Genomic DNA, 262,872 nt, shown 5'->3' on the forward strand with positions numbered 1-262,872 from the left:
GTTTAAATCTATCTCCGAGGGAGGGGGGAGGGAGAGGGGTGGAGGGAGGATAAGGGGGGTTGAAGGGGATAGAGTGGGGAGGGGGGATGGGGAGGGTGGAGGGGGGGTGGAGGGGAGGGGGGAGGGGGGAGGGGAAGGAGGAGGGGAGGGGAGAGGAGAGGAGAGGGGGGACGTGAGGAGGTGAGGAAAGGGTGCTCCACCAATGCAGGAGAGGTTTGGGCCCAATGGATCTACTTGGTCTAACATTTAAAAGGCATTTGGACTGATGTGTCGATAGGAAAGATTTAAAATGATTGATTTTGAACACGGCTAAATAAGAGAATGGGCATATATTGGGGCAGCGTAGATGAGTTGCGTTTTGGTCCTGTTTCTGTGCTTAGGAGTGTATGACTTTGTAACAGCAGAACTGGACAGTCCTGATAAATGCAGAGAAAGTAACATCCTGAACTTGTAGATTTCAATATTGATTCCACATGGCTGCAATGTGCCCAGAATATGAGGACTTTGTGGAGCACTTGCTTTCAGTCCCCAGAGAGGACAGACTACATTACAACCTTCCAGACTCTGCAACAAATTCTGCAACTTCAGACAACTCACTTTCTCAGTTTCTCTCAGTATTAGCCACTTCTGTTGTACATCATACAATTTCCTTTGCAATGTGCAATCTTCAACAAACGTTTACCACTTGCAATATCTTCCTCTTCCCTCTCCTGTCAGCATTCTGAAGAGATTGTTCCCTTTGTGATGCCTGGTCCGTTGTTCTATCACCACCAACGATTGCATTTCCCATAGGACTTTCCGATGGAAGAGATGCAGCACCAACCTTTTCACTTCCCACTCAAACAACCCACCCAGGAGAAGCAATGATTCACTGGTATTTCCTCCAATTTTGTACATTGCATTTGGTGCTCGTGATATGGTATCAAAGTACGTTGGTGAAATCAATCGTAGATTGGATGACGACTTTGTGGAGCACTTGCTTTCAGTCCCCAGAGAGGACAGACTACATTACAACCTTCCAGACTCTGCAACAAATTCTGCAACTTCAGACAACTCACTTTCTCAGTTTCTCTCAGTATTAGCCACTTCTGTTGTACATCATACGTTTGTCAGTTTCAATCAGTCTTTCCAGGATTTGAACAGTGCTGATCTTGGGAAATGTTGCTTGATTTACTGAGCTTTTCACTGTACCTTGGTGCACGTGACAATAAACTAAATTGAAACTGACATTTTGCCAATCATACACTGCCTTTCTTTTTTTTTTTGCTTTATACTTTTCCAATCTGTTTACATATCTTATCTAATAGAGGCCAATCCTTTGTTTATTGGTTGAATCGTAACAAATAATATACAATTGATTTGTTTATTGCCACGGTGTCATTTAATTCCCAAGAAAATGAGTATGGGACTATTCTATTACAGTAGAGCAAAGAGCCATGGTCTATCCTTCTTCATTGCATCAAGGGTTCAAATCAATAATAATTAAACCATAACAAAATGAACAGATTTTTTTTTATACTACTCGGGTGAAGGTTATAGCTCTGAGATTATTGGTGTGGCAAATGTTTATATTGACTGATATTTTGTTTCAAGTAACTTCGTGTTACAAGATCTTTCATTACAGCAGTTATTGCAATGAAAATTAATATCCCCATTGGTTTTATATCTGTTATGTCAAATGTATTATCTGACTCGTATGACTTATATAACACATAAATGATTTTTAGCAGAATTTTCAGTTCGTAGTTGACAATGATTAGTGTTTATGAGGTTCACAGCTGACAAATTCAGATTGGCATTAAAGAATTTCCTTGCAAGTAATTGAGACTGGAAGACATTAAAATGGCATTGTCTCCATAAATTACAAAAGCAAATCATAAAGAATGTTAACATGTATGACATATTTATGATTTGCCATATCTTTTATTGCTAATAATTTACTAAGTTTGAGTCAGATATTTAACAGAACTATAACTTTACTTTTCTTCTGGCCTACTGTTCTTTATTTAATGGTGATTCAAAATATTTATTAACAATTCCATCTGTACTTTCCTTTCAAGTACAAGCTACCTACTGCATAGTTCCATGAATGTTGATTCAAAATACCGATTAACAATTCCAATAGTCCTTTGCTGTGAAGTACACGTTGTGTCTGCTATCTCACTCCCTAATAAACTATCCTTTTCCTTTGTTAGTACTTTGCAAAATCCCAAGATATATTCAAAATATTGGAACCTTGTGTTTTCTTTTTGTTTCCCTATACTCTTGATTTTTGTTTAGATGAGAATTACATTTTAAAAAGGGCTATGACTTATGCCTCTTTAATCTTAATATATTAATTTATTGTGGTACCCTCTTCTAACCAGTGGCAAAGTATTTCACCTAAATTTTTCTGTTTGGTATTAATACATATCTTATTTTTCTTCATTATTTATGTTCTACCATTTTTCCAATTAGTTATCTCTGATCTCTTTCATATAATTGATATTAAGGAACACTCTGCACTCAGGTGGTACAGCAGTAGAGTTGCTGCCCTACATCAAAAGGTTTGATCCTGACCTCGGGTGCTGTTTATACAGATTTTGTAAGTTCTCCCTGTGACCGCGTGGGTTTTCTCTGGGTGCTCCAGTTTCCCCGCACATCCCAAAGACTTACAGGTTTGTAAGTTAAATGGCATCTGTAAATTGTCCCTAGTATGTAGGACATACTGGTGCATGGGTGAGCGCTGGTCGGTGCGGATTCGGCGGGCCAAGGGACCTGCTTCCATACTGTATCTCTAAACTAAACACCATAACCAACTATCTGCCAATATTCATCACCTGAGACTTGAACATGGACAATGATCACTCTGATTAACTATTGCATTTTACACAAACAAGCAATTAATGTAGAAATAAGGAACTGCAGATGCTGGTTAACACAAAAGGACACAAAGTGCTGGGGTAACTCAGTGGATCAGACAGCATCTCTGAAGAACGTGGATAGGTGACATTTTGGATCAGGACCCTTCTTCAGACTGATTGTAAGGTGGGGGAGGGGGAAAAGAGTAAGAAGAGAGGAGAGGCAAGATAAAGCATAGCAGGTAATAGGTGGACACAGGTGAGGGGGGTTTTGATAGGCAGATGGTTGGAACAAACGCCAGAGTAATTGCAGTTAAAAATTGCTTTAAAATGGTTTAGAAATCACCAGGAGAAAGAATTCTATGAAACAAATTTGTACTTGAAAATTACGGTTTGCTGGTAAATGCTTGTATTTGTACATTAATGTTCCTTAAAAATAAAAATAAAAAATACTTTAAAAAAGTATAATTCTACAGCTTTAAGTTCTTTCATTTTTCACAAAGATTATTATTACAGTATGGACTATGTATTAAAGGAGGTCTATCTTTCAATGGCTTAGCTGTTATCACCCCAGTAGGATCATATTGTGCTCCATAGGTTATTGAGGACTTACTGATAGACATCAGACAATGGCAATCATTCTCTCTAATTGAACATTTAGACTGAAACTGCAGTAGTGATTGAAGATATTCACTGTTTGTTAGGTGTTATCTGACCTGTTTGTGAGGTGAGGGGAATTGATGAATACCCTCAACGTTTGATGACAAATACCAAGGTGTTGATTTCATGAAACAGTTGCAATATGTACAGTTCGATATTTGATCTTACGATCTCTTAAACCCCGGTCAACTATTGTTAATTCAATACTCTTGTTTAGAATCCATTCATATGGGAACAAATTTATTGAAATTTTTTTGAAAGGAGAGAAAGCGCAAAGAAAGTAATTCTTGGCCCAGATGGTTCTTTTTAGTTCTAATGATAAAACTAATAAAAAGGTTAAAACAAATGAAGCGACAAGTGACACTAAATACACTTTAAAGGGCATATGGGTGCTGGAGTTTTTACAACCAATGTAACGTTAAGTTAACTCTGAAAGTTTTAGCACTGAATCTAATTTTGCTTATTTGGTAATGTACTAATTGTTCTTGAATTTCGGTCTCATTTTCACTTTTACTTCCAGGTGAGATGGAGATCCATCTTGGTTATGTATCTAGGATGTGGGAAAGACGTTTCCAGTAATGGGGGAGTCTAGGAACAGAGGGCACGGCCCCAGAAAAAAAGGATGTGCCTTCAAAATGGAGATGAGGAGGAATTCCTTTATATAAGGGGGCTCGTGAATCTGTGAAATTCATTGCCGCAGAGTACGTCATTGGGTATTTTTAAGACAGAGATTGATAGTTTCTTGTAGGGCATCAAACATTACGGAGAGAAGGCAGGAGAAAGGGGAAAATAGATTGGCCATGATTGAATGATGGAGTTGACTCGATGTGCGGAATGCCCTAATTCTGCTCCTATGCCTTATGGTCTTGTGTCTTTGGGGCAGACCAAATAAGCTATTTGTTCAACATTTTCTCCAGTTTCCTATGATACTACTTTTGTCTTTACAGTCAGTGTATATCAAAGTAAAACAATCCAACTAAAGTTTTTTAAATGAAAAATGATATTATATTTAACTTCATGTCTTTTTCAACCTCTCAGTGAAAGTAAAATTTCTTTTGGCTTGTGATTTCTGACAGTGTAAATCACAAACCAAGATGAAAACAAGATGAGTCTGGACTAAATTACATGATAGTTGGTTCCAAAATGCTTGTGACAGATAATTACTACTTTGAAAAAATGGGAATAGTCATGCTTTGTAAAAAATATACAATAAGATTGAAGTAGTTTTTGATTATTTCACTAATGACATTTAATAGTAAATACCTAGTTCATACATTATAATTTCACTATATTTATGATCGGTATTTTTATGGTTGTCTAATGAATATGGTGGCACTGCGGTTGAGTTGCTGCTTTACAGTGGTAGAGACCTGGGTTCGATCCTGACTAAGGGTGTGGAGTTAATACGTTTTCCCTGTGATCACGTGGGTTTTCCCCGGGTGCACCGGTTTCCTCCCACACTCCAAAAGCGCTCAGGTTTGTCGGTTAATTGGCTTCAGTAAAAATTGAAAATTGTCCCTAGTGTGTAGGTTAGTGCAAGTGTACGGGGATCACAAGTTGGCGCAGACTTTGTGGGCCGAAGGGCCTGTGTCTGCGCTGTACCTTTAAACTAAACTAAACGAATAAAATAATATGGCCATGAGGAAATTGAAGCTGCCTTTGATAAATGAATGGCTGTTTTCCAAATGCAAACTCAGTATTTCTTCTATGTAATATTCTCTCTACGAATTCTGAGGCCAACGTCATCAATTTATCTTAAACTGTGCTCCCAGGATGATAATGAGCTCCTGCTGGTAGACAGCTGTCTGTGTCATCGGTTTAACCCAGGTTTCATCACACATCAGACTTCAAAGCCTTCATGGTATGTGCTTAGTTCAGGTCTGCTAGGCAATGACCTAAAAAAAAAAAATCTAAAATGTTATTTTAACTCTCAGTTTGAAATAATAATGATATGAACCCAGGGAGTGGACTCTAGGTAACCCCATCAAGTACATTTTTAAGGCAGAGATAGATAGATTCTTGATTAGTACGGGTGTCATGGGTTATGGGGAGAAGGCAGGAGAATGGGGTTAGGAGGGAGAGGTATCATATCATATCATATATATACAGCGCGGAAACAGGCCTTTTCGGCCCACCAAGTCCACGCCGCCCAGCGATCCCCGCACATTAACACTATCCTACACCCACTAGGGACAATTTTTTACATTTACCCAGTCAATTAACCTACATACCTGTACGTCTTTGGAGTGTGGGAGGAAACCGAAGATCTCGGAGAAAACCCACGCAGGTCACGGGGAGAACGTACAAACTCCTTACAGTGCAGCACCCGTAGTCAGGATCGAACCTGAGTCTCCGGCGCTGCATTCGCTGTAAAGCAGCAACTCTACCGCTGCGCTACCGTGCCGCCCGTGTAGACCAGCCTATGTCTTCCAGTTATTAATTTTCCTACCCTGGGTAAAAGATTGTGACCATGCATCTTATCTATACCCATCATGATTTTAAAAACCTCAATAAGCTCACCATTTAAGTTCCTACGTTCCAGGGAAAAAAGTTCCTGCCCATTCAGTCTCTCCATATAACTCAAGACTACCTGTCCCAGTAACATCCTTATGACATTTTTGTCTGCATCCATTCCTGCTTAATTATATTTTTCCTGTATCTATGTGATAAGAACTGTATACAATACTCCAAGTGTGGTCTCACCAATGAATTGTACTGTTGGACTGTTAATGTGTAGGAAGGAACTACAACTGCTGGTTTACACCGAAGATTGACACAAAATGCTGAAGTAACTCAGCGGGACAGACAGCATCTTTGGATAGAAGTAATGGGTCGAGACCCTTTTTCAGAAGAAGTATCTCGATCCAAAACGTCCCCCATTCCTTCTATCCAGAGATGCTGCCTGTCCCGCTGAGTTACTCCAGCACTTCGTGTCTAAACAGAATTAAGTTTAGTTTAGAGAAACAGCCAGAAACAGGCCCTTCATCCCACCAAGTCCTCGCCAACCACGATCACTCGTACACTAGTTTTATCCGACACACTAGGGACATTTTACAGAAGCCAATTAACCTACAAACCTGCACGTCTTTGGAATGCGGAAGGAAAGGTGAGCACCTGGAGGAAACCCAAGCGGTCACAGGGAGAATGTACACACTCCATACAGTCAGCATCTGTGATCAGGATTGAACCCGGGTCTCTGGCACTAAGGTAGCAACTCTACCGCTGTGTCATTGTGCTGCCCAGAATCTCAAGAAGGGTTCCGACCCGAAACATCACTATGTTGAAAGACTGGAACGACTAGGCTTGTATACACTGGAATTTAGAAGGATGAGATGGGACCTTATTGAAACATATAAGGTTATTAAGGGGTTGGACACGTTAGAGGCAGGAAACAATTTCCCAATGTTGAAGGAATCCAGAACCAGGGGCCACAGTTTAAGAATAAGGGGTAGGCCATTTAGAACAGAGATGAGGAAAAACAGGGGGTATGGGGAGAAGGCAGGAACGGGGTACTGATTGAGAATGATCAGCCATGATCACATTGAATGGTGGTGCTGGCTTGAAGGACCGAATGGCCTACTCCTGCACCTATTGTCTATTGTCTATCACCTATCCATGTTCTCCAGAGATGCTGTCTAATCCGCTGAATTACTCCAGGACTTTGTTTTTCTTTTGATCCTTCAACTATAACCTAAATTCCCAATCTTAGTTTGTGTAATCTTTCCTTGGAGTCTAGATCTCATTTTGGTAAATCTAGATTGCACTATTAACAAGACTATTCTAGTTTTCCTATGATGTAACATCCACAACAACTTATTCTCACTCCATTATTCTAATTCTGTAAATGGAAGAGTAGCTTTTTATGTAGCTCATGAACACTAGATGTCACTGCAACTTGTATTTAAAATGAATCCTTCTAAACACATCTTGAAAACACAAGAACAAAGATTTTCATTTTAATTTGGGTACAATATAGTAAAATAACCAACTTTTTATGTAGCATGCTAACTTAATACTCCTCTGATTATTATTTTTGTGAGCTGCATTATCACTTATGGAGCATTTTTCAGTGAATTGAAAATACCTGAAAATTCATATCAGCATATTTATTTCACCTTAATGTTGATGTGATGACCATGATGATAATTACAATGGAACACAATGATTTATATTAATTGTACATGCACAATGAACCTAATGTGTACATTAGTTTAGTGAAATGGAATCAATGAAACGTTAAATGATGCTCTTTACATTTAAGTTCTTTCTTTTAAATATTTATTTATTTGCCTTGTAGAAGTTGTTAAGAATTAAGTTAGAGACGGTAGAGTTGCTGCCCTACAGCACCAGAGACTCAGGTTGGATCCTGACTGCGGGTGCTGTCTGTATGGAGTTTGTACGTCCCCCCCCCGTCCCCGTCCCCCCCTGTCCCCGTGGCCATGTGGGTTTTCTTCGAGTGCTCCGGTTTCCCTCCAATTCCCAAGATGTAAAGGTTTATAGGATAATTGGCTTTTATAAATTGTCCCTTGTATGTAGTATATATAGAATTAGTGTACGCATGATCAGTGGTCATCATGGACTCGGTTGGCCGAAGGGCCTGTTTCCACGCTGTATCTCCTTTAATTTATCAAACCAGATATCAGTTAAGTTGTAATTAAAATGATTATTTTTTACACAGAATGAAATTATGAAGATAAGTCTTGATTAAAACAGCTACAATAGTAAGATAGACGAGAAAACTCCAGAAGATTAAGCCTACAGGTATGGTTACTGATGGTTTCTGATAAATATATCTTTGTAGTTGTACTCAGTAGTAGCACTCCTATCACTGACACAGATGGTTGTGAGTTCATAACCCACTCCAAAGGGTGGCACAGTGGCACTGTGTTAGAGTTGCTGCCTTACAGCGCCAGAGACCCGGTTCGATCCTGATCACGGGTGCTTGGCTGTACGGAGTTTGTACGTGACCTGCGTGGGTTTACTTAGGGATCTCTGGTTTCCTCCCACACTCCAAAAATGCACAGGTTTGTAGGTTAATTAGCTTAGTGTAATTGTAAATTGTCCCTAGTGTGTTGGATGGCGTTAGTGTGTGGGGGATCTGTGGATGGCGTGGATTCGATGTGCCGAAGGGGCTGTTTTTCTGCTGCATCTCTAAACTAAACTACACTAAACTAAACTATCCAAAGGTTTAACATATACTCAAATTATCAAGGATGTGCTACCCTGTTTTAGGTAGGGTGTTTCAGTCAGTTAAGACTTGCCTTCCCTCTAACACATATCCAGAGATTCTGTTGTGATTTGACTCCAAACGGGGAAAAATTGTGGAAAAGGTCCTTGAAGTGGCTTCCAGAAATCTTTTTACATTCTGCTAGTCAGGACATTTAAAGCTCCAAAATATTGCCAGACGTCAAGTACTACAATGAACAACCAATTTAAATAGGCATTCACATCCTAAAAAGGGCATGATTTCAATATTTATAATAATCTGCACTCATTTTCAATGCACACGAGGGAACTTGTAGATCAGGAGCACCCTCTGCCCTTTTAATTGTTCACCATCCTGCCCATTTCACTGGATAAACAATTTGCAATTATCTTCTCAATCCAGGAGCAAAATTAATTAACTGGCTTCAAAATGTAAAAAAGTTATTAACATTTAAATGAAGTCTCTTAGTGAGTTGGAACTGATTGTATCTATGTTTAGTTTAGTTTAGAGGTATAGAGTGGAAGCAGGCCCTTCGGCCTGCCGTGTCCACACTGATCAGCGATCCCTGCACATTAACACAACCCTGCACACACTAGGGCCAATTTACACTTATACCAAGCCAATTAAGCTACAAACATGTACGTCTTTGGAGTGTGGGAGAAAACCGAAGATCTTGGAGAAAACCCACGGGGTCACGGGGAGAACGTACAAACTTCATACAGACAGCACCCGTAGTCTGGATTGAACCCAGGTCTCCAGCGCTGTAAACACTGTAAGGCAGCAACTCTACTGCTGCGCCACCATGCGTATATATGGTATATCTGATTTGTTTGGATAGTGTGTAAAACAAAACAATTCACAGTACCTCGGTACACGTGAAAATAATAAACCTAAACCCTCCTTTATCTATTATTTATTGGCATCAGCAACATTTATACTTGCCTAGAAATTAATTTAGACAATAGACAATAGGTGTAGGAGTAGGCCCTTCGAGCCAGCACCACCATGTCCAATCTACGTCCTTATGACAGTGCTGAATGCTGAAGGCCACTTTGTTTATTGGCCAAATGTGTAGGAAGGAACTGCAGATGCTGGTTTAAACCAAAGATAGGCACAAAATGCTGGAGTAACTCAGTGGGTCAGACAGCATCTCTGAAGAATCCTTTTCTCCAGAGATGCTGCCTGACCTGCAGAATTACTCCAGCTTTTTGTGTCTATCTTCGGCGTAAACCAGCATCTGCAGTTCCTTCCTACTCCTCTTGGACTATATGTAGACAAAAGGAACTGCAGATGGTGGAATCCTGAGCAACGGCCAAAGTGCTGGAGAAACTCAACAGATCTTTTTTGATCCAGCCTTTCCCCTCCAATCCGTCTGAAGAAAGGTTCCAGCTTGAGATGTCACCAGTCTGTTCCCTCCACAGGTGCTGCCTGACCCTCTGAGTTCCTCCAGCACTTTGTGTTTTGTTGGGCTATATGTACTGTAGTTTGGTTTGCCACCTTTCCTCTTTAAATTATGAAGGTTTCAGGATATGGATGTCACTGGCAGGACCTGCATTTATTGCCCAACCATAGTTGCCCTTGAAAAGATGCTGGTGACCCAATCTTTGAACGGTCGCTGACCTTTTCTGGTGACACTATTCCCACACTGATGGGTGGGCAAACAATTCAACATTTCAGATTCAAATCAAGAGAGGAAAGAGATATGTAGAAGCAAAGAGATTTCACTTAGAGTCATAGTTATACAGCATGGAAACAAGCTGTCTGGCCCAACTTGCCCTTGCCAACCAACATGCCCCAGCTACACTAGTCCCATCTGCCTATGTTTGGCCCATATCCCTTTAAACCTATTTCTTTGAACCAATCCTATCCATGTCCACATGTTTCTTAAATGTTTTGATAGTATCTACCTCAACTACCTCCTCGGGCAGCTCATTCCATATACACACCAATCTTTGTGTAAAAAAATAAGTTACTTCCTATTCAGTCTTTCCCCCCTCACCTTAAACTATGTCCTTACTATGGGTAAAAGTGCATTTACCATTTCTATTCCTCTCACAATCTTACACACCTCTATAAGATCACCCTTCATATTCCTGTGCTCCAAGGACTAAAGTCCTAGCCGGCTCAACCTCCCCCTATAGCTCAGGCCCTCGATTCCTGGCAACATGCTTGTAAATCTTCTCTGCACCATTTCCATCTTCGCAACTTCTTGAGGGAACTTTGGTCTTAGGCTCCAAGCAGCTGAGTCCGCGAAGCAAACATTCTTAAAGCTTTGATGGATTTAAATTTAATTTGTAATGGAACATAATGTCATGTCAGTCAGTGAGAATTGTGGCCACAACACTTAAAAATGCTTCTGTTTTGATGCTGAGCAGGAAACAGAATAAGATGAAGCAACTTGAGTATGATAAAATAGTTCTTGTCATTATGCCATTCAGATGCTGGTATTCTGTCCCCAGTTACTAGTGTCACTGGGGAGAGAATGTCCAATAGTGTTCTGCTGTAATAATATGTTGGACTGCCACAGATGAATAAATGCATTCTAGGTACTGTATTTAGCATAGCTCAAGCTGTGAGGTACTGTCTTTGAACGAGGAAATTGGTTGAGCCAAAAAGACGAGATAATATAATAATAATAATAATAATAATATTCATTTATTGTCATTGCAACGAGTACAACGAAATTAAAAAATAGCCAATCCTGACGGTGCGTACAAACATATATGCAATAAATGCAAAAACAAATAAATACATAAATACAATTATATTAAGTACAAGATTTTTTAACGGTGTTGCCTAGTGCAAAGGTAGTGTTCAGTTCTCGTATGGCCCTGGGGTAAAAACTGTTCTTAAGTCTGTTTGTTCGGGATTTGATCGACCTGAAACGTCGACCAGAGGGCAGATGAACAAACAGACGGTGGCCGGGGTGGGATGGATCTTTTATTATTTTGCCTGCTCTACTGAGGCAGCGTAGGCTGAACAGGTGCTCCAGGGAGGGCAGTGAGCAGCCGATGATCTTCTGGGCCGTCGTGATGACCCTCTGAAGGGCCTTCCTGTCCTTTTCTGAGCAGCTGGCATACCATGTGGTTATACAGTATGCCAGCACACTCTCGATGGAGCAGCGATAGAAGGACAACATGAGCTTCTCCTGCAGGTTGGTTTTCCTGAGGATCCTCAGGAAGTGGAGTCTCTGCTGTGCCTTCTTTACTGTGGTGATGGTGTTGGTAGACCAGGTAAGATCCTCTGCGATGTGCGTACCCAGGAACCTGAAAGCGGGTACCCTTTCCACACAGACCCCATTGATGTAGAGTGGGTCGTAATCTACACTGGTTTTTCTAAAGTCAATTATAAGTTCCTTTGTTTTGGAGGAGTTCAGGACCAGATTGTTCACTGAACACCATGCTGCCAGCCTTTGGATTTCATCCCTATAGGCTGTCTCATCTCCTCCTGATGACACAGTCGTGTCATCCGCGAACTTGATGATGGTGTTGGTGGGATGGGTGGGGGCGCAGTCGTGAGTGTAGAGGGAGTAAAGGATGGGGCTCAACACACAGCCCTGTGGTGAGCCGGTGCTCAGTGTAATGGTGGAGGAGAGGTGAGGGCCTATTTTGACGGTCTGGGGGCGGTTGGTCAGGAAGTCCTTGATCCATTGGCAGATGGTTTGGGAAAATCCAAGGTCGGAAAGTTTGGTGACCAGTCTGCTCGGGATGACCGTGTTAAAGGCAGAGCTGAAGTCGAGGAAGAGCATTCTCACATAGCTCCCCTGGTGTTCAAGGTGGGTCAGTGCAGTGTGAAGAGCAGTGTCGATGGCATCCCCTGTAGACCTATTTGCTCTGTAGGCAAACTGGTGTGGGTCGAAGGTGGGTGGGAGGCTGGCTTTGATGTGCTGCAGGACCAGTCTCTCGAAGCACTTTGTGATGACCGGTGTGAGTGCTACCGGACGGTAGTCGTTAAGACCGCTGATGACAGACTTTTTCGGCAGTGGGATGATTGTGGCGAACTTCAGGCAGGGAGGGATGGTGGATTTTAAAAGGGACAGGTTGAAGATTTTTGTGAAGACCTCAGATAATTGGTCTGCACATTCCCTCAGCACTCTGCCCGTCACACCATCGGGGCCTGCAGCTTTCCTGGGATTCACTGCTCTGAGCACGCGCTTAACATCATACTCCTGCACAGTGAAGGTGTTGCTGTCAGGTGCTGGAGAGGGTGTTATGTCTTCAATTAGGAGAAGCGGCACATGTGCCAAAAAGTACAGGTTGACCAGACCCAGACGCTTAATGTTCCTTGCACAGTTGATTGTACCCTTTGGGACTGAAGGATATTTCCAATTTCAAAACTGCCGTACTTTAGTTTCAATTAAGGATGGTATTCTGTAAAAAGAATATTGAATATCGACTTTAATGGTGAAAATGGCCAATTGATTTTATTTTTAGAAATACAGCGCATAAATAGGACCTCGGCCCACATCGCTGACCAGCGATCCCCGCACACTAACACTATCCTACGCACACGATGGACCATTTCTAAATTTACCGAAACCAATTACCCAACAAACCTGTACGTCTTTGGAGTGTGGGAAGAAACCGTAGTACACAGAGAAAACCCGTGCAGGTCTTGGGGAGAATGTACAAACTCCCATGTAAACTCCCAAGTAAAAAGCTAACTGACATGTAACTATATATATATTTCTACTTGCCAGCTAGAGATTATTTCTCCCTCAAGTTAATCTTCTTGTTTACTCGTGGGATGGGATACATCACCCAAGGGCATGGAAAAGACCAATCTTCAAGAATTTAAAAGCAACCCAAATAATATTATAACCTGCACAAAGTTATAGAAAAATATAACTGACCATGAGGGCAGTTTCAAAGTACAAATAAAGATGCAATTCCAGCTGTTATATTTGCTGATCCCATCACTCGGACAGTTTCTTCAATGAAAGTCTATTGTTATGCATTCATATAACACGGTTTCTGTTGTTTAATGTCATATTATATAAGAAATTGATCTAGAGTAGAAAAAACTGTAAGTTATGGAAGTTACAGGGCGGCACGGTGGCGCAGCAGTAGAGTTGCTGCCTTGCAGCGTTGGAGACCCAGGATCGATCCCTACTATGGGTGCTGTCTGTATGGAGTTTGTTCGTTCTTCCCGTGACAGCGTGGGCTTTCTCCGGGAGCTTCGGTTTCCTCCCACACTCCAAAAAAGTACAGGTTTGTAGGTTTATTGGCTTGGGTTTGTATACTTGATATAAGTGTAAATTGTCCCTAGTGTGTGTAGGCTTGTGTTAATGTGCGGGGGTCGCTGGTCGGTGCCGACTCGGTAGGCCGAAGGGCCTGTTTCCACGTTGTATCTCTAAACTAAACATGGCAAAATGTACACATGCACACATTGGATATGAAGGCATTCAAGGGTTTCCAAATCAATGCACACCAAGGTAGTGTACTATTAGAGATTCTGGCCTTAAATTTTATTCGTACTATGCAACATTTTTGAATGCAGTTCAACTGGATTTCAATATTTTTGTGGATGTAGGAATCGTAGTCAATTGTGACACTACAAACAGTGCTTTTGCCACATATCATGTGCAAGAAATTATGTTGTTAAATATGGAATGATCATTTAGAACAATGTGATTGAAATTGGACCATGTTCTTTAGCTTTGGAAACATTATTTGGCACTCCAATAGAACCAGCTTTTCACAGCATTCCACTCACGACGCTCGTGTTGTTTAAAGGGCGTAAGGTGAGAGGGGAAAGATTTAATAGGAACCCGTGAGGCTATTTTTTAACACAGAGGGAAGTGGGTGGATGGAACGAGCTCCCAGAGGAAGCGGTTGAGGCAGGTACTATTACAACATTTAAAAGACATTTGGATAGGTACACGGACAGGAAACGCTTTGAAGGGCATGGGCCAAACGTAGACAGGTGGGACTAGTGTAGATGGGGCATCTTGGTTGGCATGGGCATGCCGGACTGAAGGGCCTGTTTTTGTGCTGTATGACTCTATGGCAATGCAGCTGATTTTGGCTACCTCTGCAGTATTGGACTTGGAGGCTGCCTGCGGATTTAGGAGGCTACTTTAAGCTGCAACTGATATATTGCATTTTATTTTAATTTTTCATGCAACGTGAACAATGCTTCTGTGGTCAGCATTTATTGGCTTCTACATTACCCCTGGAACCTGGCTCTTTGATAGGCCTTTTCAGAAGGAAGTCGGGAGACTACATTGCTGGGTCAGGTCAAGTATAGGCCAGATTGGGTGAGGATGATAGACCATTAATGAATCAGATGCGCAGTCCATTGGTCAAAGAGTCATGCAGCACGGAAACAGGCCCTTTGGCCCAACTTGCCCACGCCGACCAACATGCCCCATCTACACTAGTCCCACCTGCCTGCGCTTGCCTCATATCCTTCTGAACCTATCCTATCCATGTACCTGAGCAAATGTTTCTTAAACTTGTTTAATATTGTTTAATTAATTGAATTTAAATTCCCTGGCTTCTGAGTACGATTTCAACTTGTGTCTCCAGATCTAAAATCCGGACCAATAACTCAACCACTATGCCACAGTCAGCCATGCAAAGGGTTAGTTCTTGGAAATCCTTTGAAGGTTCCATTGGCTCCTTGGCTCTTGTCTACTCTACAGGCTGCAGCCCGCCAGCAGTGCCATCCAAAGATACTAGAGGAACAAGATAGACCACTCGACCCTAAAAACCGTAGTACGTCAAGGCGCCATTTTAGTAGGTAGAAACTTGCAGAAACATTTAAAAAGAAAAATAACAAAATAACAAAAATCTGTGAATTGATAGATGAGATATATTCTGCATTTTAATGGTATAATCACACATACTGTTCACAGATTGTGTTCACACATCACAAAACACTGATTACACTGCGAGAGACATAAGGAAAGGCGGGTTTTGCCTACTAAAATGGCTCCTTTGCGTACTACACTTCAGTATAGGTGATTTCAACGGAGTGGTCCATCTTGTTCCTCTAGTATCTTTGGTGCCATCTGACCTTTCCTAGGTCGGCCCAAGGATCACGGCATGATTTGCTTGCTCTCGAGACATTACCCAATACTACCTTCTCCCCTTTGTGTCAAATAGTGGTCATGACCCAACCTCTTCATGCAGTACTCTTGAAAACCCAGGACCATAGATGCCAGCAAAAGTTTCCGTAAGCTCTCAATTAAATGCTATTCTTTATCCTTCACTGAACATGTTTAGATCAATGCATCATTGAATCTTGCAACCATACTAGTAAATAAGTATGTGTAAGAATGAACTGCAGATGCTGGTTTACACCAAAGATAGACACAAAATGCTGGAGTAACTCAGTGGGTCAGGCAGCATCTCTGGAGAAAAGGACTAGGTGGCATTTTGGGTCTAGACCCTTCTTCATACGGGTCTCGTTCCGAAAAAAGTATGTTTGCCTGTGGCCCTAAAATAAATTAACACTGTCAAGCTATTGTGTACTAACATAATTGACTGCTGTTCTCAGAAAGGTTAAAGAAATGGTCAGTTAGTTAATATTTCAGTTTATTGAATAGGAACTGAAAATAAATCCATACCATTTAGTTCATTGCTGGAATATGTTTAGCTGCATAATAAATCCTCGGTAGTCCATCAAAAGAACAGAAATCGAGTAATTTCAACTTGTACCATTTTTCCTGAGCCTGCATTTATCAAAACTTCAATTATTGGCAATATCAAATCATTCCTTTTGGACTGATAGTGAGGACAACTATTGAGATGGAAATTATATGAAATAAGCTACGTAAAGTTGAAAGCTAGTTGCATAGAAATAAGAAGAGTGATAGTTTGCTTCTTTCCATGTCAGTTGCAAAATTCAAGTACATACATATATTGGAAATTTTTGTCTAGTGAAAGAAGATGTTAGCAACTAATTTCAACAGACAATCAACGTGGAGGCAAGACCTGGTTAGAAGGAGTCAGTAATTCAGAGCTATGTGGAACAGAAAGGTTTGGATCTCTTGAGCCTCTTTGCTGTCTATTCATGGCATTAAATATGTTTTGATCAGTTTGAAAGATGCATGGTGATACATCTTTTCACTGTTAGAATTCAGATTTAGACTTAAAGATTGAAACTATTGGTTCCTTTGCATTCCATCCCCACAACAAACAAAAAACAATATTCTGTGAAATTTAACATGCTATTAAGTTTCTGTTTATGCAGACAGTAAACTTCTAAAAACTGCAATTATTGGATTAACATTTAATATTAGTCAACATTAGTATTTATTCATCTTGTGCACATAGCAATTATAAGAAGAATTTCTTCCTTACGTTTGCAATTTTTGAAAATTAACATGCTATTTTACTTATAAATATTTGGCCTCCAAATATTTGCACACTGAGTGGTAAATCTTGTTTCCCAAGAATTTTGAGCATACAAATTGGGTGGTTGAATGACTAAATCTCTCCCATTCAATGATGATTTCAAGACTGGAGTAGAGATAACTGGCACAACGAGGCGAATAAGTGATAGGTGGACAGATGTGGAGGTGCATGTGAACCTCTGTCTGAGCTGGAAGGACTGTTTATGTTCCTTAGAGTGAGGGAAGAGGTAGAAAGACAGGTGATGCACGTCCTGCAGTCGCAAGTGAAAGTGCCTGAGGAGAGGGTGGGATGGGTGGGAAGAGATGAGCGAATCGGGGCGAGAGAGTGGTCTCTGCAGGAAACAGAAAGGGCGTGGAGGGGAAGATATGATTGGTGGTGGATTGAGTTGAAACTGGCAGCAGTGTCATAAGGTCCTAAGGAATAGGAGTAGAATTAGGCCATTCAGCCCATCTAGTCTACTCCGCCAGTCAATCATGGCTGATCTATCTCTCCCTCCTAATCCCATTCTTCTGCCTTCTCCCCATCACCTCTGACATCTGTACTAATCAAGAATCTATCTATCTCTACCGTAAAAATATCCACTGATTTGGCCTCCACAGCTTTCTGTGGCAAAGACTTCCACAGATTCACCACCCTCTGACTAAACTGTCGGAAAATAATGTGTTGGACGTGGTGGGTAGAGGAATGAAATATATGTATCAGGTAAACTCTACCCCTGTTCTGTCTAAATCACTAAATCTCTCCCATTCAATGATGACCAAAGCCACGTGATTTACACTCCATTCACTGCCTCAGTCCCACATCCATTGCCACGTAATCTCCTAGAAGAGGAAGAGGAAACAAAGGCGCCAATAAAGGGATCGGGGTCTTACCTAGGAGGTCGACTGTAGGAGGTGCCCTTGGGCCACAAAGACTGAACAATGGCCCTGTGAGGTGAGGGGCGGCGATGTAGAGTCGCGGGTCGATGTATCCGGATCGAGGAGTCAGTGGAGTGGGCCGCTAGAGGCCTTGCAGCTGTAGGGAGTGCTAGAGCAGCACGGGCAGACACCAGCAACGTGGCTTGGCAAGGCCGACCCTGCAACGATGCCAGGACAATGGGCCTTTGTGGCCAAATTAACAACTCTACATTTATAACAACTTTCAGACTTGAATCTTGAAGGTGCCAAAATATGCCAACTCTCGTATACTATTGTCTCAGTGTACTATTCTTGAAAAAATTGTACTTAACTAAGATTGTGCTTACGTATAGTAATACTTTTACTGAACTGAATGCAAAAAAAAATTTCACTGTACCTCAGTACATGTGACAGTAAAGTGCCATTGAAGAAAGAAGAAGAATCAGCAGCCATATGAATACAATGGAACATTTTACCTTTACCTCCAATCCTCTCCCCCAGCCCAGCTCATCAGATGCAATCCAGGGAATCAAATGCACAAAGGGATCAGGTATCATCACAAAGACAAATAGTTTATTTTTGATGCTATCTCCTCCTCAAAGAAAACAAAACAACCTCAGTCTTGTCAAGGCATCAGAAAGTTTATATCAACCATACCAATTGGTAATGAACTCCAGAAGCTCATTGTTATCCATGAGTAGAAGAACTGATTAATTCCATCTCTTCCTACAAATGTATCCCCTGGTACTCACCCAAATGAGTAATCTATAAGAATACAATTTTTCTTTTGATTTCTGTGACTCCATAGGCATGGGGGTAAATCTACGCTGATTTAAGTAAATAGATCTGTTGTTTGAGCCTGTTAAGATAATTGAGCTTAAAGAGTCTCAGTTATGCATTAAACTGATATCTGTTCTGGACATTTTCCAAAGCCTCCACCATCCACAAAGAGGTTGGGATAGGAGATGGAGTCCAAAACTCAACATCGTATTCCAAAAGTGATTATATGCTGACTGATTTCAAAAGAGTAATCTTTGACTGTTTAGTTTTAGTTTAGTTTATTGTCACGTGCACCAAGGTGCGAAAAGCTTTTGTTGCACACTAGCTAGTCGGCGGAAAGACAATACATGATTACAATCGAGGCATCCAAGTGTACAGATATCTGATAAAGGGAATAGCGTGAATAATGTTTTCTACAAAATAAAGGCTAGTAAAGTCTGATTAAAGATAGTCCAAAGGTTTCCAATGAGGGAGATAGTGGCTCAGGACTGCTCTTTCACACTTCTGCAACTCTTGCCCGATGGGAGAGGGGAGAAGAGGGAGTGGCCGGGGTGCGACTGGTCCTTGATTATGCTAGGGGTAGTTTGAGCTCCTGCATTATTCCATTGGTCATCTTATTGGTGTCGACAATAATATATGCACTGGTCTTACTATTGCCTATTAAAATGAAACATTTGTTATTGTGTGGCTCACTCCGCAACTACACATAAACCTCTGTGTAGTGTGGGAAGGAACTGCAGATGCCGGTTTATACTGAAAATAGACACAACACAAAGTGCTGGAGTAACTCAGCGGGTCAGGCAGCATCTCTGGAGAAAAAGAATGGGCAACATTTCGGATCAGAATCCTTCTTCAGACTGTAAGTAGAGGTGGGGTGGGGAGGGTGGGATCTCTTACATACAAACCTCTGGGTTTGATTCCCCATGTTAGTCCTTGTATAGATTTTGTTCGCATTTGCAAACTTACTTCCCAAATTGCCTCCAGAAATCCCTCTCCCTATCAACATTTACTTTGGTATTTTATTCTTTGGATCACAGGCAGCCTGCTGCTTTAAATCCTCCTTCCTGCCTTCCAGCAACTCTTTCTCCTGGGACAGGGTCTAAGCCGCTTCATGGTAATGAGGCCAGGCTCACTCCTGTTACATTTTGAATTCACATTCTACAGTTTAAAAAAAAAGCTTTAGTAAAACAACACAGCTACTTTAGACAAGATCGCCTGACAACGTAACATATGGCAAATATATAAAGCTTTCCAGTCTTATTGATTTTGACTGTTTATTCTCCATTAAGCTCATGTTATATAATAGTCATACTCCACCCATAATTTTAACAAAGGTCTGTTTGCTATCTCCAACGTGAAGTTGCTTTTATGTCATTCTGAACTTTGTTGGAATACACTAATTGCTTGCTATTGTTTTCCTTTATTAAAGAGGGCATTACTGGTAAAGTTGGCCATCTCAAATGGCCTTTACACTGAGTAGTTCATATGGTCTTTCTGAGGACAGTTTAGACTCAACCTCATTGTTATGGCTCCAGAGTTACATACAGGATGGCAGATTTCCTTTCCTGGTGAACTGAATGGAGAGTCTTTATTGCAATGTGATAATTCTAGACAACCCGTTAAGGTACTGTAGTGTATTATGTTCTTAATTATTCCCGAAATCCAATTTCTATTGAAAATTAATTGAGTACGTATTTCATATCAATTACCATGGGATTCAGTGTGTTAGATTTGAAGGTTAATTGGCTTGGTAAATTTGTAAATTGTCCCTAGTGTGTGTAGGATAGTGTTAGTGTGCTAGTGTGTAGGATAGTGTTAGGATAGTGTTAGTGTTGTGTCTATTTTCAGTATAAACCGGCATCTGCAGTTCCTTCCCACGCTGGTCGAAGCGGCCTCGGTGTGCTGAAGGGCCTGTTTCCGCGCTGTATCTCTAAACTAAACTAAACTAAACTAGACTGAGATGTTGTTTGGGGCTGCTAAGTAAAGTCCTGAATTAGGAGGGAACTGAATCCAACGTCGATACTTGCAGTCTATTCTGAATGTGGATTCTTTGGGTGATGCAGCTTGGTGGTTGATACAGCGGCTCAGTTGTTAATGTTGTTGCCTCAGTGCACAGGTGAGCTGGGTTCAATTCTGACTTCGAGTGTGGAGTTTGCACGTTCTTCCTGTGATCAAGTGGGTTAACTATAATTAATAACCACATTCTCATCAACTGAGGTGGGGGAGGGGGGTGGGGGGGGAGAGTTTGGGGGAAATTAGGTTCAGGTTTAGTTTATTATTGTCATGTGTACCGAGGCACAGTGCAAAGCTTTTTTGTTGCGTGCTATCCAGTCAGTGAAAAGACCATACATGATTCCAATCAAGTCGTCCACAATGTACAAGATACAGGATTAAGGCAATATGGGAATCAGGGAGAAAAGGTTGGTGTGAGATTATGATTAGTGTAGATAATGGTTGGTGTGCAAACACAGTGGGCCGAAGGGCTGTTTCTGTACCCTGTGACACAATGACTCTACGATCCACCACTCTCTAAGGTGTAAAGGTTTTTTTTTCCCCCAGCTTTTCTCATTTGCAAATGCGCACATGTTTTCTCCTTCATTCTGTACAAAGCTGCCTCCATACACGCAAAATACTTTATGTGTATAAATAAATCAAACTTTCATATAATTTTTGTTATTACCATTGTCAACTTTCCCTTTTTAACACAAAAGAATATATTATTGGGGGCGGCACAGTGACGCAGCGGTAGAGTTGCTGCCTTACAGCACCAGAGACCTGGGTTTGATCCTGACTGCGGGTGCTGTCTGAACGGAGTTTGTACGTTCTCCTTGTGACCAGCGTGGGTTTTCTCTGAGTGCACCATTTTCTTCCCACATTCCAAAGATGTACAGGTTTGTGGGTTAACTGGCTTTGGTTGTAAATTGTCCCGAGTGTGTGTAGGATAGAGCTAATGTAAGGGGACCACTGGTCGGCGTGGACTCGGTGGGCCAAAGGACCTGTTTCCGTGCTGTATCTCTAAACTAAACTTAGTAAACTCTGGCTAAAACATTGTTCAAATTGACAAGTTAATGGGAGGCACCTGAACAATTTAATTATGTGATATTTGGACAAAAGGGTAAGGGAGATTTTGCAGTTACACTATCTGCTGCATCTTGGCATGCGTTTTAACACCGTGAAAGTCTTAAGGCATCAATTACGCAGCATAGCAGAAACATTCATATTCAAAGTTGCAGAAACTTTCCATCTGTTTAGCCTATTTTTGAAAATTATTCCCTGAGGAAGCACGAAGGTACTTACATGAAGTGTAAATCGTCCAAAAGCAATTTTGTGTAATTTCCTTTAAGTTGCTGTGAAATATGTTTAAATCAATTTGGGTGATTAAGTTCTAATTCCTTCCTTTATCTGCAGAGTACGGTTAACTCCAATTGAAAAATTATAAATCCAAAATCATCATAAACACATATAAACAGCATTCTTCGTAACTGTCAAGGAGATAGTCTGTTTTTTATTATTATGCTATTGATTCTCAGGCTTCTGATGCTGTTAAGCAGTTACTGCCATTCCAAAGATGATAAAGGTCCTCTTCAGAGTGAGTTTAAAAACCAGTCACTTCAGTGTGAAACAGAGTGCATCTGAATCGGAATGGACAAGGTTTAGTTTAGTTTAGGTTAGTTTATTGTCATGTGTACCGCGGTACAGTGAAAAGCTTTTGTGTGCAGCAGAAAGACAATACATAATTACAATCGATCCGTTTACAGTGTATAGATACATGATAAGGGAATAACGTTTAGTGCAAGGTAAAGCCATCAAAGTCCGATCAAGGATTTAAAAATGTGTCAAGTCAAATTTATTTGTCACATACACATACTCGATGTGCAGTGAAATGAAAGAGGTAGATAGTAGTTCAGCACTGCCCTTTGGTTGTGGTAGAATGATTCAGTTGCCTGATAACAGCTGGGAAGAAAGTGTCCCCGAATCTGGTGGTATAAGTTTTTCTGCCAACAAGACATTAATAAACCAAAGATAGAAACAAAATGCTGGAGTAACAGCGGGTCTGCATCTATGGAAAAAAGGAATAGGTGACGTTTTGGGTTGAAACCCTTTATCAGACTGACCCGCTGAGTTACTCCAGCATTTTGTGTCTACGGTGGAAACCAGCATCTGCAGTTCCTTCGTACACAAGACATTAATAAACCTTCCCTGCAAACGAGGCTATCAACCTCTCTGCGGTTGCAAACATACAGCTTTGCAACTTAATTACAGAACATAAACATAAAGCAGTACAGCACGGGAATGGGCCTTTCAGCCCACAATGTTTGTGCTGAACATAAAGCCAAGTTAAACTGATCTCATCTGCCTCTATATCATCCACATCCCTCCATTCCCTGCTCTTCCATGTGCCTATCTACAAGCCTCTTAAACGCCACTTTTGTATCTGCCTCCACCACCACCCTTGGCTTTCCAGAACCCCACCACTCTCTGTGTGAAACAACTTGTCCCGCACATCTCCATTAAACTGCTCCCCTCCCACCTTATAGCTGTGCCTTCTAGTGTTGGACATTTCCACCTCGGGAGAAAGCTTTTGACTCTCTACCTATGCCTCACATATTTTTTTTACTTCAGTCAAGTCTCCCCTATACCTCCGACATTCCAGAGAAAACAATTCTTGTTATCCAACCTCTCCTTGTAGCTGAAACCCTCTAATCCAGTCGGAATTGTGGTAAACCTCCTCTGCATCCTCTCCAAAGCATCCACATCTTTCTTACAATGTGGCGACCAAAACTGCACGCAATACTCCAAATGCAGCCTAACCGAAGTCCTTTTGAGCTGCAGATGTTTAAACTTGAAACAGATAATGGGCAAAAGTGCTTTGAAAAACGAATTGAAATGTGGGAAGGCCCAATAACTAAATAAAGAGGTGATAACTTGAAGCACATGGCAGACACACAAAAATAATACAACAGTAAGCCTGGAAGCGTATAGAAAGTGTAAGAGTGAAGTTACCAAGGAAAGTAATCGGAGGGTATGAACAAATTCTAAAATCAAAGGAAATCCAAAGATGTTTTTTATAAGTAGAAAAAGTAACCTGTGGGTTGATGTGGGAAGAGAAGTAAGTTTCTTAATGACACTTCCGCTGATATCCTCATAACTGAGGGAGATGACGGCACTGTTCCGATGAAGGAATTTTGACCTGAAGCATTAATTCTATTTCTGTTTAATAACTTCTTAAGTTGTAGGAGCAGAATTAGGCCCGTCAAGTCTACTCCCCCATTGAGTCTATCTTTACATCTCAACCCCATTCTCCTGCCTTCTCCCCATAACGCCTGACACTCTTACTAATCAAGAATCCGTTCATCTCCAACTTAAAAATATCTATTGATGGCCTGCACAGCTGCCTGTGGCAATGAATTCCACAGATTCACCGCCCTTGACTAAAGAAATCCATCCTCATCTCCTTTCTAAATCCTTTCTAAATTCTTTCTAAATGATGATACATTCCTCCTCACCTTCTTTTATTCTGAGGCTGTGGCCTGTGGTCCTAGACTCTCCCACTAGTGGAAACATCCTCTCCACATCCACTCTATCCAGGCATTTTCACTACCCAGTGCCATCAAACACTGATCATATATTAACCCAATCATTCCTGGGATCTAGATTTCCTAAGGGCTTCCTGACTTGCTGAGTGTATCCAGCGTTTTGTTTCGGATTTCTATCATCTGCAGGTTTATTTTTTCATTTGCAGTCAACACAGAGATATCAAGGGAAGGTTGTGTCCGTGATTAATTGGATCACGTTTTTTCAGGAGGTAACGGAGAGGATCGTAAAGCGATTTTGATGGAATCGACATGGACTTTAGCCAGGCTTTTTGACAAGGTCCCCAAGTCTGAAGAAGGGTCTCGACCCAAAACGTCACCCATCCTTTCTCTTCAGAGATGCTGCCTGTCCCGCTGAGTTGCTCCAGCTTTTTGTGTCCTACAAGGAAGGAAGACTCTTATGGTCCAAAAGGTTAAAGCCCATAGGATCCAAAGGAGAATTGCAAATTGCATCCAAAATTGATTCAGTGGCAGGAAGGAAAGGAGAATTGTTGACAGGTGCTCTTGTGACTGGAAGGCTGTTACCACTGAGATTCCACAAGGCTTAATAATCAGTTTCTTGCTATTGGTAATTTAAATGGTTTAGATCTAGAGTAAATGGGGCCACGTAAATAAGTTTGCAGATGTTACATACATTAGCCATGAAGTTGACATTGAGACGGGAAGCTTTAGATTGCAGGAAGTTATTGAGGATCTAGTGAATTAGACAGAAAAAGGGTAAATGGAATTGAATCCAGGGAGTTGGTGTGGAGATTTGAGTCAATAGACAATAGGTGCAGGAGGAGGCCATTCAGCCCTTCGAGCCAGCACCACCATTCAATGTGATCATGGCTGATCATTCTCAATCAGTACCCCGTTCCTGCCTTCTCCCCATACCCCCTGACTCCGCTATCCTTAAGCGATCTATCTAGCTCTCTCTTGAATGCATTCAGAGACATGGCATCCACTGCCTTCTGAGGCAGTGAAATCCACAGATTTACAACTCTCTGACTGAAAACGTTTTTCTTCATCTCCATTCTAAATGGCCTACCCCTTATTCTTAAACTGTGGCCCCTGGTTCTGGACACAACCAACATTGGGAACATGTTTCTTGCCTCTAACGTGTCCAACCCCTTAATAATCTTATATGTTTCGATAAGATCCCATCTCATTCTTCTAAATTGTTCTTCTGGTTCTACGATTAGCCATTTGAAGCTAGATTGGGGTGCTTGAGACTAGGTTCATTGGAAGAAAGAATCGGCACGTTTAAGAAACAATTAGACAGGTACGTGAATAGGACAGGTTTAGAGGGATATGGGCCAAACGCAGGCAGGTGGGACTAGTGTAGCCAGGACATGTTGGCCGGTGTGGGCAAGTAATGTTTCCTCGCTGTATAACTCCATGACTCTCTGACTCTGGCACTAATTTGTGAGACACGGGTGGTGGCCATATGACCAGTGAATCTGTCAGATGTTGGAGCCGGGGAGATTAGGTAGCAGGATGGTGAAGGAGAGAAAATATAAAGGGGAACCCACCGGGTGCTATGGTGGTGCAGCGGTAGAGTTGCTGCCTTACAGCGCCGGAGACCCGGGTTTGATCCTGACTACGGGTGGTGTTTGTATGGAGTTTGTATGTTTTCCCTGTGACTGCCTGGGTTTTCTCCGGGTGCTCCGGTTTCCTCTCACTCTCCCTGTGACCACCTGGGTTTTCTCCGGTTGCTCCGGTTTCCAATCACACTCCAAGACCTGCAGATTTGTAGGTTAATAGGTAAAATTGTAAGTTGTCCCTGTTGTGCAGGGCAGTGCTCGTGTATGGGGACCACAGGTGGTGTGAACTTGGTGGGCCGAAGGGCCTGTTTCTATTCTGTATGTCAAACTAAGTTAAACTAAACTAAGCTAAACTACTAAACTAAATGAAACAAAACTGAACTATTGTCATTGGCTTCCCAGCAGCACGCTGGGACCAACTCATAGGACAGAACCTGGTGGGACTGAGAATGTTTAATGCTGATGAGCTTCAGAATCAGATTGACAAATTCTCCGTCAATGCTGCAAAAGAGCATGACGCAGGGACAGAAATGATAGCGTGCATATCCAATGTGGGAGGCGCATCATTTCTATGAGTGTGATTCATGACCTGAAAGGCCCCAGTGAGATTTCCAGGCTGGTATGGTTTGCCTTGAAAATCATTGAAATTATGTTCCACTCAAAAAAAAAGGGTTCTATTCAAGCACTGCTGACAAAGGCAGAGCCATGTGACTTAATAGCTTCCTGACTCAGCCTTAACTTCTGCTTAGCAACAGCCATCCCAATAATGGCCTGCATTCTAAAGGTTCGAGGAGCAGAATTAGGCCATTCAGCCCATCAAGTCTACTCCACCATTCAATCATGGTTGATCTATCCCTTTCAACCCCATTCTCCCTATGACCCCGCATCAAGAAGATTATCCACGAGGGCCAGGAGATACAGCTCTACCATACTGGCTACATCATCCTGTCCTTCAAAGGGAGCCGAGTGTGTCAACGAGTAGACACTGTAGGAAGTGCAGATGCTGGTTTACCCCCAAAAAAGGCACAAAGTGCTGGAGTAACAGCGGGTTGCTCTGCTGCCTGACTTGCTGTTGAGTTACTCCAGCACTAAGTGTCTTTTTTAGTGTCAATCAGTTGTGTACAATACGTTTGCATGATTTTGCAGCTGTGGTTGAATAAATGGGAGATTTGATGCAATTTTGAGATGTGCCAATGAGTCTGGTCTATGAAGGTGGGATGAAGCATGTGACGTTTGGTTCCATTTGATAGGTATGTGAAATAGGGTGAATTGAGCTGTGTCTGAAGCCAGACATACAGTGTATAAAGCTTTGACTGAGCACTATTGTGATATCATTGATCCTGTCCGCATTTGGCGCATATCCCTCTAAACCTTTCCTGTCCATGTACCTATCCAAATGTCTTTTAAATCCTGTTATAGCACCTGCCTCAGCTACAACCTCTGGCAGCTCATTCCATACACCCACCACCCTCTGTGTGAAAAAGTTGCCCCTCGGGTTCCTATTAAATCCTTCCCCTCTCACCTTAAACCTATGTTCTGGTTCTTGATTCTCCCGCTCTGGGTGAAAGATTCTGTGCGTTCACCCTGTCTATTCCCCTCATGGGAAATACTTCAGCTTAACACTTAAGCTTAATTCTGCTTTGGCTTAATAATAACAAGAATCATCACGCAGCCTCGGGATTCCATTACATGAAGCCATTCTCACGGCTATTGTTTGGAATTCTTGGAAGCTTTTGAAATAAAATCATGGGATCTATCAATGACGTTCCCAGGACATAGTAATGACTTTAGGGAGACGTACTGAAAGTTTGTAACCGTGCTTTTGTACTGCACATGGTTCAGCATCTCTCATCTCAGTATTGGTTTCCATTATCAGACAATGAAATCTATCGTTGCTCCACAGAAGAAGTGAGATATTGAGAGAAGGTCCAGTGATTAACAACTAGACACAAACTGCAGCTCAGTGCTGTGCATGGAGTCATACAGTCTCAGCCCATATCTCGTATCCTGCTATTATCTTAGTACATCATCACCAGGCACCTCAAAAGGAATCTGGAAGCCAGGTGTATTCTCTTTGTTGGTTACAAACTCCTTATGCTTGGGTAGTTTGCCAGTGAGTTCAGTTTCAAAACCTCCTGCAATTTAAAATCATTGGAATTAGGATATCAATATTCATAGTTTTAAAATAATGAACAACATAATAAGTTCATGTCAAACCATTTTATGTGGAAAGGTTTTTCAGCCTTATTAGTGAGTAAAAATCTGAAATGTTTTGTGCTATATTAAAGTTGTGGAATCATAGGATAGACTACATAAAGCTTATGTGAATACAATCACATAAAATATCTTTTGTAAAATCGCATTTGTAGAAAACAAGGAACTGCAGATGCTGGGCTGCAACAAAAAGACACAAAATGCTGGAGTGACTCAGTGGGTCAGGCGGCATCTCGGGAGAACGTGGATGAGGTGACGTTTCGGGTCGGGACACTTCATCAGATTGATTGTAGTGGGGGGGGGAGAAAGTTTGGAGAGACAGGAGAAAGTGTGGCTGATAACACTGGCATATTGAGGTCAAGGAAGATGTTATATAAACTAAACTCCTTTGGAGATCCAGAGGAGCAGAAATGCATAAAGCCGAGTCTCCTTATCTGTCACCTTGTTAACGATAATATTTAAACTACAAAGTCACGTTGATGAAATGAGGAGAAATCGAGGCGGAACAATGGCAACGGTAGAGTTGCTGCTTTACAGCGTCAGAGACCCGGGTTCGATCCTGACTATGGGTGCTGCCTGTACGGAGTTTGTATGTTCTCCTCGTGACCTGCATGGGTTTTCTCCGGGTGCTCCAGTTTACTCCACACTTGAAAGACATACAGGTTGTAGGTTAATTAGCATGGTATAATTATAATTGGTAAATTGTCCCTAGTCGTGTTAGTATGTGGGGACTGCTGGTCGGTGTGGACAGGGTGGGCCGAAAGGCCTGTTTCCGCGCTGTATCTTTAAACTAAACTAAATTGATATATTTTGGTAATTAGTAGGGAACGTATTTACCATTTCTTTTCTGACACTTCAACTTTGTTTCCATGCCAGATTAGTCATGTAAAAGAGAGAAAATGGATATTCAAGAAGACAAAACGTAGAAGAATTAGCAATAGGTAGAATGGGGAAAATAAAATATATCTGTGTCGGAGGGAACTGCAGATGTTGGTTATCCTGAAGTTAGACACAAAATGCTGGAGTAACTCAGCGGGTCTGGCAACATCTCTGGAGGGAAGGAATAGGTGACGTTTCGGGTCAGACCCCTGGAGACCGTCTGATGAAGGATTCCGAGCCGGAATGTCACCTATTCCTTTTCTCCAGAGATGCTGCGCGTCCCGTTGAGTTACTCCAGCATTTTGTGTCTGTCTAAAATGTATCTGTCTGGCAATGGTGAATTGCAAGTGGTGCTAACGTTTGTCAAATGGGCACCAGGAAGGAGTAAGTCATGACTCATGCAGTCTTCCAGTCCTCAGGGCAACATGATACGTATTAACTTGAAGACTTGCTTCAGGCACAATTTTTCGATCAAAAACAACTCTATACTTTGAAGAAAGGAGAAAGAGCGAGATAGATAATATCTGACCTGCAGAAAATCATCAGGTGCATTCTGCTGGCAGCTCTTGTCAAAACTTGTCCCTAAAAACACAAACTAAATGGCTGTGTTTCTTTTAAGGGAAGTCTGATATTAATCATCCGACAGTGATATAGAAAATCCTTTAACTACAGTCTTAAGTATTAAAAGCTTCACAAAACTAACCCTGCGATGTAATGATAACATCAGTAGTCAGCAGATGGAGACTGTTACTTTAATCAGTCTCTCTGATCGCCCGTAGTAAACAAAAGCAATCTCTTACAGAAAAGTGCTTTGGGTGCACCCTTCTCCCCCTTCAAAACCACTGGCCCGTGGGTCGAAAAGGGAAGAGCTCAGAGCGAGGAGAGCAGAAAGTCAGTTTTGTCTCAGATTTGAAGAGCCCTTCCATCCACTCGTTTTGATCTCTGAAATCCCATAATTGAATAGACATTGTCTGCAGTGTTTTGTCTGGAATTCCTTTAGGCACAGCTCAGCGAAGGAAATGGACTCATTGTTCACGGAGTTAAGGGACCATCATGGATTTGAAAACTTTAGAACACCATAACCTCCAATATGTTTCCCAATCACTGAAACTTCTGATTTAATCATTCGGCCTTCACACCACCCATTTTGTTGTCAAACATGATGTTGCATCGTCTTAGCTTGATACGGATACGATTACGTAACTGGGATTCAATAAAAGACAGGCCCCATAGCGGAAGCGTCCACGTCGCTGGGCTGAAACTGGAAGGCGGCACGGTGGCGCAGCGGTAGAGTTGCTGCCTTGCAGCGAATGCAGCGCCGGAGACTCGGGTTCGATCCTGACTACGGGTGCTGTCTGTACGGAGTTTGTACGTTCTCCCTGTGACCTGCGTGGGTTTTCTCCGAGATCTTCGGTTTCCTCTCACACTCCAAAGACGTACAGGTTTGTAGGTTAATTGACTGGGTAAATGTAAAATAATTGTCCCTAGTGTGTGTAGGATAGTGTTAATGTGCGGGGATCGCTGGGCGGCGCGGACTCGTTGGGCCGAAGGGCCTGTTTCCGCGTTGTATCTCTAAATCTAAAATCTAAGTGTCCTGAGCTAATTCTGCTGCCACCATCGTCTACAAGTGAGGCTCCCACTGATTGTCGCCGGAAACTTGCGCCCTTTTCAGGACGATTGATGATAATGATGCAACATTTTAATGATGGACACGAAAGAAGAAGAATAAAAGAGACAAAAGAAGTGCCTTTTAGAATTGGGATATTGTGTAGGAAGGAACTGCAGATGCTGGTTTAAATCGAAGATCGACACAAAAAACTGGAGTAACTGAGCATGTCAGGCAGCATCTCTAGAGAAAAGGAATAAAGGTTTAGGAATAGGTGATATTTCGGGTCGAGCCCCTTCATCAGACTCTGAAGAAGGTTCTTGACCTGAAACGTTACCTGTTCCTTTTCTCCAGATATGCTGCCTGACCCGCTGAGTTACTCCAGCATTTTGTGTCTAAACTTCGCTTTTCAAAGTTAACAGGGTTCAGATGCAAGTCAGGGAAGGTGGTTCGACTTGTTTCATATTTAAGATTATTAAATTATATTTGTACGGACTTAAATAAAAATAATGGTTTCAAAGAGTCCCAGCCAGAAATATCACCGACCCTTGTTTTCCAGGGATGCTGCCTGACCCGCAGCGTTACTCCAGCATTTTGTATCTTTCCAATGCTCTCAAATGTTATTATAATCAATTTATTAGTATTATATTGTCAAATATTCACAAAATGCTGTATTGTGGCACATGAGGTCATTCTGCACCAATCACGCATATATATTCATGATTCAACGTTCATCATGTCTCATTGTCCTGGAATCAGCTCTGAAAAGGATGCAAATATGAAGAAATTGGTCAGATTGCCAACACTGATGGATTGCACTGAGATGCCTTTGTTGAATTCTCCATGAACAATGTACTTTTTTGGACGTATTCATTTTTTCGAACACAGCCATTGCACGCAAGGTCAGGATTTATGTCTCTTCCCTAATGGCCCTTGAGAAGGACAAAAGGAATATATCCGATAGTGTAAGAAACACTCAATAATCCGTCAACCAAGGCACTCCATCAACAGCCTTGTTTCTGCGGCAACCCTGGCCACACACCATCAGGCACATCCAGTTTATCCTACCTTTCTGTCCACCACCTTCTCCGCAACTTAGGATAACTATTGGGAATGGATAAGGTGAGTATTTTTCCCAGGGTAGGGGAACCAAAAACCAGAGGACTTGCATTTAAAATGAGAGGGGCAAGATTTAATGGGAACTTGAGGGGCAACCTTTTCACTCAGAGGGTGGTTGGTGTATGGAATGAGCTGCCAAACGAGGTAGTTGAGACAGGTATTATAACATTTGGACAGACACATGGAAAGTGAAGGTTTAGAGCGATATGGGCCAAAAGTGGCAAATAGGGCTAGCTTAGATGGGGCTTATTGGTCGTCATGGACATGTGGGGCTGTGGGACCTCTTTTCATGCTGTAGGACTCTATGACTCCAACTCATTTGCCCCCTCTGCTAGTTCCAATGAAGGGTTTTTGACTGAAGCATTATCTTTGATTCTTTCCACAGATGCTGCCTGGTCTGCTGAGTGTATTCAACATTTTCTCTTTTTATTTTAATCATCCAGCAACTGCAGTACATTTTCTATTTTCAATCAGCATGAATGCATCTGTCAGCTCCTAAGGGGTTATGCTCCTTTTCTTAACCATGGGGTTACATCTCCACTTGGTTATCCAAACCATCAAAAAATACAAGATGTTGGATGAAGACATCAAGTTTACAACTAAAGAACAATTTTAAAAAAGGCCAAAACATAACTCAATTTACTGGAAGCATAAAATCTCAAAACACGACAAAATATTATTGGCCTGTCATAAACCATATAAATGATACCTGACCCGCAGCGTTACTCCAGCATTTTGTATCTTTCCAATGCTCTCAAGTGTTATTATAATCAATTTATTAGTATCTACATTTGTGAGATACTCCTTGGCGTTCACAGATTCTCTTCCAAAAGAGACAAGAGTCATAGAATCTATACAGCATGAAAATAGGTCCTTCGGCCCATCGTGTCCATGCCGACCAGATTGGCCTACTGGCCTTGCCCCATTTGACTGCATTTGGTCCCTAGCCCGCCAAACCCTCCCTATCTATCTATCTATCTATCTGCCCAAATGTATTTTAAATGCCGGACTTCTATAGCTTCCTCTGGCAGCTCATTCCACATACAGACGACTTCTTTTGACATTCATTGTCCATTGTCCATTGCCCAGTGGAGGATGAAGCAGGTGTAACCAGGTTGGATATATGATACTGCTCTCACAATCTCACAATAGCACAAAATAATCCTTGACAGTCCAAATTCTATCATTTAAATTGTACAATCATTCAATTTTTAGCAATATTTCTTCCACTTTGCTGAAATTTATTTTTCTTACATTAAATTTTGAATAATTTTGAAATTGGTTTGCATAATAAAACAATTTTAAATTAGCAGGATGTTCTGCTTTAAGCAACATCTACAACCATTGTGGATGCACAATGGATCCGGTGGATGCACACAGTCTCTTGCCCAGAGTGAGGGAATCGAGAACCAGAGGGCATAGGTTTAAGGTGAGGGGGGAAAGATTTTATAGGAATCTGAGGGGTAACCTTTTCATGCAAAGGGTGGTGGGTGCGTGGAATGAGCTGCCGGAGGAGGTTGTTGAGGCAGGGTCTATCGCGACGTTTAAGAAGCAATTAGACGGGTACATGGATAGGAGAGGTTTAGAGGGATATGGGCCAAATGCAGGCAGGTGGGACTAGTGTAGATTGGATATGTTGGTCGGTGTGGGCAAATCGGGCTGAAGGGCCTGTTTCTACACGGTATGACTTTATTGCCAGTAAAGGTTCAGTGAGGGCAGTTTCGTTCCATGTCAGCTTTGATCAGTTCAGCTTGCATTAACTTAAGTCTTTTGTCATGATCAAATGGTAAAGGTAAGCGCAGATCCCATTGGTTATGTTTAAATATATTTTACCAGCAGCCTAAGGTTTCAAAATATGTATTTCATAATCTTACTTTTCATAATCATACATTTACGTGTGATGTTTGATGGACAGTGTGGGGTGGGAGGACCCGTTGCTCCTCCCGTGCAGCAGGTGGCGCTGCACAGGACAAAGGGAGATGTTTTGTACACAGTTACCTTGGCTGTACACAGTGTGTGAGTGTGCAGTCAGATTGTGGGGTGGCAGCCATTTTAGTTGTCTTGCTGCCAGCATTGAGTTACTGTAGTAAAGACTTCTGTTGTACCTTGAGGACTCGCAAAGTTTCATACAGGCATAGAACAAGAACAAGAACACGAAACTATGAACTAGATTTTTATCATGTGGAAAGAGTCATTTCTTTTTTAATTGAATACTGCTTCCTCAATGTTTTATGTTTAATTTGCAATGAACATTTGACGGTAGGAAACAATCGCTTGTTACCATCCTGTCTTCAGTGGAAGGGATCTTTGTCTTCATTAAGAAAGGCATGTGCATTAAAGACTTGAACTAGACTTTACCCAGCCAGTCTGCAGAACAGAACAGAGAAAATTCACTTCAGTTTAGTTTAGTTTAGTTTAGAGATGCAGACCCTTCGGGTCCACCGAGTCCGTGCCGACCAGCGATCCCCGCACATCAACGCACGAGGGACAATTTTACATTTATACCAAGCCAATTAACCTACAAACCTGTCCGTCTTTGGAGTGTGGGAGGAAACCGAAGATCTCGGAGTAAACCCACGCAGGTCACGGGGAGAACGAACAAACTCCGTACAGACAGCACCCACAGTCAGGATCGAATCAGGGTCTCTGCTGCCGCAAGGCAGCAACTCTACCGCTGCACTACTGTGCCGGCCTGTAGTTCTTCCCTGTCGTGATCCTAAAAGGAGCAGCAACTCTACTGCTGCACTACTGTGCCGGCCTGTAGTTCTTCCCTGTCGTGATCCTAAAAGGAGCGGCAGACTACATCTCAGACTAATGGAATGGCTGAATAAATTGAAAGTCTTTGGAGGCCGAGGAGTAATATTGAGTCATCTCGAGGGAAGGAAAGAAGAAAATAAATCATTTTGCGATTGATTTTTAACATAAGTGAAACCAATTTGTGCGGTTGCCAATGTAAAAAAAGAACAAAAGTATAATTTGCCTATGTAAATACGTCAGTTTAAGTATTGATTTGCTGTTTAATACTTAACCGAGAACTCAGGGATAGCTGCTGCTTTTAAAATCCATATCTCCTCTAATGCAATTTCTAAAAATATATATTTAGTTTCAGTTCTCAATTCAAATGGGCTCCCAGATACACAAACACAAAGACTGAAAGGAATTATTCCTCTTGCCTCTTCCACTGCTAATGACCACTTGTACAGTCACACTGGCAATTCAGATGGAGAACAGTGATTGTGGAGGGGGAGAGTTAAAGAGGGGGGTCAATAAAATGGTCTCTCGGGGCAGAGTAGTGGCCCTGAGCACCAGGTCAGGAGAGCTTAGACCTGCAAGTGGATTAGCAATGGTACAAACTGCCCTCTGCTCAGATGTTGCTCAGAGTCACAGTGATAGAGATGTCACCCTGCAACATCTCTATTTAGGTGAGATAGAACATCAGATGTGTGTGTGTGTGCGCGTGTGTCTTGGGGAAGAGGGGGTGTTGGGGTATTGGTGACGTCTTTGGCATCAATTAACCTTCCTAAGTTTAGTTATTAGTTTGGTTTAGTTTAGAGATACAGCGCGTAAGCAGGCCCTTCGGCCCACCGAGTCCGCGCTGACCAGCGATCCCCGCATATTAATACTATCCTCCACAATTTATATTTATACCAAGCCAATCAGCCTACAACCCTGTACGTCATTGGAGTGTGGGAGGAAACTGAAGATCTCGGGGGGGAAAAAACCCACGCAGGTCACGGGGAGAACGTACAAACTCCATACAGACAACACCCGTTGTCAGGGTGGAACCCGGGTCCCTAGCGCTGTAAAACAGCAACTCTACTGCTGCACCACCATGCCGCCGAAGTTGTTATTGCGAGGACTGATGTGGCAGTAGACTAATCACTTAGTAATAATAGTATAAGAAAATAACTGCAGATGCTGGTACAAATCAAAGGTATTTATTCACAAAATGCTGGAGTAACTCAGCAGGTCAGGCAGCATCTCAGGAGAGAAGGAATGGGTGACGTTTCGGGTCGAGACCCTTCTTTAGACTGAAAAAGGGTCTCGACCCGAAACATCGCCCATTCCTTCTCTCCTGAGATGCTGCCCGACCTGCTGAGTTACTCCAGCATTTTGTGAATAAATCACTTCGTAATGGTTCTTTGTTATCACGTATCAAGGCACAGTGAAATTCTTCTTTTGCATACATTATCACAATCCCAGATTAAGTATCGAGCGTGTAGGAATAGCCCACTGAGATCATATGCGAGTCTCTAGGCCGCAAAGGCCCATCGCAGCCGTCGCCTCCGTTCTCAATCCCCACCATCCCTCTCCTCGCCCAGCCACCATTCTGCCTCCCGCAGCCAACCACGAGGGCGCGGAAGGTAAGACCCCTCGATTCTTCTTTCCAGCCCTTTGTTCTTACGTCGGCCGTCGCCGACCTCCTCCGTCCTCCTCCCCGGTTCACTGGTCTTCATGGGCCCGGCTCAGCGACCCGGGATTCATCCACTCATTCATTGATCAGCACAATCACATATCGTCTCAGCATAGAACTCTATACTGCCATACGATCACAACCAGCAGATCAGATCAATCCTCTGTACATGTACCGCATGCAATTATGAATGGCAGTGGACAATTAAACTATTAATGGGATGAGCAGGTTTAATTAGCATCCCCTCCCTTGATCATGACAGAGCCTGAATGCCAAAGGCAACAGCTATAATTAGTCTGAAGAAAGGTCCCGACCCGAAGCAGCGCCCGTCTATGTCCGTGTAGGTCGACTATGGGAACGGATCTGCTGGCTCCAGCCGGGCCATAGTTCCAGAGCAGCCGGCAAATTCCACCCGCCGATCAGCTGCGGAAGTTCCGATGAGGTAGAGATCGGCCGCCTCACCCAGCCTAGGTGCCACATTTTGGGGGGTGGCAGGGGGAGGAGGATATCAAGTGCACTCTTGTAATTTTGTCCCTATTAAAGGAGGTGCCAGACCACCAGTTGCTGGAAAATCGGTGATGGACCTGTACCTAAAAATAAAGGGTTGAAATAAAAAAGCACCACTTGTTGATGTTACAGTAATCACAGTCGGGTTGACCAATTCTAACTATCTGCTATTGTTATTTGCTATTTATTGAAAAATATGAATAGTTTGTGAATGGTCAGGCAGCATCATTTTACAGCAGAGATAGATAGACTCTTGATTAGTACGGGTATCAGGGTTTATGGGGAGAAGGCAGGAGAATGGGGTGAGGAGGGAGAGATAGATCAGCCATGATTGAATAGCGGAGTAGACCTGATGGGCCGAATGGCCTAATTCTGCTCCTATCACTTATGACCATCTCTGGAGAATAAGAATAGGTGTCGTTTCGGGTTGAAACCCTTCTTCAGACCCGACCACGTTTTGTGCCTGTCCAGCATTTTGTGTCTTCCTTCTGTATAGTCCACCATCTGCAGTTCCTTCTTACACATTGAGACTGTGATCTTGTTTTCTTAGAAGATCTTGACAGAATCCTGTATCATAATTTCAGGACAAATGACCTTCTCTGGACAACTAAAATTGTGATGGGTATTGAGTACTGAACTAAACTGAAATGACACCCATACCAATCAAGAATCTAATCTATCTCTGCCTTAAAAATACCCATTGACTTGGCCTCCACAGCCTTCGGTGGCAATGAAGTCCACAGATTCACCACCCTCTGATTAAAGAAATTCCCCCTCATCTTCTTAAAGGAACGTCACTTTTATTCTGAGGCTGTGCCCTCTGGTCCAAGACTCCTACGAGTGGAAACATCCTCTCCATATCCACTCTGTCCAAGCGTAGTGTTGCACATCTCCACCCTGGGAAAAATTATGATATTACTGTCTAATAAAAGTACCGATCTCTGAGAAGGAAGGTAAAAAAAGATGGCAGAGACTCTGCCATGTTTTTTACCTTCCTTCTCAGTGATCGGTACTTTTTATTAGAAAGTAATATCATAATTCTTCCCAGGGTGGAAACGTTTGAGGTTTTACATCTTAAACTTACAATCGTCAATAACCACCTGAAGGGGCAACAATTTAATTCCACAGAAAGCAAATCCAATGTTAATGAATAATCGGTCAGACACTCAAAATATTACTTTCTCATTTAATCTTCCAGGTGTGACAGACTTGTCGAAAGACTGATAATGGGGAAGGAAAAATTCCGATTAGATAAATTGATTTTCTATCTGCACATTTATAAATGAGAATGTTACCAAAAATGGGAAAATCCCATGTAGTGTGTTCGGACAGTTCCCTTTCACTCTGAAGTGAGGGATCAGATTGACAGACAGATGGTATGAAGGCTTCACGTTTATTAGCAGGACCTGAGTGAAATGAATTTTGACAGTCAGAAATCTAAATCCAGTCTCCTGTAGGTAAGATCGTGCAACATAATATTTGGCCATCAATTCTGCAAGGACCTCGGAAGACAGGAGCGTGCGATGAAGTGAAATGTCTTACTGGGACCCTTAAGGTATTCTGACTGGAATAGGAAATGTCAAGATGTTGAAGGAAGTCTGGTATTTTTAACTTGTACCAATTACATACCTGACTTAGGACGGGTCAGTTCTGCCGTTAGTCTTTACGTAAGTATCACCGACTGAACAGTGAAACAAAATGCTTTTAAATAATCTCCTCAACGCACTGAGTTTTGGTTCTATTTTCTTTCCCCCTGTGCGTTTGCTACTTGAAGCGTGAGTGAGTGCGTGAGTAAGTCTCTGGCCTGAAGACTGGATGATCAACCTGCAGATGCCCTGAGGGCTTCCAGGACCTTTGTTGTGTGTGTTAACCCACGGAACTGTGAGCCCCAGAGGAATCGCCCGAAACCGATCTGGAAAGCAGCGAATGTGCCGAGAGACCAGGTCTTGCCCATCTAATTAGGATCAGCTGTTCTTTTGCATTTGACTGTAGATCTGAGAGAGTGTTTGTCCAACACTGTGGGCTACTGAGCTCCCTGTGAATGTGTGCTGGCTGTAAGTCATTTGTACAGGAATAACACCCCAGCCGCGTTGGAGATATATATTATTTATGTACCTGTGCTGCTTTTTGACATGTTAATAGATGATTTCCAGCTGTTTACTCAGTAACACAGCTTATACCGTTCTTAAATAACACCTGGCCCCCTTCGCATTTAGCATACATGGTTGATATAGGATCGTAACATCAGTATTTGTATTTCTAGATTGTTAGTCTACTGGGTTCACCACTCTTTGCAAGGGGAAATACCAAAGATGCCCAAACACTAATGTACAGTCACAGATTTACCTAACTATCAACCAATTGTTAATTGTGTGGAACAATAGCAAAGCAGTTCAAACAGAAGCAAGAAACTGCAAATGCTGGTTCATAAAAGAAGACACAGAGTGCTGGAGTAACTCAGCGGGCCAAGCAGCATCTCAGGAGAACATGGATAGGCAACATTTCAGATCAGAACCCTTCATGTCGGGACCCTTTTACCTGCTTAGATATGAAGTGTCCACTTTGGTTCTCTCAGTAGCTCTCTTGCCTCTTTGAGTCAAGTGATTCATGAGTTCACCTTGAACACACAAGCATAGGCTGTCGATCCCTTAACGTTGAGGGGCGGCATTGAGGGGCGGCATTGAGGGGCGGCATTGAGGGGTAGCATTGAGGGGTGGCATTGTGTAGTGGCATTGAGGGGCGGCATTGAGGGGTGGCATTGTGTGGTGGCATTGAGGGGCAGCATTGAGGGGCGGCAATGAGGGGCGGCATTGAGTGGTGGTATTGAGGCGTGACATTGAGGGGTGGCATTGAGTGGTAGTATTAAGGCGTGACATTGAGGGGCAGCATTGAGGGACGGCATATTAATGTACTACATAATAAATCCTTTAAAGCCTCTCATAAATGGGATTATACAGTACGTCCCTCACAGAATATATAAACACAGAGCATTACAATCCACACAACATGTCATGCAAATCTCGGCAAATAATGAAGAATGGTCTCCACCTAAAACGTCACCTATCCATGTTCTCCGGAGATGCTGCATGACCTGCTGAGCAACTCCATCACTTTGTGTCCTTTAGATCGACATAAAATGCTGGAGTAACTCAACGGGTCAGGCAGCATCTCTGGAGTAAAAGGATGGGTGATGTTTCAGGTTGGGACCCTTCTTCAGAGATGCTGCCGGATTGCTGAGTTATTCCAGCACTTTGTGCCTATCTTTGGTATAAACCAGCATCTGCAATGCTTTGTTTCTTTGCTCTGCACCCTTCTGTGTATGAACCAGCAACTGCAAGGTCTTTGTTTCTATAATGTAACCACGTTCTTTAGGTAGCCTAGAGATACATGCCCATTGTAAAAGTTGCTTATTTTTGTATTAAAATATGCAACTTTGGGAAAATTCTGAGCAGTGTGTAAAGGTACATTTTAAAAATATTTGAACGGTGGAAGTAAGTGATTTCTACGCTGGATTTTCCAGCACTTATGATAGAAACTCACAGGGGCACTTGTGGCAAAGAGCCGATGTATTTCGATGGGTTGCACTGACACTTCAGCTCAACAAAAGGAACAATGTACGTTGGAATTTAACGACTGTGTCATCTCTAGGAAGATCCTTGCCAAGTAAAGGGAAGACTGAGTTCACCAAGCCACAGGGCTTTGATCTTTAATTAGTTGGAGAAGCTCTTTTGCAGAGGAGAAGTGGACAGGGCTCGCCATACATTCATTGGGAAGGAGATTACACATGGACCGCCAGTCACCAACCCGGTTGGAGTAATATTCTTAGATGGTGTGGGTTAAATTCTCACGGTCAGGACGAAATAGTTGCCAAATTCAAGCTGAGACCAATTAAACATGGGAAATTGTGAGCCGTTCTGGTCACCTTGATGTCGGCTGGATGTCATTCAGCTGGAAAGAGCGCAGAAACAAAAAAATCACCAGCTACTCAAGGGCTTGTGATCACAAGTTCACAAGTTATAGGAATAGAATTAGGCAATTCGGCCCATCGAGACTACTCCGCCATTCAATCATGGCTGATCTCTGCCTCCTAATCCCATTTTCCTGCCTTCTCCCCATAACCCTTGACACCTATTCCAATCAAGAATTTGTCTATCTCTGCCTTGAAAATATCCACTGACTTGGCCTCCGCCGCCCTCTGTGGCAATAAATTCCACAGATTAACTACCCTCTCACAAAATAACTTCCTGCTCACCTACTTTCTAAAAGAGCGCCCTTTAATTCTGAGGGTATGACCTTTGGTCCTAAACTCTCCCACCAGTGAAACCATCCTTTCCACATCCACTCTATCTATGCCTTTCATTATTCTGTAGGTTTCAATGAGGTCCCCCTTCAAACTTCTAAACTCCAGCGAGTACAGGCCCAGTGCTGTCAAACGCTCATCGTACGTTAACCCACTCATTCCTGGGATCATTCTTGTAAACCTCCTCTGAACCCTCTCCAGAGCCAGCACATCCTTCCTCAGATATGGGGCCCAAATTTGCTCACAGTACTCCAAATGCGGCCTGACCAGCGCCTTATAGAGCCTCTGCATTACATCTCTAAGGAGAGGCTTGAGAGGCTGGGTATTCTTTTTTCCCTGGAGCGTAGGAGGCTGAGGGGTAACCTTATAGAGGTAGACAAAGTCACGAGAGACCCAGATAAGGTGAATCGTCACACTTTTTTCCCGTGATAGTGGAATGCAGAACTGGAAGGCAGAGAACAGGCCCTATTGGCCTACAATGTCTGTGCCAAACAGACGGCACCCGTAATCAGGATCGAACCTGGGTCTCTGGCGCTGTAAGGCAGCAACTCTACCACTTGCAAAGTTGTGACATTCTCTCCTTAAGCCACCTCCGCTCCGATTTTATTTCCCATCTACAAATTGTAAATTCCGAGCAGCGGGTTCAGAAACAGCAGTTTTGGCCAGAGCTCACAGCTGCGGTCTCATACAGCACCACCAGCCAGCAAGCAGGTCGGCGATATTAAAGCGAGCCTGGGATGCCACCCACAGAGGAGGTTGACTTGTAACGGTGAGGGGGAAACCGAGGGAAGGAGGAACACCGAGGGTTAAAAGACACCTTTGTATGTGTCGGGACGCCTACAACATGCAGTGGCCCAGTGTCAGGATAGAGTCACGCCCACCAGGCCGTGTCATCTTGCACTGGGGCCCTTATCCGTGCTGTCTGTCTGCAAAAGGGCAGCTTGTGGAAATCAATGCGGGGGTCTCAGTAATGACAAAATCAATGACCCAGCAGGGACCCTTTAAATCATGTATAGCCCTCCACTCTGCAGTGCATTGCTGCTTGTTTCACTGTGAGTGGAAAACAAAGGTCACATCATGAACTTTTGATCTAGATTTTGTTCGTTTGTCAGAAAAAACATACCGCACGTGGTTCTCAACAGAAGGGGGCCAGGCCAACGTCCTGATGGGCAAGACTGGGCAATTAGGACACACACTTAAGGATGGGAGCAAAGTACTTCACACAGAGGGTGGTGGGTACGTGGTATGTGCTGCCAGAGGGCGGCACGGTGGCGCAGCAGTAGAGCTGCTGCCTTACAGCGCCAGGGACCCGGGTTCAATCCTGACACCGGGTGCTGTCTGTGCAGAGATCTCCGGTTTCCTCTCACACTCCAAAGACGTCCAGGTTTGTAGGGTAATTGGTTTTGTAAAATTGTAAATTGTCCCTGGTGTGTGTAGGATAGTGTTAGTGTGTGGGGATTGCTGGTCAGAGCGGACTCGTTCGGCTGTAGGGCCTGTTTCCGGGCTCTATCACTAAACTAAACTAAACGAGGTAGTTGAGGCAGACACAAAAAAGCTGGAGTAACTCAGCTGGTCAGGCAGCCTCTCAGGAGAAAAGGAATAGGTGACATTTCAGTCAGAACCCTTCTTCAGTTGAAAGGTTTGAAGAATGTTCCTGACCTGAAACATCACCTATCCTATCACTTCGGATCTTATGATCTTTTCATACTGGAGTCACGCATAAAAATAGTTCTCTCCAAATTCAACCTCTGGGTTCACATTCGTACCTTGTAGCTAAAAATATTCTTCTGGCATGCAACTTGTACTTCAACATGTCGGCAAAAATAATGCCCTTCCTCTCTTCCAGCTTTCTTTCCCCTTTTCACCTACAATCAGTCTGAAGAAGAGTCCCGACCCGAAACGTCACCTGTCCATGTTCTCCAGAGATGCTGCCTGACCCGTTGAGTTCCTCCAGCACTTTGTGTCTTTCTTTCAATGCGGGTCACCAAGATTCAGCAAACCCTGTGGCTGACACCTTCAATGTTCTTATATCATTACACAATCTAAACCGCTTTCTGTTGGCAAAAATATTATTCTCCTGGCATATTAACCATGTTTAACTTGTATTTGAACATGTTGGCAAAAATATTCTGTTTTTCTGTAATGTCTGTGTGATATTATAAATTAATTACTTGTATAAGGTTGCTTTGCTGTGGTTTTATTCATATTTCAACTCTTAATTTCTCTTCTGATATATTAACCATGTTTAACTTGGTTGGAGTTCATACGCTGGTAATTTTCCAATTGCATTTAGAAACATGGATGCCAGCTCTTTGCTTCTGAATACTCTTTACTCAAACTCTAGAGCAGACCTGTGTTTTGTTGAAAACGCAAGCCCCAAAATAGATACTTGTTTTCTACCTGATTTTCTTTCTGTACATGATTGTTTTCTGTTTTTAACTTGATCTGCACTATTATCCCTCGGAAGATAAGGGGAACTTATGGGTAGGGCAATCAAAAACAAGAGGACATATGTTTAACGTGTGAGGGACATGATTTAATATTAAACATTTTCACACAGAGGGTGGTGGGTATATGGAACGAGCTGTCAGAGGAGGTCGTTGAGGCAGGTACTATAATGGTATTTAAAATAAACTTGTACAGGTACATGCATCGGAAAGGTTTAGAAAGGCATGGACCCAAACACAGAAAAATCAGTCTAGTGTGGATGGGGCATCTTGGTTGGCAAAGACAAGTTGGGCCGAAGGGCCTGTTTCCGAGCTGTATAACTCTATGACTCAAGTTTATCAATCTGCTTCCCATTTAAGTTTATTCTGTAGCATTCCTGACTTGGCCAGGCCATTAAAATAGCAATATTAATCCATACATGAAACATAATCGTAAAACGTATGTTGCTCAATGATGACCATTCACATCCCTATTGTTTCCCTGACCAACTTTCTGCTCAAGTTATGCAGCAGTCTCGAGAAATCAAATCAATTCTGTTTAGTTTAGTTTACTTTAGTTTTGTTTGGTTTGGTTTAGTTTAGTTTAGGTTTGTTTAGTTTAGGTTGGTTCAGTTTAGTTTAGTTTAATTTAGAGATACAGCATGGAAACAGGCCCTTCGACGCACTGAATCCAACACCAACCAGCGACCACCCGTACATTAGTTCTATCCCACACACTAGGGACAATTTACAGAAGCCAATTAACCTACAAACCTGCATGTCTTTGGAATGTGTTAAATATTTGTTTCAAGTTGGTTTTATTTGTTTGGATTGAATTATAATACAATACCAATATGGAGATTTGGAACTTGGCCATTTAAATCTGCAGTTTATGGAAACTGTGATTCGAGCGTAAGATTTATTGGCATAGATTTATCACTGTTTGACTGCAGTTATGAGGGATGTGGTGTACATCAGGCCATTAAGCTTGAAATTGTACTCCAGTGCCTCCGTAAAATATATTAAAGATACAGCATGGCATGCTTTTGTCTGATTAGACTCCCGAGAAACTTCTTGGTCTCTTATCTCATAAAGAAAACATGATACTACTGTAAATTTTTGTGCTTGATTTCTTTCAAAGCAGACATAAAAAGAAAAATGTCTTAATTCCAGATGACAGGTTCGGTGAGTTTCTTGCAGAAGTCTGAACACCAGAATGGATCAGAATGTAGAAAAAAGGAACTGCAGGTGCTGGTTTACATAAAAAGATACAAAGTGCTGGAGTAACTCACTGGGTCAGGCAGCAGCCCTGTTAACTTGAAGGGTCCCGACCCGAAACGTCACCTGTTGATGTTCTCTAGAGATGCTTCCTGATTGTTTCTTTGTAAATGGAATCAAAGAGGTGGCAAAATAGGCTAATTCCGCACTGTAAATTCTATGTAATTAGGTTTATTTTTTTATTTTTAGAGATACAGCGTGGAAACGGGCCCTTTGGCCCACCAAGTCTGTGCTGACCATAGATCTGAAGAAGGGTCTGGAACCGAAACATCACCCATTCCTTCTCTCCAGAGATGCTGCCTGTCCCACTGAGTTATGCCAGCATTTTGTGTCTACCTTCGAGTTAAACCAGCATCTGCAGTTCTTTCCTTCACCTGTACACTTGTTCTATGTTATCCCAGGGGCAATTTACAGAATCCAATCGCCCGCAAACCCGCAGGTCATTGGAATGTGGGAGGAAACCGGAGCACCTGGAGAAAACCACGCAGCCACAAGGAGAACGAGCAAACTCCATGTGGACAGCACTCGTAGTTAGGATCGAACCCAGGTCTCTAGAGCTGCAAGGCAGCAGCTCTACCAGCTGCACCACAGTGCCGCCCCCTAAAAATATCCGAATAATTTCAACATTCTATGTAAGTTTAAAGGTTCTTTTGTTGCATCTGGCGAAGGCATTTTTTATTTAGTTCAGTTTGGTTTAGTTTAGAGATACAGTGCGGAAACAGGCCATTCGGTCCACCATGTCCGCACCAACTAGCGATCACCGCACACTTACACTATCCTACACACTCTAGGGACAATTTACAATTTTACCGAAGCCAATTAACCTTCAAACCTGTTCGTCTTTGGGGTGTGGGAGGAAACTGGAAATCCCGGAGAAAACCCACGCAGTTCATGGGGAGAAGGAACAAACTCCATACAGACAGCACCCGCACTCGGGATGGAACCCGGGTCTCTGGCTCTGTAAGGCAGCAACTCTACCGCTGCACCACCGTGCCGCCCTCTGCCTATATTTCTGCCCGTAGAGTCATTAAAAATATTCCAATATCTTATGAACATTGCATATTCTCAAATGACATCCTTTTATTTTGCCTTCTGGTAATTTATTCCACTGAATATCCTGTCTCCCCCACACTAATCTGTGTTATCACCACCCAGTGAAGTGTTGGTACGAGTGTTCCCCCTGTAGCAAAATGACCCATTGTCATTCCTTCCTGACTTGGAAATGAAGGGCTTGACCTCTTGGGTGTTTCTTACATGGCTGCACAGCTAAGAATTGATAAAAACTCGTTCCTACTGTGATCACGGGTTATGAGTTTCAGGGAACAGAGAGGTCGAAATAATTTATTTTAGTTCACAATGAGCTGAACTACTTTTTAATGTTCAGGCCCTTTCCCACATACTATTTGAAAATAAATCACACCATAATAAAGTGAGTTTAATGCCTAATCAGTTGAAGTACATCCCATTTACCAAATAAGAAATGATTTAGTGTAAGATAGACACAAAATGCTGAAGTAACTCAGCGGCACAGACAGCATCTTTAGTTTAGTTTAGAGATACAGCGCGGAAACAGGCCCTTCAGTCCACCGGGCCTGCACCGACCGGCGATCCCTGCACTCTAACACTATCCTACACACACTAGGGACAATTTACATTCATACTAAGCCAATTAACCAAGAAACCTGTACGTCTTTTGAGTGTGGGAGGGAAACCGAAGATCCTGGATGAAACCCACGCAGGTCACGGGGAGAACGTACAGACTCCGTACAGACAAGCACTCGTAGTCATCCTATGAAATCCTAATCATTCTAATATTCTTTACCATTTAGTAGAACCCTTTTGATGTTAAAATTGTGCTGAGTTAAAGTACCTCGGTTACCCACAATGGAACAAAAATGTAGCCAGATCTAACAATTTCACATCTGGGCTGAATATGGAGCCTATAGTTAGCAGTATGTATTGTTAATCTGTGGACAATTGTGATGACAGCTAACTCTTTAATCTATTGTTGATCTCAGCTTCATTTCATAAAGCTCACTTCACTTCATAAAAATGCTTGCTTAATATCTGGTCAGCATAAATGAGAACTGGCTGTTTTCTGAGGACTGATGGCTCATAATCAAAATCAATGCAGATGAATTGATAATTGGACTTAACATTTGTACAATGTAGCTTGAAAGCAAGGAATCCCACAGCTTTAAAAAACAGATATTTTCAAAAAGACAAGTATTTGTGCTCTTTCGGGAATTAAAAGGTTAATTTTCTATTGCCGTCGCCAGTCAAAAACTGGCTTTTAAACCTCTGAGTTTACAAAGAAAACTCACATCCAGAATTCTTTCAACAATGTTGGCATCCTTGTGATCATTTGTTCTTTGCTCCACCTGGTAGCTCTTGCTTAAAGATCTTCCGCCCCCCCCCCCCTCCCCCATCCCCCTGCTCTCTTTTCTTTTGAAAAGTTACAGTATTAAAAACTCCGCTTTAGCGGCTCTTTTCGATCCCCGGAGAATAAGAGTGGCGCAGAAGAGAACCGATTACAGAGCGGACCATATCATCTAAGCTGACAGACCTTCAAGGCTCACGCTGGGAAACCTGTTGTTCGACCAGGACTCTCCTCTGTCGCAGGCCCCATTTAGTCTGGGATGAAGGTTATTCAGAGGCAGCACCCAGCCAGCGAGCATCTTTGATCAGGAGACCATTGAGGAAAAGCCAAACGAATGTCTGAAAGCATACAAGTGTGAAAGTGCAACTGGATGTTTACCCTCTGAAAATATAGTGAGGGCAGATTATTCCAGTTGCGTTTAACCTCATCTCTTTGCAAAATTTGTTGCAATTCCACACGTTCCTTTAAACTACAAGTTTAATTACTTTAGTGGGGGTCAAGGAAAGAGCGTTCACGTCTCGGCCCTGTTTCCGCCAATCTTTCCACCACCACGCACAAGAAGCACAAGACGCAATTGTATGCAGATGCCGAGAAGTATGTTCAGCTTTGGCTGAACAATTTCTAATCTTGCGATGTGGACTCGATAAGAAGAATGACTTTAGTTTAGTTCAGTTTAGAGATGCAGAGCGGTAACAGGCCCTTCGGCCCACCGGGTCCGCACCGACCAGTGATCCCCGCACATTAACACCATCCTACACCGGGGACAATTATTACATTTATACCAAGCCAATTAAGCTCCAAACCTGTGCGTCTTTGGAAACCGAAGTTCTCGGAGAAAACCCACGCGGTCACACGGAGAACGTACAAACTCTGTACAGACAAGGTCCCAGAGCCAGGGTCAAACCCAAGTCTCTGGAGCTGTAAGTGGTGTAAGGCAGCAACTCTACTGCACTGCCACCCTGCCGCCCACTAATAAAATTAACCTGCAACTTGCTAGTAATAAGTTCAAAAAACCTATTATGCAATTTTTTTTCTAATTCCCCTGCTGAACACTTCCTTCCACCTACAGTTCTTTCAAGATAGTTTGAGTTTAATTTTTGTGTCACGTGTATCGAGGTACAGTTTTGTTTTGAAAGACAATACATGATTGCAAGGGTATAACGTGAATAACGTTTAGTGCAAGATAAAGTCTAGTAAAGTGTGATCAAAGATAGTCCGAGGGTCTCCAATGTAGTAAATAGTAGCTCAGGACTGCTCTCTCGTCGTTAATAGGATGGTTCAGTTGCTTGATAACTGCAGGGGGAGAAACTGTCCCAGAATATGGTTGTGTGAGTTTTCACACTTCTGTATCTTTTACCTGATGGGAGAGAGGAGAGGAGGGAGTGGCTGGGGTGTGACTGGTCCTTGATTATGCTGGATAATCCTTGATAATGTTAGGGAGGATGTATAAGAAAATTCGTCAAAAATTGTTGCAGGATTTCAGATACTAGCAAACTGGGGAAAAACTCAGCCAAGGGTGCTGTAAAATGGATGATATTAAATTGGCTATTTATCAAGGTTCTTATTTATTTCCACGAAAGCCAAAGGAAGGGGATATCAGAAATATGAAAAAGATCTGCAGATGCTGGAAATCTGTGGGAAAAAAACAGGAAATGCTGGAAACACTCAGCAGGTCAGACAGCATCTATGGAAAGAGAAACAGGTAAAGTTTCAGGTCCTAAATCCTTAATCAGATCACAGAACATTGTTTGAACCTGAAATGTTAATGAAACCTGGATAGAATATTGGGTTTGGTATAACATGAATACATGCACTATTGAAAGCGTTTGGTCAGGTTGCCTCACAGCTTGGTTTGGGAACAGCAATTCCCAAGACTGCAAGAAATGACAGAGTTGGTAAATGTACGTCAGTCCTTCACACAGCTCATTCCCCGATATAATTGAGGTCAAGAGCAATGAAATGACCAACGGAAGGATGGTGGATGATAAAGGAATGTGATATTTGAACACAAACAAACAAAATGGCCTAAAGGAACTGTAAATGAAAGTAACAAAAACCCTGTATTAAGGAACTGCAGATGCTGGTTTAAACCAAAGGTAGACACAATATGCTGGAGTAGCTGGAGAGAAGGAATGGGTGGCGGTTCGGGTCGAGACCCTTCTTCAGACTGAGGCTGAAGAAGGGTCTCGACCTGAAACGTCACCCATTCCTTCTATCCAGAGATGCTACCTGTCCCGCTGAGTTACTCCAGCTTTTTGTGGCAAAAACCTTGATCAATATCATAAATTCAACGCAATATCTATTACTAGTTGTACCGACCCAGCGCATTTTATTTCATTTCAGCTGAGCTGAACAGCCAGGAGATGACAGCAGCTGGTGGTTGATATTCAAGCTCTGGTAATGAAAGGTAAATGCATTTCATCTTCCTCCCCCCCCCCCCCCCCTTCCCTCCGTCCCTTCATCTGGATACACTTACACAGACACACGCATGCACACACACACACACACACACACACACACACACACACACACACATACAAGCACACTCACACACACACGCATGCATGCACAAACATACACTCACACAAACACACACGCATGCACGCACACTCACATAGACATACACGCATGCACTCACACTCACACACACACACACACACACTCTCACACAGACACACTTGCATGCATGCACGCACACACACTCACACAGCCACACATGCACGCACACACACACTCAAACTCACACAGACACACGCATGCACGCACACACATGCTCACACAAACACACACATGCACGCACACACACACTCACACAGACACACACATGCATGCACACATACACACATGCACGCATACACAAACACACACACATGCATGCACACACTCACACTCACACTCACACAGCCACACATGCACGCACACACACGCTCACACTCACACAGACACACACATGCACGCACACACGCGCTCACACAAACACATGCATGCACGCACGCACACCCACTCACAGACATGCACGCACACACACGTACACGCCTGCATACACAAACACACACACACACGCATGCACGCACACACATACACACTCACACAGACACATGTATGCATGCACACACATACTCACACTCACCCAGACACACACGCATGCATGCATGCGCACACACACATACATACGCACACGCATACACACACACACACACACACGCGCATGCACACTCACACAGACACACATATTTTGATTGAGCTCTTTGAAACTTTCTGGTTTAATATCAAATAGTAGACACAAGGAACTGCAGATACTGATTTACACAAAAGGTTACAAAGTACTGGAGTAACTCAGCGGATCAGGCAGCAATATCAAATTCAACGGAATATATATTACTAGTTGTACCGACCCAGTGCATTTTATTTCATTTCAGCTGAGCTGAACAGCCAGGAGATGACAGCAGCTGGTGGTTAATATTCAAGCTCTGGTAATGAAAGGTAAATGCATTTCATCTTCCTCGCCCCCCCCCCCCCCCTCCCCTTTCCCTCCGTCTCTTCATCTGGATACACTTACACAGACAGGCGCATGCACACACACACACACACACACACACACACACACACTCACACACACACACACACTCACACTCACAGACACGCATGCATGCGCGCACACACACACACAGACACACACACACGCACATGCATGCACACACACACTCACATTCACACAGAGACACACTCACACACGCATGCATGCACGCACACACACTCACAGACACACACGCATGCATGCATGCACACACACAGACACACGCACGCATGCACGCTCACACTCACACAGACACACATCATATTTTGATTGAGCTCTTTGAAACTTTCTGATTTAATATCAAGCAGTAGACACAAGGAACTGCAGATACTGATTTACACAAAAGGACACAAAGTGCTGGAGTAACTCAGCGGGTCAGGCAGCATCTCTGAAGAACATGGATAGCTAACTTTTCAGGTTGGGTCCTCTCTTCAGACCCTTCTATCAAGTTCAGAAATGTGAAATGTCTAACTGTACAGTATTGTGTTCTGAGAAGAAAAAAAATAAATGATCTGAAATATTAACCAAGTGCCTCAAAAACAAAATAATGCTTGACTTACTAGATATTTCCAGCATTTTTCTGTTGATAATTTAAATGTCTTGCTTCTTCAGTGCTTTGTTTAATCTTTTGCTGTATACTAGGTATATATGTACCATTCCTATAATCACAGGAACACATAATCTGCGCACCTACAGCCAGTATTAAAGATTTGAGAGCTAATGGCTAACTTTGCATAAATCCACAATGCAACTTTGGAATTCAAGAGCAAATCAATTCAGCTTCTATCAATTCAGCTTCTATTATTCAGCTTATTCTGCTTCCATCACCCCATTCAAAATGAAACAATTATGTTTAGGCTGAAACAAATCAAATTTAGTCAGGGCTGGCTGACAAAATTAAAAAAGATAATTACAAAATAGATTTAATTAAATATTATTGATCTAGTCCAACCATGTTAACAGTTTTTTTTATTGAAGTTCTTCCTGTTCATTTGCCCAGTGACAGATTGAACAGTTGTAAACTAGAGACTAAAAAGAAAGCAACATATCGAAGGTGTCACAAAAGCAATTAATTGTGCTATTTAAGATTTATCAGAACCCAAATGTTTCAGCGGGTTTCGAGGATGGTTGTAAGATTTTTTTTTTAAATGTTGTTTCACACTATTATGTGGAATCAGTCTTTTGTTGATATTTAGCAACAAATATATTGTTCCATTTAAATCAAGACAAAGTAAATGTGTAGGAAGGAACTGCAGACGCTGGTTTAAGCCGAAGAAAGACACAAAGTGCTGGAATAACTCAGCGAGTCTGACGAAGGATCTCGACCCGAAACGTCGGCCATTCCGTCTCTCCCGAGATGCTGCCTGTGCCGCTGAGTTACTCCAGCATTTTTTGCCTATCGTCAACGTTAATGGGCACTTTGGTATCTTTGGAGTTCTGAAAGGGTTAATGCCACGCTGTGAATAAATTGATTTAGGATGTGATTTAATAGTTGTATTACAATGAGAGGCAATGTTAGACTACACCTTGGGGCTCGTTCTTTGAGTTCAACAACTAACCCATCGATATCCCATCACTTACTCCATAGTTTTGTATTGATTCTTTTCAATTCTCATTTTGAATTGCTCAAATGTGAGCCTAACCACAGTGCTACATAGAACCCACCGCAGCTACAATGTGTAAGTAGGGGACGTGGCGACAAGATTAAGGCTTTGGTCATTGATTAGCCATTTTCAATATGGGGAATTTGCTACGTTTTGTTGCTCTTCAGGAAGTGTGACAGCTCGGATGAGCTAAATGTATCATGAAATTGTTCAACTCATTAAGCCAGGACTAGCATTGATTGTGGGCAATATTAACAGCCTCACCTCTTCAAGGCTGTCAAAGCTGAGCTACATAATTCCAGACAATAAAATTAAAATTAGAATTGTTTTTGAATCATTAACTGGAACAAAGTGTCTGTATTCTAGCCAGATATCATAGTATAAAAACTAAACGCAACAATGGCAATTTTTAATGGAACAGTTTAGAGGTGACAGCTCGGATGAGCTAAATGTGAGGAATTTTAGTTTGGATTAGTTTAGAGATGCAGCGGAGAAACAGGCCCTTCGGCCCACCGAATCCATGCCGACCAGTGATCCCCGCCCATAGGGCGGCACGGTAGCGCAGCGGTAGAGTTGCTGCTTTACAGCGAATGCAGCGCCGGAGACTCAGGTTCGATCCTGACTACGGGTGCTGTACTGTAAGGAGTTTGTACGTTCTCCCCGTGACCTGCGTGGGTTTTCTCCGAGATCTTCGGTTTCCTCCCACACTCCAAAGACGTACAGGTATGTAGGTTAATTGACTGGGTAAATGTAAAAATTGTCCCTAGTGTGTAGGATAGTGTTAGTGTGTGGGGATCACTGGGCGGTGCGGACTTGGTGGGCCAAAAAAGCCTGTTTCCGCACTGTATCTGAAATATGAAAATAAAATATGAAAATTAACACTACCCTACACACACTAGGGGCAATTTTATATTTATATCAAAAAATTTAACCTACAAACCTGTACGTCTTTAGAGTGTGGGAGGAAACCGAAGATCTCGGAGAAAACCCACGCAGGTCACGGGGAGAACGTACAAACTCCTTACAGGCAGCACCCGTAGTCAGGATCAAACCTGGGTCTCTGGCGCTTTAAGGCAGCAATTCTACCGCTGTGCCCAGCTGAACGATCATTTTTCACGGTCGATAACAGAAAGAGTTAGGATATCAATTGGGAAATGTTCATTCAAAATGACAACAAACAATGACCATTTCACATGACCTAAAGGCACAAGTGACAGAAAACCACTGAACGCTGGCACACCTTACTTGTTGATCAGTTAAATAATATAATTTCAATTTGGTTCCATGGAAATTCAATATTTTGAGTAGATAAAAGATATTTGCCAGTGAGTTATCAGTGCTCTTGCATCTGCGCTATGTGTGAATGCATCTTGTTCAATATTCATACCTCAGTCCAAAACCTAAAAAAAAAGTGATATCATTCATTCCATTGTAGAAACAAGGATGCTGGTTTATACCAAAGATAGACACAAAGTGCTGGAGTAACGCAGTGGGTCAGGCAGCATCTCTGGAGAAAAAGAATGGGTGGCGTTTCGGGTCCCATTGCAGATAGTTGAAAGGGTGTAACAAGGAGATTATTCAACTGGGTGTGGGCATTTCAAATATCCTTGTAAAATGCTTCTCAAATGTTTTGGAATAGAGTCATAGAGTGATACAGTGTGGAAACAGGCCCTTCGGCCCAACTTTCCCACACATTGACCAACGTGTCCCACCTGCCTGCACTTGGTCCATATCCCTCCAAACCTGTCCTATCCATGTACCTGTCTAATTGTTTCTTAAATGTTGGGCTAGTCCCTGCCTCAACTACCTCCTCTGGCAGCTTCTTCCATACACCCACCACCCTTTGTGTGAAGGATGACCTGATATTGTAAAATGCACTACGTAATGTTTCTGTAATGCCAATGTAATGTTTTTGAACCAGCCTGAAGAAGGGTCTCGACCCAAAATGTCATCCATTCCTTTTCTCCGGAGATGCAGCCTGACCCACTGAGTTACTCCAGCTTCTTGTGTCTATCTAATGTCTCGTAAACTTGCTCAAAGAATCAAGTAAAAAAGATATCTTGCACCGAATGTAATTTGTACTTGTAATACCATTTACCTTCGTGCTGGTAACAACATTTTGTACATAATTTTCAGTCCAATTGACCTGAAATTGGCACAATTGGCATGAAAAATAGTGGGATTTTAAACGTAAATTCAATGTACTTTACACCGAGTGCAGAAAAAACCCCAAAGTGAACTCAACCCGAAATGTTCATTATTGTTATTTCTACTGGATTTAGTTTCCCATGTAAAGGCTGTTTACTTTGCTTCAGCAGGCATAGAACAACGCTGTGGTTATTTCAAAAAGTCATGTGAGTGTATATACCAAACTATAACCGTAAGAAAATGCACGCATGGGAACATAGTCTCTTCTAGTTAGCGTGTTTCTAGACACTCACCCTTCAAATGGATGGATGACTCCTCTGTGATATATTACTTACACATTACTGTAGTTCTAATGATTTTGGTGGTGGCTGAAGTCAATAATGTAGCATGAAATAAATCTTAACTGTCCAGTTACAGTGCATATGTATTGTGTATTTAGTGAAATGTAGAGCACAGCACCATCTCTTTCACACTGATAACGCACACTTCAATGGTAAGGCACAGATAGATACATTATACTTAGGAGTTATCCGTCTTTTCTAATAAAACTGTTGTCGTGATCTAGTTGAAAATTTGTAATTTTAACTGTGTTAAAAGTGTCTCTCCTTAGTGAGGGTGCAGGATCAATTACGTTTCTAAAGATTCAAGGAACTGCAGATGCTGGAATCTTGAGCAAAACACAAAGTGCTGGAATAACTTTTCTACTCTATTAAATGATAGAAAAAAAAAGAAAAGAAAAAACTCAGCGGGTCAGCCAGCATCTGTGGAAGGAATAGACTAGCGTGAATGGTTGATCGATGGTCGGCGTGGACTTGGTGGACCAAAGGGCCTATTTCCATGTTGTAGCTCTAAACTAAACTAAACCAACCTTTCTAAAACAGGTTATCCAGTTATTAATATTACTAATTATATTTTGTAGGAACGCCACTGTATGCAAATTCACTTTCAAGATTTGACATGATAAAATGAGCACGGTTTAAAAATATTAAATTAACTGTGAAGTGCTTGATGACTTCTTGAAGTTCTTTTCTGCGGTTAAAAATAAATGTAGATTTAGAGTTTAAACATTGTTTAGTTAAAGGAATTGTGGACGCAGCCCAGACCATCACACAAACCAACCTCCCTTCCATTGACTCCATCTACACCTCACGCTGCCTCGGCAAGGCCAGCAGCATAGTCAAGGACCAGTCGCACCCTGGCCACTCCCTCATCTCCCCTCTCCCATCAGGCAAGAGGTACAGAAGTGTGAAAACGCACACCTCCAGATTCAGGGACAGTTTCTTCCCAGCTGTTATCAGGCAATTGAATCATCCTACCACAACCAGAGAGCAGTGCTGAACTACTATCCACCTCTTTGGTGACCATTGGACTATCCTTGATCGGACTTTGCTGACTTTACCTTGCACTAAACGTCATTCCCTTATCATGTACCTATACACTGTAAATGGCTCGATTGTAATCACGCGTTGTCTTTCTGCTGACTGGTTACTTCGCAACAAAAGCTTTTCACTGTGACAATTGGTACACGTGACAATAAACTAAACTGAAACTGAACTTTGGAAAGGAGAATGAGCTGCCTTATAGCACCCAATGCATTAATATTCAACATGGAACACCTATGTGCTTCTGCTTTTAAAATTCAGCTCCAGATTTAATTAATCAAACTTCAGATGAATTATTTAACTTTTGCACACCTTTGCTACTAACATTGGTGAATGCTTCTGGTCCCACTAGAATAGGAATAATCACAGGTTTTCTGATTGCTATGAGCACAGTCACCTTAGTAAACAACTCTTGTTTTCTTCTTCTTGCGTATGGTGTGCACAGCCTAAAGTTGTAGGTCAAGGGTAGACATCCAGGCCAGGGCAGCATCAGTTGTTGGGTGGATGGCCTTGATGTCACCAGGGAAAAGCCTCACAGTGAGCAGTCATTCATTCATGATGTGTGGGATGGTCTGGTCTGGATATCCGCAGTCGCAAGCAGGGCTGTGTGTCATCTCCCACTTGTGCAGGTGATGGGCTGTTCTTGCATGGAGGGTGCGGATCCTGTTCAGGGTTCGCCATTGCTTGCAATGGAGGTCAAATCCCGGTGGTTTCACTGTGGGGTCTGTGATGACCTCTCTGTTTTTGGTGTTGGCATCTTTCCAGGTTCTGCGCCACTCAGCCTTGGGGTCAAAGTCTTCCAGGGATTTGGCTGAAGACCAGAAAGGTTTGCGGGACTTCAGGTGCATGTTGGGCAGATTGTTCACAACTCTTGTGTCCATGTGTCTATGGTGCCAGAGTCAATTATTAGTATCTGTATTGTGTTGCAAAATTTATAAAGAACATCTTTCCTTGGTTTTAAGATACGATGCAGAGGGAACTATATTTAAGCTAAATTATGTACAGTAAGAGAACATCAGGCATAGCAATGATGCTTGGCAGACGGATCATAAATCATAACGGATCGAACATATGATGATCTTCTCTAACATATACGGTTCCTAACTTATATTCTTCACACTCAGTTAGAGTACAACATGCATTCTTCATCAAGTGATTTCTGTGTGAGCCTTTTTTTCTCAGGGTGAAAATGTCAAAGACTCAAGGGCACAGCTTTCAGGTGAAAGAGTTTAAAGTTTAAAGTAAATTTGCAGGACACGTTTTTTACACAGAGGGTGGTGGGGGCCTGGAACTTGCTGCCAGGGGTGGTAGTGGAGGCAGAAAAGATAGTGGTTTTTAAGAGGCTTTTAGAAAGGCACACGGATGTGCAGAGAATGGAGGGATATAGAAACATAGAAAATAGGTGCAGGAGTAGACCATTCGGCCCTTTGAGCAAACACCGCCATTCAATATGATCACGGCTGATCATCCGAAATCATAGAAACATAGAAACATAAAAAATAGGTGCAGGAGGAGGCCATTCAGCCCTTTGAGCCAGCTGATCATGGCTGATCGTCCCCAATCAATACCCCGTGCCTGCCTTCTCCCCATATCCCTTGATTCCACTAGCCCCTAGAGCTCTATCTAACTCTCTCTTAAATCCATCCAGTGATTTGGCTTCCACTGCCCTCTGTGGCAGAGAATTCAACAAATTCACAACTCTCTGGGTGAAATTTTTTTTTTCTCAGCTCAGTTTTAAATGGCCTCCCCTTTATTCTAAGACTGTGCCCCCTGGTTCTGGACTCGCCCAACATTGGGAACATTTTTCCTGCATCTAGCTTGTCCAGTATTTTTATAATTTTATATGTTTCTATAAGATCCCCTCTCATCCTTCTAAACTCCAGTGAAATCAGTACCCCGTTCTTGCTTTCTCCCATATCTCTTGATTTCGTTAACCCTAAGAGTCATATCTAACTCTCTTGAAAACATCCAGTGAATAGACCTCCACTGCCTTCTGCGGCAGAGAATTCCACAGATTCACAACCCTCTGGGTGAAAAGGTTTTTCCTCAACTCAGTCCTGAATGGCCTACCCCTTTTTCTTAAACTGTGACCCCTGGATATGGACCACAAGCAGGCCAAAGAGGTTAGTTTAAAAATACATCATATTCGGCATGGACGTTGTGGGTCGAAGGGCCTGTCCGGCACTATCCTGTTCTATGTTCTATGTTTTAAATGCCTGACTATAATTTATAGTATACTTCATCATGGTGACCAATATTGTGCAGGTGGGGGTAAAATGATCGCAGTACCAATGTTATTGGTGTTAACAAACGCATCAGGAAGGCTAGCTCCATCCTGGGGGTGTAGTTGGATTCAAGGGAGGTAATCTTGGAGGGGAGATGCTCCTCAAATTGTGGAGCATCCTGGACAATACAGCTCACCCCCTCCATGACACACTGGTCAACCTGAGGAGCACCTTCAGCAACAGACTGGTTCCACCAAGATGCCGGACAGAACGCCACAGGAGATCCTTCTTCCCTGTGGCTATCAAACTGTACAATTCCTCCCCCTTCTGTAATGGGGTAGACTGACTCCCCCCCACCCCCCCCCCCCCTTTCCCATCTTTACACATCCCCAATCCTTTCCACTCATCACTTTAATTTCATGTTTCATGTATTTTGTGTTTTATGTCTGTTGGCAGATCAATTTCCCTCCTGGGATAAATAAAGTTCTATCGTATCGTATCGTATCGTATTTCTCTTGACTCGTGTCCTTTCCTGTTGCTACCCATCTTGGTGCCCTGTTTCCAATTTTTACCATTGCAGAGAAAATAGGAGAGATCGCCCATTAGCATTGAAGGCCAAATCAGATCTTGTGAGCATTGTTTTTTTAATCTTATCCACATTCAGACTAATGTGCTTGGATATCTGCTGTCTGGGCATAAAGGAAAGACCCGTTATATCTTTTGTTAACACTTAAGATATAAGGAATGATTTTATATAAGGAGGACATCTAGATTTGAACTCTGCAACATAGCAGATGCCTTTTTTGAAAACCACTGATTTAAAAGGAAAGGCATACAAATTGCAAGAAGGTCCAGCTGGGTATGGGTCAAATGTGGGCAGGTGGGACTAGCATAGATGGGGTTCTTGGTCGACATGAACAAGTTGGGCTGAAGGGCCTGGTTTACCTGCTGGATGACTCTATGACACCAAGATTCAGCGGGAAAGTATTAGATGGCGGGGAGTAAATGATTTGTGCGTTTTGTGTTTAGATAGCAGAGGGTGGAAGAAAGTGTGGGCAGGACTTACGGAGAGCTTAGGGATAATTGTCTACTTTAGTCTGAGATGAGTTCACGCTCAGCAATGCAACTGGCCAAAGGCGCCACTGGAAGGCACGAACTAATGTCAGATTCACGCATCGTTTGATTTCAACCAGCATACTATCAAACATTACCTGAGATTGGGTGGCATGGTGGCGCAGTGGTAGAGTTGCTGCCTTACAGCGCTGCAGACCCGGGTTCGATCCTGACTACAGGTGCTGTCTGTATGGAGTTTGTACGTTCTCCCCGTGACCACGTGGGTTTTCTCCAGGATCTCCGGTTTCCTCCCACACTTCAAATATGTAGGTTAATTGGCTTGGTATAAGTGTAAATTGCTCCTGGTGTGTGTAGGATAGCGTTAATGTGCGGGGATCGCTGGTGGGCACGGACTCGGTGGGTCAAAGCCCCTGTTTCCGCCCTGTATCTGTAAACTAAACTAAACTAAACCTCATGATTCTTCCAATACGTTCAGAGTGTGTTCACACAAGTACTGCACAATCGTGCATTTTGACACTCAGCCCTGCTGACCCTTTTGAATGGTTTAATTTTGACGGGTGGCTGCAGTTGCTTTGCACCAGAGATTACAGAGAATAATAACAACAACAAATATCAAGCAGTCACCAATGGAAATTGGACTTCCTGAATTGTGAGAAACCCACACAGCTGGCAAAGCTCCAATTCATGTGGACTGAATCAAAACCGAGCGCTTTCATTCCAAGTTATTAAATTAAGTCTGCATGTGCATATCTTTATGCTTGTATTCCTTCCAATTTTGCTTCAGGGTACAGAAAACTGAATCCTGATAAAGGGAAAGCTAATTTCTTAAAGAGTGTTGAATTTTCTGTTGACTCAATGAAATGTTGAGTTGGGAAATTATGAATTTTCACCGCAGGTGACTAATTTACACTTTAACAATTCACATGAGCAGCACGGTGGCGCAGCGGTTGAGTTGCTGCCTTACAGCGCTTTCACTGCCAGAGACCCGGGTTCCATCCTGACTGCGGGTGCTGTCTGTACGGAGTTTGTACGTTCTCCCCGTGACCTGCGTGGCCTTTCCCCGACATCTTCGGTTTCCTCCCGCACTCCAAAGACGTATGGGTTTGGAGGTTAATTGGCTTGGTGTAAATTGTCTCTAATGAGTGTAGGATAGTGTTAATGTGTGGGGATCGCCAGTCAGTGCAGACTCGGTGGGCCAAAGGGCCTGTTTCCCCGCTGTGTCTCTAAAACTAACCTACATGAGGAGTCATGAACCAATTGCCCTGACCAGGAGGCAGTAATATGTTGCCGTCTTCAAACTTACTTTATCAAATTATCTGATAATTCAATATTTAGTGCAAAGATTACTTCCTATTATCAGTAGACCATACAACAAATTTTTCAATTTTCTCCTGTTCTCTCCCGAAGCCAATGACTCAAGCCGAAGTAAGTTCCAGGACTCTGGAATGAATGGGATAATCAGTCATTCAGCTGCTGTTTTGTGAACAAGCTTTGACGTTGCATGTTGGTAGGCTATTTCATCGCGGGAGTCTCACAAGGAGCTAATCGTGTTTTCACCGGCCATCCACATCTGTTTCCTCTTCAGTGCAGCTTACTGAAATGAAATATTGGGATCCATATATCAACTAACTGCAGAGGTTTCAAAGCAATATGATCCATCTTGTTTCTATCCTGCATGACAGCTTTGTACCTGTAAAAGTTTATTTTTTTGATTGTTTTTGTTCACAGGATGTGAACATCATTTGCAACACTGTTCTTTATTCTTCATCCTTCATTGTCATTGAGCCCAGGAGTCAACAGCATTGGTGAGTCTGGAGTCACTGATAAACTACACCCAAATCAGGATGACAGGGCAAAAGACAACAATTTTGGGAAGTCAAACCAGGACAGGACATTCACAGTGATTGGAAGGACCCTGGGGAATGTTGTAGAGCAGAGGGATCTAGTAGTACAGGCACACATTCCCTGAAAGTGGCGCCACAGGTAGATAGGGTGGGAAAGAAGGATTGCAGTACATTGGCCTTCATGAGTTAGGGTGTTGAATGTGAACTGTAGAAAGAAGGAATTGCAGATGTTAGACAATAGACAATAGACAATAAGTGCAGGAGTAGGCCATTTGGCCCTTCGAGCCAGCACCGCCATTCAATGTGATTATTCACAATCAGTATCCCGTTCCTGTACACAAAATGACACAAAGTGTTGAGAGTAACTCAGCAGGTCAGGGAGCATCTCTGGAGAACATGGATAGGTGATGTTTTGGGTTTGGGACATATCGCGGGGTGTCACTCTGTAGGGTGAGTCCCTCAGGAGGGAGAGTCTGAAGAAAGGTCCTGGCCTGAAATATCACCAATCCATGTTCTCCAGAGGTATTGCCTGACCAACTGAGTTACTCCAGCACTTTGTATCTTTTCATTGAATATAGAGGTTGGGACGTGATGTTACAGTTGGACGATATGTTGGTGAGGCCACATTTGAGCTACCATGCTCAGTTTTGACCAGACTGCTATAGGAAAGATGTCATTAAGTTGCAAAGAGTGCAGAGGAGATTTAGGAGGATGTTGCCAGGACATGAAAAGCTGAGTTATCAGGAGAGGTCAGGCGGGCTAAGACTATCTTGCCAGGAGTGCAGGAACCTGAGGGGCAATCTTATAGAGATGTATAAAATCATAGAGTGACTGCTCAATCAATTAGCAGTGTCGGGGAATCAAAAACCAGAGAATGTAGGTTTAAGGTGAGAAATTTAATAGGGCAAGATTTAATATGAACCTTAGGGGCAACCTTTCCACTCAGAGGGTGGTGGGTATATGGAATTAGTTGAGGTAGGAACTACGTTCTATGTTCTAAGGACATTAGTAAACCAAGTGGATTTTTACTGGAACCTTGGTAATTTGATGATTACCATTACAAAGAAATTATATATATTTTTAATTGCACATTTTTAATGACTAAAGTTTAAATTCCCCTAGTGTTATGGTGGTATTGAATCTCACACAAAGCGCTGAGTAACTCAGTGGGTCAGGCAGCATCTCTGGAGAACATGGACGGGTGATGTTTTGGGTCAGGGCCTTTCTTCAGACTCAAATTCCTTGTTGGTATCCAATAATAAATAAATGGTTTGGGGGAAAAACTGTTCCAAATAAATTGGGCAGTAGGCAAGTCATGACAAAAGACAGAACAGGGTGTTTTTTAGAACGGTGAAAAGCTAGAAACAAGATTTAAGATCCCAGTGGTCTGTGCAATGCGATCAATTGAAATGTAATGCAGAGAACGCAAGGACTACAATTGCAGAAACTAATGTAACCCTGGCCTTTGTGTTTGCAGGACCGGTGGATTTGGGTGTTGGAAACGTTGGATGTTAGAGTTGTACAAAATGGTGGTCACTCACACATGAAGCACAGAGCACAATATTCTAGGAAGGATTTATGGGTCGTGGTGGAACCTTGTAAAGCACAATGTAAATCTACCAGGATAATATCGGGACCCAAGGTTTAAATTACAAAACGGCGCCAGTTGTTTTCCATTTGGTTGCAATGTTCAAGCCTGCGGATATACTTCTACATGGGATTATGGATTTATTCCATGAAAAGTTAAAAGGTCAAGGCATGATTTGATTCAATATATTCAAGATCTTAAGGGGAACTGGTAGGGGGGGTGGAACATTCTTCTGCTAGTCAGGGAGTTCAGGATTAAATTAGAATCAAGACTTTCTGGAGTGCAGTTAGGAAACACATACGCATTGATGTAGAAATAGTGTTGGCGTGATACGCCAAGAAATTCATTGTCATTGTACAATCTTTTCAGCATCATGGAATTAAAGAACGTTTTCAACTGAGGCGACATGTTGTCAAACTGGAAAGGGTGCAGAGAAGATTTACGAGGATGTTGCCAGGACTCGGCCTAAGTTATAGGAAGAGGTTGAACAGGTTAGGACTCTATTCCTTGGAGCGCAGGAGGATGAGCAGTGATCTTATAGAGGTGTACAAAATCATGAGAGGAACAGAATGAGTAGACACACAGAGTCTCTTGCACAGAGTAGAGGGACTAAGAACCATAGGTTTAAGTAGAGGGGGGGAAAGATTTAATCGGAACCTGAGGGGTAACCTTTTCACACAAAGGGTGGTGAGTGTATGGAATGAGCTGCCGGTGGAGGTAGTTGGGGCAGGTACTATCACAACATTTAAGAAACATTTAGACAGGTACATGGATAGGACAGGATTAGAGCGATATGGGCCAATCGCAGGCAGGTGGGACTACTGTAGATGAGACACGTTGATCGGTGTGGGCAAGTTGGACCAAGGGGGCTATAATAACAATAATTTCCAGTTTGTTTTGTGTCACTTGGAAAATTTACTGGACAAAGTAAATCATCCTTGCAACCCAAAAACTATTTCTGAGTCAGAGCAAGACACAAAGTGCTGGAGTAAGTTAGGGGGTTAGGCATAGGGTTGCCAACTTCCTCACTCCCAAATACGGGACCAAGGCTGACGTCACCGCCCCGCGCCCCATGTGACCTCACCCAGCCAGCAGCCACGTGTCCCGCTCCACCAATGGCGGCCGCCCGGGCCAGGAGGCGGGTTGCTACGCAGCCTCCGTTAGGCGGTGCCTGGGCCTACACTTTCCGGGACCACAGCGGCCCCCGGGCTACAGTGTCCAGGCATACAGTGTCCAGGCATACAGTGTCCGGGCCTACAGTGTCCGGGCCTACAGCGCTGTCCGGGCCTAATATGGGACAAGGGCGGTCCCGTACGGGACAAACCAATTTAGCCCAAAATACGGGATGTCCCGGCTAATACGGGACAGTTGGCAACCCTAGTTAGGCAGCATCGCTGGAGAACATGGAGAGATGACATGTTGGGTTGGTACCCTTCTTCAATCTGATTGTTTGAACCTCCTTCTACATGAGTCAGGGCATCTTTCCCTAATCAAATCTTCTTTTGAGGAACATATTGGCCCATGTTGTCCCAGGATTAGTCATCAGTGGTCAGCCTTGGGAAAACCAGACTATACTGTTTCAGTCAGGGACTTTCTTCACATGCTGGGATGTGAGTGAGCAGTGAGGAATGGTGTGGGCAAATAAATAGATAAATAAATAAAGACCCTGTGTGTCTTTATTTTTCCAGACTACCCAATATAGCCAAAATAATTCTGCCATATATTCATTCTAATTTATCTTAGAGATCACCATCAATACCATAACTATTAATTCCTGAACTAATTTTTAATATTGCTAAATCAAAATCTGCAATACAATCCATATACATCATCACAACATACTCTTTAAAAAAAAACACATTTCCAAACATGACTTTCAAGTTTTATTTTTTTTAATTGTTACTATCGTGACATTTTAATCAATGCAGGAGCTGTTTGGGAATTCATATTGGGAATGCCTGTTGTAATGGCAGTTTCTATACCTTCTCAATGTCCAACTTTGATAGCCATTACAGCTCGGGGATGTGGTAGAGACATAGCTTCCGCACACACCGCACTCTAGGATAGCAAAAACTAATCTTCCAAATGCTGTTTCTTGATTAATTGGTCTTTATTAAAGTAGCACAAATCAAAAGAATAATTCATAGCTTATCGTTCTTATCAATGGTTTCCTCTTCAAACAACACAGTCGTTACCGTGTGGTCGGTACCGTGTGATATAAAACTGTTTTCTCTCCATCCTCTGAGACTAAACCGACCACCAATCTCTGTGGCTACGCTAGTCTCCTCAGATGTAGACACGCCCCTCTACGTATCAAATCCCACCTTCCAAATTACACACAGAGAGAAACTAGAAATATTAAACATGGCCATAATATAATAACAGTAACTAATTTAAATGTAAATGGCTCCTACACTTGTAATACAGTAGCATTTTTCCATTTACATAAATCACATTTGCTTTTCCTCTGTGCTGTAAGTATGAGGGAAACTTGGTGTTCTAGTGGATCTTAGTTAATTTTAGTTCAGCGACACAGCATGGAAAACAGGCCCTTCGGCCCACCAGGTCTGCTCTGACCAGCCATCACCCATACACCAGTTCTATCCGACACACTAGGGACAATTTACAGAAGCCAATTAAACTGCAAACCTGCACGTCTTTGGGATGTGGGAGGAAACCGATGCACTCGGAGGGAACCCACGCGGTCGCGGGGAGAACGTGCAAACTCCGTACAGACAGCATCCCTGGGCAGGATCGATCCCGGGTCTCTGGCGCCGTATGGCAGCAACTCTACCGACGCGCCACCGTGCCACCAATGTCTTTGACTGAAGGAGATTGAAACAGAACTGAGCAAGTAAAAGATAATTCAGTGGGACACAAATGCAGTGGATATACCTTTGCAAGAATATTGAAATTGCATTAGAAATTCACGACACAAGTGGGATGCACATGGCATTTAACAGCATGGGAAATCTGATATCTTTCAATGTAACTTTGGGTGAAATATAAACAGTGAACAAAAGATTAGCTGCGTTTGGGAAGTAAATGGAAAGTGGACTAACCGATAGTCGAGCTGATCTTTCCGTAGTTGTTTGGTCTGAACATTTCATACAACTTCTATTTCTAAATCATCTTTAATGTAGAGAAAATGTCCCGAGGCATTTCATGGGGACATAATGGGATAAACAGTGGCCTTAAAAAAGGCGAAGCATTTTGAAACATTTAAAAGAAAAACAGTCAGTATTTAGAGGCAGGAAAGAAAAGGCTACTGTTTGTTGGCATCTAGAGTGAACGGGATATTGAGATAAGTGTTTCAGTACTGGTGAAACTTTCCACAGAAGCTCCAGGGCTCGCCTACTTGGAAAATGGTTTAATTTTTTGATAATAAACAAAGCAAAAAAATACTAGCATTTTGAGTAAGCGGACAATTTTGTGGAACTGATCTCCAGTGGATACGTTAGTCGCCAGAAAATAAAGAGGAAGGAACTATTTTTTAACTCAAAACGCCCTTAGAACAATAGACATCAGAGAGAATTATCATTTTAAGAAAGTCAGATTCAATAAGCTCTAATGTTATGCTATTTATTAGTTTAGTTTAACTTAGTTTAATTCAGTATAGTTTAGTGGAATCAGGCCTTTGGTCCACCCAGTCCGCGCCGATCAGCGATCACCCATACATTAGCAGCACATTGGTGCAATGGTAGAGTTGCTGCCTCACAGCGCCAGAGATCCAGGTTCAATCCTGACAGCGGGTGCTGTCTGTATGGAGTTTGTACGTTCTCCCCGTGACCTGCGTGGGTTTTCTCCGAGATTGGTTTCCTCCCACACTCCAAAGACGTACAGCTTTGTAGGTTAATTGGCTTGGTATAATTGTAAATTGTCGCTAGTATGTGTAGGATAGTGTTAGTGTGCAGTGATCGCCGGTCAGCACGGACTAGGTGGGCCGAAGGGCTTGTTTCCGTGCTGTATCTCGAAACTAGTTCTATCCCACACACTAGGGACAATTTACAGAAGCTGATTAACCTGCTAGTCTGAAGAAGGGTCTCGACCCGAAACATCACCCATTCCTTCTCTCCTGAGATGCAGCCTGACCTGCTGAGTTACTCCAGCATTTTGTGAAATAAATACCTTCGATTTGTACCAGCATCTGCAGTTATTTTCTTACACAACCTGCTAGCCTACAAGTCTTTGGAATGTGGGAGGAAACTGGAGCTCCTGGAGAAAACCCATATGGTCACAGGGAGAACGTACAAACTCTGTACAGACTGCACCCATGGTCAGGAAGGAACCCGGGTCTCTGGCGCTGTAAGGCAACAACTCTACCACTGCGCCATTGTGCTGTCCTTCAAGAAAGATGGCTTCTTGCGCTAAGAATGTAATGACTCAGGAAATTCCTACAATATTTACTCCTCTTGTTATAGAAATGAAAGCAATTCACCGTGTATTTTTCAAGGCCCTGATTCACTGATTTACTTTGGGGAAGGGCGTGGTATCAATAAGATGAGTAATGCTCAGTCATCCATCACTCCGTTGGCAATGAAACAGTTCTCAGCTGTTTATAATCAAGGTCTGTGTTGAACAGTTCCAACTCTTGCAAAGTCCTCAGCTTAGAAAATCATTGGCTCTGCACTAATGGGCAGAATACCTGGTGATATGCAGAACACAAAGTGCTGCAGTAACTCAGGCGACAGACACAAAGAACTGCAGATGCTGGTTTACAACAACAACAAAAACAGACACAATGTGCTGGAGTAACTCAGCAGGTCAGCCAGCATCTCTGGAGGAGCTATAAGGATATGCAGATGCTGGTTTACAAAAAAAAGACCCGTAGTTAGGATTGAACCCGGGATTCTGGCGCTGTAAGGCAGCAACTCTACCTCTGCCCCACCGTGAGCCCTGTCGCTACAAAAGGAAATATTATAAGCGGTTAATATTAGGCTAGAAACAAAGAACAGGAGAAGCTGGTTTATACCAAACATAGACACAAAGTGTAATGCAATTGTCCCTAGGATGGTGTTAATGTGCGGGGATCGCTGGTTGGAGCAGACTCGGTGGGTTGAAGGGCCTGTTTCCGCGCTGTATCTCTAAACTAAACTAAACTAAACTATAGAAGGTCAGACTGGGAATTAACTTGGAACTGAACAAAGGAGAACATGTACTCATGGGAGTGAGCAGTAAGGATTGTATCTCAGTCCTTAGTCATCACTTGGTATAATTTCTGACACTGAAACTGTACCATAAACACCAGACAGAATTTCCAGGGTGGGGCAAACCTCTCTGGATATGGGCATAGTTATATTTTTAATGATTTAGCACTGAAATAAAAAGAGCCATGATCAGATTTCCAGGGCAACTTTCTTTTGAGGGAAAGCCATGAAATGGGTGCCTGAGTTAGATTTTTCAGGACCATAAATCACTTTTCCTGTTATAGATGGTGTCGGAAATCTGTCCTCTCTTCACCATCTCTAAGAAAACTTATGGATATGCAGTGTCACGGCAGAAGGTTGCTACCTTACAGCGCCAGAGTCCCAGGTTCGATCCCGACCACGGGTGCTGTCTGTACGGAGTTTGTACGTTCTCCCTGTGATGGCTGGGTTTTCCCCGGGTGCTCCGGTTTCCTCCCACTCTCAACAGGCATACAGGTCTGGAGGTTAATTGGCTTTGGTAAAATTGTAAATTGACCCTAGTGTGTAGGATAGTGTTAGTGCACTGGGTGATTGCTAGTCGGCCTGGACTCGGTGGGCCAAAGGGCAATTTTCCACGCTGTTTCTCTAAGGTCCTCAATGAGTATTTCTCCTCTGTATTTACCGAGGAGAAAGTCAGGAGGACGGAGGAACTTGCGGCAGTCAATGGAAGTGTCTTGAGAGCAGTCAGTGTTACCGTCGAAGAAGTACTAAAGGTACTATCGTGTATGAAGGTAGACAGATCTCCAGGGCCTGATCTGATATATCCGAGGACATTGCAGGAAACTCGAGAGGAAATTGCGGGAGCCCTGGTTGAAATTTACGAATCATCGTTAAATACAGGAGAGGTGCCGGAAGACTGGAGGGTGGCAAATGTTGTGCCTCTTTTGAAGAAGGGCTGCAGGGAAAATGCTGGGAACTATAGGCCTGTTAGCTTAACGTCTGTCGTTGGAAAGTTACTGGAGAGTATTCTGAGGTTTAGGTTATACAGGTACTTGGATGGGCAAGGGCTGATTAGGGATAGTCAGCATGGGTTTGTACATGGGAGGTCGTGTCTCACAAATCTGATTGATTTTTTTGTAGACGTGACCAAAAAGGTTGATGGGGGCAGAGCGGTAGATGTTGTATACATGGACTTCAGTAAGACAAGGTTCCACACGGTAGGCTGCTCTGGAAGGTTAGATCGCATGGGATCCAAGGAGAGATAGCTGAATGGATAGCAATTTGGCTCCATGGAAGAAAGCAGAGGGTGATGATGGAAGGTTGCTTCTCGGACTGGAGGCCTTTGACTAGTGGTGTGCCTCAGGGTTCGTTGCTGGGCCCATTACTGTTTGTCATCTAAATCAATGAAATGGATGAGAACATACAGGGCAAGATTAGCAAGTTTGCCGATGATACAAGTAAGCCTTATCCTTTAGGGGTGGACTCGCAGTTGTCATGGCTGCCATTACAGGAATCAGGCTGGTGCTAATTCAGTCTTAGGTCTTCGGATTTAGATCCTAATCTTTGTACTTGCCTCCTCGAAGAATTACCTTTTATTGTGACATTTACTTGAATTAAGCAAGATTTTTTTTGAAATAGAAAGGATTCTTGATACTGGAAAAATTTAATCTCAGGTAGTCTAAGATTTTTTGCTGTTCATTTCTAAGTCTAAGATAATGTCTCTGGCACTGTAAGCGCTGAAAGGGAGCAACTCGGCCCCTGCTGCCCCAAAACACAATAATGTGGTTTTATTAAGAACTGCAGTGACTATTGTATGTCCACCTGTTATGGTGGGTGAAAGAGTTAACATTTTATCTTAAGCAGTAAAGCTCAACGTAGTATAGTTGGCTGTTTTTGTTTTTTTTGTACATTCATCTCCATTGACAATGTCTTCTGCCCTCTGTCTATAAAGTTGACAGGGTCACATGATGGGAAGGTTGGAGCTGGGCCTTGTGTCCGTCTGACTGACAAGTTCACATGATCACAGGGTGACCCCTTAGGCACCCTGAGCATTTTGACTGACAACATGGAATGGCCCGGTCCAAAACCAACGGCATCCCAAAGGACGAGACCTACACCAAAGTGACCTAAACACAGGCTGTTCCTTTTGTTTCCGCAGCGCAAGGAGATTAAACAACAAAAAAAACTGGGGGGGGAAAGGATCAATATTCACATTTCATTGGGTCATCCTGAAGATAATCCACATAGTAATTCCCAAACACATTAGATGGAGAACGATGACAATGGTGTGGCATGTTTGCCCTAACGTCACTGATTTGGCAGAGTTAGAATGCAACATATATGGCTCCTTGCTTCTGATTAGCCCAAGCACATTGTTTCCAGGCATTTTGAGGCTAATGCATTCCACACAATAGCAACAAAATGTGTTTGTTTCTTGTAACTGATCTTTCAAATTGAAATCCTGACTTTAATGCCCTCTCGTCCAAATCCCTCGGCTCTCGACAATACTGACCAACGTCCATTTGAGGTAGAATTATTCCTGTTGTTTTCTCCTTACTACAAAGTACCATGGCAGCATTAGTTTTAGTTTGGTTGAGTTTAGAGATACGGTGCGGAAACAGGCCCTTTGGCCCAACGAGTCTGCGCTGACCGGCGATCTCCTTATACTAGCACTATCCTAGAACTAAGGACAATTTATAATTAACCTACAATAGACAATAGACAATAGACAATAGGTGCAGGAGGAGGCCATTCGGCCCTTTGAGCCAGCAACGCCATTCAATGTGATCATGGCTGATCTTTCTCAATCAGTACCTCGTTCCTGCCTTCTCCCCATACCCCCTGACTCCGCTATCTTTAAGAGCTCTATCCAGCTCTCTCTTGAATGCATTCAGAGAATTGGCCTCCACTGCCTTCTGAGGCAGAGAATTCCACAGATTCACAACTCTCTGACTGAAAAAGTTTTTCCTCATCTCAGTTCTAAATGGCCTACCCCTTATTCTTAAACTGTGGCCCCTTGTTCTGGACTCCCCCAACATTGGGAACATGTTTCCTGCCTCTAACGTGTCCAACCTCTTAATAATCTTATACGTTTCGATAACCCTGTACATCTTTGGAGTGTGGGTGGAAACCAGGGCACCCAGAGAAGACCCACGCGGTCACAGGGAGAACGTACAAACTCCGTACAGACTGCACCTGTGGTTAGGATCGAACCCGGGACTCTGGCGCTGTAAGGCAGCAACTCTACTGCTGCGCCACCGTGCCACTCCTTATCAGCTTTCCTGATAATTAATTCAGTTCACTACTTTTGTGTTCATTCCCCCACTCCTGCACTTTTCCAAAAGATGAACTGAGCCTTTTATTTAGGTATAATCTGCAAAAAGGAGTGGAAGGAAGCAAATCTGCAGGGATGCCATTTCTACTTCAAACACAGAGATACATTGACTTAGCCGGTTTGGAATGGGAATACATTTTACTTTAGTTTAGTTTAGTTTATTGTCACCTGTACCAGTGTGTGAGAGGAAACGTTCAGGAGAAAGACCACAGAAGAGAATTTGTTAAGTGATAGGAGCAGAATTAGGCCATTCAGCCCCTCAAGTCTACTCTGCCATTCAATCGTGGCCGATCTCTCTCTCCCTCCTAACCCCATTCTCCTGCCTTCTCCCCATAACCCCTGACGCTCGTACTGATCAACAATCTATCTCTACCTACTGATTTGGACTCCACAGCCTTAAGTGGCAAAGAATTCCACAGATTCACTGCCATTTGACCAAAGAAATTCCTCATCATCTCCTTCCTAAAGGAACGTCCGTTAATTCTGAGGCTCTGACCACTGGTCCTAGACTCTCCCACTAGTGGAAACATCCTTTCCACATCCTCTCTATCCAGGCCCTTTCACTATTCGGTACATCTCAATGAGGCCCACCCTCATCCTTCTAAACTCCAGCGAGTAGAGGCCCAGTGCTGACAAATGCTCATGGTATGTTAACCCATATGATCCGTGACGGAAGGCAGTGCTGGGAGCTCCTAAACCCTGCCAACAGTGGGACTGTTGGATGAAGCCAAAGCTTTGGAACCTCACAGATACCTCAGAGAGGAATTCTAAGCCAAATTCCTTCCACACCAACGATAGAATGTTTTGGGTGCCTTCATCGCAAAAATGTCCTTGGCAGTATAATTGGCAGTGAATCTAAACCAAGTTGTCACATCTGCTAACTTTGTGATATTTTAAACATTTATTTTAGTTTATTGTCCCAAGATTCGCAATACAGTGAAAAGTTATTTTGTTACGTGCTAACCAGTCAGCGGATAAACTACATATGACTACAATGGAGCCATCCAGGGTATACAGATACAGGATAAAGGGAAGGTAAAGTTCAGTGCAAGATAAAGTCCAGTGAAGTCCGATTAAAGATGGTCCGAAGGTATCCAGTGAGGTAGATGGGAGGTCAGGACTGCTCTCTAGTTGGTGATAGAATGGTTCTGTTGCCAACAGCTGGTAAGAAACTGTCCCTGAATCTGGAGGTGTGCGTTTTCACACTTATTTACCTCTTGCCTGATGGGAGAGGGGAGAAGAGGGAGTGACTGGGGTGAGATTATAACGTTTTAAGTTATAAGGTAAAACCAGCAGGGTGCCACTGAAACTTCCTGCTCCATTGAAGTCAAGTTGGAACCAAATAGCAAGAGTCGAGCTTACTTAATTGTCACATGTGCAGAAACAGATCAATTAATTTCTTACTTGTAATTTTTCCATCTAAAGTAATTGGATGCAAAAGAAAAAAAAGTGAGTAGAGCAAAAGAGCGTAATAATGGAACTCATTCTGTAACATTCTCAGTGAGCTGGTTCAGGCACTTTGGGTGCGACGTATTGTTTCTGCGTTGGAAGGTCTGTAGTCCTTTGAGATTTTGTGTTTTTGTTGATCGCATGAAAGTGTCCCAAGCTGTGGCCAAATGTCAGACTTTAAAAGGTCAATTTAAGAGGAAGCATCCAATTTAGCTTTGGCGTGTCTTACTCCTCTTATTGCTGCTCGGTATTTTGTCTTTCATCATCTGTGGTGCATTTGTTTTGAAGTGGAGTTCGGGACTCCTTAGTCAGTCATGGGCATTTTCTTGGCACATGGAATGCAAAGTCTTAGATGAAGGTTAAGGCCAACGCCACATGCCTAGAAGTTCGGTCGTGTCAACACTGGGTGTTCAAAAATCAGTTTCTTCAAGGCAATGTTTTATAAGTCAAATAAAGCCACTTTAGCTCTTCAAGCATGGGAGCGCCACAATAGACAATAGACAATAGACAATAGGTGCAGGAGGAGGCCATTCGGCCCTTCGAGCCAGCACCGCCATTCCATGTGATCATGGCTGATCATTCTCAATCAGTACCCCGTTCCTGCCTTCTCCCCATACCCCCTGACTCCGCTATCCTTAAGAGCTCTATCCAGCTCTCTCTTGAATGCAATCAGAGAATTGGCCTCAACTGCCTTCTGAGGCAGAGAATTCCACAGATTCACAACTCTCTGACTGAAAAAGTTTTTCCTCATCTCAGTTCTAAATGGCCTACCCCTTATTCTTAAACTGTGGCCCCTTGTTCTGGACTCCCCCAACATTGGGAACATGTTTCCTGCCTCTAACGTGTCCAACCCCTTAATAATCTTATACGTTTCGATAAGATGTACAATGGTACAACTTGTAGAGCTGTTGCCTTATAGCCCGGGTTCGATCCTGATTACAGATGCTGTCTGCACAGTATTTGTATGTTCTCCCCGCGACCGCATGGGTTTTCTCCGGCGCTCCCGTTTCCTCCCACATTGCAAAGACCAGCTGGTTTGTAGGTTAATTGGTTTCTGTAAATTGTCCCTAGTGTGTAGGACAGAACTAGTGAAGGGGGTGATCGTTGGTCAGCTCGGACTCGGTGGACCGAAGGGCCTGTTTCCACTCTGAATCTCTAAAACAAAAACTAAAACTAGTCAGGAAAATAAAACCTTCACCTTAAAAATACCCGACGCCTTGGCAATGTCTTGCCGTCTGTGCCAATGTGCAGTGCAACCATGCCCTGCTTGAGACCCAATTACAGACTTGTTTCCAAAGTATTAATGATATATTTTTGACCCCACTTGTAAAGATTTGCATTTACGCTCCGCTAACCATGTTCCTGACTCGCACTTTGCTCAAAATGTTCACTTGGGTTAATTATTTTACAGTCAGATTTACCGGCATGATGTGCAAAAATTTATCTTGTGCAATAAAGCCATATCGTTTTTTACAGACCTCTTTGTAACAGATTTTGTTTATAGGGGACGGACCTACCGAACCGAATCGCACCTCCAGGCCGGGCTGACGACAACGCCCCCGGACTACACCGCATCCTCAGCCGCTCTGTCCACCACTGCCTGTGTTGCTGCATTGAGATCTTGTAGCTTTGTAGCTCATGGCAGGTAAGACTTTGTTTAATGTTTCAGCTGAAACATAGAAACATAGGTGCAGGAGTAGGCCATTCGGCCCTTCGAGCCTGCACCGCCATTCAATATGATCATGGCTGATCATCCAGCTCAGTAACCTGTACCTGCCTCCTCTCCATACCCCCTGATCCCTTTAGCCACAAGGGCCACATCTAACTCCCTCTTAAATATAGCCAATGAACTGGCCTCAACTACCTTCTGTGGCAGAGAATTCCACAGACTCACCACTCTCTGTGTGAAGAAATGTTTTCTCATCTCGGTCCTAAAAGATTTCCCCCTTATCCTTAAGCTGTGACCGCTGGTTCTGGACTTCCCCAACATCGGGAACAATCTTCCCGCATCTAGCCTCTCCAACCCCTTAAGAATTTTATATGTTTCTATAAGATCCCCCCTCAGTCTTCTAAATTCCAGCGAGTATAAGCCTAGTCTATCCAGTCTTTCTTCATATGAAAGTCCTGCCATCCCAGGGATCAATCTGGTGAACCTTCTCTGTACTCCCTCTAAGGCTAGAATGTCTTTCCTCAGATTAGGAGACCAAAACTGTACACAGTACTCCAGGTGCAGTCTCACCAAGGCCCTGTACAACTGCAGCAGAACCTGCAGCAGAACCTGAAGAAAGTCACCTCTGACAGTACAGTTCTTGCTCAGCCTACGTTATTGTTGGGTCTCTACACATGAAATGGCCATTTATTACACTTGGTTATAGCAGACAATCGGCAAGAGTGGACACCATCTCCCCTCCTATGGTCCATTATGATGAGAGATTACTGCAATTGGTGTGAGCTATTCCACAGTAGTCTCTTTTAATTTAGTTTGATTTAGTTTAGAGATACAGCGAGGAAACAGGCCCTTCGGCCCACCAAGTCTGCGCCGACCAGTGATCCCCGGACATGGCCCTTAATCTGAACAGCACAGCAGAGAACGACAAATAGCGACTGAAACACCATACACTAGGGACAATTTTGCATTTATACCAAGGCAATTAACCGACAAACGTACATCTTTGGAGAGTGGGAGGAAACCAAAGATCTCGGAGAAAGCCCACGTAGTCACAGGGTGAACGTACAAACTCCGTACAGACAACATCTCTGGAGAACTTGGATAGTTGACGTTTTGGATCGGGACCCATCTTCAGTCTGAAGAAGGGTCCTGACCCGAAACATCACCCATCCATGTTGTTCAGAGATGCTCCCTGACCCATTGAGTTACTCCAGCACTTTGTGTCTTTTGTTTTGTAAGCCGGCATCTGCAGTTCCTGGTATCCAAATAATAACACTACACTGCTCATAAAGTAACTATATTATTCTGTAATGCTACATTAGCACCCGTAGTCGGGATCAAACTCGGGTCTCTGGCACTCTAAGATGGAAACGTTGGAACATAGAAAATAGGTGCAGAGGGAGGCCATTCAGCACTTCGAGCCAGCAGCACCATTCAATGTGATCACGGCTGATCATCCAGAATCAGTACCCCGTTCCTGCTTTCTCCCCATATCCCTTAATTCCGTTAGCCCTAAGAGAATTATCTAACATATCCAAGGCAGCAACTCTACCGCTGTACCCTTGTTCATTCATTGTGACTTGACTGCAGGAAGGTGATATCATCAATTTGCCAGTTCCCAGAATTGGATGGTAGGGCAGATGTTTCGTGCTGGAAGCAGAGTCAATGATTACAGCTCGGATGAAGGAGATCACGGATAAAAGTTGCGGTCCTGCCCACTGATCAGACGGACATGGCCCTTAATCTGAACAGCACAGCAGAGAACAATAAATAGCGACTGAAGCATCTAGGGAGGAAGCTTGGAAATAAACAATGACATATCTTCACACTGTTTATTTACATTTTTGTAAATATTATAAATATTTAATCATTAGTTGCAATTATTTATCCAATGAAATTTGGCACCAGAGAATGGCATTAATATTTGTTTGTTAGCAGCCTATATAATAAAACTTCCGCCAGTTTCTCACGCTGCATGTGAACTTAATTCTGCAAGTTACTGTAAGCCCTTAACTTTCATAAGCGACGAGTTCCAGAAATGCTCCCTGAAAGCTGTGAATGCCATTTTAAGTTGGTGAGTGCAGTATGTGTGTAAAAAGCAATAGATAATAACATTAAAAGACACACAGTGCTGGAGTAACTCAGCGGGTCAGGCAGCATCTCTACAGAACATGGATCGGTGATGTTTTGGGTCAGGACCCTTCCTCAGTGGGTCAGGCAACATCTCTGGGGAACATGGATAGTTGACATTTTGGATTGGGACCCATCTTCAGTCTGAAGAAGGGTCCTGACCCGAAACGTCACCCGTCCATGTCCTCCAGAGATGCTGCCTGACCCGTTGAGTTACTCCAGCACTTTGTGTGCTTTTTGTTTTGTAAGCCAGCATCTGCCGTTCCTTGTATCCAAATCATAACATTGCACTGGTCATAAAGTTGCCTCATTTTGTACTGCGATGCTACATTAACAGTTATAAAGGCTTTGGGATGTGCTTGGTTGTAAATATGGAATGCAGAGTTATGCTGGGAATATGCTGTGACCTTCCATGAGTTTCACAAGGAATACTGAACCAAAAGTTCTCAAATGCAAACATGGGGAACTATAAAAGTTAAATATGAAAGAAAAAAGTCAGGAGTTTACTATACATCTGGAATGATAAATAAAACATTGGCTCGAGAGTTAATGGCACGTAAGATGAAAGTTGATGGAACATGGATAAATGCAGAACATCTGGAGAACAAGCAGACAAGACTTGCACAGAGTCTTTCACCCAGAGCAGGGGAACTAAGGACCAGAGGGCAGTTTTAAGGTGAGAGGGGCAAGATTTAATAGGAACCTGAGGGGCAGCTTTTCCACGCGGAGGGTGATGAGTATATGGAACGAGCGGCCAAAAGCGGCACGGTGGCGCAACAGTAAAGTTGCTGCCTTACAGCGCCAGAGACCCGGGATCGATGCTGACTACGGGCTCTGTCTGCACGGAGTTTGCACTTTTTCTCTGTGACTGCGTGGGTTTTCTCCGGGTGCTCCAGTTTCCTCCCACATTCCAAAGACGTGCGGATTTATAGGTCAATTGGCTTCTGTAAATTGTCCCTCACGTATAGGATAGAGCTAGTGTATGGGTGATCGCTGGTCGGCGTGGACCCGGTGGGCCAAAGGGTCTGTTTCCACACTGTATCTCTAAACTAAACTAAATTAAACTAGGACGCAGTTGAGGCAGGTACTATAACAACACTTAAAAGACAATTGAACAAAGACATGGATAGAAAAGGTTTAGAGGGATATGGGCCAAACGCGGGCAGGTGGGACTAGCGTAGATGTGAACATGGGCAAGTTATGCCTCAACTACCTCCTCTGGCAGCTCATTCCACATGCCCACCAGCCTCTGTGTGAAAAACACTGCCCCTCAGCGGAGTTCCTAGGCTTTTGACCAAGAAGGTAAGGCTTTCAAGAGCTGTTATTCAGTAATGGAGTCATACATCACAGAAACAGGCCCTTAGGCCCAACTTGCCCACGCCGGCCAAGATGCCCTGAATCTTATATGGCTTGATATTTTATACATTTATGTTATGGTCTCATTCAGAAATTCCAACAGGTAACACAAATGGTCTTAAAGCCTCTTGTCTTTCATGCTCTGATCTTCTAATGAAAAGGATGATGCAATTGGATCTGCCTCTCTGGTTGTTTCATTGTAGATTTTACTGCTCATAAAATGACGAAAATAAAATAAACTGTTTTCGCATCCATTGATTTTCTGGTTCTTTGTCCTTTCTGAATTACAGAAATTGAGTGATATTGTTCTCGTGACAACTGATTCTCTTACCTATGAGCGATGCTGGATACAGCCTGGACTCCAGTGAAACACAATCGTAAAACCGCACACACATCTGACTTGCTCCTGACTTCCAGAGGTCCTTAACAATCCCCATTGACTTTTCCATTAGTCCAATCATCGGTAGGTAATTTGGACTTCAAGTTGTGCGAATGAAATCCCATGATCTGACAAATTGACCGAGTGGCGCACTTGGAAACGGTAGCTCATTGTCACTGGAGAACTTGTAACGTATTCTGTGTCTGGCAAAAGTGGCCTTCCCCCTACTTATCACCATGTTGGCTGTTCACCGCTAAAATAACCATTACAAGTGCATCGATGTACGCCTGAATAATAAGGTCATAAGATCATAAGGGATAGGAGTAGAATCAGGCCATTTGGCCCATCAAGTCTACTCAGCCAGTCAATCATGGCTGATCTATCTCTCCATCCTAACCCCATTCTCCTGCCATCTCCTCATAACCTCTGACACCCGTACTAATCAAGAATCTATCTGTCTCTGCCTTCAAAATATCCACTGACTTGGCCTCCACAGCCTTCTGTGGCAAAGAATTCCACAGATTCACCACCCTCTGACTAAATAAATTCCTCCTCATCTCCTTCCAAAAGGAACGTCCTTTAATTCTGAGGCTATGACCTCTAGTCCTAGACTCTCCCGCTAGTGGAAACATCCTCTCCACATCCACTCTATCCAAGCCTTTCACTATTCTGTTTATTTCAATAAGGTCCCCCCTCATTCTTCTAAACTCCAGCGAGTACAGGCCCAGTGCCGATAAACCCTCATCATCAGTTAACCTACTCTTCTCTGCCCCTCACTGGGGTTTATGGTGCTTCATTGATTCCCGTGAAGTTACTCAATTACATATCGAGAAGTCTCTTTCGGAGAATGCAACAAATGGTTCAAAGGTTTTGCAAGTAGAGCAATCGGTAACTGTTTTGATCCCACGTTTGAGTTTTGTTGGGGTTCCTGAATTCCCCGCTGAAAATGATGAAGGGGTAAGAATAAGTAAAACCCAAAGACGTACGGGTCTGTAGGTTAACATGGACACAAAGTGCTGGAGTAATTCAGTGGGTCTTGAAACATCTCTGGAGAAAAATGGACAGGTGATGTTTTGGGTCGGGACCCTTCTTCAAACTCGACTTGGAACGAGCATCTACAGTTCCTTCTGTCTCCCTAGACGTTCATAGTTGAGGTTAGTGCTATGCAGTGTTCAAGAGCCTGATGGGGGTTGTTGTGAAACAAATAAAATACAGGTTAGGACGGCACGGTGGTGCGGCGGTAGAGTTGCTGCCTTACAGCGCCAGACACCTGGGTTCGATCCTGACTATGGGTGCTGTCTGTACGGAGTTTGTACGTTCTCCTGCCTCAGAAGGCAGTGGAGGCCAATTCTCTGAATGCATTCAAGAGAGAGCTGGATAGAGCTCTTAAGGATAGCGGAGTCAGGGGGTATGGGGAGAAGGCAGGAACGGGGTACTGATTGAGAATGATCAGCCATGATCACATTGAATGGCGGTGCTGGCCCGAAGGGCCGAATGGCCTCCTCCTGCACCTATTGTCTATTGTCTCCCCGTGACCTGCAAGGGGTTTTCTTCGGGATCTCCAGTTTCCTCCCACACTCCAAAGACGTACAGGTTTGTAGGTTAACTGGCTTGGTATAATTGTAAATTGTCCCTGGTGGGTGTAGGATAGAGTAAATGTGCGGGGATCGCTGGTCGGCGCGGACTCGGTGGGCCGAAGGGCCTGTTTCCGCGCAGTATCTCTGAACTAAACTAAACTTAACAATCAGAACTGGAGACCTCCTGGTACATTAGGCCCAAACCAGAAAAGGTAACGGATATTTCCACATGCAACGTGGATGTTTGCCTTGTATATTTATATTTATTTGACTTAACAGTATGAAGAATGAACATTTGAGAGCTGAGAAATTGTACAATAAACTTACTGGAATATAATTGTGAAAGAGTATAAAGTTCCTGCTGTAATTCCTGCACATTTTGCAAAAGCTCTGATAACATTCCCCCTGCCTTGGAGTCTGATTCAATTGTACCAAGGATTGAAGCTTCGTAGTGCAATACATGCACACTGTGAAGATCAAAGGCTGATGTGTGAAATAAAGACAAAAGTGGAAAGAACACACTCATATTTTACTTTACAAAACAAACCCCTTTTAAGTAGGAAGGAACTACAGGTGCTGGTTTAAACCAAAGATAGGCACAAAAAGCTGGAGTAACTCAGCTGGACAGGCAACATCTTTGGAGAGAAGGAATAGGTGACGTTTCGGTTCGAGACCCTTCTTCAGACTGAAAGTCATGGGAAAGGGAAACGAGAGATATAGAAGGTGATGCAGAGAGATCGAGAACAATGAATGAAAGATATGCAAAAAAGTAACGATGAGAAAGGAAACTGGAAGTGCTGATGCTAGTTAATGCACTACTGCGGAAACAAGGAAGTGCTGATGCTAGTTAATGCACTACTGCAGAAACAAGGAAGTGCACAAAGGGATACAAAGTGCTGGAGTAACTCAGCAGGTCAGGCAGCATCTCTGGAGAACACAGATAGGTGGCGTTTCGGGTCAAGATCTAAAACATTGCCTGTCCATGTTCAACTGAGGAAATTCAGAGGGTCTCTGAGGATCCTTCATTGCTTCTACTCTGGGGCTGTAGAGAGCATCCTGTCCGGCAACATTACAGTCTGGTTTGGGAACAGCTCTGCCCAGGACAGGATGGCCCTGCAGAGAGTAGTACGTTCGGCAGAACGCACCATGGGAACTACACTCGTCCCCCTGCAGGACCTATACATCAGGAGGTACAGATCCAGAGCAAGCAAGATCATGAGGGACCCCTGCCACCCCAGTAATGGACTGTTCCAGATGCTACGATCAGGCAAACGCCTCCGCTGTCACGCTGTGAAAACGGAGAGGATGAGACGGAGCTTCTTCCCACAGGCCATCAGGACTGTCAACTTTTATAACCCCAGAGACTAAATTTTTGTCGACACTAATAGTAACTTATTAACTTTATTTATATGCTGTAACTGTAATTCTTTTTGTGCACAACCCGCAGGCATTGCCACTTTCATTTCACTGCACATCGTGTATGTGTATGTGACAAATAAATTTGACTTGACTTGACTTGACTTGACTTGTGTCCTTTACAGCATCCATGTTGACTGACCTGCTGAGTTACTTTGTAAACCAGCATCTACAGTTCTTCCATCTCCATGGTTTAACAGTTCAGTGTAGAAACCAACTGGGCAGCAGCAACCATACAAAGTGAAGCAATCTTTGGATTTTACATGGGCGATGTGATTGAAGTACAAAAATGTAAAACGCAAAACGACTGCCCGCACATCTGTACATGTTTTGGTGCCTTGGCAACATTACCACAACTGTGCGTTCAATTTGGGATTCATTAGAGAAAAAAAATCTCAGTGAAGCAAATATCTGGCAAAGTAATGGATACCGCAGACTATGAAGATGTGATTTGCTCATCGGTCTTAGTTGTGTAGATAAGTAAACGTAAGATGAAAGTTGATGGAACACGGATAAATGCTGCGGAAAGTCACCTGTTCTTCGGGGCTATGAAGCTTGATTGACCCGGCGGACCGCGGCCTGCGGGGGGAGCCGCCGAGCCGGCCCCGTGCTCGTCCCCCGAGACCGGAGACCTGGTGATGACATCGGGGCGAGACCGTTGGGAGAGGCAACCGGGGTCTGGCCGACCGCACCCTCGTGCTCAAGGTCATAGGTAGAGTGGATGTGGAAAGGATGTTTCCACTGGTGGGAGAGTCTAGGACCAGAGGTCACAGCCTCAGAATTATAGGGCGTTCTTTTAAAAAGGTGAGGAGGAACCTCTTTAGTCAGAGGGTAGTTACATCTGCGGAACATTGCCACCGAGGGACATGTTGGGCCGAAGGGCCTGTTTCCACACTGTATGACTCTATGACAAGTTCACAAGTGTTAGGAGTAGAATGAGGCCATTCGCCCATGGAATCTACTCCGCCATTCAATCGTGACTGATCTGCCACCTAACCCCATTCTCCTGCCTTCTCCCCATAACCCTTTCTAATCAAGAATCTATCTATCTCTGCTTTAAAAATATCCACTGGCTTGGCCTCCACAGCCTTCTGTGGCAAAGAATTCCACACATTCACCACCCTCTGATTAAATAAATGTCTCATCTCCTTCCTAAAGGAACGTCCTTTAATTCTGAGGCTGTGCCCTCTAGTCCTAGACTCTCCCGCTAATGGAAACATCCTCTCCACATCCACTCTATCCAGGCCTTTCACTGTTCGGCACGTTTCAATGCGGCTGTGGGAGACGTCCCCGGGACACGAGGGTGGACGGGCGAGGAGAGGGATGTCACGTCCAAGGAACGTGATGGCAGGAAGGCCACAGCAGCCTGGGTCTCGCCTGAATCGGGCACCGCTCATAAGAACTAGAGCGCGGACTGAACTTAGAAAATGGCGGCAAAAGACGGGCGGCACGGTGGCTCAGCGGTAGAGTTGCTGCCTTGCAGCGCCGGAGACCCGGGATCGATCCCGACTACGGGTGCTGTCTGTACGGAGTTTGTATGTTCTCCCCGTGACTTGCGTGGGTTTTGTCCAAGATCTTTGGTTTCCTCCCACACTCCAATGATGTACAGGTATGTAAGTTAATTGGCTTGGTGTAGAGTATGTGTAAATTGTCCCTGGTGTGTGTAGGATAGTGTTAATGTGCGGAGATCGCTGATCGGTGCTGACTCGGTGGGTCGGAGGGCCTGTTTCCGAGATGTATCTCTAAATAAAAACCATTGCATGCGGGCTCAGAAGACTATTTCTGTCCACTCTGTGTGACGGACTGGGCTACATCTGCAACTCTCTACAACGTCTTGCGGTCTTGAGTAGAACTGTTCCCAAACCAAGCTGTGATGCAACCCGACAGTATGCTTACTGTGGTGCATACTTACTATGATGTGGTTCAATCCACCAGAGAGTTGCTAGGGTATGTTGCCAGATTCTTGGCTTGAATATGTAACCTGATTCAGCCATTTTAATCCAATTACTTATTCTCCAGCTTTTCACTTGTGCAAAATGGTCTTATCATTAACATGTGTGAAATATAGTCAGATATTCGCAACCCTGATCTAACTAGTTCATAAGTTGTAGCGCCAGAATTAGGCCATTCGGCCCATCAAGTCTACTCCGCCATTCAATCATGGCTGATCTATCTTTCCCTCTCAACCCCAATCTCCTGCCTTCTCCTCATAACCCCTGACACCCATACGATTCACTGCTGTCCATGCTAAATTGAAGACAAAGGTAGATAAAGAATCTATCTTAAGAATAAGGGTTAGGCCATTTAGAACGGAGATGAGGAAAAACATTTTCAGTCAGAGAGTTGTAAATCTGTGGAATTCTCTGCCTCAGAAGGCAGTGGAGGCCAATTCTCTGGATGCTTTCAAGAGAGAGCTAGATAGAGCTCTTAAAGATAGCAGAGTCAGGAGGTATGGGGAGAAGGCTGGAACAGGGTACTGATTGTGAATGATCAGTCATGATCACATTGAATGGCGATGCTGGCTCGATGGGCCGAATGGCCTACTCCTGCACCTATTGTTCATTGTGTATTAATTAGTTTGGAGGAAAGGAAAAGAAGATTGTGTTGATTTGGGTAAATAACCACAGACCCACTGGGCCACATGGCCTGTTTCTGCAATGTAATTTCCATGAAAGAGACATATTTTAACATAGAGCAGTACATGAACAGGCCGCTCAGCCCATAATGTCTGTTCTGCACATGATGCCTGCGAGGAGCAGTGCAGGGCACCTCGACGGTGGAGTGGGCCGCCCGCTGGAGGCCCTGCAGCAACCTGGAGCTCGGCTAGACCGGGCGCCGCTCCAAGATGCCGAGCACGCGGACCGGACACGGCCTGCAGCTGCAAGGAGCTGCGGTGGAGCACACCGACGGCTATGCTTGGCCAGGCCGACCCTGCAACGCCACCAGGACAACAGGCCTTCATGGTCTGGTTAAAAACTCTGCACTTATGACGTCTGAGACTTGAACTTAGCAGGTAGTGAGTGGATGAGAAAGTGGGATAACATAGAGGTAGTGTGAACTGGTGATCAATGATCGGCGTGGACTCGGAGGGCCGATTATTACAGTAAAGTCTACCTTCCTTTGCTCCACTGTTATAATCATATCAGTGATCATACAGGCGTTCTATAGCACGGCAAGACATTGGCTCAACTCACCATAGCGATCAAGATGCTGGTCCCATTTGGCCCATATCCCTCTAAGTTGTTCCAAACTCAAATACTACATCCTCAATATTCCAGCATTGCTGAACTGTTTACCCTTCTTTAAGGCTGCCCAGGCTAATTCAGAAAAGCACCACTTCTACTAAAATAATGTAACTCGTAGAATTACTTAGCACAGAGGGGGGGGGGGGGGTTGTTCTGATCACTGTGATCGCTGGCTTTGTGGATTAGGTATCCAATTAATCCCACCCCACACGGACTATAATTTTGATTTTCCTTTCAGCGTTTATCCAATTGATCTTACTACTGAATCTGCCTCTGCCGTGCAGTGAGGCGGTGTGTTGACGATCTAGGCATGCCGTGGAAAAACGTTTCCAGGTGAGCCATCTGCTCCTTTGACCAGCCACATCTGTGTCCAGTTGGGCTACACAGCTGAGAACTACCTCCTGCGCTCTGAATCTTCCCCTTCGCTCTGCCCATTGTACTTGAGTTTTGTGTCGTATTTGTATTTATGTAGAGTATCATCTGAATTGATTGGGTAGCAGGCGACACAAAGCTCTTCACTGTACCTTTGGACACGTGACATAAATAAACCTAAACCTAAACCAGTAGGAACGAAGAACTGCAGATACTGGTTGACTAGGGTACTTGCCAACTGTCCCGTATTAGCCGGGACATCCTGTAACTTTGGGCTAAATTAGTTTGTCCCGTTACGGGGACCGCCCTTGTCCTGTATTAGTAGGGTTGCCAACTTCCTCACTCCCAATTATGGGACAACGGGTGACGACGTCACCGCCCCGCGCCCCCCGTGACCTCACCCAGCCAGCGGCCACGTGCTCCCGCTCCACCAATGGCGGCCGCCCGGGCGGTGATGTCACCGTATTTGGGAGTGAGGAAGTTGGCAACCCTAACGCGAAACAAAGCTTTTCACTGTACCTTGGGACACGTGACAATAATAAACCTGGACCTAAACCAGTAGAAACAAAGAACTGCGGAAACCGGTTAACACACAAAGGGTCACAGAGTGATAGAATAACTCAGCACTGGAGAACATGGATACGTGACATTTTGGGTCAAGGCCCTTCTTCGGACTGAAACATCACCTGAGAAAAGTTTTTCCTCATTTAAAACGGAGATGAGGAAAAGCTTTTTCAGTCAGAGAGTTGTGAATCTGTGGAATTCACTGCCTCAGAAGGCAGTGGAGGCCAAGTCTCTGAATGCATTCAAGAGCGAGCTAGATAGAGCTCTTAAGGATAGCGGAGTCAGGGGGCATGGGGAGAAGGCAGGAACGGGGTACTGATTGAGAATGATCAGCCATGATCACATTGAATGGTGGTGCTGGCTCGAAGGGCCGAATGGCCTCCTCCTGCACCTATTGTCTATTGTTTATTGTCTGTCCATGTTCTCCAGAGATGTTGCCTGACCTGCTGCAGTTACTCCAGCACTTTGTGTCCTAAACCCAAACCGTCCTTCTTTCCTCACTGAATGCTGGAGTAACTCATCGGGACAGGCAGCAATTCTGGAAAGAAGGAATAGGTGACGTTTTGGTCGAGACCCTTCTTCAGACTGAAGAAAGGTCTCGACCCGAAACGTCGTCCATTCCTTCTCTCCAGTGATGCTGCCTGTCCCGCTGAGTTACTCCAGCATTTAGTGTCTATCTGCGGTGTAAAGTTCCGGCAGTCTGCAGTTCCTTTCCCACACACTGTTTCCCTTCAAATCTTTTTTGTAACTGCTTATGCTTTTGAACATCTTTTATTATTTATCACTCAGAAGGTCTTCTGTGTTCTGATGAGAATGCAGATGATTCAGTTTCTCTGCTAAACTCAAAACCTTCAAGCTACTTGAATAAGTTCCCGCTGTAAGACCTCATCATATTTTCTACAGGCACTGTGCCCAGAATTGAACACAATACCTCAGCTCGGACCTAAACAGTGTTTTCCACAGGCTTGTCTTTTCTTTTCCAAACGATTCCACCGTTATTAAAAAGTACAAAGACGCCATATATAATTTTGAGAGATTTCTCCCTTTCTCCTGCCAACTGACACAACCTGTCTTCATGCAACTTTCTCCTCATTGCGCTAACAAAAACATATCATTTCACATTCCTGTGCAATAATTTCAGCTGCCATGTGCCTGTCCATATTACTAGTTTGTCCCAAAAAAAGGACACAAAGTGCTGGAGTAACTCAGCGGATCAGGCAGCATCTCTGGAGAGAAGGAATGGGTGACGTTTTGAAGAAGGGTCTCGACCCAAAATGGTCTCCAGAGATGCTGCCTGACCCGCTGAGTTACTCCAGCATTTTGTGTCTACTTTCGATTTTAACCAGCATATGCAGTTTTCTTCCTACACAGGTGACGTTTCGGGTCAGGGCCCTTCTTCAGACTTCAAAGCCGGTGTGATGGTTTACATCTGGTGAATAAAATGTTAAAATTAGAGAAATTGAATAATGACACTTAATACTTCAATGAGAAAACCCACGCAGGTCACAGGGAGAACGTACAAACAGCACCCATGGTCAGGATCGAACCCGGGTCGCTGTGCCACCGTGCAGTCCCAAACTAAACTATCAACTCCCCAGGCCATATAATTAATTGTACATTGCTTCCAGCCATGCATAGCGAGCTCAGGTTCCTATCCCTGAGCCAATTTCTGAATCGTGCCGTTATTGTTCTTCATATCCCAGAGGCCCTTAATTTTATTAAACAGTTTGGACTGTCACTAAAATTGCTCTGTATTATTGCCTCGAAACGTTGCCCCGTCACCAACAACTGGCGAGCCTGTATCTGCTACATTTCCCCCTCTCTTTTTTAAAACAAGTTGCAGCTTGCAATACTTCAGATCGCTGGCACACTGCTTTACATACTAATCCAGCATCTGCTCTGACCTTTACACTAACAGGCAACCAAGGCAGTTCTCAAAGATGGTTCTATGTATGTTTTTTAGGGCGAGGATTTTCTAACCAGTATTAGTGTTTTCTTTCAAATACTATTGCAACGCTGCGTAAAGAAACAAGAAGGATTATCTTGGAAAAAATGCAATTTGATATTTTGAAAGATTTTAACATGACCATTCTAAATGGAATAAATTGAATTTTCCAAATGATTGTGGAATTTCCAAAAATTGTGTCAGAAGGAATAAATAATTGTGGAATTATAAAGTTTATAAAGTTTGCCGATTTTCTTTGCAAGGTCACCGTTTAATCAGTGGATAAAGGTGGGAGTGGTGGAGTGAGTAGAAGTTTAAGTATTTTGCTTGTTTAAATGTCACAAATTATCATTCATATCACAAAGTTTCGTTCAGGCAAATTGTGAATGACTTTCCTCCCATCTGAGACACAGGTTCTGCCTTCATTGTTAAAGAGTTTGGAAAATCGCCTTTCTCCTAGTTTTGGGGGTCTCAGGTGCTTTCTCCATAACACCAAAGCGTTCACGTATTGTCCGAGATGTGATGAAGTGGAGACTCTGGTCGAACAAAAAAGCCACAAGTGTTCCAGGTCCCACTCGGTGAATGCAAACACTTGACCCTTAAACTGCTGGGGGCAGCAATTAAGTTCAACAGGCCATTGTTCCGACACTTCAAAAAAATCCCAAATCCTCGCAGTCAACCCTCTTGAGGAGTATTCGCAAGATCCCGGCGAGCATCCTTAATGAGTCTACGACCTGAGATTCAATGCGGTGGTGCCTGCCTCGGATGCTCTTAATACCGCAGTCTATATGCCATTCATTGTGCGCTCGGAGAAAGGCCGGCTCTTAAAGAGAGCGGGTGCTTCACAAAAGGGGGAGACACACACACACAGGGCCTCTTTGAGAGCGCGGCTGGGTTTTTGCATATCTATATGGCTGCCCCCTGAATGCATTCACTCAACTGGCTAATAGGATCGCTATCAAGCGCCCCAGCCTTTCACAGCCACTTTGGGAAACTTTCAAACTGTCACTGAGAATAATTTGGTGGAGTGTCACCAGGACCCAGACCCCAAACACGAGGGTTGTACTGTAGCCCACCACACTGGTGGGACTGCCAGAGTAGCTGAACACGTTCCAGTAGACGTGACACCGCCTCCCACCCAGCACGCCGCCCCCCGGCCCACTTTCATCTCCATTTCTCTTTTACACATTTTGTCCCGGAATTATACAGTCCCCTGGAGAGTGCCGATAGGCGAAGGGGTGCTTTTTAATTGCTCTTGGTGACTTTTGTTGGCAATCGTTCCAATCGGCGTGAAAAACATGAACTGTTGGCTCTTACATGAACTGAACGCTTTCTTGCCAGCGGTTTGTCGGGCGACTGAACCGTCCTCTCCCCAGCCACAGAGTGCGGTCCTGACCTCCCATCTACCCTATATAAGATTATTAAGGGGTTGGACACTTTAGAGGCAGGAAACATGTTCCCAATGTTGGGGGAGTCCAGAACCAGGGGGCAAAGTTTAAGAAGAAGGGGTAGGCCATTTAGAACAGATGAGGAAAAACTTTTTCAGTCAGAGAGTTGTGAATCTGTGGAATTCACTGCCCCCGAAGGCAGTGGAGGCCAATTCTCTGAATGCATTCAAGAGAGAGCTAGATAGAGCTCTTAAGGATAGCGGAGTCAGGGGGTATGGGGAGAAGGCAGGAACGGGGTACTGATTGAGAATGATCAGCCATGATCACATTGAATGGCGGTGCTGGCTCGAATGGCCTCCTCCTGAACCTATTGTTTATTGTCCTCTCCCCAGCCAGAGAGTGTGGTCCTGACCTCCTATCTACCCCACTGGAGACCTTCCAACTTGCACTTTACTGCACTTTATTTATTTTTTTCGAAAGATACAGACAAGCTGTATCGACCCGAAACGTCACCCATTCCTTCTCTCCTGAGATGCTGCCTGACCTGCTGAGTTACTCCAGCATTTTGTGAAATAAATGCCAACTATATTTAATCGGTGTTTTTAGGTCCACCACTGATTTTCCGCCACCCTTGGTTCCTGAGCCTTGCCATATTACAATGGAGCCAATCACACAGTACAGATACATGATAAAGGGGAGTAACGTTTAGTGCAAGATAAAGGCCAGTAAAGTCTGATTAGAGATAGTCCAAGGGTCACCAATGAGGTAGATGGCAGCTCAGGCCCGCTCTCCAGTTGGTGATAGAATGGTTCAGTTGCCTGATAACAGCTGGGAAGAAACTGTCCCTAAATCTGGAGGTGTGCGTTTTCACACTTCTGTACCTCTTGCCTGGTGGGAGGGGGAGAAGAGGGAGTGACCGGGGTGAGACTGGTCCTTGATTATGCTGCTGGCCTTGCCGAGGCAGCATGAGGTGTAGATTAGTAATTATCCATTGTGAATGGCTGACAATATAATTTAATACAGTATATTTAAAACATCTGTGTTGCATCTGTATCTTTGATCTGTAATTTTACAAATCTTAAAAGTCCAACAACATTGAGGGGCTGGGTCCCAGATTGACGATAAAAATCCATTTTGAACAAAAGGGCTCAGCGGTAGAGTTGCTGCCTTCCAGCTCCAGGGACCCGGGTTCGATCCTGACCATGGGTGCCGTCTGTACGGAGTTTGTACGTTCTCCCCGTGACCACGTGGGTTTTCTCCGGGTGCTCCGGTTTCCTCCCACACTCCAAAGATGTTCCAGTTTGTAGGTTAATTGGCTTGGTATATAAAAAATTTAAAATGTCCCTTGTGTTGGATAGTGCTAGTGTGCGGGGATCGCTGGTCGGTGCGGACTCGGTGGGCCGAAGGGCCTGTTTCCGTGCTGTATCGCGGATAGTATGAGGGATAGCATAATCACCATACTGTTCCAGGGACAGCGATGTGTGAGGTAATGTTAATGCAAGAGCTCATTACAAAATGTTCTGCTGTATAAATCTCAACTAGCATATATTACATGCCTTTTTTTTAATATGGGTTCCAAAAGTATCAGTATAATTATAAATTACATGGTTAATAACATAACTATGACTATAAATTACCCCTCCCCTACCCTGGTCATCCTACCAGTACCGCTGTTCCACTGTTTGCACTTAACACCTACGACGCTAAGTCCACCTTGGCCTACGCGATCTCCCCGGTTGCCAAACACTTGAACTCCCCTTCCCATTCCCACACGGACCTTTCCTCAAAAGGGAGGAAAGGATTTAATAGGAATCTGAGGGGCAACTTTATCACACAAAGGGTGGTGCGTGTATGGAACAAGCTGCCAGAAGAGGTAGTTGAGGCTGGGACTATCCCAACGTTTAAGAAACAGTTAGACAGGTACATGGATAGGACTGGTTTGGAGGAATATGGACCAAATGCGGGTCGGTGGGACTAGTGCAGCTGGGACATGTTGGCTGGTGTGGGCAAGTTGGGCCGAAGGAATTGTTTCCACACGGTATCACTCTATGACTCCACTGTCGGAGTGAGGCCACATGAAAATTGGAGGAACAGCACCTCATAGTTCGCTTGGGCAGCTTACACCCCAGCAGTATGAATACTGATTGCTCTAATTTCCAGTAACCCCTGCATTCCCTCTTTCCGCCCCTCCCCCACCCTAGTCGTCCTGTTAGTTCCACAGTTCGCATCCCTGTGTCCCTTTGTTATAACCTCTTCCCCAGCCAACAATGGACCATTGTGGGCTCCACCCTTACTTGGTCATCAATTGCAGGATCTGATTCCTTCTGGCCATTTCCTGCCTCCAATTGGTCCCCCCCCCCCCCCCCCCCCCCATTTCAGTCTGTAGAAGGGTCCCGTCACCAAATGTCATCACCCTTCTCTCCAGAGATGCTGCCTGACCTGCTGAGTTACTCCAGCACTTTGTGTCTATCTTCCGTATAAACCAGCATCTGCAACTCCTTCCTACACAGCGTAATTATAAATGTCATTTCACTAATTAGGAGCTGTTTAGATTGTGTGATGATTTAAGAATATTGATGATGTCAGCCACAGGGTTTGCTGAATCTTGGAGACCAGTATTGGAAAAAAAGACACAAAGTGCTGGAGTAACGCAGCAGGTCAGGCAACGTCTCTGGAGAACGTGGATAAGGGGCGTTTTAGGTCGGGACCTTCTTCACATCGTTTTTTTTTGTAATCCAGCATCTGCCATTCCTTGTGTGTGGCCAAAATTGAACGTAGAAACAAGGAACTGCAGATGCTGGTTAGTACATAAAAGGACACAAAGTGCTGGAGTAACTCAGCAGGTCTGGCAGCATCTCTGGAGAATTTTGGATAGGTGACGTTTAGGGACAGGATCCTTCTCGACCCGAAACGTTTCTATCCATGTGCAGAAAGAACTGCAGATGCTACCTTGTTTAGATTGAAATATGCATTGAGGAGTAAGAATTTTTAGACAATCTGTTCCCCAACTCCAATCCTCCACTGCAACGAAGACCAACCTTCTAAATGCAGGAGAAAGCTAGAGAGCTAATGTAAGTTAAATGGGGGGACACCAAAAATGTAAATACTCAGAATTTAAGTCTACATCCGTTAAACAATGCTTCCAGTCCAGCAATAACTAAAATATAATTACCCAAGCTTCCTGAAGCAGAAGAAACTAATGCTTTGGGTATGATAGAGAGACCCCATTTATAAATGATCGTGTTTTTAGATAGCAGAATAAATAAAAAGTCATCTTTTGAGGAATTATGACTTTAGAAACCAATTGATAGAAAATATGTTTTGTTTATAGAAACAAGAATGATTTTTTTTCACTGAATATAGCATTTCAATGATGAAATATCACTTAAAATAATAGTTTCTTATACATAATGGAGACCAATGATTTCAGTTAATTATGTCCATTAGAAATAATTACCATATACAGTTTCAGTGTTAAGTGAACTGTACTAAAATAACGCAACTCCACAAAAACGTAAGTAGTAAGCATGTTGCAAAACATACATAACTTTAGTTGAAAGAAATTATATTAGTTACTCTTAACTATACATTATGAATACAACATTAAAACATATCAATGTAAATTAACAGTTTAAAGCATGAAATCCAGACAGAGAGGACAAACATTTTCAGCATCGACTTGTGATAGAAGTGAAACACGGATACATTTAGTTTAGAGGTGGAAACAGGCCCTTCGGCCCACCGAGTCCGCGCCGACCAGCGATCCCCGCACACTAACACTATCCTACATACACCAGGGACAAGCCAATGAACCTACAAAGTAATTCTAATTTGATGATGACTTTCAATGCCAAGTCATGACCTGTGAGGCCCTCACTTTGTGGTATGCTCAACTTTCTGACAAACCAGACATTTTAAATAGTAGACACAAAATGTTGGGGTAACTCGGCAGGTCAGGCAGCACTCTGGAGAAAAGGAGTAGGTGACATCTTGGGTCGGAACCCTTCTTCAGACTGAAGAAGGTTCTTCGGTTCTAAAGGAGGGTTCTGACCTGAAACGTCACCTATTCCTTTTCTCCACAGATGCTGCCTTACCCGATGGGGTTACTCCAACATTTTGTGTCTATCTTTGGTATAAACCAGCGACTGCAGTTCCTTCCTACACTTTGTACATATGATATCAGGAAGGCACCTTTTTTCATGTCTGATGATAAGGCAACTGTAAGTACAGAACTCGACTTGGTCTTATCCAAAATAATAGACTTGAAGTGGAAGTGTTGCCAGAGTCACTAATAGAGGGCAGCTCAGTCATCTATCATTTTGGTTCCATGGAATGATATCTTGGCAGCAGATAAGATTTATCGGGAAGAAAAGATTGCAGTAAAATCAAATCACTCTTCTTGGGAGTTTCCTGTTGCTTCTATAGAGGTGATCCGGTTTTCTCCTACATCCCAAAGACGTGCATGTTTGTAGGCTAAACGGCCTCTGTAAAATTGGATCTAGTGTGAAAGTGGGGTAGCATAGAACTACTTTGAACGGGGTGATCGACGGTTGGTGTGGACTTAGTGGGCCGAAGGGCCTGTTTCCATGCTGTGTCTCTAAACCTACTGATTTGGGTCAATTTAAATCAGGTGCGTGTTTTTGTTTTCCAAGTTAAGGTTCCAGAATTATAATTTTAGACAGCACTTTTGTCCATTCCAAACTACTGCAACTGAAGACGCCCTCAAAGACCACGTACTACTACCCAAAAGAAAGACACAAAATTCTGGAGGAACCAGGCGGGCCAGGCAGTATATCTCGGAGTTACTCCAGCATTTTGTGTCTTTTTGTTTGGTATGAACTAGCATCTGCAGTCCCTTGTTATTACATTTTTACTACTGCCTATAAAACTGCTTCCAAGGCATCCAAACACAGACAAGTAAATTAATTTGCTTACTGACAAAATTCTGTCGATTTTGTACGCCTTTTTCATTGTTTGCAGTATTGAATGTAATCGTTGACAGAATAACTCTTGGCAAAATCATATACATTAAATGATCAGCCATGATCACATTGAATGGCGGTGCTGGCTCGAAGGGCCGAATGGCCTCCTCCTGCACCTATTGTCTAGTGTCTATTGTCTATTAAAAAAACAGAACAGTCTCCTCAGCCAAAAAGGGGGATTCATCGCAGAGTGGAAACAAAGGCAGGGTATTTCCACTTGCCAAACAAAGAGTGAATCCAAATTGGATTATGGTTTAATTAAGTTAATTTTGTGATTCAGATTCAGAATGATTTCATCAGTGGTTAACCTCAAAATAAATGTCAAATGCCTTGGACAACACAGTAGTTGCGAAGGTAGACACAAAATGCTGGAGTAACTCAGCGGGACAGGCAGCATCTCGGGGGAGAAGGAATGGGTAACGTTTCATTTTTGTACACAGTTCAGTACAGGTATCACTATACATAAGCACATATATACATATTATATAAGCATTTCAGATACAGTACAAGTGTACAGCAGCAGTACACTGAGGCAGTATACAGAGTCTCGACCCGAAAAATCACCCATTCCTCTCCAGAGATGCTGCCTGTCCCGTTGAGTTACTCCAGCATTTTGTGTCTATCTTTGGTGTAAACTAGCATCTGCAGTTCCTAAGAGCAGATTCAGGATGCTTCAGGGAGAAGGGAAGCCTAGCAACATCATTTATTTAAAAACTCTCGCAACCTCTAAAGATTATCCTTAATATTCGGCATTTCTGGATTGGTAAGATCTTGCAGTTCATTTTCAATACCAAGTATGAAAGTAGCACTTAGAATTTCGTTCCCCTCTGAGAATTGTTCCTTGGTTTGTCATGTAACGTTTTTTTATTCATAAAGTTCGGCATAAAAAACTTTGACCTGAAAAAGGATTTCATGAACGCTGGCAAAAATTGAGGCAAGCCTTTACAAGTTCCCAGAGAAACCGAGTGCTGAGAAAAAGTTAAAATGAACGAACTCAGTCGCTTTACATGCAGTTAATTGCCAGTTGTTTGTGCTTAGTATAATGTGTTTCACTCCCATCCAAAGTCCTGGCCCGTCATCTGGTAGAACTTCTGATTAAACGGTCTGTAGAACTCCTTTAGCCGAAGGACAACATCCATGTCTATTTTGGGGTGAGTCCTTCCCTTTGACTTGCCGAGGCAACGGGGTTTACTGCTGCCTTCGGGTTTCTTCAGGCAGGGGAAGCCCTTGGTCTCGTTAAAATAGAAATGCTTGTCAGTAACCACCCTCTTAAGGCCCAGGAAATCCTGCACCCGGCCCATCTCGCCGGCCGGATCACTAACCAGCCTCTCCCCGCTCACAAAGAGGATCTTGGAGAGGGGGAAATACTGCAGCCAGTTCTCTAGGTGTTTGGCGTAAATGCCGATGCGGACCGCACTCCACGTCGTGTCTATCAGACCGGTGCTGGCGTTTTTAAAGGTCAGCGCCTGGAAGCTGGGGACGCCTGGGTTCTTGGACAGGGTTTGGGTGTAATCCGAGATTGCCCTGGTGGCCGGGTTCCTCACCACCACGATCAGTTTGGTGTCTCTCGACATGAGGGAGATACGCTTCGGGGCTTCTTTGGTGACAAAGTAACTGGGCGTTTTCTCCATGGTGATCTGTCCCTGCAGAGTGCGAGGCATGAGGCTCCTACAAAAACAAAGAAGCAACATCTCATTAAAATTAAGTCATTCGGGAAGACTACTCAAGACAGTCAAGCGTCTCCGATACGTTAAACCGCCTTGGCTGGGAGTCGCTGGAGTCAAGGCGCACCAAAGCTCACTTATTACAGTCTACAAAGAGACTCATGACATCATCCCCAGTAACATATCTCACTTCCTTCAATCCAATACCCAGACATTTACAAGACAGTCCTCAGTGACTGTATCCATGGACTATCCCAGAGTGGAACATCCTTCCCCACACCACCAGATGTGCACCAACCTTGTCACTTCAAGTCACAACTCTGCAACTTGGACATGAGCCATCTCACCAAACTTGCCCACATAAAAATCTAATTAACCCTTTTGCAACCAGTGCCCGCGCGAGCGAAACCTGCACGACACAGCCCAGCTGTTGGCGGTTGTGCAGCAGAAAGCAGAAAAGCAGAAACAGAAAAGAAAAAGGAAAGGCAGTGCGAAATGTCAGCCCGTATTTTCGTCAATACCCTTTGGTCGATTTATATATTCCTGATGCTGGAATGGCCGCAGTTATTGAGTAGTAAACGATTGTGTGAGCCCACCCAGGGCAGGTTTCAGTCAGAAAATCATGAAATGGACAAGTCCACTTGCAGTGCGGCCGCCCGTACCGAGCCCGTGCGGCCGCCCGTACCGAGCCCGTGTCTTCCATCCATCTTGTGCTTCACTGTTCCGTCATCTCCTTCCCACCCCACCCCCTCGACACCCCTCGTCAGCCTCACACCTCGCACATATCACTGCTTTGTGCATCCTGCTGAGGTTTAAGTTGATCAGTCACAGGCTCATCACACCAGTCACTCTTCTGCCAACATCAGATAGAGGGGGGGAATGTGAGCTGTGAAAATCTTGTGGCTGATGACATTTCATTTTGCCGCCTCAATTAATCCTGCCTCCTGTCAGCATGCTGGTCCATGAAATAATACTTTAATGGACACCTTCAAAATTCCAAAGGCTTTCTATGTTCTGTTTTGTGGACTAGTATTACAACATACCATGTGCCTCCCAGACTCGCTACCACAGCCATATCTGCTACGTCACCCATTCCTTCTCTCCCAAGATGCTGCCTGACCTGCTGAGTTACTCCAGCATTTTGTGAATAAATACCTTCGATTTGTACCAGCATCTGCAGTTATCTTCTTATACCATGTGCTTCATTGTTACCTTCCCCTAGCTAACATTGATCTGTCCTACACTTTCCTTGAGCCTCGTCCCCTTTGCTGTCTCATTTTCACACCTCACACTTCCTTATCTCCGTGTCTCCCTTGACTCTCAGTCTGAAGAAGGGTCTCGACCCGAAACGTCACCCGTTCCATCTCTCCAGAGATGCTGCCGAAGTTACTCCAGAATTTTGTGTCTGTCTTCAATGTTTAGAAACATTTTCAGCTGTGGCTTTGAATTGCGGTTACTTAAAACGAGGTCAATGAAAAGAAATCCTGAGAAATCATTTAAAATCGCAAGCACCCTTAAATGCTTTCTAGTTTATGTTCCCCCTTCTCCTGAGGAGGAATACACACATCTATGCATTTTTCAAAAGGTATAATTTATAGTCTGCATTTACTTTGGGCACTGAAGTCTTTAATTTCAGTTCATTTAGTTAAATACTAAAAATACTAAAAAGCAAGAGTTTTCTGATTCCTCATTCCCTTTCCATCTTCCTAATCCTATCAAATTATTTGAGGAGTTGGATGTGGCAAGTACTTTCGCAATGTTAAAGAAACTGAAGAAGGGTTCTCGACCTGTACGGAGTTTGCACTTTCACCTTGTGACCACATGGGTTTTCTCCAGGAGCTCTGGTTTCCTCCCACATCCCAAAGACGTGCAGGTTTGTAGGTTAACTGGTTTCTGTAAATTGACCCTAGTGTGTAGGTTAGAATTAGTGTACGGATGATCACTGAACACGATTTCGCTGAACACCTTCGCTCAGTCCGCCTGGACCTACCTGATCTCCCGGTTGCTCAACACTTTAATTCCCCTTCCCATTCCCACACTGACCTTTCTGTCCTCAGCTCCCTCCATTGTCAGAGTAAGGCTAATCGCAAATTGGAGGAACAGAATCTCATATTTCGCTTGGGCAGCCTAATAATATGGTAATGTGGCGAGTCTGGTAGTGGATGGGTGTTGCAGATGAAGTTTATTGCATGGTCCAAAAACTCCGTGACAATCGCAACACTCAAAACTGTAGACAACCAACAAAACGTCTTACCTAAACGGAGTTCAACGCTAGACTGACTATCTCTCCCGCGCTGGCACACCTGGTGACATCGCTAGCCAATCCGAGGGTTCGAACTCTCCCAGCCAATCCCTATGTCCCTACAGTAATTTATAATTGGTAATAATATTGATTTCTCTAACTTCAAGTAACGCCGGCACTCCCCCTCTTGACGACATCGATGGTGGGGGAGGCTGATAGCTTGATAGTCTGGGCTGCGTTCACAACTATCTAGCCTTGCTAAAGATGGACACAAAGTGGCGGGGTAACCCAGCAGGTCAGGCAACATCTCTGTAGAACATGGAGAGGTGACGTTTCAGGTCTGGACCCTTCTTCAGAGGTGCTGCCTGGCCACGCTGAGTTACACCAGCACTATGTGTCTGTCTTTGGTACAAACTAGCGTCTACAGCTCTTGGTTTCCACATCACGTCTATTCTTGCTTGCGTTCTTGGGCAGAGCAGTTTCCACATCAAGCTGTGACGCATCTGGATAGGGTTCTTTGTCTGGTTCATCTGTAGAAGTCGGCGAGAGTCACTGGAGGCTTGCCAATTTACCTTCGGCTTCTGAAGTGGAGGTGTTGGTATGCCATCTTGGCCATGGCCTCAAAGTGGTTCGAAAATCAAGAATTAGAACTCAATTTTACAGTTACTTAAAGGGAGAAAATCAGCTTTCAAATTAGAGTCATTTCCAAATTACTTTTATTGGCTTGCAGCATGATTTTGTACATTGCCAAAGTAATGTGAAAGTGTGGAACCAGCTGCTGAGAACACATGGTGTACAGGATGTCTATCAACTTGGGACAAAGTCACGAGAGGAGTAGATCGGGTAAACGCAGAGTCTTTTGCCCAGTGTAGCGGAATCGGGAACCAGAGGACCAGAGGATTAAGGTGAGGCGGGAAAGACTAAATACCAACTCGAGGGGTAACTTTTTTACACAATGTCAATGGGTGGATGGAACGAACTGCCGGAAGAGGTAGTTGATGCAGGTACCATCATCAACATTTAAGGGACATTTGGACAGGTACATGGCTAGGACAGGTTTAGAGGGATGTGGGCAGGTGGGACAAGTGTAGATGGGGTGATTTGGTCGGCATCGGCAAGTCGGGCCGAAGGGCCTGTTTCCTCGCCGTATGACTCCATGACCCAAACTGCTTTGCTATTTCTTCATCATCACTAAGGCTAAGACCTGCAAGTCTCTACCATACGTGTATGAAGGAGATGCTGGTATAAATTGAAGGCAGACACAAAATGCTGGAGTAATTCAGCCTCTCTGGAGAAGAAGGGTCTTGACCGGAAACATCGCCCGTTCCTTCTATCCAGAGATGTTGCCTGTCCCGCTGAGTTACTCCAGCCGTTTGTGTCTAGTCTCTACCACACGATACCAGGGGAGCCCCTCCAACCGCCAGACTACAGGGAGGTTGCAGGGAAACACTTGGCCACACACACGCCACACAAAGGACACTTGGTCCTGATCAATAATTGTTCGTCTTGTTAACAACTGTGTTCCACCTATGAATAAGAAGATCAGAGTGGCACAGTGGCACAGCTGGTAGAGCTAGTTGGCAGTGCCAGCCAGACACCCAGATACGATCCTGACCTCGGGTGCTGTCTGTGTGGAGTTTGCACGTTCTCCCTCTGACCGTGTGGGTTTCCTCCGGTCTCCTCACACATCCCCAAGACCTGCGGGTTTGTAGGTTAATTGGCAAATGAAACACTATCATCAACTAGAGAGCAGTCCTGAGCTACCATCTACCTCTCTAGAGATCCTCATAGAGATTATCTTTAATCAGACTTTACTGGACTTTATCTTACACTAAATGTTATTCCCTTTATCATGTATCTGTACACTGTGGACGGCTCGATTGGAATCATGTATAGTCTTCCCGTTGACTGTTTAGCAAGCAACAAAAGCTTTTCACTGTACCTCGGTACACGTGACACTAAACTAAACTGAAACTTCAACTCTGTAATATTACCCCTTGTGTGTGGGGAGTGGATGAGGATAATATAGAACTAATGTGAATGGCTGATCAGTGGTCGGCATGGACTCGGTGGGCCGAAGGGCCAGTTTCCTGGCTGTGTCTCTTAACTAAACTAGAACTAAACAAAGAAGCCGTCAATGGTTTGCTGCCAGCTGTCCAAATTTAGTGGCCGTTGCTGATAATATACAAATACTTTGCAAAATAGTTTGAACAACAACATGTGTAGCCAGGCAGAACAATGAAGAGGCCTGCACATAATATGGCCCAATGAATAATATCTTTCAAAGACTTCAACTTCCAAAGCAATCCGTGAATGCTTGAAATACCCGTTAACTTTGAAGTGCGAGCCAAATGTCTTATTGACGAAATGCTCATCAATGAAAAGTTATTAACAAAAACAGAGGAATTAGAAGAAAAGAAAATCCAACTGGCCTTTCTCTTCCACCAATGTTGGACTTTTGATTCACAAAAACACACAGCGAAAGTATTATGATACCTTATAAGTCACTTCATGCAAACGTCCCACCTCATCCAGGACCATATGATCTCCAGGGAAAGAGAAGAGAAGCAATTCCCAGACTCATTTGGGGCACATAATCCGGAACATTCCTACCATTCCAATGTTCAAAACTAGTCTGTTAGATCGCTCTTTTCGTGCAGTCTACTGTCTGCAATGTATTCTTTCATAAGAGGGGCTGGTCATGCATTCAAAACCAGACTGAGCTCTTGCCTGAAGGAGTTCAATGAAGGTACACTGAGTGTAAGGACAGTAGCCTCTTGGAAAGCTCCACTGTTTACGGGAGGGGCGGGGAGAAGTATTGACATCTAACTCAGATCTGGACCTTCCCAGCTCAATGTCCGATTCTCGGTTCACACAAACCCACTTTTTCCAAAACATAAGAGCGTGGAACAGCACAGCGCGAGAACAGGCCCTTTGGCCCACAATGCCTGTGCCGAACATGATACCTTGACCATTCGGGACAGGCTCGCGGGTCGGTCGAGGACATGCGCGAGATCAAAGAGGAACCTGGCGTGGGGGGGGGGGGGGGGGGGTTGGGGGGGGTGAGAGAGCAGAGAGGGACCTGCCGTCTGGGGGCCGCCGAGAGAACAAAGAGGGATCCGGCGTGGGAGGGGGGGGGGGGGTTGTCGAGAACAAAGAGGAACTATTGGGGACCACATAGCACAGTTTGTAACTGTGTCGATGCCCTAGACATGGCCACTCTTTGCATACTCTGTGTGTGGTGTTCTAAACGAAGAATTTCACTGTGGTATGTCACATGTGATAATAAAGCATCATTCATTCATTCATTCATTCACTTATCTACCTGCACAAGACTCATATTTAGTTTAGTTTAGAGACACAGCGTGGAAACAGGCCCTTTCGGCCCACCGGGTCCGCGCCGACCAGCGATCCCCGCACATTAACACTACCCTATACCCACTAGGGACATTTTTTACATTTATACCAAGCCAATTAACCTACAAACATGTACGTTCTTTGGAGTGTGGGAGGCCGCCATTGGTGGAGCGGGAGCACGTGGCCGCTGGCTGGGTGAGGTCGCGTGGGGCGCGGGGCGGTGACGTCACCCTTTGTCCCTTATTTGGGAGTGAGGAAGTTGGCAACCCTACTAGTACGGGGACAAGGGCGGTCAAACTAATTTAACCCAAAAATACGGGATGTCCCGGCTAATGCGGGACAGTTGGCAACCCTCCTCAGGGGCGACTTTTGATTTCACAAAAGAAGGGCTATTTGTTTTGTGCTTTGCCAAAGAAGAAATGCAGTGGACGCTAATCACTTCACTGATTCTTCCTCAGGCAAAACTGAGTCCTCGAAATGTTTTCTGCACACTAATGATTTTATGCCCAGTAGTCGGTAAGAAATGGAGTTTGGTTCCATGCTGAGCCTCCTCCCTCCAGCGATACCCTCTCTTCGCCTCACTTTAATCCTCATTCCCTGCCATTGGCAACCACCTTAATCTCCCTGCTGACCGGTGGAGCCTCACTATAAAGCAAGGAGGCTGAAAAGAATCTCTTGACGGGCCTGATATTTATATGCATAAAGAATTTTGTGCAGGCAGATGAGATTAGTTTATCTTGTCATCGTGTTCAGCACAGACACTGTGAGCCAGAGGGCCTGTTCCCGTGCTGTACTTTTGGCTTGGTCTAGAGATACGGCGTGGAAACTGGCCCTTCGGCCCAACGAGTCCACGCCGACCATCAACCACCCGTCCACTCGCTCCGTGTTATCCCGTTCACACCCTACACACGAGAGGCACTTTACAGAGCCAATTATGCAGTGCAACAACGTCAACAGTGCAAACCCGCACGTCTTTGGGATGTGGGAGGAAACCGGAGCACCCGGAGAAATCCCATATGGTCACGGGGAGAACGTGCAAACTCCACGTAGACAGCACCCGAGATCAGGATCGAACTGGGGTCTCTGGCGCTGTTAAGACAGCGGCTCTACCGGCTGCGCCACTGTGCAGCCCCATGAACCGTAGTTGGTCCACCCTTACTTACATCCATGGTAGAGCTGCTGCTATTGATGCAGCTGGTAGAGCTGCTGCTACTGATGCAGATAGTAGAGCTGCTGCTACTGATGCAGATAGTAGAGCTGCTGCCTCACAGCGTCAGAGACCAGGGTTTGATCCTCACCTTGGTGTGGCATCAAAGGAAGGAGATGTCTGGGGCCCAGAAAGACCCTGGGACTCGCCTCGAATGGACACCGCTCTTAGTAACCCGAGCGCGGACTTTGACAACGGGGAGCCAAAATATGGCTCCTCTTGCACGCGGGCTCAGTAGACTATTTCTGTGCACTTGTTAATCGGGGATCGAGGGTGTGGTCATAATGTACTGGACTGTTCATAAGATAAAGGATCTCACTGTGTTAGCACTTTTTCTTGATTAGTACGGGCGTCAGAGGTTATGGGAGGAGAATGGGGCTAGGAGGCAGGAGAATGGGGCTAGGAGGGAGAGATAGATCAGCCACGATTGAATGGCGGAGTAGATTTGATGGGCCTAATGGCCTAATTCTACTCCTATCACTAAAGATTTTATGATCCTTGGATCTTCACACACCTGCCAATAAAAGCACCACTGAACCATTGAACTACCTTCCTCTGGCAGCTTGTTCCATAAACTGGTGTAAGACCTGCCCCTCCCGTTCCTGTTCAATTATTCCCCTCTCACCTTAAACCTTAGACAATTCTCATCCGAATTGTCGATATAGTCAACTGACAAACAACAGTGCACAAAATCAACCACAAGCTGGATGGAAGGCCTTTTCTTTTCACGTAGAAGTAGGGTTGCCAACTGTCCCGTATTAGTCGGGACATCCCGTATAATGGGCTAAATTGGTTTGCCCCGTATTAGGCCCGGACGCAGTACGCACGGGGGCCGCTGTAGGACCGGACACTGTAGGCCCTGACAGTGTGGGCCCGGAGGCCCTAACGGAGGTTGCATAGCAACCCGCCACCCGGGCGGCCGCCATTGGTGGAGTGGGAGTACGTGGCCGCTGGCTGTGTGAGGTCAAGTGGGGCGCGGGGCGGTGACGTCACCTTTGTCCTTTATTTGGGAGTGAGAAAGTTGGCGACTCTACGTAGAAGTGTCCGTTCTCCTTTGGCAGTCGTTAATTTGGACCATTTCAGCCAAGTTCCTCGAGGTTTGCATGAAACAATGTCCCATTCCACACCGAAGCACAATAAATTGGCACTCAGGTGCAAGGCAGCTGGGATGAGCACTGGTGTGGAGGATACAAATGTCCTGTTGATGTCAATAGGATGTGTTTCCTGAGATTGGGGTTGAGACAGTCGTTGACATAGATAATTGGAGCTAAACTCTGCCATTAATTCACGACTTGCTTGTAACCCTCGTCTCAAGAAACAGAAAATGTCATTTCCCAACACCCAATCCTCGTTAAATATAAAATGAAAGTAAAAAGAAACAGAATGCACTAAGTGGTAATAATTATTTATAAGTTCATAGGTTCATACGTGATAGGAACAGAATTAGGCCATTCTTCCCAAGTCTACTCCACCATTCAATCATGGCTGATCTATCTCTCCCTCCTAGCCCCAATCTCCTGCCTTCTCCCCATAACCTCTGACACCCGTACTAATCAAGAATCTATCTATCTCCGCCTTAAAAATATCCACTGACTTGGCCTCCACAGCCTTCTGTGGCAAAGAATTCCACAGATTCACCACCCTCTGACTAAAGAAATTCCTCCTCATCTCCTTCCTAAAGGGAACGTCCTTTTAAGCACGAGTTTAAAGCACAAATGTTTCAGCAAGAAGCTTTCGTAGTTTAGACGGTGGAAACGTGGACCGACTGTGGTCAGGCTGGTGGAAGGGCCGGGAGCTTCCTTTGTAGATGACAGTGTTCGGGACTGCGTGTGATTTCTCTGCACGTTCACATTCACCGATGCCAACAGCGATGTCTGGCCGAGCTTATGTTTCCAGCGACTGGGTCAGTGTCTAATGAATGAACCTGCTGGGGATCACAGCTCGTCTCTGTCACCATTGGTGGCAGCTCCCGTTCTGCTTCACTGCCCCTGCGATCTAATCCGTTAAAGGTTGCAGCACACAATCAGAGACCGACACCAGTGGCTCACAACAGCCTTCGCTGCCCAGGCATTATTCCTCAGTCTCAGTGGCACTTTCAGCCCGTGATATTCTCAGAGAGGGATGGGACTTAAATAGACTGACAGTGTCTTCATATGTTTCAGAACGCATTGTTCAGTCTTTGTGAAAGATATAAGAGAGAGAGAGAGAGAGAGAGAGAGAGAGAGAGAGAGAGGGAGGGAGAGAGAGGAAGAGAGAGGGAGAGAGAGGGAGAGAGGGAGAGGGAGAGTGAAGGGGTGAGAGAGGGAGAGAAAGGGAAAGAGAGGGAGAGAGGGAGAGAGAGAGAGAGGGAGAGAAAGAGAGGGAAAGAGAGGGAGAGAGAGAGGGAGAGAGGGAGAGAGGGAGAGGGAGAGTGAGAGTGAAGGGGTGAGAGAGGGAGAGAGACAGAGACCGAGAGAGTACTTTCATTTATTAAACAAGGAACCACTGTACGCAGAAAGGGAAAGGACACTGGTTGCTGAGTGGCACCTGGCCAAACGTGGATCAATTATATGATGTAGTGAGAGGAGCAAAGAGAGAGAATCTCCAGCCTGTGTTGATAAACTGCACGCGCTTCGATTGTGTGATCTTCACACTTTCTGAGCATAAGAACCAGAATACCGTTTTGTAATCCACCTGACACGAGATATTGGGAATTAGAGAGGGTCTTTCAATCCATTACGGATTCTGCCCAGTCTCCCGAGGGACTGACGGAACAAAAACTTCAATCTAAGAACTACCAGTCCTACAAAATCCTGCCAGCTCCACCCCACTCTCCCAGCAGCCTCGCAGCGACATTAAACTGTTCAAACACTTCTCTTCCTTTTCATTTCTGCTATGTCTGTATTCAGCTGTACCTGACATTATGTCTGCTAGTCTCCAGATGTTTCCAGTGGGCACTGGATACCCCTTTAGGAGTTCCTTTTAGACAATAGACAATAGGTGCAGGAGTAGGCCATTCGGCCCTTCGAGCCAGCACCGCCATTCATTGTGATCATGGCTGATCATCCACAATCAGTAACCCGTGCTTGCCTTCACCCCATATCCCTTGATTCCGCTAGCCCCTAGAGTTCTTTCTAACTCTCTTTTAAATTCATCTAGTGAATTGGCCTCGACTGCCTTCTTTGGCAGGCAGAGAATTCCACAAATTCACAACTCTCTGGGTGAAAAAGTATTTTGTCATCTCAGTTTTAAATGGCCTCCCCTTTATTCTTAGACTGTGGCCATTGGTTCTGGACTCCCCCAACATTGGGAAAAAATTTCCTGCATCGAGCTTGTCCAGTCCTTTTACAATTTTATACGTTTCTATAACATCCCTCTCATTGGCCCTCTGAACACAAACTCCTGACATAATTGATTCCTACAAGCCTGTATAAGAAAATAACCGCAGATGCTGGTACAAATCGAAGGTATTTATTCACAAAATGCTGGAGTAACTCAGCAGGTCAGGCAGCATCTCAGGAGAGAAGGAATGGGTGACGTTTCGGGTCGAGACCCTTCTTCAGACTGACTCTACAAGCAAGCCTGTTATTACTACAAAAACTGGAAACGTGCTACTTGGAATAAATGCTACTGCTATCAGACAGCTTGGGGTGGTTAAGTAGGAATCAATAATCGCAACCTGTGTGTCTCACTGTGGCCTAGAGGTGTGTGAAACATGGACTGACAAGAAGGTTCAGTAGAAATCAATTATGTCAGGAGTCTGTATTCTGAGAGCTAACAATGTTGGAAGGCTGAGGCATGTAACAAGAATTGGCTGGAGGAGATAGCCAAGGTGGGGAAGAAGCTGGAGCTGTGGAAGCAGCGCTCCCTCTCCATCACGGGGAAAAATCTGGTCATCAGGTGTGAGGTGCTCTCGGGGCTGCTGTACTTGGCGCAAGTGTGGCCCGTCCCTCCCTCCTACGCCACGGGGATCACCCGGGCCGTCTTCCGCTTCATCTGGGGGTCGGCGATGGACCGGGTGCGACGAGCCACAATGCACAAGTCGGCAGACAACGGGGGTAAAGACGTGCCCAACGTCGCCCTCATCCTGATGGCCACCTTCGTGTGTGGCTGCATCAAGCGGAGCTTAGAGCCAAGGCACGTGGGCACCAAATGCCACTACCTGCTGAGGTTCTACCTGTCCCCGGTGTTGCGAAGGATGGGCCTGGCGCAGATGCCACGCAATGTGCCAGTCAGCTGGACATTGCCGAACCATCTGTCGCTCGTGGAAAGGTTCTTCCGGACCAACACCTTTGACCACAAGTCCATGGGGCAGTGGTCAGCATGGAACGTCCTGCAGGCACTGCAGGGGAATGACTCCATGGATCCTGTGGCATGGTTCCCAGAGCAGACTGCCCAGCTTGTCTGGCAAAATGCCTCATCGCCAGAACTCACCAACAAGCACCAAGACCTGGCTTGGCTGGCGGTGAGGGAAGCCCTCCCAGTCAGATCCTTCCTGCACCGCCGGAACCTCACTACCAGCGCACGTTGCCCTCGGGACGGCTGCTATGGAGAGGAGACGGTGGCCCACCTCTTCACAGAGTGTGGATTTGCCAAGAGAGTCTGGAGAGGTTGGCAGGGGTCCCTGTCACGATTTATTCCGAGCAGCTCTGTCACAGAGGACTCTGTGAACTACGGACTGTTCCCAGGGACGCATTCAGAGACTGACATCGAGTGCTGCTGGAAGGTCATCAACTCGGTGAATGTTGCCGACTGGCCCGCTGCAGACTGCAGGAGTACGTGCTGAGGGATGCACTGAAGCTTGGTGCAGCCAACGCCAAGGGTCCTTCCGCTGCTGGACATGGGGTGCAGGGTGTGGTGGAGAGAGACGCCCCTCCACATAAGGGAAGGGATTCTGTGTAAATCTGGCAATGAATATCTGTACTGAATGTAAAATCTCCGGGAATGTCGGATGGAGTTTTTGAAAAGAAAATGTTTTGTAAATATTCATTACTGGAATAAAGTATTTTTTGATATTAAAAAAAAAAAAAGTTGAAAATATAAGGGCCTTTGCTCCTTTGTAAAAATAATCATTTCCAATGATTTTTTTATTCTGCCTCATCCTTCTGCGCTTCAAGGAATAAAGTCCTAGCCTGCCCAATCTTTCCCTATACCTCAGTCTCTATAGTCAGGCTTTCATTTTTACTTTAGAGATACAGGGCGGAAACACACCCTTCGGCCCAACTGAGTCCGCGCCGACCAGCGATCACGTATCCAGATACTTCTTGGTATTAATTGGCTTCATTATTGATTTAATATTGTCATGTGTACTGAGATGCAGTGAAATATTTTGGTCAATGTTTCGTGAAAAGTTTTGTGAAAATGTTTTAATCACGACTAATTGTAGAGACCATTTTACAGTGTTTTTTTAAAAGATGAGACTGCCATGTCTTATGCTTAAGACAATAGACAATAGACAATAGGTGCAGGAGGAGGCCATTCGGCCCTTTGAGCCAGCACCGCCATTCAATGTGATCATGGCTGATCATTCTCAATCAGTGCCCCGTTCCTGCCTTCTCCCCATACCCCCTGACTCCGCTATCCTTAAGAGCTCTATCTAGCTCTCTCTTGAATGCATTCAGAGAATTGGCCTCCATTGCCTTCTGAGGTAGAGAATTCCACAGATTCACAACTCTCTCATAGTAAACCTATGCTGCACGCCCTCAATAGCAAGACGCTCTGTTGTACTGTACAGCTGTGGCACATTGAAGCGCAGATACATTTTTAATGGGAGATGAGTTTAATGGTTTTGACTGATTATATTTTTTATGAGTTTTAATGGAAATGCTGGATCATTTATTTTACATTGATTAACCAACCGCCTATTTAAAATGGAAACTAGCAATGCTTCACAGATGTTTTTCTATTTTACTAAAGATAAGGAGGAAGAGGTTTGCACTTTTTGTGCCTTCCATCACAGGGAGGAACAATTATACCCCAGGGACAATTGACAATTTTTTTTAACCAATGCCAATTAACCTCCAAACTTGCATGTCATGAAACCGGAGCAACCAGAGAAAACCCACGCAGGTCACGGAGAGAACGTACAAACTCCATGGACCTGTTTAAATGTTGCTTAAACATTTCAATGTTATCTGCCTCAGCTCTCTCAACAAACCCAGAGATGCTGCCTGACCCGCTGATTTTGTGATATCAACAAACCAAAAGCTTTTTCACTGTACTTCGGTACACGTGACAATAAACAAAACTAAAACTGTGTCTTTAAACTAAACTAAACTAAACTAAACTAGTCACATACTTTTTGGATGCTTCCTTGAAAAATTCAAGAAATCATTATTATACCTCATACATTGTGATCCAAGATTTCATGATTCATCTCTTCTGATTAAATTAAATGAATCCTCCGTGCTCTGAAATCCCTTGTTTTGTTTTGGTGGACGTGTTTGTGTTTCCTTCAACGTTGAATACCCTCGACTACTAGAGGCGTCTGGCAAATCTGCAAACTGGGGAGGTTTAGCGATTATGATAAGGATAGACGCAGGAAGGCGTTGAGCTTGTTAGGATGGATGAGCCAAGTGGGATCAGCTGCCATCAGTTCCTTGGCTTTCCAAAGGTCTGCAAGTCAGTCTCTGCAATGAGTAGCAGCCCGAGTCCCTGTGGTCCCATTTTACACTCTTCCACTTGCTCCAAAAACATAATTGTGGCCAGAAGGCCAAATCCAAAATGTAAAATCTCACCTCTAACTTCCTCATATCTCCAGGGGTGGAATTGTTTGCACACTCCCAGGTGGGTTGAAGACCAGGTTGTGTACATGGTAGTGTCCAATTAGTTCCCATTCCATTATCATTGTACACTTTATATGAGTGAAGGGAAAGACTGGTGTTTATTGTATTTTCTATGTTACGACATTTTCTTTGTGTCTTTACAGTGCAGTCTTTCCTTGTACATCAAAGTAAATACTTGTCACCTTGCATTATAACATCTCTCCCGAAGATTGAAGAGTTCAGGACTGCACTGGCAATGATATATTGTCTATTTCTGCTTCATTTTCTTTGATTTATTCACAAAATGCTGGAGTAACTCAGCAGGTCGGGCAGCATCTCGGGAGAGAAGGAATGGGTGACGTTTCGGGTCGAGACCCTTCTTCAGACTGATCTTCTTTTTCTTTGGTACTGGATGCAGAAATCACTAGAAGTTGCACGCACTAAATGTGGAATGGAGCAATCTATTCACCCGCCAAACTATGCTTCCATCGACACCCATTTGAAGCCGGGTTCTCCGGCGCTGTGAGGCAGCGGCTCTACCCGCTGCACCACTGCGCTGCGAGTTGTGGGGTGGTGTTACCGAGGCAGATTCCTTTCAATGCCAACAACTAGGGTAACGCCAACACGTCGGCAAAAACCTGCAGCTTTTAAAGTGGCGCATCGGTAGAATTGCTGACTTACAGCGCCAGAGACCCAGGGTTCCATCCCGATCACGGTTGCTGTCTGCACGGAGTTTGTACGTTCTCCCCGTGACCTGCGTGAGTTTTCCCGCAGGTGCTCCGGTTTCCTCCCACACTCCAAAGACGTACAGGGTTGTTAGGCTATTTGACTTGGTATAATTGTAAATTGTCCCTAGTGCGTGTAGGATAGTGTCAGTATGCCGGGATCGCTGGTCGGCGCAGACTCGGTGGGACGAAGGGATTGTTTCCGCGCTGTATCTCTAAACTAACCTAAAAGGAGGTAGTTGAGGCAGACACAAAATTAAACTAAACTAAAGCCAACTGTGAGGGGGCGATTTTAATGGATAAAGCAGCAAGACTCACCTCAGCAAACACCGGGGCTGCTCAACCAGCTAATGAGGGAAGCTGCATGAAGTTTGATAATCCAGCTGGGACGTGTTCAGTTATTGATGAAATGTCATGAGTGTGAAGGCAGCCTTCATGATGGGGACCCCCGTGAGTGCCTGGAATCTCGGAAACAGATCGATGCAAGTGCACTGTTGAATGGAGAGGACAGCACTGGTGCTTACAAGGGAAGTGCGGACAGTGGCAGTGCCACACTGACAACATCTATCTGGCCTCGGGACTTCAAGGGCGGCACGGTGGTACAGCGGCAGAGTTGCTGCCATACAGCACCAGAGACCTGGGTTCGATCCTGACTACGGGTGCTGTTAGTTTGTAGGTTAATTGGCTTTGGTTAAAAAAATGTGAATTGTCCCAACTGTGTAGGATAGTGCTAGTGTGCAGGGATCGCTGGTCGGCACGGACCAGGTGGGCCGAAGGGCCTGTTTCTGCACTGCATCTCTAAAACTAAAACTTAAAACAAAGACTCAGTAGAGGTATGCTCAAATAAGAAGGTAGAGTTGTTGCCAAGAGGGCCCGGATTCGATCCTGACTACGAGTGCTGTCTGTACAGAGTTTGTACCTTCTTCCCGTGACCTGCTCTGATTTCCTCCCGCATTCCAAAGACATACAGGTTGTAGGTTATCAAGTCAGTGAAAAAGGCGATATGTGATTACAATCAAGCTGCCCACAGATACAGGGTAAAGGGAATAACGTTCAGTGCAAGACGAAGTCCAGAAAAGTCCGATTAAAGATCACGTATCTGTACACTGTGGACAGCTCGATTGTAATCATGTATTGTCTTTCCACTGACTGGTTTTTACTGTACCTCGGTACTCGAGACAATAAACTGAACTGAACTAAACTGATCTATATTTTTTTCCTGCAACATTTTTTCATTTTGGTCAGTATCAAATAATGGCAAGTAATGGATGGAATAGGGGGTTTTGCACAGTCCAGCATTGCAGGATCATCACATGGGTGCTTATGCTAGAGTACAATTCAAACTGTGAGTATTGATTAGACTGCCTTATCTTGTCACGTTCAATTCTCAATCATGTCATCATCTCTGTTAGGGGAAAAAAATGTTCATTTGTCAACAGCAAAATAAAAAATATTTTTTTAGCTATCTTAGACACTAGACAATAGACAATAGGTGCAGGAGGAGGCCATTCGGCCCTTCGAGCCAGCACCGCCATTCAATGTGATCATTGCTGATCATTCTCAATCTTAACCTTTAAAGGCACGGTTACACAGTGGTAGAGTTGCTGCCTTATAGCGCTTACAGCGCCAGAGACCCGGGTTCAATCCCGACCACGGGTGCTGTCTGTACGGAGTATGTACACCTGCGTGGGCTTTCTCCAAGACCTTCGGTTTCCTCCCACCTACCAAAGACGTACAGGCGTGTAGGTGAATTGGCTTGGTGTGTGTGTAAATTGTCCCCAGTGTGTGCAGGATAGTGTTAATGCGCAGGTCAGCACGGACTCGGTGGGCCGAAGGGCCTGTTTCCTCGCTGTATCTCTAAACTAAAACTTGTCATGTGGAGAAGGCAGGAGAATAGGGTTAAGAGGAAAAGATAGATCAGCCCTGATTGAATGGCGGAGTAGACTCGATAGGCCGAATGATGTCATTCTGATCCTATAGTTTGTATCTAATTAGCAGCACAATACGCAGTCTGCATATCAGTCACAACCAGTCTGAGAAAAAATATCTCTCTCCTCTCATACGATCCTATATCTTTGGCTGATTCATAAGTTCATAAGTGATAGGAGCAGAATTAGGCCATTCGGCCCATCAAGACTACTCCACCATTTAATCATTGCTTGATCTATCTTTCCCTCCTAACCTCATTCTCCTGCCTTCTCCCCATAAACCCTGACACCTGTACTAATCAAGAATCTATCCATCTCAGCCTCAAAAATATCCATTGACGGCCTTCACAGCCTGTGGCAATGAATTCCACAGATTCACCACCCTCTGCCTAAAGAAATTCCTCCTCATCTTCCTAAAGGAATGTTCTTTAATTCTGAGGCTATGGCCTCTGGTCCTAGACTCTCCCACTAGTGGAAACATCCTCTCTACATCCACTCTATCCAAGCCTTTCACTATTCTGTAAGTTTCAATGAGATGCCCCCTCATCCTTCTAATCGCCAGCGAGCAGATGCCCAGTGCCGACAAAAGCTTACCATAGGTTAACCCACTCATTCCTGGGATCATTCTTGTAAACATCCTCTGGACCCTGTCTGGACCCAGCACATCCTTCCTCAGATATGGGGCCCAAAATTGCTCACAATAGTTCTTGGTCCTGCCAGTATTTGGCACCTGTCCCTCTAAATCTTTCCTATTCACGAGGACACTGCAATACTGTAAACATTACTGGTCCAGCAGCATCAAAGAGAAACAGAGTTACCTAAGCCATAAGAGCTAAGCGTGGACACAAACTATGAATGTCAAAAAGGAATAAATCTATGAGGCCCTTTATACTAATCTGAGCTAAAATGGTGGCCAAATGGTGGCCAAATGGTGGCTAAAATGGTGGCCAAAAATAGTGGCCAAGAGATTAGGACACAACTCCAAGATTCCTTAAAACAAATTTCAAAAGAGCATTAATACAATCGTCATACTTAATAAATCAATTCCAAATGTATTCTTCTGTGTAATGAAAATATAACATGCAATCTCATTCCCAAGATTTTGTTTCAAGGCACGTCGAATACACAGATGAGCATTTACGCCAGATTTTGTCCAAAGGCTGACATCAAAACACAAAATTGCATCCAAAGTTAACATAGTTCAAGAGCTTGAGCTCACTGAAGAAACAGCCCAGGGACTCTGCAACTCATCCAAAGTCAACAAGTCAGCCTGAGATGACTGTCTGGGAGCATATATGAAATCATTCATTGTTTTTCACTTCAGGGGTGTGTGGCCCTCAATGCTACAAACATGCCTTTTGTGAAATGTCTCCTTATAGATCAGGGAAGCCTGAACAGCTTCAGTAAGCTGCAGAGTGGGCGGTGAGCCCACTTGAGATTTGAAGTGGATTTGAGTTTTGACGTGGGGTGGCAGGGTGGCGCAGCAGTAGAGTTGCAGCATTACAGCACTTACAGCGCCAGAGACCCGGGTTCGATCCCGACTACGGGTGCTGTCTGTACGGAGTTTGTACGTTCTTCCCGTCACCTGCATGGGTTTTCTCCGAGATCTTCGGTTTCCTCCCACACTCCAAAGACGTACAGGTTTGTAGGTTAACTGGCTTGGTATGAATGTAAATTGTCCCTAGTGTGTGTGTAGGATAGTGTTAGTGTGCGGGGATCGCTGGTCGGCGTGGACTTGGTGGGCCGAAGGGCCTGTTTCCGCGCCATATCTCTAAAGTAAAATAAACTAAATAGTGCAAGGATGGAAAGTTTAATTTTAGTGTTTTAGGCCTGAAGCCAAAAGCAAATTAATTCCTCAGTAGGTTAAAATGGGCAGACAAAATGTAGAAACAAGGAAGTGCAGATGCTGATTTGTAACAAAGATAGATACAAAATGCAGGAGCTACTCAGCGGGTGAGACAGCATGTCTGGAGAAAATAAGAATGGATGATGTTTCGGGTCAGGACCCTTCTTCAGACTGCAGACTGAAGCCCAACATATAGATGAGAGGTCCCGAACCAAAATGTATAAACAGCACCTGAGGTCAGGATCGAACCTGGGACTCTGGTCTTGGAAAGTTTTGTCCACAGTCAATGTTGGATAGGGCCAATGTTATTCTTGACCCTCTGAGCTGCTCCAGCAGTTTGTCTTTTGCTCGAGATTCCAGCATCTGCAGTCTCTTGTGTCTCCATCCGATTTAGTACGTATTTAGTTTCAGCGCGGTAATTTTGACACAGCTAAAGTGCTTAATGGGTCACTTCAAAATGAACTGTTATGGGCCCAGTCACATCTAAACCAGATGTGGGACGAGAAGAAGATTCCTTCCTCTGAAGATCTTTATTAAAGAAATGTGTGTTTACAACAATCCGATTGTTTTATATTCACCATTTCTGAGACCAGCATTGTTCAATCTTCTGCGTCGCTTAATTAACTGAATGTGACTTTCCCAGGTGGGTCGTAGGATTTGAACGTGTCTGCTTCATAACTCTGAATGTTTGGATATTGTCCATATGTTGAGCAACGCGAGATGGGCGAGGTCTTAAATGAACACTTCTCCACTGTAGTAACCATGGAGAATCTTGTGAAAGCTAGTGCATTCAGGGAAGGGACTAGTTTAGTTTAGAAATACAGCAAGGAAACAGGTCGCACGTTCACAATTTATAGGAGTAGAATTAGGCCATTCGGCCCATCGAGTCCATTCCACCATTCAATCATTGCCGATCTCTGCCTCCTCATCCCATTTTCCTGCCTTCTCCCCATAACACTTGACACCCGTTCTAATCAAGAATTTGCCTATCTCTGCCTTAAAAATATCCACTGACTTGGCCTCCACAGCCCTCTGTGGCAATGAGTTCCACACATTAACTACACTCTGACTAAAGAGGTTCCTCCTCACCTCCTTTCTATAAGAGCGCCCTTTAATTCCGAGGCTGTGACCTCTGGTCCTAGACTCTCCCACCAGTGGAAACATCCTCTCCAGGTCCATTCTATCTATGCCTTTCATTATTCTGTGAGTTTCAATGAAGATCCCCCTCAACCTTCTAAACTCCAGCGAGTAGAGGCCGGGTGCTGTCAAACGCTCATCATGTGCCAACCCAATCATTCCTGGAACCAGGCCCATCCAGTCCACATCGACCATCGATCACCCATTCGCACTGGTTCGATGTTATCCCATTTTCTCATCCACTCTCTACACACGAGGGGGGAATTTACAGAGGCCAATTAACCGACAAACCCGTACGTCTTTGGGATGTGAGAGGAAATCGGAGTGTCTGCACGCGGTCACAGAGTGAACGTGCAAACTCCCCACAGACAGCATAAGAGGTCAGGATGGAACCCTGGTCTCGAGCACTGTGAGGCAGCAGTTCTACCAGCCGCACCATTGTCCTGGAAGATACAGATATTACAACGCAGGAGATGTTGGCAGCTGGACGAACTCAACGGGTCAGGCGGCATCCGTGGAGGGAATGGACAGGCAACGTCTCGGGTTAGGACCCTTCTTCAGACCGATCCGGAGGGGTTCCAACCTGAAACGGATGGAGCCTGAACCGCTGAGTTCCTCCAGCACTTGGTGCTTTGCTCAAGATTCCAGCGTCTGCAGTTCCTTGTATCTCCCATTGCCACGGTGGCGCAGCGGTAGAGTTGCTGCCTTACAGGGCCAGAGACCCGGATTCCATCCTGACCACGGGTGCTGTCTGTGCGGAGTTTGTACGTTCTACCTGTGAATGTACGTTCTACGTTCTCGCTGGAATTTAGAAGACTGAGGGGGGATCTTATTGAAACATATAAAATTCTTAAGGGGTTGGAGAGGCTAGATGCGGGAAGATTGTTCCCGATGTTGGGGAAGTCCAGAACCAGTGGTCACAGCTTAAGGATAAGGGGGAAGTCTTTTAGGACCGAGATGAGAAAACATTTCTTCACACAGAGAGTGGTGAGTCTGTGGAATTCTCTGCCACAGAAGGTAGTTGAGGCCAGTTCATTGGCTATATTTAAGAGGGAGTTAGATGTAGCCCTTGTGGCTAAAGGGATCAGTGGGTATGGAGAGAAGGCAGGTACAGGTTACTGAGCTGGATGATCAGCCATGATCATATTGAATGGCGGTGCAGGCTCGAAGGGCCGAATGGCCTACTCCTGCACCTATTTTCTATGTTTCTATGTTTCTATGACCCGCATGGGTTTTCTCCGGGGTGCTCGGGTTTCCTCCCACGCCCCAAAGACGTTCAGGTTTGTAGGCTCATTGGCTTGGTAGCATTTTTAATTGTCCCTAGTGTGTGTGTCAGACAGTGTCAGTGTGCGGGGATCGCTGGTCGACGAGGACTCGGTGGGCCAAAGGGTCTGTTTCCGCGCTGTATCTGTAAACTAAACTAAACTAAACACTAAATCCTGGCAGGCGATACAATATTTTAAAAACCAGAGGCATCAGCTTCATCAACGGTGGTCTCCCAGAGCTCTCGTTCCAGTACTTTCAATGAACAATCTTCGATAGCAACGTACGCTATCACTGCTGCTGACGTAGGCATTTTCAGCGCTGTTCCTCTTTATCAGCAACTAAGTTGGCAGGACTCCAGAAAGCAGCATGCCAGGAGAATTCCAGTTCTTTCCTCCCAAATAAAAAGTAAAACACTTTCTGACCATTGACACCGACTCTCGTCTTCACACAAAGAAGCTAACACCTTGACGAAAGAGGACTTCGAAATGTATGAAAAGAAAGAAAACAACTGTCACCTTGAGCTGCACAATTCGGTATTGTGAAATGTCTCGGACACCAGCATCTGCCTTAAATTGCCTTCTGATATCATTTCCTGATGCTTAGCGTAAATTAATGTCAGAAGTGTTTCAGAGACATGCAGAAACAAAGAATTGCAGATGCTGGTTTATACCCAAAGATAGACACAAAGTGCTGGAGCAACTCAGCGGGTCGGGCAGCATCTCAAGAGGAAAAGGAATAGGTGATGTTTCAATAGACAATAGTGTGGCGAGTCCAGAAGCGGGTGAGTGTTGAAGACGGAGTTTATTTGCATAGGCAAAAACCCCGTAACAAACGCAATACTCACAACTATAGACAACCAACGAATACGTCCTTACTGGACGGAGTTCAACACTAGACTACTCTCTCTCCCGCGTTGGCCCACCGCGTGACATCGTTAACCAATCTGACGGTTCAAAACCACAGCCAATCCCTATGTCCCTACAATAGACAATAGACAATAGGTGCAGGAGTAGGCCATTCGGCCCTTCGAGCCAGCACCGCCATTCAATGTGATCATGGCTGATCATTCTCAATCAGTACCCCGTTCCTGCCTTCTCCCCATACCCCCTGACTCCGCTATCCTTAAGAGCTCTATCTAGCTCGGGTCGGGACCCTTCTTCAGAATAAGCCTTTGTCAGTTTGAAGAAGGGTTCCGAGCCGAAACATCACCCATCCTTTACCTCCTGAGATGCTGCCCGACCTGCTGAGTTACTCCAGCACTTTGTGTCGGAAAATAACTGCAGATGCTGGTACAAATCGAAGGTATCACAAAATGCTGGGGTAACTCAGCAGGTCAGGCAGCATCAAGGAGAGATGGGAATGGCTGACTGAAGTCAGTCAGTTTGAAGAAGGGTCTCGACCCGAAACGTCACCCGTTCCTTCTCTCCTAGATGCTGCCTGACCCGCTGAGTTACTCCAGCATTTTGAGATACCGGCACTTTGTGTCGATCTTTGTGTTTCTGAGGCAGATCGGTTTACTACCTTCCCTACAGAACTGGAGTTGGTCAAATCGGAAATGGCTGACTTTAGTTTGGTTTGGTTTAGAGATGCAGCATGGAAACAGGCCCTTCGGCCCACTGAGTCCACGCAGACCTTGATCACCCGGTCACACTATTTATCCCACTTCACACTCGGGGCAATTTTACAGAGGGCCCATTAACCTACACACCCGCACGTCTTTGGGATGTGGGAGGAAACCGGAGCACCCGTAGCAAACCCACATGGTCACAGGGAGAACGTGCAAACTCCGTACAGACAGCACCCAAGGTCCTGTTTCCGCGCTGTATCACTAAACTAAACTAAACTAAACTGTAAATAAAATATTATTCATTGAATGGGCGAATCAAACGAGCACTTCTCCTCAGGATAGGATGCTGTCCCATTCAGATTTCAGGCATACGCTTCTTCCCACCGTAGTTTCTGTTACCATTCAATCTGACTACGGGTGCTGTCTGTACGGAGTCATCCCTATGACCGCGTGGGTTTCCTCCGGGTGCTCCGGTTTACTCCCACACTCCAAAGACGTATAGGTTTGTGGGTTAACTGGCTTTGGTTTAAAAACATTGTAAATTGTCCCTCGTGTGTGGAGTACAGCTAGAGTACGGACTGATCGCAGGTCGGCGTGGACTCGGTGGGCTGTACGGCCCGTTTCCGTGCTGCATCTCTAGTCTGAAGTCTGAACTCTAAATGATTAAAACCATTTCACAGGGAAGATATTGGATAAAAGAGCCTTGGGTGTTTAATGAATATAGAGCCGGCCAATATCGGCATGATGCCTCTCATGAACCATCCCTGCTGTCCCCAGGCCTGACTTAGCAACCTTCACAAGACCCTCTGCCAGCTCTTACTACGACACTTCACACCACACTAACCATGAAGATTACTTCTCCCAGGGACAGCCACACATGGTACTTTTTTTTTAAAAAGGGGATAGGTGACGTTTCGGTCGGGACTTTTTTGGGCTTCGGAAATCCCATTGAAGCTTTTATTAATAACTGGGGGAAATGAATTTTCCAGGTCTTTCATTCCAACTGCCTGCCATGTAAAGGTTTTCTTTTCACCACTATCTTTATTCAATAGTGGGTTCCATCACACAAATATCACTCTGCATTAGGGGCGGCACGATGGCTCAGCGGTGGAGTTGCTGCCTTACAGCGCCAGAGACACAGGTTCGATCCTGACCACTGGTGCTACCTGTATGGAGTTTGTACGTTCTCCCTGTGACTGCGTGGATTTTCTCCGGGTGCTCCGGTTTCCCCCCACAGTCCAAAGTTGTACAGCTCTGTAGGTCAATTGGCTTCGGTAAGAATTGTAAATCGTCCCTGGTGTGTGTAGGATAGTGTTAGCGTCCGGGGTGATCGCTGGTCGGCGCGGACTCGGTGGGCCGAAGGGCCTGTTCTCGTGCTGTATCTCTAAACTAAACGAAACTAAACCAAACCAAAGAAAATTAAACTAAACTGGAGTCTGAAGAAGGGTCCCGACCCGAAACGTCACCTATCCATGTCCCCCAGAGATGCTGCCTGACCCGCTGTGTTCCTCCAGCACTTTTTGTCTTCTCCTGCCTAAACTAGGAGAGAGACCGGTAATTTTGTCAATGGGATCATGCAACCACTTTGTGACATGACAGGCCTCCCTGTGCAAGTAACTCACACACAACCCGTCTCTTTGCTGTGCTGTGTTAGTGCACAATAAAAGGTCATTTTGTCAAAGTGTACATTCCTTCTCCAGGCACACTATACACACGCAAATGCCGGATTAATGGCCTCATTTGTTACTTTGCAAATGCTAATCCATTAATTGCCTATCCAAAAACGTTATTTTAACATCTAATTATTTATGAACCTCCCACATTCAGCCTGTGTAAATGTCCAACTCCCCTGAACTAGTTTAACCCCCCCACCCCGGCAATAGTAAATGAAAAATATCCCGCCGCTGACTCCATCTACACCACGCTGCCACGTAATCAAAGACCGTAGGAAAGAACTGCAGATGCTGGTTTAAATCGAAGGTAGACACAAAATGCCGGAGTAACTCAGCGGGTCAGGCAGCATCTCTGGAGAGAAGGAATGGGGTGACGTTTCGGGTCGAGACCCTTCTTCGGACAATCAAATAATCAAAGACTTGTCCCTGCCACACCCCTTGTCCCTGTCATTCCTCGCTCTCCCCGCTCCTGTCTGACAGAGGATACAGAAGCTCAAAAGCGAACACCACCAGACTGAGGAACAGCTTCTTCCCCTCTGTTATTGGCCTTCTGAATGTTCCTTCCATGAGCTAGAGTACTGTCTCACCTCTACCCCATTGCGGACATTGGACTTTGTCTCTGGAACTGGTGCGCTACAAAGCAGACAAAAATATTCTGCACTCTTTGCTTTCCCTATTTATCTATTTACCTGAAGGGTAACATTTTTGCACAAACGGTGGTGGTGTGTATGGAACGAGCTGCCGGAGGAGGTAGTTGAGGAATGTACTATTGCAACTTTCAAGAAACAGTTATACAGGTGCATGGATGGGACAGGTTTGGAGGGATATGGGCCAAATACAGGCAGTGCTCCAGTTTCCTCCCACACTCCAAAGATGTGCTGGTTTGTAGGTTAATTGTCTTCAGTAAATTGTCCCTAGTGCGTCGGATAGAACTGTATAACTGTTTCTTGAAAGTTGCAATAGTACATTCCTCAACTACCTCCTCCGGCAGCTCGTTCCATACACCCACCACCATTTGTGCAAAAATGTTACCCTTCAGGTAAATAGATAAATAGGGAAAGCAAAGAGTGCAGAATATTTTTGTCTGCTTTGTAGCGCACTGGTGATCGTTGTTCGGCAAGGACTCGGTGGGCCGAGGGGCCTGTTTCCACTCTGTATCTCTGAACTGAACAAAATATTTCAGCTGTGGGAGTTTGAGACTCGTCTCTGGAAAATGCCAAATGCAGATAGGAAGGATGAGTGGAGGGAAATGAGGGGACGATAGGAAGAGATCTTTAAAAAATGGCTTTGACATGAAGTAATCTGACATAGTTGAAATTCACGGCTCATCGTGACTATCCATCCCCATCATAAGTGACATCGAAGTAAGTAAAAATGGAGAAACCATCTTAGCGTAAATGATGTCAGTCTGATAATATTTTGTAGGAGTTACCAGACTGGAGTTGCAGAAAATTCCAAAAGATTGTATTTTTTTTTGTTCGTGCTTTGAACTCTTTTGCAGAAGGACCTCACTGGGTTGAATGAATCAAAGTTACAGTAGGCAATATTATTCCCTGCCCAATGAACTTGTTGTCCTTTTTCTTTTTTAAGACAGTGCATCCGAAATATAGTTATCTCTCGATCTTTATAACAGTACGAGTTCTGACTTGGTTATTTTTCAAAACTGCAGGAAACCACAGCTAGAAAGGGTGCAGAGAAGTGAAGGAAGCAAATTTGGTTTAAACTGAAGATGGACGCAAAACGCTGGCTTGAGTAACTCAGCGGGACAGGCAGCATCTCTGGAGAGAAGGAATAGGTGACGTTTCGGGTCGAGACCCTTCTTCAGACTGAGAGTCAGAGGAAAGGGAAATGAGAGATATAGGCAGTCATCTAGAGAGATATAGGCAAAAAAGTAACGACGGTAAAAGGGTGCAGAGTAGATTTACGGCGATGTTGCCAGGACTCGAGGGCCTGAGTTAGAGGGAGAGGTTGAGCAGGCTAGGAGTCTTCCTTGGAGCACAGGGGGATGAGGAGTGATCTTATAGAGGTGTATAAAACCATGAGGAATAGATCGGGTAGACGTACAAAGTCTCTTACCCAGAGTTGGGGAATCAAGAACCAGAGGTCATTGGTTTAAGGTGACGGGGGAAAGAATTAATAGGAACCTGAGGGGTAACTTTTCCACACAAAGGGTGGTGGGTGGATGGAACCAGCTGCCGGAGGAGGTAGTTGAGGCAGGGACTGTCGCAACGTTTAAGAAACATTTAGACGTGCACATGGATAGGACAGGTTTAGAGGGATATGGACCAAACGCAGGCAGGTGGGACTAGTGTAGATGGGACATGTTGGCAGGTGTGGACACGTTGGGCCGATGGGCCTGGTTCCACACTGTATGACCCAATGACTCTACAAGAAGCTTGTATGTTCTCACCGGTTTTCTCCGAGATCTTCGGTTTCCTCCCGCAAAGATATCGGCCCGCAAAGTCGGCCTCGGAACTCAGAATAATTCTGCTCCTATCACTTAAGAACTTATGAACTTAAATGTACTCAACAACTTAACATCTTCGACTTATTGGTGTAGGGAATCACAATGGTTCAGAGTCTTCAGAGCTCTTAAGGATAGCGGAGTCAGGGGGTATGGGAAGAAGGCAGGAACGGGGTACTGATTGAGAATGATCAGCCATGATCACATTGAATGGCGGTGCTGGCTCGAAGGGCCGAATGGCCTCCTCCTGCACTTATTGTCTATTGTCTATTGTCTAAATCATTTCTCCTCCAGTCCCCAGTTTCAAAAGTATTATTTGCCCAGAAATATCACTGCAGCTGAATAGTTAATTGTCTGATTTTATTTTTCCTCCGGTCATTTATTTAACCTTTTCTACACTGAAATCGCTTGGCAAGTTTTAAATGTGCACGGTTGCTGTTGCGTGAAAATCTCTGTGAAAGTACCGTTGCCTGCAGGAAGCAGGAATCTCGAGCCTTCGTCAAAGTCAAAGTCAAAGTCAAAGTCAACTTTATTGTCAATTTCCAGTTAGTTTACACAGACAGAAAATCGAAATACCGTTTCCCACAATCCCGAGGAATAAAGTGCATTAAATTAAGTTAAAATTAAAAAGGCACAGCAAACAACAATCAATATAAAATATAGTCACTTCAATGAAAAAAAGATGAAGATGAATATATTACAATAAAAAATAATGAACAGTAGTGCAAAGCTTGTCCATAGCAGCATTAAAAAAAAATGTCTGGTGCTGGATGTGCGTGTGTGTGGGGTGTTAAAGTCCAGGTCCAATGGGGGCAGGGGAGGGAGGAGGGAAGGAGGGGAGAGAGTTCAGCATCCTGACAGCCTGGTGGAAAAAACTGTTCTTTAGTCGGGTGGTGCTCGACCTCAGGCTGCGAAACCTTCTCCCTGAAGGCAGGAGGGTGAAGAGGCTGTTGGAGGGGTGGGATGGGGTCACCCACAATGCTCAATGCTTTGCGGGTGAGGCGGGTGGTGTAAAGGACCAGGAGTGTTGGGAGTGAAGCGCCAGTGATCCTCTCAGCAGTGTTCACTATGCGCTGCAGGGTCTTACGGCTGGAGGCTGTGCAGCTTCCGAACCACACAGTGATGCAGCTGCTGAGGAAGCTCTCAATGGCGCCTGCCGGGTCATTTATACCCTGCAATTTTTGCAATGCATATTGAAGAGCCACTATTCCCGTAAAAATTCACAATCTCCCGAAAAGGACTGGCACTAAAGCTCAGAACATTATTAGGTGACATTCCAAAACCACTATTTGTTGGTACGGTAAATCTCACAGATATCGGCCTAAACTTTCAGAATCTGCGTTCATGCTGGGACCTTGAACCTGTGGCTGCAATGTCTCTTCAATCGGCTCATTTTCCATCCATAGATATGTACTGTGTCCTAGAAATTGAATTTCTCAAATAGTTTTTTTTAAGGAGTCAAGAGTGTTTTATTGCCATGTGTCCTGAAACGGAACAATAAAATTCATGCTTTCAGCAGCACAACCGATATGTAAACATAGTACTCTGCAAACACTATAATAAATGACAAAAAAGTTCAGTGTGTGTGTGTGTGTACCACTATATATAATATAGTGTGTGCATATATGTATATATAATAGTGTGAATATATATACACATACACACATATATGTGCATCACTGCTCAGCATCTGATACTTGCATTGTGGAATGTTCCCTTAAGAGTTGACTCAAAGTAATCACACCTGTCGGTTATGCTGACAAAAATACTGGAACCCACAACTAATCAATAGAGATGAGTTTCTACTTCCATCACACCGGCATTCAGATTGCAGCAGTAAATCTGCACACTTAAGTTTTCAAAATAAATCCAGTGTGGAATCGATGTCAGATTCAGCAGATCACCGCTCAGGGAAACCTAACAGTATTGTGGAAAGAAGGAACTGCAGTTGCTGGTTTACACTCAGCCGAGAGCGAAAAACACAAAGTGCTGGAGTAACTCTGCGGGTCAGGCAACATCTCTGGAGAGAAGGAATGGGTGACGTTTCGGGTCGAGACCCTTCTTCAGACTGATGTCAGGGGAGTGGGCCGAACAGAGATAAAATATGGTAGGAGACAGTAAGACTGGTCGGAGAACTGGGAAGGGGGAGGGGATGGAGAGAGAGGGAAAGCAAGGGCTACTTGAAGTTGTGGTAGCGGGTCTGGGTTAAAACGTGGTCGTAGAGTCTGTGGTCGCGAGTCTATACTCGGTGGGTCAGGCAGCATCTCTGGAAAAGAAATGAGGAAGGGTCCCGACCTGAAACGTCACCCATCCGTTTTCTCCAGACTCGCTGAGTTACTCCAACACTTTTGTGTCTATCTTTAACCTAACCACATTGGTCTGTGCGCCTCAGATTCTTAATGGTTACACAACTTTCAACATGACTCTGATCCACAACACTGACAGCATCATTAAAAAGTGGTAAAGCAATTTGCAGCAATATAAATTCATCTGCCAATCATCATACTTCATAATCTAATCCAAACATTCTTATGATCAATAACATCTATGTAACAGTCAACACTTGTACTCAAGTTAAATTATTTCTGTCCAAATTGTTCCAAGTTTTAAAACATTCCTGCCAAACGCATAATCTTGACTTTTCTTTGAATTTACTATTAGCTGGGGATGAGTCCAGCACAATACAACTTGCCAGAGGGATTTGGGAATTAGCAATGAAATCGGAGAGCTGAAAACCTTTTAAGGCAGAGATTGATAGACTCTTGATTAGCACGGGTGTCAGGAGTTATGGAGAGAAGGCAGGAGAATGGGGTTGAGAGGGAAAGATAGGTCAGCCATAATTGAATGGCGGTGCCGACTCGATGGCCTAATTCTGCTCCTATCACTTATGAACTTTTGCCAATAAACACAGAAGCAAAAATGGCTGGGGTTCCAACGTGAAACGTCGCCTGTCCATGTTCTCCACAGATGCTGCCTGATCCACTGAGTTCCTCCAGGACTTTGTGTCTATTTCTAAATTAACAACTATCAGGGCTTCTTTCAATTTAAGATCATAAGGTCATAAGTGATAGGAACAGAATTAGGCCATTCGGCCCATCAAGTCTACTCCTCCATTCAATCATAGCTGATCTATCTCTCCCTCCTAACCCCATTCTCCTGCCTTCTCCCCATAACCTCTGACACCTGTACTAATCATATATTCATGTTGTCTGTAAGCTCACCCTGATTAAAGGCACTAAACATACTACAATGTGATAGCACATCGTATTCTGCCTCTGAAATTCCTTCCATTGACTGCATTATAAATGAACATTTTACGCTCAAATAGAAATTTTACTTTGCCCAACCCCCCCCCCCCCCGAAACTCACAAACCCGGTTGTTTGACTTTTCTCCAGTGAACAGGGATATAAATAGCACTGAGGAAAGTTTCCACAAATTATATGAGTATTGAAAGACATGCCTGCAAACTGTTAATTAATCTTATCGGTGGCGTTCAATATTAATCATGTTAATATAATGAATGAACTCAGAGCATGAGTAGTAAATCAGACGCTCCATCCACTGACACTCTCATGGCAATGGAGGTGCAGGACATGTAGATCTTCCAGACTGAAGTCCAAAAAAGACTAAAGGTGGGACGTACAACAGTACTGCTCAGGAACAGATCCTGTTTGGTTTAGTTTAGTTTATTTGCGTGGGTTTTCCCCCGAGATCTTCGGTTTGTGCCCACACCCCAAAGACGTACAGGTTTGAGGGTTAATTGGCTTGGTATAAATGTAAAAATATCCCTAGTGTGTGTAGGGTAGTGTTAGTGTACAGGGAATCGCTGGTCGGCGTGGTCTCGGTGGGCCAAAGGGGCCCATTTCCCCTCGGTATCTCTAAACTAAACTAAAACTCGTTCACCTATCCACGTATTACAACAATTCCCTGATTCTATTTTCATATATTCCCTTGAAAGGCAGCACATCACTGCATTAATAATCACTGTATCGCTGCATTGATCCTTTTATTGCATTGAATTAGAGGATGAACCTTTAAGAAGGAGACGAGGAGGAATGTCTTTAGTCAGAGGCTGGTGAACCTGTGGAATTCATTGCCACAGACGGCTGTAGAGGCCAAGTCAATGGATATTTTTAAGGCGGAGATTGAAGCATTCTTGATAAGTACGGGTGCCTGGGGATATGGGGAGAAGGCAGGAGAATGGGGTTAGGAGGGAGAGATAGATCAGGCATGATTGAATGGCAGAGTAGACTTGATGGGCCGAATGGCCTAATTCTGCTCCGACAACTTATGGACTTCTTATGTTATGCTATAGACCTATGGCATACTTGCAAGTTTATATAACCTCAGAGAGTTAACTTAAGTTCCCCACAGGAACAAAGATAAATAAATAAATTTCCTTTTTTCATGATTTTTATACAACATTAGTCAACTGCAGCCTGACTTAAAGTGACAATCATTCTCCCATACGTCTGGGAGGTGCTGAGGAGATGCTGGTTTAATGATCTACATTGTAATGTGGTACACAACTGATGGTTTAATTTGGCTGTCAGCTATTCCTCAAAGGCCGTCTGTCCCAGATAGATTGTTCTTATTCTTGTAAGCAATGCTCCCCTTTCCATTTAGCCAGCTGAGATCACTACGCTGTTGAGGTCAAAGAGATACTTAACTCGAGGAGAACAACCTACAAAAAATAAATCACTTTGCTTCCAAGGCTTTTTAAAGCAGAAAATATAAATCCATCGTTTGTTCCCGCCGATAACAGTAATGCACAGAACAATTTTTTAAGTGTTAGATTTGCGGTAGAGTTGCTGCCTTACAGCGCCAGAGACCCGGGTTTAATCCCGACTACGGGTGCTGTCTGAACGGAGTTTGTACGTTCTCCCCGTGAGACTTTCGTTTTCCTCCCATATCACAAAGACATGCGGGTTTGTAGTTGGTTACAGAGAGGCAGCGTGGAAACAAGGCCTTTGGCCCACCGTTTCCGCGCCAACCAGCGAACACACATATGCCAACCAGCACTGCCCTACACCCGAGGGACAATTTTACTGAAGCCCATCAACCTACAAACTCCCCACGTCTTTGGAATGTGGGAGGAAACCCAGAGCACCCGGAGAAAACCCACAGGGAGAATGTACAAATGCCGCACAGCCAGGATCGAACCCGGGTCTCTGGCGCTGCGAGGCAGTAACTCTACTGCGGCACCACCGTGCCGCACCAATTGGCCTCTGTAAGATTGCCCCGAGTGTGTAGGATGAGAGTGAGAGCTAACGTGGAACTAGTGTGAACGGGAGATCGTTGGCCAGCGAGGACGTGGTGGGCCGATGGGCCTGTTTCCAGGCTGTATCTCGAACAACCAAAAAAATGAAACGATTTCAAAGCTGTGATCTTTGAATGAATCGATGTGGATTTCAACGGTATGGAATCCTTTGCCGAGGCTGTAAGCTGAACGCAAGAGTGACTCAGTCGTAAAAGATGCCGTCTGGAGGGCATAATCTTAATGTGTTTCAGCCGAGCACACCCAGGGTGCACCTCACCTCCCAGGTGGAGTGGGGATCAGAAGGATGGATGGGCCCTGCATCGACATTAAGCAGACTCGAGCTTCATGATTCAACTGCGTGCTCAACTTCAAAGCCACTGACGTAAGTACCTGTATGCATCTTCAATTTACACTGTTGATGGTGTCTACATAGAGATGAAAGCCCTTGTACCCCGGAAGACCCAGAAGGTGGGGGGGGGGGGGGGGGGAGAAGCTCATAATAAATCCAGGAATTCCTAAGTGAGATTTTAAGTCAAGATTGCAAGATTAATATAAGCAAAACAAAAATCGATGCATGTGTGGAAACTATAAACCATCAGAGAATCACAGAGTGATACAGCGTGAAAACAGGCCCTTCAGGCCTTTAGCACTTTAACTCCCCTCCCATTCCCAGTCTGACCTTTCTGTCCTGGGCCTCCTCCGTTGTCAGAGTGAGGCCCTGCGCAAATTGGAGGAACAGCACCTCATAATTTGCTTGGGTAGCTTACACCCCAGCGGTACGAACATTGACTTCTCTAACTTCAAATAGCCCTTGCTTTCCCTCTCTCTCCATCCCCTCCCGTTCTCCGACCAGTCTTACTGTCTCCGACTAAATTTTATCTCTGTCCCGCCCACTCCCCTGACATCAGTCTGAAGAAGGGTCTCGACCCGAAACGTCACCCATTCCTTCTCTCCAGAGATGCTGCCTGTCCCGCTGAGTTACTCCAACATTTTGGGTCTACCTTCAGCCCAACTTGCCCATGCAGATCAACATGTCCCATGTACACTTGTCCCACCTGCCTGCGTTTGGCCCATATCCCTCTAAACCTGTCCTATCCATGTACCCATCTGAATGTTTCTTCAACGTTGCAATAGTTCATGCCTCAATTACCTCTTCCAGCAGCTCGTTCCATACACCCACCACCCTTTGTGTGAAAAAGTTGCCGCCCAGGTTTTTATTAAATCTTTCCCCCTCATCTTAAACCTATGTTTCTGGTTCTCAATTCCCCAACTCTGGGAAAAAGACTCTACGCATTCACCCGATCTATTCCATACACCTCTATAAACATAGAAACATCGAAAAATAGGTGCAGGAGTAGGCCATTCGTCCCTTCGAGCCAGCACCGCCAATCAATATGATCATGGATCATCTAAAATCAGTATCCCATTCCTGCTTTTTCCCCATATCCCTTGATTTTGTTAGCACTAAGAGCTAAATCTAACTTTCACTTGATCACTCCTCATACTCGTATGCTCCAAGGAATAGAGTCCTAGGCTGCTCAACCTCTCCCTATAGCCCAGGCACCTTGAGTCCTAGCCTACTCAACCTCTCCCTATAGCCCAGGCACCTTGAGTCCTAGCCTACTCAACCTCTCCCTATAGTCCAGCCCCCTCGAGTCCTAGCCTGCTCAACCTCTCCCTATAGCTCAGCCCCCTCGAGTCCTAGCCTGCTCAACCTCTCCCTATAGCTCAGCCCCCTCGAGTCCTAGCCTGCTCAACCTCTCCCTATAGCTCAGGCCCCTCGAGTCCTAGCCTGCTCAACCTCTCCCTATAGCTCAGGCCCCTCGAGTCCTGGCAACGTCCCTGTAGATCTTTTCTGCACCCTTTCCAGTTTTTGATCGTGGTCGATTAAAACTACCTGTCCGGTTTCCAGACATCTTACTCCAATAACTGTCTAAAACAATTAATTGTGGTTCTGGCAAGACGTCTTCGGCTGAAGTACGCAGCAATCGTTCGGGACAAATATTTATTTCAGCAGGGATATGCTTCAAATCCAAAACACAAGGGTAAGGGGATAAAGAATAGGACTGTCAGCACTTTGGTTCCAGTAAAATATATGGTTGGTTGTACAAGTGGAAGTAGCTTGGACCATAATGAAGGTGTGCTGAGAAACTATACTTCTTCAGAGCGGCACGGTGGCGCAGCGGTGGAGTTGTTGCCTTACAGCGCCAGAGACCCGGGTTCAATCCTGACCGCGGGTGCTGTCTGTACGGAGTTTGTACGTTCTCCCTGTGACCGCGTGGGATTTCTCTGGGCGCTCCAGTTTCCTCCCACACTCCAAAGACGTGCAGGTTTGCAGATTAATTGGCTTTGGTAAAATTGTAAGTCGTCCCTAGAGCGTAGGATAGTGCTAGTAAACAGGGATCGCTGGTCGGCACGGTCTCGGTGGGCTGAAGGGCCTGTTACCGCGCTGTATCTCTAAAGTTTAAAGTTCAAAAGAGACCTCTCATCAAACAGGCAACTGACTTGCTGAATGAAAACTGTGCGGTGATGATGTCGTATCGGCCTTTATGCTAAAATTCACAGCAATGCCTTTCAAGCCCCCGTCTTTAGTAGTTTGTCCCAAGGGAGTATGCACTAAAATAGCAGAAAAGCAAGATCTCAGAGTGTTAACTATTCTGGACCCCACGACTAAACAAATATAAAACAGTTGGAGCAGTATTTGCGCAGGAAGGAACTGCAGGTTTATACTGAAGATAGATACAAAATGGTGGAGTAACTCAGCGGGTCAGGCAGCATCTCTGGACAAGAAGAAAAGGTGACGTTTCGGGTCGGAACCCTTCTTCTGATTTTGGTATGATATTTGTTTTGTGTTACCAGGACAACATCCAATTTGTGGTGCCGTAGAATTGACACCAAGGTAATAAAATATGTGCAAAATAGGTCTCTTTCGTGGCATTTACACAACAGAAAAACGGGCCATGCTTCCCAGCTGGTCTGTGGTTATTTAACCACATCGACACAATCCTCCTTCCCTCCAAACTCATTTATCTACCTTTGTCTTCAATACATCTCCCTCTGTTTTAACCACTTCCTTCTTTAACAGGTTCCACATTTAAAACCAATTCTCTTCAGATCCTTATTGAATGTATTACTGGGTATGTCAGGTTTATAGCTGTTGATTTTAGACTCTCTCTCCCCCAACCTCCCCCACATCTGGAGACATCTGTGTCTTTCAAACCACTACATTATTTTTTTTAAATCCCTGCTTATTTTTAGCCTTCTCCTTCAGGGAAAATTGGTGTAGCTTGTTTGCTTGTCCATGAGAGTTTTGACACGCTATTTAGCTTATTTTAGAGATTGTTTTGAAGTTGAACAGAACAATTTTAGTTTAGTTTAGTTTAGTTTAGAGATACTGCATGGAAGAGAGGCACCTTTGGCCCACCGAGTCCATGCCGAGGAGCATTGGTCACCCGTTCACATTGGTTCTACGTCATGTTACTTTCTCATCCACTCCCTACACGCCAGGAGTAATTTACAGAGGGCCAATTAATCCACAAACCCGCGCGTCTTTCGGATGTGGGAGGAAACCGGAGCATAGAAACATAGAACATAGAAACATAGAAAATAGGTGCAGGAGTAGGCCATTCGGCCCTTCGAGCCTGCACCGCCATTCAATATGATCATGGCTGATCATCCAGCTCAGTAGCCTGTACCTGCCTTCTCTCCATACCCCCTGATCCCTTTAGCAAAAAGGGCCACATCTAACTCCCTCTTAAATATAGCCAATGAACTGGCCTCAACTACCTTCTGTGGCAGAGAATTCCACAGACTCACCACTCTCTGTGTGAAGAAATGTTTTCTCATCTCGGTCCTAAAAGACTTCCCCCTTATCCTTAAGCTGTGACCCCTGGTTCTGGACTCCCCCAACATCGGGAACAATCTTCCCGCATCTAGCCTCTCCAACCCCTTAAGAATTTTATATGTTTCTATAAGATCCCCCCTCAGTCTTCTAAAGTCCAGCGAGTACAAGCCCAGTCTATCCAGTCTTTCCTCATATGAAAGTCCCGCCATCCCAGGGATCAATCTGGTGAACCTTCTCTGTACTCCCTCTAAGGCAAGAACGTCTTTCCTCAGGTTAGGAGACCAAAACTGCACACAATACTCCAGGTGCCCGAAGGAAACCCACGCGACCGTAGGGAGAAGGTGCAAACTCCACATGGACAGCATCTGAGGTCAGGATGGAACCTGGGTCTTCGGCGCAGTGAGGAATCAGCTCGACTAGTTGATTGATGGAAGCTTACGTTGAATAAAACTCTTGTGAGCAACGGTGACAAAGTCTTTCAGTTGCACTTGGACAGTGGATCCTTCCTTGTCAGGTATCGAGTGAACAGTTTTGATTGTGGAGGAGGCAGGGCCAGCCTCTCTGGAAGTGACGGCATGGATGGATCTCTAATGAAGAAGCAAGTGCTAACTCCATAAGTATGACATGCTCATGTTATCTTTACTTTTGCCTTTAGAGACACAGCGCGGAAACAGGCCCTTCGGCCCACTGAGTCCGCACCGACCAGCGATCCCCTTTCACTAATACTATCCTGCACACTCGGGACAATTTACAATTTTACCAAAGCCAATTAACATACAAACCCGTACGTCTCTGAAGTGTGGGAATAAGCCGGAGCACCCGGAGAAAATCCATGTGGTCACGGGGAGAACATACAAACTCCGTACAGACAGCACCCGTAGTCAGGGTCAAACCCTGGTCTCTGGTGGTGTGAGTCAGCAACTCTACCGCTGCGCCACCGTGCCGCCCTTAATCAAGGGCCACGCCTGTGGCAAATGACCCCCTCCTGATAGCTAATTCCACAATTGACATCAAGCATGTGTTGGAATCCGACTGGTGTCAGTTAAAATTGCCCAATAGTTTCCAACTCTAAGAGGAGAGCAGACAAGATGTGTAGGAAAGAACTGCAGATGCTGGTTTAAATCGAAGGGAGACACAAAATGCTGGAGTCTGAACAAGGGTCTCGACCCAAAACGTCACCCATTCCTTCTCTCCAGAGATGCTGCTTGGCCCCGTGAGTTACTCCAGCATTTTGTGTCTGTCTTCTAAGAGGTGAGCCATTGAATGGTTCTCAGTGACAGCCTAATGTGTGCACAGAGTTCGTAATTAGTTTTTAGATCAAATTCCATCTCACAGCACACAAAATCTCGCACCGCCCGATGGAATTCTTATATCACTTTCTTTCAGGGGGTTGGGTGGTCTATGAGTGTCCACACACAGGAAAAACAACCCCAGACCCCACGAGCTCATGAAAGCATCCGAGACTTCCCTGTCTGCTCCACCCGGAGGATAACAAGGTTTCAATATATTCACAACACCGATTTCAAATCTTCAAAATGATCGCCTCCCTTTCCAAAAATAACATTCTACATACTTCTCCAAATGCTTCACACATGCTCTTCTTGGCTTCTATTCAACGCAAGCACATTTTGCCCTAAACAGCAGCACAGCGTCTGCGTTTGAGTAATTGAAATATTCATTTTCTACAAAGCAGTCACAGAGTAAGTTTTGCAAGTGACTGTTTTTTGCATCATCTTATTACATGGTCTTCTCTTACAGTTGGAGCTAACAGATCCTGTGTTGATGCCAAAAGCAAACTAGAGGAACTGCACCTCATATTTCGCTTGGGCAGCTTACAACCCACCAGTATGATTCAGCCCATTCTAACTTCAAGTAACCCTGGCATCCCCTCTCTTTCCGTCTCACCCCCACCCAAGTGGTTGTACTAGGTTCAAAGTGGTCTTGTTGAGTCTCATTGTCTGTATAACTCGTTATCACCACAGCTAACAATGGCCTATTTCCTTTATCATCGTTACTACTTTTGCATATCATTCATTTGTCTGTATCTCCCTATATCACCATCCATAGCTCTCGTTTCCCTTTCCCCTGACTCTCAGTCTGAAGAAGGGTCTCGACCCAAAACGTCACCCATTCCTTTTGTCCGGAGATGCTGCCTGACCCGCTGAGTTACAGCTTTTTGTGTCTGATTCCGTGTTGTACTTTAATGAAGAGCAGAGATGTTTTTTGTGATGTCCTAGGTACTATTTAGCCATCGGTCCACATCATTCAGACATGTAACAGATTTAAATCACACGTGTGTGTGTGTGCATGTGTGTGCCTGGGAGTTTGCTGTGTGTGAATTGGCTGCGCATGTTTCCGACATTTCAATGTCACACATCAAACACCACTCAATTGCTCAATTGGAAGGGGCTCGGACAATTAACCACTTCAGAACAATGGAACACGGAACAGTACAGCACAGCAACAGGCCCTTCAGCTCGCAACGTCCGTACCGAACACGATGCAATCTGTGTTAATAAAATATGTAAGGCCAGCAGCATAATCAAGGACAAGTCTCACCCTGGCCACTCCCTCTTCCCCCTTCTCCCATCAGGCAAGAGGTACAGAAGTTTGAAAACGCACACCTCCAAATTCAGGGACAGCTTCTTCCCAGCTGTTATCAGGCAACTGAACCATCCTATCACCAACTAGACCGTGGTCCTGATCTCCCATCTACCTCATAGGAGACCCTCAGACTATCTTTAATCGGACTTTATCTTGCACTAAACGTTATTCCATTCATCCTGTATCTGTACACTGTGGGCGGCTCGATTGTCAAGTCAAGTCAAGTCAATTTCATTTGTATAGCACATTTTAAAACAACCCACGTTGACCAAAGTGCTGCACATCTGATTAGAAAAAAAAAAAAAGAAACATACAGTGGCAGGCAGCCAAACACAACGGCGCGGCCATCTTGAACAAAATGTTTAACAAAAGCAGAATGGTGTCCCGCGGCCGCGCCGCACCGGGCGCTGTTCAGTCCCGCGGCCGAGCCGATTGTAATCATGTCTAGTCTTTCCGCTGGCTGGTTAGCACGCAATGAAAAAAAGCTATTCATTGTACCTCAGTTCACGTGAAAATAAACTAAATTAAATTAAACTAAACTAAATTAAACTAAACCATACAATAGAAATGCATTTCTTTCAAAGCTTCAGAAAGACAAATAGGTTACAATCTTGTAAAATTAAAAAAACACAATTTTTAATATAAAAAACTCTGGAGGTTATCAGCAAAACTGCTCAGTGCTGTACCTTAATCTTCACATTACAAAGAGTTAAAGCAAAAAGTTACGGAACTTTAAACTTTTTATTTTTCTATAGGTCGTATTAGTAGATGTTATTATAAGGCAACAGCTTCTGGGAATGGAATATTATTGAGTTCAAACCCTCTTTTCCTCCAAAACACACATTTATTTTATTCCATTGTACAAAAGTGTTTAGAAAGAAAACACAGACTAAGCAATCATATTCACAGGAAGTTAAACTCCCAAAGTTATACACACCTTGCTTCACAGGAAGCTCAATTCACAGATATTCATTTTAGTGGAACGAATCACAGTTGAATTTTAATTTTTGAGCAAACTTGCTGACCGTATCAATGAACTTCAACTTGACCTTCCTTCAAGCCAGAATGGTAAGGCACAGAATCAGGCTCTTCGGCCCACTCTGTCCACGCTGCCTGTTGTACCAACATACAACGATCCTGCACTGGGTCCACTGATTCTGCTTTGGAGATTTAAGTACTTGTGAAGATGCCTTGTAAACGTTATGAGAATCTCCACCTTCACCGTCTCTTCAGGCGTGACATCCCAGACTCCGACCTGTTTGAAACACCTCTTCCTCTCAGATGCCCTTGACATCTCCGACCTCTCACCTCAAACCTGTGCCCTCTTGCCTTTGACCTTACCACAAAGCAAAAAAAAATATTTTTACTATCTTCCATTGACTGCATCTACACCTCGCGCTGCCTTGGAAAGGCCGCCAGCATAATCAAGCCCCAGTCTCACCCCCTCTTCTCCCTTCTCCCATCGGGCAAAAGGTACAGACGTTTGAAAACACACACCTCCAGATTCAGGGAATGTTTCTTCCCAGCTGTTATCAGGCCACTGAACCATCCTCTCATCAGCTAAAGTGCAATCCTGACCTCCCATCTACCTCATTGGAGACATGTGAACAATCTTTAATCAGACTTCACCAGACATCAATGTTATATCTTGCACTAAATGTGGTGTCATTTATCCTTTATCTGTGCACTGTGGACTGACTGCATGATTGTATTCATATATAGACTTTCTGCTAACTAGTAGCACGCAAACAAAAGCTTTTCACTGTACCTTGGTAAACGTGACAATAATAGACTAAACCACGGCGCCTTACATGGTTCGATCCCAACTACGGGTGCTGTCTGTACGGAGTTTGTACGTTCTCCCCGTGACCGCGTGGGTTTTCTCCGAGATCTTCGCTTTCCTCCCACACTCCAAAGACGTGCAGGTGTGTCGGTAAACTGGCTTGTTACAATTGTAAATTGTCCTTAGTGTGTGCAGGGTAGTGTTAATGTACGGGGATCGCTGGTCGGTGTGGACTCGGTGGGCCGAAGGGCCTATTTCCACGATGTATCTCCGAACTAAACTAAACTAAAAAGAAGATTCTTTGTTTCTTTTCTCTTGCGGAATAAAACCGCACTTTCAGAAATCACAGAAATGAAACCTCATATTCCCTTGTAGTCGTTGTTGTCTCTCATTGATTGGTGATCAAGAGGCATCGTTCTGCTTTCCATTAGAAGAGGAATTTCAGCTGACAAAACCAGTGGCTTTGCAGGCTTCAATTCAAACTCCCGCTGTGCCGATCACAGGGAATATTTGGATGAAGTTGCTGTTTGCACAAGTAAGGGCATGCTTTTGCATTGTTAAACTAGACAATATCTTCCTCATTTAACCTCTATCTTTCTGCAAAGCAATCCACTGCCAGTCATGGACCCAAACAGATCAAGGACATAGACAGAGGCCAACAATGCAAAGTGGAAGTCATCTAAAAGAAATTTTAATGATCAAACAAACAGGATAATAAGCGTCTTATGGGGGAAAAAAACCTGCAGATGCTGGTTTAAATCGAAGGTAGCTACAAAATGCTGGAGTAACTCAGCGGGTCAGGTAGCATCTCTAGAGAGAAGGAATGGGTGACGTTAATGGTCGAGACCCTTAAACGTCACCCATATCTTCTCTCCCGCGATGCTGCCTGTCCCGCTGAGTTACTCCAGTATTTTGTGTCTACCTTTAAGCATCTTATGGATTTGCATTCAGCTCAAAGCTTTGCTATTAACAGTGGTATAAACAGTTTGAACAATCCAGAATCATTAAAAAGACTATGGAAACTAAAGACCAAATTTCCCTGTTCAACATTATGTGGTAAAGAATTCATCTTTATGTTTGATGTTAAGCCTGGCAGATTCTAAGTATTCCTATCGATAATAAAATGGGCAGAATGCAATGGTCATGAACAAGGAAAGCATTAGAGTGCTGTTGTTAAACTGGTGAAGCATGGATAAACACTGCTGGACGCTGAAGGGATTTTTATTCAGCTACTAGATTCATAGAGCTGGATAGAACAGAAACAGGCCCTTCGGCCCACTAAATCCATGTTAGCTTTTTTGCCTTTTATAGACTTAAGACTTTAGAGATACAGCACAGAAACAGGCCCAGCAAGTCCACGCTGGCCAGCGATTACCAGTACACTAGCACTATCCTACACACTCCAAAGACGTACAGCTTTGTAGATTAATTGGCTTCTGTAAAATTGTAAATTGTCTCTAGTGTATAGGATAATGTTAGTGTACAGGCTGATCGCTGGCCGGCATGGCCTGTTTGCGTGCTGTATCTCTAAAGTCTAAAGATAAAACACCAGAAATTTAGTTTAGAGATACAGCACGGAAACAGGCCCTTCGGCCCTCCGACCAGTGATTCCCGCACACTAATGCTATCCTATACACACCAGGGACAATTTACACTTATACCAAGCCAATTAACCTACAAACCCGTACGTCTTTGGAGTGTGGGAGGAAACCAAAGATCTCAGAGAAAACCCATGCGGTCACGGGGAGAACATACAAACTCCGTACAGACAGCACCCGTAGTCAGGATCGAACCCGGGTCTCTGACGCTACAAGCGCTGTATGGCAGCAACTCTACCGCTGCGCCACCGTGCCACCTGCAGTGGAGAACACTGTGATTTGAACCTGTTCATTCATCATTCAGTTCAGTTCAGTTTAGTTTATTGTCACATGTACAGTGAATAGCTTTTGTTGCATGCTAACCAACATAGGATGACTGGCCGTGTGTGAGCTGTATTAGCAAGAATTGAAAAATTATTCTGACATTATTTAGTAACAGGAAGCTACAAAAATACTTGGAGGATTCAGACTAGTTCATAATTTGCTGTGAATTTTTACCTCAAAATAATCTGTCATTTAATTTGGGTATTAAGTAGTTAAATTCAATTGTTATATTTTAAATAACAGTGTAAGGTTATCCGAGCCAAATACCTTTCCGTTACATTTATACAAACCGTAGCAAAGTTTCCCCATCACTGACTCCAGACCTGTTCTTTTTAAATCCTAAGATAGACACAAAACGTTGGAGTAACTCAGTGGGACAGGCGGCATCTCTGGAGAGAAGGAATGGTTGATGTTTCGGGTCAAGACCCTTCTTCAGACCCTTTATTCTCGACCCGAAACTCTTCCATTAGTGGCAGAGTCCAGAACGAGAGGTCATAGCCTCAGAATTAAAGGACATTCTTTTAGGAAGGAGTTGAGTACAGGAGCAAAGAGGTCCTTCTGCAGTTGTACAGGACCCTGGTGAGACCACACCTATTGAGGGAGTGCAGCATAGGTTCACGAGGTTAATTCTCGGGATGGCGGGACTGTCATATGATGAAAGAATGGAGTGACTGGGCTTGTATTCACTGGAATTTAGAAGGATGAAAGGGAATCTTATAGAAACATATAAAATTATTAAGGCATTGGACACACTAGATGCAGGAAACATGTTCCCGATGTTGGGGGAGTCCAGAACTAGGGGCCAGTTTAAGAATAAGGGTTAGGCCATTTAGAACTGAGATGAGGCAAAACTTTTTCACACAGAGAGTTGTGAATTTGTGGAATTCTCTGCCTCAGAAGGCAGTGGGAGGCCGATTCACTGAATGCATTCAAAAGAGAATTAGATAGAGCTCTTAGGGCTAGCAAAATCAAGGAGTATGGGGAGAAGGCAGGAACGGGGTACTGATTGTGGATGATCAGCCATGATCACATTGAATGGCGGTGCTGGCTCAAAGGGCCGAATGGCCTACTCCTGCACCTATTGTCCATGTATCTATGTATGTACATTTCTTTAGTCAGAGGGTGGTGAATTTGGGAAATGCTTTGCCGCAGAAGGCTGTGGAGGCCAAGTCAGTGGATATTTTTAAGGCAGAGATAGATATATTTTTGATTAGTACAGGTGTCAGAGGTTATGGGGAGAAAGCAGGAGAATGGGGTTAGGAAGGAGAGAGACAGATCAGCCATGATTGAATGGCGGAGTAGACTTGATTTGCCGAATGGCCTAATTTAATTCTAGTCCTATGACCTTATGAAACATCACTCATTCCTTTTACCCAGAGATGCTGCCTGTCCTGCTGAGTTACTCCAGCATTTTGTGTCCATCTTCGGTTTAAACCAGCATCTGCTGTTCCTTCCTACACTTTTTAAATCCTAATTAGGATTAGTTATGGGATCTTCAGCGTAGGCCCGGTAATTGGGATAAAGTCCATGGATAGAACTGAGGTGACAGGGCTGACTAGTGCCAATGCTTTACTCTCTGCCAACACCGCACACCAGCCAGAAATGTGAATGGGAAACTCTTCCAAGTAGAAAGGGCTGGCAGTTCTGATTGCTCTGTATTTGCTGTGGAGTCCACTGATGCTAATCTCACCACTGAAAACAACACGGTGAAAATAAATGGGGCATTATATCACTTTGGCTCCGCAAACACTACAGTACAAGTGCATGGCAAGTACTAAAGAGCTCCTCACTGCTCCATTTTCTCAAATGTCTAACTTAACTCCTTTGTGACTGCTTGCACAGAGCCGATTGACATATTAATTATTACCTGTAACATCGAAGCACCGATGATAGTTCAATGGCACTTTTATTGTCACATGTATAAACGCAGAGTGAAATTATTTTCTTACATATAGTTAGGGTTGCCAACTGTCCCGTATTAGTTGGGACATCCTGTATTTTGGGCTAAATTGGTTTGTCCCGTACGGGACCACCCTTGCCCCGTATTAGGCCCAGGGGACGCTGTAGGCCCAGACGCTGTAGGCCTCGACACTGTAGGCCCCGATGCTGTAGGCCCCGATAGTTTAGGTCCCGACAGTTTAGGTTTCCGACATTTTAGCTCCGGACACTCTAGGTCCGGAAGCCCGGGCGCCGCCTAACGGTGGTTGCCTAGCAACCCGCCTCCCGGCCCGGGCGGCCACCATTGGTGGAGCTGGAGCACGTGGCTGCGGGCTGGGTGAGGTCACATGGGGCGCAGGGCGGAGACGTCACCTTGTCCCGTATTTGGGAGTGAGATAGTTAGCACCCTTACATATAGTCCAGTATAGTAATGCCATACCTAAACACATCCTCGATTGGCAAAGTATGCGGAAATAGTCCACTGATCTCGCGTGGAAGAGTTGTGGCGCTATTGTCAGAGTGCAGTCCACACTCTAGTCTCGGTGTTATGGGCGGTGCCCAATCCAGGCGAGCCCCAGGCTGCTGCGAGGCCTCCAGCCGCTGCCTTCCCTTGGACGTGCGGATCGGCTAACGAACCCACATCCCTCTCCTCGCCCGTCCACCCTTGTTCCCCGTGGCCAACCTCAAGGGCGCGGTGGGCCTTGGGTGGCCAACTGTCCCGTATAAGCCGGGACATCCCCTATTTTGGGCTAAATTGGTTTGTTCCGTACGGGACCGCCCTCGTTCCGTATTTGACTGCTACTACTCGGCTCGAGGGGACTGTAGGGTCGGAGTGCCGCCCGGCCCCGCCTCTCCCGTCCCGATGTCATGCAGCAGCAGCGCCTCGCCCGCGGCAGCCCCGTCGGTCAGCCGACCAACGACCCATAGAGCCGTTGGGCCGAAGGGCCTGTTACCGGGCTGTGTGTCTCTAAACTAAACTAAACACCAGTCCCTCCCCATCCTCCCACCACCACCAGCACTTCCCGCAAACTCAATTATGTGTATTGTTTCCTGTCAGTCTCTGGCCAATTATAGTAACGCGCCACATTTTTACCACGTTGAAAATATCATCCTCTAAATTGCCATCTTTAATTATTAAACAGACCTCCCTTTGACGACTCTCTGGCAAGTCTGCCAATGGAAGGCCGGCGTTCGTCATTAACTTTTGTTTTCAATCCCAGAGACAAAATCTCATTAAATTAAAGATTAATTCTCATTGATCTTAAAGGAAAATAGCACCACGGCGTCGAGCCAGACCCTGGATAGTTGGTAAGCATTGAGTCGGTGCTGCATTAAGTACTGATAGCCCAGGGGCCTTGAGAGATAATAGCTGGACTTAGCCGTAAGAGGAGATCGTTAAGTGAGACTTCCATGCGGGCTGCCAGCATCTTGGCCAGCATCTTTAATATTTCCTCCCGGCCTTAATTAGCACATTAGCGGCTGGACGGAAAATATGTTTGAAAGATTTCTGCAGAGAATGGGTGATCGTCCTTTGAAGATCCAACGAGTGCCCTGATAAAAGTGGTGGCCGCTACGAAACTAATTACACTTGCTTTGAGATTCCGCTGCTAACATCGTCACAGAGCACACTGCCTTCTTTGATCACAAAACTCTGGGAACACTGTACCGTTCTCGGGATAGGAATTGTATGGAAAATAGAACGACTACAGAGAGAACATTTCTTCACATTCTTACAGGGATTTTTTTTTCGTGGAAGAGGCTAAATATCGCCACGTCGACCGATCGGTATGTTTGCAGAACAAACTATTTTGAAGCACAAATAGACAATAGGTGCAGGAGTAGGCCACTCGGCCCTTCGAGCCAGCACCGCCATTCAATGTGATCATGGCTGATCATTCTCAATCAGTACCCCGTTCCTGCCCTCTCCCCATACCCCCTGACTCCGCTATCCTTAAGAGCTCTATCTAACTCTCTCTCGAATGCATTCAGAGAATTGGCCTCCACTGCCTTCTGAGGCAGATAATTCCACAGATTCACAACTCTCTGACTGAAAAAGCTTTTCCTCATCTCCGTACTAAATGGCCTGCCCCTTATTCTTAAACTGTGGCCCCTTGTTCTGGACTCCCCCAACATTGGGAACATGTTTCCTGCCTCTAACGTGTCCAACCCCTTAATAATCTTATACGTTTCGATAAGATCCCCTCTCATCCTTCTAGATTACAGTGTATACAAGCCTAGTCGCTCCAGTCTTTCAACATATGACAGTCCCAAATCTTAGTGGCACGTTCTTCTTTCTACAGTCAACTACAACAGTCAAAAAGTGGCAACTGGTGCTTCAGAGTTCCGTGGTTGACGCTTTGTGGCAAATTTTGCCAGATCCGTAGAACTATCCAGGGTGGACAATGAGGAAGGAAAGCAGCCCCCACCGATATGAACATTTTTCACGTCATTAATTTTAAAAAATGACTTGGGATTTCTATGAACCAATAAAAGAATATCATCAATCCAAGATGAAACAGAAATCACTGCATTGTCAAAGAAGTCCATTTTCAAGGGTCCCGACCTGAAACGTCACCTAAACATTTTAGAGTCACAGAATCACACAGCGTGGTAACAGGCCCTTCGGCCCAACTCGCTCATATACGAGTCCCACCTGCCCAGGTTTGGTCCATACCCCACTAAAATAATTCCTATCCATGTACCTATCCAAATGTCTTTTAATGTTTTGATAACTTGCAGATGATGTTCAATACCTTTTACAGAATATTACCTGGAAGAAGTATTTCATAAACCAGTAAATCACCTGTGTAAAAAAAAACTTTTAGCACTTCACAACCTGGCTTAGGGAAAAACTGACACAGCTTCAGGTTAAATGGTCATGTACAAAACCTTTTCACTTAAACAATGTCGCTCCAAACTGCACTCTCAGTCTGCGCTCCTGGTTGCTATTAAATCTTTCTCCTCTCACCTTAAACCTATGTCCTCTGGTTCTTCATTCACCTGAAGAAGGTGAGTAAAATTCACCCTGTCTATTCCCCTCATGATTTTAGACAGAAGATAAGACACAAAAAGCTGGAGTAACTCAGCAGGACAGGCAGCATCTCTGGAGAGAAGGAATGGGTGACGTTTCGGGTCGAGACCCTTAGAGCCGAAATGTCACCCATTTTTTCTCTCCAGATATGCCACCTGCCCACTGAGTTACTCCAGCTTTTTGTGTCTGTCTTCGGTTTAAACCAGCATCTGCAGTTCCTTCCTATACATGATTTTATACACTTTTATCACCCCTCAGACTCCTGCACTCCAAGAAATAAAGTCCTAGCCTGCCCAAGCTCCCTGTAGGAGGAGCACGCGGAACTGCAGATGTTGGTTTAGCAAAAAAAAGGACACAAAGTGCTGGAGTAACTCAGCGGACCAGGCAGCATCTCTGCTGAAGATGAATAGGCGATGTTACGGGTCGGGACCTTTCTTCAGACTGGAAAACTAGTTGTCAGACAATAGACAATAGGTGCAGGAGGAGGCCATTCGGCCCATCGAGCAAGCACCGCCATTCACTGTGATCATGGCTGATCATTCTCAATCAGTACCCCGTTCCTGCCTTCTCCCCATACCCCCTGACTCCGCTATCCTTAAGAGCTCTATCTAGCTCTCTCTTGAATGCATTCAGAGAATTGGCCTCCACTGCCTTCTGAGGCAGAGAATTCCACAGTTGAGTGAGGGAGATGCAGCAAGAGAAGCAAAGTGTCTTCGGGGGAACATTGGTGGCAGCATTTGGAGACCTAGAGGGGCGGCAGAGATGGTGCTGGAGTGAAGCCAGGGAGGAGAGAGAGGAGAGCGGGGCGGATGAGTGAGAGCAGACGTGATCTGGGCTGCCCACTGTGTGGGCAGGAGGCAAAGGGAAGCCAAGAGGCAGCCGTGATGGAGCCCGTGGCCAAGGGCAGCAGCAGGGGACAGCAGAGGTGGAGCAGAAGGCTATCGGGAGGCAGGCTGAGAGCTGGGACGGTGGCGGAAGGCGGTGAGGGAGGCCAGACGGCCGCAGCGCTGGTGGTCACGGCGTCGCACAAAGGCCAGATGGAAGCAGGGAAAAGTTGCCGGGGGATTATAACCAGCTGAGGGCAGCAACAGTGTCTTGTGCAGGAAGGAACTGCAGATGCTGGTTTAAACCGGAGATAGACACAAAAAGCTGGAGTAACTCAGCGGGCCAGGCAGCATCTCTGGAGGGAAGGAATGGGTGACGTTTTGGGTAGAGACCCTTCTTCAGCCAACAGCGTCCTGATTAGTGCGGGTGTCAGAGGCTATGGGGAGAAGGCAGGAGAATGGGGTTAGGAGGGAGAGATAGATCAGCCACGATTGAATGGCGAAGACTAGATGGGCAGAATGGCCTAATTCTGCTCCTATCACTCATGATCTTATGATCTTAACAGTGACCCTTGTGTAGGAAGGAACTGCAGATACTGGTTTACACCGAAGATAAGTGCTACTTTCATACTTGGCATTGCAAATGAACGGCAAGATCTTACCAGTCCAGAAGAGCCAAATAACAAGGATAACCATTAGAGGTTGTGAGATTGAAAATAAGTGATGTTGTTAGGCTTTCCTTCTCTCTGCAGTATTCTGAATCTGTTCTCAGTAGCTCGTGTGTAGGTAGGAACTGCAGATCCTACACCAAAGATGGACACAAAATATTGGAGTGACTCAGCGGGTCAGGCAACATCTCTGGACAGAAGGATTGGGTGACGTTTCAGGTCAAGACCCTTCTTCAGATTGAGACCCTTGCTTTCCCTCTCTCTCCATCCCTCCCCCGACCAGCTTCACTGTCCTTCTGATTAATTTTATTGATTGTCACCTTTCTCTCAGCCAACAATGAACCATTCTACATTTCCTCGATCATCGTCTGCTTTGATCTGTGTTCTCACACCTTACCCCTCCCTATCTCTAGACTCCCTCTCCCCTGACTCTCAGTCTGAAGAGAGGTCTCGGCCCAGGGACAATTCGCAGAAGCCAATTGAGTTGCAACCCGCACGTCTTTGGAGTGTGGGAGGAAACAGGAGCACCCAGGCCAAAAACCCACGCGGTCACAGGGAGAACGGGCAAACTCCACACGGGCAGCAACCCGGGATCAGGATGGAACCCGGGTCTCTGGCGCTGTGAGGCAGCGGCTCTACCATCTGTGTCTTTGTGGCACCCATATCTGGCTTGTTCTGATGAATTGTGCAAGATAATCAGTCTGAGCCAGTGTGTTCAATGTCCTCCTCATTAACGGTAATCATGCCGAACAACGTGTGGAATAGATAAACTAATTCATAATTTATTTGTTGTTGTTTTCCCCTCAGTTGGTTGCCTCCATAATTTGGATAAAATATTGATTTATACGTGTGTTTCCCATCTCACGTCGACTAAGTCATTCGTTTTTGTGTTCGACACAAACCTTTGGCCAGGTCTCAGTGCTGTTTGAGATGTCGTCATGGCAACTAAAACAAGTTGGTAGCAACAAAAACATGGTCCAGTAAGCAAAATTGCACAGTGTTATAAAGGATGAAGCCTGTCCCAGCTTGGCATGGGCTCAGTTGGCCTATCTTACTGCGTAAAACATATTGAGTTTCTGTACTTCTACCAAGGGAGAATATGAGTTGGGTTAGAAATTCATTCACACAGCTCTGCACAAAATATAGAGCCCTGCACAGAGTGGATGTGGAGAGGATGTTTCCACTAGTGGGCGAGTCTAGGACCACAGGCCACAGCCTCAGAATTAAAGGAAGTGCCTTTAGAAAGGAGATGAGGAGGAATCTCTTTAGCCAGAGGGTGGTGAATCTGTAGAATTCATTGCCACAGAAGGCTGTGGAGGCCAAGTCATTGGATATTTTTAAGGCGGAGATTGACAGATTCTTGATTAGTACGGGTGTCAGGGGCTATGGGGAGAAGGCAGGAGAATGGGGTTGAGAAGGAATGATAGATCAGCCATGATTGAAAGGAGGAATAGACTTGATGGGCCGAATGGCCTAATTTTGTTCCTATAACTTAAGAAACTGCTATTGAGGATTGGCTTAACCTTGCATAGAACATTTATTTGCATGCTTATCTATCTATTTCTATTTCAAAGATTAGAGGGCATAACGTTAAGGTAAAAGGGGGCAAAGGAGATGCATGGGGCAAGTAGAGGGTGGTGGGTGTCTGGAACACACTGCTAGACGTGGTGGGGGCAGATACAATAGTGGTGTTTAAGAGGCTTTTAGGTAGACCCATGGATATGCAGGGAATGGAGTGATATGGATCATGTACCCAGAGGGATGAAATTAGATTGGCTTGCCATCATGTTCAGCTGAGACATTGTGGGCTGAAGGGCCTGTTCCTGTGCTGAACTGTTCTAAGTTCTATGAATAAGGTCTTTTGAACATAGAAGTGGGGACGGCAGCGGTGGAGTTGCTGCCTTATAGCGCCAGAGACCCGGGTTCGATCCTGACTACGGGCGCTGTATGTACGGACATTGTACGTTCTCTCTGTGACCTGTTCGGGTTTTCTCTGGGAAGCTCCAATTTCCTCCCGCACTCCGAAGACGTACAGGTGTCATTGGTATCATTGTAAATTGTCCCTAGTGTGCGTGGGGTAGTGTTAATGTGCGGGGATCGCTGGTTGGCACGAACTCAGTGGGCCGAAGGGCCTGTTTCCGCGCTGTATCTCCAAACAAAACTAAACTAAACCTTTTCTTAATCACGATACAATAAACCCTCGGCATAATGGCTAATGGGGGCGGAAGGGGGAGATGAAGTCCATTATTGACGATTGTCCGCTATAACCAAGTGTTGGTTTCATGTGGCCATTTCATGTGTAGAGCCCCAACAATAACATGGAGGCTGAGTAAGAATTGCACTGACAGAGGTTCCTTTCTTCAGCTGAAACATTAAACCAAAGTCTTACCTGCCCTGAGCTACAAATCTCCAAGATCTAAACACAGCGATACAGGCGCGGCAAGGAACCTGTGTGGGCAAAACGGGAGCTCCCGGAGAAAGTCTACGCAGGTCACGGGGAGAATGTACAAACTCCACACACATAGCCCCCTTAGTCAGGATCGAACCCGGTCTCTGGCGCTGTAAGGCAGCAACTCTACCACCGTGCCGCCCTTATCGTTGGGTCTCTGCACATGAAACGCCACTTAGTTAAAGTGGACAATCAGCAATAACAGACACCATTCCCCCTTCTACCCTGTGATCCATTGTATCAATGGGTTCATTGTATCAATGGGTTCATTGTATCTCGATTAAGGGAAAGTCTTTGCTTAATAGGCAGGTGTGAAGTCACTTCAAAATCCGATCTTTAAATGCAAATGATTTGAGAAAACGAGTTTAGCGAGTGATTGTCAATCTTGGTCGTATCACAACACACTTCATGTCTTAACCATTTGCAAGCAAAATATCAAATGAATACTTTCCTTCCAGCAAATTCTAGATGTCAGATTAAGTTTTGTTAAGCCGTTTGAATGACATTAGCTGAAATTAGTTAATTTAATAAAACATTGCCTGATTGGATTTCAGAACAGAGAGATCAGTGAGACTGATGTTTACTGGCCCACCTTATCACATGAGAAAATCTTGCATGTCTTCCAGCAGTTTTTTCTCCTGTACACGTAAATCAACCCCGATTATCCACTGGCCATTTGAAAGGAAACCATATAATTACAGCGCGATCCCCTCTGACAGGAAGCAGCTGATATGGAACTATTTACCACCCACTAATATTTTGATGCTATCATCGTGGAACTATAGATAGACACAAAAAAGCTGGAGTAACTCAGCGGGTCAGATAGCATCTCTGGAGAAAAGGGAATAGGTGACGTTTCGGGTCGAGACCCTTCTTCACCCATTCCTTCTCTGCAGAGATGCTGCCTGGCCCCGCTGAGTTACTCCAGCTTTTCGAGCCTCTCTTCGGGTTTAAACCAGCATTTGCAGTTCCTTCCTACACATCTTGGAACCATATACCTGCATAGCTTCACTGTGAAGCTGCTAACCTACTGAAAAGAGATGAGCGGGGCAAGGTTCTTTACAGAGAGGGTGGTGGTGCCTGGAACGCACTGCCAAATCACTCCAGACCAAATCAGTTCAGTTCACTGTCACGTGTACCGAGGTACAGTGAAATGTTTTAGCAGCTTGCGAAGCCAGTCGGCGGAAAGACGATGCATGATTACAATCGAGCCATTTACAGTGTACAGATCAGTAAAGTCAGTAAAGGTAGACAAAGAAAAATGAAGCTTGCAAATTTCTTTGGGAATAACACCGAGATCATTTTAGAAAATGTGTCACACACACACACACACACACACACACGCACACACACACACACGCACACACAGAGTGGCTTGTGCAGTGAATCAGCGTGGATCTGAGTCTGAGGAGCTACACAGTTCTTCCAGAGCTGACCCAGAAATTAGGTCCAGATGGCTCAGCATCCAGATTAAAATCAACTGTTTCCATTGATCATTTGCCAATAAACGTTCAGGCTCAATTGCGATAGAAGCAGACTGAGAGCGGAACGAGGAATGGTGACACAGTAATAGACACAAAACGCAGGAGTAACTCAGCGGGACGGGCAGCATCTCTGGAGAGAAGGAACGGGTGACGCTTCGGGATGTGGGAGGAAACCGGAGCACCCTGAGGAAACCCACAAGGTCACGGAGAGAACATGCAAACTCCACACAGGCAGCACCTGAGGTTAGGATCGAACTTGGGTCTCTGGCGCTGTGAGGCAACAGCTACACCACTGTGCCGCCCAAAATATATATTTTTTCCAATTGGCAATGATGATAATGACTTTTTAGAATGAGTATTTTGCCATTAACCTTTCCATTTGAGATGTTCGGCTAAAACTCTGGCTCTTTTGTGATGTCGACCAGTGGTTTGGTTAAAGGACTTCAAGGGGGGAATGACTAGGGTTGTGCTGTGTACCGATGATTCTTTTTAAAACAACTAGGGTTGCGGGATTAGATAGACGGGGGAGTGGGCCGCTGGAGGCCCCGCAGTAGATAGACGAGGGAGTGGGCCGCTGGAGGCCCTGCAGTAGATAGACGGGGGAGTGGGCCGCTGGAGGCCCCACAGTAGATAGACGGGGGAGTGGGCCGCTGGAGGCCCCGCAGTAGATAGACGGGGGAGTGGGCCGCTGGAGGCCCTGCAGTAGATAGACGGGGGAGTGGGCCGCTGGAGGCCCCGCAGTAGATAGACGGGGGAGTGGGCCGCTGGAGGCCCCACAGTAGATAGACGGGGGAGTGGGCCGCTGGAGGCCCCGCAGTAGATAGACGGGGGAGTGGGCCGCTGGAGGCCCCGCAGTAGATAGACGGGGGAGTGTGCCGCTGGAGGCCTTGCAGCAGCCTGAGGCTCGGCTAGACCGGGCGCCACTCCAAGAGGCCGAGGACTTGGCTGGGAGCGGCCTGCAGCGGCGGAGGACACCAAGGCTATGCTTGGCCAGGCCCAACCTGCAACGTTGCCAGGACAACGGGCCTTCATGGTCAGGTCAAGGACCCTGCACTTACAACAACTGGGACTTGAAAACGGCTGCAAATCTGATGACTGCATCATGTGTGGGAAGGAATTACAGACACTGGTTTACACTGAAGATAGACACCAAATGCTGGAGTAATTCAGCGGGACAGGCAGCGTCTCTGGAGAGAAGGGATGGGTGATGTTTGGGGTCGAGACCGTCTAGACCTGAAAAGTCACCCATTCCTTCCATCCAGAGATGCTGCCTGTCCCGCTGAGTTACTCTGGTATTTTGTGTCTGGACTCTGTATACTGCCTCAGTGTGCTACTGCTGGACACTTGTACTGTATCTGAGATGCTTATCTAACATGCATCTACGTGGTTATGTATAGTGGGACTTGTACTGAACTGTACACAAAAAGGAATTTCACTGTACAGTACAGTACAGTGTACACTCTACAGTACAGTACATGTGGCAAATACAGTACCATACCATACCATCGTGATATTGGTAGGAATTAATATATATTATTCCAAATGTTGAACTAGGACATATTTTCCTCTGTGTTTGATTCACCAGAAAGTTGTTCCAATCCACCACAATATAGAACGATTGCTGTGCGTGGCGGGGTGAGAGTAACTGTCCATAAAATGGGGAAGGACATATCCAGACGTAAATAAAAATAATGTCCATCCCTTAGGATCCAATCTTGAGTGGGTTTAATTGTGCCGGGAAATGTTAATGGCCTGCCAATTGTGGAAGGAAACTGTGAAGTAGTAATAAGGGAATCATTTTTAAATCGCTTCTCACCAAGCTGCAGTGAGAAAAAGCTTTTCCAGACAAAATGAAGACAGTAACAGAGGTATTTATTCACAAAATGCTGGAGTAACTCAGCAGGTCAGGCAGCATCTCAGGAGAGAAGGAATGGGCGACGTTTCGGGTTTCGAGACCCAAAACGTCGCCCATTCCTTCTCTCCTGAGATGCTGCCTGACCTGCTGAGTTACTCCAGCATTTTGTGAATAAATACCTTCGATTTGTACCAGCATCTGCAGTTATTTTCTTACATTAACAGAGGTAATAAATGCACAAAAGGTATTGTATCAAATTGATTCTGACAACATGTAATGATTCTATTCCCATTTCTGTGTCAGCAGATAGTCACAAAATGCTGGAATAACTCAGCGGGTCGGGCAGCATCTCTGGGGAAAAGGAATAGGTGATGTTTCGGGTCGGGACCCCTCTTGACCCGCTGTGTTACTCCAGCATTTTGTGTCTATCTTCGGTTTAAACCAGCATCTGCAGTTCCTTCCTACACTGTTGAAGCAGATGAAGACTAAATGAATCAAAGCCTTTAGACTTTAGAGACACAGCGTGGAAACAGGCCCTTCGGCCCACCGAGTCCGTGGCGACCAGCGATCACCCCATACACCAGTACTACCCTACACACACTAGGGACAATTTATAATTTTACCAAAGCCAATTAACCTACAAACCTGCTCGTCTTTGGAGCGTGGAAGAAAACCGGAGCACCCGGAGAAAACCCACACGGTCACGGGGAGAACGTACAAATACATAAAACGTCTGTAAAAAAACAATGCCCCAAGTCTAAGAGGTTCTCTCCCATTATCACAAGAATTTCGATTTAGTCCCCTGTAATTGTAACTAAAAAAGATAATAAATTGGCTTGGAGCAGCAGCCTGTGAGATCCAGTCAGAGCGTTTACACTCAGACATGGAAATTAAACAAATAATGTAAACATGAGGCTTCCACCGAGCTTGCCAGGAATTCCCCAACTCTCTCTGGCAGAAACTATGGATCTTAGCACAGTGATGCAACTTTGTGAGTCAACTCCTACCGATGACCAAGGACAACGTAGTCATGATGTAGATCCTTGACATCGTCTGCTGCACTACTGTAGGAGAATCAAATACTGTGAGTGTTCGTCATGCACTGAATATCAATTTCATGTCTATTCTCCAGCTGGACCAAGATTTTAGTTTAGTTTAGTTTAATTTAGCTTAGTTTAGCTTAGCTTAGCTTAGTTTAGTTTAGTTTAGTGATACAGCATGGGAACAGGCCCTTCGGCCCACCGAGTCCATGCCGACCATCCGTCACCCGTTCACACTGGTTCTATGTTATCCCATTTTCTCATCCACTCCATACACACTAGGGGGCAATTTACACAGAGGCCAATTAACCTACAAACCTGCACGTCATTGAAGTGGTGGAAGAAACCGGAGCACCCGAATAAAACCCACGTGGTCACGAGGGAGAACGTACAAACTCCACAGTACGGTGGCGCAGCGGTAGAGTTGCTGCCTTACAGCGAATGGAGCGCCGGAGACCCGGGTTCGATCCCGACTACGGGTGCTGTCTGCACAGAGTTTGTACGTTCTCCCCGTGACCTGCGTGTGTTTTCTCCGAGATCTTCGGTTTCCTCCCACACTCCAAAGACGTACAGTTATGCAGGTTAATTGGCTTGGTAAATGTAAAAATTGTCCCTAGTGGGTATAGGATAGTGTTAATGTGCGGGAATCGCTGGGCCGCGCGGACCCGGTGGGCCGAAGGGCCTGTTTCCGCGCTGTTTCTCTAAACTAAACTAAACCAAAACTAAGCACCGGAGGTCAGGATCGAACAATACAAACACTTGAAAATAAAATAAAGACAGAGGCTGGGATGGTGGAGTGCAGCTTAACAAAATTATTGTGACCCCTTCCCAGTCTGATGAAGAATTTTCGACTTGAGACATTAATTCTGTTTTTCTTTGCACAGATATGGCCAGGCCTTTTAGATTAGTTTTTACTTAGTTTAGAGATGCAGTGCAGAAACTGGCCCTTCGGCCCACTGAGTCCATGCCGACCAGCGATCAATCCTTATACCAGCACTATCTGACACACACTAGGGACAATATACAATTTTTACCGAAGCCAATTAATCTAAAAACCAGCACGTCTTTGGAATGTGGGAGGAAACCTGGATCACCTGGAGAAAACCCACGTGGTCACAGGGAGAACGTACAAACTCAACACAGACAGCACCCGTAACCAGGATCGAACCCGGGTCTCTGGCGCTGTAAGGCAGCAACCCTACCGCTGCACCACCGTGTCTGCCGAGTTTTTCCAGCAATTTTATATTTAATACAAAAACGCTTTCACGGGCATGCAACGTGTTTGTGTCGTACAAAAAAACAGATACAAATCTCAAATCTCACGTCAAATCATCGACGTGTGTCGGAACCCCGAATAAATGTACAATCAAACACTTTGCCCAGACTATCTGCCTCTTTGGCACTTCATCCTGGAGTCTGAGTTTGATCCAGCCCCATAACCTCACTGCAGCTTGGGTTAAGTGTTAGACTTGCAGTGAGAGTATTCCCAGGCATAAAGACTTGCCGCTGTTTTTTAACGCTGAGAAGCTTTAACACACACACACGCACACACAGACACACACACACACACACACACACACACACACGCACACGCACACACAGACACACACACACACACACACACACACACACACACACACACACACACACACACACACACACACACACACACACACACACACACACACAGACTTCAGTGGCCTCTGCTTCCACTTTGGAAGTCACTTGTGCAAAACATAGAGATAGAACCCCTCATGAACGCTGGCCGACACACAGCTTCTCTCTATCCATTTCTCCGATATGCTCTCTGTAGCATTAACCGCCTCTAAAGACTAACGTGTCCACACTCTCTTAATTCCAAACCCCAAGAGGGGAATTATGGAGATTTTCTTTTTCTTTATCCAGCATTTAACTCTTTTGCAAGACTCTTCAATTTCCTGTTAGAAAGCCTGCGAGCAAGTGCCCGATATTAACGGTCATTATCTTGGTTTCAAGTATACCGAGGAGAAACAAACAATTTGGATTCGAGTTATGTCGTTAAAGACCTCTTTCTTCTCTCCTTGCCTTTAGATCTGTGGAACACATGTATTTTTAAATAATGGAAGCACTGTGTCGCTCCTATTACTGAATTAAATCCACATTACATCAAGAGGTCGTGTTAACTGCCAGAAACCGTTATGTAAAGATAAAAAATAACAAACTGCTTAACGTACCAAATCTTCAAAATTAATTCTAATTAATCAAATTATGTTTTCTTTTGCAATGCACATTTTTAATATTTTGCTTTAAACAATGGGACTCTGAAGATTCATTAAGATTGATACAGAGAGTCGAGTTAACACACGTTGTTAAAATGCTACAGTTGTTTAATTATCTTGATAAATGACTAACTGGTGTTTATTTAAAATGAATGAAATTTGAGGCTCTAAAACTATAGTTTACCCGATTCCTTGAATTTATTATTCACAACTTTTCTTTGCTTGAATAGACGCTAAATTATTAAAATGCACCACAGCACAAAGCGTGATTTTATATTAAGTTTAGTTTGTTTAGTTCAGTTTAGAGACACAGTGTGGAAACAGGCTCTTCGGCCCACCAGGCCTAGACCAACCATCAATCATCCGTTCACACTAGTTCTATGTTATCCCACTTTTGCATCCACTCCCTGTACACTAAGGGCAACTTAGGGAGAGACCAGTTAACTTTGAAACCCGCACGTCTTTGGAGTGTGGGAGGAAACCGGAGCACCCGGAGTAAAACCCACACGGTCACAGGGAGAAAGTGCAAACTCGATGCAGACAGCACCCGAGGTCAGGATCGAACCTGGGTTCTCTGGTGCTGTGAGGCAGTGGCTCTACCAACTATGCCACCATGCCAGCATAGTCTTGCTATAACCTCTGGTCCAAATGATGGTTAGCAATGGCCCAGGTTAGTCTACCAGGTAGATGCATCGTTGACTTAGTACAGGGTCTAAATTTGAATCTCATCTAAAATGAAGTTGGAACTCAAGCCAAGTGGAGCATAGTTTTGGCTTGACGATCTCTGAAGCACAGGTTGAAGTTTACTTCTTGGGAGTTTCTCCATAGTTCCAGTACATCAATATTTAGATAGGTGCTGCAGCCACAGAAATGTTTGATAATCAGCAGACGCGAATCCAGTTTCATTCTTGTTGAAGAAACTGAGATATTTTCATCCCGCTTCTGAGCTGAGGCAGCATCAAAAGGACACAAAGTGCCGGAGTAACTCAGCGGGTCAGGCAGCATCTCTGGAGACCATGTGTAGGAAGGAACTGCAGATGCTGCTTTAAACCAAAGATGGAAACAAAAAGCCGGAGTAACTTAGCGGGACAGGCAGCGTCTCTGAGAGAAGGAATGGGTGACGTCTCGGGTCGAGACTGAAGAAGGGTGTCGACCCAAAACGTCACCTATTCCTTCTCTCCAGAGATGCTGCCTGACCCCCTGAGTTACTACAGATTTTTGTGTCTATCTCTGAAGTACATGGATGGGTGACGTTTTGGGTCGAGACCCTTCTTCAGACTACAGTCGATTGTCTCTCCAGCGATGGAGACAGAGAGATCAAGAAATGGGAGAGAGGTGTCAGAGACAGTCCAGGTGAATTTGAGGGCAGGGTGGAAGTTAGATTAGTTTAGATTAGTTTAGTTAGTCTATTTGGCACATGTACCGAGGTACAGTGAAAAGCTTTTTGTTGCATGCTATCCAGTCAGCGGAAAGACTATATATGATTAAAATCAAGCCATCCATACTGTACAGATACGGAATGAAGGGAATAACGTTTACTGGACTTGCAAAATAAAGTCCAGTAAAGTCCGATTAAAGATAGTCCGAGGGTCTCCAGTGAGGTAGATGGCAGCTCAGGACCGCTCTCTAGTTGGTGATAGGATGGTTCAGTTGCCTGATAACAGCTGGGAAGAAACTGTGCGTGAATCTGGAGGTGTGCGTTTTCACACTTCTGTGCCTCGGCTGATGGTAGAGAGGAGGTTAATGAAGCCCACGAGTTCTGCATGGGTGCAAGAGGCAGCCCTGATGCATTCGTCAATACAGTGGAGAAAGAGTTGGGGGATAGGGCCAGTGTATGCCTGGAACGTGGGCTGTTCGACATAACCAAGACAAAGGCAGGCATAGCCCCCGACAGCTTAGGCAGCAGCAAACATCTGAGTGGAAGGGCTCAGGCATTGATTTTCTTACATTCTGCAGGGAATTCTTTTTATCATCATTGATCACTTATTCCGTGGAAAACAATAAACAACCAGAAAAAGAAAATTGCCATTGACTTCACATCCATAATATAACATTAACAAGTCTGCTTTTTTTTTTAGTTTAGTTTAGTTTAGAGATACAGCGAAGAAACAGGCCCTTCGGCCCACTGAGTCTGTGCCAACCAGCATTCCCCACACATTAACACTACCCTACTCACACTATGGCCATTTATATATTTTTTTACTACCAAGCCAATTAATCGACAAACCTGTACGTCTTTGGAGTGTGGGTGGAAACCGAAGATCTCGGAGAAAACCCACGTGGTCACGGGGAGAATGTACACACACTGAACAGACAGCACCCGTAGTTAGGATCGAACCTGGGTCTCTGGCGCTGTAAGGCAGCAACTCTACCGCTGCGCCACCGTGCTTTTAGTTGTACAATTTGCGATCCCAGTGTAACCTTATGCAACATGCTAAAAATCGTTCTAACAGGAATACCAGAGCTAATTTAACATCCAAAAGCAGTTAATACATGATGACAAATATGACCTCTAACATCATGTACATTTTTTTTAGCAGTGTCTTTATTTCATGAATAACTCCGCGCTGCATGTTCCATTCTCCTGCACACTGTGTGCTTTCTTGGCAGTTAGAGAAGATGTGGTCAAAAGCAATTTAAAATAGTCAGGAAAGATTAAAACCATAGGCAAGAAAAGATAATGGACATGAAATTATCCTGCTGTGGAGTCCTGAGGTATTTTGGCCCAACTCGACCATGCTCAAAATGCTGGAGTAACTCAGCGGGTCAGGCAGCATCTGCGGAGAACATGGATAGGTGACATTCCACAGAGTGCTGGAGTAACTCAGCGCGTCAGGCATCATCTCTGGAGAACATGGACAGGTGACGTTTCACAGAGTGCTGGAGTAACTCAGCGGGTCAGGCATCATCTCTGGAGAACATGGATAGGTGACGTTTCACAGAGTGCTGGAGTAACTCAGTGGGTCAGGCAGCATCTGCGGAGAACATGGATAGGTGACGTTTCACAGAGTGCCGGAGTAACTCAGTGGGTCAGGCAGCATCCGCGGAGAACATGGATTGGTGACGTTTCACAGAGTGCCGGAGTAACTCAGTGGGTCAGGCAGCATCTCTGGAGAACATGGATAGGTGACGTTTCACAGAGTGCCGGAGTAACTCAGTGGGTCAGGCAGCATCTCTAGAGAACAGGGATAGGTGACGTTTCTGGTCGGGACCCGAGAACAAAAACAAAAAAAGAAAATTGCCATTGACCCCACATCCATAATATAACGTTAACAAGTCTGCTTTTTTTTAGTTTAGTTTAGAAACAGGCCCTTCGGCCCACCGAGTCCGTGCTGACCAGCAATCCCCGCACATTAGCACTACCCGACACACACTAGGGACAATTTCACAATTTTGTGAGTTACTGACTTACTCCAACACTTTGTGTCCATCTTTGGTACAAAGCAGCATCTGCAGTCCCTTTTTATTATATTTCCTCCATAACCAAGATGTCTCACCTACGCTAGTCTTGTTATGTTAGTGCCTGGGATTCCCTATGTTACAAGATGCCAATCGTGACCATAAAATTGGCAGAACTAATCAAGCAGAGAAAGGGCCACAGTGGCGCAGCTGGTAGAGCTGCAGCCTCACAGCACCAGAGACCCGGGTTCGATCCTGACCTCGGGTGCTGTCTGTGTGTGGCGTTTGCCCATTCTCCCATGTGACCACGTGGGTTTGCTCCAGGTGCTCTGGATTCCCCCACATCCCAAAGACGTGCAGGTTTTTTGGATTGATTCAAAATACTCTCCCAGTTGAGATACCACGAGATATCGCTTCATACAGGTCTCACCAGTCTCTGTAAAATAGTCCTCTCCAAAGGAGCACTTACATGGGTGAAACAGATCCAGATTTAGTACAAGATATCCAGGCTACGTGTAGGTTGTTGCTTTGTTAATTAGTAAACCGAGCAATAAAATCCTGACAGATGTTACTGTTTCAAGGGTTAGCTGTAAAACAATTATGTCACTACCACAGAGATAACGGTGAGTGAGATAAAGGGGATGGGGGGAGGAAAACAAATAAGGCATTGAGAAATGAGGCTGTTAAACCATGGTCATTGTTCAAGATAGTGTTTGTGGTCAAAGTAGGTCTTGGGTATTACCAGCGGTTGGTTCACGAAACACCTGGCTGGGACAGCATTCCTTTTGCCAGATACCTATATCATCTTGTGCTGTGCGGTCCAGTGCTCCATGTTCACATATCATCCGGCCTTGGGAAAGGAGTTTGAGTCTTTGAGCCCAAAAGTCAAAGTGTGTTTTATTGTCATCTGTCCCAGGTAGAACAATGACATTCTTACTGGCAGCAGCACAACAGAATATGTAAACATAGTACGCTATAAACAATATAATAAACAAGTAAAAAGGTTCAGTGTCTGTATTTATATATATATTTATATATAAACGCACACACATATATACATGCATACAATATACATCCATATAAATATATATAAGCACACACTGAGCAGATGTGTGTGTGTGTATATATATATATATATATACACATATATACACACACACACACTCTGTCCCTCTCTTCCCCTCCCCCTTCCCAGTTCTCCCTCTATCTTCCTGTCTCCACCTATATCCTTCCTTTGTCCTGCCCCTGACATCAGTCTGAAGAAGGGTCTCGACCCGAAACGTCACCCATTCCTTCTCTCCTGAGATGCTGCCTGACCTGCTGAGTTACTCCAGCATTTTGTGAATAAATACCTTCGATTTGTACCAGCATCTGCAGTTATTTTCCTACACTATATATTATATATATATATGTATGTGTGTGTGTGTGTGTGTGTGTGTGTGTGTGTATCCAGATATCTATATATATATACATACATATCTATATATATACATACACACATATACATACACACACACACACACACACACACATATATATATATATATATATATATATATATATATATATATATATATATTTATTTATGTATTGAACTCAACAAAGTGCTGAGAACGGCCTCCAACAAGTATCCAGAGTGCTCATAAGTTGTGAACAGGATAGGAGCAGAATAAATGACAGGAGCAGAATTAGGCCATTTGGCCCATCAAGTCTGCACCGCCATTCAATCATGGCTGATCTGTCTTTTCCTCTCAACCCCATTCTCCTGCCTTCTCCCCATAACCCCTGACACCCGTACGAATCAAAAATCTGTGAATCCCCACCTTAAAAATATCCATTGACTTGGCCTCCACAGCCGTCTGTGGCAATGAATTCCACAGATTCACCACCCTCTGTCTAAAGAAATTCCTCCTCATCTCCATTCTAAAGGAATGTCTTTTTATTCTGAGGCTGTGGCCTCTCGTCCGAGACTCCCCCACTAGTACAAAAATCCTCTCCATGTCCACTTTATGCAGGCCTGTGTTTTGGAGGGTTCCTGTGGATGGCTCGATTGTAATCATGTATTGTCTTTCCGCTGACTGGTTAGCACACAACAAAAGCTCTTCACTGTACCTCGGTACACATGACAATAAACTAAACTAAACATAATGAAGAAGAGTCTTGATCCGAAATGTCACCTGGCCATTCCTTCCAGAGGAGCTATTTGACCCGCTGAGTTACTCTAACAATATGTGGCCAACTAGATCTGACTGATTCACCTTCTGAAATCGTTGTTTCCTTTGGAAAGTAACTTCAAACTTAGCTTTCACTGCTGCTTTAGCAGTGCAATTAGTTTAATTTATTTTAGTTTAGAGATGCAGCATGAAAACAGGCCCTTCTGCGCACCAAATCTAGCATCTGTGATGAACGCAGGGCGGCACAGCGGTAGAGTTGCTGCCTTACAGAGACCAGGTTCGATCCTGACTACGGATGCTGTCTGTACGGAGTTTGTACGTTCTCCCCGTTACAGTGTGGGTTTTCTCCGAGTGCTCCGGTTTCCTCCCACGCTCCAAAGACGTGCGGGTTTGTAGGTTAATTGGCTTCATTAAAAGTCGTAAATTGTCCCTAGTGTGTAGGATAGTGCTAATGTACAGGGTGATCGCTGGTCGGCGCGGACTTGGTGGCCCAAAGGGCCTATTTCTGCACTGTATCTCTAAAGTCTAAAGTAACGTCTAAACATGAATAGATGACATTTCGGTTAGGGACTCTTTTTCAGACTGAAGAGCCCCGACTTGAAACGTCTCCGATCCATGTTCTCCAGAGATGCTGCCTGACCCGCTGAGTTACTCCAGCACTTTGTGTCCTTTCTGCACACCAGCACCTGCAGTTCCTCGTGTCTCCAATGAGCCAGGCATTGTGAAATTCAAGTACAACCACTGGCCCAAATAAGAAACGGAAGATTGAGACTTGCCCTTGGCTCCAGAATCATTTGTTAATGAAATGATATAAATATCAATACAAGATTCACTTGATAGATTTGACTCTTAAAAGCATATAGTATGTTGATCAAAGAGATTAATTCTATCTAAGCCATATGGAGAGTTTGAGACAAAATAAAAAGATGCTGAAAGAATGTCATATACAGGAATGTCAAAACCAGGGCCTGTTTCTAAAATGTACCTCCAGGCTGTGGGATGTGAATAAAAGGACTCTTTATCCTGCTTATAATCTCAGTTTATATAAAAAGAACGAAGCCCCATTCTAAATGGCAGATCAGCACATCCCACGTATGAAATGCTAGACAGAAAAAGTTGGAGTTACCTCCAGCGTGAATTGATCCATTTAACCTTTGTGCACAGTGCCTCATGCAATTAAGAAGTTTGAGTTTAGTTTGAGTTTAGTTTCTTTGTCACGTGCACCGAGCGAGGTACAGTGAAAAGCCTTTTGTTGCGTGCTATCCAGTCAGCGGAAAGACGATACGCGATTACAATCGAGACGCCCACAGTGTACAGATACATGACAAAGGGAATAACATGAAGAAGGTTTAGTGCAAGATAAAGTCCAGTAAAGTGCAATCAGAGACTGTCCGAGAGTCTCCAATGAAGTGAAAAATCCTCTAATTCAATGATTATTTCTGGCAATATTTGTTGCATTGCGTCATTTTACCAACCTAAAATGTAATTACTCATGAATTATAGTGAATTCAAAAACTTTTGCAGATAGAATGTTTTGTTTGCGTTTAAATGTCTCCATTTAATTGATTCGTTTTTATTATTATCGGTTATTGATTTATTGATTCAGTCAGTGGAAAGACAATACATGATTACAATGGAGCCATTTACAGCGTACAGACACATGGTAAGGGAGTAATATTTAGTGCAAGGTAAAGCCAGTAAAGGTCAATGAAAGATAGTCCGAGGGTCGATAGTAGTTCAGCACTGCTCTCTGGTTGTGGTAGGATGGGTCAGTTGCCTGATAACAGCTGGGAAGAAACTGTCCCTGAATCTGGAGGTGTGTGTTTTCACACTTCAAGGTTTACCTTCATAAGTTCATAAGTGATAGGAGCTGAATATGGCCATTCGGCCCATCACATCTACTCCGCCATTCAATCGTGGCTGATCTATCAACCCCATCCTCCTGCCTTCGCCCCATAAACCCCTGACACCCTTACTAGTCAATACCTGGCCCATATTTCAGGCCACAGTGCTCACCCCACCCAAGCCTTGCTGTGATCGGCAATGCTGAGGATTTTACGACCTGCCCAAATCAAACAGAGTAATCTTTCCGAGCTGTGAACTGTCCATAATCTAACAGCACCGAGCCAGCTCAGATAAACCTGCACTCTGCACACACAGGCTGATAGTTAACTTTTACGGTCAACTCTAAATTGCTAAGGGGATCTAATCGATTGCAGGAGGTGAAGAAAATATAAATGGAGATATCCTTTGATTTAAAGATCAATGACATTTAGTTTGACCAAACAAATTACTTAATCCTGGAATTCTCTTTCGGAGATCCTAGTCAATCCATCCCTCATAGACACAAAATACCGGAGTAACTCAGCGGGACAGGCAGCATCTCTGGAGAGAAGGAATGGGTGACGTTTCGGAGTTTGTACATTCTCCCCGTGACCTGCGCGGGTTTTCTCCGAGATTTTCGGTTTCCTCCCACACTCCAAAGACAATAGGTGCAGGAGTAGGCCATTCGGCCCTTCGAGCCAGCAACGCCATTCAATGTGATCATGGCTGATCATTCTCAATCAGTACCCCGTTCCTGCCTTCTCCCCATACCCCCTGACTCCGCTATCCTTAAGAGCTCTATCTAGTTCTCTCTTGAATGCATTCAGAGAATTGGCCTCCACTGCCTTCTGAGGCAGTGAATTCCACAGATTCACAACTCTCTGACTGAAAACTTTTTTCCTCATCACCGTTTTAAATGGCCTACCCCTTATTCTTAAACTGTGGCCCCTGGTTCTGGACTCCCCCAACAAAGAATAATTATGTACGTGTAGGAAGCGTTGGAGCACTATGACTGATAATAATTTCAAGACCCGAGAATCAGAAACACGTTGGAATCAGAGTCACAAAGACATTAGTGTAGGAAGGAACTGCAGATGCTGGTTTACACCGAAGATAGACTCAAAATGCTGGAGTAACTCAGCGGGAACAGGCAGCATCTCTGGAGAAAAGGAATGGGGGACGTTTCAGGTCAGACCGAAGTCCTTCATATCCTCCCCTACCCATTCCTTCCCTCCAGAGATGCTGCCTGTCCTGCCAAGTTACTCCAGCATTATGTGTCTATCTTCACAAACATTGGTAATTTTTATAAAGTCTCACCACACTGGTATATAACAAGGAAAATGGTCCCATACATTGGGCCATTGACAAGTTCGTTCAAAGGAAGTATAGTCTCAGTTTAGTTTATTGTCACGTGTACCGAGGTACAGTGAAAAGCTTTTGCTGCGTGCTAACCAGACAGCAGAAAGATAATACTCGATTACAACCGAGCCATTTACAGTGATAAGGGAATAACGTTTAGTGCAAAGTAAAGTCAGCAAAGTCCGATCAAGGATAGTCCAATGGTCACCAAAGAGGTGGATAGTAGTTCAGCACCGCTCTCTGGTTGCGGTAGGATGATTCAGTTGCCTGATAACAGCTGGGAAGAAACTGCCCCTCAATCTGGAGGTGTGCGTTTTCACACTTCTGTAGCTTTTGCCCGATGGGAGAGGGGAGAAGAGGGAGTGACCGGGGTGCGTCTCGTCCTTGATTAGTCTGCGGTAATTGATATTTGAGACGTTGTTCAGAATGACCAGGTGGGTCAATAGACAATAGACAATAGGTGCAGGAGTAGGCCATTCAGCCCTTCGAGCCAGCACCGCCATTCAATGCGATCATGGCTGATCACTCTCAATCAGTACCCCGTTCCTGCCTTCTCCCCATACCCCCTCACTCCGCTATCCTTAAGAGCTCTATCCAGCTCTCTCTTGAAAGCATCCAACGAACTGGCCTCCACTGCCTTCTGAGGCAGAGAATTCCACACCTTCACCACTCTCTGACTGAAAAAGTTCTTCCTCATCTCCGTTTTAAATGGCCTACCCCTTATTCTTAAACTGTGGCCCCTTGTTCTGGACTCCCCCAACATTGGGAACATGTTTCCTGCCTCTAATGTGTCCAATCCCCTAATTATCTTATATGTTCCAATAAGGTCGGAAGCCTTTTGACCGTGGCTGCAGTTTGCCAGAGACAGCTCCTGCTGATGTGTTACCACAGGTCAGTGGGGGGGTGTGAGGGTGGGTGGTGAGGACCATCATCCCACGGCCACCCCACTGACAGGCTGCACTCTCTCAGATACCCTGGCCTCTGCCAAACCTTGCCAATCACAGAGTCATACAGCACGGAAGCAGGCCCTTCAGCCCAACTTGCCAACCACAAGCCCCAGCTACACCAGTCCTGCCTGCCTGCATTTGGCCCATAATCCCTCTAAACGTATCCTATCCATGTACCTGACCAAATGTTTCTTAAACATTGTGATGGTACCTGCCTCAACCAGGGCCGGCATGGTGGCACAGCAGTAGAGTTGCTGCCTCACAGCTATAGAGACCCAGGTTCGATCCTGACCACGGGTGCAGTCTGTACGGAGTTTGTACGTTCTCCCCGTTACCTGAGTGGGTTTTCCCCGAGATCCACAGTTTCTTCCCGCTCTCAAAAGACGTACAAGTTTGTAGGTTAATTGGCTTCAGTAAAGATTGTAAATTGTCCCTAGTTTGTGTAGGATAGTGTTAGAGTCAGGGTGATAGCTGGGCGCTGCGGACTTGGTGGGCCAAAGGGTCTGTTTCTCTCTAAACTAAACCAAACTATCTCCTCTGGCAGCTCATTCCATGTACCTACCATCCTTTGTGTAAAAAAGGTTTCCCCTGAGGTTCTTATTAATCTTTCCCCCCACCTCACCTTAAAGCTACGTCCACTGGTTCTCCATTCCCCGACTCTGGGAACTTGGGAATTTGAATTCAACTCAGTAAAAATAACACGAATAAAAGCCGACCATAAACTGACTACAAGGCCTTCAGGTGCTGTAAAATTCCTGCCGATTCTCTAATGCTCTTAAAATGAGGAAACACAACATCTTTATAATTAGTATTTGATTGGTCTGGGTGTCAGGGGTTATGGGGAGAAGGCAGGAGAATTGGGTTAGGAGGGAGAGATAGATCAGCCATGATTGAATGGCACAGTAGGCCTGATGGGCCGAAACGCCTAATTCACTTATAATTCACTTAAGAACTTATGAACTGTATGTATCCAGTCTAGTCTATAATCAACTTCAGACTCACTCTAAACGAATAGGCAATGTGGCGCAGTGGTAGAATTGCTATCTTGGACTATACAATAGACAATAGACAATAGGTGCAGGAGTAGGCCATTCGGCCCCTCGAGCCAGCACCGCCATTCAATTTGATCATGGCTGATCATTCTCAATCAGTACCCCGTTCCTGCTTTCTCCCCATAAATAATATACAGCTCACCCCCTCCACGACACACTGGTCAACCTGAGTGTAGGAGCCTTCAGCAACAGACTGGTTCCACCAAGATGCAGCACAGAACGCCACAGGAGATCCTTCTTCCCTGTGGCCATCAAACTGTACAACTCCTCCCCTTTCTGACGTGGGGTAGACTGACTCCCCTCTTCCCCCCCTCCCCAATCTTTGCACATCCCCAATCCTTTCCTCTCGTCACTTTAATTTCATGTTTCATGTATCTTGTCTGCTTCTGCTGAAGCTGCCAAGCTCCGCAGAGAGTTCTTCACTCATAGGCTGGTGTGCAAGGCCCCATCGGACGCCAAACATCCTCTGCACCACCTCGCCCAGGATTCACAGCAACTGTGACCTCAACGCCTGTCGTCTCGTCACCCTTTCTCCCGTCATGCAGCGACCCTCTGTGGCTCCGGTTTCAACATACTAGGAGCATGGAGAACCAGCTGGGAACAGACATCACCACCTCCTCAATTCACCGTCGCACCGAACACCACAGCCCCACCCGGCTCGGACACGCCCCGCAAAGAGCGGGTCGCCCTGAACCAGCTCCACACAGGGGTCGGCCGGTTCAACGCAACGTGCATCGTTGGGGGTTGCGTCCATCAGCTGCCTGCGTGTGTGGAACAGACCAGCAAACAGCGCAGCACGGCATGTTCAACTGCACTGTCCTCCGTCCCCCTGGTGGAGGGGTAGACCTCACGGCCCTCGACAACAGCACATTGCACTGGCTACAGCGCCTGGAGGGCGCTACATAACTTCTGCTGCCTCAAACGCAAGAAGAAGATGTATCTTGTGTTTTTACGACTGTGGGCAGATCAATTTCCCTCCTGGGATAAATAAAGTTCTATCGTATCATATCGTTACAATGCCAGAGACCCGGGTTCGGTCCTGACCACGGGTGCTGTCTGTACGGAGTTTGTACGTTCTCCCCTTGACCTGCGTGGGTTTTCCCCGGGTGCCTCGGTTTCCTCCTACACTCGAAAGGCGTACAGGTTTGTAGATTAACTGACTTCGATAATTTGTAAATTGTCCCTCGCGTGTAGGATAGTGCTAGTGTACGGGGTGATCGCTGGTCGGCGCGGACGTGGTGTGCCGAAGGGCCTGTTTCTGCGCTGTATCGCTAAAGGCTACAGCCTGAAGTCTCAGGAATAGCCCAAAGCTGCTTTCAGTAACCTAGCAAACAGCTCACTAGTTTTCGCACAACTATGGATGGGCAATAAACTCTCACAAACAATGCCAATTCCATAGAATAAAAGAAATGATGAAAGGTTAATGATCCAAAACATTCCTTGCTCACAGTGAAGCTGAACTCTATTTCTTTTTATCCAATTCTATTCAAACAAATTAAAAAATGCACACATTGTTCAAGTCCAGGTATTCTGGGGTTAATCATGTGGAGTCTTTCCGCTAACTGGATAGCACGCAACAAATAGCTTTTCACGTGACACGAGACATTAAACTAAACTGAACTTAATTGTCCAGATACAGCGCTGGAAATTTGTAAACAACTCAATTCAGAGATACTCAGAGTTTTCATTTTAATTCAGTACTAGTTATAGTTTAGAGGTACAGTGCGGAAACAGGCCCTTCGGCCCACCGAGTCCACACCGACCAGCGATCCCCGCACACTAACACTATCCTGCACACTAGGGACATTTTACAGAAGCCAATTAACCCACAAACCTGCACGTCTGTGGAGTGTGGGAGGAAACCGGAGCACCCGGAGAAAACCCTCGTGGTCACAGGGAGTGTCGGAAGGGACTGCAGATGCTGGTTTATACCAAAGATAGGCACAAAAGGCTGGGGTAACTCAGTGGGTCAGGCAGCATCCCTGGAGAAAAAGAACGGGTGACACTTTGGGTCCGAAACCATCACCTATTCTTATTCCCCAGAGATGCTGCCTGACCCCTTGAGTTACTCTTAACTTTTTTGTGTCTATCTTTGGTCACGGGGAGAACATGCAAACTCCGTACAGACAGGCACCCGTGGTCAGGATGGAACCCGGGTCTCTGGCGCTGTGAGGCCGCAACTCTACCGCTGTGCCACCGTGCCACCCCATTACTGTAGGGGACCAAGCTGCAAGTTGAACAAAGAGCACTGAGACCAGATTTGGTGGAGTTTCTTAAATTAATCTCTCATCTCATTCCCGAAGCAGTTGTCATCTCTGGCTTTGATCGGGATGCTGCCAGCACAGTATCTTTGTCTTCATTGCTTGTTAGCCTGAATGATTTCATTTCCAAGCAATCCTTCGCTAATTCCATTGTGGAAACAGAAAACAATACAGCAGCCAGCTCAGTGGCTTTTCTTGCGCGTCTTGACGAGCAGTTTAAATTTCTCAATTTACCCAGTTAAAACATAGAAACAGTATAAACAGGATCACAGAATATAATGCCATTGCACCATACATGGTCTGTCAAAGCTGCCCTGGGATATTTCTCCCTTATCAGTCTTATGTTTACTCGCTCTATAATATTCCTCTTTCTGAACCTGCTAATTCCCTCATAAAATATTTATTGACTTTTGCTTCAGTAACAGTTTGATGTCGAGCAATTTCAGCTTCTCGAGAAACCTTTCCTATCTTCCCTTATCACGATGCGGGCTCCAAGAAGAAGAAAATAAAAGTTGCATTGTAAATGGAAACAAATTATTTTAAAAAGCAGTTTTGATTTCCACCCTCCCACCCCCCACCCCACCCCACCCCCACCCCCTCACCCTCTCCCAATTACTGCAAAATAGTTTTAATTCAAACATGGCTCATCAACAAACTCAAGATTATCATCCAGCATAAACATCAGTCTATTCATTTTCATTTGCTTGACTTGTCCCTGATAACAATTGCTACTTATATGTTAAAGGCCATGACATACAGAGGAGTTGTGCTGTATATATATACACACACAGAGTCCATTATGAAAACATTTTTCCTCTCAATAAATAATAACTAACTTTTTCCCTTCTAAGTTTCCACCACCCTTAGACTTGAGAACCATTCCAAACTGAAGTTCCAGTTAGATTGTGAAACTTTACACAACCCTCAGTCCAAGGAGTCACCCTTTTTTTATTTTGTCGACCTGAACTTTCTCTGAAAAACACCAGTAGATGCACAATGGAATCTCGAGTGCGGGCCCAGTGCTAACTTGTGAAAAATTCAACTTGGATCAAATTGCATTCAGTTGGAGAACAAGAACAACAGATCTCATACTTTATCCCAGATGCCCACAGAATGATTGAGGCCATAAAAGCCAAGGAAGTTCATTTTTTATTTTAGTTTAGAGATACAGCGTGGAAGCAGGCCCTTCGGCCCATCGAGTCCGCACCGACCCTGCAAATTAACACTTTCCTAGACACACAGGGGACAATTTTACATTTACACATTAACCTACAAACCTGCACATCTTTGGAGTGTGGGAGGAAACCGAAGATCTCGGAGGAAACCCATGCAGGTCACGGGGAGAACGTACAAACTCCCTACAGACAGCACCCGTAGTCAGGATGGAACCCGGGTCTCAGGTGCTGTCAGGCAGTAGCTCTACCGCTGCGCCACCATGCCGACCTTAATCCATGTTAGAAATTGAGCTTGTGATATTTATGGATCAAAGCTCACTTCTAATTCAGCCCAGACGCTGACCATGAGAACTCGGTGGGCCCTTCCATAACCCAGGGTGCTGTCCAATTCATTTCTACTCCATTGTGGACATTGGACCTTTGTTTAAGGAACTGATGCGCTACAGTGCTGAGAACTATATTCTGCACTCTGCATCTTTCCCTTTCCTCTATCCAATTCACCTCTACCCCATTGCGAAATTGGACTTTGTCTCTGGAGCTTGTGTGGTGCAATGTTGGGAACTGTATTCTGCACTCTGTGCCTTCACTCTGCCTGCTGTGGAGTCCGGGAGTTATACAGCACAGGAACATTGACACAACTTGCCCACGCCGACCAAGGGGTCCCATCCAAGATAGTCCCATTTGCCCGCGTTTGGCCCATATCTTCTCAACCTTTCCTACCCATCTACCTGTCATTTTCATACAACTCTGCCGTTGCGCCACTGTGCCGCCCTGTCTCTCTAAACCTTTCCCATCCATGTGCCTGTCCAAATAGGGCGGCGCGGTGGCACAGCGGTAGAGTTGCTGCCTTACAGCGCTTGCAGCACTGGAGACCCGGGTTCCATCCCGACTACGGGCGCCGTCTGTACGGAGTTTGTACGTTCTCCCCGTGACCTGCATAGGGTTTTTCCGAGATCTTTGGTTTCCTCCCACACTCCAAAGACGAACAGGTATGTAGGTTAATTGGCTCGGTGCATGTGTAAAATTGTCCTTAGTGTGTGTAGGGTAGTGTTAATGTGTGGGGATCGCTGGTCGGTGCGGACCTGTTGGGCCGAAGGACCTGTTTCCGCGCTGTATCTCTAAATTAAACTAAACGAAACGGCATTATGGTATCTGGCAGCTCGTTCCACATACCCACCAGGTATGCTAGTCCAAGGATATGTTAGCTGGCAGGTTGCTCTACCTAACACAGCCAATTGGCAACGGACACCTCTGCAGTGGCCACTCATGCACAACCTGACTTTGCAAACTATCCCATCCCCTGGATCTGGGAATGAAGGGTCTCGACCCGAAACGTCACTCATTCCTACTCTCCAGAGATGCTGCCTGTCCCGCTGGGTTACTCCAGCATTTTGTGTCTGTCTTTGGGAGAGGATTGCAAGCTTAAGGCAAGAACTAAAGTACTGGGTTTCATTTAGACTTTAGACCTCAGCGATAGAGTATGGAAACAGGTCCTTCAGCCAACCAAGTCCACACCATCCAGCGATCATCTTGTGCATTAGCACTATCCTTCTACCAGGGACAATATACAATTTTTACCGAAGCTAATTAACCTACAAACCTGCACGTTTATGGAGTGTGGGACGAAACCGGAGCACAAGGAGAAAGCCCATGCGGTCACGGGAGAACGTACAAACTCCATGCAGGCAACACCCATGGTCAGGATAGAACCCGGGACTCTGGCGCTGTAAGGCTGCAACTCTACCGCTGCGCCACTGTGAAGCCCCTTTTTGGTTTAGCTTAGCTTAGAGAGACAGCATAGAAACAGGGCCTTCAGCCCAAAATGTCCACACCGACCACCGATAACCCATTCACACTAATTCCACGCTATCCCACTTTCTAATCAACTCCCTTACATACTAGGAGCAATTTACTACAAAACCCTCACGTCTTTAGGATGTGAGAGGAAACTCCGGAGCACCCGGAGAAAACCCACGCGGTCACGGGGAGAACGTACGAACTCCGCACAGACAGCACCCGAGGTCAGGATCGAGCCCGGGTCTCTGGCGATGTGTAGCAGCAGCTCTACCCGCTGCGCACAGCGCCGGAAACCCGGGCTCAATCCTGACCTCGGGTGCTGTCTGTGCGGAGTTTGTACGTTCTCCCCGTGACCGCGTGGGTTTTCTCCGGGTGCTCCGTGTTCAGTGCACCCCACAGTTCCCTGGGCCCTCGCATTTTGTCAGCCGCTGGTACGAAGTCAGGAATTATTCTGAAGAAAAAGACTCTCGCGGTTGTGCAGCGTTGTTACTTCTGACGGCGGGGAATAATTGAAAACAGTTGTCAGCAACTTTCTGGCTGCAAATGGCTAACTCCGTGACCCCCCCCGTAAAGACGAAGGGAGAAGCAGCACCTGCGACAGGCAAGATAAACACTGGCTTTATGCCACAGACCGACATCAGAAACGTGCATGGAAATACCAACTATAATTACATTCTTATCCTAAAGTTGCGACTCTCAGCATGCGCACACCGCCTCTTGTCGTGTTCATTCAGGAGGACCTGACCTCCGCAACCTGCCACTAGTCCGCACAGCTTGAATTTTATAATAGTTCAATGGCCGATAAACATACTGCATGTTGGGCAAGAAATGTTACGCCGAGATTAGGATTTTCATCAACAGCTTATAAAAGTTTTTTTCCCTCAGAACAGCGAGAACGAAACAAGAGCCATTTACCCGCAGCCGAGTCTGCAGCTTTAGATTGCAATCTGCCCGTCAGACAGCGAACGATAAAACTTGTTTATAAGCAAAGAACTATGCAATTATTTACTCAAGGGGGAAAAAAAATGTAAGGCTCGTGGGGGAAGGAAACCCTTAAGTCCTTCATATTGACAGTGCTCATGGTCTGGCAATTAAACACACACCATATGCTGAAGATAGACACAAAATGCTGGAGTAACTCAACGGGACAGGCAGCATCTCTGGAGAAAAAGAACAAGTGCCGTTTCAGGTCGAGACCCATCTTCAGACCTGAAACGTCACCCAGTCCTTCTCTCCAGAGATGCTGCCTGTCCCGCTGAGTTACTCCAGCATTTTGTGTCTATCTTCGGTTTAAACCAGCATCTGCAGTTCCTTCTTACACAGAGCCATAGGCTGCCTGGCCCGCTGAGTTCCTCCAGCAAATTGGTTGTAGGTTGTAAAGGTGGCACGGTGGCGCAGCGGTAGAGTTGCTGCCTGACCGCACCAGGGACCCGGGTTCGATCCTGACTACGGGCGCTGTCTGTACGGAGTTTGTACGTTCTCCCCGTGACCTGCGTGGGTTTTCTCCGGGTGCTCCGGTTTCCCCCCCCATACACCAAAGACATGCAGGTTTGGAGGACATAGAACAGGGCATAGAACAGTACAGCACAAGAACAGGCCCTTCGGCCCACAATACCTGTGCCGACCATGATGCCAACACCTACTCTTATTGTCTATTGTCTATTGTCTTATCTACCTGCAGATAATCCATATCCCTCCGATCCCTGCATATCCATGTGCCGCTCCAAAAGCTTCTTAAACACCACTATCGTGTCTGCCTTCATTATGATCCACACACGGTCAAACTTGGTGAATTTTTGTAACTTTGTCGGCGCCAAAACATGGAGACACTTGTGTACTGCCAAGGTGAGGCCTGCTGTGGGATTTTACCAGGTTGTGTGCAAAACAAAGCATTTCACTGTACCTGTGACAATAAAGTATTGTTGAATCATTGAAGCACCACTCTCTGTGCAAAACAATTGCCCTGCACACTTTTAAACTTTGCCCCTCTCACCTTAAACCCATGCCCTCTAGCTTTTGATATTTTCACCCTAGGGAAAAAGGTTCCTACTGTCCATCTTGTCTATGCCTTTCATAATTTGATATACTTCTATCAGGTCTCCCCTCAACTTCTGGCCTTCCAGAGAAAGCAATCCAATTCTGCCCAACCTATCCTTAGAGCTAATACCTGCTAATCCAGCCAGTATTCTGGTAAACCTCTTCCGCACCCTCTCCAAAGCCTTCCTGTACTGGATGTTTACAATTCCCGGGATGGCGGGACTGACATACGATGAAAGAATGGATCGACTGTGCTTATATTCACTGGAATCTAGAAGGATGAGAAGGGGATCTTGTAGAAACATATAAAATTCTTAAGGGATTGGACAGGCGAGATGCAGGAAAAATGTTCCCTATGTTGGGGGGGGTCCAGAACCAGGGGTCATGGTTCAAGAATAAGTGGTACCGAGATGAGGAAAAACTTTTACACCCAGAGAGTTGTGAATCTGTGGAATTCTCTGCCACAGAAGGCATTGGGGGCCAATTCACTGGATGTTTTCAAGAGAGAGTTAGATATAGCTCTGAGGGCTAACGGAATCAAGGGATATGGGGAGAAGGTAGGAAAGGGGTACAGTTCTGGATGATCAGCCGTGATCATACTGAATGGCGGTGCTGGCTCGAAGGGCCGGATGGCCTACTCCTGCACATATTTTCTATGTTTCTATGTTTCTAATATTCCACACAAGGCCTAAATGAGTGTCTACCCGATCTGTGCTTCGTATAACTTTTGCTTCCATCAGGTCTCCCCCCCCCCCCCCCACCCCTCCCCCTTCAGCCTCCGATGCTCCAGAGAAAACAATCCAAGTTTGTCTTTCGGAAATCGGAGCTCCTTTGTGCCAAAGCAAAGATCAGCGGCAGGTTGCAGTTGCCTTTCGTTAATTGAGGGGGACACGACAAATGAAAGTGAAACAAATGGTTCCGTTACATCTCCCTGAAGTCGCCTTTACAATATTCATCAGGGTTTCAGACGGACAAAACCCCGAGTGATTATTCCAAACACAAACATGCAGAATGACTTCAGAGCTTCGACTAATAGGATTGCTCCAGGATGCGCACAACTGTCTAACGACCCGCGACCTCCAGTTTTGTCTGAAAGTCTCTTGTTTCACGATTAAGTGGGTCCTCAGAGACGTCCCCCATTGCCCCGACCAACCCCTTTATACTTAACGGTGAATCAGTCTAAAATACAAAGAATATTTTATTCCGACGTTACCTACAATCATTTCAGCGAATGCAAACACCAAAGTGCAACCATTGTTCCTTAAAAAGTGGCATTTTCCTACATTATTTTTCCTTGCGATAATCGGAGAAATGACTTTAAAGTGTTGGCTGAATTTGTATTTCTTCCATTTCCATTTAGACAAGAGAACAATAGGTGCAGGAGTAGGCCATTCGGCCCTTCAAGCCAGCACCACCATTCAATGTGATCATGGCTGATCATTCTCAATCAGTACCCCGTTCCTGCCTTCTCCCCATACCTCCTGACTCCGCTATCCTTAAGAGCTCTACACTTAAACTTCTACACTGCATTTTATTTTAAGTTCGTTAGAATGCGCTGTGCACTTGTGTATGTAAAGAGAAGGAGACTACTGCAAGATTTTTTTCATGACTACGGGGCAGCACTGTGGTGCGGGAATTCTTTGCTGCAGAAGGCTGTGGAGGCCAAGTCAATGGATGTTTTTAAGGCAGAGATAGATAGATTCTTGATTAGTACGTGTGCCAGGGGTTATGGGGAGAAGGCAGGAGAATGGGGTTAGGAGGGAGAGATGGATCAGCCATGATTGAATGGCGGAGTAGACTTGATGGGCAGAATGGTCTAATTCTACTCCTATCACTTACGAACTTTTGACCTTAAAGACCAAGCAACCTACGAATACCAGACTCTTAATCTACACAAGATATTTTCTAATCAGAGAAGTTCTACAAAACACTTCTGCTAATGTCTACGTCAATCACCTTTGATTCAAGAACTGTGGCAGGTCTGAACCTTACAATAAGTAAAGCATAAACAGATGATGATTTTGAAACAGTAATATTTGTCTATGAGGCACCTCAGAATCATCACTCTGGCAATAAGGTAACTGAGCTATCTTTTATTTCATCTCCTGCTACCCTGACAGGATTTGAACTCATGAAAGCAATATTACCATGAGTTGGTGCCTTACAGCGCCAGACACCCGGGTTCCATCCTGATTATGGATAGGAGTTTGTACGTTCTCCCTGAGACCGCGTGGGTTTTTCTCCAGTTGCTCTGGTTTCCTCCCACGCACCAAAGACGTGTAGGTTTGTAGGTTAATTGGCTTCGGTACAATTGTATATTGTCCCTAGTGTGCAGGATAGTGCTAGTGTACGCGGTGATCGCTGGTCGGTGCGGACTCAGGGGGCCGAAGCGAAGCAGATGTTTCCTCATTGTATCTCTAAGTCTAAAGTCTATTTACCATTTAAACTTCTACAAGTCCCTTAGAAGGCACAGTGCATTTGCGCAAGTAAACACAAGGAAACTGCTGTAGGATTTTTTTACTGAATTAAAAGGTCTCTTAATTATGTTGCTTTAATTGCAATCCAAAGTAGCCTCCCACTACCCCGTCTTTTGTTTTGTTCTAATCTAAACTCTATCCTATTACAATGCTCTGGTGCGATTTGACATATTTAATGGTGAATCTGTGGAATTCTTTGCCGCAGAAGGCTGTGGAGGCCAAGTCAATGGATGTTTTTAAGGCAGAGATAGATAGATTCTTGATTAGTATGGGTGCCAGGGGTTATGGGGAGAAGGCAAGAGAATGGGGTTAGGAGGGAGAGATGGATCAGCCATCGTTGAATGGCGGAGTAGACTTGATGGGCAGAATGGTCTAATTCTACTCCTATCACATGAACTTTTGACCTTTAAGACCAAGCAACCTACGAATACCAGACTCTTAATCTTCACGAGATATTTTCTAATCAGAGAAGTTCTACAAAACACTTCTGCTAATGTCTACGTCAATCACCTTTGATTCAAGAACTGTGGCAGGTCTGAACCTTACGATAAGTAAAGCATAAACAGATGATGATTTTCAAACAGTAATATTTGTCTATGAGGCACCTCAGATTCATCACTCTGGCGATAAAGTAACTGAGCTATCTTTTATTTCCTCCCCTGCTACCCTGACCGGATTTGAACTCATGAAAGCAATGTTACCATGAGAGAGCACACAGCAACTACTGAAGCTTGGAGAATATCGGCAATTCTAACACAAACAGGGTGTAACAATGCTGAGAATTATGTTCCGCCCTCTGCATTTTTCCCTTTGCTCCATCTTAGCTTAGTTTAGTTTAGAGACACAGCTTGGAAACAGGACCATCGGCCCACAGAGTCCACGCCAACCACCATTCACCTGTTCACACAAGTTCTATGTTATCCCACTTTCTCATCCACTCCTTACACACTAGGGGCGATTTACAGAACCCAATTGACCTACTAACCCGCACGTCTTTGGGATGTGGGAGGAAACCGGAGCACCCGGAGAAAACCCACGCAGTCCCGAGGAGAACATGCAAATTCTGCACCGGCAGCGCTCGAGGTCAGATCGAACCCGGGCCTCTGGCGCCGTGAGGCAGCAACTCTACCGCTGCGCCACCGTGCTGCCCGCGATAGTAAGGAGGTTAAATTAAAAAAATATTGGAACTATGTAAACATAAAGTGCTCTCTAGAAAAATGAAGAATGTAGAAACAAGGAACTGCAGATGCTGGTTTATACACAAAAGGACACAAAGTGCTGGAGTAACTCAGCAGGTCAGGAAGCATCTCTGGAGATCATGGATAGGCGGCGTTTCCGATCAAGTACCTTCTTCATATTCAAATGGGTCCACTTCAATGAGAGTGGACACTGGATTGTCCTCAGTCTGAAGATGGGTCTCGACCCAAAACATCACCCATTCCTTCTCTCCAGAGATGCTGCCTGTCCCGCTGAGTTACTCCAGCATTTTGTGTCCATCCACTGGATTAGCAAATATCTATTACATTCTGCGGCAGAAATCTCTCTGGAACTATTGGGCTACAATGCTGAGAACTACATTCTGCACTCTGTATCTGTCCCTTCACTCTACCTCGAAGGTAGACACAAAATGCTGGAGTAACTCAGCGGGACAGGCAGCATCTCTGGAGAGAAGGGATGGGTGTCTTCCTTCGACTTAAACCAGCATCTGCAGATCTTACCTTCACTCTACCTAATGTGTTGGAGTTTGGCTTCATTGTATTTACGTGCGGTACCGTTTGATTTGATGGCACAGCATGCAAAACATAGCTTTTCTCTGTACCTCGGTACACATGACCGCAATAAACGTAAACCTAAAGCAACAGCGCAGTGCACAGATTTATGGGTCATGGCCAATTGACCACAGCTTCATTCACTGGGACGGTCCTTGTGGGACATGGTGGACCCTCAGAGGGTGAGGAAGGAGATGTCCTTCTGCAGCCTGTCGGCGAGGTCAGTCAGGTGCTCGCCGACAGCAGCGAGCCTTATGGAGAGGATAATATTGCGTTCTCATCCTCAGTGTGACTCAGCTGAGAACGGACAAACATCAGCAAATTAACTTGGGTCCTCTCGCCACGCTTCACTGGCCCACTGTCAATTCATCAAGAACCGAGCTTTATTTATGAGACCTTTCCAACATACCGAAATATAATATTCTGCCGGTTAATTGGCCCTCTGTAAATTGCCTCCCCTACTGTGCAGGGAGTGGATGAGAAAGCGAGATAACATAGAACTTGTGCGGCACGGTGGCGCAGCGGTAGAGTTGCTGCCTTACAGCGCCAGAGACCCGGGTTCCATCCTGACTACGGGTGCTGTCTGTATGGGGTTTGTACGTTCTCCCCGTGACCTGCGTGTGCTTTCTCCAGGTGCTCCAGTTTCCTCCCACACTCCAAAGGCGTACATGTTTACAGGTTAATTGGCATTCTATGAATTGTCCCCAGCATGTGCGATAGAACTAGTGTACAGGTGATCGATGGTCGGGGCGTACTCAGTGGGCCAAAGGGCTTGTTTACACGCTGTATCGCTAAACTAAACTAAGAACTAGAGTGAATGATTGTTAGCACGGACTTGGTGGGCCGAAGGGCCTGTTTCATAGTTGTATCTCCAAACTAAACTAAACTGTACTTATGTGTTGGAAGGAACTGCAGATGCTGGTTTAAACCGAAGATAGACACAAAAAGCTGGAGTAACACAGCGGGACAGGCAGCATCCCGGGAGAGAAGGAATGGGTGACGTTTCGGGTCGAGCTGTACTTATGTTCAAATGGTTGGCCATATTTTAAAAAAATTATCCAAACGTCTTATCGAATCTCGGAAGAAACATATTGAAATTTTTAAATAAAATTTTCTGCTGTGCAAATCAAGAAAGGCCCGGTCTTTGACCTCGATGGATAGAACCAAAGGCTTTTCCTCCTACATTTATACCTGATAAGTGCTTCCATCTGCTTGGTTTTGGCTTGAGACTGCAAAGGCGCAGCTAAAAATTACAGAGCTTACTCCGAAACTGTGGCTTCCCTCCTGTTTCACCTTGGGTTGGAGAAGGGTTTCTTTGAGAAGGAGTTGCCTAAGCAATCAGTCTCTGAGTGGTTACGTGGCATCAGCTTAACCTTAACGATATTAAGGCTTTCTGCAAGTTTCTGTGGGAGGGAGAGGGCCAAAGCATCACTGAGCAACGCCCAAATGGAAGAAACGCAGACAGAAAGAACCCTGTTGGCAGCTTGCAAAAACCTTTTACAAATTTTATCGCAGGCAGGGCCTGCATTCCTGCTCTGATCGGCTGATATGTTCCTTCAATAAATGGCCTTCATTATTGCATCGAGATTCAGTGGAAATCGGAAAGCATAGCCCGAGGGCAAACCTCTATCAGTATCCAATGATAATAATGTACTGCGCACAGGCAGGGGAAATGGTGCTCTCCTTGTGTCTAAAAGAAACAGTGCTGATTACAATCTCCCCTTAGAACATCGGGGAAAATGTGAAAGGCTTTTTGCGCTACAGTAGGCCTCGTTATAATGGAGGGGGGAGGGGGGAGTTTTAGCTTAGATTAGTTTATTGTCACATATACCGAGGTACAGTGAAAAGCTTTTGTTGCGCACTAACCAGTCAGCGGAAAGAATGTTCACGATTACAATTGAGCCACCCACAGTATACAGATACAGGATAAAGGGAGTAACGTTCAGTGCAGGGTAAAGTCCAATTAAGGATAGTCCAGCGGTCTCCAACGAGGTGGATGGTAGGTCAGGACCGCTCTGCAGTTGGTGAGAGGATGGTTCGGTTGCCTGATAACCGCTGGGAAGAAACTGTCCCTGAATCTGGAGGTGTGCGTTCTCACACATCTATACCTCTTGCCTGAAGGGAGAGGGGAGAAGAGGGAGTGTCCAGGGTCAGACTCATCCTTGATTACGCCTGTGGTCTTGCCGAGGCAGCGTGAAGTGTGGATGGGGTCAATGGTTTGTGTGATGGTTTGGGCTGCGTCCACAATTCCCTGCAATTTCTTGCGGTCTTGGATGGAGCTGTGGCCAAACCATGCTGTGATGCATCCCGATAAAATACTTCCACCGGCGCATCTGTAGAAGTTGGTGAAGGTTGTTGGTAGGGTTGCCAACTGTCCCGTATTAGCCGGGATATCCCGTATTTTGGGCTAAATTGGTTTGTCCCGTATGGGACCGCCCTTGTCCCGTATTACTAGGGTTGCCAACTTTCTCACTCCCAAATAAGGGACAATGGGTGACATCACCGCCACGCGCTCCCACGTGACCTCGCCCAGCCAGCGGCCACGTGCTCCCGCTCCACCAATGGCGGCTGCCCGGGCCGGGAGGCGGGTTGCTACGCAACCTCCGTTAGGCGGCGCCCGGGCCTCCAGACCTAGGAAGTAGGAAAGAAACTGCAGATGCTGGTTAAAATCGACGGTAGACTCAAAATGCTGGGGTAACTCAGCGAGTCAGGCAGCATCTCGGGAGAGAAGGAATGGGTGACGTTTCAGGTCCAGACCCTTCTTCAGTCTGAGGAAACTTGACCCCGATCTGTACCAACAAGCAATCATAGAGTGTTTGCCAGCACTGAGATTTATGCCGGTTCAATAATCAGCGCCACAGATGGCAGATCATCCCCAACCTGTTCCTGTCGGCATGGCACAGGAAGAATTTATAATTGCTTTAGATATATTGAAAATTAAAATGCCTGTGCATTCTTTGACCAGCTTGGGCATAAGATAGAGAGATACAAAATGAGCACTTTTGGTTAAAACACTGTAAAAGTGGGTGGCACAGCGGTAGAGTTGCTGCTTCACAGCACCAGAGACCCAGGTTCGATCCTGACTCCGGGTGCTGTCTCCCTGTGACCACGTGGGTTTCCTTCGGGTGCTCCGGTTTCCTCCCGCATTCCAAAGACGTGCAGGTTTCTAGGTTAGTTAGCTTCTGTAAAGTGTCCCCAGTGTGTGTTGGATAGAACGAGTGAACTAGTGAGCGTGATCGTTGGTTGGCATGGACTCGGTGGGCCGAAGGGCCTGTTCCCGCTCTGTAACTCTAAAGCCTAAAGTGAAGTATAAGGTGCAGGATAGAACGAGTGTACGGGGTGATCGTGATCCTTGGTTGGCATGGACTCGGTGGGCCGAAGGACCTGTATCCAAGCTGCATGTCTAAACTAAGCACTGTTGAACAGTACAATTCTGTTTGAATACGTGTAATAAACAGCATCAACGATCCATTACAAACAATCTGAAAACATATTGAAGTTGATGGCAAATGTTAGGAAGCCAGAAGACCAGGGGGCAAGCCTTGCCATTTGAACGTTGAGTAATATTTGTAGCTGCAGGCTTGGTCGTAATTAGATGATGGAATACATTTCAGTATTTGTTTTGTCTACCGTGGAGAAATCTCTTTCTCCTGGTTCATTGTGTGACAGCCACAAAGATGGGTTTCAGATGTTCAGCAGAGAATATCTTTAACACTGGTTAACTCCCGCAACCTGATGGCCACATGTGGTGGATAATGGGGTTCAGTCACCGTCCCATAAATGCCAGATGTTTAAACCCCTGTATTCTGGGTTTAGTTTAGTTTAGTTTAGTTTAGAGATACAGCACTGAATTCCTACCACAACCAGAGAGTAGTGGTGAACTACTATCTACCACATTGGTGACTCTCAGACTATCCTTCAGTCTGAAGAAGGATCTCAACCCAAAACGTCACCCATTCCTTCTCTCCTGAGATGCTGCCTGACCTGCTGAGTTACTCCAGCATTTTGTGATACCTTCGATTTGTACCAGCATCTGCAGTTATTTTCCTACTCAGATTATCGGGGCGGCACGGTAGCGCAGCGGTAGAGTTGCTGCTTTACAGCGAATGCAGCGCCGGAGACTCAGGTTCGATCCTGACTACGGGTGCTGCACTGTAAGGAGTTTGTACGTTCTCCCCGTGACCTGCGTGGGTTTTCTCCGAGATCTTCGGTTTCCTCCCACACTCCAAAGACGTACAGGTATGTAGGTTAATTGGCTGGGTAAAGGTAAAAATTGTCCCTAGTGGGTGTAGGATAGTGTTAATGTGCGGGGATCGCTGGGCGGCACGGACTTGGTGGGCCGAAAAGGCCTGTTTCCGGCTGTATATATATGATATGATGATATGATGATATGATTATCCTTGATCTGCTGGACTCTGCTGGCTTTACATTGCACTATCATGTATCTGTACACTGTAAATGGCTTGATTGTAATCATGGATTGCCTTTCCGCTGACTGGATAGCACGTGGCAAAAGCTTTTCACTTTACCTCGGTGCACATGACAATAAACTAAACTAAACTAAACTAAACAGGCCCTTTGGCCTAGCGAGTCTGCGCCGACCAGCGATCCCCGTTCACGAGCACTGTCTCAAACACGAGGGACAAATTACAATTTTATCATAGCCAATTAACCCCTACAAACCTGCACGTCTTTGGAGTGTGGGAGGAAACCGGAGCACCCGGTGAAAACCCCACACGGTCACCGGGAGAACGTACAAACTCCGTACAGACAGCACCCGTGGTCGGGACCGAACCCTTGTCTCTGGCGCTGTAAGGCAGCAACTCTACCGCTGCGCCATTATACCGCCTGTCTGCACCATCTCCGGCTATTTTGCTAACCAAAGTGAAATAAGTTCTAGGAAAGTGAAATATGATCAAAGCTCATATGATCAAACTGCTGTGGAATTTGTTTAGGTCATAAACTTAATAATTGTGTTCACCAAAGATGAAACTCCTGCAGAAATCAGCGTTCCCTACCAGAAGCACTGAAGTCTCGAGGCTTTAAAGTTCACCTCTTGATTTTAGTTTCGTTGAGTTTAGAGATACATTGTGGAAACTGGCCCTTCAGCCCACCGGGTCCGCGCCATCCAACGACCACCCCTACACTAGTTGTAACGTACACACACTAGGGACAATTAACCTACAAACCTGCACGTCTTTGGAGTGTGGGAGGAAACCGGAGCACCCGGAGAAAACCCACGTGATCACAGGGAGAAGGTATAAACTCCGTACAGACAGCACCCATAGTCAGAATCGAACCCGGATCTCTGCGATGTAAGCAATGAAAGCGATATATATATATTGGCAAATATATAGGCAAATTGGATGAAAAAATGAAAGATATACATACATATGCATATCTTTCAATATATCATCCAATTTGTAGGTATGTGTGTGTGTGTGTGTGTGTGTGTGTGTGTGTGTGTGTGTGTGTGTGTGTGTGTGTGTGTGTGTGTGTGTGTGTGTGTGTGTCTGTGTGTGTGTGTGTGTGTCTGTGTGTGTGTGTGTGTGTGCGTGCGTGCGTGCGTGCGTGTGTGTCTGTGTGTGTGTGTCTGTGTGTCTGTGTGTGTGTGTGTGCGTGCGTGCGTGCGTGCGTGCGTGCGTGCGTGCGTGTGTCTGCGTATAAAGATATATATATATAATTTCCTTTAAAATGCATTAAAAATACCACAGAAAATGCTCAACACAATGAACCGTACTCCCTGGACATGGAAGAACAATTTATAATCTAAAATCTCAGATCTGCTGAGCACTTTGCTCTCTTAAAGCCAGATGCTGGATATTTTTGAAGTGTTATCATTGCATATCCTTCCTGTCCAGCTCTGCGGTGGGATATGCAAGGGACGGACGCATCTGCAGTACAGCTGTTCCATGGAATAACCTTCCGCACGGTTCTTGCTCACGTTTTTAATTTCTTGTTGAAAAATGCTTAGAATGCAACTGGAACACAAGGAGTGCGAGCTCCATTCAGAATGCCCGGCGTCCATCTGAAGGGGCCTATGTCTTGGGTGTGCAAGCAAAGAATTTCACCGTGGCTGTCACATGTGACCCTAAAGTATTCATTCATAAAGTATTCATTCAATGACTTGCTCCTATTCAGTTCAGCTCAGTTTCAATTCAGTTCATTGTCACGTGCATCGAGGTATGGTGAGAAGCTTTCGTTGCGTGCCTGAAGAAGGGTCTCGACCCGAAACGTCACCCATTCCTTCTCTCCAGAGACGCTGCCTGTCCCGCTGAGTTACTCCAGCATTTCGTCTCAATGCAGCAATACGGATTGTGGCCTGAAGTGTGGCCAAGGGAAGATGAGTGGGCCGGCGATGGTTTGGCAAGAGATCGGTAGCTCGGTCCGCTGTGACCAAAATCTGTTTTAGAGAGGTCCGCAAAAAAACAAGGGTTCACTGTACTGTAAATGTTTTCAACAGAGAGTTAGATTTAGCTCTTCGGGCTAAAGGAATCAAGGCATGTGGGGAAATAGCAGGAGCGGGGTAGATGATCAGCCATGATCATATTGAATGGCGGTGCTGGCTCGAAGGGCCAAATGGCCTACACCAGCACCTACTTTCTATGTTTCTAAACACACACATCCGAGAGGAACTAATAGTTAAAGCAGATTTCCTATACTGTACATTCCTCCCTCATTACCGTCAAAATAAAACGGATTCTAATTGACACAACTAAACACATACTGCTACCACATGAATCCCTTGTGAGCCTGGCTAGAACTGAGCTCCACCTACTCATTTTGAACTTCATTGCATGTCTTGGATTACAGTGCATTGCTTTCCACAGAAGGATAATATTTCAAGATTGCAACAAAAGCAGTTATAATTTTAATAGCCAGGCACGAACTGATCGCAGCCCCCCAGCCTGCACTTTATCTTGTAAATTTGTCGATTAATAGTTGTACTTGTTGGCATATTTAACGTTGTTGTGTCGAGCTTGTGCTTGAAATGCCCTACAACACCGATGACCCAATCACCCAAGACATTAAACTAATTTCAGTCTGAAGAAGGGTCTCGACCCAAAACGTCACTCATTCCTTCACTCCCGAGATGCTGCCTGACCTGCTGAGTTACTCCAGCATTTTTTTAATAAAAACCTTTGATTTGTACCAGCATCTGCAGTTATCTTCTTATACTATTTAAACTCATTTGCCAAATATATATTTTTGTACTTGTATGAAATGCTAACATAATGTACCCTTACACCGTTCCGTGAATTTGTCCGTTTTCCCCCACGATCAAAACCAGAAAGTCGTACCTCTCGCATACCGTAATGGAAACTGCAAAGGGCGGGGTACAATGTGATTTAAGTTGAAGACAAGGCACAAAATGCTGGAGTAACTCAGCGGGACAGGCAGCATCTCTGGAGAGAAGGAATGGGTGACGTTTCGGGTCAAGACCCTTCTTCAGAAACGTCGCCCATTCCTTCTCCCCAGGGATGCTGCCTGACCCGCTGGGTTACTCCAGCAGTTTGCGTCTACCTTCGATTTAACCCAGCATCTGCAGTTCTTTCCCACACACGTGATTTAAGTTAACTGATGTCACTTTCCACAAAATAAAGTTCCGGGATGCTGCCTTCCAAATGTAAATGAGGTTTTTTTTCCACTCCAGACATCCCATCCGTCTATAAAAAGACAGCCCCGTAAACTCTTCCTACAGTGCGTAAACACATTTTTTTCATTAGATGTCTTGATGTTGATCTCACGATTCTGAAGAGTTTACAGTACATTGCCAGAGGTCAAGCCAAACTACTGGGAATGTAGTGTATATCCAAGCACAGATAGAAGCTTTTTAAATTTTGGCTTCGTTTAAAGGTACCACATGGAGGTACGCAGGCCCTTCGGCCCATCGAGTCCACGCCGGCCATCCATTAGCGAGGACCCGTTAGTTTGCTTTAGTTCTTCAGTTATTCCACTTTCCCATCCACTCCCCCACACGCAGGGAGGCAATTTACAGTGGCCAATTTCAAACTACAAAGCCGCTCATCTTTTGGGATGTGGGAGGAAACCAGAGCACACGGGGCAAACCCACACGGTCACAGGAAGAACGTGCACACTCCACACGGACAGCAGCAGAGGTCAGGATCGAACCCAGGTCTCTGGCGCCGTGAGGCAGCAGCTGTACCCGCTGCTGACTTGATATGACTTCCGTCTTCAATGGTCCGACTGCAATCAGTTACGTACATCTACCTTCGTCTTTAAGTGTCATTAACCTGCTTGCAAATGATTGTGGTAGGAGGGAGTAAGCTGGAAGAGGGGTAAGGGTGGGGCAAAGCATGGCAAGTGATAGGTGGATACAGGTGAGAGGGGGGAGGGTGCGGGAGGTGGGGTTTGATTATGTGTTGATCATGTTTGAACAAGAGATTAGTGATATCGACTGGCACTGTTTAGAGATTCTTCAAAGATTCTATAAACGCATCATTCTTTTGGATAGGCACAAAGTGCTGGAGTAACTCAGCAGGACAGGCAATGTCTCTGGAGAAAAACGATAGGTGACGTTTCAGGTCGAGACCCGTCCTTAGACTCTTCCTATCCTTTTTCTCCAGACCCAGTGAGTTACTCCAGCACTATGTGGCTAACTTTGGTACAAACCAGCATAGGGCAGTTCTTTGCTTCTACATAATGCTTTTAAAACATTTTTTGTCTTTGGTTTAGAGATAAAGTTCAGAGATATAGCGTGGAATTTATTATCAATGAAGCTGCCAGAGGAAGCTGTGGAAACGGATATAATGATTATTTTGGACAGATATTTGGATGGGAAGGGTTTAGAAGGATAATAATAATAATAATAATACATTTTATTTATATAGCGCTTTTCATGTACTCAAAGACGCTTTACAGAGATTTTGAGAACATAGGGAAATTAATAAATAGATAAATAAGTAAATAAATAAATGAACAGAGAAAGGAGACAGTAGGTGAGGTGACCTTCAGTGGTTGAAGGCAGTACTGAACAGGTGAGACTTCAGCGATGTTTTGAATGTGGTGAGTGTGGGGGAGTCTCTAACGGTTTGGGGTAATGAGTTCCATAGGGTGGGAGCAGCGATGGAGAAAGCCCTGTCCCCCCAGGATCTGAGTTTAGTCCGGATGTGGGGGGATAGGAGATTGGCAGCGGCAGAGCGGAGGGTGCAGGTGGGAGTGTGCCTGTGGAGGAGGTCGGTCAGGTAGGATGGGGCCAGGTTATGGAGGGCTTTGTAGGTTATGAGGAGGATTTTGTACTGGATTCTCTGGGGGATGGGGAGCCAGTGGAGTTTATAAAGGACGGGGGTGATATGGTCACGGATCGAGGTGTGTGTGAGTAGACGGGCAGCGGAGTTTTGAATGTATTGAAGTTTATTGATGATTTTTGAGGGTGCGCCATAGAGGAGGCTGTTGCAGTAGTCCAGACGGGAGGTGATGAAGGCGTGGATGTGGGCCAAATGCAGCCAACTTTGGCATGGATCAAGAAGGGCTGATGGGCCTGTTTCCATGCGGTATAACTCCATGACTCTGACCTAGAAACGCACAAAAAAGCTTTCCACCCAATGAAGCACTTTGTAGTGAAGTCATCAGAGTAAGATAGGATAGACACAAAATGCTGGAGTGGCTCAGTGGGACAGGCAGCTTCTCGGGAGAGAAGGAACGGGTGACTTTGCGGGTTGAGACCTTTTCTTCAGACTGCAGCATTTTGTGTCTATCTTTGGTGTAAACCCAGCATCTGCAGTTCCTTCCTGCACATACTAAGATAGGAAGCACAACAATCAACTCTGAGGTTTCAAGGTTCAACGCGTGAATAACGATCAACCATTATCAGTGGTATTGAGTGAGGGCTGAAGGTTGAGCAGCATAATCAAGCCAACATAATCAAAGTCTGTCTCAAAGTGCTGGAGTAACTCAGCAGGTCAGGGCAGCATCTCTGGGGAACGTGGATAGGCGACGTTTTGGCTTGGGAAGGGTCTTTTTTTTAATAAACAGTTTAGAGATACAGCGCGGAAACAGGCCCTTTCGACCCACTGGGTCCGCGCCGACCAACGATCCCCGCACATTAACACTATCCTACACCCACTAGGGTCAATTTTTACATTTGCCCAGCCAATTAACCTACAAACCTGTACGTCTTTGGAGTGTGGGAGGAAACCGAAGATCTCGGGGAAAACCCACGCAGGTTATATGGAGAACGTACAAACTCCGTACAGACAGCTCCCATAGTCGGGATCGAACCCACGTCTCCGACGCTGCATTCGCTGTAAGTCAGCAACTCTACCGCTGAGCCACCGTGCCGCCCAACTAGTATCTGTAACTCCTTGTTTCTACATTTGGACAAGTCTGAAGAAAGGATCCCGTCCCGAAAGGTCGCTTCTCCGTGTTCCCCAGAGATGCTGCCTGACCCGCTGAGTTACCCCAGCACTTTGTGTCCCATTTTGTAAAGCAGCATCTGCAGATCCTTGTGTCTCTATAATCAAAGACAAGTTGTCCCTCTCTAGTCATTCCTTCTTCTTCTTCACACTAACATCGAGCAGAAGGTACAGAGGCTTGAAAGCGCGCACCACCAGACTCAGGATCAGCTTCTTCCCCTTGTTATCAGGCTTCTGAACGGTCCTCCCTTAAGCTAGGGTGGTGTCCGGTTCACCTCTGCCCCATTGTGGACATTGGACTTTGGCTCTGGAATTGGTGCGCTGCAAAGCTGAGAAATAGATCCTGCACTCTCTATATTTCCCTCTTTCACTCTACCTGTTGTACTTGAACTTGGTCTGAATGTATTTATCGATAGTATTCTCTGATTTGATCGGATAGCAGGAAGAACAAAGCTTGTCACTGTAACGTGGTGCACGCGACGATATTAGTTGGGCGGAAGGGCCTGTTTTCGCGCTGTGTGACTGTATGAGGTCACAATAGCCCCATCAACATCAACACCCCTAAATGATGCCTTTGGAAAGAAAAAACCAGTTTAAAGTACAAATAACATGATGTAAAGGTCAACATATAGATTGACCCAGCGCTCAAAGTGATAAATAAACAGTAGCCCTGCAGATATTAACTATCAACTAATGGGCAGCACGGTGGCGCAGTGGTAGAGCCTTACAGCGCTTGCAGCACCAGAGACCCGGGTTCGATCCCGACTACGGGTGCTGTCTGTACGGAGTTTGTACCTCCTCCCGTGACCTGCGTGGGTTTTCTCCGAGTGCTCCGGTTTCCTCCCACACTCCACAGTCTTACCGGTTTGTAGGTTAATTGGCTTGGTAAATGTAAAAATTGTCCTAATGTAGGATAGTGTTAATATGCGGGGATCGCTGGTCGGCGCGGACTCGGTGGGCCGAAGGGCCTGTTTCCACGCTGTTTCTCTAAACTAATGAGGTTAATGAGTGTTAACTAAAGAGGTAGCTACCATCTACCTCATTGGAGACCCTCAGACAATCTTTAATCGGGCTTTATCTCGCACTAAACATTATTCCTTTCATCATGTACCTGTTCATTGTGGATGGCTTGATTGTAATCATGTACAGTCTTGTTAGCGCGCAACGAAAGCTTTTCACTGTACCGCGTACCTCATTACACACAACTAAACTAAACAGGGTGGCACAGTGATAGAGACCCGGGTTTGATCCTGACAACGTGGGACCTGCGTGGGTTTGCTCCCACACTCCAAAGACGTACAGGTTTGCAGGCTAATTGGCTTGGTATAAATGCACAACTGTACCTAGTGTGTGTGTAGAGTAGTGTTAGTGTGCGGGGATCGCTGGTCGGCGCGGGCTTGGTGGGCCGAAGGGCCTGTTTCCGCCCTGTATCTCTCAACTAAATCTAAAAATATAAACTAATTTAACCCTGGGAGGTTTAATTAAAGGCCGGAGGCCTGGCTTCGTTGTAAGACCCTTTTTCTCTGTAAATATAGAATTAAATATGATCCCGGCCACGTGAAAATAATAAATCGATTGCACCTGGTTGATGGAGCCGTGCATCAAATTAAATAAATAAATGGTGTTGCCACCAAATACCAATTGATTTATCAAACGCCTCCACTTTACACTCTGCCCTCGGTGCGCACTGCTCTTGCCCAGTGAAAGCAAATCACAGTTAACTACTTGTTTAGTTTAGTTTAGAGATGCAGGCCCTTCGGCCCACCGAGTCCGCTCCGACCAGCCATCCCCGCACATTAACACTATCCTACACACACACCAGGAACAATTTTTTTAAAAACATTTATACCAAGCCAATGAACCTGCAAACCTTGCAAGTCCTTGTAGTGTGGGAGGAGACCGGAGCACCTGGGGAAAATCCACGCAAATCACGGGGAGAACGTGCAAACTCCGTACAGACAAGCACCCGTAGTCCGGATCGAACCCGGGTCTCCGGCGCTGTGCTGCCTTGTAAAGAAATAATCCGGGTTTTAAATATGTTTTCCTGAAATAATACTGCACTGGAAAGGGTTACATAGTTCTTTTTTTTTCCCGTGCGGGCTCTTTAGAAGATAGCACAGCACAGGAACAGGCCCTTCGGCCCACAATATCCACGCTGAACATGGTGCCGAGTTAAGCTAATCTCCTCTGCCTGCACGTGATCCATATCCCTCCGTACCAAAGATACTAGAGGAACAAGATGGACCACTCCGTTGAAATCGCCTATACTGAAGTGTAGTACGCATAGGAGCCATTTTAGTAGGCAAAACCCGCCGTTCGTTATGCCTCTCGCAGTGTAATCAGTGTTTTGGAGAAACAGTATGTGTGATGATACCATTAAAATGCAGAATATATCTCATCTATCAATTCACAGATTTTTGTTATTTTTCCTTTTAAATGTCTCTGCAAGTTTCTGCCTACTAAAATGGCGCCTTGACGTACAACGGTTTTTAGGGTCGAGTGGACTATCTTGTTCCTCGAGTATCTTTGCTCCATTCACTGCACATGAAAGAGCCTTCTGACCAGTTCCTATCACCAGGCTCTTTCTCATGGGTCTGAACAGATTTTCCCTTCGAGTGAGATTGTCCGAAAGACCTCAATAAAATCTCTCAGTGAATCCGCTTTCACTATCCCATTGGGCAGTGAATTTGGGATCACAATTCCCGGCTTATAAGGAAAGATTGCCAACTCACACTTGGTTCTTTTGACAAATCTGTGTGCCTTTTGATCATCGGTCCTTTCTGTCATGAGAAACAGTTTCTCCTCAGTCTATATATGATCTACATCCACAAACCACAGTAACCCTTCTCCAGCATGACATTTCTATTCAGCACATCACTCAGCCCTTATGATTCTAATGAGTTTTAGCCAACTCAGTACTGAACTAAATTATTGCTTTTTTTTCCGCTGCGGATTACGGCCGAGTTGGAATTGGCTGGAGATCAAACAAGTCTATTTAATAAAAGGACCGCAGCCGGCAAATGGGGAAGATTTATAAACTCGCAAGCAGGGCTTCATTTCAATCCTGATCCAGAAGGTATGAAAGACGCAATGGGCTAGATTGCTGGCTCCCCTAGTAATGCGTTCAACCACCGCCCCCGCCCGCCTCACCACTCCCACCCCCCCCCCCTCACCACTCCCACCCCCCCCCCCCCCCCTCACCACTCCCACCCTGAGTTGGAATTCATACCACAAAAGATCGCCTTCCCTCTACGTTCAATTATCTTACACGTTTTGTACTTCAGACTTTAGCGATACAGCGTGCAAACTGGCCCTTCGGCCCACCAAGTCCACACTGACCAATGACACTAGCACTATCCTACACACTAGGGACAACTGGGCAGCAAGGTGGCGCAGCGGTAGAGTTGCTGCCTCACAGCGCCACAGACCCGGGTTCGATCCTGACTATCGGTTCTGTCTGTATGAAGTTTGTACGTTCTCCCCGTGACCTGATTGGTTTTCTCCAGGAGCTCTGGTTTCCTCCCACACTCCAAAGACGTACAGATTCGAAGGCTAACTGGCTTGGTATGAATGTAAATTGTCCCGAGTGAGTATGATAGTTTTAGTGTGTAGGGACCGCTGGCATGCACGGACTCAGTGAGCCGAACTGCCTGTTTCCGCGCTGGTCAGAGAACTTGGATGGGGAAGGGATGGAGAGAGAGGGAAAGGGATGGTTACTTGAAGTTAGAGGTCAATGTTCATGCCGCTGGGGTATGAGCTGCCCAAGCGAAATATGAGGCGCTGTTCCTTCAATTTGCGCTGGGCCTCACTCTGACAATGGAGGAGGCCCAGGGCAGAAAGGTCAGATTGGGAATGGGAGGGGGAGTTAAAGTGTTTAGCAACCGGGAGATCAGGTAGGTTTAGGCGGACTGAGTGGAGGTGTCACCCATTCCTTCTATCCAGAGATGCTGTCTGTCATAGATGATGTATAACAAACAAAAAAATCAATTAATAAGTAACCCCGATATTTTATTTTATTTAGAAATACAGCTGGGAAACAGGCCCTTCGGCCCACCGAGTCTGCACTGACCAGCGATCACCCATTCATTCATACTGGTTCTGTGTTATCTCACTTTTTCCTCATCCACTGCCGACACACGAGGGGCAATTTACAGAAGCCAATTAACCTACAAACTCGCACGTATTTGGGAGGAAACCGGAGCACCACGCGGTTACAGGGAGAAGATGCAAACTCCACACAGACAGAACCCGGGTCTCTGGCGCAGCGAGAGAACGTCTCTACCAGCTGTGCCACCGTGCTGCCCAATAATTGTGCAAAAATAAAACCCCGAGTGCAACCAAAGACAGTCCGTAGCAGTTCATCGTTGAGGTTGGTGAGCCATGTTCAAGAGTCTGACGGTTGTGGGAAGAAGCAGCAGTCATGGTTTTCAGGCTCCTGTACCCTCTTCCCGATGGCAGGAGTGAAATGAGAGCGTGGGGCCAGGGTGGTGTGGGTCTCAGCTGATGCTGGCTGCCTTTTTGAAGCAGCGACTCCTGTAGATTCCTTCGAAGGTATTTAATCACAAAATGGTGGAGTAACTCAGCAGGTCAGGCAGCATCCCGGGAGAGAAGGAATGGGTGACGTTTCGGGTCGAGACCCTTCTTCAGACCACCTGTAGATTCCTTCAATCACATCCTCACAAGAGAGGAGTAGGAAGGAACAGCAGATGCTGGTTTAAACCGAAGACAGACACAAAAAGCTGGAGTAACTCAGCGGGACAGGTAACTCCGTCTGAGGAAGGGTCTCGTCCCAAAAGGTCACCCGTTCCTTCTCTCCAGAGATGCCGCCTATCCCACCACTGAGTTACGCCAGCATTTTGTGTCCATCCTCACAAGAGATCACCGTTTAAGATTGTCATAGATTGAGCCGCACTAATGTTTGAGTAGAAAAATAAATCACTGTTCGCGGCAAGGATCATCTGACTGAAACATCTCAGGCTTATGGATCGAAAAGCTGACTCAAGATCTTCTCGTGGGAAGTCAGAGCGAGCTTGCGTTTTTGTTTAACGTTTCATTTTATAAACAGGAACAAATTCAACACAGCAGTTACCTGGTGTGGAACTGGATCATAAGGTAACTATTTGTAGCAGGTTTTAAAACTTCCCCAAGCTTTTTACGGTTGTCACATACCCAAAGGAGAATTTCGAACAGACTGGATCAAAGCGGTATTCTATAAGGAATGCCTTCAAGGAGAATAGTAAGATGCGGGGGTTTAGTGAGGTAAATTCTCAGCTTCAGACTTCATGGTTTCATACAGCGTGCAAACAGGCCCTTCAGCCCAACGTGCCCACACCGACCGGCATGTCCCATCGAGACTAGTCCCACCTGCCTGCGTTTGGCCCATATCCCTCTAAACCTGTCCTATCCATGTACCTGCCCAAATGTTTCTTAAATGTCGTTGTAGTACCAGCCTCAACTACCTCCTCCGGCAGCTCGTTCCATACACCCACCACCCTCTGCGTAAAAAAGTTGCCCCTCAGGTTCGTCGAGCACCCGGAGAAAACCCACCACGCAGGTCACGGGGAGAACGGACAAACTCCGTAAAGACAGCACCCGTAGTCGGGATTGAACCCGGGTCTGGCGCTGTGAGGCAGCAACTCTACCGCTGTGCCACCATGCCAGCGGCCTATTCTAGTGTTAAAATGCAACCAAAATGTAACTCAAACATTGACCTATGCTGATGCACAGAGACCAAAAAACTACCGATGAAGACCCACAAAGGTCCGAGGAAGGTTGCTTGCATCAGGGCCTGGCTCCCAGCTCGGGGTGGCTACAACATTGCTCGGGCAGGGCAGAAGGGATATTTCCACTGTGTCGTGGAATGTTTTTTTATGTTTAGTTATGATTTTAATTTAAAGATACAGCGTGGAAACACGAAACTTGCCGGAACGTAATACAATGATTGCCTACGTATTGTCGTGTAGAAAGGAACTGTTGATGCTGGTGTACTTATTCTCCTCAGGAACAAATCCTGAGAGATTCTACCTTGTCATAAGGTCATAAGTGACAGGAGTAGAATTTGGCCATTCGGCCCATCAAGTCTACTCCACCATTCAATCATGGCTGATCTATCTCTCCCTCCTAACCCCATTCTCCTGCCTTCTTCCCATAGCCTCTGACACCCGTACTAATCAAGAATCGATCTATCGCTGCCTTAAAAACTATCCACTGACAGCCTCCACAGCCACCTGTGGCAAAGAATTCCACAGATTCACCACAGTTTGTCATCCTTGCCGAGTCACATATGAGAAGCCGGCCAACAGGTATTGGCAGGAGAATGTATAGCCTGACGGCTTAGGAACCCAAGCTTAACGCTGTATTGACAGGTGACAGTCATGGCTGACGATGTCAACAAGGCAAACTGTACCATCACACACTCAATCTTTCTCATCAGCTCGGCCTCTAAGTGTTCTGCTTTAAAGCCAGCGATATGTTCCACTCAATCCTCACTGGAACCCGGGAGAGTTAGTCCATCGTATCATTAAACCCATCTCAATCCATCAATAATGCAAGCATTTCAATCTATACTAAACCTTGAAGAAAGCTCTGAACCAAGAGGAATTGATTCATAGATTATAATACCAGCTCTCAACATTGCATTTTAACCCGAAAGCAAGGTTTATGTTTTTGTACGATTTTTCCAACTCGACATAAACTTTAGCTGTACAACTGTAAGAATCTATTTTCTTTCAATGTCGAAACAAGGAACTGCCGATGGTGGCTTACCAAGGAAAGGCCCAAAGTACCGGAGCCACTCAGTGGGTCAGGCAGCATCTCTGGAGAACATGGATAGGTGACGTTTCGGGTTCCAGTCTGAAGAAGGGTCCCGACCCGAAACGTCACCTATCCAAGTTCTCCAGAGATGCTGCCTGTCCCGCTGAATTAGAAACATAGAAACATAGAAAATAGGTGCACGAGGAGGCCATTTGGCCCTTCGAGCCAGCACCACCATTCATTGTGATCATGGCTGATCATCTAGAATCAGTAACCTGTGCCTGCCTTTTCCCCCATATCCCTTGATTCCACTATCCCTTGATTGAGAGCTCTATCTAACTCTCTTTTAAATTCATCCAGCGAATTTGCCTACACTGCCCCCTGTGGCAGAGAATTCCACAAATTCACAACTCTCTGGGTGAAAAAGTTTCTTCTCACCTCAGTTTTAAATGGCCTCCCCTTTATTCTTAGACTGTGGCCCCTGGTTCTGGACTCCCCCAACATTGGGAACATTTTTCCTGCATCTAGCTTGTCTAGTCCTTTTATGATTTTATACGTCTCTATAAGATCCCCACTCATCCTTCTAAACTCCCGGTGAATACAAGGCTAGTCTTTCCAGCTGCTCCAGCACTTTGTCCCTTTTGTGTAGGAAGGAACTGCGGATGCTGGTTTAAACCCTAGATAGCCACAAAAAGCTGGAGTGACTCAGTGGGTCGGGCAGCATCTCTGGAGAAAAGGAATTGGTGAGGTTTCAGGTCGAGACCGTTCTTTGGTGTTCTTCCTTGTTCTGTGACTCTCCACTAGGGGGTGCAGGGGAGCACAAAGGACATCATGTTTTGGTTGCATCTGTAAATGCGCACGGTTTCAGGCACTTCACCCCCATTCAAAGTGCAGCACCTGTACCTCATATTCACGTAGGCTTGCCAACTGTTACGTATTAGCCGGGACATCCCGTATTTTGGGCTAAATTAGTTTGTCCCGTACGGGACCGCCCCTGTGCAGTATTGCCAACTTCCTCACTCCCAAATATGGGACAAGGTGACGTCACCGTCCCGCGGCGCCCCACGTGATCTCACTCAGCCAGCGGCCACGTGCTCCAGCTCCACCAGTGATGGCCGTCCGGGGTAGACTGACTCCGCTCCACACACCACCCCCCCCCCCCCCAATCTCTGCACATCCCCAATCCTTTCCACTCCGCACTTTAATTTCATGTTTCATGTATCTTGTGTTTCATGACTGTTGGCAGTTAGGAACTCTGCTCCTATCACATGAACATATCAACATCAATTAAAGGTACGCTGTTAGAGACGACATTGCAAATTATACGCTGAAAACCTACATTTGATAACGCAAGAACACTTTTGTCAAGCTGCATTGGTGTGAAATGTCAATAATTACAATGCTTGTGGAATCTTTTGACATTTCAAATCCGTTAAAAGTATTTCTTATGAACATTATAGTGCGATAGATGTTGAGGTGCAGTTCTGTCAGTACTTGAGTGTTTAATTTGTAAGGATGGCTAATATCAACTTGGAACAAATTCTCAATTATGTCCATAGTTCATCTCATTTCTCCCTCAGCCTTTCCCAGAGAAGACTTCTCAGTCAGTAGAATTACAGCTGGTCACAAATGGCAAAGAGATGTAAAATAAAAGCTCACTTAAGCAGACTTGTTAAACATTGCACATTGAAACAAAATATGTTTTATCCCATGTAAAAATCTATCAAATTAGAATGAAATGTTAGGTGGTGATTGAACATGTGTAAAAGAGGGTCGGAAGAAGGGTCTCAACCCGAAACGCCACCCATTCCTTCTCTCCACAGATATTGCCTGTTACTCAGGCATTTTGTGTCTTTCTTCTATATGTAAATAAGGCTTGATATGTTTGAAATGTTTCCAGGCTATGAATTATTGAAAGAGGGAGTTATTTCCCAAATATTCCGCCCAAATACAGTTTGACAGTGTTATTTAAAATGCTAAAATGTCTTACATTGTAAGGGGCAAAGTTTTACAACATCAGGGTTTTTATTCGTTAGGAGGTGAACAGTAAGAAATGTATCTGGTTTCTCTTGATATAATTTAACAGTTACTTTTCACTTTGGAGCTTTATCATAAGATTTTAAAGAAACAAATTCAGAAACTTGCTTTTCACGCTATTACTCGCCTGGTCCAGAAGACCAAAGCGCAGACCGGACCAAAGCGGACCAAACCGGACTAGACTGGACTTCGAAAATGGCGCCAAAAACCTGGCACACTCTTGTACACTGTGTCAGTGGATTATTTCTACACACTGTGCACTTAATCGGGGATTGTGCTTGGGTATAGTAATACTTCACTGAACTGTATGCAAACAAAAAGGATTTCACTTGTACCTCAGTGAAATCACGGTGGTGCAGCGGTAGAGCTGCTGACTTACAGCGAATGCAGCGCCGGAGACCCGGGTTCGATCCTGACTGCGGGTGCTGTCTGTACACATTAGGGATAATTTAACGGAGTTTGTACGTTCTCCCCGTGACCTGTGTGGGTTTTCTCCGAGATCTTCGGTTTCCCCCCACACTCCAAAGACGTACAGGTTTTGTAGGTTAATTGGCTTGGTAAATGTAAAAATTGTCCCTAGTGGGTGTAGGCAGGGCCGTTTTTACAGCATTATGGGCCCCCGGGCAAAGCAGTGTACTGGGGCCCCCACCGTTACTCTCCCCCACCCCCCTTTCCCTACCAGCCCCCCCCCCCCCTGTCCTGCCGGCGAAAAGCACTTAGCGAAAAGCACTTAGCGATGGACTTAGGGTGCTACATTGTTGCGAAAAGCACTTACAGATCGCTGTGAGAAGCACTGAAAATGTTGCGAAAAAAGCACTTAAGTCACTTAACATACACAGATCAGCATGGGGCCCCCGGGCAAGTGCCCATCAGGCCCATGCGTTAAGACGGCCCTGGGTGTAGGATGGTGTTAATGTGTGTGTGTGTGGGGGGGGTCGCTGGTCGGTGCGCACACGGTTGGCCGAAAGGGCCTGTTTCCGCGCTGTATCTCTAAACTAAGCATAAGTGATAATAAAGAACTTTCCTCAAATTTCCTCAAATTTCCGTAATGCAATACAGTTTCTATTTCACAACATGAACATGGAGGGCTGATGCTCCATTATATATTGTTAGCTTGAGGACTTATTGCAGTAACAATGAGGACGAAAACAGATCTTATCATTTTTATGTCCATAAATTATAGGAGCAAGATTAGGCCATTTGGCCCATCAAGTCTACTCCACCATTCATTCATGGCTGATCTATTTCTCCCTCCGAACCCCTCTCCTCATAACCCTGACACCCATACTAATCAAGAATCTATCTATCTCTGCCTTGAAGATATCCATTGACTTGGCCTCCACTGCCTTCATTTTGTCTTGGACTTTCTAAATTCGGTACTTATCGCAGAAGCTTTAAGGATGGTTTAGATTAACTGGGTTGGGAGACACAGCATGGAAACAGGCCCTTCAGCCCACCACCTCAATGCCGACCATCGATCACCCATTCATGCTAGTTCTATGTTATCCCACTCTCCCATTCACTCACTACACATTAGGGGCAATTTACAGCGGCCAACTTAGCAACAAACCCGCACGTGTTTGATAGATTAACCTGATCTTTTAAATATCCACAAAGACAATGTTATTCTTTCGAAACGCTTGAAGAAAATTATGCCTGCTAATGGTGCCGTAACTTGGGGAATAATAGATATAGACCTACATCGTGTCCATTTTCAGGCAATATTTAGGCTCCTCGGAGGTCAAAATGTTGTGATTTTAAGGAAGGATGTGAGTTCTGCCATTTGGTGTGGTGTGGAAATTAAATTGGAATATCGCCAGCCAGGGCATATTTGAGAAGTAATTGGTATCAGAGGAACTCAAAAGTAATCATTTTATATGAACGTGGAAAGGATGAGCTGCAATTGAGTGCAATATCCATACTTTCTCCTTTTAAATCAAAGTGCCTGTGATTAGACTAGACTACTTATTCTCCCAGGCTCACGCTAAACCCTTTAGGCAATTAATTCTTACTGTCATTTTGAGAATATAGTACTGACATTTTGACAGTGGATAATGAGGGTCGGTCTCTCCACAATAAATGGATTTTATTGGAAATCATATCTGAATGATTAGTAGCCTTAGAATATCAAACAACGCAGACATCTTGTTTCAATTTATAGTTTTTAAATCTTTAAATACGGGGAAGGAATTCAAAAACAAAACAAATATATAAGCCGTAATACCATAGCTTAAAAATAATCATTGCTACGGATACTTTAAACTAATACTTAACGTCAAATATACACAATTAAATTGTATGGAGCCGAAAATTACATCTTCTGAAAGCCACGAGTCCCACACTGAAGTAATGTTGTAATTTCTATAGTTTTAATAATATCTAATATATACCAAGCAGTCTGCCTTCGAGATATAATTGCCATTGTGAACAATCTTGCAGATAACATTCGTCAAGAATGTCCCTCAGCCTTTAATCCTTTTTATTTACACCACCCGACCGGGCTTGTGGTCACTCCTAAAGCTTACCACCCAGTTAATCCAAACTTTCCTACATGTATAATAGCCCTTAATAACCACACGATAACTTCAAGATTGTAACCCGAGTCAAGATAGGGGTAACAAAATACTTGAGCATTTCCCCACACAGTCATGGCTCTGTGTTCAGTTCAGTTTAGAGATACAGGGTGGAAACAGGCCCTTCGGCCCACCGAGTCCGCACCGACCAGCGACCCCCCGCACGATAACACTATCCTACACGAGGAACAATGTTTACATTCATACCTAGCCAATTAACCGACAGAGCTGAACATCTTATCGAATGTGGAAGGAAACCGAAGTTCTCTGAGACCGAAGTTCTCTCACGGGTCATAGGGAGAACGTACAAGCTCAGTGCAAACAAGCACCTGTGGCTGGGATTGAACCCGGGTCTCTGGAGCTGTAAGCGCTGTAAGGTGGCAACTCTACCGCTGTGCCACTGTGCTGCCACGTTTTCTGTATGATTTTAATTTGCAGTCCCTCTCACTATTGTTCTCCACGTTAATAATGAATTGACGATGTTCTGACCAACCTTGGCTCCTTTACACTGGCGGGATGACACAAGAATTGGAAAATGCGCCCCCAATGTAGCCTACTCATGTTTAGACATTCAGGTTGTTGGAAGCAAGTGCTTCCAAGATGGCGCCCAACCCAGGCAACTATTTGCGTGCTGGCCACAGAAGGAGCTCAACAATCACATCTTACAACCGCTCCACACTCTTAAATCGCGACTCCTAAGCAATATTTCTTACTTTAACTATGATATTCCCTTATCATGTATCTGTACACTGCGAATGGCTCGACTGTAATCATGTACTGTCTTTCCGCTGGCTGGTTAGCACGCAGCAAAAGCTTTTCACTGTACCTCGGTGCACGTGACAATAAACTAAACTGAAACTGAAACTGAGTTGCCCCACGTTACAGTAACGGTCAGCTGTAACACCCACCAAAACACACCACCACTACCTCGAATGCGACAAAGCCTGCTTTGGTACAATAGCCAATTCTGACTCATCTGCCCAACCCAGAAACTAACCAAACTATGCTTAACCATCAGCATCAGGATGACTGTGACACTAAATGGGAAAAGCCATGGCTCCAGCCAAAGTTTTGAATATCAACGGAATAAGGACCAGGCATCGTTGTGCTGATGTTTCAGGTTTTGTTGTTGTTCAGGTTTCTGGGCACACACATTTTGGAGGACCTCACATGGTCCGCTAACACCGCTGCGCTGGTCAAGAAGGCACAGCAACGACTGTTTTTCCTAAGAACACTGAAAAAGACTGGCCTGCCCCAACAGCTGCTGACGACCTTCTACCGCTGCACCACAGGGAGCATCCTAACGCATGGCATCTCTGTGTGGTACATGGCATCTCTGTGTGGTACGGAGGCGGAGAGGAGAGCTCTTCAGCGGGTAGTCTACAGAGCTCAGAGGATTATCGGGATGCAGCTTCCAGCCTTGGAGGGCATCTACAACACACGATGCCTCAGGAAAGCCACCAGCATTCATAAAGACCCCTCACACCCCTGCAACAGTCTGTCCGAACTTCTACCATCCGGCAGACGTTACAAGGCCTTCTACTCCTGCACCTCCAGACTTAGGAACAGCTTCATCCCCAGAGCCATAGCTCCTCTGAACCGGTCCGGCTGAGTGCCCCCAGCCCCCCACCCCCCCCCCCCCCCCATGAACTGTCTCCTTCGGATGGTCACGTCGCACAGCGACCCGGCACAAACCTATTTGCACTTGATACTGTTTTAACTGTTTCTAATTTTGTTTCTCTGGGCTGTCTAAATTTCTGTTGATTAGCGAATTAATTTATTGCATCGAATGGAAGTTGCATTAACAATCTCGTTGTACCCCTGTACAATGACAATAAAGATATATTGTATTGTATTGTATTTGCAGTAACACAGTTCCATCCGCTCAGAGTTATGGTCTATTGAATCTCACTGTCACATTCAGATGGAAGATAGACACACTATGCTGGAGTAACTCAGAAGGTCAGGCAACACCTCTGGAGAAAAGAAATAGGTGACGTTTTGGGTCAGGATCCTTCTTCAGACCCTTCATATATTGTACACAAAAGGGTTTTGTTTTCTAATTTTATTTATGTGGCTGTATAATGACTAAAATTCACCCTTAAACTCCGCAATAAATATCAGCTGGGTAGGAACTGCAGATGCTGGTTTAAACCGAAGATAGACACAAAACGCTGGAGTAACTCAGCGGGTCAGGCAGCATCTCTGGAGAGAAGGAATGGGTGACGTGTCGGGTCAAGACCCTTCTTCAGACTTCTTCAGGCAAGCATTAGTTGGATGAATTCTACTTTTGTACATCTTGGTCTCAGCCTTCAATTGCTTTGCACAGACTTTCAAAAAAAAAAAAAAGTTTTCAAAAACCTCTTTTATCTCTTCCTTATGATTGAGCCACAAATATTTAAGAACAGCTGCCTCCCATTAACACTGTCGGTTCTGTACATATGTCAAACGGCATTCTGAAATATAACGTCCTGCGCTGTTACCGAGTCGACAATTGGAATAAAGTTGTAATAATTAAGATATTCGCCTTGTAATTATTCGGATTTTTAGAATGAAGACACTGAGCAATGCTGATAAGATTGAATGTGCAGAAAGGAACTGCAGATGCTGGTTTAAACCGAAGTTAGACACAAAATGCAGGAGTAACTCAGCGGGCGGGACAGGCAGCATCTCTGGAGAGAAGGAATGGGTGACGTGTCGGGTCGAGACCCATCTTCAGTCTCGACCCCAAATGTCATCCATTCCTTCTCTCCAGAGATGCTGCCTGTCCCGCTGAGTTACTCCAGCACGTTGTGTCTATCTACTGAATAGATTGATTTTGTTTGAAACGACCGCAATAGGTCCAATTACTATTGTGCCACTCAGAATGTATATGCTTGGGTCGATTTTGTTATCTTATTTTTATCTAGAAGAAACAGTAACAAAAATTTCTATTGAACACCAAATAGTTTGGCATCCATATTAAGACTGCTTCTGAATAAGAACCTGACTTCAGCGGAACCGCTTGTCAAAATAAATATTTTATATTTCATAATTCCACAAGGGTTGCAGTTTTATATTTTTACGATTCCTAATTAAATCATATCAGGACTGGGGTATTAAGGTGCTTTCTTTTCAAAATGCATAAAAATGTCACATCTGCGCACAGAACACACAAAGCAGAATATGTAGCAACTTAATACCCACACATTATCTGTCATAATTCCTACCGCCAGGGAGATTAAAAGAAATTTAAAGCCTCCCTCTCAACTTTACCCACAGCAAGTTTCTGATTCATGTTTCACATTCTTAATTCTGATTGATATTTCACGATCATATTACACATTTTACACGCACATTTTAGACACTGACACAAACCTCCCCAGTAAAAAAACAGCTATATTCTTCACAATACTATGTTAATGAAGCTACAGAACACCCACATGTTTAGGGCTCATTAAGAATACCAAGGCCAGGCAAAATAAATATTTTATACATTGTTACTATCCTACTAGATTAATATTATAGCTGCCAAATTCCTGTTACATGTCAAGTTTTGCAAATGCATAATTCTTTCATGTTTAGTTTTGCAATTATATATATTTTTTTTCAGGTTATCTTTGCAAATGTATAATTTTTTTCAGATTAAGTTTTGCAAATAAATAACCGTTCCCCATTAATTTTTTGCAAATGTTTGATTCTTTTAGGTTCAGTTTTGCAACTGTATGTATATTTTTCACCTTAAGTTTAACAAATGTGCAACTTCTTCACAGTAAATCTTACAAATACATCAATTTTTTCAGATTAAAATTTGAAAATGTGTTATTTTTCTCAGATTAGGTTTTGCCAAATATATTAATTCTTTCAGGTTAAGTTTTGCAACTGCATTTTTCCCCCCAGATTAAGTTTTCCAAATGTTATAATTTATAAGCTTGAAAACGTTGCAAATGTATATTTTTTCAGGCTACGTGTTGTAAATGTATATATTTTTGAGAATAAATGTTATAAATGTATCTCTTTTCAGGATAAATATTCTAAATGTATATATTTTTGCGAGTAAATGTTTGTAAATGTATGATTTTTAAGATTAAAGTTTGCAAATAGATACATTTTCTGTTTAAGATTCACAAATGTCTAATTCTTACAGGTTAAATTTTGCAAAAATATAACTTTTTTTCCCCCCAAGTTAAGATTTACAAATGTATATATATTTTTTTCCTGTAATTGTATAATTCTTTCGGGTTAAACGTTTCAAATATACAACCTATTTTCAGGTTAAAATTCACAAATGTGTATATATCTTTCCCTGTAATTGTATCATTTTTCTTTCAGTTTAAATTTTGCGGATATGCACAAGATATATATATATATATATATAAATATGTATTATCTTATATATATATATATATATGATATATCTTATCATGCCAATAAAGTTTTTTAAATTGTAATTGAATATATATAAACTTATATATATATATATCTTATCTTATGTATATATATGATATATCTTATGCCAATAAAGTTTTTTAAATTGAAATTGAATATATATATATATATATATATATATATATATATAAAATTATATATATAGAATGTGATTATAGAATTACAGGGAAAGATATATGTGCATTTTGTAAATCTTACCCCTGAAAAAGTTATATATATATATCTTTTTCAGGGGTAAGATTTACAAAATGTACATATATTTTTCCCTGTAATTCTATAATTACATTCTATATATATAATTCTATATATATATAACTTTTTCAGGGGTAAGATTTACAAAATGTACATATATTTTTCCCTGTAATTCTATAATTCAGGTTAAATTTTACAAATACACTGGTTCTGGTTCTGATTGATTATACAAATTTATTTTCCAGGTCAAGATTATGAAATGTGTCATTTTAAGTTTTGCACAGGTCTAATTTCTTTCAGCAGTTTTTGTCTTTTTCTTTCTGCTGTTAGCCTTGCGACTTGAATCGATGTGGGGGTGGAGGGGATGGGGGATTGGGGATGGGGGATTGGGGATGGGGGATGGGGGATGGGGTTGGGGGATTGGGGATGGGGGATGGGGATGGGGGATTGGGGATGGGGGATTGGGGGATTAGGGATGGGGATTGGGGATGGGGGGTGGGGGATGGGGGATTGGGGATGGGGGATGGGAGATGGGGGATGGGGGATTGGGGATGGGGGATGGGGGATGGGGATGGGGATGGGGGATTGGGGATGGGGGATTGGGGATGGGGGATGGGGATGGGGGATGGGGATGGGGATGGGGGATTGGGGATGGGGGATTGGGGATGGGGGATGGGGGATGGGGATGGGGATGGGGATGGGAGATGGGGATGGGGGATTGGGGATGGGGGATGGGGGATGGTGAGCATGGGAGTGATGGGGTGGGAGTGTGGGGTTGGGGATGGGGATGGTGAGCATGGGAGTGATGGGAGTGGGGGTGGGGGGTTGTTTGGGGGGGATAGCGTGGACCTTACCTGTACCACTCCAGCCCTCGGTCGTAGTTCCTGTCGAAGAAATGAGGCTCTGCCCCCACGGCTCTGACCTCGGGGTGGATCCGCAGGAACTCCAGCAGGGCTCGGGTGCCTCCTTTCTTCACCCCGATGATGATGGCTTGGGGGAACTTTCTCATGCCGAAGTTGTTGGAGGTGGAGATGTTGGGAGCCGCCGAGGGCTGCGCTCTGAGCAGCGGCCGTTCCCACGCTACACGGGAGGGCGACAGCTCCCTGTCTGCTGCTGCTGCTGCTGCTGCTGCTGCTGCTGCTGCCCGGCGATGGCTCAGCAACACGGGCATCGCCCCTCCACCTCCACCGCCGCCGCCGCCACAGCCCGACAGGCAGTACACGAAATAGGTGAAGACCGTGATCATGATCAGCAGCAGCAGCGGCGCCTTGGTCTGTGCCCGGACTGCAGCGAGGTGTCGGCTTCGGCTACATCCCATGAGTTGCCCCCCTGCTCTGCACAGCCTGGGCAAACATACTCTCCTCCTCACCGCACACTGTGTGGCGATCAGCGCAGCATTTGGAGAAATTATAAAACAACCAAAAAACAAAAAACAGCCCTTCCTCACCCCCTCTCTCCCCTCTCCCTCTCTCCCCTCTCTCCCCTCTCTCCTCCTCTCCCTCTCAGCACCAGTCCCAACACCAGCCCCAGGACCTGACACACACACAAACACCAACCCAACTTCTCAAAGCTTCCTCCAAAGCCTCCTTCCTGTATGCTCTGCAGTGGATGTGGTGAGATTTTGATCCAAAGTTTCGCATCTCTATCTCTCTCTCCCTCTCTCTCTCTCTCCCTCTCCCTCTCTCTCCCTCTCCCTCTCTCTCCCTCTCCCTCTCTCTCCCTCTCTCCCTCTCTCCCTCTCTCCCTCTCTCCCTCTCTCTCCCTCCCTCTCCCTCCCTCTCTCTCCCTCCCCCTCTCTCTCTCCTTCTCTCTCTCTCCCTCTCTCTCCCCCTCCCTCTCTCTCCCTCTCTCTCCCTCCCTCCCTCCCTCTCTCTCCCTCCCCCTCTCTCTCCCTCTCCCTCTCTCCCTCTCCCTCTCTCCCTCCCTCTCTCTCCCTCCCTCTCTCTCCCTCCCTCTCTCTCCCTCTTCCTCTCTCTCCCTCTCCCTCTCCCTCTCACTCTCCCTCTCCCTCTCCCTCTCCCTCTCTCTCCCTCTCCCTCTCACTCTCCCTCTCTCACTCTCCCTCCCTCTCTCTCTCTCCCTCTCTCTCTATCTCTATCTCTCTCCCCCCTCTGTGTGTGTGTGTATCTGTCTATCTCCACGCCAGTTACTTTGCCTCTCAATGTACAACCTGCCCCTTTGCTTTCCACATGATAAACAATTTTAACTCGCTGTAAGTTCAGTGTTTCGCCTGGTTCCACCCCCACAGCTCGGCTATTGGGCCATATTCAAAACAGCCTCGAAACGTATTCAAATCCTTACCAAAAAAATAAAATATATAAAATCGCCCTGGCACCTGCTACAGAAATGCCCCCCTCGGCGACCACACTTAGGGACCTGCAGTAACACAAAGCAGCAACAACACTGAATGGGTAACAGTATCTATTCCCTTTTATCTGTATCACCTTTATCATCGTTACTTTTTTTTTTGCATATCTTTCATTCATTTGTAATATATATCTCCACATCACCGTCTATATCCCTCGTCTCCTCTCCTGACTCTCAGTCTGAAGAAGGGTCTCGACCCGAAACAGCACCCATTCCTTCTCTCCAGAGATGCTGCCTGTCCCACTGGGTTACTCCAGCATTTTGTGTCTACCCTCGGTTCAAACCAGCATCAGCAGTTCCTTTTATTCACAAAATGCTGGAGTAACTCAGCAGGTCAGGCAGCATCTCAGGAGAGAAGGAATGGGTGACGTTTCGGGTCGAGACCCTTCTTCAGACTGACCTTCCTGCAGTTCCTTCCTGCACATTGTCCATCCGCATTCACTTATGCCATTCAACCACCGAGTGTGGAAACAGGCCCTTCAGCCCAGGCTGGCCAATATGCCCCATCTACACTAGGCCCACCTGCCTGCATTTGATCCATATCCCTCCAAACCTATACTATCCAAGTTGCCGGAGGAGATAGTTGAGGCAGGGACTATCACAACTTTTAAGAAACATTTAGACATTAACACCCGTCTAAATGTTTCTGAAACATTGTGACAGTCCCAGCCTCAACTATCTCCCCCGGCAGCTTGTTGCATACAACCACCACCCTTTGTGTGAAAAAGTTACCCCTCAGGTTCCAATTCAATCTTCCCCCCCCCTCATCTGAAACCTATGTCCTCTGGTTCTCTGTATTAAGTATACACCTGCATGAAGTGGCTGCAACATCTTAGCACTGCTTCAGTTCTATCATAACATTTAAGACATTTAGACTGGACATGGATAGGATGGGATTTAGCAGGATATGGGCCAATTGTGGGCAGGTGGGACTCGTGTCGATGGGACATGTTGGTCGATGTGGGCAAGTTGGGCCGAAGGGCCTGTTTCCACCCTCTATGACTCTATATAATACCTTTTGAGGATAATAAGGAGTATATGCACAAGGTCATAAGTTCAAGGAGCAGAATTAGGCCATTCAGCCCATCAAATCTATGCCATTCAATCATGGCTGATTCCCTTTCCCTCTCAGCACCATTCTCCTTCCATTTCCCCGTAACCCCTGCTAATTAGCCCATGCTAATCAAGGGTAAGTGGGGCAAATGGCCCATGTATCTGCATCCTTCTCTAAGGATCACCATCTTGTCTGTATGACGTTATTACTCTTTCACTACGGCAGACTTGGTAAGACAGAGTGCTGGAGTAACTCAGCAGGTTGGGCAGCATCTCTGGAGAACATGGAGAGGTGACACTTGGCATCGGGAACCCTTCTTCAGACTGAATGTTACGAATGACATGGACTGGTTTCTCTGGAACACCAGAGATTGTCTGAAGAAGGGTCTCGATTTGATCTTTTCATACCTTTCATTCATCTATTCTTTGTAGCTTTTCATATCTCTCGTCTCTCTCTCCCCTGACTCTCATTCTGAAGACGGGGTCTCGACCTGAAACGTCACCTGTTCCTTTTCTCCAGAGTTGCTGCCTGACCCGCTGAGTTACTCCAGCTTTTTGTGACCATCTTGCCTTCTTGAAATCTCCCCCCACCCATCCCATCCCTCTACCCCCCTGTGACCTTATTCCCAACTAGACCAAGGGGACCCGTTGGGCCCAAAACTCTCCTGCATTGGTGCTGCACCCTCTTCCCCCTGATGGATACTAAGGTAGACACAAAACGCTGGAGTAATTCAGCGGGTCAGGCAGCATCTCTAGAGAGAAGGAGTGGGTGACGTTTCGGGTCGAGACCCTTCTTCTGACTGATGTCAGGGGAGGGGGCGGGACAAAGATAGAATGTAGTCGGAGACAGGAAGACCAGTGGGAGAACTGGGAAGGAGGAGGGGATAGAGAGGGAAAGCAGGGACTATCTGCAGTTAGAGAAGTCAATGTTCATACCGCTGGGGTGTAAACTACCCAAGCGAAATATGAGGTGCTGTTCCTCCAATTTGCGCTGGGCCTCACTCTGACAAAGGAGGAGGCCCAGGACAGAAAGGTCAGATTGGGAATGGGAGGGGGAGTTGAAGTGCTGAGCCACCGGGAGATTTATGGATACTAAGAGTTTGTTACAGTTGACATTACGCCATTCCACTTGCGATTGCTGAATTGAATCTTGCTGGCCTCTGTAAATTGCCCCTGGCGTGTAGGTGAGTGGATGCGAAAGTGGGATAACGGACAACTTGAGTGAACGGGTGATTAATGATTGGCGTGGACTCGGCTGGCCAACCGGACCCGTTTCCATGCTGTATCTTTGAACAGCAGTAACTGTGAACTTCTCATTATCTGTCAAGGAACCTGGCATAAATTAATTGAAACATTTTTAATAATTTAATCATTAAAAAGATATTTTTTAAATGATAAACATACACTTGGATCTTGTGGTCCTGAATTACCTCATTTGCAAACATAGTCACTTTTACGCACCAAACAATAATGTCCATACTTTGTCACGGAAGCAGGCCATTCGGCCCAACTTCTTCATGCCGACCAACATGTCCCATCTACACTTGCTCCACCAGCCCGAGTTTGGCCCATATCCCTCTGAGCCTTTCTCATCCATGTACCTTTTCCAAATGTCTTTTAAATGTTATTTTAGTCTCTTTTTACTAATTATTGGGGAAACGCAGAATCGTCAGGCAAACACCAAAGGTCACTTTTCCTTCTTTTATTAATATTTTATTTCACTTTGTAAATTTTAGGTGAATCAGTTTTGCGAGTCGAGCCTTTTGCAAGTGTGATTTCCAATGACTCTTACAACATATTTTAGCCCTTTTTCCTCCTGACTATGAATGAATCCATTGCTCACATTTATCTCGGTTATCCAGTGAATCAGTTAGAAGTGCGTTGCTGCACATAGTTTCATTCCAGTTGGCTTCAAACTGTTTATACTGCTTCAGCCATCGTTTAGGGTCTCGATAGTACTCAGCAATAGCCTCAGTGGAATTTAAGTCGAGGATGTATATATTATCTTTAGGCTGAAACCCTGTGAAAATCGGTACAATTGGGAGGAAGACCTCATACAACCACAAATCAGATTAGTGATGGGTTCATAAGTACATAAGTGATAGGAGCAGAATTAGGACATTCGGCCCATCAAGTCTGCTCCGCCATTCAATCGTGGCTGATCTATCTTTCCCACTTAACCCCATTCTCCTGCCTTCTCCCCATAACCTCTGCCAACCGTACTAATCAAGAATCTATCTACAGTATCTCTGCCTTAATAATATCCATTGACGGCCTCCACAGCCTTCTGTGGCAAGGATTCACCGCCCTCTGACTAAAGAAATTCCTCCGCGTCTCCTTTCTAAGGCACATCTTTTAATTCTGAGGCATTGACCTCTGGTCCTAGACTCTCCCAGTAGTGGAAACATCCTCTCCACATCCACTCTATCCAGGCCTTTCACTATTTGGTGAGTTTCAATGAGGTCCCCCCCTCATCCTTTTAAACTCCAGCAAGTAGGGGCACAGTGCCATCAGACGCTCATCATGTGCTAACCCACTCATTCCTGGGATCATTCTTGTAAACCTCCTCTGGACCCTCTCCATCGCCAGCACATCCTTCCTCAGATATGGGGCCCAAAATTGCTCACAATGTTCCAAATGCGGATGGACCAGCGCCTTTTTAGGCCTGAGGTCTCCAGTTTTGTTGGAGGCACTCAGAGGAGTTGAGAAACGTTCTCAAAGGGTTCAAGGGCCTGAATATAACATCGCACTCAGACAAGTTTTAGTTTACAGATACAGCTGGGAAACAGGCCCTTCGGCCCACCGAGTCCGTGCCGACCAGCTATCCCCGCACATTAACACTAACCTACATGCACTAGGGGACAATTTGCATTTATCCCAAGCCAATTAACCTACAAAACCTGTACGTCTTTTGGAGTGTGGGAGCAAACCGTTCCACGCAGGTCACGGGGAGAAGATACAAACCCCGTACAGACAGCGCCCATAGCGGGGATCGAACCCGGGTCTCCGGCGCTTCAAGGCAGCAACTCTACCGCTGCGCCACCGTGCCCGTCCAAGTACTGAAGGAAGGGTCCGAACCTGGTTTCGGGGTCTTGTTGTATTTTGCTCGGATGGTCCAAGATTCGATCGCATGATGATGGCGGCACGGTAGCGCAGCGGTAGAGTTGCTGCTTTACAGCAAATGCAGCGCCGGAGACTCAGGTTCGATCCTGACTACGGGTGCTGCACTGTACGGAGTTTGTACGTTCTCCCCGTGACCTGCGTGGGTTTTCTCCGAGATCTTCGGTTTCCTCCCACACTCCAAAGACGTACAGGTATGTAGGTTAATTGGCTGGGTAAATGTAAAAATTGTCCCTAGTGGGTGTAGGATAGTGTTAATGTACGGGGATCGCTGGGCGGCACGGACTTGGTGGGCCGAAAAGGCCTGTTTCCGGCTGTATATATATGATGATATGATGATGGCATGGGATGAACTGCACGCAAGGAGTTGCAAGTAGTCCTGTGTTCCTTCACATTCCTTCCCAAATTTAATCACCCAAATCAGTAGCTTGAGGCCACAAGCGCACGGTGGAGGATCACGAGGATGTGAAGATGTAACAGAGCTCTCACAGTGCTGCACTGTCCTCTCTCCTGCTTCAATGAGTTTCCATGCGACATTGTTATTAAATAACCAAGCATCTTGCTGCAGATGAAGGCAGGAAGTTCACACGAGGGTGATTACATCCACCTGCCACGAGTCTACATTTTAGGGGTTTTTTTGTGGGCATGGATTTTATCTGAACAGTCTGTATAGTCCATGCAAAACTATTTTTTACTTGCAGAAGAGTTGCTGCCTCACAGCACCAGAGACCCGGGTTCGATCCTGACTGTGTAAAATTGTGTGTCTTGTACTTTGTACTGTTGTGGCTGTGTGGCAAATGATTTTCGTTCAATTAATTTTGAATGACAATAAAGGTAATTCAGATTCAGATTCAGATTCTATCCGCGCTGTACCTCTAAACTAAACGTAGAGTTAGTTATAACGCGTGGAAACAGGCCCTTCGGCCCAACTCGCCCACACGACCAACATTTGGGCCTGTGCTTGGCCCATATCCCACCAACACTATCCTACATACACTAGGGACAAATAACAATTGTACCAAGCCAATTTGCCCACAAACCTGTACATCTTTGGAGTGTGGGAGGAAAACCGGAGCACCCGGAGGAAACTCACGCGGTCACAGGGAGAACGTGCAAATTCCGTACAGACAGCACCTGTAGTCAGGATGGAACCCGGGTCTCTGGTGCTGGAAGGCAGCGACTCTACCGCTGCAAGAGGGGTGAGGCTGGGTCGGAGCGAGCACGTTAATGATGGCCTGTGTGATGATGGAGGAACTCAAGGAAGTAACATGGCATCGCACTGACAATCGACGGTGAAATCCAACGTTGAATCAACCTCCAAAACGATGCCAATTGGGTCAATTTAGTGGTTCTGAAAGGGACGAGCGGAGAGAGCATCTAATTGGGAGCTGTGTTTGACTGACCGCTCAAAATGCTTCAGTGTGACTTCGTTCAGCTGTTTTAAACAACGCAAAACGCTCCAAGATCCAAAAGAGTCAATTATGCTCCACCTTGAGCTAAAGTAGCAGCTTTCATTGTGAAGTCGCCATTTGAGAGATATTTAGATAAGGGAGATAGATATCTTCGCCCTTCACTTGGTTAAAGCGTGCAAGGGAATATTATAGACAATGGACAATAGGTGCTGGAGTAGGCCATTCGGCCCTTCGAGCCAGCACCGCCATTCAATGTGATCATGGCTGATCACTCTCAATCAGTACCCCGTTCCTGCCTTCTCCCCATACCCCCTCACTCCGCTATCCTTAAGAGCTCTATCTAGCTCTCTCTTGAATGCATTCAATGGTTCAGTGGTTCTTTGTTGTCACGTACTCACGGCACAGTGAAATTCTCAGCACCCGGTGCAATATTTAGGCGCCATTTACAAAAGAATAAGAATAAGTCTAGTCTGCGCGATAGACTGGGCCACATTCACAGCTCTCTGCAATTTCTTGCGGTCTTGGACAGAGCTGTTCCCAAACCCCCCAAGCTGGGGTGCATCCCGTCCTGTATGACTCTATGACTCTAAGTTAATAATGGAATAATGCCAACGCAGAAATGGGCGGCACAGCGGTTGAATCCATTCAAGAGAGAGCTAGATAGAGCTCTTAAGGATAGCGGAGTCAGGGGGTATGGGGAGAAGGCAGGAACGGGGTACTGATTGAGAATGATCAGCCATGATCACATTGAATGGCGGTGCTGGCTCGAGGGGCCGAATGGCCTCCTCCTGCACCTATTGTCTATTGTCTATAGAGTTGCTGCCTTACAGCGCCAGAGACCCAGGTTTGATCCTGATTATGGGTGCTGTGTGTCTGCTCATACGTTCTCCCCGTGACCTCGTGGGTTTTCCACAGGCGCTCTGGTTTCCTCCCACGTTCCAAAGATGTACAAGTTTTTTGTTGGTTAATTGGCCTGGTGTCATTGTAATGGGATCGCGGGTCGGCGCGGTCTCGGTGGGCCGAAGGGCCTGTTCCGCCGTATCTCTAAACTAGACTAAACTACGGCAGTAGTCAGAGATTGTACAGTGCACAGGACATCAACAGGTTTAGTTTCTATTACACGTGGCATCCTGACATCTGGAAGTACATTACGAATAAAACCATGTTTTATTCCTTTCATGCAAGATCGACACACTTCATTATATTTTCTTCACAAGGCAAATCATTCACGGCATATTTTTGAAAGTCGCAACAAAACCACATAATGGAAGCAAATGTTACCTCAAAGCTTCTCTATAATTATGATCCACCCCTTGGTAATTAGTCATTGGAAAAGCAAGGTTGCTCTTGCGTTAGATGAGACAAACGTTTAACGCTGGCAGGATTATAATCACGGCTTCTGATGGCTTTGGGTAAATGGTGTGGCTTCAATCCTATGGATCTTCCAGATCACTGGACTCTCCTGCGAGCGTGACAATTACTCCAAGATGCTTTTTATTCTCTTCCAAGGTAGACACATGGTCACAAAATGACATCAACGCAAAGTGGTGGAGTTACGCGGCGGGTCAGGCAGCATCTCTGGTGACGGTTCTGGTCGAGACCCTTCCGACTGAGATTCAGGGGACTAAATCAGGCAACTGAACCATCCTACCACAACCAGAGAGCAGCGCTGGTCTACTATCCACCTCTCTGGTGACCCTCGATCTCTTCTTGGCCGGACTTTGCTGGCTTGACCTCAGAATTCTCTGCCTCAGAAGGCATTGGAGGCCAATTCTCTGAATGCATTCAAGAGAAAGCTAGATAGAGCTCTTAAGGATAGCGGAGTCAGGGGGTATGGGGAGAAGGCAGGAACGGGGTACTGATTGAGAATGATCAGCCATGATCACATTGAATGGTGGTGCTGTCTCGGAGGGCCGAATGGCCTACTCCTGCACCTATTTTCTATGTTTCTATGTTTACCTTGCGTTGAACGTTATTCCCTTATCGTGTAAGTGGCTCGATTGTAATCGTGTGTTGTCTTTCCGCTGACCGGTGGGCGCACAACAAAAGCTTTTCACTGTACCCCTAAGCTGAGCTGAGAGGGAATCTAGAGGTATGAAAATGTACAAAGAACACATGGATGAACAGTATGAAAAGGGCCGAATCACAGAGGGGGAATCAGAGAGAGAGAGAGAGAGAGAGAGAGAGAGAGAGAGAGCAGCGTCAGAGACGAGAACTTCAAAGTAAGCACACAGAAATATTTATTTTCTTCATGCATTTATGAAATCTATAGTGCTGCTTAGACGCATGGACCATTGTTTCTTTATAAGTTAACTACTCTTATCTTTTTGAGTCAGAGTTGTGAATCTGTGGAATTCTCTGCCTCAGAAGGCAGTGGAGGCCAATTCTCTGAATGCATTCAAGAGAGAGCTAGATAGAGCTCTTAAGGATAGCGGAGTCAGGGGGTATGGGGAGAAGGCAGGAACGGGGTACTGATTGAGAATGATCAGCCATGATCACATTGAATGGTGGTGCTGTCTCGAAGGGCCGAATGGCCTACTCCTGCACCTATTGTCTATCTTTATATGCCAGAAATGCAGACAGTGAGTGGAGTTTGGAGCGGTGTGGTGGAAAACAAAAAGGTTTTGCTCGGGTTGTCCATGGACATTTGACCTGAAACTGTGTCCGATTTTCACAAGACAGGTTCTGTATCACTCTGTGACACTACCCTTCAGGGACGATTTTATCATTTTACCAAGCCAATTTTACCAAGACAACCCTGCACGTCTTTGGAGCGTGGGAGGAAACTGAAGATCTCGGAGGGACCCCACGATGTGCAGGAGAGTCTACGTTTGGTCTCGACGCCAATGGATTTTGTCAGTCACTCGCCGTTTGCGCACTTGTCCAGTTCCTGTATGTTTTTTTTTTTGTTTCCCAGGGAAGGTGTTGACAAAACCACTGGAAGCAAAGGACAATTCGTTTCCGTTCTACACACCCTGCTTGTCAGCTTTGTGAACGAGCCAGTGAATGTTCTGTTATTATGTGAGCCTTTCCTGACAATCGAGTGATATTTCTGGCGAAATAAGTCATTGAAATGAACCGGGGGACTGAACTAGTTTCCAGCAAAGCACCTAATCAACAATATGTGTGTGTGTGTGTGTGTGCACTCCACTCACTCTCCACACAAAGGCGCATTGAAAGCCTCTGTTAATGTACAGTTACTTTGCAAACACATCATAATGATTAGAGACGTTATTAATAAGATTGATTGCCCCCATTCACGTCGGCGCAAGAAGTGGGCGCACTGCAAAGGGTAAATGAGAAGATTATGACCTGCAGTTCATTTTTAATGTTCAGATTAGGATCTTTTCCATCCGGTGGAGTCACTTAAATATCTCGTTTTTAACACTTGCCAGAGTTAACGTGAATGTGGCTTTGTGGCACCATTTTATGTCGGGCCCAAATGTTTGCTTATAACGAGTGTGTGAGATCATTCACCGAGGTCGTGATTATGACTTCCCTTTCAATTGGTGATCAATTTAATAACACCAACAACGTTTATAAAGCTGCTAAAACATAATAAAACACCTCGTGAAACTTAAGACACCGGTACAGCCTCTTCCCCTCTTGTTATTAGCTACTGAATACTCCTTCCATAAGCTAGGGTACTGTCCCATTCATCTCTATCCCATTGCAGACAGTGGAATTGATGTGCTACAATGCTGAGAACTATATTCTGCACTCTGTGTCTTCCCCTTCGATCTACCCATTGAACTTGGCTGTATCTTGATTGCATTTATGTATCGTGTTATATCTCATATGGACACAAAGTGCTGGAGAAACTCAGTGGGTCAGGCAGCATCTCTGGGGAACATAGATAGATGACATTTCCAGTCATAGAAACATAAAAACATGAAAAATAGGTGCAGGAGTAGCCCTTCGAGCCAGCACCGCCATTCAATATGATCATGGCTGACCATCCAGAATCAGTACCCTGTTCCTGCTTTCTCCCCATATCCCTTGATTCCGTTAGCCGTAAGAGCTATATCAAACTAGGTTTGACGTAGCGGGACTGTCATATGTTGAAAGACTGGAGCGACTAGGCTAGTATACACTGGAATTTGGAAGGGTGAGAGGAGATCTTATCGAAACGTATAAAATTATTAAGGGGTTGGACACGTTAGAGGCAGGAAACATGTTCCCAATGTTGGGGGAGTCCAGAACAAGGGGCCACAGTTTAAGAATAAGGGGTAGGCCATTTAGAACTGAGATGAGGAAAAAACGTTTTCAGTCAGAGAGTTGTGAATCTGTGGAATTCTCTGCCTCAGAAGGCAGTGGAGGCCATTTCTCTGAATGCATTCAAGAGAGAGCTAGATAGAGCTCTTAAGGATAGCAGATTCAGGGGGTATGGAGAGAAGGCAGGAACGGGGTACTGATTGAGAATGATCAGCCATGATCACATTGAATGGCGGTGCTGGCTCGAACGGCCGAATGGCCTCCTCCTGCACCTATTGTCTATTGTCTATTGTCTAAACTGTCTCTTGAATACACCCAGTGAATTGGCATCCACTGCTTTCTGTGGCAGAGAGAATTCCACAGACTCACAACTCTCTGGGTGAAAATGTTTTTCCTCGTCTCAGTCCTAAATGACCGACCCCTTATTCTTAAACTGTGACCCATGGTTCTGGACTCCACCCAACATTGGGAACATTTTTTCCAGCATCTTGCCTGTCCAATCCCTTAAGAATTTTATAGTTTCTATAAGATTCCATCTCATCCTTCTAAATTCCAGTGAATGCAAGCCCAGTCGACACCCTTCTTCACTCTGACCCAAGAGCCCCAACCCCAAACGTTACCTATCAATGTTCTCCAGAGATGCCGCCTGGCCCGCTGAGTTACTTTGGCACCTTGTGTTCATTTTTGTTAAGCAGCATCCGTTATTTCTACATACAGTATTATCTGATTTGTTTCAACAGCTTGCAAAATGGAGCTTTATGCTGCACAATGATTGTACAACGTGTGACAACCAAAAACACAAACCTTCCTAGGATTGTTACCGTTTGAAAGATGACAGGTTTGGTTATAGAAGCAGGATTTGTAGGAGCATCTTAAGCTGGAGAGGGTAGTGGGACGGAACGGTTTCCTGGATGGTTCACTTTCCTCCCAGACTCCAAGCATGTACAGGTTTGTAGGTTGATTGGCTCTGGTAAAATTGTGAATTGTCCCTAGTGTGCAGGATGGTGCTAGTGTGTGGGGTGATCGCCGGTTGGCGCGGACTCGGTGGGCCGAAGGGCCTGGCTCCGCGCTGTATCTCTAAACTAAACTAAACTAAAGCTCAACACGCAGAAGAAGCTCAAGCTCAAAATCGTCTTCTGAAGAAGCCCACGCTCAAAATCTTCTTCTGAAGAAGCCCACTTCTGAAGAAGAAGAACGTTCAAATTCCACCCGGGGCCAGGATCGAACCCAGGACTCTGACGCTGCAAGGCAGCAGCTCTACCAGCAGTGCCACTGTGCCAACCTTGCCCTCTCTACGTTCCAGAGCCACCAACATCAGTGGGATCCTGCTTTCAGGCTGTTAAGAAGTCTGTGGAAAACCATTTTATTGTTTTGTGTCGCATTGACCAACCAAAAGTAATGCAATTGGAGCCGTAGTATTTTAACCCGTGCATTCCTAGGTTCTGCTGAGCTGTGTCATAAAAAGATGAAGGATTACTCCATCTGCACCAGGAAAATGGCTCCAAAAAATCTAATATTTCAATTTTTGGTCAGTGTCTTAGAGAGGCTCCAGAGGAGGTTTACGAGCCGGGTCGGAACCTTTCTACCGAGGCATCGACATCGGTTTGTTATTGTCAGGTATTTACAAGAATGATCCCAGGAATTATTGGGTTAACGTATGATGAGCGTTTGACGACACTGGGCCTGTACTCGCTGGAGTTGAGAAGACAATAGACAATAGGTGCAGGAGGAGGCCATTCGGCCCTTCAAGCCAGCACCGCCATTCAATGTGATCATGGCTGATCATTCTCAGTACCCCATTCCTGCCTTCTCCCCATACCCCCTGACTCCGCTATCCTTAAGAGCTCTATCTAGCTCTCTCTTGAATGCATTCAGAGAATTGGCCTCCACTGCCTTCTGAGGCAGAGAATTCCACAGATTCACAACTCTCTGACTGAAAAGGTTTTTCCTCATCTCAGTTCTAAATGGCCTACCCCTTATTCTTAAATTGTGGCCTCTGGTTCTGGACTCCCCCAACATTGGGAACATGTTTCCTGCCTCTAACGTGTCCAACCCCTTAATAATCTTATACGTTTCGATAAGATCTCCTCTCATCCTAAATTCCAGTGTATACAAGCCTAGTCGCTCCAGTCTTTCAACATATGATAGTCCCGCCATTCCGGGAATTAACCTAGTAAACCTACGCTGCACACCCTCAATAGCAAGAATATCCTTCCTCAAATTTGGAGACCAAAACTGCACACAGTACTCCAGGTGTGGTCTCACTAGGGCCCTGAAGGATGAGGGGGGGACCTTATTGAAACCTACCGAATTTCCACACAATAAAAGGCCTGGATAGAGTAAATGGGGAGAGGATGGTTCCACTAATGGGAGAGTCTAGGACCAGAGGCTTCAGAATAAAAGGATGTACCTTTAGAAAGGAGATTAGGAGAAACTGTGGAATTCATTGCCACAGAAGGCTGTGGAGACCAATGGATATTTTAAAGGTGAAGATTGACAGATTCTTGATTACTACGGTTGTCAGGGGTTATGGGGAGAAGGCAGGAGAATGGGGTTGAGGGGGAAAGATAGATCAGCCATGATTGAATGGCGGGGTAGACTTGATGGGCCGAATGGCCTAATTCTGCTCCTAAAACTTATGAACTTATGAATGGGGATTTCCCTGTTTGATTAGCTATGACAATTTGTGGGTCAGGATTAGTTGAGAGCATTAGAGTCACAGAGTGATACAGTGTGGAAACAGGCCCTTCGGCCCACCTTACCCACAACGGCCAACATGCCCCATCTACACTAATCCCACCGGCCTGTGTTCGGCCCATACCCTTCTAAACATGTCTTATCCATGTATCTGTCTAAATATTTCATAAACATTGCGATAGTACCTGCCTCAACAACATCAGATTCCTATTAAATCTTTCCCCTGTCACCTTAAACCCATGTCCTCTGGTTCTTGGTTCCCCTGCTCTGGGCAAGAGACTCTGTGCATCTATCCGACCTATTTCTCTCATGACTTTATACACTGTTTTTTTTTTCCTTGAAAAAATAAGGAGGTTCAGGGTTCGATTCCCTGTTGCAGACTTTAACAAATAGTCCAAGGTGATTGTTCACACAGGGAGTGCTACTTGAGAATTGCCACCTTTCTGACGAGGTGTTGAGGCTTTAAGATCAATCTGCGGGTAATTAAATCCGATGAAGGGCAAGGTTGTGTGTTTTAACAGTTCTCCTTTAACCAACATCATTAAAAGCTGAATGTTACCCTGTTGTACATTCATTTACCATTGTCCGACGCTGCAAGACCTTGCTGTATGTAGAGTTATAGTCACATTTGCAGACGGAGAACTGGGGGAAAAAAATCATTGCCTCTAAGACACATGGGTTACATGGATAGGAAAAGTTCGGAGGGACATGGACCAAGCGCAGGCAGGTGGGACTAGAGTAGCTGGGACATGTTGGGCAAGTTGGGCCGAAGGGCCTGTTTCCACACTGTATCACGCCAAGACTCTATGACTCTATACTGAAGGCTTTATAGGGCGAAAGCAGATTTATAGTTCTTCACTGTCTAGATCACTGACAACTAATCTCTGGCCATGACCCAAATGGGATCGAAACTGAACCGTGAAAGTGGTCCACAAAAAAAAATTATTTCATGATTTAATTTTGTTTTCAATTATTTAGTTTGCTTTTTATTTGATGCTTTAATTTTGTGATTAACAAGCTGCAGAGCCAAAATAAAAAGACTTGAAAACTCCAATCTCCCTGTACTTTGGTACACGTGACAATAAACCAAACAGACACTCACCAATCTCTCTGTAAAAAACTTGCCCGCACATCTCCTTTAAACCTTTCCCATCTCACCTTGGAGTTATGCTTCTCCAGTATTTGATTTTTCCACCGTGGAAAAAAAGATTCTGACTGTCTAATACCGCATTTATAGTACCGCACTGATCTTATAGAGGTGTATAAAATCATGAGAGGACTAGATCGGGTAGATGCATGGAATCTCTTGCCCAGAGTAGGGGAATCGAGGACCAGAGGACATAGGTTCAAGGTGAAGGGGAAAAGATTTAATAGGAATCTGAGGGGTAACCTTTTCACACAAAGGGTGGTGGGTGTATGGAACAAGCTGCCAGAGGAGGTAGTTGAGGCTGGGACTATCCCAACGTTTAAGAAACAGTTAGACAAGTACATGGATAGGACAAGTTTGGAGGGATATGGACCAAGCGCAGGCAAGTGGGACTAGTGTAGCTGGGACATGTTGGCCGGTGTGGGCATGTTGGGCCGAAGGGCCTGTTTCCACACTGTATCACTCTATGACTCTATGACCCCCTGATCCAGGCATCATTCTGATAAAGATAGACACAAAATGCTGGAGTAACTCAGCGGGTCAGGCAGCATCTCTGGGGAAATGGCGTCAAAACATGGCGCCTCTTGCATGTGGGCTCAGTAGACTATTTCTATACACTTGCTAATCGAGGATGTGCTTGGGTGTGGGAATACTACACTGGACTGTATGTAAGAAAATAATTTCACTGTGTGTTTACACGTGTGACAATAAAGCACCATTGAACCATTGAAAATGGAGAGGTGACGTTTCGGGCCAGGACTAAGCTGGCATATGCAGACCCTTATTATATCGTTCTGGTAAACCTCCTCTGCACCCTTTCCAAAGCCACCAAGTCCTTCCTGCTATGGAGCGTCCACAACTACACATAATACCCCATGTGGCATAACCAAAGTCCTGTACAGCTACATAACGACAACCTGACCCTTAGATGATGTACGGTGGAATAGTCGGCACAGTAGGTAGAGCTACTGCCTTACATCGCCAGATACCTGGGTTCGATCCTGACCACGGGTGGTGTCCGTAAGGAGTTTGTATGTTCTCTCCGTGACCTGCGTGGGTTTTCTCCGGGTGCTCCGGTTTCCTCCCACACTCCAAAGTTGTACAGGTTTGTAGGTTAATTGGCTTCGGAAAATATTGTAAATTGCCCCGCGTGTATGCGGGGTTAATGTGCGGGGATCGCTGGCCGGCGCGGACTCGGTGGGCCGAAGGCCCTGTTTCCACGCTGTATCTCTAAACTAAAATCGCTTGCTCACTAAATTCACACTCAGATCGGAAGTCCTGCCTTCACGTTGCATTGAGTAAACGAAAGAATTAATTCCTTTACAGGTAAAAAGTTAAACGCAAATCCTCTTCTGATGCAAAACTTAATAATTCCTATTAATCCATGGTGAAAAGGGTGTAGATCGCAAGATTAATTTGTAGTGCGGTCCATGAATGATTAAGGATATAGCCTGTGCATTGTTCACAGTGGGTGTGTGCTGGGTAACCGTTTGTATTTTTCAAGCTAATATTTATCCTCCCGAGATTCTAACTCAAGGGCATTGGGTGTGTGTTGGGAGCAGGGCTGTTTTACAACAGCGGTGAGGTGCTAACGTTCTGGACAGCCCCGATCACTTATTTTTGTTTGATTGTTCTTGAAGCAGAGTGAAAATGCTTCTGACAAAAGCCATCTCGTTCATTTTAGGGGCTTCAGCCAATTTGCCTCAGTGATTGCTGGTCTGTGCAGAGATGAACTCTCCGTTGAGTCCAATAGAGTTGGACAAGCAGCATTAAGCAAGCAACTCCCCACATAGTACAGGTGGGAAAGAGAGTAAATGTTTACACACCTGTGCATGCTGTCATGACATAAATGCCTCTGAAAACACACTTCCCTTTGTGCACATGTATAGCTAGATTCGTCTCCCGTTTGCTGTGTAGAGAGAGCTCCAGGCTCTTTGTGCTCTTTGTCTTGAGGGCAGTCAAGTTGACCGTAATCCAAAGATAGACACAAATTGCTGGAGTAACTCAGCGGGTCAGGCGGCATCTCCGGAGAACATGGATGGGTGACATTTCGGGTTGGGGCCCTTCTCCAGACATTGCTCCAGCAGGGACCATAATCCAACACGGGACTCTAGTACCAGTTTTGTGATGTTCAGAGTTTAGAGATACAGTATGGAAGCAGGCCCTTCAGCCCACCGAGTCCATACCGTTCATCGATCACACATACACACGCTCTATGTTATCCCACTTTCGCATCCAACACACTGGAGAGGCATTTTACAGAGGCCAATTAACCTACAAACCTCCACGTCTTCGAAATGTGGGAAGGTACCTGAAACAAAACTCCACACGGTCACAGGGAAAACATGCAAACTCCACACAGGCAACACCCGAAGTCAGGATCGAACCTGGGTCTCTGGCGCTGTGAGGCAGCGGCTCTACCTGCTGCACCACTGTGGCCGCTCTTTTAATGATGACGTGAGGCAGGGTTGGAGTTAGACAACCTACTGAGATCAGCATGGGAAATAAGCCCTGTGGTGCTGGGGCAGAAATAGTCTCTCGTAAAAATGACCAAATTCCTCTAAAAAAACATTTCCCAACTATTTTCACATGCGAGCCAGATAGTGTAAGAAAAGTATGAATATACTGGCCAATACTTACCTTTCGGCTTCATGCTCTGAAATGCATTATATAATTTCTTGAGTTTGAGTTTATTTTATTGTCACGTGTACCGAGCGAGGTACAGTGAAAAGCTTTTGTTGCCTGCTAAGCAGTCAGCAGAAAGACAATACATAATTCCAATCGAGCCATTTACAGTGTACAGATTCATAATACGGGAATTACGTTTAGTGCAAGGTAAAGCCAGTAAAGTCCGATCAAGGATAGTCCGAGGGTCACCAAAGAGTTTTTATCAGTAGTTCAACACTGCTCTCAGTTGCCTGATAACAGCTGGGAAGCTGTATAAGAAAATAACTGCAGATGCTGGTACAAATCGATTTCTTCCCAAAATGCTGGAGTAACTCAGCAGGTCAGGCAGCATCTCGGGAGAGAAGGAATGGGTGACCCGAAACGTCACCCATTCCTTCTCTCCCGAGATGCTGCCTGACCTGCTGAGTTACTCCAGCATTTTGGGAAGAAACTGTTCCTGAATCTGGAGGTGTGTGTTTTCACACTTCTATACCTTTTGCCTGATGGGAGAGGGGAGAAGAGGGAGTGCCCAGGGTGCGACTTGTCCTTGATTGTGCTGCTGGCCTTGCCGAGGCAGCGTGAGGTATAAATGGAGTCAGTGGAAGGAAGGTTGGTTTGTGTGATGGTCTGGGCTGCGTCCACAATTCACTGCAATTTCTTGCGGTCTTGGATGGAGCAGGCCCCAAACCAAGCTGGGCAAGGTAAAGCCGGTAAAGTCCGATCAGAGATAGTTCGAGTGAGGTAGACAGTAGTTTGGGCCTGCTCTCCAGTTGTTGGTCGGGTGGTTCAGTTGCCTGATAAAACATTGCCTGACAAAAGTGGAGCTGATTTCTGCTCCAATCTCAATGTAATAAAAAAGCAACTACCCTTTTAAATGCAAAACAAATAAATAATGATGATTTAACCATTAATTAATTCGTGACAATGCAACGTGAGTTTTGGATGAAATATGTAATGACTACAGTTGGGCACGTGCTTAATAATGAAACCTGCTTCAAAAGCTGCAAAGGGGGAAATTGCTCTTCAGTCTACTGGAGCGGTGAAGCTTTGCCTTGCCACGGTTCCCTTTTATATTTTAGTTTAGTCTCGTTTAGAGATGCAGCACGGAAACAGGCCCTTCGGCCCACCCAGTCCGCGCCAACCTGCGATCCCCGCACATCAACACTACACGCATTAGGGATAATTTAACGGAGTTTGTACGTTCTCCCCGCCTGGGATTTCTCCGAGATCTTCGGTTTCCTCCCACACTCCAAAGACGTACGGGCTTGTAGGTTAATTGGCTTGGTAATAAATGTTAAAATTGTCCTTAGTATGTGTAGGGTAGGGTAGTGTTAATGTGCGGGGATCGCTGGTCAGAGCAGTCTCGGTGGGCTGAAGGGCCTGTTACCGCACTGTATCTCTAAACTAAACTCAACAAAACTAAACTAAACTAAACTAAATTAAACTAAACTCAACTGAACAAACCTAAACCCTGTTGTACGCTGCGAAGCCGCTTGGTTGACATGTTGATCCTCCCCCCCTCCACCGTCCCCCCTCATCTCCCCCCCCCCCCCCCTTCCCTCCATGGGCTTTGTTGGCTGTCAACGAGACCCAAGCAAGGCTCACTGTGGGGTCTAAATGCAGGACATGTAGGGCCAAAGGTCACCTTCCCCTTGCTTTCTTGCCGACCAGCATGGGCCAAGAACAAAATGAATCAAGGATATGGCAGGTGGGAGACCGATTCGAACTGTACATGCATTATTAAATCAGTGAAGTAAGGTAATAGTTTAGTTTTTAGTCCGAAGAAAGGTCACGACCCGAAACGTCACTCATTCCTTCTCTCCAGAGATGCTGCTTGTCCTGCTGAATTGCTTTAGTTAGTTGAGTTTAGTTTAGTTTAGAGACACAGTGCAGAAATAGGCACTTCGGCCCACCGAGTCCGCACCGACCAGCGACCCCCACACACTAACACCATCCTACACACACACCAGGGAAAACTTTACTATTTTAACGAAGCCAATTAACCTGTGAACCTGTACGTCTTGGGAGTGTGGGAGGAAACCGGAGATCCCGAAGAAAACCCACACAGGTCACGGGGAGAAGGTACAAACTCCGTACAGACAGCCCCCATAGTCGGGATCGAACCCGGGTCTCTGGCGCTGTGAGGTAGCAACTCTACCGCTGCGCCACCGAGGAATAGATCGGGTAGACGCACAGAGTCTCTTGCCCAGAGTAGGGGAATCGAGAACCAGAGGACATAGGTTTAAGGTAAGGGGGGAAAGGTTAAATAGGAATCTGAGGGGTGAGTTTTGGGGTAGGCCATTTTGAACGGAGATGAGGGTGGTGGGTGCATGGAACGAGATGCCGGAGGAGGTAGTTAAGGCAGGGACTATCACAACGTTTACGAAACATTTAGACAAGTACATGGATAGGACAGGTTTAGTGGGATATGTGCCAAACGCAAGCAGGTGGGACTAGTGTAGATGGGGCATGATGGTTGGTGTGGGCTAGTTGGGCTGAAGGGCCTGTTTCCATGTTGTATCCTTCTATGACTCTATGACTCTAATTATGGTGTTGAGGCACATCAGCTATTGATTAAGTGTTTGTATATTTGATACTTTACGAACATCCATAACTTTTCTGGCAATGTTGTCAAGGACATAATTGAAATATGGCAATATGTGTTCACTTTCTAAACAGACTACTTCATAGAATCTGCATCTTGTGTGGGAAACATGTTGAGGCTGAAAACATTTGCAGGGAGAATTAAGTTTAGTTTAGTTTAGTTTAGTTTTGCTTAGAGACACTGTGGAGAAACAGGCCCTTCGGCCCACCGAGTCAATAGGTGCAGGAGTAGGCCATTCGGCCCTTCGAGCCAGCACCGCCATTCAATGTGATCATGGCTGATCATTCACATTCAGTACCCCTTTCCTGCCTTCTCCCCACACCCCCTGACTCAACTATCCTTAAGAGCTCTATCTAGCTCGCTCTTGAAAGCATTCAGAGAATTGGCCTCCACTGCCGTCTGAGGCAGAGAATTCCACAGATTTACAACTCTCTGACTGAAAAGTTTTTCATCATCTCCGTTCAAAATGGCCTACCCCTGATTCTTAAACTGTGGCCCCTAGTTCTGGACTCCCCCAACATTGAGAACATGTTTCCTGCCTCTAACGTGTCCAACCCCTTAATAATCTTATATGGTTCAATAAGATCTCCTCTCATCCTTTCAGTGACTGATGCACTAGGACACCCAGATCTCGTTGTACGTTCCTTTTTCCTAACTTGACACCATTCAGATAATAATCTGCCTTCCTATTTTTACCACCAAAGTGGATAACCTCACACTTATTCACATTAAACTGCATCTGCCATGCATCCGTCCACTCACACAACCTGTCCAAGTCACCCTGCAACCTCATAACATCTTCCTCACAGTTCACACTGCCACCCAGTTTTGTGTCATCTGCAAATTTGTTAATGTTACTTTTAATCCCTTCATCCAAGTCATTAATGTATATTGTAAATAGCTGCGGTCCCAGCACCAAGCCTTGCGGTACCCCACTAGTCACTGCCTGCCATTCTGAAAGGGATCCATTTATCCTCACTCTTTGCTTTCTGTCTGCCAACCAATTTTCTATCCATATCAGTACCCTACCCCCAATAACATGTGCTCTAATTTTGCCCACTAATTTCCTATGTGGGACCTTGTCAAAGGCTTTCTGAAAGTCGAGGTACACCACATCCACCGGCTCTCCCCTGTCCATTTTCTTAGTTACATCCGCAAAAAATTCCAGGAGATTAGTCAAGCATTATTTCCCCTTCGTAAATCCATGCTGACTTGGAACGATCCTGTTACTGCTATCCAAATGCTCCGCGATTTTGTCTTTTATAATTGACTCCAGCATCTTCCCCACCACTGATGTCAGACTAACTGGTCTATAATTTCCTGTTTTCTCTCTCCCTCCTTTCTTAAAAAGTGGGATAACATTAGCTACCCTCCAATCCACAGGAACTGATCCTGAATCTATAGAACATTGGAAAATAATCACCAATGCGTCCATGATTTCTAGAGCCACCTCCTTAAGTACCCTGGGATGCAGACCATCAGGCCCTGGGGATTTATCAGCCTTCAGTCCCATCAGTCTACCCAACATAATTTCCTGCCTAACTAATGTGAATGTGCCGACCAACAATCACCCCGTCCGCTAGTTCTATCCTATGCACTAGGGACAATTTACAGAAGCCAATTCCCACTGACCAGCGACCCCCACACATTAACACTATCCTACACGCACGCCAGGGACAATTTTACTATTTTACCGAAGCCAATTTACCTGCAAAACCGCACGTCTTTGGGATGCGGGAGGAACGTGGAGAAACCGGAGAAAACCCACACGGGACACAATTGTTGAACTACATTGAAAATTCATTACATTAAAGGTAAATGAAAATACTGCCCTCTGTGGGACAGTGTAATGGATATTGTCATCAAAACTGTTGAATTATCTCATCATCTCAGCCATCAAAGATGGAGTATATTAAATAATTGCTTTAATAAATATTCACATTGCTACGGCAACAACATTTTAAAATGTATTCCACTGGACATCTTGAGCTCATGCAAGATGCAAAACGAATACAAGTCTTTCTTTAATATCATGAAGTAAACAGTCTTTAGTTTAGTTTAGAGATACAGCGCGGAAACAAGCCCTTCGGCCCACCGAGTCCGCGCCGACCAGCGATCCCCAGACACAAGCACTATCCTACACACCAGGTGTGATGTATATGTAACATAAATGCCAGTGGCCCCTGGAGGCCAAAAGCAGAAGCAGGCAAATGTGTTTTTGCCTCGTGACTGAGGTCAGGTGTTTTTCTAGAAGTTTCCTGGGCGGGGGTTATTAAAATCTTCTTACAAGATGTCGGACGTATATTCATTGTGCTAGTCACAACAAGGTCTTACAGTGGACATTACATTAGGGACACTTAATAGCTTTTACCGAAGCCAATTAATCTACAACCAGCACGTCCTTGGAGTGTGGGAGGGAACTGCAGCACCCGGAGAAAACTCACGCAGGTATCATATCATATCATATCATATATCTACAGCCGGAAACAGGCCTTTTCGGCCCTCCAAGTCCGTGCCGCCCAGCGATCCCCGCACATTAACACTATCCTACACCCACTAGGGACAATTTTTACATTTACCCAGCCAATTAACCTACATACCTGTACGTCTTTGGAGTGTGGGAGGAAACCGAAGATCTCGGAGAAAACCCACGCAGGTCACGGGGAGAACGTACAAACTCCTTACAGTGCAGCACCCGTAGTCAGGATCGAACCTGTGTCTCCGGCGCTGCATTCGCTGTAAAGCAGCAACTCTACCGCTGCGCTACCGTGCCGCCCCAAATCTAAAAGAAAATCTAAAGGAAAGATATTTATGGGCGAATTTCAAGCTGTTTCTGAGCGACAGAGATTTCTTGGATTTGGCAAGGAGCTTTGCGGAATTGTCAGGTGGAAAGTCCCACTTCACCACATGGCAGTGTTACCTGACTGAAAACCAAAGCAAAATCTAAATCTATTGGACAATGCAAAAAATCTGCATCGATTGAGGAATGAACGATTCAGGATTTTAAAAAAAACAATAACCGGAGGTTTTATTGAAAATGTCAACTGTCCCGTGTGAAAACTAAAGTGGCTTTACATGTCTGATAAACAAGCGAACAGCATTATAAAATGCATTGTCCTAGATGCCCCCAGTATATCCCGAGCTGTCCGTGAGCACCCTGCTGCTAAAGATGCAGAGACACTGTGAGTGTATCTGTGGTCCACAGTCTAACACAAAATACAGACTGTCCAGGGACCCCGACAGTCCTTTCAAGTTCGGCAGAGGTTCACTTGCACCTCCTCCAACCTCATCTACTGTATCCATTGTTCAAGATGTGGACTCTTATACATCGACGAACCAACCTGATCTCCCGGTTGCTAAACACTTTAATTCTCCTTCCCAGGCAGCATCTCTGGAGAGAAGGAATGGGTGATGTAAGAAGGGTCTCGACCCGAAACGTCACCCATTCCTTCTTTCCAGAATTGCTGCCTGTACCGCTGAGATACTCCAGCATTTTGTGTCTACCTTTGATTTAAACCAGCATCTGCAGTTCTTTCCCACTCAGACCTTTCTGTCCTGGGTCTCCTCCATTGTCAGAGTGAGGCTAAATGCAAATTGGAGGAACAGCATCTCATATTTTGCTTGGGCAGCTTACAGCCCAGTAGTATGAATATTGATTTTTCTCACTTCAGGTAGCCCCGGCATTCCCTCTCTCTCTAACCCTCCCCCTCCAAAGTCGCACCAGCTTCTCGTTTTCACCCTACAAACAGCTTACAATGGCCTGTTTCCTTTATCATCGTTACTTTGTTGCATATCTTTCATTCATTGTTCTTTTATCTCTTCACATCACCATCACACTGGAATTTAGAAGGATGAAAGGGGATCTTATCGAAACATATAAGATTATTAAGGGGTTGGACACGTTGAACCATGTTGGGGGAGTCCAGAACAAGGGGCCACAGTTCTGGACAGTTTAAGAATAAGGGGTAGGGCATTTAGAACGGAGATGAGGAAAAACTTTTTCAATCAGAGAGTTGTAAATCTGTGGAATTCTCTGCCTCAGAAGGCAGTGGAGGCCAATTCTCTGAGTGCATTCAAGAGAGAGTTAGATAGAGCTCTTAAGGATAGCGGAGTCAGGGGGTATGGGGAGAAGGCAGGAACGGGGTACTGATTGAGAATGATCAGCCATGATCACATTGAATGTTGGTGCTGGCTCGAAGGGCCGAATGGCCTACTTCTGTACCTATTGTCTATTGTCTATATCTCTCGTTTCCCTTATCCCTAACCAGTCTGAAGAAGGATCTCGACCCTAAACGTCACCCATTCCCTTCTCTCCAGGGACGCTTTAAATCTTCAGTTTAAACCAGTGTCTGTAGTTCCTTCCTACACAAAATACAACTGGCCCTCTTGGGAACTTGTGAATTGCAAATATTGATATTTGGAATACTTCCAAATGATACATTGGAACCGGAAAAAAATCCCCTCCTGTTATGCTAGTGCAGTACATCGCGACGTTACAGATTCAGCTGCAGATTGAACATAAACAGAAGCTTGTTGTGAATTAAGGGGTTTGGAGAAATAGCGAGGAAACAGGCCCTTTAACCCCACCGACTCCACGCCCACCTGGTGACTACCGTACAGTAACACTATCCTGCGCAGTAGGAACAATTTTACCAAAGCCAATTATTCTACAAACCTTTACGTCTTTGGAGTGTGGGAGGAAACCGGGGCACCCGGAGAAAACCCACGCAGGTCACGGGGAGAACGTACAAACTCCGTACAGACAGCACCCGGAGTCTGGATTGAACCCGGGGCTCTGGCGCTGTGAGGCAGCAACTCTAACGCTGTGCCACCGTGCCGCCCAAAAAATGCTTTCAGTGCAAAGGATATCAGAAAACCATGCGTACCTTTTATCGATAAAGATCTGTAAGAAATCACTGGACAAATCTGTCTTTGCTCTGAATCCAGGTGGAACCTTGTCTGGTTCATGTACTTCCCTGTAGACGATCTAGATAGCTGCCACCATCTCTACATTAACAAGATACCTAAAGCTTTAACGAGGGGATAGATGGTGAACCTAAATTTAAGGACAGCTGCAGCTGAGTGTAAAGTGATATAATTTACAGGAATGTCATTACAAAGGAAATTATGTAATGTCTTCATGTTAAAGGTTTATCTTGGCTCAGAGTCATACAGCACAGAAACAGGCCCTTCGGCCCAGCTCATGCATGCCGACCAAAATGCCCCTTCTAAGGAGGGGAGGGAGGGGAGGGAGGGATGGGGAGGGGTGAAGGGGATGGGGAGGGGTGAGGGGGAGGGGGGAAGGGGAGGAGAGGTTTGGACCCAATGGGTCCACTTGGTCTAGTACCTTTCTAAACATTTCCTATCCATGTACCTGTCCAAGTGTCTTTTAAATGCCTTATCGTACCTGCCTTAACGACCTCCTCTGGCAGCTTGTTCCATACACCCACACTCCATACACTCTGAGAGAAAAAGTTGCCCCTTAAATTGTCCTATTAAAGTTGTCCTATTAAATCTTTTGCCTCCCTCCTTAAACCGATGCCTTTTGGTTCTTGATTATCTGGAAAAAAATACTGATTTTCTGGAGACAAAAGACAGTTCGTATATACCCAAGATAGTCCCCTCATGATTTTACACACCTTTATAAGATCACCCCTCATCCTCCTGCACCCCACGGATTAACGTCCTAGCCTGCCTGACCTCTCCCTATTGTTCAGGCCGTCAAATTCTGGCAACATCCGCGTTGAATTTCCCAATTCCAGGTTATTCCACTCTCTGTGCCCCCTTTCAACTCCTTCCCATCCAAGTAAGTTCTCTCCCCTCTTCACCTTTCCCATTTCCACCTGCCTATCATCTGCACACCTAACTCTCTGGGCTTCACCTCCTTGCCCTACCCTCCCTGTCTCTTTACCATCAGGTTCCATCTGTTCATCATCCTACCCTTATTCCACTTACCACTTCCATCCTTTGCCTCAGCTGCCCCCCCCCCCCCCCCCCCCCCCCCTACCCTCTCCCGGCCCGGCTCCATCTTCCCAGTGGTTTTAGGTGTTCTTTTTTTCCTCATCTTGTTGTTGACGTGGAATTTTAACTCCCACATCTCCCCTTCCACATTTTGTTCCATTTGCCCATCATTCCCCATCTATTATCCCCCTTCCCTCTCCCAGGTCACTGTCGCGCTCCTATATCCTGGTTATCATCCCTCCACACTCTCAGTCCTAGTGCAGCCTCGACCATCTCTTTGACTTCCACAGTTGCCGTAGACCCGCTGAGTTTCTCTGCCACCGTGACGCCCCCGTGGGTTTCCTCCGGATGCTCCGGTTTTCTCCCACATCCGAAAGACGTGCAGTTTTGTAGGTTAATCGGCCTTCCGCAAATTGCCCCCTAGTGTGCATGAGAGTGGATGCAAAAGTGGGTTAATATAGAACTAGGTCATAAGGTCATAAGTGATAAGAGTAGAATTAGGCCATTCACCCCACCAAGTCTACTCCGCCATTCAATCATGGCTGATCTATCTCTCCCTCCTAACCCCAAATCTTTGAAGCACTTCCCTCTGGAAGGCGACTCCGGACTGTCAAAGCAGCCACAGCCAGACATTAAAACAGCTTTTTTTCCCCGAGTAGTAGTCTACTCAATAACCAAAGTCTGTAGTCTCTTTTTTGCTCTGGTTTATTTTCACCCACATGTTTAGACTGTAATGTTGTATCCTTATTGTTTTGATGTGGTTATGTTTTATTCTTAATTGTTAACTGTATGTTTGTGTTGTCATTTGTGAGCGGAGCACCAAGCCACATTCCTTGTATATGCACATACTTGACCAATAAACTTATTCATTCATTTATTCATTTATTCATTCATTCATTCATTTATTCATTCATTCATTCATTTATTCATTCATTCATTCATTCTCCTGCCTTCTCCCCTTAACCCCTGATACCCATACTAATCAAGAATCTATCTATCTCTGCCTTAAAAATATCCACATGTTCACCACCCCCTGACTTTCCCCACCTTCAGTTCCCAGAAAGACAAGGTGCAAAAATGTGGCACTAATGATTGAACCAATTTCCCAATAGGTCAATCAGCAATCACTTCAACTTCTCTAGAGTAACAGGAGATGTTCGATCGAGAGCCAGCTCGTGTAGACAAAAATTGGAGCATGACAACCCAGATAAAAGGGGTGGCATGGTGGCGCAACGGTAGAGTTGCTGCCTCACAGCGCCTGAGACCCGGGTTCGATCCTGACTTCGGGTGCTGTCGGTACGGAGTTTGTATATTGTCCCTGCGATGTTATGGGTTTTTCCCGGTCGCTCCGGTTTCTTCCCACACGCCAAAGACGTACAGGTTTGTAGATTAATTGGCTTTGGCAAAAATGGTAAATTGGCTGTAGTGTGTAGGATCGTGGAGTGATCGCTGGTCGGCATGGACTCGGTGGGCCGAAGGGCCTGTTTCCACGCTGTTTCTCTAAACTGAACTAAGCCAAACTAAAAGAGAATGGACCGCTGTCTTTATTCCGAAGCTAGACACAAAAAGCTGGACTAACTCAGCAGGTCGGGCAGCATCTCTGGAGAAAAGGAATAGGTGATGTTTCGGGTTGAGACCCTTCTTCAGACTGTGCGAAGGCAAGCAGTTTGTTCATGTATATGACATTGTGCAGACAGCTTAGAGTTTCGATCAGAAGAGCCAGATTATTCGTGTGAAGTCCACTCTCTGTCTTTATCTTTCATCATCGCTGGTATGATTTTGTGAGGTTGTGAGGTCGGTTCACGTTGATTGATCGATGGTTGCCTCAGGATAAAGCTCGTCAAAGCCTCAGGGAGAGGAAGGCTCATTAATAGCAGCCATTAACATGGCCCGGCAGCTTCTTAAACAGCTGATGGCATCACACATGTGGGAACATGATTTTAATTCCACTGATTATCTATCCTCTGATGTTACAAAGGATGCTAATGTCGGCAAAACAAATATTAATTAAAACAGGGGGAATTCCTCAGGTCTTACAGTGATGTTTGGATTTGACCTCAATTAGTAAAACCCACCTTTCCGACTAATTTAAATTGCCCATGATTCATAAACTGCTGCACAGCATTGATGGTTTAGGTTTAAGTTTATTCCAGTCATGCGTATCGACGTACAGTGTAAAGCTTTGTTTTGCATGCTATCCAAAGATATCGTACATACTCTACATAAATACAATCAAGCCAAACTCACGTGCAATAGGGAGAGTGAAGGGAAAGACACAAAGTGCAGAATATAGTATAGTTTATATTATTTAGTTTTGTTTAGTTTATTGTCACGAGTACCGAGATACAGTGGAAATCTTTTGATGCGTGCTAAGCAGTGAGCGGAAAGAGAATACATGATTACAATCGTGCCGTCCTCAGTGAGCAGACACGTGATAAAGGGAATAACGTAAATAACGTTCTCAGCATCTCCGCTTTCTACTTCTCAGCATTGTCGCGCACCAGTTCCAGAGACAGTGACTGCATCATGACGTCTAGATACTTGATAATCCAGTGTCCACTCTCACTGAAGAGGACTCATTTGATTCTGAAGAAGGTCATCACCTGAAATGTCCCCAACCCATGCTCTCCGGAGATGCTGCCTGACCTGCTGAGTTACTCCAGCACTTTGTGTCCTTTTTGTGCATAAAATGTTTCTACATTTTTTATTTTACCAGAGAGCATTTTATGTTTACACAGTTCAGTTCCAATATTTTTTTAACTTACCATCTTAATAATTGTGGGCGGCACGGTGGCGCAGCTGGTAGAGTTGCTGCCTCACAGCGCCAGACACCCGGGTTCGATCCTGACCTCAGGTGCTGACTGTGTGGAGTTGGCACGTTCCCCCAGTGACTTTGTGAGTTTCCTCCGGGCGCTCCGGTTTCCTCCCACATTCCAACAACTTGCGGGTTTGTCAGTTGATTGGCTTCTGTATATTGCCCCTGGTGTGTAGGGAGTGAATGAGAAAGCGGGATAACATAGAACTAGTATGATGGTCGGCGTGGACTCAGTGGGCCAAAGGGCCTGTTTCCATGCTGTATCATGAAACTAGACTAAACTAAATTGTCTTGCCCACTCTTTCCATAGAAGATGTAGTGTAACTCTGCGAGTCTGAAGAAACATAGAAAAATGGAAACATAGAAAGTAGGTGCAGGAGTAGGCCATTCGGCCCATTGAGCCAGCACCGCCATTCAATATGATCGCGGCTGATCATCCAGAATCACTACCCTGTTCCTGCTTTTTCCCCATATCTCTTGATTCCATTAACCCTAAGAGCTAAATCTAACTCTCTCTTGAAAACATCCAGTGAATTGGCCTCCTGTGATGGAGAATTCCACAGATTCACAAGAAGGGTCCCGACCCGAATCGTCACCTGTCCATGTTATCCAGACAAGCTGCCTGACCCGCTGAGTTACTCCGGCACTTTGTGCCTTCTCCAGCGTAACTCCGTGCAGAGGTGCATGCTCATTGCAGCAAGGCGGACTGGGAATCGCATGTCTCTCACACATGCTGTGCATGTGGACGACATTCCGGGGAGATACTGCGAAGGCCATTGTCTGCAACACATGCCGCATGTTATTGTGTGGGGATAAAGAGGCTGACAGTAACCAAAGCGGTTGTTATTCAATGCAAACTAATCCCGCTGCCTAAAAGCCATGCATTATTATGAGGTGCTATCTGCTGGGCAGTAGAGTCTGTGCAGTTCCACAATGGGCCATGGGAGGATCTTTGGAGCAGCACAATGAGGGGGTTTAAGGGCATTGAGTTACATACCGAGAGCACGAGAGCCTTTGAACTCCATATAAATTCAGCATTACATCTGATAATTAACAAAGAACCCATCGCTTCTTCAAGAAGATCAGTGGCTGGAAGCCATCACTGCATAATAACACGAGGTGTCTGAGCTCCAACAGATTTATCACACTATCACTTAGCACATTAAAAAAGACACCATCACTTTCTATACTTACACCCGAGTAATTCAAAACCATGTTAAAAAAAAATGTTTTGAAGCGCGAGGTTTTCAAGATTATCCATTTTAGTGTGCAGTTATCTAAATTTGTCTTCATGTTATCGAATCATCGAGGCATTTAGCTTTTGTAAACATAAAATGCTTTCTAATTAAATGTGTTTAGCTCTAAATACTGGAATGAGTCTAAATGTTTAATTATGTGTGTGATCAAAGGTTTTCAACCGGGATTTTTTTTTCGCTCAGAAGGAGGACAGACAGCTGTTCATTAGAGCCAGTAACATTCGTGGGGCAATGGTGGCGCAGCGGGTAGAGCTGCCGCCTCACAGCGTCGGAGACACAGGTTCCATACTGATCTCGGGTGCTGTCTGTGCGGAGTTTGCACGTTCTCCCTGCGGCCGCGTGGGTTTCCTCCGGGTGCTCCGGTTTCTTTTTTCAAGGCACAGCACGGAAACAGGCCCTTCGGCCCACCAAGTCCGCACCGACCAGTGACACTAACACTATCCTAGATACACTGGGGGCAATTTACATTTTATACCAAGCCAATTAACCTATAAACCTGTACATCTTTGGAGTGTGGGAGGAAACCGGTCTTGGTGATAACCCACGCAAGTCACGACAGCGCCCGTAGTCAGGATCAAACCCGGGTCTCTGGCGCTGTAAGGCAGCAACTCCACCGCTGCGCCACCGTGTGTCGCCCCAAACTTTTAAAATTAGTATCGATCAAATATCAACAGAATATCACAGTGCATAAACTACCTCTTCTGAAAACCTTCCTGTAATTCATGTTGTTCGGCCAAACTGAGAAATACTCCCCTTGCTATCTGTTCCATGATTCATTTAAAAAGAATTTCAGAGTTGGAAAGGTGACTGACGGAATTTGTTTCATTTCTTTATTAGCTGAAAAGGAATGTAATCGTGTCAAAGGTTTGAGGCCTTCAAGGGAACCATTACATTTCTCTTCAAGGCAAACAACCTCCAGAGTTAGATGTGGGACACATTGTTGAGTAAACAGCTGCCATTCAGTTATAGGCAAAGGTACTAGAGGAGCAAGATAGACCACTCGACCCTAAAAACCGTAGTATGTCATGGCGCCATTTTAGTAGGCAGAAACTTGCAGAAACATTTAAAATAGAAAAATAACAAAAAATCTGTGAATTGATAGATGAGATATGTTCTGCATTTTTATGGTATCATCACACATACTGTTCCCCCAAAACATTGATTACACTGCGAGAGGCATAACGAACGGCGGGTTTTGCCTACTAAAATGGCGGACGTTACGCTCCTTTGCGTACTACACTTCAGTATAGGCGATTTCAACGGAGTGGTCCATCTTGGTCCTCTAGTATCTTTGGTTAGAGGTAATCGTGGTGCAATTAAAGTCTTCAGATGGAATCCCATTGCCAGTGTAACTTAAACCTAATAGTTTAGTTTTGTTTATTATTGTCACGTGTACCGAGGTACAGTGAAAAGTTTTTTTGTTGCCTGCTAACCAGTCAACAAAATGACTATACTTGATTACAATCAAGCTATCCACACTGTACAGATACAGGATAAAAGTTATATTATTTAGTGCAAGATAAAGTCCGATTAAAGATAGTTCAAAGGTCTCCAATGGGGTAGATGGTAGCTCAGGACCACTCTCTAGTTAGCGATAGGATGGTTCAGTTGCCTGATAAGAGCTGGGAAGAAACTGCCCCTGAATCTGGAGGTGTGCGTTTTCGCACTTCTGTACCTCTTGCCTGATGGGAGAAGGGAAAAGAGGGAGTGACCGGGGTGAGACTCGTCCTTGATTGTGCTGCTGGCCTTGACGAGGTAGCGTGAGGTGTAGATGAATAGTGGCCAAAAAGTATTTATTTTAGACTTCACACTTAGATACAGGGTGGAAACAGGCCCTTAGCACCAACGAGTTTTATGGAACTAGTATTTGGAAGCCTAATAACAGAGGGGATAAAGCTGTTCCTGTGTCTGGTAGTGGCCGTTTTCAAGCTACTGTACCTTATAGAGTCATAGAGTCATACCGTGGAAACAGGCCCTTCGGCCCAACTTGCCCACACCAGCCAACATGTCCCATCTCTACTAGTCCCACCTGCTTGAATTTTGGTCCGTATCCCTCTAAACTTGTCCTATCCATGTACCTGTCCAAATGTCCCTTAAACGTTGCGATAGTACCTGCCTCAACTACCTCCTCCAGCAGCTCGTTCTGTGCACCCACCACCATTTGCCTGAAAAAGTTACTCCTCGGGTTCCCATTAAACCTACTTTCTGCTGGATGGGAGCAGGGAGAAGAAGGAATGACTGGGGTGGGAAAAGCAACGAGGAAGTATAACACACTGAGAACTAGCTGGGCCAAACAGTCTGGTTCTGTCCCATCCATTCCATGTAATCCTATATGCAATTCTCTGTAAATATTAGTCTAATATGGGTAATTGTAATGCACACTGCTACAATCTGATTTTTCATTTAAACACCTGCTGTGCCTTTTCTTCTGGTTTGATGAAGAGGTATTTATATGAAAAGGTTGGTGACAAGAGAAATGGCTTCCCCCTTTTTGCACAAAGAATCAGTCTTTGTCTCTTGGTCTAAATGATGTAATGTATCATACAGCACCTGGGATGGACAGACGGGGGAACTTCAAGAATAAAAGATGCTTCGTTCTCTCAGATGTCACGCCAGAGATTCTGATGTACCTGGAGGCCAGGTATAAGGTGAGTCATTGCAAGGCTGTTGTGAACATTAACCCACACGATTCTCCCCCAACACTTTCCCCACCCTTTACATTTTAGTCAAGTCTGCAATAGCTTACCAGAGTTAGGTCGGTACACGCTGCATACAAAAGAGGTTTCTCTCAGTTTTACAGACGACTGCCACAGCATTTAAGACGTTAATATATCTTCAGAGCTTCAATATCATGGGAGGAAATTTCATTAGTTTAGTTTAGTTTAGAGACACAGTGCGTAAACAGGCCCCTCGGCCCACCGAGTCCGCACCGACCAGCGATCCCCGCACATTAACACTATCCTACACACGCTAGAGACAATTTACACTTATACCAAGCCAATTAAACTACAAACCTGTGGTGTACAAATCTTTAGTGTGCGGGAGGAAACCGAAGATCTCAGAGAAAACCCATTCGGTCACGGGGAGAACGTACAAACTCTGTAGAGTCAGGATCGAACCCGGGTCTCCGGTGCTGCAAGCGCTGTGAGGCAGCAATTGTACCGCTGCGCCACCGTGCCGCCCAGAGCTTACGAGAATTAACTTTGTACACATTGTATACAAAAAAAGTTTCTCAGTTTTACAAACTTCTGCCGCAACATTTCAGGCATTTTAGTTTAGTTTAGTTTATTGTCACGTGTGCCCGGGTACAGTGAAAAGCTTTTGTTGCGCGCTATCCTGTCAGCGGAAAGACAATGCATGGTTACAATCGAGCCATTTACAGTGTACAGATACAGGATAAGGGAAATAACATTTAGTGCAAAGTAAAGCCAGCAAAGTCCGATCAAGGACAGTCTGTGGGACACCAATGAGGTAGCATGTAGTCCAGGATTGCCCACGTTCAGTTGCCTGATAACAGCATTCATATATTTTCCGAGCTTCAATATCATGGGAGGAAATTAATTTAAATTAAATTAAATTAAATTAAATAACCTTTAGTTTATTATACGGCGTGGAAACAGGCCATTCGGCCCTTCGGCCCACAGAATCCATGCTGGTCTACTATCACTCATGTGTAAGAAAATAACTGCAGATGCTGGTACAAATCGAAGGTATTTATTCACAAAATGCTGGGGTAACTCAGTAACTCGACTCGAAACGTCACCCATTCCTTCTCTCGTGAGATGCTGCCTGACCTGCTGAGTTACTCCAGCATTTTGTGAATAAATACTATCACTCATTCACACTATTTCTATACTGCACACTTGGGCAGCATGATGGAGCAGCGGTAGAGATTCTGCCTTACAGCGTCAATTCCGATCCTGATTAGGGGTGCTGCCTGTACGGAGTTTGTATGCTCTCCCCGTGACCTGCGTGGGTTTTCTCCGGGTGCTCCGGTTTCCTTCCACACTCCAAAGACATGCAGGCTTGTAGGTTAATTGGCTTCGGCAAAATCGTAAACTGTCCCTCGTGTGTGTAGGACAGTGCGAGTGTGCGGGGCTCGCTGGTCGGCGCGGACCCGGTGGGCCGAAGGGCCTGTTTCTGCGCTGTATCTCTAAACGTAACCAAACTAAAGTGTAACAGAACTAAAAGAGGTTGATGACTCAGGAAACAACTTTGAATTAAGAACCACATCAGATGCTCAGAAAGCCATTTAAGAGATAATGTTAACATGATGCCAGTGTATTTATTTCTCGGCCTTTCATCTCATGCAATTGATAGCTCTGGTCAGTAGGTGTCAGATGCAGTGCATTGTTTAAGGTAGTCTGTCTATACTGCCTGTGGCTACGGATAATTTGGTGACATTAAACAGCTCCCTGGGTTTCTACTATCTGCCATAAAAGAGAGTACAAGTTTGCCATGATCACTTGTAATTAAATATGTCTTTACAAAAGTGTATAAATGTTCATTTAACATTGATACACGTTGAAAGTTATTTAGGGGACTCATTAGAATGAGGTCATAGATGGGATTAGTTTTGCATCTTCTCAAACGTTCTGCCTTTCCACGTTATTTAAAGTCAACCCAGAGCACGGTGGGGCAGCTGGTGGAGCCGCTGCCTCACGGCGCCAGGGACCCAGGTTCGATCCTGACCACGGGTGCTGTTTGTGTCAAGATCACATGTTCTTCCTGTGGGAGTCCGCGTGGGTTTTCCCCGGGTGCTCTGGTTTTTCTCTCACATTCCAAAGTCGCGTGGGTTTATGGGCTAATTGGCTTCTGTAAATTGACCCTCGCGTGTAGGGAGTGGAACTGCATAAAACTAGTGCAAATGAGCGATCACTGGTCGGCGCGGGTTCGATGGGCCAAAGGGCCTGTTTCCATGCTGTATCTCTAAACTAAAAACTAAGCCCCGGTGTATAAACTAGAGAAATAAACCAACGAATAAATTATGCCCACCGAGCTTTGGTTCTCTAAACCTGCAAACGTGCTGACTCCACAAAGACAGCACCCGAGGTCAGGATCAAACCCGGGTCTCTGGCACCGTGAGGCAGCAGCTCTACCCGCTGCGCCACTGTTCCTTTCAAAAGATTAGAGACTCAGAAACCCTGTGAATAGATTCATTTTACATCTATCCATATTCTCCAGAGATGCTGCCTAACCTGTTGAGTTACTCCAGCACTTTGTGCCTTTTTTTTTTTGCATAAACCAGCATCTGCAGTTCTTTGTATCTCAGTATTATTTTGTGTCTATTTGGTCACCTTGTCAAAAGGTCAGCACAAAATTAAGTTCCTTTTTGCAGCTTAAAATTAACACAATTAAACAGCAAAAAAATGTTAGATGAACAGTTTGTCACATGAGTGGTCACTTGCAGTCATTATTCAGTCAATGTAGCTTTCTTCAATTAGTTCTGTGAATCCATTGGGATTGAAGTGCAGGAAGGAACTGCAGATGCCGGTTTTTTAACCGAAGACAGACACAAAATGCTGGAGTAACATCAGCGGGGCAGGCAGCATCTCTGGAGAAAAGGAATAGGTGATGTTTCAGGTGGAGGCCTTTCTTCAGGCCGAGAGTCCGGGGAGAGGGTAACGAGAGGTATCGACGGTGATGTCGAGAAATACAGAACAAGTGAATGAAAGATATGCAAAAAACGATGATCAAGGAAACGGTCCATTGTTTGCTGTGGGCTAGGTGAAAACGAGTTATACAGACAATGGAACTCAACAGGACCACGGTCAAATGTGTAGGAAGGAATTGTAGGTGCTCGTTTAAACTGAAGATAGACACAAAACTGAAGTTACTCAGCGGGTCTGAAGAAGGGTCTCGATCTGAAACGTCACCTATTCCTTTTCACCAGAGATGCTGTCTGACCCGTTGAGTTACTCCAGCTTTTTGTGCCAATCTTCATGACGACAATGAAACTAGTACGATGACAACTAGGTTGGGGGATGGGCAGAGAGAGAGAGAGGATGCAAGGGTGACTTGAACTTAGAGAACTCAATATTCATACCACTGGGTTGTAAACTGAGATGACTTGTTCTAGTCACAATTAGGGTTGCCAACTGTCCCTTATTAGCCGGGACATCCCGTATTTTGGGCTTAATTGGTTTGTTCCGTGCGGGACCGCCCTGTTCCGTATTGGGCCCAGGGGGGTGTTGTAGGCCCGGACAGTGTGGTAGGAACAAAACTGTAGATGCTGGTTAAAATCTGTGCCTACCTTCCAGACAGCGTAGGTGCGGTGCAGACAGTGTAGGCCCAGAGCGCCGCCTAATGGAGGTTGCCTAGCAACCCGCCTCCCGGGTAGACACGAAAAAGCTGGAGTAACTCAGCGGGTCAGGCAGCATCCCGAAACGTCACCCATTCCTTCTCTCCAGAGATGTTGCCTGACCCGCTGAGTTACTCCAGCTTTTTGTGTCTACCTTCGATTTAAACCAGCATCTGCAGTTTTTCTTCCTACACAACCCGCCTCCCGGCCCGGGCGGCCGCCATTGGTGAGGCAGGAGCACATGGCCGCTGGCTGGGTGAGGTCACGTGGGGCGCGGGGCAGTGACGTCACCTTGTCCCGTATTTGGGAGTGCTATAGTTGGCAACGCTAGTCACAATACACACAACTAACCCATGGCTATATTGACATCTTATTAAAGAATTTTATGTGATTTAGTAATCAAGACAACATATCATAATTAGGATGCATTATAATTGAGATGGACATGTCTATTTGCTTGGGGAAGTATGTTGTTCTACTTACACCAGCTTTCAATTAAAACCTGCTCCTCTTAATGGCAATTTAATTGTCTTCTCCTATTATGGATGTAGCTGCAAACAGATACGCTTGCGAAAATGAATCACAAAATATGTTGCAAATTTATCAAAAATAATTTAATATTTGATTACTGGGAGATTGAAACGATCTTTTTTTTAAAGTTGAGGGAGGTAATGGAGGCTTCTGTCACAGCGAGTATCTACGAAGATGTAGAATAATTACTTGATTAAATTAAAGAAGGGACTTTGATTGCATTAATAGTTGCTCGAAGAATTAGTTAGGTATTGGATTTCTAATTCTGATTTGAATATCCAAAATATCGCCTACGATGAGCTGCTTCTAGTCAGAGAGATGTCAAATTAGTAACAACCTGCATGTAGGATAGTTTTAGTTTAGTTTAGTTTAGAGATACAGTGCGGAAACAGGCCCTTTGGCCCACCGAGCCCACGCCGACCAGCGATCCCCGCACACTCACACTATCCTACACTAGGAACATATTTCACATTTATACCAAGCCAATTAACCTACAAACCTGTACGTCTTTGGAGTGTGGGAGGAAACCGAAGTTCTCGGAGAAAACCCACGCAGGTCACGGGGAGAGGGTACAAACTCTGTACAGACAGCATCCGTGGTCAGGATCGAACCTGTGTCACTGGTGCTGAAAGCGCTGTAAGGCAGCAACTCAACCGTTGTGCCACCGTGCCGCCCCTCATTTCAATAATGTGAAAAGCCACATAGTTATATAAACGTTATAGATAATGTACATTGATTTTTTTAAAGTTTAAAGCTAAAATAAACCGTGCAGAATTTAAGGATTGGTCCACATAGCCTTTGTTCCTATTTTTGTGAATTTTGGGTTGCTATTTTAATTTAGACTTTAGACTTCAGAGATACAGCACGGAAACAGGCCCTTCATGCCCACTGAGTCCGCGCCGACCAGCGATCCCCGGTACACTAGCACTATTCTACACACCCGGGAATATTTTACCGAAGTCAATCACCCTACAAACTTGTATGTCTTTGGAGTGTGGAGGAAACCGGAGCACCCGGAGAAAACTCACGTGCTCACAGTGGGAACATACAAACTCCGTACAGACAGCACCCATAGTCAGGATCGAACCCGGGGCTCTGGCGCTGAGAGGCAGCAACTCTATCGCTGCGCCCCCTTGAGTCAGACACTAGAACAGCATTTAAAAGAAATTTGGACAAGTACGTGGATAGGCAAGTTTAGAGGGATACTAGACCAAGTGGACCCGTTGGGCCCAAACCTCTCCTGCATTGGTGCAGCACCCTCTCCTCCCCCCCTCCACCTCCCCTCTCTTCCCCCCCTGCCTTCCCTCCCCCTCCCTCCTGTCCCCTGCCCTCCCCCCTCTTCCTCCCCTCCCCCTCTCCCCCTCCTCCTTCCTCCCCCCTCCCCTCCCCCTCCCTACAACTCCCCTCCCTCCTCACAACCCCTCTCCCACTCCCCTCCCTACAACCCTCCCTCCCTCCTCACTACAACCCCTCTCCCCCTCCCCCCTCCTCCTCCCCCCTCCCCCTCCCCCACCCCATCCCCCTCACCCCACTTATCCTCCCTCCTCCCCCTCCCTCCCTCTCCCCCTTCCCCCCACTCCCCCTCCATCCCACCCTCCCTCTCCCCCTTCCCTCCACTCCCCCTCCATCCCACCCTCCGTCCCCCCTTCCCTCGCTCCCTAGGAGATAGATTTAAACTTTAAAATATAACCATATAACCATATAACCATATAACAATTACAGCACGGAAACAGGCCCGTTCGGCCCTACCAGTCCATGCCGACCACTTTCTCTGACCTAGTCTCATCTACCTGCTCTCAGACCATAACCCTCCAATCCCCTCCCATCCATATACCTATCTAATTTACTCTTAAATAATAAAATCGAGCCTGCCTCCACCACTTCCACCGGAAGCCCATTCCATACAGCCACCATCCTTGAGTAAAGAAAATGTGAATAACTTTAAAAATACAACACCAATTTCAATAAAACTACTTGCATTACCATTAAAGTGACAACGATGAGTAAGGTGGGCCTAAAATTGTCACGCTATCGTGTACCGTTTTGGCTGTAGTTCAGGAACAAACAAACGAGAGTTTTAGTATATAGATGGGTCAAATGCAGGCAAATTGAACCAGTTTAGATGGGGCACCTTGGGCCTGTTTCCGTGCTGTAGGAATCTATGACTCCATGAACAGCCTCAGAAAATAATGACCACAACCTGAAAATATTTAAATATTGTGACTACTCACGGGAAAGGAAATCCAGAACTAAACACGACGTTGAATTTCTCTTGGCATTATTGTCACAAAACCCATCAAGAGAGTTCTTTTGTTTACGTCCCAAATATAAACTGCAGCTCTTTACATCCAATGAATTACCTACCATCCATTAACTCCTTGAGAATTGGCATCAAGTTTATGAAGCATGATCGGTGAAACTATGTTATCTGTCTTTAAGATGTGTAAATATTTTAATATTAAAAATTCTAACCTTCATTAGAGGTAATCAATCATGATTGAATTCCACTCCTCAGGTCAAAATTGTTGACCTTTAATCCTCAAGGTACTGTTTTTATTGGTTCTCTAAAAGAAAACATAGATTCGTAGGCCATTGAGCTAATTCCTCTATTTACAAAGTGTATTGAATATGTACATTCAATCTCAGATGCGATCTTGCTGTTGGCAATTCCAATGCCTGTCCTATCTGGACTTTGGTGCAGAGAATATATCTTGTTTCAAAGGGTTCAATAATATGTAGGGAAAAAAACTGCAGATGCTGGTGTAAATCGAAGGTAGGGACAAAACGCTGGAGTAACTCAGCGGGTCAGGCAGCATCTCTGGAGAGAAGGAATGGGTGACGTTTCGGGTCGAGACCCTTCTTCAGGCGGCTCAATAATATGGTTCCTTTATGGATATTACATCCAGCAAGAGGATTTCATCACAAGATTATTATTCACTCAGGTTTTTGACCCAACATAAACATAGAAAACATAGAATATCGGTGCAGGAGTAGGCCCTTCGGCCCTTCGAGCCAGCACCACCATTCAATGTGATCATGGCTGATCATCCAAAATCAGTACCCTGTTCTTGCTTTCTCCCCATATCCCTTGATTCCATTAGCCTGAAGAGCTGTATCTAACTCTCTCTTGAATACATGAGATACATGAACTCTCTCTTGAATATGTTAACAATAAAGTTTTAAGGTGGGAGGGTCAAAGTTTAAAGGAGATGTGTGGGGCTAGTTTTTTTAACAAAGAGTGGTGGGTGTCTGGAACGCCCAGCAGGGGCTGGTGGTGGAGGCAGATAGCAAGCTCCCTTTTAAGAGTCTGAAGAAGGGTCCCGACCCAAAAAGGGCACCCATCCTTTTTCTCCAGAGATGCTGCCTGGCCCGCTGAGTTACACCAGCACTTTGTGTGTGTGTGTTTCTCTCTCTCTCTAAACTTCCTTTTGTGCCAGGACTTGAAGTCTTAATGGTTGTCAACCTCATAGTCGTTTGAGTGCGCCCCTTTCAGTAACACATCAAGATCAGGAAAGATGTGTAGGAAAATAACTGCAGATGCTGGTACAAATCGAAGGTATCGCAAAATGCTGGAGTAACTCAGCAGGTCAGGCAGCATCTTGACAGAGGTTCACCTGCACCTCCTCCAACCTCATCTATTGTATCCGCTGTTCCAGATGTCAACTTGTCTACATCGGCGAGACCAAACGAAAGGCTCGGCGATCGTTTTGCTCAACACCTTCGCTTAGTCCGCCTTAACCAACCTGATCTCCCGGTGGCTGAGCACTTCAACTCCCCCTTCCACTCCCAGTCTGACCTTTCTGTCATGGGCCTCTACCAGTGTCATAGTGAGGCCCGCCGCAAATTGGAGGAACAGCACCTCATATTTCGCTTGTGCAGCTTACACAAGCAGTATGAACATTGACTTCTCCAACTTTAGATAGTTCCTCTGTCCCTCTCTTCCCCTCCCTCTTCCCAGTTCTCCCTCTATCTTCCTGTCTCCACCTATATCCTTCCTTTGTCCCGCCCCCCTGACATCAGTCTGAAGAAGGGTCTCGACCCGAAACCATATAATAACCATATAACGTCACCCATTCCTTCTCTCCTGAGATGCTGCCTGACCTGCTGAGTTACTCCAGCATTTTGTGACAGCCAAGATCAGGAAAGAGGTCAGAACAGTTTCCAAGATGGTAGCCAGGAATAAAGGAAGTCTAAATAATCCAGGACTCACCAAAGCCTGAGGAAATCTGATAGAGGTGTTTAAAATGTGATGAGGTTTGAATGTGGAATGAAGGAAAACTATCTTCCATTCACCAACGAGTCATTAATTTAAAGGCTGAAATTTAAGATCATTACCAAAAGAAAGAAGCCTTTTTTTATTAAGTGCCAAGTCTTCCTTTGACATGAAATATCTTTGTTAGATACAGCGTAGACTCATTGTTGCTTTTAAAAGGGAAACGGATAAATATTTGAAAAAGAATATCGAAAGCTTCAAAGCGCGGAAGAGGTTCTATAAAATATTTCTTAGACATAGAAACATAGAAAATAGGTGCAGGAGGAGGCTATTTGGCCCTTCGAGCCAGCACCGCCATTCATTGTGATCATGGCTGATCATCCACAATCAGTAACCCGTGCCTGCCTTCTCCCCGTATCCCTTGATTCCACTAGCCCCTAGAGCACTATCTAACTCGCTCTTAAAACCATCCAGTGATTTGGTTTCCACTGCCCTCTGTGGCAGAGAATTCCACAAATTCACAACTCTCTGGGTGAAAAAGTTTCTTCTCACCTCAATTTTAAATGGCCTCCCCTTTATTCTTAGACTGTGGCCCCTGGTTCTGGACTCCCCCAACATTGGGAACATTTTTCCTGCATGAAGCTTGTCCAGTCTTTTTATAATTTTATGCGTTTCTATATGATCCCCTCTCGTCCTTTTAAACTCCAGTGAATACAATTCTTAAAAAACTTTTTTTTTAAATCCCAATCCAGAAACATCCCCGATCTTCAAGCTAGCGGATATTTTCATATTACCCTGCCTCGCATTGATTCTTTAGACCAAGGCTTTCTGTCAAATTAACATATTTGTTGAAATAAATTTCATGTTGGCGTGCCCAAGTGTAAAACAATCTAATTTGAAACTTAAAGCTCATTTAACAAAATGCAAACGTTTTTAATTTAAAATATATTAACCAATTATCTTAATTTGAAACTCTGAATTATCATTATTGTGGACAGATCTCAGTCTGTCATTATTTCATTACAAGCTGCCATCTGTTCCAAGTTTATTAAAAACTCCTCTTTGGGTGGAGGTGCTGTGTGCTTAGGGTTGCCAACTTCCTCACTCCCAAATAAGGGACAAGGTGACGTCACCGCCCCGCGCCCCATGTGACCTCACCCAGCCAGCGGCCACGTCCTCCCGCTCTACCAATGGCGGCCGCCCGGGCCGGGAGGCGGGTTGCGATGCAACCTCCGTCAGGTGGCGCCCGGGCCTACACTGTCCGGGGCTAAAATGTCGGAAACCTAGTGTCGGGACCTAAACTGTCGGGACCTACAACATCGGGGCCGACAGTGTCGGGGCCTATAGCGCCCCCCGGGCCTAATAAGGGACAAGGGCAGTTCCGTACGGGACAAACCAATGTAGCCCAAAATACGGGATGTCCCGGCTAATACGGGACAGTTGGCAACCCTATGTATGCTGTTAGCTCTTACTCCAATTCTACGTCCAGATTTTCTTTAAAGTGGGATGAGGGGTGGGCAAGGTGGTGCAGCGGTCCAGTTGCTGCCTTACAATACCAGAGACCCGGGTTTCATCCCGACTATAAGTGCTGTCTGTACGGAGTTTGTACGTTCTCCCTCATGGTACGTGACCACGTGGGTTTTCTCCGGTGCTGGTTTATACCTATAGCTAGACACAAAGTGCTGGAGCAATTCAGCGGGCAAGGCAGCATCTCGGGAGGAAAAGGAAGGGTGACATTTCGGGTCGGAATCCTTTTTCAGACTTGTGAGGTTTGTGGGTTAATTGGCTTTGCTAAAATTCCAAATTGTCGCTCACGGTGTAGGATAGTGCTCGTGTACGGGGTGAAGGCTGGTCGGCGCGTGGACTTAGTGGGCCAAAGGGCCTGTTTCCGTGCTGTATCTCTAAAGTCTACATGCGTATCGTCTCTGATTGGATCTTTTAAACGCCATGAGCCTGAAGAAGGGTCTCGACCCGAAATGTCACCCATTCCTTCTCTCCAGAGGCGCTGCCTGTCCCGTTGAGTTACTCCAGCATTTTGTGTCTATCTTCGGTCTAAACCAGCATCTGCAGTTCCTTCCTACACCATGAGCTCCTTGTCAATTGCAGCTAAATTTCTGGCAGATACATTCCTTTGAAAGACCTTGATAATTCCATTTGACAGGGGAGCTTATAATTCTGACTATTTACAAAAATGCAAGTGATTAAACAATATAATCTGCTCAGTGTGTAGTTTTAATTGCTTTCAGGGAGTGGGGTGGTATCAATACTGCAGAGGTAAGTGTAGAATGTGTCTGGGCCATGTTACAATGGACAGATATTGGATTGTTTGAAAATCTTCAGATGCGATTGATTAATGAGGGCATCAGCCGTTCCAGGGCAAGCAGTGCCCTGTGTGAATGCACGGTTTGTTTGTATCTCAGTCCACTTCCTCCAAGCCTTTCCCTGACCCCACCGACCACCAGGACCACCGACAGGTTCGTGTTTACAGGTACTTCGTGACCCCATCTGACCCCGCACCAGCCAGCACTTTAATTAACTAACCTTAATCGTCCCATCAACAATCATGCAAGGACTAGCTCTCCTGCACTGAGATAAGAGGAGGAGATGGTCGAGAAGACCCGCTTCAGCTGTTACGTAGAACTGTACAGCACAATAACAGGCCATTCGGCCCACGACGTCTGTGCCGAACATATGGCCAAGCCCAGCTCGTATCTGCCCGCACATATATAAGGTCATTAGTTCATATGTGATAGGATCAGAATTTGGCCATTCAGCCCATCAAGTCTACTCCACCTGTCCCGCTGAGTTACTCCAGCATTTTGTGTCTACCTTCGATTTAAACCAGCATCTGCAGTTCCTTCCCAGTCCATCAAGGATCTCACTCTGAATCTTTAGGAACGGAATCAAAATTCACCAGCTTCATTTTTTGTCCTGGTTTTTTTCACGAAATGAATCAATTCGACTGACAGCCAAAATAAATGAAAATAATTAGCCCAAAACTATTTAACAGACTCTACCAGGTGTGATGATGCACATTAATGGAAGTAATTAGATATGATTCTGTTCACTACCTGACCTGAAGGCAGTCTGCTGGACAATCACCATTTGCTTCACAGGTTGGTTTGACGTTTCTTAATGATAACAACACTTCAGGGATCTGGTCCGTGCAGAAAATTAATTTTACCTCCATTGTCTATGTGAGCAAATCAGTAATCATGCATTTTTGCATCAGTACTCTTAAAGTAACAAACTAATTTGCTCGATGCACAAACACGAATAGCCCTACATGGCAATGTATGGAGCAAGATAGACACAAAATGCTGGAGTAACTCAGTGGGACAGGCAGCATCTCTGGAGGGAAGGAATGGGTGACGTTTCAGAAGGGTCTCGACCCGATACGTCACCCATTCCTTCTCCCCAGAGATGCTGCCTGGCCCGCTGAATTACTCCAGCATTTTGTGTCTATCTTGGGTGTAAACTAGCGTCTGCATTTCCTTCCTACACAATGCATGGAGTAACCTGACATCAAGTTTAAAAATGATCAAATCCACTCGTCATAGAGGATGAGTCGAAAAAATTATTAAATGCCTTTTTCAAATTTTTTGCTGTTGGATGTAGCTAAACTTAGTTTAGTTTAGTTTAGGGATATAGCACGGATACAGGCCCTTCGGCCCACCGAATCCGCACCGACCAGCAATCCCCGCACATTAACACAAGCCTACACACCCTAGGGACAGTTTACACTTATACCAAGTATACAAACCCAAGCCAATCTACCTACAAACCTGTACGTCTTTGGAGCGTGGGAGGAAACCGAAGATCTCGGAGAAAACCCACGCGGTCACGGGGAGAACGTACAAACTCCGTACAGACAGCACCCGTAGTCGGGATCAAACCCGGGACTCCAGCACTGCAAACGCTGTAAGGCAGCAACTCTACCACTGCGCCACCGTGCCACCCCTTTTATGACTTTTGTGATTAGATTACCCATTAGTTGGAGTTTTTCCGATTCCATCCCTGAAAATATCCTGTCGGCTTTGGATATCATTTGCAAATAACATATCAGTTGTGGAGACTATCAGGAAGAAGGTACAGGAGTCTGAAAACCATGACCGCCAGTTCAAGAATGGAGTGGCGCAGCGGTAGAGTTGCTGCCTCACAGCGCCAGAGACCCAGGTTCAATCCTGACTATGGGTGCTGCCGGTACGGAATTTGTATTCGCTGCTCTTATTTCTTAAATAACACGAGTAACACTATGTCGGCACTTCAAAGGGAGTTAATTTACTCTGTAGCACTTGCTGAAGTTTTGAGAAGTTCTCAGCTAAAGAGCAAATCCACTTTATTGTGGCCAGAACCAATTTACCTTTTGGGCTGTGGTGACCTTCACAGAACGTGATTACCAGCAGTGAAATTGTAATTAGCTTTCTTTGAGGTATTTCAGTCACCACTGGGCCCGTTAGGATGCTCTGAAAGTTTCATGGTTCAATGGTACTTTAGTGTCACAGTTCAATAAAAGTATTGCTACACATAAGCACAATCTTAGATTAAGTACAAGTGTATAGGAATGGTACACTGAGACAGTATACAAGAGAGGCCAGCTTTTGGCACCATTTTCAAGTTCAAGGGAAGTTAAGCTGCCGCATATGCACTAGATTTTACTTTAGACTTCAGAGGTACAGCGCGGAAACAGGCCCTTCAGCCCATCGATTCTGCGCTGACCCGTAATCACCCCGTACACTCACAATGTCCTACGCACACTAGGAGCAATTTACAATTTTTTAACTGAAGCCAATTAACCTACAGACCTGGATGTCTTTTGAGTGTGGGAGGAAACCAGAGCACCCGGAGAAAACCCACGCGGTCACGGGGAGAACATACAAACTCTGTGCAGACAGCGCCCGTAGTCAGGATCGAACCCGGGTCTCTGGGGCTGTGAGGCAGTCGTTCTACAGCTGCACCACCTTTGTCCTTTTTTTTTCAATTTACCAAAACTCTACTTGTACAGAAAATGTTCCACTTTGACCAGTCAAGTTTTACAATCATTCTCTGCTTTGCGAATGAGTTGAGCGTTTGACAGCACTGGGCCTGTACTCGCTGGAGTTTCGAAGAATGAGGGGGACCTCATTGAAATGTACAGAATAGTGAAAGTCTTGGATAGAGTGGATGTGGAGAGGATGTTTCCACTAGTGGGAGAGTCTAGGACCAGAGGGCACAGCCTCAGAATTAAAAGACGTTCCTTTACGATGGAGATGAGGAGGAATTTCTTTTGTCAGAGGGTGGTGAATCTGGGGAATTCATTGCCATAGAAGGCTGTGGAGGCCGTCAATGGATATTTTTAAGGCAGAGAGGTAGATAGATTCTTGATTAGTACGGGTGTCAGGGGTTATGGGGAGAAGGCAGGAGAATGGGGTTAGGAGGGAAAGATAAATCAGCCATGATTGAATGGCGGAGTGGACCTGATGAGCCGAATGGCCTAATTCTTCTCCTATCACTTGTGATCTTATGATGTTATGAGATGCTGGTTTAAACCGAAGATAGATTTAAAATGCTGGAGTAACTCAGCGGATCAAACAGCATCTCTGGAGAAGAGGAATGGGTAACGTTTCGGGTCGAGACCCTTCTTCAGACTATTTAACTATTCAACTATTTATGTATAGTATTATCTGATCTGTTTGGATGGCATTTTCACTGTACCTCGATGCACGTGACAATAATAAACCTAACCCTATATAAAGGAATTCAAATGAATCCTGAAGTGAATACAGATCAGGGATAAGATTGCCAACTTCAGCTATATTTAATGCTGATTTCTTCAACATTTCAGCAATTTGTTTTTGGCTCAAGATTTCAACATCTTCTGTCTCTTGTGTGCATTCCCTTATCTTGCAGCCATGTACCTCATTATCAAAACTTCTCGAAGAAGGTGGTGGGTGGCACGGTGGCGCAGCGGTAGAGATGCTGCCTTACAGCGCCAGAGACCCAGGTTCGATCCCGACTACGGGGCTGTCTGTACGGAGTTTGTACGTTCTTCCCGAGACCTGTGTGAGTTTTCCCCGGGTGCTCCGGTTTCCTCCCACACTCCAAAGACGTACAGGTTTGTAGATTAATTGGCTTTGGTAAAAATTGTAAATTGTCCCTAGTGTGTGTGTGCGTGTAGGATGGTGCTAGTGTACGGGGATTGCAGTTCGGCACGGACTTGGTGGGCCGAAAGACCTGTTTCGGCACTGAAACTAAGATGCTTTAGTTTAGCATCTCTAAACTAAACTAAAATAAACATCATAAAACTGTAACCAGTCTAAATCTGGTTAATGCGACTGAGATTAAACTGTGTTTTCAAGGGGTAATTCTTGCAAATATTAAACCCAGGGACTTCTCTGAAGTAAATGTTAGAAAAAATCTGACAATGGTGTTAGGCCAAGAAAAGCTGTCCATTCAAGAGGTTAAAAGCACCAAATTCCAGACTAAACTGGTCTATAGGTGGTTAGAAGGATCTTTTCTGCCGCAACCACAAAGTTCAAATGTTGGGGCCAGCATTTTTTGGAAGTATGAATATCAATGCATGGATTTCATTGTTAATAGTTTCAAGAACAGAGTTCTGGTGGACCAATTATGCTAAGCCCTCGAATGCTTCATTAGTTGTCCCCTGAAGCAAGTCTGACAATGTGCGAAGAAGAGTTTCATTTAAAAACCAAAAAATGCATCGCCTTAACCCCTCGAGTATTGAACGTGTCCGCATTAAAACAACACAACTCTAGTATTTTTACTTTGTCGTGTAAAACTTTAATAATTTTTATTAATAACATGAAACATCCTGTTTGATGGGCACTTCACATTTCCAGGTTTACGATATTTATAATTAGAAACTAGATTGGGAACAGCGATTAATTTAAATACCTAACATTGTCACAGACTCCCCCTTCATCTGTGAAAACAGACTGTGCAAAAAGATTTAATAGGAATCTGAGGGGTAACTTTTTCACACAAAGGGTGGTGACAAGCTGCCAGAGGAGGTAGTTGAGGCAGGGGTAACCCCAACGTTTAAGAAACAGTCAGGCAGGTACATGGATAGGACCGGTTTGGAGGGATTTGGACCAAACGCGGGCAGGTCGGATTAGTGTAGATGGGACATGTTGGCTACAGTAGTCTCACCTGCCTGTATTGGGCCCATATCCCTCTAAACCTGTCATATCATATCATATATATACAGCCGGAAACAGGCCTTTTCGGCCCACCAAGTCTGTGCTGCCCAGCGATCCCCGCACATTAACACTATCCTACACACACTAGGGACAATTTTTACATTTACCCAGCCAATTAACCTACATACCTGTACGTCTTTGGAGTGTGGGAGGAAACCGAAGATCTCGGAGAAAACCCACGCAGGTCACGGGGAGAACGTACAAACTCCGTACAGTACAGCACCCGTAGTCAGGATCGAACCTGAGTCTCCGGCGCTGCATTCGCTGTAAAGCAGCAACTCTACCGCTGCGCTACCGTGCCGCCTGTCCTATCCATGTACCTGTCCAAATGCTTATTAAACGTTGTGAAAAGTCCCTGCCTCAAATACCTCCTCCAGCAATAGACACAAAATGCTGGGGGATCTCTGGCAGCATCTCTGGAGAAAAGGAATGGGTGATGTTTTGGGTCAGACTGAAAAAAACGTCACCAATTCCTTCTCTCCATAGATGCTGCCTGACCCGTTGAGTTCCTCCAGCATTTTGTGTCTATCTTCGGTGTAAAACAGCATCTGCAGTTCCTTCCTACACATACCTCCCCTGGCAGCATGGCGATGCCGGGGGAAACTGCCAGTGGTCTCTTTATTTGTGGTGGGGAGGGCTGCTGGAGAGGGTTTGCTGATCAGTGGGGAGGTGGAATCTCCCCATCTTTACGTAACCAGGCAGCTTGTGTTGCTGCGGCCCACATCCAGCTCCGCACCTGGGCAGCTGAATGACGCCAGGCCTCCGGGCCTGTTCCTGCACAGCAATGTTCCATATTTAGAATACACCGAGACGCAGTGTAAAACTAATCAATTCACCAACAAATCTTTACCTGCGAGGCAACTCTGCCGAGCCACTTATTCACAGTCTCCAACAAGCTCTTCAGGCAAAGAACTGATTAGTTTTACACTGCGTGTGTCTCAATTTATTTAAAATGTAGAACAATACAGAGCAGGAACAGTGCATTTAGTCCATAATGTGTTCGCTGAGCATGATTAAACTAAACCCATGTGCCTTCACATGATCCTAAATCCTTCCGCTCCATGCTTGTTCATTTGCCTGTCTCGATGCCTCTTCAAAGCCATTCTCATGTCTACTTCCACCAACGCCCCACAGGCAGCACGTTCCAAAACATGGGCAAGGTATATTGGTCAGCATGTGCAAGTTGGGCCGAAGGGCCTGTTTCAGTGCTGTTTGTCTCTGTGACTCTATTACTGGATTACACATGGGTCAACTCTCTATGTAGAACAGGAATAGGTGACATTTCGAGTCGAGACCCTTCTTCAGACAGACCCGAAACGTCACCTGGTCCTTTTGTCCAGAGATGGTGCCTGACCTGCTGAGTTATTCCAGCTTTCTGTCTATCTTCGGTTTAAACCAGCATCTGCAGCTCATTCCTGCACATAGACTCTCTATGTGCCTTGTGCAGCAGAGATTCATGCAGGATCTTGCAGTGAAGGTTGCTCCACTAAATTCTGAGCTTTGCAATATTAGATTTCCCCAAAGATTTGGCTGATATTGCAGTTTGAGGCAAGATGAAATATTAGAACTGAAAGGGGGGGAAGAAATTGACTTTCGGGAAACCTGATTCCTGTAATATGTCATCTGCACATTTTGTAATGCTGTTTGTAATTCCATGTTTACTATTTCATTTAACAAGTTGATCTCTTAAGACATAAAATGAGTGCCTCGTTAAGTTAGGGCTTAACGGGAAAGGTATTTTCAGAAACATGCCAAAGATCTTAAGACAAACACTGCAATCCCACATGTCCCTTCCGTTCCTCCAGAAGCATATATGTAACTGCCTGCTGGATCCATTTATGTTATCTGCTCCATCGGCCTTCCCTGCTAATGTATTCCACAACTTTATTACCCACTTTGTTCAGAAAAATGTGGGCACACGGTAGAGTTGCTACCTCACAGCGCCAGAGACCCGTGTTCCACCCTGACTACGGGTGCTGTCTGTACGGAGTTCGTACATTCCCCCCCTTACCTGCGTGGGTTTTCTCCGAGATCTTCGGTTTCCTCCCACACTCCAAAGGCGTACAGGTTTGTTGGTTAATTGGCTTGGTATAAGTGTAAATTGTCCCTGGTGTGTGTAGAATAGTGTTAGTGTGATGGGATCGCTGGTTGGCCCAGACTCGGTGGGCCGAAGGGCTTGTTTCCGCGCTGTATCTCTAAATTAAACTAAACTAACGCGTAAGTAATAGCCACCTGGATTTATCTACGTTATCTTCTTCAGTGACCATCCCTGTTTACTTATTCCACAACCTTATTACCCGCTTTGTTGAGAAAAGAAGTTTCACTTGACTTCCCTTACAGCTGCTAGCTTCTACTGTTTAGTTCATTGCCCCTGGAATTTGAGCTGTTAGCATCCAGGCTCAGTCTTACTGCATTTTTCTTGTAAGGTTATTAAATTCGAAGGGTGTATCTCCAAGCCTGCTATTCTCTGAAGAGAGCAGACCTAATTGATCGATCTTTATAAATTAAATTCCTGGAATATTGTTGCATGTCTCTGTGTTTCATCAGAGGCAATAAACAGTCCTTCATGTGGTTGGGTGTCAAGGACTTGCGGATTATAACAAACGGCATCTGGCCCATAACTTGTCCAGCATCTCCTGACTTCTTTCATCTGTTACAAGTACAAATGATCTTTAAAAACGGTGTCACTCACAAAACGTACAGTCTCTCGCATATCATTGCATATTTTATCTAGTTTTCTTAAAGTTTGAAAACAGTTGCTGTCTGTTCTCCGTAACAGTAATCCCTTGTATTATGGACCATACAGGAGGGAGGAATAGTGTCTGTTATTGCCAATTGTCCGCTGTAACAGAGCAAGAGAATCGCTCCAAACACCTAGCGGTCACTCCGTGACACAACAAGTGCTTTTCAAATACAAAGTTCTTTTTGACAGCTAAAAACGTGTTTTTGTTACTGCAAGCTAAAAATAATTAAGGCCTTTTGTTATATTTAGTTTAGTTTAGAGATACAGCGCGGAAATAGGCCCTTCGGCCCACCGAGTCTGCACCGACCAGTGATCCCTGCACATTAACACTAACCACCACGCACGAGGGACAATTTTACATTTATACTAAGCCAATTAACCTATAAACCAATACGTCTTTGGAGTGTGGGAGGAAACCGAAGATCTCAGAGAAAGCCCACGCAGGTCACGGCAAGAACGTACAAACTCCTTACAGACAAGCACACGTGGTCGGGATGGAACCCGGGTCTGGTGTTGTAAGGCAGTAGCTCTACCGCTGCGCCAACGTGCCACACACTGTTTAATAGAGTTAAGAATGAAATATATCCTGCTGCAAACAACAGCAATAAGTCGCCGCAAGCTGAAACATCCCCTGTTAACCAGTCAGCCAATAAATAAGAGAGAAAAAAGTTTTCAAGCAGCTGTTTTAATTTCAAATTAATTTAAATTTTAATATGCAGATGCCTATAATTCTCCCATGACGCTCCATGCTAGATTGTTATTGCACATTAAGAGTAAGCAACAAAAAATAATGTTTTCCATTAAGAATAAGAATGCTTTTGGGACTAATGTGAAAACAAATGAAGATGGATGAAGTTATTATCTTTTTAACATTTGTTAATATCATCCACATGCACATAGACTTTGTAATATTAACTGGTGCACACAGGACTATTGTAATAAAACACTGATATATATTTGAGTTATATGTTTTATATATATACTGAATTTTCTTAGAGTCTTAGTCATAGAGTGAGGCCCTTCTGCCCACCTTGCCCACTCTGACCAACATGACCCATCTACACCACACCCACCTGCCCGCGTTTGGCCCGTATACCTGTCTAACTGTCTCTTAAATGTTGGGATAGTCCCTGCCTGAACCACCTCCTCTGGCAGCTCGTTCCTTACACCCACTTTGTGTAAAAAAAAGTTACTGCTCAGGTTCCTATTAAACCTTTTCCCCTTCACCTATGCCCTCTGGCCCTATGTAGGAAGGAACTGCAGATGCTGGTTTAAACCGAAGATAGACACAAAAAGCTGGAGTAACTCAGCGGGTCAGGCAGCATCTCTGGAGAGAACCAATGGGTGACTTTTTGGGTCATACCCTCTGACCCTGCTCTGTCGTGTAAGATTTTGGCTAGTCAGCCACGCTCCACATTAATTTTAGTTCCTACCGGCAATTGTTGGCTGAGGACGCATTTGGTGTAGCGAAGGAAGTGCCCTGGAGGTAGGGTTGCCAACTGACCTGTATTAGCTGGGACATCCCGTATATTGGGCTAAATTGGTTTGTCCCATGCGGAACCGCCCTTGTCCCGTATTAGGCCCGGGGGGGGCGCTGTAGGCCCGGAAACTGTAGGCCCAGACACTGTAAGCCCGGACACTGTAGATCCGGACACTGTAGGTCCGCACAGTGTGGGACCGGACACTGTAGATCCGGACACTGTACATCCGGACATCCGCACATCCGCACAGGAGGCCCGGGCGCCACCTAACTGAGGTTGCATAGCAACCTGCCTCTCTGCCCGGGCGGCCGTCATTGGTGGAGCGGGAGCACATGGCCTCTGGCTGGGTGAGGTCACGTGGGGCGCGGGGCGGTGACGTCACCTTGTCCCTTATTTGGGAGTGAGATAGTTGGCACCCCTACCTGGAGGACATTTGGAGACAGCATGTTGAGTTGCCTGCTACTGTGATGGGTGTGATGAAAGAAAAGTAAAGAAACACAACTTTAGTCTGCCCGATTATTACCCACAGCCCAGGGTGGCTGGAGTAATTCTTTGCCCAAAACATCAGGTTATACAACCTTCCATCCAACTCTATAGTTTAGTTTAGATTGGTTTAGGATACAGCATGGAAACAGGCCTTTCGGCCCGCTAGTTATTGCCCAGACTTGCCCAGATTAGAGGAATCGAGGACCAGAGGACATAGGTTCAAGGTGAAGGGGAAAAAGATTTAATAGGAATCTGAGGGGTAACTTTTTCACACAAAGGGTGGTGGGTGTATGGAACAAGCTGCCAGAGGAGGTAGTTGAGGTTGAGATTATCCCAACGTTTAAGAAACAGTTAGACAGGTACATGGATAGGACAGGTTTGGAGGGATATGGACCAAGCGCAGGCAAGTGGGATTAGTGTAGCTGGGACATGTTGGCCAGTGCGGGCAGGTTGGGCTGAAGGGCCTGTGTCCACACTGTATCACCCTATGACTTTATGACCAGTCCATGCCGACCATTGATCACCCTATGTTCTATGTTATCCCAGTTTCGCATCCTACACATTGGCGGCAATTTACAGAAGCCAATTAACCTTCAAACCCACTCGTATTTGGAAGATGGGGAGGGGGTGGGGGGGGGGAACCGGAGAACACCCACACGGTGAACATGCAAACTCCGTACAGACAGTGCCCGTAGTCAGGATCGAACCCGGGTCTCTGGCGCTGGGAGGAGCAACTCTACCAGTTGAGGCCAGTTCATTGGCTATATTTAAGAGGGAGTTAGATGTGGCCCTTGTGGCTAAAGGGATCAGGGGGTATGGAGAGAAGGCAGGTACGGGATACTGAGTTGGATGATCAGCCATGACCACATTGAATGGTGGTGCAGCCTCGAAGGGCCGAATGGCCTACTCCTGCACCTATTTTCTATGTTTCTATGTTACCGCTGCGCCACCGTGCCGCCCTCTTGGCGTGCGTGCAAATGAATATGTCCCGGCCACACCAGAAGCAGGCTGACTGAAGGCCTGTTTGCCGCGTAATCTAAAAGCTCTGGATATGCATCAAAGCTTGATGGCTATCTGAACTCGCCACTTTGTCCGAAAAGAAGCGGGGTGGCGGGATGATGTGAATAGACAAGGAATCAAATATTCACTGACGCGCTCACCGTTTAAAGTTCACTCTAACCTTGCCTTAGATGTATAAAAAAAAGCCACACTGTGACCTGAGCAGTCATAAAGATTCATCAAAAACCCCACCAACAACAGCTGTATTGTTTGACTCCATCAGCAAAAACTGAAATAGTTGTTCAGTCAGACAGATGTCCTCTTCACACCTCATTACCACATCAAGGGCCTAATGCTTTTTGTTCTCAAGACTAATTGAACTAAACATTAGATATGCAGGTGGGATTCGCTGATCTGATATTCCACCTTCCTCTCAACTCCCACATCTATGGGACTCTTTTAACTGGGAACCAACATTAGACTCTTTGAAGAACAATCACCAGGGTGTTTGCAAAATCCTCCACCTTTACACAGCCAATATTAACTTTTACCTTTGCAGATTTGGAGCTTTGTGTTCAGTCTCGGTCACCCCACTGTGGGAAGGATGTCGCTAAGCTGGAAAGGGTGCAGAGAGGATTTACGAGGATGTTGCCAGGACTCCTGGGCCCGAGCTAAAGGGAGAGGATGGGCAGGCTAGGACTTTATTCCTTGGCGCACTGGATACTGAGAGGTGTTATTACAGAAGTTTAGTTTAGTTTAGTTTAGAGATATAGTACGGAAACAGGCCCTTCGGCCCACTGAGTCCGCGCCGACCAGCGATCCACACTTTTTAACACTATCCTACACACACTAGGGACAATTTACGAGGATATTGCCAGGACTCAAGGGGCCGAGAGATTGGGAGAGGTTGGGCAGGCTAGGACTTTATTCCTTGGAGTGCAGGAGGCTGAGGATTGACAATGTAGAGGTGCATGAAATCATGATTGGGAATAAATAGGGTGAATGAACAGAGTCTTTTGCCCAGAGTAGAATTAGGCCATTTTGCTCGCAGGTATGGCACCCGCCAAGCTTCGCAGAGAGTTCTTCACTCATAGGCTGGTGTGCAAGGCCCCATCGGATGCCAAACATCCTTTTGCACCACCTCGCCCAGGATTCACAGCAACTGGGGCCTCAACGCCTGTCATCTCTTCACCCTTTCTCCCATCATGCAGCGACCCTCTGTAGCTCCGGTTTCAACATACTAGGAGCATGGGGAACCAGCTGGGAACAGACATCGCCACCTCCTCAATTCCCTGCCGCACCGAACACCACAGCCCCACCCGGCTCGGACACGCCCCGCAAAGAGTGGGTCGCCCTGAACCGGCTCCGCACAGGGGTCGGCCGGTTCGACGCCAACGTGCATCGTTGGGGGTTGCGTCCATCAGCTGCCTGCGTGTGTGGAGCAGAACAGCAAACAGCGCAGCACGTCATTTTCGACTGCACTGTCCTCCGCCCCCCTGGTGGAGGGGTAGACCTCACGGCCCTCGACAACAGCACATTGCACTGGCTACAGCGCCTGGAGGGTGGTACATAACTTCTGCTGCCTCAAACGCAAGAAGAAGAAGGCCAATTGGCCCATCAAGTCTACTCCGCCTTCCAATCATGGCTGTCCTAGCTCTCCCTCCTAACCCCATTCTCCTGCCTTCTCCCCGTAACCCCTTACATCCGTCAGAGTAGGGGGATGAAGAACTGGAGGATATACTGTAGGATTATGATGAGAGTGGAAAGATTTAATAGGAACCTAAAGGGTATCTTTTTAACACAGAGGATGGTGAGTATATGGAATGAGCTGCCAGAGGAGGTATTTGAGGCAGGTACCACAACAAAATTTGAAAGATACTTTAACAACATTTCAGCCATTGGATCGGAGAGGTTTAGAGGAATACGGGCCAAACATGGGTAGGAGGGACTAACGTAGATGGGGCATCTTGGTCGTTGGGCGCGTTGGGCTGAAGGGCCTGTTTCCATGCTGTACGACTCTATGAGTCTGTGGCAGTAAATGAGGGTGGTAGCAGAATTAGCTCAGGACACTTCCAGTTTCCAGCCCCGCGACGTGGGCGCTTCTGCTATGGGGCCTGATACAGTAGATGATGCAGTAGATAGGGCTATGGAGATGCGGCAGACACAGAATGTGAACGTGGAACGTCTGTACAACCCATGCCACACCTTCTCAGATGCCCCCTTCTTGGTGAACAATGCTGCCTGGGAGATCTAGTGGTGGCAAATGAGAAGGCTGTCCACTGTGCAAGAGCCTGGCCGAACCTGGGGAGAAGGTTCGGTAGCGCAGCGGTAGAGTTGCTGCTTTACAGCGAATGCAGCGCCGGAGACTCAGGTTCGATCCTGACTACGGGTGCTGTACTGTAAGGAGTTTGTACGTTCTCCCCGTGACCTGCGTGGGTTTTCTCCGAGATCTTCGGTTTCCTCCCACACTCCAAAGACGTACAGGTATGTAAGTTAATTGGCTGGGTAAAATGTTAAAAAAATTGTCCCTAGTGGGTGTAGGATAGTGTTAGTGTACGGGGATCGCTGGGCGGCACGGACTTGGTGGGCCGAAAAGGCCTGTTTCCGGCTGTATTGATATGATATGATATGAAGGCAGGCACAGGTTACTGATTGTGGATGATCAGCCAATGATCACATTGAATGGCGGTGCTGGCTCGAAGGGCCAAATGGCCTCCTCCTGCACCTATTTTCTATGTTTCTATGTTAACATTTGAAACGTAGATGATGGACACAAAAGAAGAAGACTCCATGGCACTCAATCTTTTTGTTGCCTTGGAGATTTTTAGGCAAATATCTGCTGCAACCGGCCCAGTCATAAGTTCATAAGTTCATAAGTTATAGGAGCAGAATTAGGCTCTTCGGCCCATCAAATCTACTCCATTCAATCATGGCTGATCCACCTCTCCCTCCAAACCCCATTCTCCTGCCTTCTCCCCATAACCTCTGACACCCGTACTAATCAAGAATCTCTCTATCTATCTCTGCCTTAAAAATATCCACTGACATGACTTCCACAGCCTTCTGTGGCAAAGAATTCCACAGATTCACCGACCTCTGACTAAAGAATTTCCTCTATCATCTCCTTCCTAAAGTTACGTTCGTTAATTCTGAGGCTGTGGCCTCTGGTCCTAGACTCTCTCTCTAGTGGAAACATCCTCTCCACATCTCCACATCCACTCTATCCAGGCCTTTCACTATTCGATAAGTTTCAATGAGGTCCCGCCTCATCCTTCTAAACTCCAGTGCGTAGAGAGGCCCAGTGCCGACAAACACAATGCCAGTCAGCGCCTCTCGTGTTTCCCATTGGTTTGAGGCCATTTGTGTGATTTCGTAATGCTGTTCTGTACCCCTAACAAGGAGAGCATTGTGGAGGCAGGAAACGGTGAAAGTATTTTCAGATGAATGTCTATGAACTTATGAAAAGTAGGCATACCATGGTGGAGAGTGTGATTCAAAGCTTAGAAGATTCAAGGCGAGATGCTGAGAGGGACGATCTGTCCTTCAGACTGAAGAAGGATCCTGACCCAAAACGTTTGCTATCCATTTTCTCCAGAGATGCTGTCTGACCTATTGAGTTACCTCAGCACCTTGTGTCTATCTTTGGTATAAACTAGCATCTGCAGTTCCTCCTTATTCCACATGAGCCATAGGTTAGCGGTTTTAATGGAAGATGCATGGAAGGGGATAGAATTACTTCCATGCTTAATCATAATGATTTTTTTATTTAGTGTCTTATTCAGTGGCTTAATGGTTCTTTATTTGTTACGTGTGCAACTGCACAGTGAAATTATTGTTGCATATATGACACACGCGGGCGCCGACATTTTGGGCGCCGTTATTCAGAGTCCTAAGTCCGGTCGGCCCGGGCGCTTGGTGTACTGGGGCAGTTCCTGCAAACCGACACCCCTCTCCTCTCCTCTCCTCTCCTCTCCTCTCCTCTCCTCTCCTCTCCTCTCCTCTCCTCTCCTCTCCTCTCCTCTCCTCTCCTCTCCTCTCCTCTCCTCTCCTCTCCTCTCCTCTCCTCCCCTCCCCTCCCCTCTCCTCTCCTCTCTCCTCTCCTCGCCATCTTTATGCCCCAGCGGTCCCTCCTGCAAGCAGACCTTGAAGGCGATGGAGGCATTACCCCGGTTCACCCTCCTACCGCCCCTTGCTCCTCGTATCCCACGTCTCCCGCTCCCTCCCTGTTGCGCCGACCGACCGACCGACAAGCCTTGGTGCTGCTTCTTCTTCTTCGGGAAGAGGGGAAGGAGCTGCTCCTGAGTCGGGCAGTGCGTGCTTTCAGGCTTCCTGTGAAGGGTAACTAACATCTTGTGTTCTTTTGTTTTCACGTTGCCGTCAGTGCAGATCCTCAAGGTCCCATGAGGGAGATATTATACAGTGCATCAGACTGCAAAAGTATTTTGCAGCCCAGTACGCCAGTTAATATGTCCCACCTGTGTCCGTCTGCAGTGAAAGTGTACGCAGTAATTAAGTCGGTCGCAAGAAGGAAAAATGTCACTAACCATGCATTGAGAAGTGGATGATACAGACTGGACTGTTCCATCATGCAGGCCCTGCAGGCAATTGCTAATGACAGAAGCTGCCATTACAGCCGTCCTGAGATTCCATTTATTAAACCCTGTTCATTGATTTTGGTTTAAGTGTTTACTGGAATTTATTACGGTTTTAAAGCAGCTTGGAGCTGGATTAACGAGCTGACCAACGAATTTGAGCGGCCTGGAACGTGGCAACTCCAACAGCCTGACCGCGGGAGAAGACGGCAGGGGAAGAGAAAAGCCATTCTGGCCTTCCATCGCAGTGAGGAGGTGACTGGAGGAGACTCACTGTGATGGATGTTTCTTTTTGTTTTGTGTTGGTTTGTGATTGTGTGTGTAATTGCTTATTTCTATTGCTCTTATTGTTGGACTGTGGGTGACAAAAATCTCGTCCAAAAGACTTGGGTTTTTTTGGATGACAATAAAGGTTATTCCGATTCTGATTCTGATAAGGAAAGAACATTTTTCTCAGAGGATCAGTTTGTCTGTATTTTCCTTTACGGATTTCCACTCATTGTCCCAGGGTATTTTGTGGGTGTGTGCAAAGGTTTCCTGGAGTAATTTGTCAAGTTGAAAAATGTTGTGGACTGATTCCCTATATTTTATGCGCAGAATTAGGTTACCAGGATAGACGCAAAATCAGTTCAGTTTGTCACACACACCGAGGGTACAGTGAAAACCTTTTGTTGCGTGCTAACCAGTCAGCAGAAAGACAATACATGATTACAATCGTTCCATTTACAGTGTATAGGTGCATGATAATGGAATAATGTTTTGTGCAAGGTAAAGCCGGCAAAGTCCAATCAAGGATAGTCCGAGGGTCTCCAATGAGGTAGATAGTAGTTCAGCACTGCTCTCTGGTTGTGGTAGGATGGTTCAGTTGCCTGATAACAACTGGGAAGAAACTGTCCCCGAATCTGGAGGTGTGCGTTTTTACACTTCTGTACCTTTTGCCTGATGGGAGAGGGGAGAAGATGGAGTGGCCGATTCTGCTGCTGGCCTTGCTGAGGCAGCGCAAGGTATAAATGAGGTATAAAATATTGAGGTAACTTAGCGGGTCAGGCAACATCTCTGGAGTATAGGAATGGGTGATGTTTCGGGTTGAGACCCTTCTTCAGACTGAGATTCAGGGGAAAGGGGAGACATAGACGGCACATAGAACAGATTAATGAAAGATACGCAAAAATCAACGATGATCAAGGAAAGATGGAGCCCCCAATGGTCCATTGTTACCCATGGGGTAGGTGATAACGAGTTATACAGACAGTGAAATTCAACAGGACGGTGATTAGGGGTGGGGGAGGGATGGAGCGGGGGGGGGGGGGGGGGGGGGGGAATACAAGGGTTACTTGAAGTTAGAGAAATCCATATTCTTATCGCTGGGGTGTGAGCTCCCCAAACGAAATAAGAGGTGCTGTTCCCCCAATTTGTGTTTTGCCTCACTCTGACAATGGAGGAGGCCCAGGACAGAAAGGCCAGTGTGGGAATGGGAGGGGGAGGTAAAGAGTTCGGCAACCGGGAGATTGTGTAGGCCTAGTCAAACTGAGCGAAGGTGTTCAGTGAAACGATCAACCAGTCTGCGCCTGGTCTCGCTGATGTAGAGGAGCCCACACCTGGAACAGCGGATTTTGTTTCAACCAGGAAGTTGCCTGGATTGGAGCGTATTAGCCATGAGGAGAGGTGGGACAAAGTTGCATTGTTTTCTCTGGAAGGTGGAAGCTGAGGGGAGACCTGGGAGAAGTAAATAAAGTTTTGAGGGGTGTAGATAGGGTAGATGGTCAGAGTCCTTTCCCCAGGGCGGAAATGTCAAATAATAGAGGGTACAGTTTTAATGAGAGAAGAGGAAAATTTAAAGTTGGTTTCAGCCCACATCCCAAAGACGTTTGGGTTTGTTGGTAGGGTTGCCACCTGTCCCGTATTAGCCGGGACATCCCGTATTTTGGGCTAAATTGGTTTGTCTCGTATGGGACTGCCCTTGTCCCGTATTAGGCCTGGACACTGTAGGCCCGGACACTGTAGGCCCGGACACTGTAGCCCGGGGGCCACTGTAATGCCAGACAGTGTAGGCCCGGGTGCCGCCTGACTGAGGTTGCGTGGCAACCCGCCTCCAGGCCTGGGCGGCCACCATTGGTGGAGCGGGAGCACGTGGCCGCTAGCTGGGTGAGGTCACGTGGGGCGCGGGGCGGCGACGTCACCTTGTCCCATATTTGGGAGTGAGAAAGTTGGCAACCCTATTTGTGGGATAATAGGCCTCC

At 45.2% G+C, this 262,872-nt stretch overlaps 1 protein-coding gene and 1 long non-coding RNA gene across 2 annotated transcripts; one reads left to right on the top strand and one right to left on the bottom strand.

Moving 5' to 3' along the window:
• The first annotated feature begins 49,333 nt into the window (after positions 1-49,333).
• On the top strand, positions 49,334-198,196 carry LOC144603883 (uncharacterized). The gene is made up of 4 exons (XR_013548669.1): positions 49,334-49,395; positions 50,408-50,471; positions 73,844-73,984; positions 198,020-198,196. It is a non-coding gene; the product is annotated as an uncharacterized LOC144603883 (long non-coding RNA).
• On the bottom strand, positions 91,783-202,438 carry LOC144603882 (heparan sulfate glucosamine 3-O-sulfotransferase 6-like). Its single transcript, XM_078417669.1, has 2 exons — positions 201,627-202,438; positions 91,783-95,030 (listed from the first exon to the last, which is right to left on the bottom strand). The coding sequence occupies exons 1-2, from the start codon at positions 202,088-202,090 to the stop codon at positions 94,412-94,414; spliced, it is 1,083 nt and encodes a 360-aa protein (XP_078273795.1). The 5' UTR covers positions 202,091-202,438; the 3' UTR covers positions 91,783-94,411.
• Positions 202,439-262,872: the final 60,434 nt, after the last annotated feature.

This window comes from Rhinoraja longicauda, chromosome 21, assembly GCF_053455715.1.
Source record: "Rhinoraja longicauda isolate Sanriku21f chromosome 21, sRhiLon1.1, whole genome shotgun sequence".
Taxonomy (NCBI): domain Eukaryota; kingdom Metazoa; phylum Chordata; class Chondrichthyes; order Rajiformes; family Arhynchobatidae; genus Rhinoraja; species Rhinoraja longicauda.

Bases quoted from the DNA above. Each gene is read 5' to 3' on its own strand.
- LOC144603882 (XM_078417669.1), bottom strand. From the start codon at position 202,090: ATGGGATGTAGCCGAAGCCGACACCTCGCTGCAGTCCGGGCACAGACC. The intron at 95,031-201,626 runs GTAAGGTCCACG...TTGTTTTTGTAG, and splicing joins CGAGGGCTGGAGTGGTACAG to GAGCCTCATGCCTCGCACTC.